Genomic DNA, 288,358 nt, shown 5'->3' on the forward strand with positions numbered 1-288,358 from the left:
TATTGATAATGATAATAAACATTATTTCTAGAGCACTTTAGAGAGAGCACAAGGGCAAATAGACAATCAAATTAGACCATAAAAAGCCAGAAGATGCTTGAAGTGAAATAAAAAAACATTGGTAATAAAGATGAGAGAATTGGTAAAAAAAAGAAGACTAATAAGCATTGGGGATTAGAAAATATATTTGAACTTGGCAATATAGCCTTATAGGTGGGCATCTCTTGCTTTGTCTGAGTTACATTCATTTAAAGTTTTGTGACCTGTCTGGTTTAAATGTCGTTACTGTTCTGATGTAATTTGACAAAGTTTCAAATGAATTCTTGAATTATTTTGTCATAAGATATTTCACGAGTTTGTAGTAAACAAACGTTTACTGTGTGAGTGAGTTATAACAAGTTATAGTGGCTATTTTGCACGGACATTAATACAGAAGTTTCCAAACCATTGGTCGAAACTACTTGCAGATGTCACATTTGAAACTGTGTTGACTGTAGAAAGATGACCAAGTGCCAATGCTTAGCATGTTAGTCATCATAAAGTGGAGTGCATTTGAACTGTCTGCGAAACAATGCAAAAATGCTTAATCCAAACCCCAAAATAGATTAAAAAACCACTAACCAGATGATCTACAAAGATAATAGGTTATTTTATTTCCACAAACATGTATATTGGCGAACTGGACTGTAACACTGTTAAAGAGGACAGCTGAATCAGTGATTTTTAGGATTTATCTGATAACCCATTGGCATAAAATAAAACTTACAATCGCATTATAATCGTCTTTATTGGCAAAGTACACACGTGAAACTGTTCTGTTAACTGTAAATTGGATACAAATAGTGCAAGGAAGTGGGGAGTGCAAGGAGTGATGACATATACAAACGGCCTATGGCCTGTTCAGATATACAGCACTGAGTGACATGTATTGCACATTTTGTATTTATTTTTAATAATAATATTCAATTATATTAATGTTTATTTTTGTTCCTGAAAGAACGTGGAAGAAGGAAGAAAATGCATATATCTTTCGGGACCTTCGCCTCACTCAGAGGCTGGTGTATTGAATATCGTTTCCCTTCGATATGTGTTTCTACCTGAACCTGAACCAACTGTTTTTCTTAACCCTGACCACCAAAGGGGAGGCCTCAATGTGCTGGTCCTCATTGGGAGCCAACACCAATACTACACTGCTAGAGGCCCAGACCCATGGAAGGGAGGCCCTGGAGAAACGGAACCAAGACTGTGCGTCGCAGACTGTCAGACCCCTGCTGCAGAAAATAGATTTTCTCTGGTGCTCGGTAACACTATCGCTGTCGTCCACAAGGACCGGCAAAATGGACACAAAATGAAAGTTCCTTATAGTCACTTTAAGCAGCAATGAAATATGACGACTGCTGGCGTTACCACAGTGCTGCATCTGAAACGAGAAAGCTAGCAGCCTCAGGAATCAGGAACTAATGGGCTTTCTCGAACCGGTTTGACCTTGGAGACATGGAACGTCGGGTGGACCTGCATTAGGTTGCTTGAGCCCCATTGCCGTAGGGTTGACGACCTTCTGGATCTAAGTGGTCCAATGACGTGGGACCAGGGATGATGGGGCACAGGCAGGGGTTGCAGGAAACTAGTGGGAGCCTGATGTGATGGCTTGTGGTGGTTACATACAGGGAAGCAATGGCAAACTCTCCGGTGTCCTTCTCAGGGTTGGCCTACCAGAACCTTGATGTAGAACCCTCCTGGTGTGCTGTATACCTGGGTGACAGGTGAGCCTGGAGCTGAATGCCCATTGGATGGTATCGGACCTCAAGTCCTGAGGGACAAATAGGCGGTTAGGAGGGCGAGAGCTGGAACCTGACTGATCCTCCCTTAACTCTTTCCTCCACCTCCTCGGTGAGCGAAGCTACCAGACCTGCTGCAGAAGTCATAGTAAAGTATGTCAAAAAAGTCTTGGTATTGTATTTTTTAAAAGTCATAGTATAATATAAGAAAAAGATAGTATTGCTTGTCCAAGAAAGTCAGAAGAAAATCACACTTTAGTATGTCGAAAAATGTATCAAAATGTCATAGTCAAGTATAGAAAACAGTCATCGACAGAATATCGAAAATATATAATAATATATAAAAAGTCGTCGTAAAGTATGTCAAAAAAAGTCATAAAAAAGTCACAGTATAATATTATGAAAAAGTAAAGAATGTTAAAAAAAAAAACAGAGTAGTGTGTCAAAAGAGTGATATTATTATTTGTTATGTACAAGTCACAATTTAGTTTGTCAAAACAAATTCATAAAAAGTCTAAAAATATTGTTTGTCAAAAAAAAGTATAGTATGTTTAAAAAAGTAATTCTACAGTTTATCAAAAATAAATAATAATAAAGCATGGTATTGAATGTCCAAAAGGGTCATAAAAAGTCACGGTATAATATTCTAAAAAAATTCAATATAGTATAGTATGTTGACAAAAGTCATAGCATATTATGTCGAAAAAAGTCGTAAAGTAAAAAAGAGTCATAGTATAGTATGTAGAGACATTTCATAAAAAAGTGGTAGTATAGTATACCAAAAAAGTCATAAAAAAGTCATAATATTGTATGTTCAAAATTTTTATTCTACAGTATTTGGGGTAAATAATAACATAGTATAGTATGTCAAAAAGGGTCATAAAAAATCACAGTAATATATTATAAAAAAATTCAAGAATAGCATGTGAAAAAACCCATAGTATAATATATAGAAAAAGTCATAAAAAAGTAATAGCTGTGACGACCCCTCCTTTCCACTAGGGGTCTGTGTCCTGTTTGCTGGCTCTTCTTTGTCTTTCACTTTGTTGATCGTCAGATGATGAGCAACACCTGAGCCTGACTGGGTTCCAGTAACAAAGGCTTAAGACATGAATATGAACGCTCTCTCTCTTCCCTGGCTGACACGGCTGCTGTTTTGTTTTTGATTGCTCCAGACATTTTTGCACATCCACACATGCTCACATAACTGATTACTGCCTCAATATATTTGTTTTGTGTAGTTGATGTATACTTTAAATACATTTTTCTTATTTATTCATTTTGCTCGTCTGGTCTCCCTTTTATGTTGCAGCCTTATTCAAAACAAAGTCATATCCTAGTATGTGGAAAATGCCATGAAAAAAGTCACAGTATCGTAATTTCTAAAAGTAATAAAAGCCTAGGGAATGTTGAAAAAAGTCATAAAAAGTAATATATTAGCATGACTAAAAAAGTCATAGAAATAAAATAGTCATAAAAAGTCATAGTATAGTATGTCATAAAAAGTCATGAAATAGTCATAGTACATAGTGTCGAAAAAGTTCAAAAACGTCATATGATGATATAAGCAAAAAGTAACAAAAAGTAAAAGTATAGTATTTTGACAAAAAGTCATAAAAAGTCAAAATATAGTATATCAAATAAATTAATAAAAGAATCATAGTATAGTATGTTGAAAAAAGTCACAGTAAAGTATAGACATTTTTTTTTTTATTTTATTGAATGGTATGTCGAAAACAGTTATGGTATAGTATGTCAAAAAAGTCATAAAAAATGAAAGTAAAGTGCGTCAAAATATTGTCACAAAACAGTCTGAAAAAACCATAGAATAGAATTTTAAAAAAGTCATAGTATAGTATGTAAAAAAAGTCATAAAAAAATACAATCTAAAGTGTGTCGAAAATAGCAAATAACTATTGTACTAGAGAACAAGGCGGCACAGAGACTTCAGAGAGTGAGCATCATTTTTTTGGTTAGGTTTATTTTACAAAAGTCAAATATACAGTTGATATATATTTAATATTATTTATATGCTTATAACTGAAAGGGATGCAGACAAAATGACAGATTTTAAAAAGCTTTGGTGGTTTTCATTGGCTGTTGAGTTGGACTGGAATGTTTACAGTGCTAAGTTAACAAACAGAATGAACAGTATTGAGAACACATTACATTCATCAACTGGACATTGGGGAGACGAAACGTGTTGCTGGAGCAGATGTTGAGGATTAAAGACACCTGAGGTACACTGGGACTTTGTTAAGGAAGTGCTAACTCGATTCTTGCGGACACGTTGGATTGACACACCATGACACAAAATGAAAAGCCATAAAACAGTAGGAAAATGTGGTAGCCCTGGTTTTAAATATAGCATTTTTATCTGGGATTTCTGGCATTTAGGGAATATTTTTACTTCAGTCTTCAACATTGAATTCTCACTCACTTAATTCATCCATCTAGAAGCCTCTGATCGCTTCTTTCATACATAAAAAGGTGTGAAGCACTGGGCATCTCTCAGATATTGCACTAAACAAGTTCTGCACCACATCACACCCTGAGCTTTCAAAAAGGGGAGAAGCAACAGCAGCTTTCTGGCAAAGGCACAGTCCTCCTCCCTACAAAATGAAACTATTGATCAGCAAAGAGAAGGGACTGATAGTCCAAAAAGTCATTGTTACCGTTGCTTTCCTTTAGCAGAATCAAAAGAGAGAAGTGATGCGGGATTTGTTTAGACTCGGGCACATAGAGGCAGGAAGACCAACCGTACTTTTGCCAAAAATGTCCTTGTTTTTGTTCCCCTTATAAACACTTTAAAGATGTCAGTCTTGATCATGATGATACTAGATATTTAAGAGAACTACACAACCATTGTAAAAATGTTCCTTGGGTAGATAAAGCTAACTTATTGCATAACAAGAGGAGTAATCATAGCCGACATACTCTGGTTATGTTCATGAGGAAATTAAGTTGTATTTAGGCATTTCTCTTATAAAAATACAGGAAACTACAATGAGCAAGAGGGCAGAGAGACAGACCAAATCAGGTCAAAACCATACGTTAAGCATAGGGTTACTGAAGTAAATCTTAATCAACTGCTAAAGTTAGTGTTTAAGCAAGGTTAGAAGACAGACACACAAGTCCTAGCACACTATTTCCCAAAGTCATACTGTCGCTAACGGAAGTGAAGCTTCAGTTAATTGAACAAAATTACAGAAAATGTCCTCTTTGATGTGTGTCAAAACTACTGCGTTTATGTGGACAACTGGTCGCTGTTTATAGGCCATTCTTTGTTTTCTGTGAGGAGAGACGAGATTCACAAGTAAGAACGTAACTGAAACTAGTCTAGCGTGGTCACAGGCTGATCTCAAGAAGAAAACACTTTGGGTTACAAATCAGCTTTTTAGATGCTTTTGAGGAAACTCAGGCCTGGTGGTCGATAATATGAAAACGCCCTGATAACTGGTGACTTGATTAAAAAAAAAAAAAATGCTTGCTTTGGTAAAGGCTTAATTTTGGTATGAATTCCTTTATGCAACCTCCAACAGTAAATCAGCTCTTGACAACAATATTCACACCTGAGTTCTATCAAAATGTATGTATAGTGTACAAATATATATTATTTTCATTTTGGTTTTTCTATTGGCTGCTGTTGTTCAGAAAATATTAAATAATACGAGTGTAGACATGACGCTACTCCAAGAATCAAGGTTCGCCTGTAGAAGTTGTAAAAAAAAAAAAAAAAAAAAAAGTTAATATCTACAGAGGAACTTGTTTGACTACAGAGTCAACTCGGTGTTGCATCATACCACTGTCTACTTTTAAGAGCCCTTTAATGGTTTGATGTAAGATGAAGAAACATTTCAAACCTGAAATGAAGTTTCCAGCACTTTGACCCTCATTCAGAATGTTCATATATCTGATTCCTCCTTTGTTTTGGTCTGTAAATGGAGTGTTTCCCCTCCGACGCTCTTTAGAGTGAAACCTTTCTAGTTTATGTTTTCTTTCTGCTAAGGCTCACTTTGTTGACACAGAATACTTGTTATGCCACAAAATCAATACATTGGAGTGAAATTATTATAGTATAATTAATGTGCCATTACTGATTTGTAACACTTAGTTGCCATAAGGGGAAAAGATAAACTAGAATTCATCTTTTCTCCTGATGTTGGTTCTGATGTCACATCTGTAAATACAATCAGTAATGGTGACTGTCTTTGTGTAACAAATTAATATGGTAATAATGATATCCATCAATCCATTTAAATCCAAACCATTGTTCTTGTAAAAAAATATATATATTATTTTATTGTGTTTATATCATATATATTTGTATCATTACTTTTTGCTTTGATTTTTGTGGCAAGACTTGTTTCTGTGAGACCCTGTGACACGTTGTGCTCCCTCAAAAGTTCATTTTGAGCACATAATGCCTTTGGTATTGAAATACATGTGACACATGAAAACATAGCCGTGTGTTTTGGGACACAAATTCCCCCACACAGATTCAAGGGTGAGTATTATACCAGACTACACTAAACTAGACTACAGTTTCACTCGTCTCACATACGTAACAGACACATCCAGACACAACAGTGCTGATAAAACTGATTTAGAAAAAATCCTGTGGTTCTTTGTTTTTGTTGCAGCGAAGATTTGTAGTGGTGGAAAAAGATCACTTTTTATTAACAGATCCAATCGGACTTTAACCAAGTCTGCCCCTTTTACTATTTTTTTTCTACAAAAGAATCTGTGTATAGAAAATATACACATTGTTTCCAAAGTGCACTGAAAGCGTTGTGCACTTAAATATATAATAATGAGCAAGAGGAGGAATATCTAATAGAGTGCGTAGACACTCTAAAGTAAGAGTGCTTTCTTGTTTGTGTTTTAACATAAATATGTGTGAGTTCACCCCACACAAAGTTCTGTGTGTGGAGAGCAAATGTCTTTTAAATATTTTTGAAGGAGCACTTGATTTAACCAATTGCAAACAGTGCTTTCCCATTAGTTCAGGTTAAGTGTCAAAGAAGTTAAAACAAGCAAACCTCTTTGAAATCATAAGAATAGAATTTTTTTTTTTAAATTGCCCGGGCTGGAGGACAGCTACACATGTGGCTCACCCTCTCTCACACAGAACCTCAACATCAATAAAACAGGAATAATCATCATACTCAACACTGTTATAAAACTCCCAAAAATACATTCACTGTGGACACTCAGGGTGGAGGTTGTGAGGGTCTGACGCTGGTAAACACACTCCCAGCACAGACATAGTGACTGTGTGTGTGTGTGTGTGTGTGTGTGTGTGTGTGTGTGTGTGTGTGTGTGTGTGTGTGTGTGTGTGTGTGTGTGTGTGTGTGTGTGTGTGTGTGTTTTGACATCAGAAAAAGACTTGTTCGCTCAAGTTCATGAGTCTACTATAATCCTGTTAGGATCGTGCATTCTCTGAGAGTCCCACACACACTCACGTGAAGCCGGGTGTCACAAAATGTGTGTGTATGACGCATGTATGAACTGGTCTGCTTCACAGGTGACGGCTGTCTGTCGGAGGTGATGGATGTGTTTGCCTCAGCGGGTCAGAGCAACATGTACTGGTTGTCTATCGCCCGCTTGCGACCTCGCTCAGGCTCCAGCTCATAGTCCGGGTCCCGCTGAGGGATGTGGGTGATGGGGTGGCGGGGTAAGAGGGGTCTCCTCCCCACCGACTCGCTCCGGCGAAGAGGAGCGGAGGCCGACAGAGGAGGATCAGGAACGGGGTTGGTGCGAGTGAGCAGGCGGTTTCCAGGCTGAGAAGCAAAGCTGGGCCTGGAGGTGGTGCTGGTGCTGGTGCTGGTGGTGCAGGAGGAACGGGGCTGACTGCAGCTGCGAGCCAGGCTGCAGTGAGCCAAGCTGGGCTCAGAGCTCCACCGATGGAGGGAGAAAGGGACGAGAAGAGCGCCTGAGAGCTGACCTGAGGTAAAGAAAATAACAGAGATGAGAATTTTGGGGACTAGAAGCAAAAACATTCTTGGCAATCCTGCTGCACAGTGCACATCTGTTTAGCATCACACACACAACACAGGATTGTCATTTAAGGTTAAATCTTATGTTTGTAGTTTGGGTCATCATTACTATTGGAAATATTAAGACTACATTCAATAAACTTAATTGCCAAAATCTGAGAACACGGCAACATCTCTAAAACTTAGTCGAAAGACAAAACAAAGATGAAATGAAAAATTATCACCCTACTACTACATATTTTTATGTAACAAAAATGTTTTTAGTAAAATCTTCTACAAGTACTTCCTCTCATATTAATCCTGTGACCCAGTATGCAATAAAAATGCTATGACAAGGTCAAACTATAATTTGTCATAAAAAGATTATTGTGCCATAAAAGAGTCATAGCCTAGTATGTCGTAAAACGTTCATAAAAAAGTAATGCAAAAAAGTGGTAAAAGTCATAATAAGTCATTCATAAGTCATAGTACAGTATGGCACAAAGCTGACCTGAGATTTTGAGAAATTTGGAAAAAATAGTTTTTCTGACTACTAGCAACAACTCTATTGGCATTTCTGCATCACAGTGTGCGCCTGCTTACTTATAAAAAAAAGTCCTCTTACAAATAGACACTATTTTGTATGACAGGATTAAACACGTGTGCAATGGTTCAACCAGAATGACAATAGAAGGGCAGTTGAAAAGAACAGAAGAAATCTCCAGCCATTGGTAAAAGAAACTGGAGGCTTAGCACATGGTTTGGTATCTGAATCATACCGTTTTTATCTCTGTTAAAATAACTTTATTAATTATTGAAGGGAAGAAGAAAAACATAAATTCCGATTTGATTCCACACTTTTGAACGTCAGTGAACTTCTGTATATGTAATGTTACCATGAACAATGGTAGCCCTGCCTAAATAATTCATTTAGACATCAGGATGTTAATAGTTTTAGTGTATACGTATTGGTAAAAATAGATGTAGATGAATAAAATGATACAAATAAGAGAATCATAATCTATACAGTTCAAAGGTTAGAGTTCATGCAAATGAGCATAGTTTGTTTGATATGTACATGATCCAGCCTAACACCCTCACTTGTTTAGCAGCATAATATGTCAATCTTTGATCTTCTTTGTTTAATTGGATGTTCTGAAACTAACAGCCAATCGAATCGCACGTGCCCTTTTTGTTTATTGCTTGTGAAAAAGTGAAGCGGCCATTACAGTTTTTAGGCCTCAACGCTCTCAACCCACGACTCAGGCCTGCAAGGGGGGTTTTGGTTATATTTTGGTTAAAATTGTAGAGTGAGAGTGTGTGTGAGTGTGTGGGTTCACACTATATTGATTGTCACATGTTAAAGATGCTATGCATTTGTGATATTAGAGCCTAAGTACAGGTATCCAATGAAGATTCAAAACAAGACTTGAAGCTACGGAGAGGAACTCATAACCATTTTGTGTTTATTCATTTTGGGTAGTATTTCTATTTACATTCATTTTATAAGTCATCTGCAATAATATTGTTTGTTGTACCTGCTCTGATAAATACCAAAGATGGTGTATTAAGGCATTTAAAGTATATTTGGTTTGTCGAAGTTCATTCACAAATAAGCTAATTCATGTTTTGGTAAGAACTGTTTTAAAGCTCCTTAATAGGAGGCATAGACCTTTTATTTGACTTCCTCAATTCTATTGGAGGCACCGCCAGTTATTTTAGTTTTCAGAATAAGGGAACAACGGTTGTAAGAATCATTATGATGTTTCATAAAAATAAGTAATAGCGCCATTAAGTTTAAAACTGTACCCAGGACCCCGCCCATAGTACTACTACACCTAGCAGATTCACGTAATACTATATGGCTACACGGGACGGGTGTTACACAATAAAAATGATGGTGAAAACTACACAAATAGGACCCAAGTTGTAATAAACATGAAGTAGAAGTCGACACTTGACAAAGAGACGTGACTGAGAGGTGGATGGTAGAGTCTCACCCTGTGATGGAGGGCTGGAGCCCGCCACTACGAAGCTGGACAGAGTGACGGCGCCGGCGGCTCCACACTCCAGCGGGATGGGGAAGAGGCGGAAGTGACTGAGCATGTCCATGACAGAGGGGAAGCGCAGGTGCTGAACCCGGCACTGACCCCATTCTGTTAGCGAGAGGCGCAGGTGCTGCAGAGACAGAGAGGCGGAGATATGAGGAAGGAAAAACACTGTTTGAGGCCATGCAAGAGCTGAGTTTTGGGCTTTTGTTTTTTTTACCCTGCTGGTCAGCACTCACACTTAATTAACTTCTTTACCATCAGCAGTGTGCACTCATCTACCACCGTTGATGAAACAAGGTCATCACCAGTTTGACGTAACAAGGAGAAAATAAGAACAATATAGGTTTGGGTTCTTATTCCCAAACCTTTTGGTCAACCACTTCCAGATGTGAACTAAAATGCCAGTGTGAACCAGCCCACAGTCGGACAGTGTGAGGAGATGTACCTTTGCTTTTCCCTGGTAGTTAAATGTGAGGACGTAGTCTCCTCTTCGTGTCTCACTCTGTCGGACCAGAAACACTCCGTGGCCCTGCGGTCCAGAACTCTGAACCAGATGGGCGGCCTTGACGCGGGAGATGGGTCCGTGGAACCAGGGGTAGGAGAACAGGAAGTGATCGGCTTTCTGGACGACCTCCTGGGGCAGGGTGAATGTGACGGGGCCTGGAGGGATTAACAGAGAATTTAAATGGTACAATTTCTATAAATCATGAAGCTGGACTCATCGATATTTTCATATTATTAATGGATCAAATGACCACGTGTAATGTGAAACGTGTGACTCGCAGTGACAAACTTACAATGAATTATAACCCAACTCTGCAGGTCCCCTCAGCTCTACGGAGTGTTTTGTTGATTTTTAGCTATTTTATGTTTTTATTATGGACCACAACTCCACCCCTCTGTTTCAGTCTTGCATCTCACAACAGGCAGAAAGAAATTCAAATAATATTGTTTTTAATCAAGTTTATTCAAACATTGGCCTTATCTTTAGTCTAAGTTGCTTCCAATGTTTCTGTTGGTTATGATAACAGTGTATTCACTGAGTTAATTGCTAAGATCTGGGAACACAGCTACAAGGCGTCCTTCTGAAGTTCAATATGGAAATACATAAGAGAGTTCAGGCACTTTGTAAATAAAAATGTATCTAGATTGTAGAAACCACAATTATTTTTGTTTATTTGGAGAAAGCAAAAGTGTTAGCACTAAAGACATCTGTAATAATCATAAACTGTATATAAAAAGTGGAAGCGGTCGTTCTGATGTCACCCATTGGTTTGTGGACTGTGGTTTTGAAGCCCTGAGTTCAAGTGGGCCGTCGCCATCTTGTCATTTTGCAACCAGTGAGTGGAATTGACCATATTTGGACTGGGGAGGAGTGACGATGACATGTCGTATACGGCTCTAGTAGAGGTGACCACCTGTCAATCACAAGGTATCCCACCCTAAAGCTTACCCGTGCTTTATTGCTATTTTACCCTAAAGGGACCATCATTTACTAAATGAACATCACGTTATATTGAAGAAGACTTGAAACTGGAGATTGTGACCATAAATTTGTGTTCACAATGTTTACTGAGGTAATAAATCACCTGAGAAGTAGGTTCATTTTCTCATAGACTTCTATACAATAGGACTTCTGTTTGCAATCAGAGGAGTCGTCCCCTGATAGCCAGTACACAGGATGCATGTTTAATGCTCTTAAGCATTGGCTTCACTTTCCACCTGGTAATAATCCCTCCTTGTAGAGGAAATCTGTGAACACAACTATGGAAAAGTACAACAACTTAAAGTTGCACCAGGAAGTTAATCTTCATGCTGTGATAAATGGTTAGAAATGTCAGTTTGGGAAATCATTTACCATTCACCTTTTGTTTTTAGCTAACCTGGAAGTTTGTTTAAAAGACCTGACTGATCACCTGAATACTTGTGTTTTCTTTCTCTGTTTCTTTCCCTGTTGGCTTAACAAACAATTTCTTGTATTTATTTAAAAGTAGAGAGGCAGTTTCAGAAGACTTTATCCCAGACCAGGATTCAACATTTAGCCCCACAACTGTAAACCTGATAGTTTCAGGAGGTCTTTTACACAGAAGAAACCTTTCTTCGTCTTCGGACTCACTTTGACTTCCTAACTCTGAGCTCCCTCTGTGATTGGCTGGAGCAGCGCTGTCAGCTGGGGAGGGGAGGGGCTCCAGATCCACGCTGCCTGACCTGAACGACAAAAACAGATTTCAGACTACACACACTGTATCATCTACAACACGTTTGTTATTCTCATTGTGGACCATCTGGGGAGGGAAATAGGTCAATGTCGTGATTATTTCATTTCTTTCCAGTCTTTTTTTATAACCACCAGTCTTACAAGAAAGCTTTAGCACTTTTTGTGCGAGAAGATCAGCGTCTTTTTTCTGTTTTGTGGTGAATGATTGATGATTAATTGACGTGCACATTCCACTGTTATTTTTATTACTATTATTAAAGCCAATATCACAGAATGTACTCTCTGGGTTACCAGTGAAACAGTTATTGTTTTGTGAAAAAAACTTTAGATTTTTGTTGCCAAACGCATGTTCATATATATTAATGGTCTAACTTTTTTTTCTGTGGCAATTGACCATGGTCTTAGCGAACTAATGCCAAGCGACCTGACCATTACTATGAAACTGTCCTCCGCTTTCACACCTCGTTGAGCATTATCCCTTACTTAGCTTTTGTTTTTCTTGATTCATGTATCTGTTTTTGGTTCCTTGTTATTATGTAGTTCTCAGGTTTCTCTTTGAAAAAAGATCTTCTTTCTTTAAACGAAAATATATAAACAAAATATTATTACAGCCTCCATATCTGTACTTCTTCTTCATCTGTCAGCAATTATTGTGTTCCAACTCCCTTACATATGCCTATCCCACCCTCTAATAAAAACGTATCTATAACCATTAGAAGGGACTTTATATTTCTACTATTCCCATTAAGAAAAAGACTGCCCCCATAAATAAATTTGATCGATTTATTCCAAAATTATTAGAATTTGTCTTTTTGGACCCTCAAAGAGTAAATAATGAATAGTAAATATTAAAATAGGGTTGTCTATTAGGAGTGTTACAATTTCAAATATACATTTTTACAATTGGATTGGTGATTCTACCACTATTTTTAATCTATCCAGCCCCGCCTACTTGCGGAGAGAAATCCAGAGAAAAAACAACAACAACACACACTTCCAAGACAACACAGGGTAGCCTACATCTTGGCTGCAGCTACACTTTTTGAGACACCAAGAACACTGGTGGAGTAAGAGATGACGGAAAAACAACAGGGCTGTAAAATCCTCCTGCTTCCCGAATTCACCAGTGTCGTAAAATTTTGCCTCTCCCGTGATTAACAATAACTGTTTGTAGGCTGCGGAAGACTTAGACACCTTAGCATCTAGTCTCTAATCTACTGGTGAAACAAGTTGTTTTTAAAAACTAATTAAATAATGACCTTAAAATATAAAGTAAAATTCGATTGTGGATACCGCTAGTGTGCATGTGTTGGTGGGGTGAGCCTAGTGAACATGGAGGAAACGGCAGGCTAAAGGAACACAAAGACACAGAGCACAGTCAGGAAGTGAGTCCAGTTCACATGAGCTAGGGCTTACTGCTCTTCTGTTTTACTGCTCAAACACGCATAGCCACACAAACACAACACACGTGTACACACACACACACACACACACACACACACACACACACACACACACACACACACACACACACACACACACACACACACACACACACACACACACACACACACACACACACACACACACACACACACACACTGTATGTGTGTGTTCATACACATATGAGATTGGGAAGGTTAAAGAAGGAAGCCCGAACAGATCCTGCTAAAATGCTGACTTGAGTTTGCAGCGCTTTGAATAACAGGAAGACAAGTCTCCTCTCTTTCTCATCACTCTTTGTGTGTGTGTGTGTGTGTGTGTGTGTGTGTGTGTGTGTGTGTGTGTGTGTGTGTGTGTGTGTGTGTGTGTGTGTGTGTGTTCTTGTTCTTCCATCTTTGTGAGAATCAGTTCACGTTTTACTCTTGCAAAGTGAGGACATTTTGCAAAGGGTGGACATTTCAGCCAGTCAGCACTGCTACACCTCCCACATCCGACCACATCTAAAAGGAAAAGTGTTTATACTCGCCGCTGTCATCTCTCTATTGCAAGTTTCTGTAGTCTCGACTTGATGCACACATTTCTAGCAGGAAAAGCACAAGTGTTAGTAATAATGATGGCTCTGTTCTATTCACGAGTCCCAGTGAGCCGTGACAGTGAGTCAGCATGCACAATGTCAGCACCCTGAGACTGAAACACCTGTGCCTTTCCTGCTGTGACATATCACAATACCTTCAGTGAGAGAGGGCTATCTTTTTTCTCAAAGGAGATTCATGGTGTTGTTCATGCGATAAGTGATGAAGGTAGTTGTGTGAAGGATGAAAAAGAGGCTTGAGAGAGAAGGTCAAACTCTGCACACCTGGCAAATGACTGTGTAAAGTGGTCATGATTGTCAAATTGTTGTTCTGGAAAGTTTTGACCAACTCTATTCGGTCTGAACACTGCCTTAAAAGATCTAACAAGCACTTTTTAAACAAATACAAACACGAATTTAAAGATAGATGGAAGGTGATTGCAGAACAGCCTGGGATGGTCCCAAAACAAAGGATTGCTGTACAAAAGATTAGACAGTAGTGACTGTGCTATAGGCAGCCTAACATTAGCTTCTAGCTATTAATGTCATTCATTCATTAGACCGGTTTGGGACCATTGCACCCGCTTAATCAATTCAGTTTTGTCTTGTATTGCGTATTTTTGCAAACCAAAAAGAAAGGGACCGAGTTTTGAAGCACCTTTTTCTTCACCTCATTTATATTCACGTTAGCCAAGAGGATACAAATCAAAAGCTGCATGCACCAGGCCCATATTTGGGCTGATATTAGCTTATTGCAGATATACTAGTATCAGTGTGCATGTGATTTGATAAGTCACAAAAAAATGCGGTACAGAAAGGCCGAACAAGGTTGTAGGTCCTTTAGAAAGTGTGTCTCCATTATATAGTTTGTCCACCAGAAACACTGACAACTTGCTTTTCGTAGATTTTTTACTTGCAAGTCGTCCGTTCAGAATGTTTATATTAAAGTCAGTATTGGTTGGGCTATAGCGTTCGCACACACAACATATTTTATGCAATTAAATGAATACCAGCACATGTTTTGATAAAAAAAATTAAGAGATGAAAAATGTAATACTTAGTGAGATATCTGAATAAACACTGAATTCAAGAGTGAACTCTGACCTCACTTCCACACTGGATGAGTGTTCACTGTACTGCTTAGTACTGACTGTATGTGTGTGTGCGTGTGTGAATGTGTGTGTCACAGACATCTGCAGACATGAGAACGGTCCTGAGATTCTCCCGAGTCTCAGACCCTCACCCACACACTTCCTCTCGCAGAGCAACACGCACACACACACACACAGATATGTATGCTCTGAAACACAAGCTGAAACTTAGAAAAGCTTTTTTTGGTCTATTCCTAATGTCTGCTATTAAAGATAATGTTTGTCACATTGAAACGAAAGATGGAAAACCACAGAATACTTCCAGTCTGTATTACAGTATTGAGTATCACTTTGAATATTACTTGACATAGAGAACTGTTTCAAATACTACACTTAGCAGAGCATATCAGCTAACAGTTCCTAAGTGTGCTTTTATTTCAAAATGACATTTATTGCAGAACATTCAAGCTGTAACAGAATTCTCTCCACACCAGATGTTTAACCTCTCAAAAGGTTTAGTGTAAATATTAAGTTGACTGATGAATTTGATGAATGATTATTTCCAGGAATATTCCAAATATATCAAGACTCATGCTGCTCCGGTATGAAGAGGCCTAAAGAAAACGAATGTTCGGACAAACTTCCACACACGCACACAAATGTTTGTCCACATACACACACAGACCGCAAAATATTCTCACTTTGCAAACACAAACCTTGGCACAAGTAAACACCGATTACGCCCACAAACACTAAAAACAGCCAAAGTCAAAGTGTGAAAAATTTCCACTCAGACTCTCAACGAAAAAAAGCTGTGTTAGGAGAGATGGATGAGGACGATGCAGGCTCCTGTTACATACTCGATGTGTAAGTCTGTGTGTTTTTATGTGTGTAGGTGTGTGACACAGCTGGGTTAGTCATGAAATCAAAAACATAACTCAACCTGAAGTTTTGAGTCGGGCTCAGATTCAAATATATGCTGGTTTTAAAAAGAGTTTCCACTTCAGAATATGTTTGAAACAGACAATCAGGGTTCAGTGAGGTTTCAGGTGATGTAAAGTATCAGACTTTGTGTTGAAAGTGTTTCTCACCTGTTGTTGATAAATTCTTTTAGCTCTGTGGTCCAGGAGCTGACCTGCGAGTCATTGTCCGTCTCAAATATCAGACTACCTCGATTAACCTGCAGAGACAGAGATGTTTTTCAGATATACCGTCCACATTAGAAAGAAAAAAAGCTGCACAGCATTGTGTAAATGCGAGAAATGGCCTAGACACATAAATGCAATTTTTCTAATGCTACTGAAACACTGACAGAGCGTATTTAAGGCTTAATATTGACATTTAGGCAGCGTCTCACCTTTTCTGTATGTTTTATAGCTCATTGTTATGATAAAAAACAGGTTAAAATGATGCACGTCTCCCAAAAAAAAAAAGACCAATGGAATGTACTTCTTCTGAGCCAGTTGTGGTGCAAGGTTTGGAGATTGGGAGCATTTCGATTGCCCTTCAATGTGAGCTGGTGGCTTATAGCTAACAAAGCGAACAGTGCAAACCGCTGCGAGAGTGCTAAAAGAAAAGTGTTCAGGGGGAACAGGAGGCTTGGTGCTATGCTTCTGTGAGGAGTGTGTCAGGATTGCGTAATAAGCTGCAACTGCCTTATGAGAGCAGTACGGAGTGGCGACCTTGAGCTAACTAGTGGGCCACGTTCCAAAACATGCACTAAAAGCACGTGCAGCCGAGCCGACCCCAATGTAAAATGAAGAAGCTCTGGTACCAACACACACATGGGGCGAGCGACTTAATGCTCCGTTCTCTCCATTATATCTTTACATAGATAATAGTTGCTGCTATATTAATGCTCTGAATGTCAAATACAGCTCTTTGAAAATAAGGTCATCCATACCTATGACAAGAGGGCATTCCCTAAAAGAGGAGGGATATTCAGAACCTTTTGGTAAAGCATAAGTAGCCAGAAATGTTTAGTTTTTTTTCTCTCAACTGTCGTAGTAGTCAGGTGATGCCTCCAAAACTGTGATGGAGAAATGTAGCAAGCTTTCCACAATTCATGTGTAAACTACTCTCAAATACTCCCTGCTGTGTAAAAACTTTACTTCTCTTCTGTGTGAACAAAGGTTCTAATCAAGTTGGATTCATGTTTGTTACACCGGATTGCAATGGTTTTTACAGCAACAAAACACAACAACAAAGAAACAGCAGTGTTTTTAGATATTATATGTATATATATTTAGATATTTGGGTGAAACGATGGTCAATGGAGAGTGTGAAAGGACAGCAGAGAAGTGATTGGTGATGTGAGAAGTTTCTGTGGATGTTTTGATATGTTTTAATCCTCTTGTTAACACAAATCTTATGACAGCCATTTTTCCACTCAAGAGACGAGGCTTGGTTGATTCCTTTTAGTTCAAACCAACAAGGTCTAAATGAAGGCTGCTGGTGAGTTTTGTTATGAAACGATATGACACAATGATTGTCCCGTTTCCTTCTCATGTAGGATTGAGGGTTGAAGATCTAAGCAAACGTGGATGTAAACAACACAGTGGGCAGAGTCCGCAAACTACAACTGTGGCCCTTTTAATCAGAATCTCACATCGATTTAGTTAAAAACTCGTACATACCTTTAAAACAAATGTGTTTAAGTTGTCAGGCATCTCCAGCCGGTTGCAACGACGGACTTCTTGGATATCTGAGCAGTGAGTCGTCATCTTGGGACTGGAGGCCTGAAATACACAATAAAGACATGATGACTGTCAGACAGGTCAGGCAGTACTCTCAGGAAAGGTTACATGAAAGAGGCACTGAAAAAGAAACTGAAACAAATAAGGGGGAGTAAGAATGAGTGAGTGAAAACCTTCCCGATTACAATTATACTCTCTAAAAAATGTATATTCAAAAACTTGTTTTTTTTAATGAGGAAATTAGTCTTTAACCTGATTCTGATGTCTACAGTGGGTGATATTGTCAAATACCGTGAAAGGGGTAAACCCCAACTTGAACGACACACTAATCAATTCCTAATTCTCTAATTTACAAACCAAACTCAGCCCAAAGCTTTACAGTGAAACACACAATCTTTGTTGCTCAATGGTAAATACATTCCATCTCTGCTCACCTCTTTTTTTACTTTTATTAAATTACTAGCGCATCAACAAAGTGGTTTGTGCTCGCAACAAAAAAAGGTTTACTGCAGATGAGATTGGTTGAACAGATCTGACTTCTGAGTAAGTTGCGATACCTATAAGTCTGATTTTGAGGTTGATCTGTGAAGCTACAGATACCACACTTCACCACAGGATATTCATGTGTACATTATGTGCATTTGTACAGTCTCTATATGTGCATGCACGCGTGAGTGTGAAGCCTCGATGCTGCAGCAACTGAACCTTCCCGTAGTGAGAGAAAATGCAGTGAATTATAGGAAAGAGGAGCATGATGGGAGCTCTAATGGCGGAGCTCCAAGGTCTACCCCGCCAGAACATACTATATAATTCCTGGTGGCTGTTTGGCCTGAGGCACAGCGTGAACTCCAGATATTGTGACTCTAAGTCAGGCTTGTGATCTTTCCTGCATGTCGACCATGAACAAAACCATCAGTGGCCTTGACTCTTAGAGATTCCTTCTACAGGTGTAAGACCCGGCTTTAAAGTCCTGTCCCTCGCAGGTGAAAATGGCACACAGCTGCACAGGAGAAGGATGTGTGTGTGTGTGCGCGCACATCCATGGCTGCACAACTACAGACAATCGCGCTCAAACTAATCATACGTCACTAATAGAGCAGTGCCTTTGAGCCTCCTGAAACAAATGAGTGCTAACAGAGCCAGCGACACACACACACACACACACGACACACACACACACACACACACACACACACACACACACACACACACACACACACACACACACACACACACACACACACACACACACACACACACACACACACACACACACACACACACACACACACACACACACACACACACACACACACACACACACACGGTCAGCCTTGGTGTGTTTAGCCCTGTGGCCTGTTGGGTCATAGGTCTCTTCTGAGAAGAAGGCTGGCTGACAGATGATACAAATACATGTGGAGACAAGAGAGCCAGCAACTCTTATTGAGGGTTTATAACTAATGTGTGTGCAGAATGTTAGCTACGGGTGGATTACTAATTGTTGCAGCTCTACTTTAGGATTCACATTGTATAAAGTTAAAATTGGGTTTGTTCAATTAACGAAGAAATCCTATGACACACTATCGTATTAATAAAGTTTCTTTGATTGATCCACCATTGATTCATGTTGACTATAAAACGCAATATCTATTTTTACCATGATAACGTTCGCTGCAGTGATGATAATTATTATAACCCAGCCCAGGATGGAGTCCTGTCAAATGAATTCAACTACAAGCAAGTAAAGTGAAGTGCACTAAACTTTCTCCAGTACACAGCCGAGGCTAACAAGCCACAGTTGGATCAACATCAACCCGATGGGCACAAAAGTATGCAAGAGAGCATTACAAATAAAAGTGGAGGAGGGGGAGTAGCGTGAGAGAGCAGTAGCAGCAAAAGGAAGCAGACGAGACAGTGAAAGACGCGGCGTTGGGTGGGAGAAAAGGGAGGGATGAAGAGCAGAAGAAAGAGCAGGGAGGACGGATTCCGGGGCTTTGCGCACCGGATGATTTGAGTCTATGTGACAGTGTGTGAGCTTGAGGAATGTCTATGGTAATCCTACACACACTCACACACAGGGACATAAAAACACACACACACACACACACACACACACACACACACACACACACACACACACACACACACACACACACACACACACACACACACACACACACACACACACACACACACACACACACACACACACACACACACACACACACATTAAAAGAATAGATTAACCGCCCACTCGTCCAGTTTCCTCAGCTGGCTAGTGACGTGAATGAACCCCTAAAACTCAAAATGCTCTTTGTTTTTTAACCACAGTATATTATACTATCAATAAGAAAATAAGTGTGACACAGAGATGAGAGGGATGTGACTCATTTAGAGAGATCTGAGTCAGTGAACAAGGAACTGACTCAAAGTTATACTCGAACCAAAATGCTGCCAAAGCTAAATTTGAGTCCAGGATGTTCAGAGAAATTATACTTCTTCAAATTCAGGTTAAAACTTCAGGTTTGCTCTTTAGAAAGATACGATCAATATGTTCTCAGAGGAAACGAGTGCACACTTGCAGGAAAGACTAGAGGCACATGTAGAAGATGCATAAAAGCTACTATGCAACAACTATTTCAATAATTGATAATCAATTGGCATAATTCAATCAAAAATCCTAAATATTCTCTTGTATCAACTTCTCAAAATGTGAGGATTTGATGCTTTTACCGTTTTATATTATAATAAACTGATTATCTTTATGTTTTGGATTGTGGGTCGAACAAAACAAGACATTTGACGAGGTCGCCTTGGGCTTTGGGAAATTATTTATATTATTTATAAGCAATTCATTATGAAAAAAAACACAACATATTAATCCATAATGAAACCAACCGTTATTTGCAGCCCAACACAGAAGTTCCAAATCTTTTGGATTTCAAATCTTTTAACTTTAAGCACAAAAAACAGTTTCCTTCTATTTAAACATTGCTGGTAACAGGTTTCCATTTCATGCCAAAATAAATTAGAACAAGATGAGGAAGATAAAGCATGTGAGTTAAAGTTTCCCCATTAACATCAAAAATTGTTGCTAATGATGAGATGTTGGACTCCATCATGTGTGTGTGTGTGTGTGTGTGTGTGTGTGTGTGTGTGTGTGTGTGTGTGTGTGTGTGTGTGTGTGTGTGTGTGTGTGTGTGTGTGTGTGTGTGTGTGTGTGTGTGTGTGTGAGCATACGCGTTGAGAGTGACTCATTGAGAGGATTTTATTGTGAATGAGTTTCAGACTAAGAGCATCTTTGAGGAACCATATGTGCCTGTGCTGGGGGAAAAAAGAAGAGAAAAAAAAGACTATGCAGCAGATGTCTGACTGGTTGAGCAATAACATAACACGCCTGATTTCTGTGAATCAACTTTATCAGGGGAGCAAGTTCAAGCTCACAGCACATTTCCTATAACTGCAAGTAGTCTGTAATAGTCCCTAGAGTGGACACACACACACACACACACACACACACACACACACACACACACACACACACACACACACACACACACACACACACACACACACACACACACACACACACACACACACACACACACACACACACACACACACACACACACACACACACACACACACACACACACACAACCTAGCAATGTGGGAAAAATGTGCGAGCGTCAATGAACTGTGCGAAGAGTGCCCTGTAAAAACGACCACAAAGAGATACAAAAAAATTGCTCCTATATAATAGCTGTTGGCTTTTTGGAGTTAAAAATAGCAGCTATTTACTGATATTATTTCATATTAGAATGTCTATAGTTAGTTTATTTTTATTTGGCATTAACTTATTACCCTGAATAACCAAAGTAACCGTTAATAATGTACACTTTATTATTGCCAAGAGCCAGGGCTTAAAACGTGTGAGTCGAAACACACTTCTACTCATTTTAAAACTGTGCCGCTGTTGTGAGTGTGACAGTTTTTGTTTTTTTCCGGAGGAACTAGACCGCAACTGTATCCTTTAATATAGAGAGCGCCAAAAAACAACAGCTAATGTAACATGTCCCGTCATTTACCTTCTCTACATACAAACAGGGTCTACAGGAAACAGAGGGAGAAGCAGATAAAACAGACAAAGTCGTAGAGCATAATGACTCAGTGAATATATATGAAAACTCTAAAATGGTTCATTAACATCTTAAATCTGCTCCTCTTTGGGTGTAGTTTGCCAGCAGACCTCAAGTCTACGGCCTTGTGGTGCTGCTGTTCCTCATCCTCCAACTGTGAAGGCGATGAAGTGGTACCAGACAAAGGTTACTGCGTGCTCAAAGCTACAGTGATCAAACAATAAAGTATTCCCGGACAATATTTCAAATTCAATGTCTCCTTCGGGGGGGAAAAGATGCAAGGACTTCATGTCAAAATGTCTCAGTGCATTATTGATGGGTTAAAGCTGTGATTGTGAGTCTAAAGATGTCAAGATGGATTTTCCACTCAGGGGAACAATCTGTAGCATATCATGTAGAAGAACAAAGCAGCTATCAAATACTTATACAGCGCTGTGTTCTTTTGGTTTCATGAGTCTTTTGGCCTGTTTACATGTAATGAATTACGTTTTTTTAATCAACCAAAGTAACTATGTTAAGATGTGTTGATGACGTATTTACACTAGTAACACATGACATACAAACAAATGCAATATCTATATTAGATAAGTTAGATTTGGTTATCCATCTTTAAATACCTTAAACTCCAGTTTCCTTTAAATTCCCCTTTGAATAGCTTTGAGATTGAAATCAGTATCATACATGTTCCTTCTCAGCTTGTTGAAGCTCTTCATTCAAACCATATGATGGAATATTATATGAAATATTCAAACCCAAGGTTGTAGTTTTTAATGAATACATCATTTTATAAAATGGAAATAAATGAGACCTTGTATCATTTTATATAAATTTCATCTTTAGAAACTTCGGGATCTCTGCCAAAACTCCATAAAAACAAAAACTTTTTGCCAATTTAAAGAATGTAAAATGTCATTTCTGTGGTTTCAACAATATTTTGCTGCACAGCATTAGTTTTGTATTCAATATTATGATGGAAGATAATGGAATAGAAGATGTTATTCCACTTACAAATATTCACTGGGATTTGCTGCATTTTTTATTGCTATACATCATTATAAAATAAATTTCTATTGAGTGTTTGACTGTTTTTGTCAAACCTTGGGCTTTGGTAAATTATAATGTACATTTATAGCAATATTTTTGATATTTTAAATAATAAACAATTAATTAATCAAAAATAAATCAACGGATCAACTCATAAATAAAGTATTAGTTGTAGCCGTTTATAAAAAAAACCCACAAAAAACCCTAAAAAACTAAAATATCAATGAGCTGATGGTGATCTGTCTCAGTAATATGACCCTGTAACGGCTTTTCAGTTTTCACTGCTGGTTCTTTTCAGATTGACTCAACTTTCACTACTATGTTTCAACTTCTCACACAAACACACAAACACACACACACACACACACACACACACACACAGAACTGATATTGCGAATATGAAACACAGAGATGCAACAGTGACAATACGGTCTTCATATTGACTTTTCAAATGACATTTACTGTATACGTCATGTCTTTCTTTTTCATTCCTTTGTTATTCTGGTCCTTGCAGGTTTTTTCCCTACTTATCTAGCACAGATTTGAGTTTGCTACATGTGTTTTACTGCAACATTATACATTGGTGGATGTGTACTACTCTATTTTGTGCATACTAATTATGTTGTGTGTATAAGAGATAACATTTTGCTCTGTTTACTTTTGTAACACCAGTTCAGGGACAACAGTTTGAAATTTCCATTTAAGGATTTTGTATCATTTTATATGTGTAGAAACCACTACAATTCCAAATAACGTTTTGTGGGTTTTAACCATGTTTGGCAGTACTGCATCTCTAATTTGAGGATTTGCTGCATTTCTCTGTTTTATATCACTGGAAATTAGGATATTTAGTTTTTCTATGGACTTTAATGGCAGTTTTCACAATGTTTTGACATTTTATAATTGAATGGAAAAAACAATACATAAAGCAAATATGTAAAATTGTTGTCACAGCTCCGTTTTAAAAATACTTTTGAAAACCTACTGTTCTACTGCTTCTTGGCTTAGATTAATGAGCATTATTCTTGTTAAATAAATTCATAAAATTAAAAAAAAGAAATCATATGACGAATCAACAGCTACATTTTGACCAACCCAAAAAGTAACAACTGCTTCACACATGAACACCTAACCTCTCACCCACAGTCACAAACATGTCTACAGTTGAGCGCACAAACCCCCACACCCACACTCTTGGGTGACACACAGGATGTTTGGAGTCCAAAACGATCTTCCCAGGGTCCCTTTCTCAAGGCCGTCGCCGCGGCAACTGACTGACACTCAACATTCCACTATCCCTCCGAGGGTCAGCATAGCCAACGCTGTCAGGAGTGTATGCATGTGTGTGTGTGTGTTCGACTGACCTTAAAACTCTGCAGGGTTACCAAAGTGGTCTCAGGAGAGATTTTGGAAAGAGTGTATTCACAATTATCACACACACACACACACACACACACACACACACACACACACACACACACACACACACACACACACACACACACACACACACACACACACACACACACACACACACACACACACACACACACACACACACACACACACACACACACACTAAAGCACCACCCATCAGGGCCTTATCAGGCAGAGAGAGGAGACCTTGACCGACACATCTGTCTGTACTTCCCCTTATTACGGGTTGGGATCATTGATGCGTTTCTTTTTCTTGCTACATACTTAAAAGGAAAAGTCTGGTCTTTATTTTTGTTATTGTCAACAAAACCTGTGAAAAGACTCGATTAAGAAGTGCTCTTTCTGTAGCCGAAGCCTTGTACAACTTATTTCTTCAGCACCATATATTCTCAGTTTTTTTACCAAAAACTATCAAAACACAATAATGAACCAAACTAGTCAAGTTTCCATTCTAATTTAGCACATCATTTAACCACATTTACCGACAAAGAGAAAAATGCAAATAAAAGTGTGTATCCATCTGCTACTGTTGAATATCAGGAGTTGGTTCAGGTGGCGGTAATTCTCCAGCTGAGTGCCATCAAACAGTGTAGAATAACAAGAAGATGTAATCAAAAGTGTGCCAGTCAAACCTCGAAGGAACAAAAATGAGAAGGGGATGTAAATATGGCATTTATGTTTGTTTAATGTATTCATTATAGGAAGGTTATGGTTTTCTCATCGGCCCACGCAGATTTATTGTAAATGCTTCTACTACTTTGAATAGTTAATGTATGTGACTCTTTTTTAACCAGGCCATGTTATTGGCTGTTTTTTTGGGTTTTTTTTTAACAAGGTGAGCATCTTGTGGCTCTGCATTGATCATGGTTACTGTATAAACATTAGATATGTTTGTAAAGAAAACTGTTCAATGTATTTATACAATAGCTATAGATGAAGCTAACACTATGGTGATCTGTAGCAGCTGGCATTGTTTTCACCGTTCTAATCCAGTGCCAGACTCCACCACCTGTTGTTTGTGTCACACAGATAAACACTCCTGAGGTTTTCCCCCCATAGTTGGTGGGTCAGAAATAGATTCTCTGATCCCAGCGAACTCCTCGTTTCTACCAAGACAGGGTGGTTTTACATTTCTTCTATTCCTATAATGCAGCAATATGTAAGATCTAAAGCCAAGTTGGTGGCATACATTGGCAGTAAACATATATAAATATTTAGCCTTGTGGCGGTTGGAGATCAGATCATATATATCGCAATTGAAGGAATGGATTGACAGTTGGTTTTTCCTACCCGATATTGAGGCGATTGTAACTAACTTTCAGCCAGAACTAAGATGTTATAATAATTATCTCTGGAATCTGAGAGTAAGGAAAAGAAAACTAGAATATCAACAATAATAATGTGGTGAAGGTCTTTTGATTTGGAAAGTAGAATTTGACTCAGAAAGCAGATACAAAACTTGATAACATAAAAAAAGAAAGTTAAAGGCCCCACAGAAGAATATTTGACCTATTATCTGTGGCCTAATGGTTAATAATGGTTGGCTCAGGATTACGTCCACAGAGTGCAGCTGTTATCACATAAAACCCGATACAAATGCATGAAAATGGCGACATCTATTAAATCAACTGTTTTATTTTTTTTACATTTTAGGTCCAAAATTCATTTTCAGTAAGTTAACATGACTGTCACTTACTAAGACATGTTCTTAGGTTTATGTTATGCATTTTGCTGTTTGTGTAGTTTTTTAGAGTGTTTTTCTTTCAGATCAACTATTTCACAGTCGAAAAAAAATATTTAAAAACATACCTCCACTGAGACAAAGACCTTTGTACAAACTGATTTCTGGTACGTGTACATAGGTGGAGTACAGGCAGCCAGGAGATCAGATCACATTCACAATCAGCTTGAACTGTGGCATCATTGAGGATGTGGGAAACACACGCACACGCACGCACACGCACACGCACACGCACACACACACACACACACACACACACACACACACACTGAGCACTAGTTGTGGGGTTACAAACACTGATAGAGATGAGTGTGTTCTAGGAAATCTCTCAGAAGCAGCCTTCAATGATGAATAAATGTGTCAGTTCATTTTGCTGCCGTGCTTGCATACTTCTCAGAAACATTGATATAGACGCCAAATATGCAGAAGTAAAGACAGCACACTCAGGATTCACAGAACTGAGTGCAGTTCCATGTATATTAATAAGTCGTGGTTTTGTGCACAAGAAAATACTAATTAGGGAGTCTGGCAGAGTAGAAAAAAAGAGGGGAGAGTAATAACATTTCAGTCTAATAATGAAATAATATTTACCAACATTAACAAAAATCATCAAGTATAGACAGTGTTTGAGACCAGGCATAAACGTTGTTAAGAGGACTGCACACCTCATTTATATCAATGAGGTCATGTCGAAAAACAGAAACACTAATGGAACACAATTCAACAGCTCAACAAACTACATCTTCTAAAACGATCATAAAGATGATTCACTATCGAAATTCTGTCACTGCTCAAGCATTTCAATTGCACTTTGAAGAAGCACAGAAAAATGACTTGTAAAGCTCAATACTAACATCTCCTTCCAGAAAAAAAAACTGCTGTCCAAATAAAAACAAAATGGTACTAATGGAAACTACTGAAAGTGGGGTCATTGAATTATCTTGAGTAACCGGGAGAGATTCGTTTCTTTGGCAATTTTTTTAATGCATTAAGAACAACCCACATTCACCCACATTCTACTTAGCGTACTAAATCAAACTACTGTTTAAGGCAGTTTATCATGAGATATAAGTCTAAGTTTGAGTCTTGCTTGGGGATTCATCTCATTGTCTCATTTACTGTCACCTCTCTGCTGTCACTATAATATAAAAAGACAAAAATGCCCCCAAAAATTCTTAAAATAAAAAAAGATAAATCATTTTCAGAACTCTCTTAGATGGAGTAGATTTCTGAGGAGAACTATCTGCTGACAGGATGTTACGAGGTCAGTGCGATAAACGAATAGATTTGACCAATGTTCAAGAGTGATTATTTTCCAATTTGAATAAAAATCTTTGCTTCTAAAGTACATCTCATCCATCCAAGATAAACAATCCCAAGCACGAAAGCCACTCATGATTACTCTCCCCGAACAAAAGCTAATAAAAGTGCAGCTGAAAAATAACGAAAAACGACCGGACCGGCTTACTGAGAAACAGAAAATAGATTGTGTGATTGTGTGTAGTGATGAGCAAAGATGTTCACACACACGCGGGGTACTGTTCACACATACGCAGCTGAGTTTCCGAGTATTTTACCTGACTCACAAAAGAGTTTTCATAACAGCATGAGAAGTTTTTTTTAAAGTAAATAAGTGATGAGAGTCTACTTCTTAAATAAAAATGAACATAAATGTTGGCACAGCAGCCAGATGTTGTTGCATCACCATTACTGTGGGCATTTGAAAAGTACATAGTGCATGTCTGTTATGAAACATGGACATCAGTCAAAATTCCACAAGTTTGCGCAAAATTCACTCAGCAGTGGATGGAAAATTGCTTGCATGTGTCTTCGACTGTGTTTGTGTATCAAAGAGATTTCACTGGTGTGCTGCTCATCCACATGTGTTAGACTTGACATGCGTCAGTTGTGGGTGTGTGTTTATGTGTGATGGTCTGTTAAGGGTGTGTTGTGTGTGTCCAGTAATGGTGGAAAGAATATTAACAGATTTTGGGTTTTTATACCTACAATTGACTCTTCACTGCCTCTTTGCGTTTGTTGTGAAGTTCTTTTTGCAACTGTGTGCAATTCCTAAACTAACTCTTATTGTCACTCTGACAATAAACATATTAAACACGTCAAACTAAATCCTATATTTTCCAGGCTTACAGCAAAACTGACTTTTGGTTCTGGCTTCTTTTTTCTTGAAATAAACCAACTCGAACACACAATGTTTTGAAAACGAACCTGCAATTATTTTGATAATTGATTATTCTGCTTTTTAATTATCAAATGAGATGATTTGATTGGCATTTTTTTGACATTCTTTAGAGTAAATTATTATTCAGAAAGCAGTAAATGAATACATGGTGAAAATATTAATTGGTTGCAGCCCTAGATATTTCTATATCCCAATAGTGGTTGATAATATCTGTTGATGCATCGCTATCTCCAACACTAGAAAAGCATACACATCTAAATCTTCTGTGACTCACTTTTAAAACTACAAAAAATGACTTCTGACGGAGAGACATGTCCAGAAGTTGGGAGAGAAAAACTCTCCTGGTCCTTCCTTTCCCTTCTTCCGGTGTGCCACACCATTGTCTCTGAATAAACCTTACTGTGCAGTTACTGCCCCTTATAACTACAGTCCCTGATACCACTGAGCCAGAACCAGGTTTATACAGGGTAGGAGATCTAGCCGTGATAACATTTTCCACACAAGAGGCATAGCCAAGTGGGACTTGCCGGGGCCAGAGCAAACTCTAAATGTTTATAAGGCAGTATCAAAAGCCACTGTTTGCTCAGTGAGAAGCTGCAGCCACAATTGAAAAATGATCTCCGCTGGCAACAGGATTAAAAAAAAAAATGAGTCATTTTTGGAGGGAAAACTGAGAGGGACAGATAATGAGTAGATGCTAGTTGTGTTTGGCCCTGTAATGGAAGTTGAATCAACCAAAATGGAAACCAGGCAAAAGACTTGCCTGGAGGGAGTCGGGGGAGGGGCCTCAGTAGGATGTAAGATGTGACTCAGAATAAAGATGGAAAAGGTTTGAGTAGAAAAGAATGGGAGAGAGTAGAGAACAGAAGATATATAGAAATGTTCACACAGGGTTTCTGCAGGATTCACAAACGTAAGACTTTTTACAGCCTTTCAATACAACATTAAACAAAATACCTTTTCCATGGCCATCATTTTTAAAGTGTGACTGAGAAAACAGTCGGCACAGTTATTTATAAAGGTGTTCCCGGGCTGCAACTGACGATTCGTTTTGTTATCCATTAATCTGCAGATTCATTGTTTCCTCGTTAATTCTATAAAATGCTTAAAAAGTAGTGAAAAAAACTGCCCAGCTGACAGACCAAAACTTGACCAGGAAAATATTCAGCAGTTTTGCTTGAAAAAAAATAGAACCAATCTTCAATTATCAATATAGTTGCTTATTAATTGACAAATCATTGCCACTCTAAAGTACATGAATTAATCCTGATATGTGCCAGTAGTTCCCGCCTGGATAAGTGGCAGAAAATTGATGGATAGTTAAATGAACCCAAAAAATAATAATTTAAATTTGGGCTAAAAATGTACACTAACATTATTAGTGGATGACCTTCCTAGCTACCGTAGTCAATGACACATAATAATTTATTTGTTGACAATAACTAACAAGGCAACATTCCAATAATGACGTTCAGCACTGAATCATCAAATCATCAACCAAAGTGAATCATCTAAGTATAATTGTAATATTTACAGTTCTCGCTTAAGGCTCCAGAAACTGGTTCTGAGACAGAGTGAAGCAAAGATAGAAAATACATCCAGTTGCCAGTTTATTTAGGTTCACCTAGCTAAAACTAATGCAATACAACAGTACTGCAATTAATCCTACCTTAATCAAGCTTATGATATTCAGTTGAAGCTGTTTAAGATAAGATAAAATAAGATAATCCTTTATTAGTCCCGCAGCGGGGAAATTTACAGGATTACGGCAGCATAGATATAGTGCAAACAAGGTACATAGTAGAAAAAGCAAACAAGTATTTTAAATAAGTAAGTAAGAAAAAATTAAAAATCCACAATAACTAAAAATCTTATAAATACAGACAGAATAATTATAGTATTGCACAGAGGTGCTCATTCAACTTTATGATCATTTTGGAGGCTCCAGTTCAACAACACCACAAACTACATCCTGCTTAAATGAACACTTTTCATTTTCAATTGAAACCTTCATGAGGGTAGAATGTGTTGCAAGGCTGCTGTATTGGACTGCATTCGCCTTGGCTAGGTGTACCTAGAAAAACTGGCAACTAAGAATAGAAACCATTTTGTTACTCAATCGAGAGTCTTATAGTCAATAAAGAGCCACAAGTTGAACTTTGTGAGCTACAAGTGTTTACATGACTACAAGCAACCTTTGATACTGCAAGTAAAAAGAACAACTTAATCCTACTGCAATTACACCCACGTAAAGCATGGCATAATGGTGCCTGGTAACATAATAGCGTTTGCAGGTGTGTGTGTGTGTGTGTGTGTGTGTGTGTGTGTGTGTGTGTGTGTGTGTGTGTGTGTATGTATTGATGAATAAGAAGAACAGAGACCAAGAGAAAACTGTTGGGTGAGGGTGTTGCACGGCTTTGCTCTGGGGGCTTTCCACATGCAGCTCAGCAAGGTCATGTGCACTGGCACTGTGATTGTAGGTCAGACACACGCACACGCACACGCACACACACACACACACACACACACACACGCACACGCACACATGCACACGCACGCACACGCACACGCACACACACACACACACAATATAGTCCAACACAGATGTTATGACAGGGGGATATTTGACATATTTCAGATGAATGAATGGTTAAATACTAGAAATCACCAATGTGAAACTTCGTACTGAGATAAAGTATTCATTAATGCAGGCAGAAACACGCACAGAGACAGCACAACAACCACGCCTGCAGTAAAGACACAGAACTAGAAAGAGAGACCGAGAGATCTGACAAACATCTTGACCACATGACTCTAACCACTCCACTTCCTTTAGATGTTTCTATAGATTTTAGCAACGCTGACACACACACACACGCGCGCAAACAAAAAACACACACAAGACTCCTCCCTATTTTTTCTATGAGGAGAGACTTAATCTTCCTCCTTACACTGAACGCAAATAAATATAAACAAAAGTGACAAATGAGGTGAAAAGCTGCCATTTGTTTTGTTGTGCGCCACATCTTAGCTTAACTTCTTTTGCATTTCAATCAATTCCTTTCTTTTATTTTACATTTGCAAGCATTTAGCCCCTACTGGTACCCCACCTATTCCCATCTAAATAACAGAGGCTGAAAGCTATGCAATGTAGACCTGATTGCTTCTTCCGGGCTGCGTCCTCCAGCTCTTCCTAGGGGACCCTGAGGCGTTCCCAGTCCAAGTGGGACGTGAGCTCCCTCCAGCATGTTCTGGATCTGCCCTGAGGTCTTCTACAAGTTGAACTTGCATGGATTATACCCACAGGGAGGCATCCAAGACCCAAGTAGGCTTGGGCTAAATTACAAGATTATTGTTCAACATGACATTGGGTGGCCACGATAATAAGAGAAAAGAGAAAAGAACAATATTAAAACGCTATAACGTTATGAATTTTCCGCAGACAGGAATTTTGTCTTCCTCTCTCTTTCTTTTCCTTTCCTTACCCAAATATTTGGTCCCTTTCACAAAAAAAAAAAATAGGGACCAACACCCACCTCAAAAAAGGTACTGCCCTGAAACATCATACAAAATTGAAGAGGCCTGTCAGAGAAGACCAACAATATTTAGACCTTTCAGCTCATCCAACCCGACCACTACAAAGCTTTATGACCAACACAGTGACCTCCAAGAGATGGACCAAGAGTCTTCCGGCAGCCTCATCCACAGAGAGATTGTAAGTCGGGTTAATTCCTCAAAATGTTTCAATATCCCGAGTCAAGGTCAGCGCTTGTCTCCTGAGAACAGCCTGAGCAAACCCCTGGTTCATCTAAACATAGTCACTGAAAAGGATCTGGTATATAAACTCCTGCCCACAACATGAGCTTTTCAAATCACAAAATGTCCACATGAATCATATCATGTTACATCTGGTATTATATCAAAGAACAGAAGACCAGAAGCCAGTAAGATTGCTTTTAAAAGGATTGCTTTGTCTACCCATACCCTCAATAGTTGATTCACTGTATGTAGTCTACAACATCTGAGAGGTTGCAGTCCTTTGACGCCGTTAGTCATATTTACACCAAGTGCTTTACTTGAAATGTGTGGGTTTTAACTTGCAAGAATCTCTTTAGGATGCACTGTATTACTGCTGACTTGACTAAACACTGGTTTAGTACTTAGTCTTAATCCCTCAAGTCAACTTCCACCCAAGTGTGGGGTGTTGGGACTTTAAATTAGCAAAATGCTTAATTATACACCGAATAAGACTGAATGTAGCCTGAAATTCTATGGACAGTGGCCAGTGTTGAATCCACCACCAACAAAAAGTGTAATAATCTATAAAGAGCACTCATATTTTCCACTACTGTAAATGTACCACAAAGTTAAATGGCACGTTTGGGTGAAAGGTTCTCAGTTTCTCTTACCACAAAAAAAATATCTTAAACAATTCTCCTGTTTTTTAAAACACCTTACCACACTTATTTTGAAAAAAGCAATGAACCACATTTCTGATATACATATGTTTTAGGTTTTATTGATGCTGGAAAATTAACCTAAAACTGTATGTGCATAAACAATACCTCCAAGGATATCCATGGTGGCGCTAAACGTGGTTGTTTGGAAATCAATAGTCTTATGCATCCCTGCAAACTTAAGCAAAGGACTTAGCAACAGTTTTTCCTTTTCAAATCAACATTATGCCAACAAACCAGAGATATTCCAAAGGGATTTCCAAACTCTGAGCCAACTGGATGGGTGCCTGAACATTTCCAGAAGCTTTGTTCTTCCAATTATTTCTAGAAAAATTCCCTCCTCTATGGGCTGTACAAAATAAAGATCTGGTGATGCCAAATGAATGGTAGATGGAGGACAAGTTCAGGCAGGTCTGCAGAGAGAAACTAAACTAAAGCAGAACCTTCGAGTAATCTCGTTAAATTAATCAAAGAAGACAAACTCGAGAACATTGACTCTCACGCTTCACCATTTATCATTTAACTGTTCCGATCTGTCTTGTTAGAACGAAGTGATTTGTTGCGTGATATTCACACCATATATACATGTGGTGAACTCAATACACAAACTTGCTTGTGCACTTATGCAACCATCTACATCCATCATATGACTCAGTCAAGTCACTTCAAGGCAGAATTTCTAGGTTTCATGAAACGCAAACAAAGATTTGACTTTGTGGGTGAGATACACAGACTGTTATGATGTAAAATGAAACTAAAGTCCTGTCTCTCTCTAAAGAGATAATCTCTGCTCTAAATACATTTATCAACAGAGGCCGACTACACATCTGGAAGTAAGGCCCAACTTGACATTTTAAAATGTCTTATTGCAACAAACCCACACACAAAGATATCAAGTTTACTATCACATACGATAGAAAAGAAAACAGCCAATTCTCACATTTAAGAAGCTAGAACTTTAAATTTTGCAATAAAAGAGTTTCTACAAGTCACTAAAAGTTATGTCCAGATTCATTCATATGGTGAATGTTTTATGACCATTCAGTTGACAAAGGCCCTGGGGTTGCCATTAAATAACAGTCTCAAATGAGCATGCCCTTACCCAATATGCACATAGGAAATAATAGTGAAGTCAACCATGACTAGTCTAGAACTATTATCTCTTAGAAAAACAGTCCCTGCACAGTGACATATTATCCTGGAATACTGGAATCTTTAACGGCATTTTTAAATGTTTCACGTAGCACAGATGAAATTTGATTCGCCTCAGTTGTGCTGGGTTAGCAGCAGAAACCACAGAGGCAGATATATCACAATTTGCAAGTGAGAAAATATGTCTTTTGCTTGATTCGACATGGCCTAATCTCTATAAAGTGATTTTGCATTCAGATGCAGAATTTGTAGGCAACAGGACAAGATTTTGGTATCTGAGGCGTTCTGGTTTCCGTTTGTAGTCCGAGTTATTTTGACCATCAACGCCACTTCTTTATTTATTGCACATTATATGATAAGATAAGTGCTGTTTTAAATTCAAATTTCCGTTTATTTTTGATGATATCCTCCTGTATGAATGATTATAAGTAACTTGACTTTCAGCAAGGGGACATTTTTGTGTTTGTGTTTATTTGTAGAACCTGGGACAAGAGACTAGTTCTTTTTTTCTTCATTGCAAATGTCCAACAAATGTACACCACTGCAACGGTACTTTTTTGACATCTTACTAAGTCATTGTTGGCTGGGTACTAAATGAATAGTTCACTGACTATGTGTGCAACCAGGGAAGCTTCTTTTTTCCTTCAAGACCTCTCACACATTCTGTAAGAATTTTCTAAGAATTTTGCACTTGGAAACTTTCCACGGACCTACAGCTACCTCGATCTCACTCTGTCCTCTTCTTTGCTGGCTGGTCTACCTAACTTTTAGTCCTTCTTTCTCATGTCTCCTGCCGCTGCGCCTCTCGTGTGTCTCTTGGTTGGTTTCATTCTGTTTCTGGTTCAGCTGACTGGGGCCCATATGTTCAGAGCTTTAGTTGTGGTATGCAGCGAGAGCCAAATTAACGCTGCATGTTGCCATATGAGAGACTGAAGTACAACAAGTAACACAGAACAGATGGACACCAGAGCCCGGTTGTTTGAAAAGTATTTTCCACTGATGTTGCAAACTCTCTCTCTCTTACTGTCAGTGAGAGGAAGAAAAGCAAAACACAGCAGAGCTGTGGAGAGAAGAGCGTCTAAAATAAATGTAAACACTAATGCACAAGAACACATTTTGGATTCAACTTACTCCAATTATTTGGTTTAATAAGACATAAAGCCACATTTGGCTTTATAAGAACTACTGGAAATTCTTGATTTATTTTAATTTTGTTCTGAAGGCTTAAGATAAAGCAGCGCATGACCTTGGGCGGACAAAAAAAGCGAACGCTATTATTATACATACACACACAACATACGTGAAAATATGTGTGAGAGAGCACAAACACAAACAGACAGAGAAGGACAAACCAAGAGAAACTTGATACATAGTTGTAGGCACATTAACGCACAGGCATCAAATGAAACCATGTGGGAAAGATTAAGACTAGAAGAGCAGAAACAAACACATGCAAAAGCGCACACACACACACGCACACGCACACACACACGCACACGCACACACACAGCTGAGATGAGATGAAAGGGTCGTGATTAGGATGAGGTCTATAGGAGGTCTGAGGAAACATATCAGACTACGAAGTCTACTGGAACCGACTCTGGAAGACAGAATACCACGATTTTCCTGGCAAGACGCTAAGCTTGTCTGTTACCTTGTCTACCGTACGTCAGATAAAAAAGTAAGGCTCGGTGATGTTGAAACATCTACCTCGGTTAAGAGAAAGTCAAAGCTGAGGTTTCAAGATAATTCCAATGTGGGGAAAACTGCACATTGAGATACTGAAAAGTAGCCGATATACCAGATCTAAAATACATAACACAGAGAAGGGAATGTAAATTGTTCATGTGTCACGTGTCACAAACTTTAAAAAATAGAAACTTAAAAGTTAGTCTCAGACGACACTGAGGACATTATGTGGACTTCTGGCTCTGCTCGTTTCAGCTGACATGACAAGATTCACTTCTGTAATAAAACAAGTGTTACATCACTTTGGCTATTTTGTCATTCCATCCGTAAAACAAACAAATAAGAAAATGCGGAGCTAAAACTTGCTTATATAACTGGAAGAGGTTGATGGTCGAAAAGTTGAAATCTTTTTTCAACAGTTTCTCTGAATTTACCCGCTTGGAATCAATATAGGCTTCTAATCTCATTTTATGAATATTATATAAATTCATTTTCTCATTAAGTATATTGTCATGGGAAAGATTTATAGCATTATCTTTCATTCAATTAGTAACAAATTCGATTAGGATGACTTTAATATAGTCAATTAACTTTTTTTGGTGCAAATTAGATGAATGTTGTTATTATACAATTTTACGTTTAACGTCACCAAGGAAACCATTTCATAATTTTAGGCTTGGACCATTTTTGCATCAACAAAACCCTATAAAGTGTTATACCATCACTGGTGCATAGTATTCCTTTTTTCACAGCTAATATAGAAACATGAAAGAGAAAAGTGTCCTCATATGTTTAAGCTCTAGCCTCAAAGAGTTTAGTTTTTTACAGTTTTGAGGCACGTTTTCAATTTGAACAACTGTAATAATAATAATAATTAAGCCTTTATTAGTCCCACAATGGGGAAATTATTTCTCTGCATTTAACCCATCCCGGAGGAGCAGTGGGCTGCAATGAAGCGCCCGGGGAGCAACTTGGGGTTAGGTGTCTTGCTCAAGGACACCTCGGCATGTTGCCGGTAGAGGGGTTTGAACCACCAACCTTGTGGTTACGGGACAAGCGCTCTACCTCATCTGCCACATCTTTGCCGTCATTTGTCAGTAGTTTAGTTATTTCTGCTGCGGTTTTAAAGTGGATATAGTGATAACGTATTTTTAGTTATTGTTAGACAGAATAAAAATCCTTGACCAATCAAATGCAGTCATTTATACATTCTAGACTATAAAGATGAAAAAAAAAAAAATACATGGGAGCAGTTTGAAAGCCACATTTGCTGGTTATCTTTTTTGGTTTTCTCTAAATCTATGTTCACCTGACTTCTGACAAAGTAGGGAGTTGGTTATCGCCGTGCTTTTGCCTCCCTAGGTTATCTGAGTCAAGCAGTTTAAAGCTACGTTTGAACTGACATTAGCACTGCATCAAAAACCTGGCTCAACTTCTGCCCTGACAGGGGGGCTGCGCCTTGCCTGGAACTTTCTCACGCGAATACATTATCAGCTTCTCTGCAGCTTCCTCCTTTGTGCGAAATGAGCTCACTGATATTCTCACACAGAAAGATGTGAATAAAAATACATATGAACACTACCCATGGATTATGATCTCCTGTGCAGTTCGAAGGCACACAAGCTCACACACAGAACGAGCCTACGTATGTGTGAAACCCTAATTGACACCCACACAAAATAAACGGTACCAGCACAATATATAACTCAGCAACCCCAACACAGTATGTGCGCTTAAATAACTTATTTTAGGGTGTGAATGCATGCACTTTTTTTTTTCTTGTGTATGTTTAAATGTGTGCATGCAAGTCCACAGCTCTCCTTCCTTTTAAGGCCATTCTCAGGGACTTAACTCTCTGCCCTGCCAAGATCACACAACCACACACACAAACACACAGTGTGAGGGGGAGCACTCAAGTCAGAGCAGCAGTGCAGTTGGTTAACTAAACCAGCATTGCAATCAGCCAAGAAAATCCTGCCAATGCCTTCCCATTCTGATCAAATATGTACACACACACACACACACAGACAGACAGAGAGAGAGAGAGAGAGAGAGAGAGAGAGAGAGAGAGAGAGAGAGAGAGAGAGAGAGAGAGAGAGAGAGAGAGAGCTCTGGCTCTGTCATTAACTGAATTACCTCACGCACATGGTTAGGGTTGCAGCTGGCTGAAGAGTTGAAGGCTGCTAAATATAAAACACTACCAGCACACATACACGCTTAGACACACACACACACACACACAGACAAGCAACGTCTTTTTTCATTTAACTCTGTTTGTGCCAGAATACACACTTGCACACACCCTGAAGAGGCTGAACTTTGCGGCCCTATACTGTAGATGGCGGCGACTAGGACAGCAGTTAGCTCGATCACTCTGATTACTGGTTTGGGGATCTACGGGGACTGGGCGTGCAAGGACATGCAGCTTTGCAGCTGGTCCCATCTGGAATTATTACAGGGTTTGATGCCATGAGGTCTCATGCATAGAGCCAAGCATGTACAATAAAAGAAACACATCCTGCTGTGGTGTGACGAGCCGTCAAGCAAGGAGAGTGGAGGGCAAGCCGATCTTTCTTGATCCAAAACCTAAAAATGACTGTTACTCAAACAGATATATTTCAAATGTTACAATTTCATTTTTACTGATTGTCGAGTTGATGTACTGATCATGAAGTAATAAGAAGAAATGTTGTGACTGGCTGAAGCAAACCCCACACAAACAGGAAATAGTGTAGGAGGCATATCTACTCACCAAAGAGTAAAAAAAGACATGCATTTTGCAGATTCTTGGAGGTAATCGAGCACAAAAATGCCACACAGGGCAAATGCTGTGCTACATTAATGCATGAAAATTACTGTATTACAAAGAAATGCGTGACAGTTATCAGCGAGGCACAGGCAGATCAAATCCATCTTTACTCAGACAAACAGCAACTCCATTTCCTCAAGCTTCTTTAAGTAGGTTAAAGGGCAAACTATTCGTTACCCTATCTCAAAAGGTTATCAGTGTGAAACAAATAATGGCGTTTTAAACAGTGACCCCTCTACTCTGCATGCCATGCAAAAACACAGATGATTTCTCATCAGTCTAAACTGTGACCAGACGAGTTATATCACTCTTTGGCTTCTTCGGCATGTTTAACACCAAAGCCAACATCACATCACACTCTGTAGCTGCAGTTGAAACATAAAGCAATCACTGGAGGCAGAGATGTGATGAAAACCACCAATAAAACACTGTTTTCTGAGACAAAGATAAATGTCATCACAGCTTTGGTCTTGTTTTGTCATGTGGCAAACTGTACAGCAATAAGAGCTTCTTAGATGTGGCACAATATCATCTATAAAAACAAACAAACAGAGAAAATAGATTATTTGAAGGGTGGGGAGGGGGGGAACCCCTGTGACTAAAACAGCTAGAAACAGGAAATTACTTTTTGCCTCTATGTGCGAGTTGTTTTAGAGAACGCACATCCATTTGTGACACAGCCTGGCATTATGACATTAAACCAGCCCTTTAAAGGCTTCTGTGGGTTTCCATCTTATTGATGTACACAAACAGATCTACAGAACTATCCATCTTCCACAGATGTGAAACCCAAGCTGAGGAACCTGCCAGCTGTTAAATGTTTCAGTGGTGTGCTGATTTCTGAGAAGACGCTCTACAAACATTTGCAAGAACTGCAAACACACATTCTTGTGAAACATGGTCCTATGAAGGCAGTCATCTGCTGTACCAAGAACAGGAACCGAGGAATTGTCAGCTGCACATCTGCAGTTAAATACATCTGCTTTTTACAACTAAAAACAAACAAATAAGTATATGAAAGCAATAATAAGATAAAAAAATATATATTTTGTAAATATGACATTTGTTTTTTTGGATTTACTTCACAAGGAAATCGTACTTAATCGCAAATGTATTAATTAAAAACGTGATAATGAGGCTCATAGGGTTTTGCTTTGACCCTCTCCTTAATTAGAATACTGAAAAACTTACGGCAGCCACAGTTGGACAAGAAAAAAATCATTTTGCAGCTCTGGAAAGTTACAATATTAATATTGTTATACTAGCTGAGATTTAGATGAGAAGATACTTTAAAAAAAAAAAAATAGGATACCACTCTTATTTCTGTGCATTAACTTTCCGGTCAGAGCCAGGTAAGACCTGATTAAAGTATATTTATGTGGTGGCACTACTTCTTGTGGTTTGTGATACTTCTATGCTGACTCACGTTTGCAAAGAAAGCATATATATTCCGAGTATATTCCGATAATCTTGAACTTTTTCTTTAATTTGTGATGTCAAAGTGTTGATATTATAATGTCATGTAAATAACATTTTCACTCGTTTACAAATCAGACAACGGTTACTGATGCCCGACTGCCATCACAAACCCCCGCCTCATTTACTCAATGAAGATTTTTTGCACGAAGCCGAGTCCGTCAGAAAATGTACCATGTTCCAAAATGCTAAAACCAGTGATGCATGTACAGTTTCATTTTATGAAACACTTCTGTCACCCAAACTAAAAATGAGAATATGACAGAATGGGCAGCCAACTGCTAATGCTATACATATTTCTACCAAAACAAACTGGAAGCGACGCAGCAATATTCTCTGATATTTATATATATGAAACTGGGTGACCAATGTGCAGCCTTCTCAGACACCATTTATAAGTTATCACATTTCGTTTGGAGTGGCAATAAAGACTACATGAGACTATTGAATGTGTGGATTGCAGTGTGGATTTTTAGTGTGGTTAATCAAACATATATAATGGACATATAGTGCATCACCTCAATTACAACCACAATGTTTACATGTTTCTAATAATTGCTTGGTTAATGTAAGATATGTGTATAAATGTAAGCATGAGCCATTGTTTTTTACCTTTGGAGGATCATAGAGCTCCAACTGGTACCTCTCTCCTCCTCCTCTTCCTCTTCCTGCTCCTTGAGCGTCCCTGATCCTCCTGACCAGCAGGCGGCAGCGTTGCCAGCGGGGCTGAGTGTCTGAGATGGTGTCTTCCACCAGCAAGTACCTCAGTTGGCCCTCTTTACAGCAGCCGCTCACCTCTGACCTCTTCTGCCTCATGCTTCCGCTCCGTAACCAACCCAGGAAGTGAGAGGCTACTCCGGCCATGGACATGTGTGAGGAGGCTGGGGGCAAGGCTTCCGAGTTCAGACAAGAGGAGGAGTGGGAGGAAGAGGAACAAGATGACACTTCCTCATTTGTGGAGGAAATCCCGCCCACTCTGTCACCATTATTGGTGGGATTGTTGTTGGTGGAGGTCGGGTTTGGGTTGCTAGGAGACAGGTCCTGGGATGAGGGGGGGCTGGGCCGCTTCGTGAGAAGCCGTCTTACGGTCTGCCGGATTTGACTGACAGAGAAATGTGTGACGTCAGCGCGTGCAGGGTATGAGGTTGAGGAGTCAGAGGAGTACCGTTCAGATACCTGACGCCGATCGGTGCCCGAGATCTCCTCGTTGCTATGGCTACGCAGCGGCCCGCTGCCTATGCTACGATTTGACCCTCTGAGCACCACCGGGTTCCCTGATAAGGAGCTACCCGCAGCACATCGCAGCGGCTGCTCTTGGTCCCGACTCACCACCACCGGCTCCACTTTCGGTGACACCACAGTGAACAGAGCAGCTCCTCCACTTGGCCGGCCCGCCTCGCGATAGTCCTGCACCCCAGACAAAGATGTGATCCGCAATCGACCAATCACAGTCTGTGACGGGGGAGGAGGGGCCACTGGAGTAGTGAAGGAAGCACTACCGGTAGAATTGGAGCATGTGTTCTGACAGAGCAGAGCACCATCTTTGTCGACCTCGCAGCAGAAGTGCTGCTTGAAGAGGTCGGTGAACTGCTTGGAGAAGTTCTCCGGTGGGAGCACGTCATGTTGTGGCCGATCTCTGGCGAAGCTCCGGTAGTGTCCGGCAAGCTCCCGGGCTGTGGCGATGGCGTGCAGTTCGCAGAATTCCCTCCAGCCTCTCGGGGGCGCTGCCACGCCGGGGCCTCCTCCTGCTGTTGTTGTGTTGGTGGTGGTGTTGGCTGGATGGATAGTGTTACCATTCATTGCAGTAACCAGAGCGGCTGAGAATCACTGCTGCCAGACAAAGAAGGTTGAAAAAGAGACAGAAAGGGGAAGAGGAAATGAGAAATGGATGGTTGGAGAGGAGGTGGGGGTCAAGGGGTTGATTTGGAGACAAGAGAGGAGGGATGGACGGTTTAGCAAAGAAGCAGAAAAAAGATGATTTAGGGACAAACAAAGGAGAGATATGGAAATGTAATTAGAGGCAAATCAAGATAATGTGGAGTGTTGTGCACGAACTGGAGCATTGTCTAAACAGGCTGAGCATTTCTTTGAACTACTAGAAAGTTTGAAATAGTTCAAACACTGAGGAAGGACAGCCAAAAGTCTGATTTTATCTGTGCTCAATCTTAAACAGCCAAAATTGGATTACATGGGCCTGCAAAGAATCTCTGGCAATCAACCAGTCATAGAGTGTCTTAATAGATAAGGACGGTCGCAGTTCACTCAAAGGACAATTGGTAACCATTCAATTTGTGGAAAAAACAGTCAACTGAATCAAGAGCAAAAACACAGTAAGTGCATATTTTTAAGGAGAACCAGGAAAAGTCTTTGAGAGAAAAAAAGATAATGAGGAGAGAGAAGTGGAGTCAATAAAAATGACAAAATCACTCCCAAATTGAACCGATATGGATGGCAGAGACTGAACCATTTGAAATGAATGAAAACAGCATTAAGTCATTTGGACAGACTCTGAATGAAGCCCCGACTTGAGGAAGTACGGTCAGAAAATTTCTCAATCAACCACACTTGGCCATCCGTGCGTTTGTGTGTTCCTTCTGCTTTATTTCTTTTTTTGAAGCCTTGAAGCCATGTCAGGGTCAAAACATGGACTGTAATCGCTTAAATCGTTGCTTTTTTTTTATCCCTATAGAGCAGTGACTCTGATAAAAAGCTTATGACATGGATTAAGATCATTGTAACAGCCTGATTTGAAACAATAATCTATACTGATGAGGTAATTTCTCCTAAATCTGCTTGTTTAGAAATATGAAAATAGACCTGGAACCCCAGTGAGCCCTGTGCATTAGATGTTGTTAAGGTTAAATGACTGCTTACGAATGGTTTTTGATGATCATTTTGAATTTGTCTCTATCCAATTGGTATTTCGGTATTAATGCGTGCTGACTTTTTTTTTTTCTCTCTGCTGCATTTTTTAGCCACTTCTGACATTTCTTTGAGAGCAGAGGAAATGACAGGGAGAGAGGGGAGGCGGGATGACATGCAACAAAGATCCTGGCCTCAAGGAATCAACGCATGGTCGCTGCGATTATATAATGAGAATCTATTGTTCTATTTTTCTTTGCATACATGAGGTGGTGGTGGTGCTTGGGCGGCCTTGGACCACTTGCGCTACTTCTTATTCTCTGTTCTGAGCTTTGTTTCACTTCTCTGCTTCTGTTGCTGCATACTGACACACTGTATGCTGAGTAGCTTCATCTCAGTAGGCTTTCCTTCCTTTGTAAACACATATAGGTTTTGCTCATTATAATATTGGACATAAATCCCTCAATGGCCACATAAAAACATCCTAATTTCAGTGTCAAAGCACCACTTTGCCATCACTGTTCTGCACAGAAAGAAGTCAACAACTATTCAACAGTAGTGCATAGGCCTTTACCTATCCATAGTTAACGCACTGCTACTTTTTTTTTTTTAATTAGAGAGAAATCAGGCAGTGTTTTTGGAGTTCACCACATAGTTCCTCAGAAAAGAGGAAACAGGGTTGCATTCCTGAGTATTCAGTAAGATAGATGGGAGCCCAACCCCTGCCCTTCATCGTGTGTTTTCCTCGCTGACCCCGAGTACGCTCAACCCATAGTTACAGATGATTAGTAGGAGGAAGGGGACACATTTTCAGAGAACCACAACAGGCCTTAGCTGATGCAACAGCGGAGCGTCTTGGTTTATGCAGACAGCCCAGGGATGATACAATATTGTGTAATCAGCCACAGAGTTGCAGGATGTTCAAAAGGCTGTCATGTAACACAACAATGACCTTTATACATTCCTAAATTAAGTTTTATCAACAGGTTTTTGGAAATAATTTTGTCCATGATAGGATTTTGCAGTTGAATAAATGATTGTAGAATTTCTCACACTGAAACGCCTAACGTCCGTGTAACGAAGCTGAGGATGTCGTTTTAAAATATCGCATCGTGCATTATATGAGAAATGAAGGCCGTTTCCATAGAGCTGCTTTTACCCATGTTTCCCCTAAATGAGCAACAGTTTTTTAACAGCAGCAGTAGAAGAAACAAGAATTTATGATTCTCAAAGAACAACATGTTACATATGTACATACCATCTTCTTCCAGTGCAGCACAGAAGGGTCTTTACTAAATACAGGAAGTATGCGTGCCTACAAGCGTGTGTACGTTTGTATGCGTGGGAGTGTGCGGGGTGGGGGTGTCAAAGACTTTGGTCCAACAGATCACAGAAAACCACAAGAAATAGAACGTGGGGGGGCGGGCTCGTTGTGGTCGGGCCAAACATGGAGCAACATGTCTCCTTATCGCACCGCTACCATCTCTCTCCTTCTCGGTGTCCTAAACGACGACATTCAGTGAAGAGCAGTTGTGAATTCTTGAGCTCTTGTCACGCAACAAGCCTTGCACGGTTTTGTTTTTTTCATTACATGATCAAACATACCAGGGGGACACGTGCGTCAGTGCAGACTTGGCACCGTGAAACATTGCGTCACTAAAGTTCCTGGATGTGTCCTGTCACAACAACCGATTCCCTTCCTGTACTTTTCGGAGCATGCTCAGTGCATGCCCCTCATGCCCCTTGCAGCTGGCCCCCCCAGACGCCTGTTTCTATCTGCCCGGCCAGCCCAGCGATGACTCAGCACTGACTGACTGAGTACAGATCATGCACACACACATTTCCTCTCGCCGTATCCCTCTTGGGGGCTCGGCCGTCTCCGTTCCCATGGTTTTCCCTTTCTTTTCATCCCCCCTGTCCTCCGCTATGAGGATCTCCAGATGTGTTTGGTTTCGTGCTTCCTTTTACGTATACCTTGTCGTTCACGTTGTTAGGGGAAACAAAAAAGACCAATACAGTTGTGCGCCTCCTTTCTTTGTTCATATCCAGGAACTCCAACCTCAACTTGCCGCTTTGTTATCGTATTATTGTTTTGCTAGACAGCGTTCAGCAGGGGGATGACTGACAAAAATAGGCCAATTCAAACACACTTAGTTGCAAATTGAAAACATTCCTGCACAATAGAGTCAAAGTTCTTGCATTCCCTTGTTCCTTTCTCACCTTCCTCTTCACTCCCCCATCCTCCTTCTCAATGACTACATTCTTCACTGTGACACACACACACACACACACAAAAACTGGCACACAGATTCCTATCTTTGTCTCATGTGCTCTGCAGCAAAAGCTAAATGACAGTGACATCTAAAACACTTAGAAGTAATCTGCTTTTGTTAGAGAGAAGCACGAGTCAAGCAGGTGCTAGAAAAAAATAGCCCGCCAGGACAGCAGCTTGTGACAGCTGACCTTTAGTAAGACGTAGTACTATCTCCTTATCTGCACCTCTGACACGGGTTCTACCACATGGGAACAATTGTTGATCAATTGGTTGGTCAATAAAACAGATTATTTATCAGTAACTAGTTTTTCAAGCAACAATTCCAAACGCTCTCTTCTTCCAGCTTTTCAAATGTGAGGAGTTGGTGCTTTTCTATGTTTGCCATCATTGAAAATTATATATATATATTCATGTTGGTTGGACAAAAAAGCAACTTTGGGGATCTGTGATGTAGATTTTCTTAACAATTATTTGAGAAACTAACCAGATGATTAATCAATATTTATTATAATTTCCCTGATGCACTGAGAATGTTAGGGAGGTTGCCTCCTCTGCAGCATCAAAATGTTAGTCAAAAAGGTAAGATTCTGATCCAAATTGTTTAAAGAGTTCATGTTAAGACCTCATTTTTTTTAATAAACAAACACTATCAGGATACAAAAAAACTAAATTGTGTAGCACAGTTCCTCACGTCCTTTAACACTTTGTTGCTCCCGACACCAGATGTGGAATTAAACTTCTTCTTTTTTGTTTACTGGGGACTGCCTAGAGCTGATTTTAAATCAAGCAGGAAGGAAACAGGATGCACAAAAGACACACATGAATTGATCTTGTCAGCGCGAGTAACCTCATGACTTGAGTCAGCTCACTGAGTTGATTTTTAACTCAACCTTAGATCAACCTCCGGACACAGTTGGGGATTGAACGTGCGGTGCGGTGGTATGCCGTTCCCTCTAGATGCCACAAATGGAGGAGCTAGCAGTAATCCTGTGGTGGCCAGTAAACAGCATCCTGGCTTTGGCCTATTGGGAGCAGAGCCAAGATGCTATTTTCTTGAAACCAGCACTGTCTTTTTGAAATACACACACACACACACACTGCAGAGCGTGCGCCTCAGACCAACACAAACTAAAAAATAAAGATAAATAAGAGCGATGGCATTTGTTTCCGTGCAAATAAAAATCACCAAAGACACACACTGACTGAGGCTTACACAACACACAGAGAATTATCAGTGCTGCTGGTGGAAGCCTTGTTGTAGAGAGGTCCTATTTATATCTCAAGAGTTTGATATCAGCTCTCACACACCACTGTGTGTTCCCTGTTGTCCCCAGCTGGGAGCAGCTCTCGTTTGATGCAATGGACATGCGTGCACACACAGTAACGCACGCACGCATGTATTCATAGCAGGGGGGCGACGGCCATTGCTACATTGCTGAAGTCGGTGTACAAATGGTTTAAGATGCAGAATTTCTAATGATCACTGGTTGTAAAGGAACTCTCAGATCAGGTGGATATCAATGAAAAAGTCCCCCAAAAATTCAAATTCAAAGTTTAAATCATTTTCACCAGCTTATTAGCTTTTTATAGCTTAATTATTTTCTTGCAACGTGCGCCTGTAGGATTTTGAAACGTATTATGGCCTTAAACACACACTCAAATAACACACGCTGTAGGGGAATATTTGAGTGCGTGTTTATCAGCAGCTATTTTGATTATCAACAGCTTTGTTGATTACCAATCATAAAATCATTTCATTAGTTAGAATGCCAAACATTTGATGTAGATAGCTTCTCAAATTTGATTTTTTTTACCTCCTTTTCTCGTTTAACATCACAGTACACTTAATCTCTTTGGGTTTTACACCGTTAGACCATTTTTCATAATATTCTGATGGTTACTTAAGATAATCTGTAGATTAATGAATAACAAAAAAGGTATGAGATACAGCCCTTTATTTACTCACTTTAAAATGCAACTTAACGCGGTAATCCTGATTTGTTAAACAATCGCTTTCATCACGTGGGTATATGTTGCTGCTGTAGTCGGAGTAAAGTCCTTTTTAAAATAAATATAAAGATGTCACATCAGGCACCGGGATATTTGATGATTATTTTTCCCTGTAATGTGATGTTTTATTGACACAAAGATGAATTGATTAACAAATACAAAATAATTGTCGGATTAATCAACACTGGAAATAGTCATTAGTTGCTGCTCTACTGCCATCCTTCACCCCCCCCCCCCTTCAGTGTGCTCAAATGTGGATTTTCTGACTTCAACAACTAAGATAGCCGCGAGCAATAAACCCAACCTCAAGTCTTAAAAAGCCTCACTTGCAGAAAACTATGCATGACATCTACCTCCATGTTTTAGTAGTCATACTTAAACATGCATATGCATCTTATTTTTCAAACGCACACAAAGAGGTGTGTGTGTGACTAACTCGTCTGAGAATGTGTGCAGATGTACAACTCCATGCAGCGTTTGGTCGTTCAAAAATAGGATGTGCTCCTAATTGTCATTCCCATTATATAAAATGCAATTTACAGCAAGCCACATCCTTCTGACCTTTATATAGCCTTGGCCTTATTACCGAGATCAGCCGGATCCAATCTATTGCTTACAACCAAATTAGTCTGCATGGCATCAAGGCTCTCTGAGACATCAAACACTCCGGTTTTCCAGTAAAACTTGAGTGGGAGAAAAATAAATAAATTGGAAAGAAAATGTGGCAACATGTGCATCACAAGGTCCGGAATGAAAAACAGATTTCGTTACCACCTTTGAATTTTCATTCTCATTCTCTGAATCAGTGAATGAATCACAGAGCTGGGGATACAGTTACAGAGCGGGGAGAGAGTAAGTGAGTGTGTGAGAGCCGGAGTTAGGGGCTTATTAAAAGAAGAGAGAGGAGGTGGAGGAGGAGGAGGAGGAGGAGGCGGCTGTAAGTAGTGAGGGAGTCAAAACATGAAAAGGAAGGAGACAGAGAAACAAGGGTCACATGGATAGACAGAAAGAGAGATGAGGGCATAATGAGAAGGCAGGCAGGAAGTGAGGAAAAACAGAGCAGGGGAGAGAGAGAGGAGAGGCCATGGCGTCGGGTCCAGGTGGCAAAGCTAAAGACGGATCTCTGCTCTGCTCTGGGCAGCAATCACAGCGACAGGAAGCCCTGCCCTGGCAAGCAGCGACCAGCGCACACATGCACAGACACGACACACACACACACACACACACACACACACACACACACACACACACACACACACAGCACACCAGCATACCAGAGTACACTCTTACATTAGAGTGGGGGGGAAAAGTACCAGAATATCACAGTACAACAGCAGTTATGTGTAATATTATGGGACTGTAATTCATCTGTGAGTAATACGTATCATACCGAAGGAGAGATGAGATAAAACCGACTGGAAGGGAAACAGACCCACCAGTGTTTTAAACACAGATGATAAACAGTCTGTAGCCATGTAGGTTACGAGAATGGACACAGTAATGCCTCTTCTGATAGATGAAGACCAGGATTATTCTGTATAAAAAAGGCTTCCGATTCCGTCAGATGGGACTTTTTTTTTATTCCAAGTCATGAGCAGAGTTGGGTTTTCGTGAAATATATCCATGCAATGCACAAGTACGCTAGTTCTCAGCAGCAGCGACGGTCTCTCAAACCCGATAATGCGATGGTAGAAAGCGGCACAATACAATTGGTTTGCAGTGCCAAAAGGTAGCTAATGAGGGATCGAGGTGATCCATCGCAATAATCAATTCATCTTCCAAAACAAAATAAAGCACTGCAGTAACTTTATTCTAAACTATACTTGCGCTTATAAAATGTAAACTGTGAGCCAACACACAGGTGAGCTGACACCATGTGACCTTTTATCATCTACATCACTTCATGTTTTATACTGGAGTGCAACAAGCTGCTGTGTGCACCCCCCCGACAACATCTACATGCAGCTAAAAAATGCTTTCATTTATTTATTTGTTGCCCGATTGATCAGCTACATTAAAGCAGAAGGCCGACATGAAACAAAGACCTGCAGTTGCAGGCATCGGGTCGGTCGAGTCTCAGTGTTCCTGTTTGTGTGAAGTGAGATGTGAAAGGGCTTTGATAATGAACAGAGCAGAAAGCGAGACGCGCACAGCTTACATAATTGAAGAACATATTGTAAAGGAGGAAGTAGTGCCGAAACATGAGATAACCCTCGGCCTTAACTTCCCATAGCCTGGGGAGAGCATCAGCTGATTCGGGGTAGAACAAAGAGGGAGGGGAGCCTGCAGCTACTTGACAACCAGAGTCTATTTCAAATATAAACTATCAGCAAACGCATAAAAATGTTTTTGGTTCTAAATTCATACAGTAGGTATGACAAAGACAAGGTTTTTTTTATTTTTTTTTATTTGAGTAAAGCCTAAACAAAAGCTGGCATTCTGGCATTAAATCAGCAATAAATATTTTATGTTGATAAATACTGATATACCCGCAGACACTCTTATTTAGCATTTGGAAACGTCAACATTTTTCTAAATCACATTCAATTTAGAATCACTATTTGGTTTTCAACAGTCACCATCTTGAAACTGCTTTCTTTCATAATTATTAAAAGAAAAAGAGAGTCAGTAACAGTAACAGCTGTGAACGAGTGAAGGCTTATCTTTTGTATTGCATATGTCTCTAAGCAAAATACCACCGGGTACACAGGTTTTTGTTTTGGTTAGAGAATTCTCTCCACTTTCCCACAACAATGCAGACTCCAACACAACACAATGCTGCTATTCTTGAGACGCACAGAAATAAAGCCTGGTCGCTCTCTGGTCATTTCCTGCGGCCTGGGAACGGAGAGAGGGAGGCAGGTTGGGAAAGGAACAAAAACTAAAAAGGCTGTGATAATAAAAAGGAAACTAGCAAATAGTAAGGATCAAAAGTAGGAAACCAACTAGAGTATCAAGACCACTTTCTCTATCACTTTTGCAACAGAAGTCAAATCTGGAGTTTATCTTAAAACAAAAACAGTATAAATGATAAATTGTGTGTCTGTTAGTAACATTTCTCACTAACAGGCATCCTTCCAGTTGTCTGGCCTCCTACTGATGACTAATACAAAACGTCTCTGCACAGTCTGCAGTCTATCATTAGACTGCAAAGACGAACGCTGGCATGTCAAGGAAATCCTAAAATATAGGGCTCCCAGAGACTAAATGAAAAGAGGGAAGTTAGTTTTTGGCTTCTGCTGCTTGGATAGATTTGATGTGTGAGTAGGGGAGACTAAAGGGAACGAGGTCAGGAATGACCAACAGGACTCCCAGACAACCACCATCATTGAATGCTTTTTTAGTCTTCCTGTGTTTTGTCGATTCATTATGTACTGCTAACATTTCTAAATGCTCTAGATGCTCGGGGGCTGAGGGCCATGGTCGACATGGGCAAAAATTCATACGGTGATAATCACACAGTGACCAATAGTGATGTGATATTAACTGAAGTTTTCAGAGTTACAACTTAAAAGTTAAACCTTTGTTGATCTAAATGGGGGAAGTGGTTTATCAGCGTAAAATTATTTATCACGGTATGAGTGATGTGAACCCTTAACTTAGATGTTAAGATATATTTTGAGAGGGAGATTTCACAACATAATTATATAACAGATATGTCTGATTATGACAGAAGTATTGCCCAACCTAAGTGATTATAATGTTTGAGTCATAGATTATGGACAGCCCTATTGCTCAATGAGGCTGGGTTGAAAGATTAATGGATTAGTCCAAAGATAACTTTCTCTATTCTTTGGTTTTTTAGAAAACAGAGAATATATCCATCACAATTTTTTTGCAGAAAACAAGGTGCCATCTTCAAATGTGTCACGCTGTTTGACAAATAGCTCCAAACCCCCCAAAAGAAGGCACAAAATCTGATATCGAAAATAAATCTGCAAGTCCATTATCACTTCTGCTAGCCAAACCTGAATCTGAATGTTGTTTAAAATATGCATGCATACGCATTAACCTGCATGGAGGTGCATTGCATAAATCTTATCATTCACTATATAGGGTGCACACTGTTAAAAATGAAGAAAAAACAGATCCATGCACAGAAACTTTTTCCTGCACACACACGTTGAGCCCTGGCTTAAATAAAAAAAAAAAAAAAAAAAAAAAAAACACTGACTGACTGCACGTACTACAGAACGTTAAATACTCATACACTGAATAACCAAACAGTTGAAGTGTTTTTCTCGGCTACAAAGCCACCAAAAGCTGACCTCAACATCTTACTGGAACCCTTAAACACAGGCTCGGTTTCTGAAAAAGGCTGAAAAACAACAATCCATCATTCACAACTCGGCTGAGACAAATCAATACAGTTCAGCCAATTCAAGCATTCAGGCACTCAAATGTTCCAGGCGGGGAGAGCACGACAGAAATCTCTGGCTGAAATCCACAGGCACTTTATGAATGAGTCATCCCAGCTCGAGATGTGTTTCTGATTCATTGTGAATTGTGAAGACGCCGAATAGTAGTGTGGTGTGTGTGTGTGTGTGTGTGTGTGTGTGTGTGTGTGTGTGTGTGTGTGTGTGTGTGGGCTGTGAGGTAACTAACTCCTTCACATCGGCTGTGGATCATCTGCAGGCGTCTGACTTCTTGGAAGGTTAAAACCGGAGTAACAAACTTTTCCACATTGGGTTACAGTTTCCCCACTTTCTGAAACAGAAAACACCATCTGAGAATACTGTTTTAATCTCTGCAGTGATAGCAAACTCTGTGCTTGTGATGTGAATACACTTGTGTGACATGATGAGAATGGTGTGTTTTGTATGAGAATGAGTTCCTTCTTTCACTTCAACTTGGACATGAGAGACACAGAGGAACAAACACAAAAAGAGCTATTAAAGTATATGTACTGTAGGGCTGCATCTAACGATTAGTATCTATCGGTCTGCTGATTGATTTCTCAATTTAATCATTGTTTTTTTAAATATGAAAAAACTGTTCCTCAAAGCCCACAGTGCTGCTTTCAGTGAGCTTGGGTCCAAGAGCAAATTGTTTTTAATTTACTGTCACATTTGACACAGAATTGCAACACATCCTCATATTTGAGAAGCTGAAACCAGAGAAGATTTATGAATTTTTGCTTGAAAAATGACTGAAACTCCGAATCTTTTATCAACATAGTTGCCGTTGGCAAACACATTAATCGACTAATTGTTGTATGCACTCTTGAAACTTCTCATGACTAAAAAAAGGCGAACATTCCTGGTGTGATTCTTTTCTTAAGCTTGACAAAAGACAAACTCTTGACCCCATCCTATGTCCTCACTCTGCACACACACACACACGCACACACACACACACACACACACACACACACACACACACACACACACACACACAAACTGCAGAGCCTAAAAGCACACATGTTTTGAGCTACATCCCCGTTCTGCTGCAGCTAAATCTGGCCTATAATCAACATTCTTCCAACAACAAGAACTGGGGAGCATTGGGGGTAAACACAGGCAAACACACACACACACACACACACACAGTCTCTAATTATTGCTGCTATGGAAAAAAAAAAAAAAAAAAAAAAAAAAAAAAAAAAAAAAAAACACACAGGCGCGCATGACTACGCTTGCACAAATGCATACACACACGCAAGAACTTATCCCTACTACTGTATGCATTTTGTGTGCGTGTGTTTGTGGTCCACAAGTAACGCTGAGATATTTAAGCTGAGCTGTTTGGGTGGCCAAGTGAGTCAAATCACTCACACTCACACACCACACACACACACACACACACACACACACACACACACACACACACACACACACACACACACACACAGCTAAGTTGTTGAAGGCCTGTATTGACACCAGAAAAGGGCTTTCTTATTCTTCCATTTACTAGCCTAACTTGTGTCTTCCTTCTTTCTCCGTAATTCTACTTACTAGATTCCTACTCCTGTCCGTCAGCCAATTTATCTCCCACGGTTCCCCTCTTCCTCTTTTCCCTCTCTTTCTCCTTCCCATTTACTCCTCTCCTCCCCCCACAGGGCCGCAGTGGGGTCAGACCTCTCTCGTGGTCTCGGTGGATTTCTTAGAACCCATGAGTGAAGATTACAAGAGCTGGCGTCCAATATCATCTCATCGTATCACTTCAAGAATCTCCGATTTCCTAGAAGCTAGTTTTTTCTCTTTCAAAGAAAGAAACCTAGACAATATCGTGTTGTGGTGGACAAAATCCCCGACCAAGTAATCATGTCATGTCGCAGAAAATCTCATTATAGTCATGCTGAGCATGCGGCACCTTCCCCTCGGGGGAGAGTCCAAGATTTTTCAATGCTCAAAGTGTAAAGCCGGAATTTCTATTCACGTGGTCATCAGACCTACAAGTTATTTCAATCAATATTGTGTGGTTGCAGTCATTACATTATTAGGTTTTACTCTATAAATGTATTTCTGTTAGCGGGGCCACAACAGAACTTCTCTTGTCCATACCAAACAGAGCAAAAGAGAAGTGAAGACAGCCCCAAAACATCCAACTGTCCAGAATCAAGGAAGTCTGTAGGGAAGTAAACAGTGTTAAGAAAAACACTTTTTTTCTGAAATTCATCAGAAACATTTGCAACTGTAAACGCCAATTAGTGATGTGGAACGGCTCTGATCCTTTAATTATAGTCAACCTTTTGTGTGGTTGACAGACTTTCAGCCCGTCTGCCATGGAAAATATTATGTACAGTCTAGCTGGCGATACTTCCCCTCCCCAGGGGCATGTTTCTTGTGCTTCACTGACTCAAGGTGTGATAACTGTCACATTAAAATGACTGAATCAACAAAGAATGTAGAACTCAGCAGGTTCTGGAATTACTGCAAGTATAAATATTTACTCTGCAAATGTGTTTTCATACATCATAGATGACATAGAAGAAAGATGGCCTGGTAATATGATACAGGCTATTGTGGGTAATGTCGAACCAATGAGAAGCGCTGCTTGGTGGTAATATTGGACCTATATTTGTCAGGTTCTTAATTTGCAGGGTTAGCCATAGAACAGACAGTCCTTAAACATTATTTTATCACTCAACAGTGTGTCAATTTTTTTTAATTTTTTTTTAAATATTGTACTATATCACAATATGCATGGCCCACCGAAGTCTAATAACTGGCTGGCCAAATATATTTTGACACATTTTAACAATGACAGTGGTTCATGAATTGAGCTTGGGGTCATTGTGTTTGCCGTCTATCACTAAAAAAAAAATCTCAAGAAACAGCATGTATATTAATATCCGCTCTTGTTTGTTCAAAGAGAACAGTCAAATAAACAGTACAACACTGTAAGCACACCCAACGGTTAGCCATGTAACATCAGATTTATTATATTTGTCAATGCTCTGACTCTCTGTGAGTTCAACTGAGGCCAGTTGTATTATTGTAATGGAAACAAGCTGGCAGATGGAGGAAGCCCTCCCTAAGTATCATTTTGACCTTTGGGAGACATTGTGTATGGACATAGTGATATAAAGGCATTGGTGGAAGTGGTACCCAGATTTCCGTAAGTAAAAGTAGTGATACAGCTGGGGTAAAAACACGTTTTTACAAGTCCAGCAGCCGAAACTTAAGTAAAAGTAAATAAGTATCATCAGCTAAATATACTATGCTAATCCTCATTGTGAGTACTTTGTAACTTTTAAAAGAGTTATATTATTATTATCATCATTATTATTATTATTGATGCATTAACGTTTGAGCAGAATTCTATTGTTGTAGGTGGTCAAGGTGGGGCTGATTTAAACAACGTTATAAAATGTTGTGCAGTAAAAAGTACACCATTACCCCTCTGAAATGTTGTGGGGTGGAAATATAAAGTGACATAAACTGGAAATAGTGTAAGCTGAGTACCTTAAATGTGTATTTAAGTACAATACTTTGAAAAGGATTTTAAGATTTTATCAATATTCAGTGTTCGTACTACTACTATTTTGTTCAGAGAAAACCACAACAACTTCACACCTGTTGCATCAGAATATCTTAGCAAACAGAGAGAATTTTTTTTACTTTGAAGGAACATCATCCTTTACACAAATCTGTCTTTATCCACACAAACACAGGAGTTATGAATAGAAGTGCATCTCCTACCACACACACACACACACACACACACACACACACACACACACACACACACACACACACACAGAGAAATGACTGCGTTAATTTACTGCTAGACAAAACTGGATTGTGAAACCGAGTCAGTGCTCCCCACTTCTTCCTGTTCTCCATCCTGCAGTCATGAGGGGTGACCACTGACCTGAGCACGCGCACGCTCACGCTCAAGCAACACACAATGACGTCTGCCGCAAACAACAATGAAGTTCATATTACAAGGGCACGCTACATCAACGAGTTGGTTCATTTATTGATAGAAATGGACGACAGCTGGGTGTCCTTTCTAAGTGTACGACTTATCGAAATGTATCACAATAGGCTGCACAGCGACATCACCATGGAGACCATCGCTTATACTTTTGCGCAAAATAATGTCGTAAACTGTCACAGAAACACGTAAACTACTAATGCGACTAAACTACAAACAGCACGTGTTTTATGCATCTTTTGTGCCAGCTATCCCTGCTGATGTGACGCCATGCAGCTCAAACAAACACAGTCCTGCTCGGCGGTATGACAGGACTCGATTTCCTTGTAAAATAAAACATATATTTTTTTTGGGGGGGCTAAAAAGTCTGCGCCAGCTCCAGAGAGAGACGCAGAGCCCTTTAAACTTCAAACGAGACCCCTTGTTTTTTTCTCTCGAGGATTATTAGTGAAGAAGAAAAGGCTGTTTTGGACGGAAGCTAAATATGTCCAAATTGCTCGTGCGGTCCGTCATTTTTTGGGATTATCCCCCATGTGGTTAGGAGTTATGTGATGGTAAAGGCACTCTAAGAGGAGAAGGTAAGGCTGGCTGATAGTCATCAAAACATACTCACGTTCTCCGTTATCTCGGATGGGCACCCACCGCAGCACGACGACTAACCAACAAGTTGGACTTCGCATAACGGAAATGTGTTGAGAAGCATCTAAAGTAACTCAAAACGACGTCGTTGAGGAGCAACAGGAAACTGGACGTCGGGGGAAAAGCTGCATGTTAAAAAGTTCGTCGCTTTCTCTCTCATAGTGAGCGCACGCGACAGTTCTTCCTCAACAAACGAAAAAAAAAAAAGAGGAAAGACAACTTTCAGCCACGGTCTTGACGCGTAAAAAAAAAAAAAAAGTGGCGACTCCTCATTTCCGCTGTCAAAAAAAATGTGCCTTGGTCCGGCTGCGTCAAGCTCGAGACGAGTCGGAGTAAAGTCACGACAAAGCTTCCGACTCTGGCTTTTCAAAATAAGAGATGCACGCTTGCACGCGTCCACAAAAGCAACAGGCGCCGGTAACCAAGGCTGGATGGACCCACTAGGGGGCCCGGCCCTCTGCGCAACACGACATCTGGCGGAGGAAGTATTTGGATTTTCTCAAAGTAGAGCTAGCAGTACCACAACATTATTGAAGGGTAAAAAGGCCTTCATTCAAAATGTAAAAGTACAGTGTCCTACCAGAATAAAAAGTTATCTTTATGCAGAATGGACCATTTCAGAATAAAGTGTAATATTTATATATTTTTTAACCTATAGTTTAACCTATAATAATATATCATAATTTCAGATATGTATTTTGTATTAATAATCTCTATCTGCAAGTATATGTATAAGTAGTGAGGTAAAAAGTACAATATCGTGTTCCAAAATGTAGTGGAGCATAAAATGGAAAAACTCAATAAAGCATGAACGTAAAATTACTCACTATGTGTGTATTTTTATACATCACATTATTAGTTCATTCATTGAACCGTGCCTTCACCCAATGAGAGCTGGAGTCTGGCAACCTACCTACGGGCAATTTAGAGTCTTCAATTAACCTAAGCTGCATGTCTTTGGACTGTGGGAGGAAGGGCCCATAAAATCAGAATGATTTTACAGAAATTTTAGAAATGTTGCATTTTATTTGGAAAAGGCTAATATCCTACGCTTCTGCAACTTGAGAAGCTCAAAAATGACCATTTGGCTTTCTCAGAAGTTGCACATTCTTTGCCCTTATTTTTTTGGGTTGATTTCCTGGGGCCGTATTTGTTTTGGCAACCTAATCCCTATCTAATCTATTAAATCATCTGGGAAATTTGGTGGGATGGCAATCCCAGCTGTACAGAGGGCTGTAAATAGTCTGAGTAAATTGTGGGAAAATATCTTATTTATCTTAATTCTTTAATAAAGAAACTAATGATAAGAGTGTGTAAAACAATGAATATGTCCTTGATCTCACATATTCACACTCAGTTGACAGTTTATTAGGTACAACTAGCTCAAACTAATGCAGTCCTAAAGTGAAAAATGACTGTAATGTTTATACTGCAAGGTGTTGCTACTATTATGTCCACCTCATTTGTATCAGTGAGGTCGAATAAGAGAAATACCCCTCTTTATAATGCAATACATTTCAGCACCACAAACTACAGCTTCCAAAATGACTGTGAGACACTTTTCAGTCTCCTTTTGAGTGGTCAGTATTTTAACATCTACTTTTATGTTGAAATTTCCAGACAGGAAGTAGCTTCCTCGTTTTGTGAGGTTTCGTGCTCTCAGCGGTCAGGTACAGTACAGTATGTGAGAGATGCACGAACTGTCTCTATCAAGAATTCAGATACATTTGGTTTGTTAGCTGTAAAATGCGGAGGTCTGTCTCCACTTTATTAGTTATTTCCAATGCGTCATATCCTACAATATGCGTAATGTAGCCTAAACTCTTTTTAAACTATATATATATTGGAACAAACGCGGATCGACTCAAACTCAGGTGGTGCGACACTGTTTGCTGCAAAACTCACCAAACCACCCTACAGCGTCACATTTTTATTGCTTACTACAGAGAAATAAAACAATTATGAGAAATTGTATTTTTCCTTCTCTGGAGACTCACAGTCAATCTCACCCAGAGGGTCCACTTGTCCCGCCAGGTGTAAAGCAGTCATTGTTTTTCATTTGAACTCAAAGATTTAACGCTGCAGTTTAAAGCTTTTTGCACAGCGCCACCTGGTGAGACTTGGGCTGAACAGCGCCAGGAATGTGTGTGGTTTCATGATGCCTTGCATGAACCTGGGGGACACATCATCAGAGGTGGAATGTGAGAACATTCACTCAAGAAACAGTACTTAAAGGAACAGTCTGTAGCTTTTATGGGGCTCTACTGGCCGACATGGAATATCATATAATAATATAGTGTGTTTTCTTTAGTGTACAATCACTGGAAAATAATTTGAGCCATAATCCAGCAATATTATTCTGTAATTGGCTGTTTTGCACAATAAGTACTTCTTTATCAGTGAGTAAGTATATTTAGCTAATAGTTATTTTACTCAAGTAAGATTCAAAATGCAGGACTTTTACTTGTAACCAAGTATTTGAAAGCTGTTGTATTGCTTAAGTTAAAGATCTGAGAACTTCTTTTACGACTACCCATCATGCTGTACTTGGCTCTATAAAGTACTGTATAATGAAGAAAGAAGAAAAGCCATAGCAACTTTATCATCAATTAAAATAAACTCAAGTATTCAGATCAGCAGATATCATGATCACAGAAAAACAGTTCACAATATAACATGTATAAGCTGTTTATTAAGTGGTTTACAGCAAATGTGTAATCAACAAACATCATGTCAGGGTACCATCTGTGGACAATGTGTTAAATATTATTGGTTATTTAAAACAATTCTCATATTGTGTGCTATAACGGTGAAAAGTTGTACTACAATTGTGGAAGTCAATCGTGGTAAAAACAATTTGATTTGTGCATTTAAGTTTCATTCGTCATTTGCCACTCCTGATATAAGATTATCATTCATATGGTTAATTTGACACATTCACAAATTTCTTTAAATATTATTGTTAAAAACAGCATACCATTATCAACTTTAATTACTGTAATGGTCCTCTGTAGATAACCCAATTGGCACAACGACAATCATTTTAGTTAATACATACCGCCTCGGCAAAAAAAACCAACACAATTCACACTGTATCGCTCCTTCCCACAGTTGAATCCATCCAAACTGTGTAAAACAGTAATGATAGTGCTGTGCAATGATGCAGACTGAAGGAAGGGAGCCATTGTCAAGAAGGAATGAACAGAAAGAAGGAAAGGAAAGGAATGAAGGAAGTTCAGTAACCCTCTCATCACTATAGTCCTATGGGAATGGTTGCAAGTGTAATAACAAAGTTATAAAGGTAACATAAGGCACATAAAAATGTGATTGGATATAGAAAAACAGAAGTAGTATAGTAACAGTACGAGCAATCATTTTAAAAGGCCCACTTCTGCTGGTGTTAATTTTCCAACATGGAATAGTTAAATATGTATAAACAAACCAAAGGGTTAGATGTTCACATACAGTAAAGGCCTCTAACAGTAACACACGTTCATCAGCTGTGATAAACGAACAGTATGGTGAAATCAAGAGGATTTGATTGTATGTTAGGAATTTATCAGAGAATCACAATGACAAGTGTTGTGGCCCTACAACTCCAAGGATTTATACAATCTCCATTTATGAGATACGAGAGTCAAAAGGGAACTAAGTGACAAGCACTCTTATGACACAGCATCATCTGGCCGCCGGTTAACAAGCGCTAAAAATACCAGTGTGCTGCTCTGAGCGAGACATCCAGCTCCCACCACGGTCCCCAGTGACTGCAGAGCGGATGCTCTGACCTTAGCAACCACAAGGTCGCTGTGGTGAGCTGTGCCCCGTCGGGGGTACGGAGGGGAATCTGGACCAGTTTTCCCCAACACCACTGCTTATCCCAAGTTTACAGGAAGTCACAGGAAACCTGACTTTGACTTGAAAGCTTTTTAATTGTCCTAATGCCCTTGTCATTAGATTTTAAGAATATCATCAACGGTACAAACGGCTTCCCGGCTGTTACCTTTATTTCATCATCAATCATACAGCTGCAGAATTTCCCGTTACCTTCACCTTTGTATGTCGTGGACAAAGTGTCACTATAGCAACCTAATCCATGTGGATTTGTTCTATATGTGGCCTTCTCCATTTCATTTGCATATAACAAAAACACCCTAGCAACCCTGTGCTGGAATCAGAAAAAGACTTAAATGTGGTGATTTTTTTGGGGCATTCTGCAGATGCTAAGTACCACAGATTGCATGAATACCTATCCAGTAGAAAACCACAGTTAAGATCAAGGTTGCTACAGCTTTAAAGAAAAACAGACCCCAAAACAATTGCACATACTTGGAATTTTTGGAAGCTAGAAGGGAAGTGGAAACCTTGAACATTGGTAATATAATAACAGAACAGCACTTTTTTCTGAATTGTATTTACTACAAGGCCAATCAAGGCAAAACTGTTTAGTATCTTGTTAAGACGGATGCTTTGAATAAAGTATTATCATTTTAAATACTGTGTCTATAACTTTTTGAACTGTTTTTGGCAAATGGCACATTTAAAAAACAGTGGAAAAGAGGATACTTTGTGTTTTTAAATGTCTTGGATTGTACAATGGATAGTGGTAATGTTTAAGACAGATTGATTCCCTTGTGCCAGACAAGATTTGGAATCAATCAATTTCAATTTGTCTTTTTTGATCGGTGATAAGACTGCAGTTTGATAATAGGTCTGATTGGTTCAGAGGGGTGTAACGCTGCAGAATGATCTTAAAAAGGAATGATAAAACTGTGGTGGAAACAAAACCAGAGATTATCCACCTCCATTAGTTCACTGGCTCTGCAGCCACTGCATTCTCACTTCCTCCACTTCTCTGCCGTACCAGTCGTGTAGTTTGGAGAAGCAGCCAGTGCCAGGGGAGACAGGGCTTTCCAGAGATGCTCCTCTTCTCCTGGGTGGCACCGGTGGAGCCCTCACCCCGTTAGCCCCGTGACCAATCACAGCGTCCGTGCAAGCGTCCCAGGCCACACAGGACGGTCCCTCAACGGAGTCGTTAGCCAAGGTTGGTTTACTCCATGCGACTCCATTCTCCTTGGAACAATCGGAGCTGAGCTGCACCTCGTCCTGGTGGCTCCTTTGAGCAGACATAGGGCCTGCCGTGGGAGGGGTGCCTGATGACGATGATAAGGAAGATGAGGATGACGAGGAAGAGGACGCCCCAGATCTGGTCCGTGCCACCTGGTTTCGCCTGGAGGACTTGGGTCTGCCCTGCAGGCCTCCAACTCCGGCCCCGACACCTCCGCCATCGGCAGCCTCCTGGATCTCCTCCAGCTGCCTCTCCAGCTCCTTCACCACCAGCCTCATGTAGTCGAAGCTGGCCCGTGACAACGCCTTCACCCACGACTCCATGGCTGCCTGGTTCTCCGCGGCCATCTTGTACACGCGTGCCTTGGCACAGTCGAACTTGATGGCGAAGGCGAATTCCTCGGCCGACTCGCACAGCTCCACGGTGCATCCCTCGAGGACGATGACGCCGATGGGCTCTCGGCCATCGCGCTCCTCGAAGTAGAAGAGCATGTTGCCCTTCAGCACGAACCAGCGCCGGTGGTACGCCGTGTTGCGCTCGCCCTTCTTGAACAGGAAGCCCGTCTTGTCCGGTGGCGTGTCACAGGTGGCGTAGTGCGCCACGCTGCGTTCATTCAGCTTCATCTTCTCACCTCCTCCTCCTCTTCTTCAGTGGATGCTTTATTTTACCTAAAAAAAAAAAACATTGTAAAGACGGAGGTCATCCCCAAGTTTAATGGGATTGTTCCTTGTTCTCGCTGCTTTCAGTTGTGCAATCATGCTTTGGCTGAAGGAAAAAACCTGACCGCATACTTTAGGTTTATTGGCATGGTGGTATAATAAACAGGAAGTGAGATGTTTTATGTCCTTCAGGCACGGGATCAGGTACAACACAAAAAGAGATTGGTTCAGTGTTTCACACCTGGGAACTTTAGAGGGGCAGATGTTTGCCAAGCAGACCTCATCCTACATCCTCGGATCCTCTGACTCATCCTGCCAGTCCTCATCACACACTGTCCTCTCACTTTTATTTCTATCTGTAGCATAGTATAGAAGTAATCCTGCATAGTCTTGACCCACTGCAAACTTAAAGAACAGGGAGAACTAGTTGGTTTATTTGCTGTGTAATCACATGTTCAGCTGTAAACTGAGGTCACACCTTCCCTCTGTGTAAACACCTAATCCAATTCTAATCTGCTAAAGCTGGACACTGGTGTAACTTCACTAATCACAAAACTTGACATTTGCTGTTGTTATTTAAAGATGCTGTGAATAAACCACACATTTAAAGTTTGTTTTACTTACCTGTTTATCTCACATCCAGCTGACTTCCACCGCCGTCCTCCCATCACACATGGAGCTAATGATTCATCATGTCTCCATCTTCTTTTGTCTCTTTCTCTCTTTTTCCAAATGAAGGCTGGGAAAGACAACACACGTTACACCCACTTTTTCTTATTTTTTTTGCCCCACCACTGCCAGTTAAGAAGATCGCACTCTTGCTGGTTTTTTACAAACTCCGAGTGGAAAAAGACGACCAAGTGAGAGGTGGACGTCCAGTTTGTAAGACACGAGCAGCCAACACGAGCTGGTTGTTGTGTTCCACCTCTGCTAGGACGATCGTGTTCTGGACGAATGATTCAGTCTCGAGCGGTGTCGGTCACAAGCTTTTGACACATCAGCACTTTGCGGGAATTCCTCTCGGGACACATTTAACAGTGTCAACAACACGGGGACACAACTATAAATGTATAATGTATCTCAAAGACAGAGTCTCTCTCTCTCTCTCTCTCTCTCTCTGTGCCAACTAGCTTCACGCGTTTAGTGAATACAAATGAGCCTCTAGCGTCAGCATTTTTCAGCTGAGCACTAGCTAACACTCCCAGCTGTACGTTAGCAGCCTGTGACGTATGTTACGTTGAGCAGCTATGCGTTACCTGTATGTGAAGACGCCTCCTCTTCTCAGGCAGATACGCTCCCCGTTGTTTATTTTTCCCTTTTTATCTCCCTTCCTACTTTCCTTTTTCTTTTTCTTCCCGGTCACGTGACCGACAGAGGAGTAACATGTTGTGTGTTACGCGGACATTTCGGCTGGGCGGGGTTGGCGTTACCACTCTTTCACCGTCGGACTGATGAAACGATCGTTTTCCGGATGGGCGGGTGCTTAAAACACGCGCATCCCGCCTTTGCCCTTGGAAAAGTGGCATTAAGAGAGCTGCTACCGGCTCGCTGCCCAATTTGCATATTAGGACCATCGTCTGGCAAAGCCTATGCGGACTTTGTACTATATATATATATATATAAATATATATATATTTGTATTAATAATAGAATAGAACATACTTAATATTGATATTGATGAAGGACTGGAACATACCACAGCACACCTTGCAGAAATAAGGCTCTGGTGGAATAAGCACTGAGATGTTTATTACTTGCGTTATAGTTGAGGAGCTCAAACAATTATTGATTAGTGATTATCAGAAAATTCCGGCATCTATTTCGATGTATTGGTCATTTTGAAAGCAACTTTTTCATGTTTTTGCTTTATTTTACTACTACTACTTTACTACTACTGTACTGAAGATATAGAAGCCAAATGTACTCTTGGTATTACAGGTTTAAGTACTCGTAGGCAGCAGAATTGCCCCTTTCTACAACTAACATACACATATAAATAATGTGTATTTACTATCATATCCATATCCACTGACTCATAATTCGATCACTAATACATTTGTTATTTTACGAATATAAGCTTTAGTAAGTACTAATGAGTAAGTAAATACTGCTTACATAGAAATAATGCCAATGATAAAGCCTCCTATGGTACAGCGGTAAAACATTCACCTTTTCTTTTCAGAAATGACTTGTTTTCCATTCATAATTCTGCAAACTGCCCCATGCAACTACAGTCCTCCACTACCATTTTACTTTTGGAGTTGGGTGCTTTGCTTGAAGATACCAAGGCAGTGAGTTAAATATACTCATTGATGTTCCCGTCTCAAGACCGCATCTCTGTCCTCTGGGCCACCCCTGTCCTCTTCCTGTGGCCCTGTCTGGCCCCATTTCTAAAGCATTGAGCTGCTGGCTTTGGCCCATGTTACTCCGCGCACGACCGCGACGAACCGCTTAGAATTCATTAGAATATCATCCGCAGACAGCTGATGGCCTTTAACACTGCCAGCCTGCTATCTCATCACACTAATCTTCAATTAACTGATGCAGCTGCTGGTGCCGTTTAATGTATTTCTCTTTCTGAACTGTTTTTTGCTCACACTGATTTTTGGTTGCTTTGATTAAGGGTGATGCTCTTGCAGCCTGTTTAATTTCCTCTATTTGACTCCCAGTTTACAGAGTCTTGACACTCTAAAAGACTCATTTGCAAGAGCATAGTTTATAATGAATAATACAGACATAAAAATCAACCCTTTCCGCACTTGAAGTTATTGCTCAGTTCATAAAATACACACAGACACACCGACATTAAGTGTAAAGTGTTTACTTCTCACAAGTTATTTTCCAACAGTTTGTGGACACACACAACAAAATATCACCGACAGCCTTTTGCAAATTTCCCATCGTCTTGAAAACGTATTCCTAAATGAAGTTTGGTCATGAATTCAGTCTCTGTGTCCAGTGAGAACAAAGAGGTGGAGTTTACATGTGTGGTGCCTCCAGACAGCATATGGAGACAGGCCATGTTGTAGGCCAGCTTACACTTCCCATAAATGTATTGATCCAAAATGGACTATTAAAATGTCTTACACTATTCTTCCCTTTTATTTTACTTTGTAAAGCAATTCATAATCTCTGTTTTTTGACAAGTGCTAAATGAATAAACTTTATTACCATAATTATTTAATTACCAATGCATAATGGGCCTAAGCAACGTTATAAATGGGACATTTGTCAGGTTTATAGTGGCTGCTAAAATAACCTGATGGACTCCATATGAGGAAATAAGAGGGAGTACTTCCTTACTCTGTGTTATGGAGAGCAGAGCGCCCTGCGTGTTGGACCCACCAACAGACAGCCTCTCCACAGAAATGCATAGAAAAACACAGTGATGGCAGGACAAAGTGAAGAGTCAGTCGTGCATTCATTCAGCCCCATGCCTCCTGTCTGATAAAGCACAACTAGGTATTTGGTTTACGACATTAGTCTTCTGCGCCTTACATTTTCTTTCTCACAATACAGCCAACTCTGTAGAGTTTCTTGAAGGGTGATTACTGAAGCAGTTGTTATTCATCCATACAAACACCATCCTGTTGCTATATATAAATAAATCATCCTGCTGAGCCATGCTGAAAAACACGTACCTCGAGGGAATGTCAGCTTTCGTCAAAATACCTCTGTCATCCAACACAATATCAAAAATATCATCTCTTTAAATGTTAAAGTCTCTGTAGAAAAATGCCTGAAATATATATATATATGTATAGATATCAAACATGTTCATGTATATTTGTATACAAAGAAAATTTGATGCAAATTATTACTTCTTCAACATCCTTTAAAGCTGTAACTATGGCACTAAACTGTATTTCAACATGTTATTGTGAAGAAAAACATAGCTTTCATGGCATCTGTTGAGCACATAGATTGTGATGAACGGTTAACATAATGTCTGGACACAGATCAGTGACCACATCTTCATCATTTCAAACCGTTCCAAGAATACGCCATGATTGAGCACGTGGTACATGCTGACATTAATATCATTGTCTCCTTATCTGCAGTCCAGCGGTGTTTTGCTCACAGGCAGACCTGTCGGGCTCTCCAGACACAAACAATTACAATTCCTAAAAGGCAAATTCCATCGGTTGAGTGGAGCTATTGATTTCCATCTGAGTATGCGCAGATTAAAAGCCTGTGTAGACATCAATCAAATACTGGCTGACATCATTTCACCACATATTGCACCTCTTCATCTAAACCTGCCACCTTTACTTTTGATTATAGGGTTTCAGCAGCATTCTAATCTTAAATTCAACTATTTCTATTACAAAAAATATCACCTCCACGGCTTTAAATTCATCAATCTGTAGACACTTACATACAGGGACTGCCCTTCCTATTTCCCCAGTTTCACAGAAACGTTGCCCTGGCACAACTGTGCCTAGAAGTTGTTCAGTGCTAAAAAGTAAAAGTATGGATTTTATCATCTCCTGATGATTAATAGCCATTAGTGCTGCATGTAAACAAAAAAAAAAGGTTGATGCTCGGCCTCAGCTCTGGCTCCTCTTTCCCTGATCAACCAGGGTCGATCAGTGGGTGGAACAAGCCTCCACTCGTATCTCAAGTATCTCAATGGGCCCTGCAGAGGAAAAAGAGGAAACACATTAGTGTGAATATCTGACTGCACAAAAGGAGAGCCACTTGACAGAACAGCCACAGCACCAACAATCTATTTTCACAGAACAAAATGAAAATAAACCAAGGTATCGTTGCCCACACACAAGCACCCAGACAGACACACACACACACACACACACACACACACACACACACACACACACACACACACACACACACACACACACACACACACACACACACACACACCACACACACACATCAGGCATCAAAGTTAATAGGACTGAAACGTCTTGCACAATTTCCTCTTTGGATTAAGAAGCCTTCCCTTTTGTGCAAAGAGAGAAGAATTGCCTAGCCTCGTGTCTCTCCTTAAATAGCTACCATTTCTTCAGTGTTTCTTAGTCAAGTCTGGAGTGGTTGAATGAGCAGAGGACCCCATCTGGATTACTGTGTCTCTTGCAAATCTGATCCTGTTGTTGAGATATTGTGTACCTTCCCCGAGTAAGGTGCAGCTGATGCCTCTAACTTCTCATCAATCTCCAAGGCAGCGTGAAATCCTCACATTAAGTTTGCTTCAACTCCAAAGCTCTCGAAGTGGCACTGAACCATCTCAGGCCCTCTGACTCTTTCTCACACACATGGGTGCATGAACTCATGCATGCCTTTATTTTCACCCTCGTGTTCATTCAAACACATGCACAAGCATCTCTTTAGCATAAAAATGTATGCATATGAGAGTGCACACGCATTTTGACAAGGACACACACAAACACACATGCCCACTCACTTTCCCACATCATGACTTTGTCTGAGTCACAGATAAAGAAGCATCAGAACGAGCCAGTATCCATGCCCAATGTGCACCAGATTTACTTTTCAATGCTCTGATATTCGGCAATGTAGGTCATGTCTATTTTGTATTCTAATGAACTTTGCATCTAGTATCTCCATCACAGATGTAATGCCTCTTGCACGCACTACTACAATAACTTAGCTTTCAGTTTGTTCAATGTTTTCCCCATGACATTTCATTTTCAATGATCATAATGAAATGTGGTCTATTTTGAGGGAAACAAGAATCTAAGTAAATGGTTCCTGCAGTATGGGGATGAGAAAATAGACAACTGTGTCTCTTGGCAGACTATCACCGCCACAAAAAACAACAGCTAATTAATATTCCCTGGCAAAATGTGGGTCTCACTCTGACACATTTATTGAGTTTTAATGCGCACTGTGCACTTGCCAAGTTTGAAAATGGAACGAAGACAATGCAGTTCGAATTAGAGTAAAGCACACATATGACTATTGTGCTCTAAGACAGAGTAACAGGTTTACATTTACAAATTGAAACTGTAACAATCCAACCATTCAGCTTTATGAGATTTTATATTTATTATGGAAAAGGGTTACTGCACCAGTGACGTCAGCAGAACGTGGGGTTGGAATCGAAAACGCACAACCTTCCTTAAATGGAGGAGCAACTGTACACAATGATTCATAAGCAGCTTCATAACAAACAGGAGTAGATTTTTCTCTCCCCTAGAAGGTTGTTTGCAATTCAGAGGTAAGACGTGAAGAATGCAGAGGCTGCAGCAACTGTGAAGCAGTCAGTGAACTTTTTGATTTACAATGGAGATTCTGCCAATGGTGTTTTGCTGTACAAAGTGTCTGATATGTTTTCATAATAGATACCACTCCCACATATATATATAGAGATACATGTGTGCGGAGAGATTATGCATACAGTTGCTGCCGAGTGGGAGTGTAGCATCATCCAAGGGGAGAGGAAGACAGAAAGAAAGAAAGAGTAAGAGAGAATGAGTCAAGGAGAGAGAGAGAGAGAGAGAGAGAGAGAGAGAGAGAGAGAGAGAGAGAGGTGGGCTATGAACTGGAGCTGTGAGCTGTAGGGAGTAGGTCAGTGCAGTTGAGTCAATCCTGACTCATGATAGAGGCGGTGAAGATCCACCTCCTCCCTGCCCATTACAATTTCATCCCCAAGCCTGGAGCACTGGAGCTCAGATAGCCATTACAAAAACAGTGAAAAACTCCTAGATCCATGGTCGGAGGAGCACTGGTTTCTGTGTTACAGGAACAATCCGATAACAAGTCATGGATGTGTTAAACCATGAGAGATGAATCCATACGTGAGGGGCCCATTGTTTCTAACATGAGCTGGTTAGCCAGCGCATAGGTCAAAATAGTTTCTCCCACTTTCCTCTGTGGGTGTAATGAATGTATGCACATCAGTGTCTTGCAGTCCCTCCATCCTCTCTACAAATATGAAGTGGCTGTTAAATGTTTAAACTGATTCATGTAAAATACTGATCTTAATATGCAAGGTCAAACATATAAGTACGCTTGGCAGCATATTTTAAGAATACAGGGAAGATTAAAAGTGGGTTTTTACAGGATATGATATTTTAGGGCTGTGTATCAGACCTCAATACCTTTTTGGTACCGACGGAAATGTGTCGGTATGGAGTTATGTCAGAATAACGAAGGACAGCAGTGTATTGAGTGTGTTTGGTAAGATTCATAATGTTCCTGCTTAATATCAACACGCTATAATTAGGCAAAGTTCTTGTATAACAGCTTGTATTTGAGAACTCGTTTGCTATAACTAAAAAAAGAGTTATGGGGATTGCCTTGGTGGGCAAATGGTTAAAGTGCATGCTTCAGAACCACAATGTTGTCGGTTTCATTCCAGCTGGGGACCTTTGTTGCTTATTGTGCTAGTTTACTGTCTGCCTCTTGAATAATAACTGTCCAATAAAGGCTAATATGCTTAAAAAATAAATTTGAATCTGTTTTGGAGCAAAATATGTTGATACTGTATTTCTTGAGGTAAGTTATCAAAAACGGAAAAGGGGCATTTGTACAGCCATTTGCAATAGCTCTGAAAGTGAAAGTTTTTCAAACAACTCTGCTTCTCATCTCTGACTTGTAGCTTATGCACATCAGAAAGGTATTTTGTGTTGTGGTGAGTGGTCACAAAATGAACAAAGTCAATCTAACAGACAGCCTATCTTACTCAATAGACACAGTAGACTGCCAATACTTTGGATTAAAAACATAAAAACGCTAAAAACTCAGATGGGTAGAAGGATACTGATCTGCTTTTATACCTAAAAAGGGGGATTATATGTTTAACTTTGTATTCCAAATACTGTGCAAGGCCTTAAAATCTAACAATCAGAAAGAAAAAAAGAAACATGCACGGAGAAAAGCAAACAAGTGCAGAGGCCTTTACTTTTCAGTGTGGTCCCTTAATCGTACGATCCCAAAGCCCCTGTGTCAGTTGAATAGTGCATTAGCTAGTAAGACAGTGCTACAGTAACAAAAGCCCTCATCAGCTGCATTTATTGATGATATTGGCTGCACTCCATTGTGTAGCAGGATGCTCTGTTGAACCTGAACGTGTGTGTCGGTGTGTATGTGTGTGAGAGCTGCTGCCAGACTCATTAGGATCCATTAAAACAAGGTAAATACAGTTAATGTTCTACACTGTGAGCAATCGTCTTGAGGACGAACATGCATCTACGTACGCTCTCACGTAGTTGCAAACACAATACAGCCAAAATAGCATCAATCTCCACCGCATTACTGTTTCTCTTTCACCATCTCCCTCGCCGCCTCCCCCCTCCCCCCAACTCTCTCACTTTTACTCGTTTTTTTTTTTTATATCCTCTGATCCCTAATACAGACGCTGATTTCAGATTAGTGAGGCCAGCGAGGTCGTGCATTGGATTTACTCATTAGTGTGTGCTATTTCATACCCTGATTGTCTCGGCCTCAGACCCCTGGACTTCCCACCCCCACAACCCTAATCATGCACAATATATGCTCATATATTAAAATTGATTGTTTATATAACATTCTGACCCCTAAGGCCAACAATAGCCCCAAACATCTCCGTACCTTTCTTTCCCTTTGGTTACTTACTTTTGTTAGCTTGCTCTCTCTCTCTACCTTTTTAACATAAAAATATGTGCAGCAGCAGTTTGGAGCTTTGTCGAGGCTAATGTTGGTACAAAGGCTGTCTGAGGCAGTACTGTTATCTCCTGTAGTCTAATCCGGCTAATTAAGGGCATCGCTGGGAGGAAAGTGCTACTATTTTCATCCAACTCCAGGGTATGCTGTCTCTCCGAGTCTGCAAATCTGACATGTGCTCTAACACACACCTAAGCACACAAAAAGACTTGTGCAAAGATGCAATTTAAAGATTTCTTGACACTTGATTTTAGAAGGTCCACCACATGCACACTTTGCTTGCACTCACACAGGGAACACAGTCTTCATTAAATGTGCTGCTTAATAAAAGCTAATAAAGCGGGGGATAACTACTGCTCATATAGACAGTGATGGTGATATTGCCGCGGCTTTATGATCCCTTGAGGCAAATAACGTCCAGCATTTCGGCGCCTGGTTCTCTCCACTCAAGAGCCGAATTGATTAGCTTACTGTTCACGTAGTCTCATAGACGTAAAGTGAGTGATAGTGAGGGTCTGGACAAATGGGAGTTGAGTTGCTAAACTTAGAATTTGCTATAAAGCTATGAGTAGCTAGAACTACAAACGGCAGTTTTGTCATCTCAACGCTTCAGCAACCCACCATGCCACTCTCTTGTCATTCACTCCTACAGTCTGACACGTCAGCAAAATGGGATTGTAGAGACAAGAGGTGATGAAGGATTAACTCACTTGTCTATTTCTCAGCCCTGACTGCTCATCTTTGCAGGCTTGCTTAGAGTTATAAATGTCAGTACCTGTCTGCGACGACTTTAATGGAATGGTGCATCCTATAATAGCTTTTATTGATGCATTTGTGTGTTGTGGGGAGCTACTTGGTTGGGTGTATATGTAGGTGCTTGTGTATGGGAAGAACTTTAGGGCTTTGGGTGAAATGTGAGGGAAGCGGGTTTTCTTGTTTCATCCAGAAGGACATGAATTAATTACAGCCCCTCTCTGAAAGAACTTCCTGAGTTTCAGACTCGTTAGTACCAAGAGCTCCCAGATAGACACAGATACAATTTAGTTTAAGCGTTGTCAGCAGTCTTTTGTTAAATGTTTAAAGTCACTGTACATTTTCAGTCAATGCTTGCTGCCTGCAGACATGTGCACACATGCCTATGCATACACCCAGAAATACTTACACTCATGAATATACAGGACATTAACAAATAAATTGTATGCAGACAGACTCACAGATATGTGTCAGTGAACACATTCTCTTCCCGATAAACACATGCGCAGCCACTCACCGCTTCTTCCTGATCTCTCTGTGTGCGTCTCAGCGCCCATGGCGGTGCCTTTCTCTCTGTTCCACTCACTTTATCCATCCTTTTCCCAACTGTTCCTCTCTTTGTTTGGATAATCCAAAGTTCAATCGGAGTAGAAAGCACCCATAAAGTAGAAAACACTATGAATGATTCAAGAATATTAAAGTTAGACAGAACAAGGGGGTTCGGCGTCAAACCGTGGTGGTGGTTGATTTGCGTAGGATTGTTTTCTGGGGCTTGAGGGAGGGCGGGTGAGGAGGCACACAAGGTGGAGGTGTGTTTGCTGTCGGCGGGAAACTGTGGCTGACAGAGAGGCCGCCGTTTTCTAACATTAATTCATGATGAGCATGAGGAGGAGGAGGGGAGGAGGAAGAGCAGCAATGCACTGGGCTGAGCCTAAGGTCGTTCAGCTCAGCCTGTAAGTGTAGTTCCGTGTCGTCTACATCATATTGGAGGTCGCAGTCCGGGCAGTAGCCGTGGTACTGAACCTTCTCACTGAAACGGACACGTTCCCTCTCACGAGACTCCCTGCCAGGAGCCTTGGGGCATTTGTTCTTTTCATGGCGGAGAAGAGGCATGGGCCTGGGTAATGTAGGAACAAGACCCGACTCAGGGATTCCGCTGTCATTTGAAATGAAACACGGCATTGAGGAGAATAAATCCCTGTTTGGTTTCATTGGAAAACCCCCACCATTCCTCATCAGAGACCCACTGGCCTTGGATATATTCCCTGATAACATTAATGTAGGATGAGGCAGATTCTTAATGTTGTGATCTTCGGATCTCAGCGGGGTAAGTCTGGGTGGCGGTAAGGGGGGGTGGGGTTTCTTGAGTACAGTCAGGACTGGAAGAAGGTTAACAGGGACTGGGTGGATGAGGGCGGGGAGTTTGAAGATGCAGTCATCAGGGAAGAGTTTCATCTTCTCCAGGCTGGAGGCGGTGGTAGTGGTGGTGGTGGAGCTCGAGCTGGAGTTGAGCGTGTCCGTCTTGGAGCTGTCTGTGAGTCCGTCCTCCTCCAGTTGCAGGTCACCAGTCAGGGTGTCAATGTCATGAACAACCTGGTGGCAAGAAGAGCAAATGTCACTGAGACAGCTGAGGTCAGCAATAATGATAACACTGAAGTCTTTATCTCTTCAAATTATGAACTGAAACCTCATTGCATAAATCTAAAGACACTCTGATTTAGGTAATGAGTGTTTAATGAGATTTAAGTTCCCTATGATAACCACACTAGGGAGAAAATAAATATCACTACAATTTATGGGACCGGCCATGAGCCTGCAAAACTCTGTACTAAGTGATATAGTACAACAATCCCATGCACCATCAGAGCTGAGAGGTGTTACAATACCAACCCTGTAGCCAAGTCACAAAAACTATAATTTATAAAACAAAACTAATGTTAGGAATGAATCAAAATGACATCCTCTACAGCACAAGAGTGCAGAGGACCCAGACAAACACAGGGATAGAAAAAAAGAAAGAAAAGGAGGTAGATATGGAAAAACAAAAAGACTGTCAGTTTCTTGTTGGCAAAAATCTGCCTAAACGGTTGTAATATTCTGCTGCAAGTGAGCAAGTCAGAGAATAAGAATCACAATACAACCAGCAGGAGAGTAAATAAGATCGCACTGAATCAAATGCTCTGACAGGGAAGATCCATTTCTACTGACAAAAGTGTCATATTTCTCAACATCAGCACTGGAAACAATTCATCCATCATGAATCAATTCCAAGAAAAGCAACCTTGATATCACAGCAAGAAGAAAAAAAATATTATATTTTATAATATGATATATATATATGATATAATATGAAAAAGATACGCTTGATCAGTTAGAAGGGTAGAAGAGAAGACATAAGAAATACACTATGACATAGACCATTCAATATTTTCTGGGGAAAGGAATATTGAAAGGATCTTTATACAGCAGACCATTATTATTACGGGGGACAATAAACAAAATTGTAATAAAGAGAGGTTGGCAGAAAAGCTCTGCTCAGAGCAGTAGAAATGTAAAATTTTGTCTCTGGATATACAGCAGATATTTAGATCAAAAGGTGCTTTCTTTGTCTTCCAAGAGGAAATTTGTTTTCACAGACGGCTCAGGGAAATATTAAACAGCTGTTGGAGCAGACATTTGGTTTGTTGGCACTGTACAGGCAACAAGCAATACTGGAAAAAGTTGCATGGATGTGGCAGAACAAATTGAGATAATACATTAAACATTCACAAAGTACAAACTGTACAGAAATCCCCACGCTGTAATTGTACAACGCCTGCTGAACAGCACATTCTTTCAGGGCATGATGCTCAACTGAATTGGATGTAATATGCACCAATCAATATGCCACAACCTAAGGCCAACTATGGATTGACAACACAACTAAAGAGTGACATACAGTCTTGGCATACCTCAAACGCCTCTGGCTATTATCTCCCATCCCACAACGGATCGCATTTTGTTTACTTAAAGCAAGCACTTGCTCCCATCCGTTGACATAGTTACTTTCCAAAAATTGTCTGTGTAAAAACAATACCTGGAAGGAAGGATTGAAATTGCATTTTCAAAACAATAAATATTGCCTGAAGAGCCATTATTAAAGGGGATTACATTTTTAAGAAGGCAGTTTAGCAAACAAAATAGACATGGTGCTAAACTCTGCCGGGGACTTATAACTGATAATTAATAACTAAATGTTTATGTTCCGCAGCCATTTTCATAGATCTATCCAAAACATTCCCATTGGAGAAGAGTTCTATCCTTGTTGTCTTTCCTTAGTTGAGTTATTATTTCTGTGATGCCGAGAACTGGAGTCTAATATAAATTGAGTTGAAGACATCTAAGTTCATTGTATCACAGTAAAATAAAACATAGCAGAAGAGAAAGTTTCTGTATTTTCCTTTAAAGCATTAATAAAATAATAACGACAATGTGCTTATGTTGATTTTCTGAATTAATTAGGCTCATCTCAGAGTTAGAGTACCCAGTACATTAGTCCACTGTAAAACAGTAGTGCTACAATCCAAGGGTTTGAAATGCTTGTCCAAACAATGGCTCGGGAGGAGGCTGAGGTGGAGATAACGAGAGAGTGGTTAGGAGAGGAAGAGAGAGGGAGAAAAAGTGACAGAGAGGGAGCGATAAAGAGAAAGATAGAAGGCCAGGGCAGTGAGGGCAACGGAGCGAAACTCTTCATGCAGTCTTTAAAGGGATAATTTGTTGGGACACACACAAGAGGTAACACCAGTATCCCATTGTGCAGCCCCTGCTGTAGGCCAGGCAGCTTCCGTGGCTGTGCCAAGCATCTGGGCAGGGTCCCTCCTCCGAGCCAGGCTTGGCTCCAGCCATGTCCGTGAGTTATAACAGATAGCTGCATTTTAAAAGGATTATACCTCAAACAGTGGCTTTGATAGTAACACCCCCTTGAGGTATGTGTTTAGTGGGTGCAGTGTCAGAATAACTGATCCTCTACACAATCTCCAGCAAGCCAAAATAAAAAGAAAGAAAGAAGGAGGGCACATCACACAAAAAAATCACAATAGAGAGATACAATGCCTTCTTGTTCTCATTTATCTCCGGCGCCTGCTGTGAGATGAAGGAAGTCTAATTCAGCTCAAGTTGCAAAAGCAGAGTAAGGGGAGCAGGGAGGGAGAAGGAGACATATGCTGTGTCGACTGCCCCATCCATAATGTAGGAACCAGAAGCTGTGCACCATAGGGTTTTATTAGAATGACAGCCTGTCTTGTTAGGGTTAGAGGTTCAGCACAGCAGGCCGGACGCCTGGTGTGTGGCCTATAGAGGAATGTATGTAAACATGAAAGCAGGTAAGACTGCAGGTTATCACAACTGAGGTGGCAGCACGGGATGCAGTGATCGGCATAAGAGGAAACACTGATTTGAAGTAAGCAAAGTAACACGTGAAGGACATTTAAAATAAGAATTGTCTTTGCTCTATGAGAACAAAAAAAACATTCAAATTCCCTGAATTTTCAGACATGCCTCCTGTGTTTGCATCACCGATATCTGGATGTCCAATCAGACAGCTCAGAGAGTTTTTATCTTTAACAAGGATTATGTAGAGAGAAGAAGAGAGAGAGAGAGAGAGAGCAGACAGCAAGAGATAAAGAAAGGATGGAGATGAGTGGCTGCGATAAACACACAATGAAAGATAACAAAAGACACAGAAAGATGAAGATAAAGAACAAGAGAGCCACCACAAGAGCTTGAGATGTGAAGTGAGAAGATCAGCCAAGCGCTCTATTATTTGTGAGAAGATCATTCGCAGCAAACAACAGTCAGGCATTAAAGATGATGAAATGCAATGCAAAAGCGCCTTCCTGGTTGAACCAACTTGCCCATTAAATATTAATAGTGATTAGCCTGTGAGTCGGGGCAAAGAAGCTGTCTGGTCATTTTACACCCCACATCCTCCTGCTCCACGTGTGTCTCATGTTGGTGTAATAGTGATCACACACATTAGTGTGCTAAGGGGAGGAGCATGTCTGTGTGTGTGTTTGTGAGTGTGTGCGATCACAGCCTCTTCCAGGCCCGTGAGGTGGACGACCACCTCCAACGTCCTCTCTCACAAGGATGCCTAGAAAGAGCATCCTCAGATCAAGCCAGGTGGAAATAGCACAACACATGGTGTAATACTCAGAATACAAGGCGTCGTATGGTGTTTCCTGTTTATTTACCTCCTTGAGCTCTTTGGCTACATCCTTGAGGTTTCCCAGGATGGTTTCCAAATTCTCCACGATTGTCTTGATCTCCTTTTTCACTTTCACTTTGGAGACTACTCCTTCAGCCTCCGCATTGGGTGAGCCGGACATTCTTCAGTTTGTGGCACGATCTATTTCGTGAAGGCTCCAAAGTCAAATCCTTTGGTCGTCACGCCGCCACTTTGCCAACGCATTTTTTATTTAGTCCTCCGCTCCCTTCACTTCTGCTCCTACATCACGGCCAGGACGGAGCGGAGTGGCGTCGGGCAGCGTTCCGTGTCCACCACCAGGCATGCGCAATAGAGCGAAACACACACAAAAAAATACAGCGGCTATGTCAAAAGATTGTATCATACTGTCCACAGGTTACTGCGCCTCACATCTCCGTGTCCAAGAGCAGACGACGCGCCGCGGATATCCTTCACGTCGAGGGAGCGCTATATTCAACATTTTGTAAGAAAACGTCCAACACGAATGCGTTGAAAATAAAGAAAAGGACACGAAGAGGGAAAGATCAGCAGCTTACACAGGCAGTCAACGTGATCCAACCCGTCACACCGCCGGTGGTTATTGTAACTGTCCATAATCCCCAGGCGTCGAACAAAATTGGTCATAAACTCCTAATTTTTTCTTCAAATAAACGCATCTGGTAATGAGACACTCAGGAGAGCCGCCAGGTGAAGACACCCCAGAGGCACTTTCCTCCGATCAACACCCAGACTGTCTCGTCCTGTCTCCATCGGAGCCTTCTTGGAGTGTCTGAGCAGCCAACGTCCGGGCGCAGGGGATGCTCTCGCTCTCTCTCTCTCTCTCTCTCTCTCTCTCTCTCTCTCTCTCTCTCTCTCTCTCTCTCTCTCTCTCTCTCTCTCTCTCTCTCTCCAGTCTCTCCAACGCACGCACTCTCGATTGGCAGCTGCTGTTATGTTGAAGAGGTCTCACAGTCATTTCTATAATGTACCCGTGAATGTTGTGTTATAATAACATGGGTTTATTGTATCCCCACTAGCTTTCAATGATACTATCTAATCTAATCTAATCTATACAGAGGCTATACTGACAACAAAAACATGTCAATAACAATAAACGACAACTTTAAAAAAGTAATTCACTAAAGGTCCCCCAAAGCAGGCATACCATACTGTATTGATTCACTTTACAAACAAATATACAATTATAATGCAAGAAAGACACCCAAACAATAGTACAACAAAAATACAGAATACATTAAGATAGGCTTTTTAAAGCAAGTCTGTTTGAAATAGTTGCCAAATTATGAGGTATATGCCTAAATACACAAGCAAGAAAAATAATAATATGGAAAGCAAACAATACTCCTACCATATGGATCCAAATAGCCTGTCCAATACCTGCTTTTCCTGTCATGATGAGTCCAAATAATTTTGAAAGCAATCATTTTATAGAGTTTCACGAAGTGGTGTCTTTCTTCAAATTATTACAATCCTGATTATAACAAAAAATTATTCCTCGAGACAGTTGGTATCATACTGGCATGGGCTACTCATGTTTCTTGTCCTGGCATGATGTGATTGAACTTCTGCTAATTGCACAATTTTTTTTTAAATCAGTACAACAAGGCTATGAAACATTTTCTCACCATTAACACAAACATTTTTTAATAACTTGCAGTCTTTGCTGCATACACTATGATCTTAACATCTAAAAAAGAGTTGAATTTGGCATTATAGATTAATAACGAACATTCAAATGAGGATTCAGAGACATCTTTTATAGGAACAGGAGAATTTTCAATTTCAATTTAATCAAATATAATATTCATTATTTCTTTTATCCCAACATCATCGTCATCGTGGTCACTGTCACCATTTATGCAATTATTTTCTAATTGTTATGCAGATGTAGTGAAAAGTGCATCTGTTACGAAATGAAAATGTACAGTATTTGTAAATGGTGAAAGCTCATACAATCGAAAATGATATTCACAACGTATACATAAATGAACTGATTCCTCGCGTATCAAACATAAAATCAAAGTAGACTGTATTTGTTAAATAAATAGTGCTGAAAACGCGATAATAAAATCCTGGTTTCTGATTGGTCCCTGCTGAGACCGCCCCCTCGTAATTGCGGAAGTGGAAGTTGTCTAAGTTCAACCTGCTGTCTCTGACAGTGTTGCTCTTGTAACCGCTGTGCTTCTGGAGTTCAGAAACAGGGACTAATAACTCACAAGGATGGCTCTGTCTTTCGAGGGAAGAGTTGTGCTTGTCACCGGGTCCGGAGGAGGTAAATCTGCGGTTCCTCTATTACTAAACGTTAGCTAAACTGTCATTGCTGCTAACTGTAGCTCCGAATGCTAACCTGCTTGTTGCAGAGATTAAGTAACGGTATGTGAGCCAAATTATTAAAACAGTCAATGCACGAGTCTCTATTATTTTCGTCTGTAAGCTGCTCAGAAGTTAAATGCGGTACGTTAATATGCCAACGCTAAATGCGGACACTTGCGAAACAAACGTGAAGATGTAAAAGTAAACAATCGTTTAGACCATGGTATCACATTAACACATACTGCAACATTTAAGGTTACTGCATTGATTTGACTACAATAATGCGTATCAGCCTTTCATCTGAGGAACACAGGGAGCAAAGTACATGTAACGCGAATGACAATCATGTCAGTGCAAGTGTGTGAAAGGTCACATGGACCAGCACCGCAGCAGTGTTGATGTTGGTGTTGGTGTCTTACTCTTTAAGAGTATACAAACTGCATTCTAACCATCTGTCTTTATTTCCACAGGCCTGGGCAGGGAATATGCACTGGCTTTTGCTGAAAGAGGCGCCTCGGTTATAGGTAAATACAGAATCTTCATTTTCAAATGCGGAATTCAAGTAGATGTTATACATTGAAGTACAGCACAACACACAGGGACATTTAGCCTCTGCACTTAACCCCATTCTAGCACAAGGAGCTGTGGGCAGCTGTTATACAGGCCCAGGGAGCAGTTTGTGGGTCTGGTGCCTTGCTCAGGAGGCAAACTGGCACATCTCCAGCTACCAGTTAACACTCTTTACTTGGCCTGTGTGGGGACTTTAATCAGTAGCCCCTTCGGTTCCCATGGCGAATCCCCACGGTTTGAACTACTGCCGCCCCACTCCTCACCTAACATTTTTTTTGGAACAGATATTTCATTTATTTTTTCGTTGGTCAGTGCAACCAGACTTTGATCCTATAAACAAGGTGAAAGGCCTTTCCAAAAGTGAACCCTCATAACCTTTTTTGATGTTTTCTTTGGCTTATAGACAATGGAGACCAGTAATATTTTAAAAGTTTTCAGTGAATTTTTAGGGACTGGACATCAGTTTTATCTTTCATTCATTAAATATCCCTTTTAGCAATCTTATTAGCTTATAAACTAGTTTTTAACATAAGGTCTTATAACATTTGCTGCTGACTACATACAGAGTACAAAAAAACAACCGCAGTGGTTTTAATTCATACTACATGACAGTATGAGTCAGAACCTGCAGATTCTTGCACTTGCATGGCTCTTTGCCAAAGGTTACTGTGGGTTAGGGATGTACTGGTTTTGATTTTGGTAGGGATGCTCCAATACAATACAGGCTGCTGCCTGTTATATTTGTTCAGTCTTAGTGGGCAGCAGACTCAGTTTTCTGTGTCACAGCAATCCCTGGTCTTTGGACAGAAACAAATTGAATGGGTGCATCCTTAGATTTAAGAGATAAAATATACCTCAAAATAAGGCATGTCATAAATAAATGTGCAGTGCATTGACCATCACAGTAATGATGTAACCTTTTAGACTACACAGTCACAGTTGCAGGTGTTGGCATAAACATTTGCGCCCCCATAAAAATAATAGCTTCCCCTTATAACTGCACTGAACTTGCCCTCGAACTCTGACAAGGAATCAGCTTAGCTACACTCTTCTTCTAACCTAATCACTCGTGGAGAATTGCATAACTCACCCCATTATTGCTTATCTTTTTCTTCTCGTTGCAATAAAGTGAATGACCTTGGGGCAGACACTAAAGGGGGTGGAAAGAGTTCTGCAGCTGCTGATAAAGTGGTGGAGGAGATAAGAGCGAAAGGAGGAAAGGCCGTGGCCAACTATGGTGAGAAGTTTGGACCCTTGTCTTACATCTTCCTCGCACATCATTTCCTCCATCTGTTTTCTGTCTCTTACCTTGTACTAACCTTGTACTATTTTGCTTATGTAATGGTAGACTTAAAAACAATATTGATTTGTGTCAGATGGACTAGCTCACTGACGAAGCTGTTAGTGTATATTGAAGTATATCTCCCCTCTCATCTTTGTGCGTTTCACATATATCAGACAAAAAGAACAGAACAACACAACACTTTGATTAATGCGTTTCATAGGCAGTTTGGAAAATGGCAGATTTGTTTGTGAATATAATGTAAGGTTGGCGCACATTTTTCATCCATTTTATAACAAGTAAAGATGCCCCAGCAATAAATAACAATGTTCCTTTTGAAAAGGCGACTCATCATGTGTCCCTACTCAACATACTGAGCATCTGAGGGAAGATTTCAACGTTCTCTACTCCATAATTCAACTTTCTCATACAACTTTCTCATACAACCCTCTCCTTGTCAGTTATATTGTTGTCACACTAACTCTGCACACTTTTTCGTCATGCACATACAGATTCTGTAGAAGATGGAGAAAAAGTAATCCAATCAGCGCTGGATGCATTTGGAAGAATAGGTGAGAATTGTCTTTGTATGGATATCCCACGTATTGAATCATTAAATTATCTCAACCAAATTATTGTTTGTGCTGTTATTACTGCGATTATACTACTATATATAATACTGACATAATAATGAAATTTTTTTCCCCCAGATGTTGTTGTAAACAATGCCGGGTAAGTAATTTCAATGTAATAATCACAGTTTTTGCTACTTCCTATCACATCTGTTTTTGGAGTGGCTATTTGGTTGTAGTTACAATATTAATGGGAGTGTAGGCAACTATAACCATGTCAAAGAGAACCTAAAGTAAAACCCTTTCCTGCTTTTCTTTGCAAAGGATCCTTCGTGACCGATCATTTGCCAGGACGAGTGATTTGGACTGGGGTAATTGAACTATTCATGATCTTTACATTAACTTCACTTTTGTGGGTCATCTCATATAATCTCATATAATCACATAATTTGCTTTTGTTTGGGTCATCTAATAATCAAACAGCGCCACCGTACTATGAGTAAAAAAAACATTTGTTTTTAACTTTGGTTTGTTATCTCTGTCCCTTATGTCTATACAAACAGATTGTCTGTCTGTGGGAGTTTAAAAATCAACTGTACTCCTGGATCTGTTCCACTATGTTCTTATGTGAAATAATAGTAGTGCATCATTTAATGTGTTATGTATTATACTGCGTCATTGCTCTCACACTCCATTTCAGACCTAATTCAAAGAGTTCACTTGAGAGGCTCCTTCATGGTGACTCGAGCTGCCTGGAACCACATGAAAAAACAAAAGTTTGGCAGGTAAGGGGCCCAGCTACTTACTATCTGAGGTGGATAAAAGCTGTGACATCCTCCTTTTACGTAGGTAGGATTTATTTTTTCCCCATAAAGTTACAGTATCCTCAGCAGACAGACCATTGCTGGACATAAATCAAGGGGATGTCAGCATGGCACCAACTGCTGTTTGGTAATACATGATTCAGACGTCAGCTGAAGTACCAAAAATATTTCTTATGTGCCCCATTTTAGGTGGGCTCTTGAGGTTATTCACTTGAGGTAATAAGGAATAAAAAAGTATGTCTGCCACCAGATTATTATACACAAATTATGACTCTGACTATAGTCACTTGATACCTGTTAATATGTCTAGCTCCATTGGTTTAATGGTGTGCAATGAAAAAATCTGCATACTAATAAAAGCCCAAGACAGCAAATTATAGATGAATATGTAAATCACCAAAGAAGGAAGGAAATATGGTTATGTAGCACTACAGGTTAATCTAGTACTATTTAAAATGATGACTCCACATGAAGTGACAAAGAAGTCTGTGCAGGCTCACCTTATTATTCCAAGTAGTGCAGCATAAAAAATTAAGTATCCACTAGTCTGAAGTTGTAGAGTTGACGGCTTTTTCTTCACCTCTGGAGAAACCTATTGAATTCAATGAAATATTCAGTTGATAATTTATACCAATTTGAAGCAGTCAGGTATGTATATGCAGATATGTAGTGATCATGTTTTGAAGGCATAATCAGATACTTATGGAGGAAGGTGAAGATATTTTGACCTGCCTAGGGGCAACTAGGTGACATAAACAATGGCTGCATTCTGGACGTAAACTGAACACCTGTGATTTTCCTGTCCGACTATGACAATTAAAAATGTGTGCTCTGAAAAAGGCCTACTGAGGTTTGTGTGTTTTGAATTATAATTGGCATAAGAAGGTCACACAACCAGCTGTGCTCCCATGTTACTTCAGGAAGCAGACGGCCTTCACATGTGACCATGTGTTCTATTTGAATGGGAGAAGACAGTAGTTCATTAAACATTGAAGTGACATTTTGCAGAAAGTATCACTGCATTAAGCCCAGGAGCAGCTTATTATTGTGTAGAGTAGAAAACGGTTGCAAATAAAAAAATATTCTCCAATAATCATATTTTTCTAATGTCCTATGGGTTCCAAATTCAATCTTTGTGTTCAGTCCACCTAAGCCAAAGCTAATCATGTATTTAAAGGTAATACCACAACAGAATGAAAAGAAAAGGTTCATGACTCAGACAGAATTTATTATTATGTATTATTATATAAGCATTATAAAGAAACAAAGATTGAATATCCTATTAACAATTTGATTTTGCTGCAAAATATTTACTCAAATGAGGATCTGTAAGACCTGTTGTTTCTAAAGTATTTAAAAGGGAAATGGCCTTCTTTGTATATTTCCTGGACATGAAATTAGTGGTTTTATCAGTGAACTATTTGTAACAGTCACGTGATAGTGACAAAACATATATAGCTGCAGTGCACTCTCTGGATTAGATTAGCAGTAATATTGTATGTGCAAGACTGTGTGTCTGCTGTGCATACATGGTTTTATTTATGCATGTAGCCTGCACTCACACTTCTTCAAGTAAAATGTGTAGATTTACTGTGTGCAGTTCTGTATCCACGTTAGCAGTTATGTAATCAAGAGTGTTATGTGTGTGTGAATGGGCAAACATTACATGACTAGATGCCTACATAAGCATACTCCTGTGTGTTTATGCATGTGTGAAAAGTTTGTACCACTTTACAAGATTGTGTGTGTGTGTGTCTGTGTGTGTGTGTGTGTGTGTGTGTGTGTGTGTGTGTGGGCACCATTGCAATGCTTGTTACTGACTTGTTGCCTCGGGTTGTCTGTGGCTAGAATCATCATGACGGCTTCAGCCGCGGGCATCTATGGTAACTTCGGACAGGCCAACTATAGTGCTGCCAAGCTGGGCATGCTGGGGCTGGCAAATACCTTGGCTATCGAGGGACGAAACTACAACATCCATTGCAACACTATTGCTCCCGTTGCTGGGTCACGTCTCACAGAGACTGTCATGACGGCAGGTGAGCAGAGAGATTAAACAACATACATTATTGCATGCGATTATTGGTCCGTATAATGCATACTGTGGTGTTCTGCTAAGTTTAACCTTGCTGACATATACATGTATTTTCTTTTTTTTGGACAGGCCAAAATAGGCACATTTTCACCAAAACTTTTTATTAAGAAAAGCTGCAAAATGTAATGCCCGTGTAATGTTGATTTACAAAATTTGAGGCAACAGCACTCCCGTTTGACATGCAAATTTTTCATCTAATATTAAAGAACTGTGGTTTTTCACTGTTCCAACGGCCATGATGAAATCATGCACCCTGAAAGTGCTTTAAAAGTTTTAATGTGTCAGCCTTTGATTTAAACAGGCCGCCCTGACCTTCTTATTTTACTGTAGGTGTTAGCTGTGTTTCCAAATACTCAGAAAAGTATGAGTATGCATGCTAATGAAACATTTATAGTTTTAACGTTGAAATGTTTCTAAGACAGAAGGTAATGCAGCATTGGATATACACAGTGAACACAACCGAAAATGGCTCAGAACAGCTCCTAAATGTGGAATACTCTGTGTTGCCTATCAACACTATATAAAAAAATATATATAAATAACTGCCTTCATAATGACAAGGTATTTTAAAATGCAATGATTTTTTTGCACACTTTTTCGAAGGATCTAGTGAGCCCATAGAGAAGGGGAATGTTTTTCTATCCAACCGATCTCGGTATCTGTAAATGTCTACGCGTCACAAGCATATTGTGCATGCTCTGTGCCTGCAGCTCTGTTGACAGGGGTATTAAGTGACAAATTAGAGGAATGGATTTGCTGAACTGCTGTGCTGGTCTACAGTAGCATCTGTCACACTGCACTGTGCCAACTGTCGCAGGATGGCCTCACCTTAGTAAATGACTTGCTTCCATATGTTGGCTTTCACTGACTCAGGCTTTTCTAAAAAATAAAAAAAACAACAACAAAACCAATCTTGATAAACATTGCAGGGTGCAGTGAAACAGAATGCCTGCTCTTTTACTAACATGTTTTGTTGATTGAAGGGTACAGATATTTTTAGCACACATATGGTGTCTGGTATTAAATCTTTTAACAGTTCAAGCAGAGAAAAAAATATATATTTACTTTACCTCATGCCAACATGTTAAGGAATCTGTTTCATTAATTATTAAAATAAAACATATTTTTTAGAGATTTTAACATTTTGAACTAGACTTATGTTCTAATGCATTCAAAAACTATTCTTTTCCTGCTCCACTACCAGTGCATGATTTGTGCTATTTGTCCAGCAATATATTATATTAATGAAGTACACGGATGAGTATGTAGTAAAAAATTCATAATGATAAAACAGTGAAATAATACATTACTTGGCTTTTTTTATATTAAGAGCATGATCATACATATACGTATACTTAAATTCTAGTTAGATATAGAAAACAATAAATGTATTTTTTACTACTTCCCTATTTCCCCCCCTATAAGTCTGTTTTAAAATGGGTTCAAATAAACAGCAACTCATAATTCATGTAAGCTCTGTCAAAAGAGGACAAAAGCTTGAGGCTTGTCTAATAACTCAGACCATATAGCTGTTATATTTTTTAAATTAACACATGAAGCAAACACAGCGTCATTTAAACAATACACTAACTCCCAAAAAGACACTGAAGTAGAAGCACCCCTTTGCTGTTTAGGACAATTGTATAACAAATGTGCAATAAAAAGAAGCTCTGCTGCGCTTAATTTATGTTTTGTTTTATTCAGAACTTGTGGCGTCTCTGAAGCCTGAGTACATTGCTCCCATGGTCCTCTGGCTCTGTCATGAACAATGCCAAGAAAATGGAGCACTGTTTGAGGTGTGCAAAAAAAAAACAGCCACACTTTCTTTCTTTCTCTTCAATAAGATGAATAAGATCTCAGCCCCACTGTATTTCCATGTAGTTTTGTATTTATTTTATCACAGTAATGTACAATTCACATATTCATTCTCCATAAATAAATACATATATATATATATATATATATATATATATATATAGAGAGAGAGATTTTTTTATTTTTTTTACATCCGTGTGTTCGCTTATCTGCTCATGTTTCATCTCCTTTCAGGCTGGTGCAGGCTGGATTGGTAAATGTGAGTATTGTGTGTATTTCTCCCCAGAGAATGTCTGTATGCATTTATGATATTCATTAGCCTCTGGTTCACTACTGCTGTATGTGTGTGATTTTCAATAAGCAGTGACCTCTTTATTTGTGTGTGTCCATGTGTGCAGTGCGCTGGGAGCGCTCTCAGGGCTGCATTGTGAGACAGAAAAACCAACCCATGACTCCTGAGGCTGTCCGAGACCAGTGGGACAAAATCTGTGATTTCACTGATGCCACCAAGCCTGCGAGCATAGAAGGTCCGTATTGTCTGAATACACGCTCAGATATGCAATACCCTACAAGAGCAGATGTATTGGTGCATGTGTTCATACTGGATATGTACCCTTACACTTTTATGTGCATTCACACACAATTAAATAAGGACCATAAAGTAAATGTCATGATGTCTTGCTTGGAGTTGAGATGTTACTAAGGTCGTTTTCACACAGATTTTCTTTAACCCTGCTTGTCTGCTGTCACACTTGTTTGACTCATTCTGTGTTGAGTCAGAATGATTCAAATTGCAGAATATAATCAAAGCCATCAGATGCTTACCAATTGAGAAACCATGCCCATTGTACAGCATGCTCTATCTATTGCATTGTGTAGGTTAATACCCTGGTACTCTAAAGTACCAATTATCTTTCATAAAAAAAGGATTTAACTTGTGGGACAGACCTCTAGCTTCTTAAAAGTGTCTACTGTAGCTTGCTACCTCAACAAACTGTATACAAGGCAGTTCAATCCTTTTTCTTTAGTTTCTGTCAGCACCATGAAATTAATGTCAAAGGAATGATGTTTATTATGGGTTTATATAGCTATTTTATAGCTGTTTGAGTGTGACAGTGTGTGGCATTGGTAGATTGTAATTATATGAGCAGGAAAAAATTTAAGTTGGTAATTTTTTGTGATTATATTTAGTTGTGACATACATAAAATTAGGTTGTAAGAAGCCTGTATGGGTTGGAAGCTCAACAAAAATGATTCAAGCTAAATATTGAAGTGAAAAATGAGTGTTGTAGTCATGAACTCACTCTTACTTGACTGAACTCAGCCAAGTAAGCCCTTTTTTACTATCAGCTCGTCCGTAAGAACAGAGAGTTTGGTAACATAGAGCGAGGACAAGATGGTGTTAGAGATCAACAAATGAGGCGGAGAAAAGACGTTGAGGTGAACACGATGTTGAGTACAAACAAGCCTAGTGTTGTTCCCGAAAGGTCTCATGCAAACAAGAGGGTGGCGAATGTTGATTATTATTTCTCTCCGCCTCCTCCATACCTCTCCACGCTCTCAGATGTGCATTTCGAGGAAAGGGCGTCGGTGTTAACATTAACTGAACGAGGGTGGCAGTCCCATGGGCCGCTAGCTGGCCTCATTAGCATGACTTTGTAGTGCCTCCTCATTTGTAGCTTATTACAGAGACTTGCTGCTGCCTCTGTTTTGTAACTGCCTGCAACTGAGTGACGGTAATTAGTGGCTGTGGTCCTCCCAGTCTCTGTTTCTCTGTTCCTCGGTTGTCTAAGCTGTCATCCCCTGTTTGTGTTGACTCAATCTCCATGGGTGTTCATAGCTTGTGTTACCTGGGTAGATATGTTTACGTTTCTAGACAAACTGAGAACACACAGTGTGGACTCAGTGTTCCAATGTGTTGTTTCTAATGTTTGAAGGATAGAGACCTGGTCATGTTTATTCTTAAAGCATGTGGATCTCAAAACCATCCATGCATTTTGAAGCTGTTCCTGGATCACCATGTGTTAGATTGAAATTCTTATCATGTGTCAGCATCTCCCTGGAAGTCTATTTATCTTTACTTCGATCAATTTAAATTGAGATTAGAAATCTTTTGGCGCTGTCGGAGCAAAAACATGTGTGCAGGTTTAATGGTAGTTATCTGGGGGATGACATTTGAAGATGAACTGCATATACGAACAAATTGTCAGATATGAGGGACCCTAATCCTTCTGTCAGAGGCACATGTAGAGACATGTTGATATAATCATTATTTTATAGTAAATGATCAAGTTCTCTTGGGGTGATTACAATTTGACAACAATTTAGTCTGAAAATAAAGAGTTGTAACATCCTATATCATGAATATAATAATATTTGTACTAAAGAACCCAAGAAGTCAAGAACCTATCCAATTTTAGTTAATCTAAAAGCTTCTCCAGCTTTAGATGAACTGATGCAGATGAAGTAAAACAGTGATGCAAGTCATCATGAGAGATAATCATGGTTTCATCGCATGCCTTTATTTTGAAAGAGAGTGCACTGTTTGTAAAGTGCACTGTAACTAAACAAGTAAATTCTCGAACTGTTGTCGAGGAACCAATTTTGATAGATTTGGAATTAACAGGATCATTTTAGCTGGCTAACCCAATGTTAACCTGTAAAAGGTTAAACCACGCAGGAAGAACGGTAAAGACATGGGTGGATCTTAAATAAGCTTGTCAACAGAGGTGAAAGCTATTTGCATAATATACAAGTATCTGTCTTTGTACATGGTCTGGGGTATCAGAGATGCACATTCCTAATAGTTGGCGCTGATGATTAATTATTTTACTTGTTACTATATCTTACTGTGGTGTCTTTTCTGGTGGGCTTCTAATCATCCGTCATTTCTCACCTTTGTGTAGAGTCTGTACAGTCGATCGTGGGCGTGCTGTCTCAATTGGATTCAGATGGAGAAGTGGGTGCCAATACAACAGCTGCTGCTGCTGCAGCCTCGGTTTCAGGGGTCAATCCTGTGAGTAGAGATTACTTTTTGCTGCTTTATTTTAATAGACAGTAATGTGCAGTGTATCTGAATGTATTCAAAAGTCTTTCAAATCATTGAACTAGTAATTTTCATACATTCTCGGCTGCTTATCTGAACCCAGGTTGCATGAATATGATAAATTATATCATCATTATTTTATAGTCGGGAAGTACTGTAAAACCTGTTAATAGATAAATAATTTTAGGCCATATTGTCCTAACTGGTTTTCGATCATGCTTTCGTACTTTGGTTTTTAGGATTGTGAAACGGATATAAGATTTTATTCAATGTGGTATTAAAAATGCCTTAAACAGTAACATTTTTATTTTTGGTTAGCTTATGCAGATCCATGCCACACTCGCTCACATGTGTATAAGACCGTTATAGGCAAAAAAAATACAGTTACAGTAAACATTATTGTGACCTGAGTATTATGTGCTTGCAGTTGACCCTATTATATCAATAATCATAGTTTTCTGTCTCATTTAAAGTATCTTACATATTGCCTTGATTCCGTCATTTTTTTCTGGCCTCTGCAGTTCTTTTCACAAAAGTTTCCCTCCACCTCATTTCCTTATGCTCCGTCATTCCTCCTACTGAGACTTTAGTAGCTAGCGACTGTAACGGTTGGTTGAGGATGACTTTAGAAAGTGTGGAGCTGTAAAATCTCTGAGTGTTTCAAACACGGCAACTCATGACTCTTTAATACCACCACACTTAGTCAGGGAAGATAATAACATTATTCGCAAAGCTCCGACAACATACATAAGTACTTTGATGTGTGATGCATCACCGTTTCGTATTTACAGGAGACAAGTGCCACCTCAGATTAGCTTTTAAAGCGGGATGTACAAAAGTCGTAGGAGCACAAAAGCACAGCTCCCTGGATGTGTGCTCCTTCACTGTGTTCCCGATCATTGAATCACAGAACGTGAACTGGTTACCGCTCACTTTCACTCACTTCAGTGGCTGAGTTGCTTAAATAAAACATTGAGCCACAAGTATAATTGCACCACATAAAATAATTATCCACAGAGATGGCCACAATTTTCTGTTGAGCTGGTTGTAGCATGAAATCGTGAGACTATGTCAGCAGTTTAATCTGTATTTGTAATATTAGTCAGACGAACGACTGAACCGTTTCCTTCCTGTGTCTGCACACACTGTTACTCTGAGTCAATATAGTATACAATAAAATGGCTGATTAATTTAATCAATGTTTAATCAGGATGAATGCCTCATTTAGTGCAGTGTGGAGGCTGGTGCGACATGTATTGTTTATCTTATTAGCATCAGGCAGCAGTTGCATAAAAATCTTTACTGGTATCATAATTACACACAGTGGTGGCATCCTAGTGGTTATGACACACACCATATAACCAGAAGGTTAATGGTTTGTTTCCAGCTGGGGAACTTTGTGGCACACTAAACCCTTCTCATTCCTCATCTTTCCTGTCAAACTGACAATAAAAGTAAGAATAACTATATATCTGGCAAAATCTTGATCGCCTAATATATTTCAGAACCTGATCTGTTGGTTTAGTTTTATTCTGTCAGACAACAACCTACACATAACCCACTTGCTCACAGTAAAATACACAAACGCAAACCAACATGAGAGCATGTGAATCATTCATAGAACAAAACAAACTATAAATAGTATTTAACACAATCAAGGTGCTGTGCGAAAATTTTTGATATTTTGGGGAAAATATGAACAATGTAATAATTTGTGTGTCTGCATATAAAAAATTGTTTTGTTGATCTTGCGTTTAAATTGCATTAAAACTGCAATGTTACATGGTAAACTCTGCTTTATCACACTTCACTACACATTTTGTCCAGTAGTAACCACATTAACTTTTTAATCATTAATTATACTAACTTTTGGTGACCTCGTTTCTTTAACATCTGGCAAATCATTAATAAAACTCACTAGCCTGCTTCAATAATATCATAATTCAGTACCTAAAATGTTAAATCATGTCTGTGTGTGTGTGTGTGTGTGTGTGTGTGTGTGTGTGTGTGTGTGTGTGTGTGTGTGTGTGTGTGTGTGTGTGTGTGTGTGTGTGTGTGTGTGTGTGTGTGTGTGTGTGTGTGTGTGTGTGTGTGTGTGTGTGTGTGTGTGTGTGTGTGTGTGTGTGTGTGGACTTAAGATTTGGAACAGAGTCACAATGTAGCCTCAAGACAAACATCACCATTGTGTCCTCAGTTGACTTAGCTTTGTGATTAGTGTTTGTGTATTTTGTATATTTGTGTAGTGCTACACGCACACACACACACACACACACACACACACACACACACACACACACACGGTGTGTTAGTTGCTTGTGTGTCTTTGTCCTTGTCATGGTTTTGTGCACGTATTGCTTAAATTACACCACACTGTGCTACAGCTGTGCATATATTTATATCATGTCACGCAAAGTATCTCATTAGCTCTACCAAGGTTAGCATTGCTCTGTCCATTCACACGCTTGTCTGTCATGCAGGTGTATTCCCTTGTTGGAACAAATTCAGTTATGTGAAACGTATAAGTGTGGCATCAGGTTTTAAATTAGTAGATTAGTAAGTAAAGTTTATTCCTGTGTCAAGCCAATATATAAGGGTTGTCCTCGTATACGTTTACAAGACCTTGCTGTATGCCAAGTATAAAAAATGACTGCCAGACATCTTCCGGTAACAAAATAACAAAGCAGGGCTGAAACAATTAGTCAGTTAATTGATTGGTCAATGAATGGCAAATTAATCAACAACAATTTTGATAATTGATCATCATAAATATCCCTTATTTCAAGAGATAATTACCAATCATTCGGTGAGCCAGTTGAGATGGTAGAGAGCTTCAAGTATGAGGAAGCTCTCTCTTGGAATCGCCCCTTGACAATAGAGTCCACTTTGATCATCACATTACCGACATCCACAAACGGTGTGTTCCTTGTGGCTATTTTTTTGTGATCGATGTTCATCAATTGTTCCTATGTGTGTTCAGGCTGTGAAAACAAATTACCTCTCACACTGGACCATTATCTATCCGTCATTCTTTAGTTTCGGCCTCTGAATTCCAAAGATTTTCCATTTCTTAAGTGATGGTAAAATTGATTTCACAGGGTTTTGACTTATTGGTTCGCCAAAAAAACGAGCAATGGGAAGATGTCACCTTGAGCTTAAGGAAACTGAACGGTATTTTTCACCATTCTGACATTTCATGTACCAAACTATTCATCGAGAAAATCTTTTTAATCAATTATTTAAGAGAATTAACATTATTAGCACGGCTGTGGCACATGAGGTAGAGCGCTTGTCCCGTAACCACAAGGTTGGTGGTTCAAACCCCTCTACCGGCAACATGCCGAGGTGTCCTTGAGCAAGACACCTAACCCCAAGTTGCTCCCCGGGCGCTTCATTGCAGCCCACTGCTCCTCCGGGATGGGTTAAATGCAGAGAAATAATTTCCCCATTGTGGGACTAATAAAGGCTTAATTATTATTATTATTATTATTATTATTATTGATCCCGTACTGTAGTAGCCGTAATGGAAAATTCATGATCAGTTTCTGTCTTTTATTATCAGAAAGCTCTGCCAGAGGATCTCAGGCTGGGATTAACAAGGGTTTTTAAAACATTTACAATACTGCTAAGGGCTCCGCCTGCCTGAGCTTTAAAAGGCATTCGTGACTTTGTGACGTTAACACTTGATTACTGCGACTCTCTACGTTCAGCCCATTTTCAGGCTGCTCGTTAACAGAAGTGCAAGAACAAATTGAACATGCTCCATTTCTGGCCTCCCTGCTCTGGCCACCAGTCAAGTTCAGGATGCGTTTTAAAATGTTGCTGACTTACAAAGCTCTGCCCGGTCGAGCCCAGGAGAACATCCCTGAACTGCTGATTCCTCTAACTGGGAGATCCCACAGGTCCTCAACATAATTACTGCTAATAATCACAGATTAAAACAAACAGGAGATCAAGCCTCCTTTTGGTGCCTTTATAGTTATTTTTTTTTGCTTTTATTTGCTTCCCTTATGTCTGCCTCTTTTATCTTATTCTTTTCTATGACCTTCACAACTTTAAATCACTTTGAAATGCTGAATACTTAAAAAAAAAAACATTTCTACTATTCCTCAGCGCGTTTACTCAGTTTATATTGTCTAAGAAGCCTAAGAATCTACAGCCATGCTAGCGGCTCTTACTTTAACTTAAAGCCTCTCAGGAGGCCCCCCACAGTTATTAGAATTCATCACCTGGAAATTCAATTCAATTCAGTTTATTTTGTATAGCCCAGAATCACAAATTACAAATTTGCCTCAGAGGGCTTCACAATCTGTGCACATGCGACATCCTCTGTCCTTCCCTCACATCGGCACAGGAAAAACTCCCCTAAAAAACCCCTTTAACAGGGAGAAAAAAGGAAGAAACCTATGGGAGAACGACAGAGGAGGGATCCTTCTCCCAGGATGGACAGAATGCAATAGATGTCATGTGTACAGAATGAGCAGCATAACAGTTCTTAGATACAACACATTCAATGTATATGACATAAATGATTCATATAATAAGACTACTTATAATAACAGCAGCAATTATTACAGTAGAATTATAGCCATGAAAATAGGGATAGTAATGTGACTAATAATAATAATAATGAATGTCTTTACTAAATTTCAATACAATCCATCCAATAGTTGTAGAGATATTTGAACCAAAGTGGTCGATCAACTGACCGGTTGACTGATATTGCCAACCATAGAGTTGCGCTGCTGGCATAGCTAAAAGCTGTTCAGAAAGGTGCTATAAATAAGATTGATAAATTATTTGATTGTCTCAGTAACTATGTTCCACCTATATGACCTATACTTTTCTGCACACCCTTAAAATTGTATATTAATTTTCTCCGCCTAAATAACAGGATACCTTTTTATTTCGGCCCCAAATAAATTAAACTGACAATATGTTCACAAGCTGACAAAGTCTCCTCTACTTTCAGACTATGGCAGTGGGACAAAAACTACCACCGTCCACTTTCGTCTTCACTCCCACCCAGTGCATCCTCTATGCGTTGGGGGTCGGCATGTCCACCAAGGACCCAGACCATCTCAGGTGTGTATATTTGTATATTTATGCTAATAACTAACAGCCCGAAGGGATCTGTTTAGTCAACCTGTGTAAAATGTTATAGAACTCTTCCATGCTTACAAACACAGGCCTTTGCTAGTGTGATGTTTCACATTTCAGTCACTAGTAACATTTTCACGTAGGTTCCTGTATGAAGGCCATGAAGACTTCGGCTGCCTCCCCACCTTCGGGGTCATTCCCTCCCAGGCAGCCATGATGGATGGTGGGCTGAGCTCAATCCCTGGACTCAACATAGATTTCACACGGGTTAGAAAACACACATGTAATGTCGAACATGTCTGTGTGTGTGTGAGTGTGTGAGTGTGTGTGCTCATATGCATATTTGTATCCATCTGGTATATTTCACACAATAATGCACACATTACTCATGCTAATGAGGCTTTACAGCATTGGTATGATTATATATCACAGCTGTTCTAATATTCTGTTTAAGGTATTGCATGGAGAGCAGTATCTGGAGCTTTACAAACCTTTACCAACCTCAGGTATTTCCTTCTTTACTATTATAAGCACTTAATGTACTTGCTGTAAATTTATTAATTACAATAAAAGCCATTTTAGAGCCTCACTGAGTCATTTTACTGGAAATCATGGTACTGTGTGTAACTCTATGTCACATAACTGGGAGCAGTCTTAGTTTAATAGATAATTTAGACCCATTTTAATGATGCCTCCAAGTATAAGGATCTCTAATTAAGGGCAGCTTACCCTATTAAGCCATGATGGATTTTTACTTGATATCCTATACTAGCATATCCATACTTGTAAAATACCTTAATACTGTATGGACCAGTGTGGCCCCAGTTTGTGCCTCTCATGTAATATGATTATAATCAAGTCACAGAGCTATGCTTTGTTTGGTAATATTAAGTACTTACTGTACATGACTCAAGTACAACATTTTATTAAAGTAGAATGTAAACGGTTAAATTATTTTCTAGGTACCCTTACCTCTGAGGCCACCATAGCAGATGTGTTGGACAAAGGATCCGGAGCTGTCATCCTCTTGGATGGTGAGTTTCTTTTCCCTCATACTCTGTGTTTATTCAACATGCATTTGTTTTCATCACTTTAATGTGTCTTTTCCTGAAAGTTGCCTTTCAGGCTGAATAAATGAAAGTTAATTTTCAGTCTATGTCTGCAGGGATTGAAATAATGGACTGAGAACGGCTCATATTCCTGTTTGACAATTCCATAGAGATGAATGATATTAGAACCACTGTGATCTATAATTAATCCGACTTAAAACAAATAACATGGGACCTGAGGTTCCATGAGGATTCTCATAGAGATGTAATTTCTTTATACACACAAAACCAATCAGCGCCTGTTATCCTCCCGGAGTGAAAGCAAAGATATTTTTGGTGTGACGACACATTACAGTTACATCCTGCAGAAGCAGCTTTGTTTGGCTTGGTTGTATTTTGAATTTACCTAATGAAATCAACCGGTTAGTACATTGAGCTTTGCTGCGAGACACGTCCTCATTGAGGAGGTCTGGATATAATTATTCCTGACAGCTGCTAATTGGTGCTGCATAGTCAGCTTCCATGTGGTTCCTTTCATGTTTCCTCCTGCTGCAATTTTACTATAAATGTGCTGTAATGAGAAAATATGGGTGAAGCTGACGTTGAGGCCTTTCTGTAAATACATCAAATACTCTATCATTTTCATTATTCTCTTATCTAGCTACTTAATATATCTACTCAACTCCACTTCAGAGACAAATATCGTGTAGACAAACAGGCCTGTCACAATAGTCACAATATCAACTTATTGCACATTATATGGAAATGACCTCAATCATGTTTGCTGACAATGTGATGTTGCCTGTTGTGTTTACATGCGTGTTTGTTGACATAAGAATGTCACCAACATTTTAGCCAACACAATGCCAGAACAACCAGCAGGGTCTTTTTTGTTAACGGAGCCTGAGAGTACATTTATTTATTGTTTTGGTTATTTTATATATGTTTGATTTATTTTGAATATTCACAATCAATTAAGAATATTCTTAAGAAGTAAAAGTTAATGGCTCCTTCAAAGACCATTCTTGCATTATTATTATTATTATATTATGAATATATCAGTGGCATGAAATGGTCTTTAAATGACAATAATAGTTTATCGCATTTATTTTCTGGGACAATAAAAAATGTCTTCATAGTGGGCAAGAACTCCACAGTGTACCTTTTAATAGATAATTACTTTGGAAAAAAGATATACTACATAAAAAAAATTGATGATGCCGTTATTGAATATGAATAGTATTAATCATAATAAATTATATTTATATATATTTTTTTAAACTTAGCTTCACTCCCACATCAATATGTTGCTCACACATAAATGCGGCAGAAACAATAATACACAAATATAATGTATAGTGATATAATACTGGCCATTGTGCTGCATTGAGTTATTTTACTTTGTTCCTGATTATACCTTTGTACTTAAGTACAAATATATATTCAACTTACGATGTACTTTTAATTCACTGTGGTATTGCTAGTTTTACACCAAAATCAAGTTTGAATGCCACCTTTGTGCTTCTTTACAGTGAACACCTACAGCGGCGACGAGCTGATCTGCTTCAACCAGTTTTCAGTGTTTGTGGTCGGAGCTGGAGGGTTTGGAGGGAACAGAAACTCTGAGAAAGCCAAAGTACATATTCCATGTTTGAGTAACAAAATCAGACATCCGGAGCTATTACTGCCTCATTTTTTATTTGTTATATTTGTGTTTTATTACCTTCAGGCTCCTCTGCCTCCACCTAAACGGGCACCAGATGCTGTGGTGATTGATTCTACCACAAGAGACCAAGTGAGTGTGTCTGTGTGGGTTTAGTTGCAGAATAAATTAGCTGCATTGATGATGTGTGGGTGAAAATAAGATAAATATTGTTTTGTGCCTCCAAAATAACCTTTTAGCCAACATTTGAAGAAGTGTTGCACAAGATACCCATACATTTAAGAAAAATGAAACACTGACTGTATGATGCAGCAGAAAATAAACGAAACCCCTTGAGCAATTTAAATGACTGCAACTGTATCACTTCAAAGACATTTTTATTTTAGGTATCTCTTCTTTTGCCTTCATGATAATTTAATTTCATCCCACATCTGTGTACGAAAAGTTCAGGGGTTTATGAATTAGATATAGATCTAAACAATATCTGTTTCCTCTGCGGTTACAGGCGGCCTTGTACCGTTTGAGTGGAGACTGGAACCCTCTTCATATAGACCCAAGCTTTGCTGCCATGGGAGGTGAGAGTCAGTACATTTATTGTCCACTGTCCTCAAGGTGTCTGAATTTGTATTTGTCAAGATTAAAACTTTCCCTAGGCTTGGAGTTCAAGTTATGTATTTTGATCTAATTAATACATAAACATGCTATACTCATAAATGCTCTTTGACCAGGCTTCAAGGCTCCCATCCTGCATGGCTTGTGCTCATTTGGCTTTGCTGCGAGACACGTCCTCAGGCAGTTTGCCGGCAACGACCCCTCCAGATTCAAGGCTATCAAGGTAAGCAGTACTCGTGATTTAAACCCTGTCATACATTTTATGAGTCATTGGGCTTCATGCAAGAACCACATGTATAAACGGGTTAGTTATTCATTGGGCACGTTTGAGTAATTCGAGAGGCTTTAGTGCTTGATAAATTATAGAACATTAAATACTGTTATAAAATAATTTTATTACAGATCCATCAACTCAACCACCCGCTCTTAAACCCCCTGTCTGTCTTTCTAAGGTTCGCTTTGCAAAGCCGGTGATGCCGGGTCAGTCACTACAGACCGAGATGTGGAAGGAAGGCAACAGAATCCACATCCAGTGTAAAGTCAGTATTTAGAAGCAGTGTGGATTTCACTCATCGTTACAGATTTGTTGTTAAATGAGTCGGATCTGTCATTTCAGTGCTGTTTCCTGTTCTGTGAACGTTCTGCATGTGTTCTGATTGGTTCTTCTCTTTCCTCCAGGTGAAAGAGACCGACTCTATTGTGCTAGCTGGGGCCTATGTGGATTTACATGGAGCATCAGACGCTTCTCCAGAAAATCTCACTCAAGTACGTCAGTCTGAAAATGCTCCATTGGTCTTTTCTTTCTATAAAACTCTTTCATTGAAGCTCCTTTCCATGTAGTTCTGTAGATACTTGAGATAAAATACATTTTTGTATAAAGTGTTTATATATGACTTATATACGGTTCTTTCCAACTTTGTGCAGCAAGGGGCCCTGAAGAGTGAGCTGGTGTTTGCAGAGATCGGCCGTCGTATTAAAGACACGGGCTCAGAGTTGGTCAAGAAGGTGAATGCCGTGTTCGGCTGGGAGATCACCAAAGACAGCAAGATCGCTGCACAGTGGAGTAAGATTACTGAATGGTCTACAAACATATTAAACCAACCACTAGTTCACTGAGGAAAAAATATCCGATTTCTCTTGTCCAACAAAGGAAAATATTTTGCAGTAAGGCAGCATGAAAAACATACACATAAAAAAACATGGTAAAATAATGAAAACAATAAGACATTAAAAGGGCTGATACAATAAAATTCAGAATATATAGAATATTTTATGTGATAAAAGCAAGAAACACTACAGCAATACGTTTATGGAAAAGATAAAGTGCTAAGCTGTGCGGGGAGCCAAGGGCCAGTTTATGGTAAGTCATAACTTAAAGCATTTATTATGTATATTTTATATATGTGGGATAAATAGGAACTCGACCCCGTTGCACCTATTTTTTGGAAACCTGTTTCTCACGAGGGAAAGATGTCAAATTCCTTTAAAGAGGATGCCCCACATTTGCTGAGATGGATTTAGCTTTTCAGTGTTATTTTCTCTGTTAAACGTATCCGACAAAAAACAATGGAGTGCTTTCACCGATCACCTTGTCAGTGTTGCTCTGTTGATTCCAGTTTCACACATTTGAATCGCTATCATAAGAAGTCACTTAGAGGCTCAAGACTTTGTTACACCAGGAACCCCCTGTCAACATCATATTACTATATTGCTGCCAACTACAGTCTGTCTCTTCATTGCTGTACTAACACTCAGAAATCAGTCTGAAAACAGGATTCACTCTGAGACTGACCCATGAAACAAGTGCTTAAATATCAGTATGAAATGTAAAGTTGACAAGTTAATTTGAACCAGATTGACATCTTGCTAACAAGTTGTCTAAATTAGCGGTTCAAACTTTTACAAATCGGTATAAAAGACAGAATAAGAACTCCATATGCTAGTAAGTTGTGAAAGCAAAACCAAACAGCTCAACACTAATCAACTAATCTTCTTCTTTTTGCCTTGCCCTTTTTTTCCTCCAGCCATTGATCTGAAGAACGGCAGCGGCTCCTTGCACAAAGGCCCTTACAGTGGGAAGGCGGATGTGACCATCACTGTGTCAGATGAAGACTTCATGGAGGTGGTGCAGGGGACACTCAACCCTCAGAAGGTAATAAACAAGTAATCTATTCAGTCATAATGAATCTCTGTTGATGTGGCATAATTTACCCTCTGTGCTGTGAATAGACTTGTTTTATTCTGCATGTGAAAGCCATATTGATACTGTTACAGTGTACACAGTACCAGCTTTATATTGATGCCCACAAGGGGAGCATCTTAGTTTAAGTTTAATAGAACAGATGCTAAAATGTTTTTCTGGCAATAATGGATCCTCATATTTTAAATTCTGTCTTTTTCCGATGTTAAAATCCTATCTCGTACATTTTAATTAAAGCGAAAGTGCCTTTGAAGAGCCCTTCAATCTGTAATGACTTCTCCCTTGATCTCATCATGTCAGTAAAGAAGGAAATAAAATGATCCATCAAAGCAAGTTCAGAAAGCACTCAGTGCGGGTAATCAATCGCCGCTACTTGTTATGTCTGTAGTATCTCATCTGTCAGAGGGAGTGATCATCACTGTACAGAATTTATATGCTTCCTGGAGCGCTTGATATTGATCTGAGGTCAGTGTGTGTGCGATCTTTACAAAGAGCGTCAACAGGCTGTGGTGTTGAAGGTCCCTCGGGCAGGGTGGTTTTTTCCCGGCTTCGCCGTTGATGAAAGGGGCAGCTGGAGAATGATAAGTTGGAGAAGTTAAAAGGACTCTGTGAACTGTCACCCAGGGTCGTCATAACCGTCTTCCCCTGGTTGATTCTAGCCGGGGAAAGCACTGCGTATCATCAGCTGTTCAGCTCACCCACAAAGAGACTTCTCTGCTGCTCCCCTCAGCTCTGAATCTTGGAACATTATTTCATTGTTCTGGTGCCAGAACAGTACTGGTCACATATTACCTCTTGTTTCTTTTCGTTTGTATAAAGTGTTAGCTGCAGGCCACATCTAGGCCGCATTTCATTCCCTGTGTACTTGAAAACCACTAACATCTAGAAATTAGAGGAGACTTTGTGCATTCTTTAAACAAAAAAAACAAAAAAAAACAAGTATTTCTGTCATTTTTCTAGGCATTCTTCTCTGGCAAGCTGAAGGTTAGAGGGAACATCATGCTGAGTCAGAAGCTGGAGGTCATCCTGAAGGACCATGCCAAGCTCTGAGCTCTTCAGCCAACCAATCGGATAACTGCACCAACTAACCGACCTACCTACCAGCTCTCTCCATCTGTCTGCTTTTCTTCTCCTGAGTCATGTGTGTGTCCTTACATGCTTAGCCACAAAACACCATTTAAGATTAATACTGCTTCAGAATGAATTCTCTCCTATAAATTAACTTTCACTGAAGTCGTAGAAGGTACAGACTACTTGAGGCAAATAGAGGTTTTCTTCTTCGTATCACATGGATGATTATGATCCGTCCCTGCTTAATGTGCACTTAACACATCTGCCTTTAAATATCCAAACGGGAAATTTAACATGGATTTACATAGATTTGATTCAATTTTACAATTTTTTCATTCAATAAGATATTAGGAGAAACAAGCATCTGCTACAGTAAACCAAATTTGTGCCCATCATTGGGTGAATGTACTGGATGAGGTGATACCAATTACAATCTTAGCCTGTTATAAAGCTCAGCCAGACAGCCATAATTCAGTGGGCTGTTGTTTCATTTCAAGGACTAAATCACATTCTCAGAAATAGTAGTATCCAGTGGTGTGGTGGAGGGTATTGCAGGTATGCAGGATATACCAACCTCTTTTTCCAGCACTTTACAATATATCCATCTATCAGTGAGAAAGCCACTGGGATATTTAGGAGGGTTTACCCTCTTCTTCCTCAGTAAAATGTACTCGGCTGTACACCCACCTCATCAAAGGCCACTACACCACTGGTTGTATGTAATTGATACTGCAGTCTCAACAGAACCTTTGAAATGTATAATAATGTAGAGTTAGCTAGTTATGAAAATAATGATTTTCACTTAATTTTTAATGTTGATTCTACAATTGTAACAAAATTAAATGGTTGCTCTTCTATGAAAATAAAGTAATCCAGAAACAAAGCTCATTTCTGTATGTTTAATAGTGCTGCACTATGGATTGTAATCACAGTGGCTGTAATGTATATTTTTTTATGATAATGAATCAAATGACTATATAAAAGGGGTATGCATGCTTAGCCAGTGGCATAAGGTAGTTCAAGTTACATTAGATTAAGCATATAATTCTGTTAAAGATTGCTAATTTTACATGAGTTCTTAAAACGGCAGAACATCGATGGGTCATGACAACAGACTTAATGTTATTTGGCTAGCGTGGTAGCTTCAAGCTAGTTGGGTGTGTTTCAGCAACCAAGCTTTATCCTTGAGTCCACGTGGATGTTTATGCCAAATGTTAGGAATTTCTCCCAAGGTATTCCTAAAATATCTCATTCACGAGAATGGGACAAACAGACGCACATAGAATTCTAGGAAAAAGCCTATAGTATGTCATAACAGTCTATTGCTATATATAGTGTGTCATACAAACTTCATATTCACTATCGTAATATGAGTTTTTATGACTATTTTGGTTGCTAAAGTATGACTGTTTTCGACATACTATACTATGAATCTTATTTGATCTTTTGTTGAATTGTTTCGACAAACTATACTATGACTTTTTTGCATACAATACTATGACTTTTTTATGACTTGTTTAGACTTACTAAACTAGTTTTTTCTTTTTTTGCTATACAATTTATGATTTCTTTTCATATTTTAGGACTTATTTTAGGACTTTTTGACATACTAATATATGACTTATTTCAACTTACTATTACTACTTTTTTCGATATGCAATACTATGACTTTTTATGAAAATACTCTACTATAACTGTTTTGAAATACATATATATGACTTTTTATTATTTGTTTTTACATACTGTACTATTACTTTTCCATCATACTATACCATGATTTTTTAATGAATATCTTCTACATACTATGCTGTGATGGACAAGATGATAGACCTGGCTTTTTCAGCAGACCAACAGGCCAGTTCTGTCAGGGATAGAACATGTATTTGCAGGTCCCTCCAGAGATCAATGGGTTTAGGCAGTCTGGCTGGGAGTGGAACTCACCTCTGTATGTGAACTTTATTGATTATGAGAAGGCCTTTGACAGCTTAGATAGAAAAACACTCTGGAAGCTGCTCAGACATCATGGAGTTCCAGAGAAGCTCACCAACATCATCCAAAAGTCCTACGGAGGGATGGTCTGCAGGGTGATCCACAGAGGGCAACTCACGGACGCCTTCCAAGTACACACAGGAGTAAGGCAGGGATGCTTCCAGTCACCATTTCTCTTTCTTTGGCGATAGATTCCTTCAATTGCAACCAATCGTCACTGAAGATGCAGCTGAAAAACACCCCCATGCATGATGTGCCACCACATGTTTCACTGTTGATTTTGCAGATGACAGTGGCTGGTTTTCTCTCCCATACCCAAAGCAGATGCAGGATAAGACCAATCTTGGTCTCATCAGACCAGACCAACTCATTACTAGTTTGGCATCCACATGGGGGAAGAGCAAAATTTTAAGGGTGAATGTCTTGCACTGAGGAGAGGCTTCCGCCCATCAATCTGCCATGAAGCACTTGGAGGGCTGAGTGATAGTTGACTTTTGGAACTTTCTCCCATAGGCAGCATTTTGACTCAGCCACAGTGAACTTTGATTCCGATTTACGCTTAGGACTGGCAAGGCCAGAGGAGCATTGGGCAGTTCATCCAACTTAAGACATCTGGAGTTCAAGGGACCTGGCCATCCAACAAAGATCCGGATCTTCAACACCAATGTAAAGTCAGTTTGCTTTCAGAACCTTTCTAAACTTTTCAATAACTGCCTTCTGACAAATACTCCGTATTTTAACAAAGATCTGTGGCAAAGATTCTCATTTGTTCTGACATGCACTGAGGAAGAGTCTTCAAAAGACGTTGGAGATGATAGTGACATACTTGCAAACCCTTTTTCAAATGTAACAAAGCTGCAATGAAAAGTGAAAAATTTAAAGGGGAAAAAGGAAGAGAGGACGTACCAAGTATTTCAACTTACTAGAGATATGCAATACTATGACTTTTTACAAGCGGATGGGCTACTATAACTGTTTTGAAATACATCGCAGGACCGGGATTTTTATTATTTGTTTTTACATACTGTACTATTACCTTTACATCATACTATACCATGATTTTTTTAATGAATATCTTCTACATACTATGCTGTGACTCTTTTTGACATATTTATTTATGACTTTTTATGAAATACTTTACTATGACCTTTTTCATAAATTGTTTTGACAAACTAAAATATGACTTTTTGCAACATACTATTATATGACATTTTCTTAACATTCTCAACTATTACTTTTTATGGCTTTTTTCCGACATACTTTACGATGACTTTTTACGAAATACTATATAATCACTTTTTTCAACATTCTAAACTTTTTATCGACTTTTTTATGACTTTTTTCATAAATTCTTCAAATAGTATAGTATGTAAGAAAAGTTAAAAAAAAAGTCATAGTATGTCTGAAAATTCATATTATAGTTTGTTGAAACTATTCTTAAAAAATATTAGTATCTCTAAAAAAAATAATAGTGTAGTATTTAGAAAAAAGTTATGGTATATTACATCAAAAAGAGACATCAAAACGTCATAGTATTGTATGTCGAAAAAGCAATTAAAAAGTCATAGCATAGTATGGCTCAAAAAGTTAAAAAAAAGTAATGGTATAATATGGCGAAAAGTGACAAAAAAAAGTCATATGGAATGTCAAAAAAGGAAATAGTATACTATGTTTAAAAAAGATATAGTATAGTGTGTTTAAAAAAAGTCATAAAAAAGTCATGGTATAGTATGTCAAAAAAAGTTATAAAAAAGTCATAGTAGAGAAATAGACATAGTAGTCAGAAAAGGTCATATATTGATATGATAAAAGTCGTAAAAACGTTATATATTATGTCCAAAAATGACATGAAAAAAGGTATAGTATGTAGATAAGTCATATAAAGTCATAATGTAGTATGTCGTAAAAATTAATTGTATAATTTGTTAAAAAAGTAATAAAAAAATCATTGTATAGTATGTTAAAAAAATTGTAAACTATGTCGAAATGGTAAGAAAATTGGAAAATATAGTATGTTGAAAAAATACATCAAACATAGTATTCATAGTATTGTAGTTGTCTTAGTATTGTATGTAAAAAAACAAAACGTTGGTGTTCGCCAAACAGCATCTAGTCTGATGGCCAAAAAGCTCAATTTTTGTCTCATCAGACCAAAGAACCTTCTTCCAATTGACCTTGGAGTCTCCCACATGCCTTTGGGCGAATTCCAGGCGAGATTTCATATGAGCTTTTTTTTCCAACAGTGGCTTTCTCTTTGCCACTCTCCCATAAAGCTTCGACTGGTGAAGAACCCGGGCAACAGTTGTTGTATGCACAGTCTCTCCCATCTGAGCCACTGAAGCTTTTAACTCCTTCAGAGTGGTCGTAGGTGTCTTGGTGGCCTCCCTCACCAGTCTTCTTCTTGCCCGGTCACTCAGTTTGTTAGGACGGCCAGCTCTAGGCAGATTTAAACAAGTGCCATACTCCTTCCATTTCTTAATGATGGATTTAACTGAACTCTGTGGGATGTCCAGTGAGTTGGAAATCTTTTTGTAGCCATCTCCTGACTTGTACTTTTCAATGATCTTTTCTCTGAGTTGCTTGGAGTGTTCTTTTGTCTTCATGTTGCAATTGTAGCAGGAATACTGATGAACCAGAGACTGGACCTCCCAGACACAGGTGTTTTTATACTACAATCACTTGACACACATCAACTGCACTCAGGTGATCTCCATTTCACTAATTGTGACACTGCTGGCGTCAACTAGCTGGACCTCTGTTGAATTAGAACAGTCACTTTAAAGGGGGTGAATATTTATGCAAACACTTATTTTACACTATATATTTTTAATTAATTGACATTAGTTTGTAAAAATCAGTTTTAACTTTGACATGAAAGAAGCTTTTTTTTGCAAATTCTTGTCAAAAAAGCCAAATTATATTGACCATGATTTCATGTACAGCCTAGGCCAAAAGTTTTGAGAATGACACAAGTATTGGTTTTTACAAAGTTTGCTGCTTCAGTGTTTTTAGATCTTTTTGTCAGATGTTACTTTGGTATACTGAAGTATAATTACAAGCATTTCATAAGTGTCAAAGGCTTTTATTGACAATTACATTAAGTTTATGCAAAGAGTCAATATTTGCAGTGTTGACCCTTCTTTTTCAAGACCTCTGCAATTTTATTTCATTTTATTTTTATCTTGTCTTTCTTTTACCATGTCTCTTGTGTGCACTTTACCCTATGCTGCTGTAATCCTGCAAATTTCCCCGCTGTGGGACTAATAAAGGATTATCTTATCTTATCTTATTCCCCCTGGCATGCTGTCAATTAACTTCTGGGCCACATCCTGACTGATGGCAGCCCATTCTTGCATAATCAATGCTCAGAGTTTGTCAGAATTTGTGGGTTTTTGTTTGTCCACCTGCCTCTTGAGGATTGACCACAAGTTTTCAATGGTATTAAGGTCTGGGGAGTTTCCTGGCCATGGACCCAAAATTTCGATGTTTTGTTCCCCGAGCCACTTAGTTATCACTTTTGCCTTATGGCAAGGTGCTCCATCATGCTGGAAAAGGCATTGTTCGTCACCAAACTGTTCTTGGATGTTTTTGGTACCATTCTTTATTCATGGCTGTGTTCTTAGGCAAAATTGTGAGTGAGACCACTCCCTTGGCTGAGAAGAAACCCCACACATGAACTGTGAGTGCATCTGCAGGCACTAAACAAAAGTTGTTTCAACATACTTCACAATTAATTTCTTTGATATACTTAACTGACTTTTTGGACATATTGTACTTTCTCTTTTTTCAACATACTATACTATGGCTTTTTTATGACTTTTTTCAACATACTGAATTGTTTACTATTTACAATTAGTGTTGCTTACTAAAAAAAATTAAATGCATTTTGATTACTACAGTTTCCAAAATTACCCAAAAAACGTCTGCTCATATTACATAATCTTTTTTTATTACATCAGTACATTTTCTCTATATAATACATCGATTTACATGACATCTTTATAAAATTAGAATTATCTGATCAAATTCACATTTGCAAGATTGAGTAGGGAAAAGGGAAGAAGTCAAAGAAAGAAGCTGAATTTTAGGGTTTTTGATCAGGCCGAGTGAGTTAGTCTAATCTACTCATGTCCATGGTGAGTCTGTAAATCAAAATAAGCAGAATTTCAGCGGGAAAAAACAAACACCTCCTTTGATAAAAAAATGATTTTATTCTACAGTTTTGGTAGGAGTACATATAGTTTCGCTTTGATAAAAAGTACTTCATCTCCAGTTGCTGCAGGAGTACACATCATTTTCCAACTACTTTGATTTGTGGGGAAAACAAGAAAATTGCAATGTTGTCGTTTAGCACTACATCAGGAAATAATAATAAGAAAGAAAGCAATGGTGACCCATTAACAGAGAAAATCACATTACATCTGCCTTTTGGTCACTCAATCTATAACCCTAAATATGAACATATTTCATAAATATACCTGTATTTGTACAGAATGATATTCTTCATAAAGTGGCTTTTGTAATATCTACGACTCATCGTTATGATTATGCACTCATTATGAGAAGCCTAGTTTATGGATCTATGTATATACAAAACTGCAATATAATCTGCTTCATCTAAAAGCTTTTCCTCAGTTTATCTTCTCTGAAATCAAAGCTAATGTACATTTGTTTCCCTACAGCAGCAGAACAAGGATCTCTGGGTAAATAGCTTAATGGGTTGGATTATATTCCTTCAGACTAAATGGCTACAGAACAATTAGCATGAACCTCTTCTTTATATATGTGGAAGACCTCATATCACACACCAACCAAGATTACATTTTCCAAGCATGTGCTGAAGGCAATGTGCTGCATTAGGATTTAATACAAAGCAACTAAATGATTAAAAAAAAGTGAAGGTTATGTAATTCCTATGATTGAGACGACGTAAACTGATAAAGCAACACTGCTAATACAAATGAAGATTACTACAAGGCAAACAATGTTGTTTCCAAGGCAGTTTTCGATCATGGTCCATATGGAAAATTGAAGTTGGGAGTCAATGAAAGGGAAGCACATTGCTATTGGAATAAAACATTTCCACAAAACAATAGTATATTGATTAAAACGTGTTTAACTGCCCCACCTCAACCCCTTTATATTGTCAACTGCAAAGCTTCCTGCTACATGGTCTCAAGCTGAATATTGGACGTTTAAAAAAAAAAAAAAAAAAAAAAAAAAAAAAGGTATTATTTGTGGTGTCCAATACCAATGAGGGCCTTATTGGGTTGCACAAAGTAGCTGTCATTTAACTTCAATAATAATCAATATCATCAGGACCACCTGTACTATAGTACTGTGCCACTATGGTAGAAGTAGTTTTCAGAGATTAAGGACACTTATAATAATATTAATACCACTGGTTTCATCTAGGCCGGGATAAACAAAAGTCTTACTACACATGTATATTAACCTTAATACCAAAGGCTTGGACTGCTTTACTGACATCCAGCCTCGTATAGTTATATACATTCCACCTCGTATAATTTAGCTTCATGTGAATTATGTGCAAATGAAGTGAGAGATATGTCATAATCAGGTAGTCGTTAAAATTAAGAAACTGTTGGGAAAACTTTCACATTACTCTACGTTTTGGGAAATATGCTTATTCCCTTTCTGGCGGAGAGTTGACGCTGAATGAGAAATTTGATTTATCTCTCGTACAAAGAGGGTTGTTGTTTTTCTCATCTAGTGACATCGCTCCACCAGAAAGTGTATTTGCATAGTTTTAGTCTTGAGAGATAGCCGTTTATTCTTTCTACCTTTATAAAAATCTGTTTTCCGTGTTCGTTTCGAGTCAGGCTGGAGACGGATGTCAGCCAAATGCCTACATTTAAAATGTGAAATGATAATAGTGATGTGAAATTGATATCCTGTAATTCCTAAAAGTGTGGTTTGATCGTTCTCTGCTTTTCTAACCAAGCTGTCTAATTTGTGTTAAAAAAGGTATTTGGAGCACAATAATGCGTCTGGACTCACTGTGGCTGGATATAATGTGCTTTGTACGACGTCCACTGGCCTTACTGCATTGTGCTGAGTGGGTTCGACAGTTTGAAACCCTTAAAGGAATCACTAAGCGTCTCAGTATGATACACTGCATACACAGTCTACTGTATTTGATCACCTTAACGCTCCAGAAGTGATTCCAGCTTACACCATCATAACTGATTTACTAATATAAACTAATAGATATGGTGATACTGTCTAAGAAGAATAACGCTGCAGCTTTTAGCTTCACATTCTCTTGCCATTGCTCCTTCTACAACTTCACTTCCTGTGCAAAAAAGAAAGGTTCTGCATGTGCTGTTCAGTCCTCACTGAGATGGCAGTTTGTTTCAGAGAATCTGCGGCTGCATTTTTTTTTTGTCTCTCGTTCAGTTTATTCTGAGCGACTGTACCCTTGGTCGTTATCCTTTGCCCACTTTAACTTCCACTACAGTTTAGAACACTTGTAGAGGCTCCTGCGTTTGGTCGGCTTGTGTTCATGTCCTATACAAAGAGCAGCGGATGCGATCATTTCACTCTTGGGCCCCCGGGGCCAGACGACTCACCGGATCTCACTCTGTAAATCCTATGCATGTGCCATCTTGTGTTGGCATGAAAGCCATTCTTCATTCACACTGTTCATAACACTAGACGTCATTGTTCCGTCACGGCATGGCCGCCACATTAAGGTATTTCCACAGCGAGAGTGCTGTCAACTTCAAATGTTTTTTCTAATAAATTGCTTTAACCACCTTATTCTTCTATATGATGAACTTGACGTCGTTCTTGAGGTTCCCGTGGTTGTTGTTGTTGTTATTGATGACACTGAAGCGGTTGGGGAGGACCCTCATCTTCATGGTTCCGTCGGCGCCGCAGGAGAAGATGTGATTGGTCGGCCCCACCTCGATCTGCATGACGCCCGTGCCGAGGTTCCTGAACAACGACTGGCGAGCGTGTTCGTTGGGGAAGGTGTAGAGCGGACACTGTGTGGCCAGGCTCCAGATCTGACAAGTCCAGGGAAGAAGAGAACAGTGAGCACGGAGATTCTTTTAAACAGTGCAGCATATTAAAGAATAAGTCTGCTGATATTCTGGATTTTTAGCAAAGAATCTGCTCCCTTGAGGTTATGGAGGAAACCTTTCTTCTTGGTAAAAGGTACGTAATTATACGAAATTATTTTCCTCAAGTTCTGCAGTTGTTTGTTTGTTAGCAAAACGTCACTGTTTTCATTATGTGAAAAGGCCCCAAAATTTTAACATTTGGTTAAGACCGCAACAGGGAGGCTTAGCCAAAGAGCTTTGAATTATGATTATTTGTGGAACCAATAACATAAGAAAAGAAAGTGGAAAAGAGAGCAAAATGTCTGTAAAACGGATTAACAAAGTAGAGAGATGAGTTGAAGGGATAGGTCGGACTAGGTGAGGTAAAGGGGGAGCGAGGGGGAGGGAGAGTAGCCCAAGTAAAATGATCTCATTCAAACATAACAGTTGGACTGGTATGTCATAAAATTGAAATGAGAAAAAGAACTAGGTGTGAATATTACAGATGATAAATAGTTGCATATTTAGAGAACAGTCTCCAACATCATCACATACTTGGAGAGAACATTGTTGGAAGAATGTAATAAGATTCTTTATTACCCCCAAATTATAAGTAAATATCTCTCCATTGTTCAACCACGTTGGAGGAAATGTCGGGCAACACATGTAGATCATTCTCATGTATTTTGGCTATGTCCTGAAATTGTACAGCTCTGGGGAAATGTCTATATGGTTATATTCACAATTCAAGGCTATAATATAAATAAGTCATGTATGTCACTCTACTTTGGTAATATGACAGGAGATCTGTTAAGAGAAGACCGGTATCTGCTGAAAATATAGTTAGCAGCTTTTAAGAAGGCTGTTACAAAGAGATGGTACAAGGCAGAACCACCATCTCCAGAAAGATGGCTGATAAATGTGAATGAAATATATGATATGGAACTTCTAACTCGTAGGATAAGAGCTCAAGAGGAGCGACGTCGTGATAAAAGGTGGGAGAAATAGGCGATGGTTACGTGTCAACGATAAGACAGGAAGAGAACCCCCGAATGTGTCTCAGGAATGATCAGGTTTTTGAGGTGACAGAGCAATCCGGATCCTTTTCATGTTTTTGTTATTGCTTTTTGTGCGCATGTGATCGGTCTCTGATGAAATGACAATAAAAATGAAGTGTTGAAATCTTGCCAGGTAGAATCTCTAGCTCGATCCCACATACAAATATACTCATATAAAATACACTATCAACATACACTCCAATTGCAACTCTGTGTACTCCCGTTTAGCCTTTAAAAACATATACCTAAACGTTTGTGACCTGTTTTCAAAGATTAAGCTACATTTCTCATATTGAACCACAGAATCGTGACGGGCTCGGATCAACTCGCATTGTTTGATTCGTATTCCCATCATGGGAGCTTTATTATTTGATAAGGTATTTCATAGAACGAAGTCTGTACATCTTAGTTAATCTTCCACCTCCATGGCTTCTCATCAAACACTTTAAAAGCTTATGAATTTGCAGCTCAGCCATGTTTCATTTTCAATCAGCCAATATTAATTTAATGGCTTCAGATGAGTAACATCACACACAGCTCTGGAGGTTTTTCTGAGCAAGAAAAAAAGTCATTTGAATTTCAAGCAGATGTGCACTGCACCATTTCTTGTACATCTGCGTGACGCAGTGGCTTCATCCGTGGAGTGACAGCAGAGTGATCCTTATTTAAGTCAAAAAGATAAAAGACCTGCAAATGTTTTAGCTGAAGACGGTGACATCTCCTGCCAGTTCAGTCAAAATGCTTTCCTCTGCCTTTCACCATGTCAACTCGCTTTCACCTTACACTTCAGTCTCCATCTTTCACACCGTTTTCCTGAGCAAGTGTTTAATCATAAGTGTGACATTGGTTTTGAATGAGTTTGATGGGGCTCGCTGTCTCTGCAGATAAATGCAACAGTCACCTGATTGTTGATGTGGAGGAGAGTGAGAGACATTTTCACCGGGGGGCCAAACACCCTGCAGGGCTGTTCTGTTAGGTACAGGTTTACTTTGTGTTGATTTATTAAAAAAAAAAAAATCATTATAAAAGCTTTTTAATCAATGTTCCCAGTGAAGCTCTCATGTAAGATTAATGAGAGAAAGACATAAAATCATCCTTTCTGGGATATTTTCTAACAGTCTTGTTTCAACGTGTACCTGACCTTGAAAGCCATCAGCAAATGCTGAGAACTTTCCATATATTTGACTAGCCATCTCTCAAAATGTCATATTTATTCAATAGATATGTATTGAATTGCATTAATTGACCAGTCAAACTACCTTAATGTTGCCCTCAGCTGATCCACTGATGAAGCAGTCCTCAGTCGGAGCGACAGCCAGAGCTTTGACAGGCGAGTCGTGGGCCTGGAAGCTCTGACGCTGGTGCCTGTGGGCAAGCTCCAGTACGCTGATCCAGCCTTTCCTCCCACCTGTGATAAGCAGCTGCTGCCTGGAGGCCATCGAGAGCACGGTAGCTCCGGACTCGTGGCAGCAGAAAGCTTCAGAGAGAGAGAAAGAGGAAGGATTTGGTTTTGGAGTATAATAAAGTGGATGAATCAAAGGGGACATGATAAAATTTGAGACAAGCATTAAGAATGGAAATTAAAACAGCAGGACAGAGAGGAGACAATATGGTGGGTAAAAACATAAAACATTTAGCGCTTCAATTTACAATTATTATTACAATTATTAGTTAACTAATTCATTAAATTAAATTCAAATTCTGAATGAATCGTGCACCGACCATGCCCATTTGGGGTCGTAATACACCATTTCTCTTCCCTCATTTCTTGTCTGGTCTAATCAGACAATCTAATAAAATCTCAAAAGATATGTATCGAACTAATATGTCCAAGTGGACGTTTGAAGAAATTCTACCCGAAGCATTTCTGAGATATCAGGTTCACGGGAATTGCACGCAAGGACAAACAACCTATCGCCAGCGCGGAGGCATAAAAAATGTCATCTTAGTAGTCGTAAAAATGTAAAAATCATGTCATAAAAAAAGGTGGTACTGTCAAATGGTAAGTTAAATCCAAAAATATTTTGGGGGGTAAAAAACTATAACAATGAGCTGTTACGTTTGAATATCACCACGCCAATCACAAGATATCAGCAGGTAGAGACAAATGCATTTTTCCACTGTTAGCTAGCTTTTGTTCCCTCAGATGTAGTGACATGAAATGATTAAATGAAAAAGTGATGTGTGCGTTTTTCTCCTTTTTTGTTGTATTATTGGGTTTTTTTCTTCTTTTATTTGGGGTAAGAATGAGCTTATTAATTTAACAATCAGAAGTGGGCTTTGAGTTAAAACATGTTGAGAACCAATTGCACAGTGTGTCATAAAAAAATCCAATAAAAAAAACATAATGCCTCACTCCATGCTGGCAGGGAAGCATAAAAAGTTGTTTTCTTTACTTATTCAGCTGCTATTTCATGAATAATTAATTTGAAATTCAGCACATAAACATGTTACTTGACATTAGGGCTGCAACTAACGCTTATATTATTTATATATATTTAATAATAAATTAATCTGCCAGTAATTATCTTGATTAATATGTTAACTGCTGTCAATAAGAATAAATAGAAAAAAGTCCAGAGGGACTTCTTGAAATTGGGTTTGGACTGTTTGTGGAACAAAACAAATTGCTTGGCTGATTCCTAAAAGAATCTGTTCCAAGTAAAATATGCTTCTCTTGTGCTGCATCTTACCATGTACCAGGCTGTTCGCAGGAGTTACCAGGGTGTCCCACAGACACACGTTCCTGTGGAGTGAAAAAAAAAATATATAAAAATACTAAATTATTATCCATTACCACATTTTAATCAAAGGACAGGTCATTATCCCCGTTGGCCATAGAACAGTGGAGCTGAACGGAAATAATTCAGCATTTAATTAGAAGTTTGTGAAACAGAATTGAATTGGGAGAACAACTTCTAAAGATGACCGGAGACAAAGTTGTCCTTCTAACTCTCGTACCTGTTGTCTGTTGAAAGACCTGCAGTGGCAATGAGGGAGGAGGAGCCCACAAAGACAAAGTCGTGAGCTGTCTTGTTGTGGCACTGCAACGTCTGGCAGAGAGAGAGAGAGAGACAAAGAAGATGAATAGTAATAGTGACACTAATAGAGAAGCAGGAGAGGAGTAAACAAAAATAAGAATGACAGGGAGAAAGCGTGAGGACACTGAGAACGTCAAGACAGACAAAACAAAAAACAAACAAAAAAGAAAAGGTAGCACATTGATTCACTCTGCGACTCTCTTACCAGGTATGGTTTAGGGGCATTCCCACTTGTGTTGGTCTGCCAGAGACTCAAACCTCCATCAGCATCGACAATACCAAACTGTACAAAACATTCAGAGAGCAGATATCAGGCTTTGCTTAAATTAAGTAAAACATTATCCAATCACACAGACAAAAACATATTGTCATGTGCTCCTTCTGTGTTTGTGCACCCCGTTGAGAACCGTATCTGCCTTCTGGTGATCTGGATTCCTCTCAAATCATCTTCCAAAACACGTCAGCAGCCTCATGAGTTCAAGCACCACTTACATAACTAACACCAAGCGCTCTCTGCTTGTCCTCTCGTTCCAATTTTTTTTTAAGCATATTTCACTCTTTTGGCCAGAACAGGCAGATAAGATGGTTCTGGCACAGGAGAGGCACCATCTGAGAAAGTTATTAGCTGGAGGCGAGTGCCTGAGTTCAGAGCTGTTGAATCACTCAGCTGAATAACAAAATGTGCTGAAGCCAAACTCCCCGCTGTGGTTTGTGCCTGAATGGCAAAGTGTGAAAACGTTACTGGATCAGACAGGCTCACATCACGATGCAGTCGTGTTGTGGAGCTAAGAATAGTGGGACATCTGGATGGCGGAAGTTAACTATTTAAACTGGTCAATTTCACAGTTCACATTGAAGTGTGTGTGTGTGTGTGTGTGTGTGTGTGTGTGTGTGTGTGTGTGTGTGTGTGTGTGTGTGTGTGTGTGTGTGTGTGTGAGACTTGTTACCTTGTTTCCCTGGTGGTTGAATCGTATCCTGGTGACTCTGGAGTTGCCTGGACTTCTGAAGCAGATGATCTGCTGGGAGTGACCCCACTCGAACATCCTGACACTTCCATCCTGAGCTCCTGTCAGGTCTGAAATAAAAAAAAAAGAAAGAAAATTGCCATCAGATCATTTCGCTGTGCCTCTCATTCTGGTCCCAACACGAGGTTTTGGCATTTCTTTGTTCCCAAAATTTTACAACTGATGATGGAAACAGTTTATTTCACACAAGCACAACAGCCGTTCTAACGACCTGCTGGGAATTATTCAACACCGAAAAACCTCACAGCTGAATCCTCACTCTGCAGTTTGACTGGATAATACAAGGTAGGGTTCACTCAGCCTTTTCTAGATCAACAGCAGCACTGGGGCCAGAAAAAAAACAAAAAAAACTTGGCCACTTGCTAAATATCAACATCTGAGAAACTTTTGTGTTGATGTAATCACCCCCTGAAGGCTCTTTTTTTAGGAATATGATGTCTGGATTATACCTTTTTTTAATGACAGACAGATCAGTCATACTTACAGTAGGGCAGTGTGGGATGGGAGGTCATCCTTCTCACATTGTTGATGTTTCTTTTGATCATCTGGGAGAAGAGAAGTGAAGAGGAGGAGAAAAAGTAAGTCAACATCAGTTGAAAACAATGCAGAACTTCATTATGCTAAATTCCAGGGATGTAACAGTAGACAGTTAAAGCCTTTCTATCTCATAGAATACCTTCAATGCTGGCTTCCTCTATCTGTTAAACTAATGGCTTGTTACTAATGGATTGCCATTAACTTTAATGTAACTGTGGAAAGCGGCATAACATTTTCGTTACAAGGTGCATGCCTGAAAGGGCCTCATCTGTAGTTAGGATCCACTTAAAAAGGTCAGGAAAATGTTAATCTTAAACATTATTCTAAAGTTCATATGTAATACTGCGTTTAACTTACAGCATAAATGGATGGTTGCTCTATCAGCATATAGCATAAATGGTCTTAATATACTGTAGCTCAGTTACTATTTCCTGTCTTGTATTATGACTGGTTGCCCAGAGAGGCAGACATTAACAGCAATGTCTGCCAAGGATTTTATTCATCATTGTCTCTAAATGTATTCTGCTCCAACCTTGAGAACACTGCCTGACTGGTTGGTAAAATAATTACGATGCAGAGTGGCTCTTACTGTCCAGTCTGCTTATCAAGAGCAACGAGCGAGCTGGTTAATATCAACAAAACATGACTCACAACTGACTCGACTCAAACACTTGACACTGCTACCACCGGAATAAAATCAATCTCCCTCCCCACTGCTAATGCCAAGTTTCTCTGCTCAGTAAAACAGCGTTTTAACACTTTTCCATTGAAAACATGCATAAAAATATGATAGAGGTTTTGGCCTGGTGTCTCACAAGCTATCAGCATCATCTTTGGACCTTTGTAAGTCAATGAGGGAAGCTAATGTTAGCAGCCATGATGCTTTTGGCAAACTGAGTTCAGACCAAGATTTATTATTAATTAAAGTCATTTAAACTGCTTTGAGGATTTTGCTTGGAGTAAAAAGAGGGGCAGATCCAGAGCACCAGACAATCAAGGCAGAAAAGCAGTGAAGCGTATAGATAGACTGTATTAATAAACTGGCCCACACCCACCTACAATTAATCTTAAGGCTGCTTGCTTTGGAAAATAGTCAACAGCTATGCTAAGTATGGACAGTTTACAGTTAAAGGCTGAAAACATGCAAAACAACTCACAGATCTCCTTAGTCAGAGACAGACATCAGGAAAATATTCTATTAAGCAGAAGACAGGTGGGGCAAAACAAATGGCTCGGGTAATATAATCACATACAACTCCAGGCCTAGAGCTCACCACAGCAGCACCCCGGCCTGTCTGCACTCCTCCCAGCCACGGCATGTTGATGGGTGTACCGGGGCTACTGTGAGTGTACGGTGTGGTGCCGTGGAGGGCAGCAAAGTCGTCACGTGCATGGACCACCAGGAAGTCATCACCACCAACACTACAGAGACGGAAAGGTAATTATGTATTAAATATAACTTCAAATTTTAAAACAAAACAATTCAGAGATGATAGATTTGAGACAAGTTAAGTAATTAACACAAAGATGGTATTATTAATAATTCTAAAAATGGAAAAATAACATAATTCAACAAGAAAGGTAGGATGAATAATCTTAAAATGGAAAAAAAATACATAATTCAACTAGAAAGGTAAGATTATTATTACTTAAAATGGAAACATAGCAACATTCAACCAATATCATGACAGCATCTCTTGTTTATAGGAAAACAGTTATTGTGGGCACTGTGAGCATCAACAGAGAAGCTGTAACAGATATATAGGACAATATATAGCTCTGTGATAATAATACCTCATAAAGGAGAGGCCCTACACAAATGCATTAAGATTATGCTGCACATCCACACATAAACACACACTGCAGATGCATATACACCACCAACACAATTACTGAACCAATCACATTGCCCTATGCCCACACTTCATTTAGCTCTGCTGGCTGAAAAGTGAGCAGACGTTACTCCGGCTGAACTCACAGCTCTTGGCCTTAACAAGTACAGTATGCACACGCAAAGAAACAAACACACACAAACAGTTTGCTCTCTTACCTTTTGACATCTGCGTCATCGTCATCGATCCATGTCATGATCTGTGTGGCCAAGATGGATGACACATCCAACTCCTGAATGTCATGGGTGGATGCCATGACTAAACAATTACGGTTTGCCTGGGAGGCAAACAGAGACAGGAAGTGGGGGAAACAGAGAGGTGGGTGACAGAGAGGATAAGGGTGAGGAAAATAAAGTGAGGTTTAATGTGACTTTTTACACCTCTATTCTGCCGGTGGTAAAAAAAAAAACCCATCCAAAATTAATCATAACCTGAGGTGCACCTTCCTTTGATCACCAGCACCACTGCTTCCCTTTAAATTAATAGCTATTCAAGCAAGAGCATCAGTGTGAACCTCTTCGTATATCAAACAAAGAAAACACAGGCTCAACATCATCAAAGGAGCGAAGATATGGTGTAAGAGTTGTGCCATTGGCCTTAAGAATTTTATACTTGTTATGAATTAAAATTGTGTGCCCTGATTCTGTTGGTCAAAGTGAAGCAAATGACTAGACATTCGACTTTAATAGTTTACTTCTGCTGCTCAGCTTTTACTTATAGTTCCAAGTTAGGCTGCAATATTTTTATAATCAAGAAACATATGTCCCTATGTCTACATATTTAGTTTCTCAATAACAGAGGAAAAAGTAAAAAAAACTTGAACACAGAGGTTACTGCACTGGCTTCCATAGTACTGCTTGATTATAACATTACTAAACAAATTGAATCATACACATTATATACTGGAGGTGGACATTCTTTGGTTTAAATAAAAAGATTAACAAAAATATGTTTGTTACAGCTTGTTATATGGAGTTTATACATTATGTATATAGTATGTTGTTCAGTGACATCTGTGTAAGAGAGTCATACCTTGTTGATGGCAAAGGCCGTGATGATGTCAGATTCCTTGTGAATGATGCGTGCCTTTCCTCCGGGGGAGGCCAGACCTGACTCAGTCTGCACAGAGGAAGGAACACACACACACACACACAAATCACTACCATGGCGATTCAATCATTATAGTTGAAACGCTGGTAAACATTTCTTGCAGCGAAATAACAGCCATAAAATCAGATACAGTACATTTCCCCTTAATGCTACAGAGCCAATGACCTGACAAGATCCATTAGAGGGATTGATGAATGAGGTGTCAAAATATCTGCTGTAGAAGACAACAGAGCTGATGTTGTAACGGAGCCTTGGCTCGAGCTAAGCCTAATCTTTGATTTTTACACTTTGTAATATGTGCACTCTATGTTTGTGTTAGTGTGTTTTGCCTTTAGAGGTTAAGAGAGGACATGTGAGGTGCATCAGGCCACCTTGTTAACCACAGCAGCTAACATAACTGGGTTAGTGCCATTGGATATAACATGAGCACAACAACCCTTGAGCGATGAGCACAAGCACACACTGTGCCATAGAGGTCCTACGGGACGATGCCGTGGCAGAGTACGCCTTACTGTAGCTATGCATATTGTATAGAGAAGTAAGATGTTGATGTAACTCAAAATGAGACGGGCATCCTTTGAGCATGAGATCGAATTAAAGTCTTTACTGCATCTATTCAAGGGGAAAAGACCATGTCTCTTTCTGTCAGATGGAATAAAGTAAAACTTGACTTGCAGAAATCTAAATATGGTGGTTTGCCATTTTCGCCGAGCACGTAATCCCTGTGGGACGCATATTCACTGCGACAGTGTGTGGCCCATTAATCAGAAGCTATTCAGCCTCATAGCTTGTCCTCTGAGAGACTGGGTTAATTAACACTGAGCCAAATGGAGTAGCTAGAACATGGCAGCTTGCACAGAGAGAGCCAGAAGATTAGAAACCTCTATGAAGCATCGATGTACAGTGCAATTTGAAATTCATGGCTCCCATTCACATGGATATTTGGACAGCTAAATGTAAGATTAATGTCAAACACGGACCGGAACAGTCAGAGTTCATCACCCAGAAAATATGTGTACTGTAATTCTGTCAAAATCAAATGATTTTATGTTTTTTAGATTATATGTGACAGGCCACATTTACAATGTTACTGCAAGAGGCAAATAGATAGGCACATGATGTGCATGTCCTCATATCTAATCACACAACAGTATGGTGATGTGATGTTTCATAAGGTTTCACAACATCTGCACAGAGTACAATATTGCATTAATATGGGTCTTGACAAATCAAAAGGAGTTTTGTTAATAATAAAAGCATCACACAATTTTGTTTAGAGCAACCAGAGAGCAGAGATGCATGGTTAAACATATAAAAATATCAATTACAGTTTTAGCTTCCACAATTAACAAAACTTCACATGCTTTAAAGCACGCTGGTAAACTACTTGACCAGTCATACAGTTATACATTGCATTGCTGTATTGTTGGTGTCTTGTAAACCCATGAGGGTTGGGCACGTTCTGTGCATGATACGAAAATAAAAAAATATCTATCTATACATTTTTTTTTTTTGCAAAATTCATTTCCAAGTATTTTCTGTAGTCTGCATGTCACAATCGAGCAGCGCTGTGGAGAGATTTGAGTTGTGTTTTTTTAATGATATGCTAGAAAAATAATTAAAATGGAAAGTTTTTCTTTTTTAACTTAAAAAACATTCAATATATGATTCATGATTATCCCCAGGACTCTATCGAAAAAATGTCTAACCACCTCTAAGGCTGGGTATTGTTTGATTGAAGATTCACTTCTAAAAACAGTATATGATCAAAGAATAAGCTAACAAGAGTAAGGATATTATCAAATTACTTGGTGCTAATTTTAGTTATGGGACAGTTTTCAGTGCTTGGTGCCACGGACACAATTCTGTTGGAACTGACATGTGGTACCCGTCCCATCCCAATTTCAAAAGTCACAATTAATGTGAAGCAGCAGTACCTGATTGTTTCCTGTCTCCTCCATCCCTGAACATTTCATATTGTCAGTCCCGTCCTCACCCGACTTAAATGATTGGGGAAACAGCACACACAACATACAACAACCAGTAATGAACCATGCAGTCAAAGACACACAGGATCTGAATTATTGAGCTGTTAATCAAACAGGGTGTAACTATTGGAATAAAATTAAAAGCACCAGGATGCAACTGGAGGCGGTAATATTAAATGTGGTTGTCATGCAGAACGAAAAAAGCACGAGTGCGCCAACAGGGAGGTGAGAGCAATAATGATGCAGTGTGCTTGGGAGTAAATACAGGAACATGTCGCAGATTTTTATCATAACGAAATAGTTAATGTGTTATTAAGAGACAATTCATACAATGTACTAGCTGTGCAACACGGAGACAGTTCATGCAGAAGGTTGGCATGGTGTAAACATGGTGTACCTCATTCGGGTCCCGTTTCTTGGTAAAAATGTTTCTAATGAAAGTCTCCTGCACTTCTTCCTGCTTGACCAGAAACTGCCACAGACGCTTCACTGGCAGTGCAGAATGGTGGCTAGTTCTGAAAATAATACAACACATTTCATTTAAATCAGTTGCATCAGTTCACTGAAGCACAACAAAATGTGCTAGAATGTATCATTTCTGATTTGTGCGATTGGTGTTGATCTGAAAACTCCACATATCTGGTGCTTAAGGCAAAACACAGCAAAAGCAGGAACAGTAAATCCCTACAGTGTGTACTGTACGGGCCATGAGGAAATCAATAGGGGTTACATCAGCTGAAGGATAAAACGTTGAATCTATGGAGATCTTGAGGAACAATTTCTAACCACCTTTTACTGGTGTGAATGTATCTTACAGATATTTCTGGTGCTGAAGGCTAAACTGTCAATTGAACAGTGTCACTAATGCATGATGTTTAAAGAATGAAGGGTATATCTGTAGGCTTGAAGCAATTTCATAAAGGATAAGTAAATTGCTTTGTCAACACAAAGGCTTTCTTATTTCTAAATTCTACTTGTATAAAAAAATACACTTAAAAAAGTTCTCATTTCCATTTTTGTACTTCTACTGATCCCCTGCTCATGGTGGTACCTGAACGGGGTGTTGGATGGTTCAAACAGGGCCTTGTGCCTGAGCAGGGCGGGGCCCGGTGCGGCGGTTTCATCCTGGAGGGGGGCGGAGATGTACGTGGATGGGGGGCCCCCGAAGATCTCCAGCCTTTTCTGTAGCACCTGCTCCCATCGCTGCAGCGTCTTCAGCACAGCGTGACAAAGAGGAGAGCCCACGGGCAGATCTGTTTTAAGTAGAAACAAGACAATTAGATAGCGAAGACAGGCAGGGAGAAATAGGGCGGCACTCCGCTACATCCTAGACGTTAGTATAGAAGTGTGTGGGTAGAGTACTTTAGAGTTTACCTAGTAGATCATATCCTGCCATTGGGTAAAAGGACTTGAGGTTGACCAACACCAGCTGAACCATTGCCAGTCGCATCAAACACCAACTGAGTGGGGGAAAAAAAAAAGCGTACAAATCAGATTACAATTCTGAGCATGAATACTTTAAAAGTTATTTTGAAAAACTGGGGGCATAAAAAGAGTGTTGAGACTGAATGTGGAGCACACTTTAGAGGCAGTGCAAGGGAATACAAGATCAATGGAAAGACACAAACAGCTGTAAACACACTCAGGTTTACTCAGGGCAACTTGAAATCAGGTGAAGATGAGTCACTCTGCAGTAACATCCAGTCGGTGCTCTGTGTCGTTACCTGTATGAATTGTGGTTTGAGTGCTCTCTCTGTGGAGAGCTGGGGTCAAACACATCTTCATATTCATTATCATCTTCCTCTTCATCTTGACTGTCCTGGCTCTCCTCTGAGTCATATTCTATCCTGTCTTCTGATGGTGGCAGCGACGGCTAAAAGACACAACAAAAATGAATAAGACTGAGACACAGACTGTTTTAGCTGAACAACGACAAACGCCAAAAGAAAAAAAAGAAATATGCTTTCTTTTTTCCTGCTTTCATTCTCCACCAAGCAACTTCAGTATATGTTTGAACATTATAGCTGATTAATGTAGTTAGATGATGACAGATTGCCAATTTGTTTCCATAAACAATAATATGGTGAAAGTATAATTATGATGTTATTAGTGAACCCTGCATGTGAAACATTATCCCAATGAAAAGTCAATATGCTTAAGATCACCTCAGTGTACCGTTTTATTAGATTTGTTTTGGGGTCGTTATTGTTAGTGTGGATTACCTTGGCGATAAAGTAATCCCAAATGCTGAGCTCTGGAGGGACAAATCGTTCTTTAAAGATGGAGGTAGCTTCTTGTTCCACTACAGGGCCATGCTTGGGACTGCATGGGCTCTCCCGCTCGATCCCAGACTCGTCCCTGGATCCACTGCGGGACGACCGGAGCCTGAATCGTCTGGACTTCCTGTCTGAGCCGCTTGGTGAGGCTGGGGAATGTCGAGAGAAAGCGTTTGTTAAATTGCTACATCATGATTTCCGCTGCCATCACACCCTTACCCACTGGTGCATTTTCATATCATATACAATACGTAAGGCAAGCTTTATATTTGCAATATCTTCCTAAAAAAATGAAAATTGTAGTTCAAAATGCTAAAAAAAAAATATAACAAATGCACAGGTGTTACAGCTACACCATGAGGGAACAGCACAGATAGTGTGGTAAACAGCTCCCACACTAATAAGTTGATGGATTACACCATGACCTACAGACGAGAACCCAATAACTTTAGCAGCACTGATTTGATTTAGCTACTGGGTCACCTCCAAAAGAAAACCCCACAGAGCGACAGCCACTCAGGCAGACTGTCAGAAAGAAAACTAGATCAGCCACACTTATCCTTTCCAACCTGGTGGGGGTGTTCTTGTTGGGCTGTTGGGTTTCTCGATGACAGGGGTCCGTGCGCCTCCTCCGAACACAGTCACCCAGAGCTTGCTGTTCAGTGGGTGGGCCACGATGCGAAACAGCTCGTTGCTGGAGTGAGTGGCCATGCCGTGAACAAACAGACTGAGGAAGACAGCAGTCAGGATCTCACAGAGCAGAACGGTTAAGCCTGGCTGGCTATCCTCGCCTGCTGAGCTCAACAGGCGAATCAGAGTGGCGATACCTGGTGGGACAAGAACAAGAAGGGGGAACAGCGGGGAAAGAGAGAGGACAAAAGAGAGACAAACAACATTTGAAGAACGACTTAAGATGTGTAAAATAGAAAAAGTGCATTTTTTAGTAGGTGACCAAAAATAAAATATCCAATGTAGAAAAAAATTGCACACAAAACACACCGAGAATACATTTGCATTTGAAGAAACTGAAAGCAAAATATACTTAATACGTCATTGGAATGCATTCTTAAACAAGATAACAAATGTCCTAAGTTGACACATGTGCACATCCAGCCCAAGTTAGTTTCAGGTGCAGGACAAGAAACCGCAAACAACGGAAAAGGACAGGTTGTAAGACATTGAAATTGGCCAACTTCCAAAAGTGTATTGATGCAACGTTTCCACCTAACTGATGAAAACACATCAATGAGCCACATAGTTGCGCTTGGTGTCATGTTCCTTCATTATAATGAACCTGTGCACTGGGGTTTCATTTGAGTCAATCCCACATACACCATCCATCCTGCTGCTGTAAATACTCACTAGAGCACCAAATGTGTGTTATTCAGAAGCTGAAATTGTCCCCAACAAATGGCCTACTCCCTCTTCAAGTACAGTGCCCAGCTGTTTAAGGAAAATATGCCTCATTTCCACGACACGGTTCGACTAACTCGACTCACTTAAGGTATCAGGTTCTGACTGATCCTTCTTAAATTGAGAGTATACATACACTATATATGACAATTTACATTCTCACTTATAATAATAATAATAATAATAATAATACTACAAAAACATGCTTTGTTTCTTTTAATTCATGCAAATAATGTGTGTGGCTTTGCGGATTTACCTGGCCACTGTGCAGGGGAAGTGTTGGGCTGAACAGACTCGTCCATACTGAGCGTTCTGACTGGCTGCTTCTGGGACAGCAAAACACTCTGATACACGATTCCTGTGAAATGGTTCACATGGCTGTGGGACACAAAAGAAAGCAACCACTCACAGTCAGTGCCAGGGCACATATTAAACAAGAAATGCTGGGCAAGGTGGTGTGAATATACAAATAATGTCTCAATGTTTTACTTAAAAAGTTTTTCTGAATTCTGGGTTGTTTCTTAGTACGAGGCACCACTGACAAGATATGAAAATATGAATAGGCTGCCTCTCATGTTCACAGAGAATATGGGAAGCTTAACCCGCCAAGGAGCCTATGAAGTTTAACATCCAATACTGAAAGTCCCCTTAAGCTTTTGCCAAAAAAAGAAAAGATAAAAAAGACAGATTGGCAGTCACTGTGGTCTTAATGCACAAAAATTCAATCCATAATGTCACACAGAACACTGCAAATGTAAAAAGGTACAGAGTTCATATGGATGTACCTGCGAGTTGTTTTCTTAACGTTTAACTAAAGTAAACGGAAGTTAACATGACGACAGAGAGATAAAGGAGCAGAACTTGTATCAAAACGCTGTCAGCTTGAAGGCAACACTCAACCCCCGCAACCTACATCCTGAAATATCCTTTAAAAAATTCACACACTCTCTAACACTGCTCACTCGCTCCGACACTCAAATTCCATCAAACCTCTGCAGCAACACACCAGGAGAGTTTATATCAAAATTAGCATAACAAAGACGGTGTTGAATTAGAAATAGCCCTGCTAATTTAGTTGGGCTGATCAGCTCCCAACAGTATGTGATAGATGGCTGTGTGTGTGTGTGTGCGTGAGCATGAGTAAAGAAAATGGCAGATAAGGAAATTACAAAAGTGCTTATTTCATCACACTGCTTTGAGTTCTGTGAGGCTTGAAACACCGAAGCTAAAAATCTTGCTCTAAAGGAATAATGAATTTTCTCTTTTAGCTTAAAGAAAACTCCCTTTTTGACACTTTAATTAATTGTTACAAGCAAATCTATTTCTGGGGTCACAGCACTGTAGCTTTAAAGGTCCCAGTCTGGTCAAGCATAAGAGAAAAGAGAGAGAGAGAGAGAGAGAGAGAGAGAGAGAGAGAGAGAGAGAGAGAGAGAGAGAGAGAGAGAGAGAGAGAGGTCTTAAATAAGCAATGTTCCAACCCATCTGTCAAATCCAAAAATCTGATTAAGTATTTACCATAAGAATGACAGAAGCCTTGCAGATCTCATGAATCATTTTCAACAAGATCAAAACAGACATATTATTGTTTAGCACACTTCCAACATTTGTTTGTCTCTTGCCATGTCATAAATCACACCACTACAGCGCTTTGTAAAAGCAGCCTAAAGTCATAGTCTGTATATGAGAAGGAGACGAAGTCACTGTGATGTCAACCATTGGTTTTGTGTCTGACGTTTTGAGTTCAGCATTTTGGGGTTTGGCTACGACATCTTGTTTATTTTATGCAACCAGTGGCACTAGAGGGTTCAGATAAGAACAAACCTGCACTTTTGTGTGACCAAAATTGTTACAAATAACTTTTATGAACTGAAAAAACACTGAAAGAGATAAAGTTCAAAGACGACAACACAGACAACTCCCACACAGGACAAAGCCGCGGAAGCGACCTGTCAATCACAAGGCAGCCACGCTATCTAACCAATCAGACTGCTGCACATTAGAAAGAATGCAAGTTTAAGGCAGTTCAACATTGGCTGCACTTTTAAGACCTGGGGTTGCCCCTTGCCATAAAAATGTGCTCAAATGATTTTCCCATCTTTAAAAGCATTTTCCACTTTAGTATTACATTTGTAATGTTTGACTCAAGATGTATGTGTGCATTACCCTCTTGCTTGGTAACCACCAGTAGTCATGTCCCCTCCTCCTTATCTTATTATTCTGCTCCAATAAGTCTAAAAAACCTTCTAACACACACACACAAACACACACTCACACAAATGAAACCAGAGGATGCAAATTAACATGTTTTTGTTGCCGGTATTTTGTCTTTTAAATGTTAATGCTGAAAATAGGAAAACAAAGTCAAATCACTCCTGATAGATGAATAATCCAGTGGCGGCTAGTGCTGTTAATGGAGTCGTGTCAAGGTGAATGTGGTGGAAAATCGAAGGAAGTTGTATCAAAGATAAGCATCGCTTGAAGTCACATAAAGAATTAAAGAAGCTTGCTCACAGAGATGCTGCAATGTAGATACCCACTATGAACTCAAATCCTTTTGAGTCAGGCAGAATAAAAGCATTTCTTTTTTCAAACCATGGGTAAAAGGGATACGCAATGATTCAAGGTCGTTATGTATTTAAGTTCTCTATGACGCTGCTGATTATGTCGCTTTGTATAACAGTCCTGGCAAAAATGACAGCCTAGAAGGTTAAAAGCTTAAAAGATACAGTGTGTAGGATTTAAGGGGATCTATTGGCAGAAATCTAAATAAAATAGACAATTTAATATTAGTAAATGTGTTTTCTTTAGTGTCTAATGACCTGAATAAAAAAATTGAAGTGTTTTCGTTGGCTTTCGATAAGCAGTTTACGTCTACATATGGCACAGTTCCTCTTCACAGAGCAGGCTGCCATGTTTGTACAGAAGCCCTTAGATGCGGCCATTTGCATTTTCGTGTTGGCCACCGTAGTTATTTTACATACTTGGTACAGAAGTTTCAGAAGGTTTCAATCTGCAACATCAGCGCTCTATGCGGTCAAATCCTACACACTGCACCTTTAAAATCTCTGCTTGGGACACTTACCTGTGGGTGTGTCCGTCACACAGACACTGATATATACAAGCTGACAGGGAGGCAGCCAATGTGTGCATCACATAGATCTGAAATAAGGCAAGGGATAAAAAAGCAAAAAATATTAAGATGTTTTGGGTGAAAATTAAACACACCTAAAAGAACACGCATTTGTTAATTATTGATACACAACTTTAAAATGAGTTCATGGACAATTATTTTGATAACTGACATTTGTTCTTTTAAGAATTGTTGTAGTGAGTGGAACATTTTACTGTTTTGTTTAACTGAAAATTTACATTGCAATGATGTCCCAGTTTCTAAACTAAGTCAAACATATATTTTACATATATGTAATGCAATTTCTCCTTAGTTATAAGCTGAAATATATACCGATACCAATATATCTGCATTAAGCTATTATTATTCATTAGTTCCAACCAGATAAAGACACTAATATCCAGGCTCTAATCAAGTGTCTCAAAGTTTTGAAAAATGCAAAGTATTCACATTATTTTGACTGAGTGGTGCATCAGAGCAGAGACTGCCTTACCTCATTGTTGACCACATCCGGATGTGGAGGAGAGTCCAGTGAATTGATGGTCTTCAAGATGTCATGAGCCAGATTGGTGAGGTAGACGATGGGATTTGCCACCACTGTCTTTACGTTGGCCGTGCACGCCATCAGGAGAGGAATAGATGTTGGTTGACAACATGGAATCACCGCTGGCTGAGTGGAGTCATACTGTTGGGAGAAATCAAAGGGAAACCTTGAAATGTGGGTTCAGTCATGACAGCAGGTACACTAAAACACAGATGCACCGATGAAGCCACATACTGTTTTGACAATGTGGATTATTTATAACACAGTAAATAATAGTTCCATATGCATAACTGCACGTCATTTACACCATAACAAACTTACAAAACAAGAGCAGATATATTCAACGTTCTCATTCATTTATTTAGTGGGTAAAAGAGACAGCTCACAAAGGGACCTGGGAAATGAGAGTTGATGCTTTGATCTGTGAAACAAGAGACTTTTCCTGAGCCCGAATATGTCACACATGATCCCATACTTAGAGTGTGCATGATGTGTTTTCCAGTGAATGTGTGAATGACATTTAAAGAAAGAGACTACAAAGGGATGCCTGTTTTTTTACCAGATCCCTCAGCATGACTGTGTGTGCAAGAAAACCACAGGCTTATGTTTGTCACGCCGGATGAATCACATTCAGTTGTCGCTATACTCCTCAACAGAAGCTCTACAGACTGACTGAGGTTAAAACAAAGGAAAAATACAGAAATTTCCTCGATAACAATGGAGAAATGTGACAACCATGGGACCAAAGCTGGGATAAAAGAAACTGCTTTTATTTCAAAATCAAAGTGAGACAGTAGACTGCACACCAAGTGCTGGTTGACTGTGCTATCATTCAAAAAACATTGTTTCCATGCCGGCTCATTGAGTTGTTTACTGCCTGGAATTTGACTCAACCTTTGATAGTCAGCCTAAGGCAGGAACTCCCTCAGGAGGATGGAGAAACAGCACAACCTGCCAGCTCACTGCTGGAGGTGTGATCGCCAGGGCACGATAAGTGTGTCTGTGTGTGTGTGTGTGTGTGTGTGTGTGTGTGTGTGTGTGTGTGTGTGTGTGTGTGTGTGTGTGTGTGTGTGTCTTTGGGGAAGCTGCTTGCATTAAGACAATCTTTGAGATGGCTTCATCAGGTTTGTCTTTCCTAGTGATCATTTAAATAATACTGCAACTCTGCTTGCATGTGTTGGCAACCCAAGTCATCCCAAAGAGGGAAAGAAAGTTAAAATGATTGAATTAAAACATTAAACAATCAGCATCATAACGTCTGATTCTTGCATGTTCGGTTGTCAGAATCAATATTTCAACAGCGGACTCGAGTTCTTCAGAATTCCCACAGGATCAGGACCCTTTCAGAGCATCAGGTGTTTTAGTTTAATGAGTGACTGTGCTTACTTGTGACGCTCAAAGTAACTTACATACACGGTTGAAATTGATAATTAACACAGATGAATACGGATTAAAAATTGAGAGACTGCTTTTATCAGGACACCTACGCGTTCCGTTTGTGTTTTCAACAGCTGCTGTCCCAACGAGCAACAACGGACTCCCGATAGTGACTTGTATGCTCCTAATTTCTCCCTGGTATAATGTTTGGTCTCTCCTCCAAATACATGTTTATATCTGGCCACTAAATATTAGGCCACTTGCTAATGTAATCTACCCTTTAACTAGTAGCACACAGATTTGGAAAGTCCATTTGCTTAAGTTGCATTTGAAACCAAGTAGGGTGCATCTCTGCATGTTGTAATTACCTGGTGAGACTCTTGAAGCAATAATATGAGCTCCATGCGCACAGAGGCCAGTCCTCCACCGTGGGAGCCATGCAGGCTGCAGTAGCTCAGAAACATCCTCAGTAAGGGCTGGTTACTCTGCAGCCAGTGTCTTCTGCTCCTCTGGCTGTCACCATGAGGACTCCCAGGCTGGAAAAAACATTTCATTCAACGTTACTAGCTATAGAGACAATATAAGTTATGTAACGTTATCCAGCTGGCTCTTATTTATACTAAAGCCCCATTGTGGTATGCTCAAATCAACCACGTTTTAAAACAATACACATGTATCTGTTATGTCAACAATAAACTAATGTGTATTTGAAATGTAATTTTTAGATGTGAATGCAAAAGTGTACTGTGTGTACTACTCAGGTTTGCTGTTGAAACTGATTTTCAGCAAATTTTACAGCGACATGTAAAAAGGAGTTGAGATATTAAAGTGAAAAGGAAGCAACAGTCTTTTCTATTTACAATTTTTCAAACTATGTCAGGACACACTGTGCTGTTGGGTTGCATCGATTTTTCATCATGAACATCTGAAAAATCTAGAGGCTTCCAGCTCTCTACACCCACCTGTTCCTCCTCCACCAACCCAGAAACGGGGGCATCACCCTGGACAGACAGCTCTGGCAAGCACGGCTTGTAGCTGCAGCAACGCTGGAGAGCCACCACCTGGGTTAAACAGAATTAAAATTTAAAAAAATCAATTGATATAATACATTTATCATGAAGGAATTCATCCTGCATGTGTGGCAGTGAAAGCAACACATTTAACCAAATTGTCAAACAAGATAAGGCTAAATAATTACATAAGTGAAAACTACTGGACTGGCGTCATTACCAATATGATGTTTATGTACACTGACGCAGTGCACACAGAGAGATACAATCTTGAACCAATGAGCACGAAGACAGAAGACGTGTGGGAGTTATGCAAGTTATAAAAGTTTTATTTAGTGAATTTAAGGGTGCAGCCAGGCAAATATATCGCCTAATGGATATTTGAACAATATCTATTTAAAAAATGATGGATTTGAACATTAAATATGTGTGTGTGCGTGTGTGTTGTTAAATAAGCGTGTGCTGCCATTACCTCTCTCTCCAACCACTGGTAGAGCTGGAAACGTAGCTTCCCTCCTTCCAGTTCATAACCGGTCGACAGCGTTCGGAGCTCATTGGTCATAATCTTCAGGCAGGCAGTAAACTTCAGCTGGGCCGCTAAGATGTCATTCGACGGAGCCAGGAAGTCATTGCAGTCCTCCCTGTCCTCACCTGTCCCTGTCTCCATTAGCGGCGACAAGGCGTCCTGTGTGTCCTGGAACACACTGCTGCTGTCTACATTTTTAGTTTGTTCCTCATCATCCTCATCTTCTCCATCTTTGTCGCTGTCCCACTTCAGCTCCAGGTGCTCATCTGTATGTGACAGTGACTGCTGGCTCCAGTCAAAGCTTAACACTGAATCTGATTGGCTGTTGGATAAGCTGTGTCCGTCTGACTCGTAGCCGTTCAGAGCCGGCTGGGACCATCCCGGGTCCGATGTTTGTCCGTTCTTGCTCCCAACACTAAGTTCAGCAGCGATGCCTGTATCCGCCTGGTTGGGCAGCTCAGAATGCTTGCGGACTTTGGGCATCTTGGAGAGGACTTCTAGTGCTAGCATGGGGCAGCCAGCTGACAGGTGTGCGTACGCAGCTGTGAAAAACAGTCTCCTCTCCTCCAGGCTTATGGAGTCAGCCCTGCGACCCTCAGCAGTCAGTCCAACTTTAGCCTTGTCTGAGGAGCCAAAATGGCGACGAAGGAGGAGAGGGTGGGTTCGAAGGTAGGTGTAAAAGTTGAAAACCTCGGGGTTACATGTAGACACCGATGAGGAACCTGTCATGGAAACAGAACATCAGAACATCTATGAAACACATGTAGCATAGGGATGCTAATCTCGGACTGGTTTGTCTCGAGTCAAAGTGAGGTTCATATTAAGTTCAGTTCCTCATCTATGCGTAAGGCAAGCCGTGTACATTTTATTCATTTAAATGGTCTTGTGTTACCATCATATGCTGCAATTAGTTGTGCAATTTCACATACTTATAAGGACCAAAGAAGTTGCAAAGCTGAGCCATTTTGTGAAAGCTGTGGATTCAACCTCAGTGTCTACCCTCTCTGTTTTAACTTGCAATGCTGCATATGACGGGCCTGAAATGTCCATAAAGTGATCAGGGTATTGAAGTATCTTAAAGGCTTCTGACAGTATACTTTATCTACTCAACTAAGCAGAAATATTTTATTGATCTTTTTACACACGTGGGGGTTCAGTGCCTTGCTGAAGGGCAACTCTGTAGTGCTCATGAGGTTAAATTTCCTGCCACCAGTCTTCCCTCCGTACCCGATACGTACGTGGACTTGAGCCGGCAAACCTCCTGTTCCCAAGCCAAGTCCCCGACACGCAAAAGCAAAATACTTAACTTTGATATTTTACAATGTCAGATCCTTGCTAAATGGTGTCTTTTCATCAATAAATACAATGTGCTTTAAAATAGAAATTCTTAGGGTATCATTAAAAGTGTAGTAAGAGTGTTGCCACTCAGAAGCAGAGTCGACTGCCCCAGGAGGACAGGGAGAGGAGCCGGGATGGGAGCAAGGCTAACACAGAAAAGACCTGAGGCTATTCCTCTAACAAGTCTGTTCCTGTCTAATGTTCAGTCGCAACAGGAGGTCGCTGACTTATGTGCCCACATCTTTACAGAGACCTGGCTCCATTGTGGCATCCCGGATAAAGCTGCACTTCACTGGCGAACCACAGGAAAGAGCGCAGGACTCCGGTGGGACGAGAGGAAGCGGACTCTCTGTTTACATTAATGATGCTTGGTGCTCAAAACATATCCAAAGTTCAAAGTTCCCTGATGTGGAATTCTTTAATGTAAATGCCGGCCATATTATCTGTCTAGAGAATTGTTTTATTGCTGCCGTTTACATCCCCACTGACGCAAATTCAAATAATGCACCACAGGAATGCACTTTGATTTGTCATGTTTTTTCGTGTGTCGTATCAATGGACTAGGCTACAACTGCATTTCGTTGTGCAACCCAGTGTTGCAGAGTGGCAATTAGTGATCCTTGAAACTTAATTTCACCTTTGCATAGAGGTAAAGATAAAAGTAATAAGAGCACTGCAGACCTACCTGCATCACATTTGCTCCCAGTGGACCCAGAGCTGGTGCTGTTCACCGGCTGCTCAAGTAGAGTGTCCAAGGCTCTGCTGTAGTCCTCAAGGACCCAGTGAGCAATGCTGCGCAGGAATGGGTCTGGATGGGCTGGAATCTGAAAAATACAGAGAATCACAATGTCTCATTCTGGTGTCTGCAGTGTATTATTTGGCAAAATGCTGAAGAGTCAAACACTGAGTAGCGTTATACAGTAGTGCATTTACAACAGTAAAACAACAGCCTGTGGAGGTTGTACACAAATGCTGAACCTGTTTGTCTTGTCCCAGAACATGTCTCTGAAGGATCTTTTTGTAGGTGGATGCTGACTCAAACTCAGACTCGTACAATCTGGAGATCACCAGGGCAAGCTGTAGGTCCTGCATTTTCTCTAAACACACCTGGAGGAGGAAATAAAGCAAGATATCTCAGTCGGTTATCATTTAAAAAAAAATTCTGAGCTATTGTCAAAACACTGAATGGGCTGAGATAAGACGAGACATAAGCAGACAAATAATGTATATTCTTGACACAGTTATCCAGTTGGACAAAATGAACGCCTGAAGTTACAGCTTTCTTATTTGTTTATCTGTTGACAGGGAGAGAAAGTGCAAATAATAAAAGTCTGTGCACACGGCAAAGAGTTGTTACATGGTTGCTCCCAACTGGTAAGGTGTGAGGTGCATTTCAATGAGACTCCCCTTCCAGCCTGAGAGACCAAACAAAGTCAACGATAGCCCTTTGCCTGGGTGACGCTCATTTCCATAAAATGCTTAGAAAAGCTCTGGTTACTCACACAGATGAAATAATGTGACTCATTGCTTCAGGGACTTTCTAAACAGAGATAACCTTGATGAATAAAAGGTTAAGCAAAAGCAAAAGAAGGCCAGAAGCAGCCCTCTTGATATGTGAGCAAAAATGATGGAGTGCTTTTTGAGGCTTAACCTAATCCTGATAGATGGCAGATATACTAATGCTAATATAGACATCTTTCAAACTACATCAGCAATTCTAAGATTCAAGCATAAATATACAAGTTTACACATCAACATCATAAAACAGTGGTAGTTGGTAGTGTCCCCATTTACGAAGCCTCATCAAGAATGCGGTGCTGCCGCCTCATAAATTTAACAACATGCTATTGAAACGTCTCACAAAAAGGATGAAAGACAGCAAAACCCAAGAGTCAAGTGCCAACATCAATAATTCTTTAGTGCATTGTGCTAAAAGCTCTTGACAAAGACACCACTGTGGGAATCTATTGAGTTGTATCAATAATAAAAAAGGATGCCGCATGCTACAGGAATGTTGGTGCCAAATCTGTTTTTGTGAATGTGGCTTCTCTGCTTTTACTATATCAAACAGTGTTGATTATGCATTGTTGGAAAAAAAGGACACACCACCAATGCTATAGAAATGTTATAAATAAAAATGAGCTGCACTTTACTCTAAAGCAAGGTTTCTAACTAAACAAGGTTTAGCAGGCTGACAAGTGGCACTTTCAGTTGAAGGCACAAGTGCCTCTTGCAAACAGTATGTCATGTCTATTTTCCACTTGCCTCCACAGCATCCTTAAGGGAGCCAGCTAGAAGGAAGAAGGCTGCAGAGTGCTGGAACCGCTGCTTTCCCAACAGAGAAAAGGCATTTTTCAGCGCCGCTTTCCTCCACCGGTCCTCGCTGAAGTTGTTGCGGAAAAACTCTGTCATTTTGGCATTCTTCTGAGACCTGGAGAGAGAAAGGCACACTTTTGTCATAGCTTTTCAGCAATGTGACAGAACTAATCTTGGTTAAGGGTAGGGGGCAAATGTTTTGATGACTGCATGAGTATTTCATATTCAAAATGATGTCAGTTTTGCCTTACCTGTACAATCCCCAGACCACTGCCTTTTTCTTCATGGCGAGGTAAAATATAGCTGCATCCAGAGGATCATTGTTTCTTTGTAAAGACGTCTTGGCAACCTGACAAAGGGGAAGAGAAAAGAAAAATACAATGAGCCGGCGTCTCCTCAGCCTTTACAGTTTTATCCACAGAACAAGTTGTTAATTTATGGGTCATTTCAGGGAGGAGCAAAACTGACACTAGGCCACTATTTAATATCTGAGCAAAGACTCCTAAAATTGATTTTGAAAACAAACTAATGTCATTAGACGCCTCACCTTTTCAATACACCTGCGTAGCTTGTTGGTGCTGCGCAGCCACCAGCCCACGCCCATGGAGCGTAGCTCAGGCCAGGTGGGCGCTCCCTTCTGCAGGGCGGGCAGCATGTTGAGCAGCTCCTCTTCAGCCTCAGAGTGGAAGGCCCAGGCGTAATGACATGTTGACAGGCCTGAGGAGAGAAGAAACAGACATGTGGGAAAGAGGGAATGGTCTGTTTTTTCTATAGGGAGAATATCAACACCATGTAGTGAGTAAATACAGAGGCAAGTTGATATGCTCTTGTCTGGTCTGACAGTGGCTGGTATTACTTTATTAAAAAGAAAGCACTTCTTAATAAAAAAACATTCGGTGAGAGAGACAGAAAGACAGAGTTCATGTCTTTAAATTTTTTTTAATAATTAAACTGCAGGGGCATCCCCTCGCGACAGCTTTGGTGACTCCTTCCTTCATCAGAAAATAATATGTAGATGGGTAGGTGCACGATGGCCGGCTTTGGGTGTTATCATTGAATTATAAAATAATTTAGTATAAAATAATGTACTACTTTGGGAAAAGGCTTTTATGTTAACTTATTAATAATTTAGGCTACCAGGTAGAGCACATAGTGTGGCTAAATGGCCTCTTCCAGCTACAGTGTTGTATTGTTGGCCACTGAGAGTTTCTAAGTCTGCATACACAGAGTAAGTGCTTTGCTCAAGGGTGACTTTACTGCAATAGTTGAAGATGATGAATAGACTATGGCTTGTTCGCTTCTCTCACTGAGAGCTTTGCTGTCAAAAATGTACAATTGAGACCATTAGTAACCCTCCATCTTTCTAGCTGTAGAGGTCTTTATAGAGTTAATGGCCTGTTACCTGGGTGGCCACTGGAGCTATAACTGAAAGGAGTGCAAGGGGTACAGGCCCTAAGGTAGCAAGCTGGAGACTTACATCAAGTCTTGCAAGATCATGCAGGGAGAAAATATAATAAAAGCCTTTTAGATAAAGTGTTCCAATTTTGAAGGACATATATTTTGGTCTTGTTGGATTAGAAAAACAATATTTTTTTTATCAAAGTGGCTCTGTACAGTGAGTATTTGCCTGCTTGTTCGTGCCAGCTATGGAATGGCCCAAATGAAAACAGTAGTAAAACCACTATACCTTGCCGCAGCAGCTGTGCTCGGTGTGCTGGAGGCAGGGAGGTAGAGAGGAAGGTGTGGAGTCTGACGGCCAGCAGGAACTTCAGACCACACTCGTCCAGCGTCTCTCCACCTGTTAAGTAAATGACAGAAAGCTCTTATTGCTAGTTGAAAACATAATATGATGATGTTGTGGAATGGAGCACTTATTTACTGAATCTCGAGCCTTTATTTTGTGTTTTTATTTCCCTGCAGTACCTTTGCTTTTGCCCTGGCTGTCCTTGAGGTCAGTGCTTGTGGTAGCGATGGTGTCAGCCAGCGCCATGAGAGACATCTGCTCCATACGGGTTAAGCCCGGCAAACTGGAATGAAGGAGGTGACTGGACAGAACCTGCGCATGCTCTGGACCAAAGTATGTTGGACTGTACTGGGACAGGTCAATAACCTAAAGACGGGGAACAAGACGGAGAACAGTCTCAAAAATGAATTGCATGGTATTTCTAAGTTATTTAACACTTAATAGAAAGAGGCAGGAAATAATGTTAAAAGGAATAATGTGTCATGGCTGCATCCATACTCATAATGAAACACACAATCTTGTATGTATATATCAACAATAGAAGCTTTTCTAAATGTGTCAACCTTTTGAAAACAATGAGAGACTCAGCAAATGCATTTTGACAGATTATTTAGGGCCATCACAGGCTTTAATTTTTATCCTAATATCTAAAATGAATGTTGACATGGACCATTGTGCATATCTGAGCTTCTACTGGAATAGCAAAAGAGACAAAATTGTTGCTGTCCACTCTCATTTTTAGAAATTCTCTTTTAAACAAACATAAGCCAACAGAAACCAACCTTGTTCCCCGTTTCCTCTTGATCATCTTCCAGAGGGTCCAGGTCCACAATGGTGGGTGTATGAAAGAGCTCATCATAAACATCAGTGTGACTAGAACCGTGCCCACTATCTCCACTCACACTGCCCACTTTATCTGTAGGGGGACATAAAACAGAGCTAAATGACACAAGACATGTATTTCATAAGTGAAAAATCTCTTCCTGCTGTGGAGACGGCAGATTCAATTTCAATACCGAAAAGCAGGACATTTATTTTCTGCATAAAAGTTTCTGCTTTCATTCTTCTCACTTTATATCCCCAGAGACACAATGAGGAAAAACAAGAAGACCAAAGAGTAGGATATTGTTCTCAGTCTATTACACCTTGAGGCAGTGAGGCTAAACATGGTTGCTTTTTGCCCTGTAAATACAGTTTCCTTGTTTTTGTTTGTGTACTTTGTTTTTGTCAGACTTTAGATTATCTGACAAAGCTTAACAGTTACAAAGTTACACATTTAAACCCCAGAAAAAAAAAAAAAAAAATCAACAGTCTCTAACAGCCCTACTGTATATTATTAATAAAAAAAAAAAACACATGTTGTATACCAACCAGGTTTTGGTAATGTATCCTCATCGGCTGCCAGCAGGGCGTACAGAGGCAGAGGAGGGATGGAGCTTATCTCTGTGTAGTCAGGGCTGGAGTTCTCTGCTTTGCTGAACATCTTCCGATCCCTGGCTGTGCTGCCTCCGGCGCTGATGGTTCGAGAGCGCACACGTTTCTCAGGATTGGTGGTACTGTCTTTAAGGGCCACAATTTCTCCAGCAATGCATTTCACCAGGTGGGACAGGATGGCTTTGGCACGGTGAACCTTAAGATATACACATTTTGTTACACATTTAGATTTCAAATATAAATCACAATTAACTTTCTGGCAAGTGTAATTATTTGTAAACGTATTGGTGCACTTAGCTTTACCTTCAAACCTTATGAAATTAAATCATATATCATCTTACAAAACTGGCATGTTTCATTTTAATTGGAGAATTTGCTTAAATAAAAGTAATGTATCTAATTAGAAAAGTAAGATAGTATAGACCGTAATTAAGTAATTTTCTTAAACTTACCTTCCCTAGATCCATGAGCTCCAGTAACTGTACAGGATGGTACTGAGGCAGAGTGGGAAAGAGTTGGTGAGCTGCTTCGAAGAGCCCAGAATCTTCCATCTCGACAGGCAGGTCATAAGCTGTCCTCTTCCCACTGAGTTTCTGAGCCAGGCTCATCATTGATCTCGTCAGGGCCTTTTTGGGAGGAGCAAGTGAAGACATGGGGGCCCCGGAGCTGGGACCTTCCTCCTGGCTCTGCCTGATGGCTGAGATGATAGAGGAGACGCTGCTGCTGATGTCTGTGTCTTGGGCAAGCGGGGCATTGGGTTTGGATGGTGCCGGTGGCTGCCACTGGGAGTAGACGTGCATCTCACAGTCCATGCCTACTACCAAGATGCCATCCCTGACCCAGGAGAGGGAGACTGGAATGGGTAACGAGCCTTCAACAGAGGAGACCAGATCGACTGATCGAAGCAGAACCAGGCGCGACGAGCTCTGGTCTCTACTGGCATCAGATGTCACACCGAGTTCTGGAGGCTTCCCAGAGAGACGGCCGTACATGTAAATCTTTGTCCCAATACCAACGGTCAGAACGTGTGACCCATCTTCTTGGGAGACCCAGTCCAAATGAACAAGGCTCTTACAAGTAGAACCAGGACAGTCGTCGTTAGGTACAGGGAGGTCCATGTTACCTGGGTTACTGGCACTTCCAGGTGTGGGATATGTGTTGTCCAGGACTATGGTCTGCTCTAGATTCCACTGCGAACCACCAGTGGACTCGCACTGGAAGATTCCAATGTGGACCAATGGTTCTCTAGTATTTGCTGCGTTTTGGCTTGGGGTGAGATTTGGGCTGCGCTGTACAGTCAGGGTTGGGGTCAGGTGAGTGTTGGTGTTGTTGTTCATATAAGGGGAGGAAGCCAGTTTGGGAGGAGAAGTCAACAGTTGGTGAGAGTTCAGATAAGGAGTTGAGTTCAGAGGTGTGTTTGGTATCTGCTTGTAGGCAACTGCGATCCGTCCAGAGTGACAGCAGCTGACCTCTATGGGGCGACCTTGCACACTTACTGCGCTGCTGCTGGGAAGCCTCTCCTCCACCAGCAGAGCCCACTCCTCCCACTGGTACACCAAGCTGTCCATACTGGCCGGCTCTGTCGCAGTGACATTGCACCTCCAGAAGCGCACCTTTCCATCAGAACAGGAAGTAGCAAGGAGGTAGGGCACACGATCTGCTGGCAGAGAACATGACGCACTCAGGTGACCTGGGAAGAGAGTGGACAACACACTATTAGGCAACGAAGTCATCTCTTTATTCTAAAATGTGATATCTTATCAGACTTAAATTTGTGTCTTGGTTTTGATTCAAAGATTTCTGTAAGTTTTCATTATGTTTTATTTGATAATGCTGTGCAGATTGCAACATGAGAACAGTATATTAACCGGCTAAAGTTGTCTAGAACTGAGGAAAATTATAAAATAAACTTTTCCACGGTGCTTATGAAAATGGTGAAAACAAATTTAGTTAGTCTGAATTTTTTCTCTTTTTTAGTCGATAAAAGGAAAGTTACTGAAAGGAAACTCTAATTTCTTATGTTTTCAATAGTTTCCCAACTGAAGGACAATTGCTATGGAAATTATTCATTGGCAAACCTTACTGGTGTCAGTAAATACCTCAGAGGCTGCTAAATTTCCTTTATCTGTGACTGCTATTAGTCTGGCATCCTTGCCAGGATTGAATACCTTGTGTTTTGCTCAGGGACTGTGTGCTGCAAGCTGCATTTAACTACCAGAGGGAGTTCATAGACTTATGTAATTTGTGTGTGTGAGTGTGCCTTCATTGTCCCTCACCTGCTGAGGGAGTAACACTGATGGCTTCCACCCCTTCAGGCAGAGCCATCTCCTGGCTGTATAGCCTGTGTGTTGTGAGACTGAGGCGACAGGCACTTTGCAGATTGGAAGTGCAGGGTTTACTCTTCTGAGCTATTGGAGAACTGAAAGTGTCAAAGCTAAACGTAGAGCTGTTCATAGGAGAAGCTGAGGTCGCATCCGTCTCTTTCGTGGTCTCTTCTGTGGTGACAAGAAGAGGGAAATAATATTCAGAAAAGCCACTACCAAATGATTTGTTTTAAAACATTTCTTTGTGACAGACACTGAATTAGAGTAATATGCATTTTAACAAATATATAGTGTGGTTTGTTCAAAAACAATTACAAATCTACATGGTCAAAACAAAACTTAGAAAAAACTCCAGAACTAATGGTCACCACAATTTTAAGAGACTCTCTTTCTGTCAGTTATTTTTCTGACGGTAATTTTAACATTTTTCCCATAACCATATAAGTCTTTTGTTCAAAGTACCCACCCATGGTGATGGGTTGAGCAGCAAGATGGAGATGCCACATGTGGAGGAGTGAGCGACCTGTCGGGGTCAATTCGACCACAACAAGGAAAAAACGTGCCGAGAACGCCGCCTTGCTCGAGGCTGCAGGGAAAAACATAGACGCACAGAGAATGTTAATGAACAGAGCCGCTGCAAATGTGTTTGAAGGTGGTGCAAAGGTTTGGTATTAAACCTTGGTAATATATACATTTCAAAGTAGTTAGAAAAATAATTTTGTCTCTACCAGTGTGAGGAGGATCAGGAGTTTCCTGTGTGCTCGCTGTTCTCTCACTGCCGAGGATCAGATCCTCCTCAAAAACATGCAGGAGCTGGGTCTCCTTTCCCTGCTGTAGAGGACAAGAGCAGCCATTACTACATCAGATGGAGACACTAAACGACGCGTTTCCTCCACTGTGGAGCCGATATGCAGTGTTAAGACACGACAAGTGGGTAATGTTACACAAACATGCAGATGTGCACACATGTTCACTGACAGGAAAACGGCCTGAGGGGATGAAAGAAGGACGCTCTGCACCAGTCTTTGTTATATCATTGTTGACCTTTCACGGCAGTACACTGCAGAGTTTATTATGCTACCAAATGCCGATGGTCTAGAATTAAATTATGGCTTTTAAATATGTTACAGTTTATATATGCTTTATTTAAGTGGAGAAGTTCATGTTAATACCCTTTCCACAAAGATGATTAAAGTATCTATCTACTGTTAGACAGACGACCATCAGAGAGAGAGTAAGGGAAATCTGTTTAAATATTATCTATACTTACAAAGTCAGTAATGGTATCCAGCTCTATAATACACCCTGGTTTTGCTGTGGATTGCTGACTGATGATGTTGAACACCTCCCCGACATATTTCTAAAGAGAAACAAACAGAACAGATCATTTTCACATTATTTGTGCATTTACATAGTCAAACCATCCAATAAGTGAGCCAATTGTGTGTCAGAAAATGAGGATTCAGAAATTGTTATCTGTGCAGCCATTGAAAACACTGTTATGGTCAATGTCCTAAGAAAACAATAAGCTGTTTACATGCCATGCACTGAGGAATATTTATTAAAAATGATTATTCATGTGTTCTGTAAATAAAAACCTCTTTAAAAATGAAATATCAACCGTCACTTCTTGCTGGATTTAACTCTGCTGTATTGGGTTTGAAGGGTCAATGCTGTTGATCTTATTTCTGCTATTCATCTTATTGCTCAGATGTCCATTACTTGTGCTCTTGTGTGACTCCTTGGCTAACACTAATGAAGTGACAAGACTTCCTATTACCAACATATTACTAACTCACTGATTCTTTAAAGGTCCAAGGGGACACAGTGAGTTGTTGCTTTTGGTGTGGTTCAAAAATACTGATAGCGATGCCAACTATACCCTTAGAGTTTGAGAATTCTATTTGATGACTTACTGATATCTCTGGATTGGAGAGCTCACTCAGGAGTTTCTTAGCTTCAATAACAGCCTGATACAGCCTGAGTGAGTGGCCGTCACTTGCAACGAAGCAGGCGCTGGGAGAGTTACAGTACACACCTAAAGAAAGAAAGATAAACAGAGGTCGCTATTACGCCTGTTTTTTCCAGATAAACATAAGGATAAAGGACAAAACAAATACACAGTACACTGTGGTGCAGTGTACCCTGGCAACATGTTATTAGTGTGATACTATTTGGATATTTTAAAGCCTTAATGGATCTGTTCTAAAAACTCTATCTATGGGAATTTGGTCTAAAATGTCACAAGCTAATGTCTCCTTCGTACTACTGATCCAAAATGCAGAGTACTTTATCCGCTGTTGCTTTAAAAAATCTCTGAATAAGAAGTAAAGGAAAAGTATTTTTCTCACCTAAACAGCTGCTTGGAATGAATGTGGGCAGCCAGGCTACTTGAGCAAACGCTGAAGCATGTAGGGAATTGATCCGAGCTAGCTCAGAGACCCCGCCAGACAAAGACAGCGGGCCGACAGGGTCCACTCTCCATAAAATCAGTTCACTGTAGATCGCATTGGGATCCTGGAACACTCCACCCAGGGACCCCCGGCTGGGTCGTGCCCCTCGGGGCAGAGATGCTGGATGAGGGAAACCAGAGGAGTAGGCGTCCGGAGGGGCCAGGATGCTGTCTGCCTCCGGCGTCCTCAAGGCGTTGTGGTGCGAGGTGGTGAGGAGCAGAGGCAGTAATGAGTGACAGGCCAGGTCATTGAGGTGGAAGCGGTGACCACAGTACCTTGACTTGTGAGAGACGCTGAGCACAGTGGAGAAAGCAGAGTCCTCTGCGAAGCCCACTGCCCACTGGTTCAGAGAGCCATCAGCGTGTTTGGAAATCATCAGGACGTTGGGGGTGAAAATGCTAAGTCTTAGACTACTGCTGGGGGCAGCTTTTCCCTGACCTCCGTAGCTTATTAGAGCAGATTTGGTTTGAGGCAGTGTGCTCCCAGGTGGCCGCTGTCTGCCGTGTTGGATGGCCAGATCCACGTTCTTGTTGCAGGCATACATAACCACACTGTGGCTCAAGGAGATTGCATCCCCTGTGGGGAACGCCACAGGAATACGGGACACAAACGACACCTGAGAGAGAAAGAAAGACATCATAGCAATGAAATCTAGAGGAACTGACACGTTCAGTTTGAGTTAGTGATAAGAATGGCTCAGTCAATCTAGTAATCTTATTTTAGCTTTCAATAAGCTTACAATATGGAACAGCTTGAGTTCTGTGTGAATATGGTAATGACACAGATGGCACTGAAGATCAAGAGCTCATTTTACAAAAGGGTTAGCTCAAAATAAAGGGCAAAAACCCTCCTACTCTCCATTCAGAAATTGAATGACAATGACTTAAAATACTTCTGCTAATAATAATAATAACAACAACAACAACAATAATACCAGGATCCTGTTTTATCAAATTAAAGCAGTCCGGCCTACTCAACCTGAATGTCAATTAAACTGTGGATCAGTTTACAATGTTAATTAAATTCCAAAGTTAATATATAATTAATATTTGTTTCACTGTAGTTTCCCATTATAACCTAATTTTGTGACACACATCATAACAACATATCTTAGTAGTAACATTAAATTAACACAGACTTATTTATCGTCAGTTCTATCTTGCTCTAGATGAAGCAGTGATATAGTAAATCTGTTAATTTACACATTCACACAGTCAGCAATTTCTTGCCAGCTGTCCTTCCTTCATTTGTCAGTTTAAACTGAGTAACTTTCAGCCTGCATTATGTGTTTAACTTCTTCTTATTGCTCAGATATTATTGTTTTTCCTTTATTTGTAAAATGCCCGCTCTGCTTACAGCATACTTGTCCATGTTTGTGATTGGTCATATGCTGAAAGAAATCCTGGGTTGATTTACCGAGTTGATCCATTTAGCAAAATCGTGCTTGTTCGGGTTAGTTAAACCACATTACCAAAAAATAGGCTGGGTATGTTGAACTGGTTTTGTAGCACAGGCCCCTGGAGAATGCCGAGGGCTACTGGTGGACACAGCGGTAAACATGCTCTGCAGCCTGCAGTGTTTGTTTTTTCACACTGTGAGGATATTTACTTCTGCAGAGTATTTCCAAAGCCAGCTGGATGTAATGATTCAAATACACGGGAGAGAAATTAAACTAAGTGCTTCTGTCTCCAAAGTAAATCATCTATTGAGTGTTTGAAGGTTATTTATTTGTGCTTTAATATGTAACCGCTGTGTAACAATCAGAAAAAAAAAACGCCCTGGCAGCTCTCTCATATGATCTCTCTCTTTTTTTCTCGTTGGCTTTAAAAAGTAAACGTGTCAAGAAGCCTAATGCAAAGTCAAACTTTACTTATCAAAACAACGAGAAATGCTCCAAACTTGTCCCTAAATCGATACTAGAGTATTATTATGAATGGAGCAGTATAGTATAGAGTTGAAGCAGCGGCGATGTGTGCGTTTTAACAATCAGCGACGGTCATCCCTGCAAACCCTACCCTGAAAGTTCCTGTACTCTCGAAGAGTGCTACTTTCTGACCAGAGCCTTTTTGGGAGAGTAAAATGTCTTTAGAAAATATCTCTGGAACTTAACTTAGATCCTCCTCCCGGCAGTTGAAACACAACAAGGGTAGGGAAGAAGGCAGATACGAAAGTTCTTAGTCCCTGGTAAAAACTCCTGCGGTCGAAAACGTGATAAAAACATTGAACGTGAACATACCTGTGCTTGTCTGAACATGCCCGGCTGGTATTCATCTAACCAGTCCACATGCCAGACTAAAAGAGAGCCGTCCATGGGATGGATACTGAACAACATGTCTGCCCCTTTATTCCACTCTTCTAACAGCACGTCCACCTGGTGCTTCACTGCTGCCAGAGGAAGCTCTGCAGCCTCGGGTCCCTGGGAGTCACTTGGCCTGCTGCTATTATCTTCCTCATCAAAGTTATTCTCATCTTCAGGCTCTGGAAGAGAATACAAATTATAGTGCCCACGTGTAAATTCTGAAAATCAATATGGAAGACCAATGTAAAGGTCCGGCTTTGAGATTGGAGTATAGTTTTGAAGGTGTTATTCCAGCTTCATATACACACCCCTTCGTATGAAGTATTAACACCTGATCCAAACATTTTTCTGTACCTTCATGGGAGCCTTCATCCTGTTGCTCCAGGCTGCCTCGGAGCTGCTGCAGGAAGACCTCCATAGCTAGAGTGAAATGAAGCTCTTTGTTGTTGAGCCAGTGGACAGTAAACGGACCTCCAGGTTCCTCGTCATCCACGGAACTCAGAGAGGAGATGGAGGGCAGCAGAGGTATGTCTGTGATAAAGACCATAAGTGGTAAAGAGTTTTACGTTCAGAAAAAGAAGGCAAAGAATAGGAGACATTACATAAGGGACAAAAATACATCTGCTGGAGCAAATTAACCTTCATGAATATTAGCAGTGCCTTAAGGCTGAAGAAATCTACAATGTCTGCCCCACAATTCATGTGAAGATAAACTGATGTTAAATAAACAACCCCGGGCAATCTACAAATTATACAATTTTTTGCCACAAGAGTTGAAGCCCTCTGACCTCCAGCTGATTTTTTTTTATAGCAGAGTGAACTATATTCTGTCGCGATGGTTTAGGAGAACTTGTTTGGTTTGTTAACTAGTCACAGTGAGTATTGTGTTTGAGTCTGACCTGTGGCAGGGTTGATGCTTGCAGCGATGTGGAAGTGGCAGAGAGCGTTGGCATGAGGCATGCTGCTGCTGCTCGTCTTGTGCCTGTAGTGCCTGCTCTGATGGTGAGGCAGGCAGCCAGTCTGAGAGGGCTGCGGGACGTCCCGGTGAAAGGAGCCGTGCAATGATTCTTGAAAATTCAACTGTGAGGGAAACATTCATTATTCACGTTAGATAATCAATAAAAAAAAAAAATCTTGAATGAGATCTGCATTTTATGTGCTCATTACACACCCGCTAAGTCCTTTGTCAAATATGTATAACGTATGTATTTTATCTCACAAAGCAGTACAAAGCTACAAAAGGGTAATGCTTTCACAAGAGACATATCTGCCCTGCAGAAAAATTTTAATGGAAAAAAAACTCATTTTTTCTGAATTAACGAGATACATCATCATCCTGCAAGAAGTTCTCATTTACTCAGTGGTGGAAAATACAGGTACTTGTGATTTACTTGTAAATTTCCATTTCATGCTACTTAATACTTCTACCCCCATACATTTTGGAGTCACAACATGGCCATCCTGAATGCATTTATGGTGCATCATCTTATACAGTATCTGTGAAGCATCAGCATGTCATATCGGTTCAACTGATCCTGGAGATAAACTGCAATGTCCAGCAGATCAGAGTGGGCTTAACGTCTGAGCAACTGCAAAGTCCTGAGGTGTCTGCACAAAGTTGACAAACTAATAATAAGATATTACTTAAAGGAGCTGTATTTTACATTTTGAACACTAATATAGCAACAATCACCTATCACTTATGTAAAGATATAGTAGAGTAATGTCTACCAGAGCAGTGAATGAAGTCGCTCTCTCTCTTTTTGTGTTGTTATTCAAGTTTCTCCTTATGTCGACAAAGCATGGCCGGCCGCACGCACTTTTGCATGTTTGCGCATGTGAGCGTGCGCCACTGTCTAGCTCATGGACGGTGCTCTGCACTGCTCTTATAAGGTGGTTACAGCTGATAACACCGCCCTGACGGACAGCTTCATCACAGAAGCTTTGCACCGACCCTCCGGTTCCCAGTCAGGTAAACACTGTTAGCACGTTTGCCATAGCTTGTACTGTTAGCGCTGTTATCACCGTTAGCTTTGAGCCGCTTGCTCGCTGTTGCCATGTTGGGAGTCGTTGAGGGGCAATTGAAATGCTCCCAATCTCCAATGTTGCACCTTTAAAGACAGAATCTCCAAATGTCTCAAACCCAAACCAAAATAAAACATGATTAAACTAAACAAGCTGGACAGGTTCACTTTTTGAGGGATTTTGAGGTATATCGTTTTATTCCATGAAAACTTTTCACAGAATTATCGAGATAATTATCTTCTTAATTCAGAAAAACAGTGCAAATATATATTTTTGTTCAAGTGAATGCATTACGAATATATGAATGGTTTATTAGGCATATAGAAAAATGAGAGGGTGAAAATCCAAACTATCACAGTTCTTGCGGAGGCTCTCAAACAACATCCTTATCTATAAACTTTGGGCTTAATCATCCTTATTGATTTTGTGAGATAACTTGAATTGTTCATCCCACCCTGAGGGCATCATAATAAAATGGAGTTTAAATTGGGGCTCTCTCACTTTCGCCCATCCATTCAGTTATGGAGGGAGAGAGACTAACCTCAGACTGGATCACCCAGCACAGACTGTGATGTTTTAATGAAAAATTCCACACACGTACTTTCACAGACTCTCCTTAAGGCACAGTGGGGAAATTAGCATACCTATTCTTCCTGTAATCTAATGAGCTCTGAGCTTTGAAAGTTCCAGTGAGATCCATAACCATTTAAATGTCCACATCAAAATGGATGTTAAGTATTGTGTTTGAGGCCTATTTGGCCGTCAGCGACAACGCAAGTCACTAAAAGCATAAGGTACCACCATTACAGATGTGAACGAGCAGCAGCTAAATGAAAAAGTAAAACAGGCATCAAAAGTCAAAGTTGTAATTTTGAGGTGTTGCACAGATTACAGAAAGGAGGCCAATGTTCTTCACTGATGCTCGTCTTAAACCTCTAAGCTTCAAAAACAACCTTCATGTCTGAGCCAATTAATTTTCTTTTTTAACTCCGCTAAGCTTCCGTTTTTCCCCCCCCCCCCCCCCCATCTTCTTTCTCAGTCTTCCTTTGCTCTTGTTCCCTCATCTCTGCAGCACCCGGTTGTCCTTCATTAGCAATGGGGGAATTACAATAGCTCTGCTTCTACATCAGCATTCGGGCCCATTTCTCCACTATTAGTAAAATAATGGCGATTCTTTTTGCAATTTGTAACCAACATAGACAATATTCTCACTATAATATATTAAAAAAATGATGCCTTCAATTCTGACAGAAAATAGTTGTTTTGCCTGCAGCAATCACTTGTTTGATCTACGATGTTAACCTTTGGTCAACATTTGTCAATTCTCACCTAACTATGTGCATACAACTGATAACTGAACTGATAATGCCATTGAGAATTATTACAAATCATTATAGAAAACTGTATTTTTTTTAAGTTCACTTCTATGATGTGATTTGGGTTCTAATGATCAACCCCCTGCTCTCTTCTTGGATAAATGTATCTAGTTATTATTATATTTAGTAAGACACACACTCAGTTTGTTAGGTACACACATCTATAACTAAGCATCTAATACAACCGCCCAACACTAAATTCTTCTTTGAAGATTACAATGTTAATTATTTCAGGTGTTCATTCAATATTATATTTGCCAGCTAAAGTTATAGTGCAAGGTTCGGTTTGAGGGAGAACATTTTGTCCACTGAATTAGTCATATAAGGGTTGACTAAATATCAAAAGTACCTTCAGTTTAATGCAATACTATTGGAACAAACTCCAGCCTCCAAAATGAAAATAGGGTTGAATCAATTCTCTAAAAAAGTTTCAACATTAATGTTAAAACCCACATGAAGGTAGAATTTATTGATGGAATGTTGTATTTGACTGCATTTGTTTAAGAAAAAAAGAGAAAGAAAACTACATTAGAGCATCTTACTTCTTGTGCTGCTCTTCCTTGCGACTTCCCATTGCAGGTGTTGCTAGAAGGGCCCGTACATCCGGGGGTGTCATTGTGTCGGCCAGAAGCGTGGTTGTTATGGTAACCAGACAGGAGGCCGTCCCCCGGCAAGAGTGTCTCTGCCCAGAGCCGACACACGCTGTCCTTGCAGCAGGTGAGCAGAACATTACACACTGCGCCTCTGTTATGAGAGAGGAAGGAAAGGGAAAGATAATGACTAAGGGTTAAGGACGAAGCCTGGAGGGCACTGAACCTGTCAGTGATGATTTTCATCATCTAGTGCTGATGGTACTACTCAAGAGCAAGTCAAAGGAGAAACACCTGTAGTGAGATAAGTTGAAGTAAAGGTCAAAAAGTGAAGATTAGAAAGAGTAGTGATGACACTGGTGACAAAGAAATGTCTGAATCTGATCTCTTCTAATTACAGAATGTGTCACACTGGTTTACTTAGAAGGATAATGTTAACAATTAGAACATGTTAACTATTAGAATATATAAACAAAACAGGTTACCAAAAGGTGGAATAAGAGACGATGAATTATTATGCAATCGATTATTGACAGGCTGTTCTCACTTGTGTCAGCTTAGGTCAAGATGAACCGATTGAGAAAATAACTGAATCCCGGCAGCAGCAACGGGGCTGTGAAATGTGGCCTTCACAGTGTCCATACCTTGGCATGTACTTGCTGGTCTTCCTCCACGAGAAGCCAGTAACAGAGCGGGGATGGGCCAGGTAGACAAAGGAGAAGGCCAGCTCTCCCTGGAAACAGTCACTTGGTTCCGGAGGTGTGAAGAGTCTGGAAACACCCAACTTCCACTTACTGGTGTTGTACCAGACCTTTACCAGGCAGTCATCCTGAGGAGGAGATACAAAGAGGGAGATAATTGATACCATGCTGTCAAATGCCTTTACAAGTTAGAACCATTAGGTTTTAGGCAACAAACACAAAAGGGAGGTACTCGTCAGTTACTTCATAATTATTCTCACGCTTACAGTGTTTTGTCGTATCAATGCGAGAAGGCAAAAAAACAAGAAACACACATGCCTACAAACGTACACATAAACTTCAACAGTAACATAATACTATATATTACTATTTAACTGCTTCTCCGTCTTAATAATCTTTTGCATATGATATTAAAGAACTTGAAATCCTGGTAAACGCTTGACTTACCTGACCAGCAGTAGCAAAGAATTCCCCATCAGTAGAGAACTTCATTAAACTGACTTGAGAGGCCATCCTTCAGACAAAAAAAATAGGTATTAATATTTTGAATAATCAATACTGCTGTTTTTTTAGATATAAAATATGTAGTAAGTAGTGGCAACTGTTTAAGGCTATAATATAAAGAGTATAATACATTTCAATTATTTAATTACATCTAAATGCAAAGTCAGATGTATTGCAATATCGGAATAAAAAATATATAAAATATATTAAGCTGGTTTTACTAAAATGTACATTTAGCACATAACTAAAAATAGAGTTGATAACAAGTTATCTAGTTTGAGTACATTGTGGACAGAAAAAAAAAGGTAAGCAACACCATCACCATCTTAGAGAGGTTTGTAGGGAGCATCATGTGCAGATTTTGTACTTCTCAGTTCTTACTTGCTCTCCCAGATGCACCTCCAGGCAGAATGAGTGTCTCTCATGGTCATTTCTGTCTGCGTTCCCACTTCCTCAGCTTCATCTTTCACTCCATCAACATTAGACCATAACTGGAGGCTACTAGAGCCTGTTAAGAGTGTGCTGCCTGGATACACAAAAACACATTCACGGTCATGACTTGCATCATATCATTTGTAAAACTGAAATAAAATAGAAAGACACATGAAGGTGTATGCTTTTTTTGAGGACATAATTGCATATATTGTTATTTATGTCACATTAAGAGAGCGCTTTAGAGTAACCTACCTGTGGGGTGCCAGGCCAGGTTCCGTACCATAGACTTTAATACAAATTGACCGGTTTTCTGCCATTGGCAGTTCAACTTCTGTACAAAAAAATACAGAAAACATTAAAAAAAAAAAAACTGTGTCACACATTTAACAGATAAAGAAATAAATCATTTATTTTCATCCCTTGTATCAGTAGTTACAACTGCATAAAAAGAACCAACAGTAAAGCTGATCACATGTGAGCCACATGTGATCAGCAGCTATAATACAGGGAACTTCTGCAATGAAAGACGTACTGAGTTGTATTTAATCTTTCCATTCCTTATGACTACTCTTAGACTTCTCTAACAACAGAAGGCCATTCAACACTGACAACAAACCTAGGACTTCTGCACTGACTATGGAACAGGAATAAACAGTAAATGTGACAATGACTGAAAAACCTCATAACATTTCACCAAGAATGTGCATGTGTTTGAAATATTGGCTCTTCCCTGGTGACTTTCCAATGAGTTTGGAGGAACAATATTCTGCTCCATTTCAAATATCAAGAGATCATTGTTGAAAGAGAAAAACATTGTTTTTCAGGATGAACTCAAAACATGCATGACTGTGACTTGAAGATAGCGTAGGAAACTCACAGTCAGTGAAGTGTCTTTTTGATCTGGATGCTGAACAGGCTCAAAGACGCACACAATGCTTCCATAGGAAGCTGCAATCTGTCAACAGGAAAAAAAAGGCAACATGTTAAATACCAAGACATGTTCTCTGATACAGAGTGAAAAGGTTTTAGTGACAACACATTTGCAAAAATCACATATTTCTCCACATATTATATTCAATTTCCATTTCTAAAACCATCAAATTATTGTTATAAATTACATTTAACCTAAAACATTTAAAAAATACAACATTTCGTTGCAAAATTATGGACTGAAATATTACTAACTTATACTTTTGAAGATTAAGACAGTACGTTGAGAATATAACAACCCAGTGTTTAGTCAACATTGACTTATCTGCCGTATGCACACCTCCCATTCATGCACTGCTTAGCGCTAAATGCTGAAGTGCTTTCCATGAGAAGCAATGTTGAACAGACTGAATGGATGAGATTTCTGTGGCAGTGAACACAACTAACAAGCTTAATAAGGTCAGGGTCTTGGATAATACAAGCTGTGTCTCTATTGGGGAAAATAATATGCCGACTGTCACAGAATGAATACCGTGAAAGGAGTGAGTCACACACACCCACACGTGCATCTATTAACACACACACACACACACACACACACACACACACACACACACACACACACACACACACACACACACACACACACACACACACACACACACACACACACACACACACACACACACACACACACACACACACACACACACACACACACACACACACACACCTCTGAGATTCTAAAGAGTGGAGAGCGAAATGTTACAGATCTACTCTGTATTACGTGAGCAGCAAAAAGAAAAGAAAATGAGTTACAAAACACCGAATAACCTTCTTTGTGTAACTATGATGACTAATATTTGGTCAGAGTTTCATAAAAAACCCTAGCTTAGATTTTGCGATTGTATTACCCTGCAAAAAATATTGCAAAAACATTTTAAGCACCAGTGAACCGGTTTCTAACATTTCCATGAACAGCCTGCTGTTCTTGCTCACAAACACTAATGGGTGTCTTTTTAAAAGTTGATTTAATGTCATTAATTTCTGGTGTTAGTGCATGTTGCTCTCTGTCCTCAAAGTATTGCTCTAAATGCAGGCTTTTGAAAACTAAAAATAGGCATTATTGTGAGGGAGTCTCAGACAGAGTTTGAACAAAATAATTTGTTTTGTTTGTCTTGTACTTGAAATACATTTCTCTTAATGACATTAAGCACTGCAAACTTCAACCTGGTTGAGAGCAACATTACATTTAGGGCAGAGGGCCAGTTGCTGTTCTTCTCAGTGATTATGTTATGCTACAATTTGAGTAACGTGTCACAATAATTTATCACAGTCAATTTAGACTGATAAAACCTTGAGTAGTAATTTTGGAAAATATAGGTTTTATTGCAATGGGTCTTTAATACTTTCTACAAAATGCATCTGAAGTGCTTACACACATTGTTATCACTGGGGAGGTGTGCTCAACAATGCTATGTAAACTAAAAGCATTGCAAATATCACAGCGTAAAGAGGGGCAGTGAGGTGGAGCTGGCAAAGACCACGCAGGGGGCATGTGAGGTTACTTCTGACCCAACTGAATTGGATTAAACATCACATGACATGGAGGAGAATGGTGAGGGATTTGGTGAGCAAACTTTCTCTCATTTTAATCAAATCAGGAATTGCTTCCCGCAGTTTTAACAAGACTACCACCATCCTATATTTAAAAATAAAACCAAATAACAGTGATGGGCAGGTTATAATGACTTCAGCCTTTAAAAAAGGTATAGTATGCAACAATTTCCTAAAGAACAATGTAGACTGATACGAAAATACCCTATCTCAATCTCTCACTTATGACCCACTAGAAGTGAGTGGGGGTGTCTGGATCTGCAGAGAACCTGCCCTTTGCTTGTATTTTCTCTTAACTTCCTTTTTTGCTGTGTTTGGGAATTTTTTTGGCCCCAGCTAAGACCCTTTGGCTGTGCAGCCTGTCTGATATCCAGATCGCATCTTTGTAACGCCCCTCTGTGTACCGAGGCTCAAGGTATGTGGCACTCTTTAGTGTCTACATACAAAGGGGCAGAGAAGAGGTTGTTACATTGCAGGGTGCACGTGTTTCTCCTGTCAGTCTCTCTGCTGTGTGGCGCTATACTGGACTGTGTCAGTGACTAAGCGGAGTATTTTACAATGCTGTGTTTACAACGTAACAAAGTTACAACTTCTTATTATTATAGTCATTACAAATGTCCAATGTATGAAGACGTTGTAATCCTGGAATTCTCCCTTTTTATTTGAATGCAGCATCGTCACTCAGTAACTAACAGGAATCGTGAATACAGTGACGACAGTAATATTTCAGGATAAGTTTCTTTGGCTTCCATTGGGGAATAAATTGGCACTATATCAAGCTTGAGTAAGTATAGGAATAACTTTCTCCTTGTAATCACTGCCATGGATATTAAAAGAATACAAGCTAGATGGTATTATTATTAGTATTATAAACAAACTCTGCAGGGATTTAGCGCAAACATTGCGTAGATTCAGATATGACTTTTGCAGTTTTGGAACTGGCTTTTATGGCAGGAAAAATGTCCAAAACTCCAGCAGAAACTTCTGGAGTTTTGGACCTCCAGTAGTTTCTGCCAAAACTCAAAGTTTTTTTTCTAATGTTCACCTCACAGTTTTTTCTGCTTTTAAAAAAAACAGTGAATTACACACTGCCTGTGCTTAGTAAAAATGATGCATAACAATTCTTCATTTTTGCTCCTAAATACTTTTTGCAACTATGACAAGTACAATCTGAACCAGCAGTTCTACATTTAGACTAATCCTATAACAAACTGAAAGTGTATACACAAAGTCATTTTCTTGATGTCTCCCTGTGCTACAGATAAACAAGGAACAAAGCTCCATAAGAAACATCATAGAGGCTGCAAAACATTATCAAATGATTGCAGATGTGTCCCAGATATAAATTACAAAAACATCACAACAAAGCTTTTGTTTGTGGCAACACTTGAACCCATTTTGGGGTCATTAAAGGGATTATAAGTGGCATTACATCAGCAAATGTGCCTGCTGTACCACGACTTGTTTTACTGGGTGAATTTCTTCCTCAATTGAAGTTGATGACAGGAAGCTGAAGTTCATTAAAACAGACTTTGATGTTGCCCATAAATCTCCTCCCTGAAAACATAAGCTGTGAACATTTAATAAGAGAGCTTGCCACTAATGTGCCCTGCAAAACAGACACAATCAATTGAAAATGAAATCTGAGAAGAACAGAGTCCTGGACATTTTAGCAACGTTTCATTAGATACATATGATTCTGCTGACACTGTGAACTGAGCTTGAAAGGAAGCAAAAAGGAGAAGTGTATGTCATTGTGATAAAAAAAACAACACCTTTCTTTGTCAGTGATCTGCCATTTTGCAGTTTGATCTTTTTCAAATCAATTGCATTAAAGGTTGGGTTTGATTTATATTATAGGCATATCCTTCATAGTTTGTATATGGTGGCAGAATTTTCTGTAGCAAATTCTTTATCTTCCATTTATCTACAATATAATATTGACCTCTAATTTAAAAATCCCCATCGAGTTGAAACATTTGAATGTACCTTCCCATTGATTACAGACGCACTGTAAATAGAGCCATTAAATATAAACAAAATTTAAACAGCAATATTTGTGCCCAACAAAAATGAATTGGTATTTCAGGAACATCCCGTTTTGCACATCAGTCTGAGGGGCCCAACATGACAGAACTCCACCACATTACTCTTACCTGTCCACCCTGCAGCGAGCAGTCGACACAGCAGACCTGGATGTTGCCATGTTTGGCCCCTGGGATGATCTGCAGCCGCTCAAAGTCACTGCCCAAAATAACCACGTCACAACCCGACGCATAGGCCTATCGGGAGACAAGAAGGGGAGAGGGATGAAGACGACACTCAGATTCACGCAGAAAGAGTTTGCATGAAGGGTCATTTGAACTTCATTTGCCCTGGAGCCAGTGTCACTGCATCAAACAACGGACGTTTGACAGCTCTGGAGCACGAGCAAATAAGATTAGAATTCAATGCTCTATTTCTGTGGCTCTCACATGAGCTGTGATTCACTGTGACTCGGTCTCCTTCACAAGAGGACGGGCGAACAGAAATAGTTCTCCTATTGATCCACTCTCTGGATAGCTTTGCAGTAGTATCTCAGAGTTGCCATTGAGATCACAGAGTGCAAAAGCAAATTCAAATCACACGGTCCTAAAATAGTCAGGACTTCCTGGAGTAGAGGGAAGTGCTTTTGCATAATCTAAAAATGACATAGCAGTTAACACAACACAATAACATAGGCTACATTATCATGCAATTTTAAACTAGCATTGATAAAATAAAGCATTTGATCAAGTTAACACATCCCTATCTGGTATAGGTATGAGCTCTTTGTGGCCTTTGTGGGACAAAGACAATGAAGTCATAAATACACATGAATTGGCAAAGGCCTCAGTCTAAAGCTCTTTTTTATATCACGTGTGTATACAATTTTTTTTTTGTATAAGTAGCCCAGACGTGGATCAAGAGTTTATTTATAAAACAGTGCATAGGATCCCACAAAAACAATTGCGTGCAAATGGGGTATTGTACACACAGTAAAAATATTCTGATTCATTAAGCCTTGTGAAGGTTTATGCGTAGATACGAGCCTGCTGATCGATGGTTCTATATGGTGAATAGCGGCAAGTACCGAGAAGAAGACCAAGAAAATAAATTCTTAGACACAGATATAGAGGTGCTTGTGGGTGAGGTTGTCCCTGAGCTCTTGTTCCATTTACATAGTCCTCGCAGTCCATCTAAGCACTACACAATACAAGTCACCCCACAGTATTTAAATGTTTATACTACCAATACACTGATGGTTTCCCGAGTGGTCGCTACAATCAGCGGTATACCCCACCAAGTTTGACACAAATTATTTAAGTTTTGTTTTGGAAAACTTGGTCTGTGATACAATAAGGCCTCGTAATGAGGATGTGTGCGTTACAGAAAAAAAAAAAACAGTTTTCAGTTTGTCTACGTATACTGAATCGCTTTAAAACAAACAATAAAGGAATAAAGTCATTTTATTGATTAAAAAATAAACGATAACTCAAACCACACTTTGTGATGTATGCACTGTATTAGAAAATATTAAAACCACTGACTATGTTCTGTAATTCTTCTGTGCCATTTGATGTTATCTTGGATTTTTACAAACAAGGATGAGAATTTCATGAACTGCGGTGCGCTCCACAGCTGATCGCATGTGTCTGTAGTCCAGCAGAGAATGTGATGGTGCAGGAAGCGCTGATGAAATACTCCCACCTTAAAAATATATATATTTTGAGAGTGGTAGTTCTGAAGTGTAAAATGTTTCTTTTAAATAAGGTGTAAAACTCAACGTTCTTTCTTTTTATGCAAAATGACAGGAGGCCAGGGTCGAGTGAATAACATTCAGGGCTTAGCCTGGACCTCTGTCGGAGGGGTCCTCACCTGGCACTTTCTTTAATTAACAAGCCATGTTAGTCTATTTTGATGTTTTTGATATGCACTCAGGCACCTTATTGACAATAAAAGTGCAACAAAACATTCCCAATGTGAATCTATTTATTTTCATTGTGATTCTTACCGTGAATGGCACGTTGTTGAAGCTCCCTACAGAGAAACAATTGTCTCCGGGGTTGACAGCTCCTGTGAGGACCTGATGGAGATTCATGACTCTTATTTATAGTCCCCTTTTGTTCCTTTCTCCTCTCTGCCTTCTCACAACACCCTCCCACTCCAGGTGAGATTCATGGGAAACCATGGGAAGGACGTGTTCATCTTCGTCTGTAGCCTTTGATTTCACTTCAGCGTCTCTACGGGCTTGCTGTAGGGAAGAGAGGAAGACAAAAACAGAGGTGTAAACAGAAAATGTTTTGGTTCAGTAAGCATCAAGCCTTGAGCATGATATTAACTCCTGGATATTAACTGCAAATTGATTCAACACTCAGCATGTGTGATGTTATTAAGGAGGAAACAGATGATCTGCGTATTGTTTCTGTTTAATTACATTGTGTGCATAGAGATCATCAAGTGGTCATAAACCTTTTCTGCACCAGTCGGAAAACTGCATGAAATTTATCTCACAATGGAACCATTGCATGAAAACATACTGGTAGTATTTGTGAGAGGCCTCGCTGCAAATAAGCATCAAACCTATTCAGCACACAGACATCTGAAAAGCTCATTTGATCTTGGTTGCTTATCTCAAAATCCATGCCACTTGTGTCAGCTGGTTATCATCAAGGGTTCTTTCACTGCGAGTCAAACGTAGTCAGCTTCTTTATTGACAAACTAATTAGCATGTATAGGAGCTGGAATGACCACCAGGTAAAAAAACAGCAAGGTAAGTATGGGGGAGGGCTTTTTAGGGAGCTTAAAAAACAAAAAACAAGACCTAGGACAAGAAAGGTGATGCTGTAGTAGCATCAGCTTTTGTTCAATGCCCAGGTGGAAATGATTGTCATGTGTATTTAATAAAGCGGCCACTGTGTGACTGCCATTGCTAGACACATTTAGTTAAGTCATTATGTTGGGTTTTAGACTGATTCTATACGATTTTAAAACTATAAGGCAGTTTAAGCATTACAATTTGAGAAGTTTTGAGTGGGTTTCCACAGATAACACCAGCACTGTCTTATGCATTATTTACTGCAAGTACAGTATTTCACCCGTTTGCTGCTAGCAAAGCAAGTCCAACAGACATTAAAAAGACCATTATTAAAAAGGGTGCAGAGCAGGTGTCAGTGAGCCAAGTGAATCACCACCATCCAGGCTTACTTACACCTTTATTTCACTGCAAGTCCGGTTGGTCTCCTTTGTTTCACAACTGGTTTTACAGTGTTTGTCCACTAAACTTTGTTGCAGGAAGAGATGCACCGACACTGATATGGTGATCGGACCAACACTGAATTAAATAGCTGAATTGAGACAATTGGACGATCTGGTATTGGATACCACAACTAATACAACTCAGTGCATTTATATCCATGTGTTCATTTGTTAGATTTCGTTTTAGAAAGTTAAGAAGGCAATGCTTAAGTAAAGCCTGATGTTAGCTTACACATGGACGTATCATCCCAGTAGTGCTTATTAATTCAACACTGGTATAGGCCCATGTCCAAAGCCAAAGTATCCCATGGGTGGTCAGTCGAGGAAACTAATATACACAAAATAAATAATCCACATCACCTCTCAAAAAGCCTTAGACTTCAGGTTAGCTACATCTCACTTTTGGGTACATAACTTATTATCATTTCAAACGTTACATCACACTATAATATATTTTCAAACAAGTAGAAAACAATGTAAAAAAAATGTGGTCTGCAACATTGACACAAAGTGACATTTAGGCTATTTTATGGAGAACATGTGAGGCATGTCCTCCGTGCTGTGGCGACTCACGTGATAGCGTTTCACACGCCAGCACTCACAACACACCGATGACACCGCGTCTGAGTAGCCCCGTGTCGGCCGTGTACATCAGACACACCGCTGGTGGACTGTCCCAATGGCTTTTGAGCAAACACTTCATACATTAGCTCACGTTCACTACCCGTTTTCAAGACGTCCAATCCTGACGCTAACTTAGCTGTCAAGTTTAGCTAGCTAGCCATCTGCAGTGGAGTTTGTAACATAAACACTGTAACACGACCAGTGTCAGGGACAGTACTGCTCTACTTACCTTGTTTGGATACTCTGTAACGTGTCCTGTAGGCACAGCGATAACAAATACCCCCCAAAAGCTCCTGTCTCCCTCCAATGTTAAACGTTACGTATCCTTAGTTAGCTGACGTTAGCGCGCTCTCTTAGCGAGCTCCTGAGCTAGGAAGCTAGCTGCAGCGTAAGGTCTCTTATGGCACACATGCAGCGCCTGACAATCTCTGCTATCTAAGACGAGCCGCTATAGAAACACTTCTCGAAGTGCTAACCACAAGAAGGAGCCAACATCTCCCCAAGGTTAGCAGATAAAACGCTTCCAAGGGGGAAGCTTTTCCTTATGTTGAAGATGTGTCATGATTATGACCGTGTCGCTGCAATGCATTCTGGTCCTTGTAGTTGCGTTGTGACATCAGCGCATGATCGGCTTGGCTCCACACCTGCATACAGTAAAGATAACAAAAGAGAGGTTCCACATTTTGTTTTCGTTGTTTTTCTTTTTACACTATGTAATGTCCAAAGAATGTTGTGGGTGTAGACCTAGAGGTGTGGCTGTGTTGAAGTTTATTTACTGTAGCCTTTGTGAATGAGGAGGACCTTGCTCAACCTACCTAACCTGACCTTGCCCTAATAATAATGGAATGGATGTATAATCTGATTAAACCTGCTGTATAATTAAAAGTTGTACTCAGGTACAACTGTGACCACACCCACCAGTGATGTAGTGGTGTACTGACACACCCTGTGGTACATTTTTGCATCACCACAGTCAGGTGGTATATACGTATGAATGTGTCTAATATTTCCCTGCAAACTTAAAACATCCCTCTCATAGCAGCAATCACAGTGAGCGACACACAGTTTAAATGTGTCTGATGATTGTAGATTCAAGTGTTAGTTTATTATCCTACACATGTACTATGTTTCTGTGTCAGTAATGCTCGCTTAACTTCTTGTTGAGGGCCAAGACACTTTGATCACTGCTGGACCGCCACTAACACTTTGATTTTCAACCTCTAACTTTTTCATGTTTTTTAATTATATTCCACAATGTTAATATCGGAAGTAAATTCAATCTAAACATATCTTTTATTCCCCATTCTTGTCTGAGATGAGGGATAGAGATGTGGTTGAAAGTGTATGAGGTCCTTGCATTATGTTTACATAACCACAGGGTGTCACTGTTGCTCAATGCACTGGACTCCAGTTGATAATGACCACTCCAAATGGTTGAACTGGAAAATATTCCTGATCTAATGATTGGATATTATATACGAATTATTTTTTTCACGGTATTCCTGAATGTATTTAACCTTCTCCTACATAGAAGCACGTATACATATGTGGAATTATTACTTTATTGATCAAAAATTATACACTGAATGGCTGTTATTAAGTTGACTGAAGGGTGGCTCTTAGTCTTGCAAATATGGTCAAACTCCTTAATGCAATATAACAATTAATGAACACAGAATATACACAGTACAAGATATGATCTTGGCTTCATAATATTTAGCCTCCAGCTCACTTCTTACGTTCTACTTGCACATATTTCTGCACATTCTTCCCAAGCCCCACTGTTGATGGGCAAAACACTGTTGAATGGGGAAATGAATGATGATGTGGGGGGTGGAAGGCTTCTGACTCGATTAAAGCATGTGGCGATAAATGGGACAGACAGTCGCCATGAATAATTAAAATGGCTGACATGTCAGTGACATTAGGGAGGGTTGGCAACATTTATCGTCGTGGCAGTTGCATGGTGGCGATGATGAAACTGTTGACTTCCCAGTCAGGAAGTAGGTCACAGCATTATTAAAGATGTAGCTTTATTACTGTGCTAAATATGATTTGCAGTTTTGATACACACATACATGACCACTCTAGCGCTGCAGGTGAAATTTATGTGCACTTAATTTAAAAAATTGACATTATATTCTTGCACGCAAGCATGTTTGCACACATCTACACACACACCATCAGTCCTGGTGTAATAACATCACCATCTGAGTTTTTCACCAGTATAGGTTTGACTTTGAACAGCATCCACAGAGTAAATAAAAGAGAATTCTTTCACAGACAAACTCAGGTTACGGTGTATAAAGGATATTACTGTTCAGTGTGATATTGAATTCTCTGAGCTTGAGCCAGCAACAACTTCTTTGTAGTGCAGACATCCCCAAAAGAAGGAAGAAGAAAATACTTTGTTCTACACTCTCCTATCTGAAATTCGAAATAGCTATGATGAAGTTTAGTGTAGTTAGGTTATGCATTAAGGATCCCTCCTGTGACACAACATGGTCCAAGTGAGAACCGATGCTGATACAGAATTCAAGGCTAAAATGATCTGTGTTGTATAAAGAGTTTTCTCTTAAAGTGAGCATGCACTCTCAGCATCAGCTATCAGTTATTTCAGTCGTACAGGAACTGCATTTGATGATACTTACACTGATATTTGCACACAAAAGATACTTAACCCACCAGAGGTTTAATTGCAACCTCCTTGTCTCCTTGTGTCTCAATGCAAATTACTCTGTATTTAGTACCTTTTATTTTTGTTTTCCTATGCTTCATTTGGTGTATTGTAGATAATCATAATCTACTGTATGTAGTATGCTATAAGATACTGAGCTACTACTGTGTGCATCTGATCTTGTACATGCATCTGTTATTTTTTAAAAAGGTATAATTGGAGAAAAACTGTTAATATCCTCATGTTCATGAGTATCTTGATTTTTGGTGTGAAAATTGGTTATATTTTGATCTAATTGGAGGAAAAAAATAATATGAAGCAGGACAAAAACAGACAGGACCTTTCTTTTTAACATTCTGATTACATTGTAAACACTAGACACAAGAGGGCAGTGTTGAAACACATAAGAATCCGTGGGAGCTGAGGCTGTCCTACCTGTCAAGTCTCTGCTTTTAACCTCATGACCAAACACACACTTGGCTGCTGGGTAATCCTATTGTTACATGTGAAACAGGCACAATGCAAACCCAAAATAGAGGCTGGCAGAAACACCCCCCCAAACCACTGGCCTGCTCAGTTTTAACAGTCATGTAAAATGCATTTTCAAAATTACCCCAACATAAATCCTGATTATCAAATTGGGGTCTCGCTCCACATAACATGAACTGAGCCCCAGCTGCTTTGGAGGGTTGATTCAGTCCTTCCTGATGCATAATCCATGAGTTTTTATTTTCCCCTTGAAATGTGAGTTGCCTCTTTGAAGTGTTTTGTGGTATTATTATACCGCGGTTTTGACGAGTAATAATGTTGATGTCTTCTATGAACTGTAATTACTGGATCTAGAGGTAGAATGGCAATGCCAAAATGGGCTTGAAGTTTCAGTGTGGCCGTTCTTTGATGTTTTCCCGAGTGGGGGGGAAGCAAGCGGGGGGAGGCAGCTTTTCCAAAGGGGGGAAAATACCCACAAGTTGCTGAACTTTGTCTGGCAGACAGGGAAATGGGCGACCAACAATGATGAAAGATAATGGCAAATAAAACCAACTGTTCTTTTGAGGAGACTAACCATTTAACACTCAGCTTTGGTAATCACATAAATGATGAATACTCTCATTTCGGGGTAATTACCATTATCCTTTAAACACTCATCAGATGATAAGCTTTCATTTTGGTACCTGTAAAACTGCACTGGAAGGGATAATGGGCTTTGTTTGCTCTCGGTAAACCCGACCAGCTGCACTGCTCTGCACGATAATAATGTTTTTGTTATTGCCATCTCCATTGGCAGACTTTCTGTGTTTGTAATCCACCGGCTCTTCCTCCTCTGCACCCATCATTTCAACACTGTCCTACATTTCTGCGTAACGCAGTGGCCTGAGTAAAGGCATCCTTGGCTGTGAATGTTGTTGAGTCAACTGGAGTTGTTTATGTGTGTGTTTTCTAGCCATTAGCGCACACGCGGAGGCCTGCGTACATCAGCGCGGGTATCCATCTGTGCGAGTGTGCGTCACCGCCTGAGGTGTCTATGAGTGTGTTTGTGCTGTACTTGAGCCTTGGAGGTGACTGGGAAACGGTTTTACAGCCAGAGGAAGAGGGGTTAGCAGGCAGCCGGCAGGATATCCCAGAACACTAGGGCTGCTGCTGCGCCCACTTTCTACAACTCTTCCCAGGAAGAGGTCGACAGAGGTCAAGCAGGCCCCTCCCTCTGTCATTATCCTCCCATCACCTGCCGTCCTCTCTGTGCTGACAGCAGAACTTTCTCCTCTGTCTCTTCAACCTTTTACTCTTGGAAGCAGCTTTAGCTCTTCATGAGCGCCCAACCCCTTTTCTTTTTTGTCTGACTTTGCCTTTATGATTTTCACATCTTTTTTTTTTACCCCCTCCTCTCCATCTGTTCCCCAGCTCTCAATCCTTTCACAGCCCTTTTATTTGTCTCTCTTTTGCTCTTTTGATAGCTCTACATCACTCTCAATTTCCCTCTGCCATGTTCTCTCACAGATTCAGAGAGCTCAGGGGTCCCTCTTTCTGAGGTCTTTTGTTGAGTCTGCAGCTGATCTCGAGATTGCAACAGCGATACTATACACCCACTGCTGCTTTCACAGACAGACTGAACCGCATTCTGTCAAAAGGAGGATCTCTGGTGAGTTTTTTAGCGAGGGAGGAGAGGACGAGCTGAGCATTGTGAGCCAGAGAGTGCAGCCTAATGTGTGTCAAAAATACAGCTAAAATCTGGGGCAAGTGGTACTGCAATATAGATGTTATGTCATCGTGAATATTTCATGATACACAACAATGGACTGTGATAGAATAATGTATGGGTATTGACTAAACTGAGCAACAGAGGTGATAGGTTGATGTCTTTATAATCTGCGTCATGCAAGTTTTAAGTGACATCTCTCAGCCATCTTTGCAAAGCACGACAGCTGCCTGGAAACCGAGCAAACTTCATCCGATTCATTCACGTTTTAAACAGCACATGAGCAAAAACTTATCCCACTGAAAACCGGAGGTTAACGATTCGCTTCTTACTTATCAGGTTTTAAATTCACAAAGTTGTGCACATCTTTATACTGCGGATCCCTCCTTGTTTTCCTCGTATTTGAGCTGCACTCGCCCTGGATGTGTTTCGACTTTGTTAGAGCTCAGGTCTCTTCATCATCAGATGTCTCAGCGTCACTCTTTGTCTGGCTGCCTCCTCCTGTCTGAGGGAATGCGGAGATAACTCACCTAATGAGGAGACAAGAATATTTTTCCATGATTTAAGGAGAGATCACAGAGCAGACGTCCAGAACGCATCCCGCTCAAACAACACCACTCTGATAACAAATCAGAGACGGAGACACTAGATGAAAAACACTTTACCAAAGGAATCATATCTTTCTCCTGTCAGAAGAAACTACACTCACGTAGAAGTGATGTCCAAGTATACAGATTGTATCAGCTTACCTTAAATGATCCATGATTTAGGTGAATATGATATCAACCTGAATTCACTCTAGTTGACCTCAAAATCAAGGATCACATCATGAACGCTGCACTGTCAATATACTCCACAACATCAAATTATTTGTTGGTGGTGAAATGTGCAATCCAGCATTTGGTGTCTGTGATGAATGTTGAATATACCTGTAATGGCTCTTGTTGGCCCATTATCCTCCATGATATCTGGTCATTATGCCTCTCTAATTTATTACTGCTTTTGAGAACTCTCACCCACGGTGACCTACATTCACTTTCATCTCACCCATCAATCATTTAGCAGTTCAAAGCAAAGGCTCTGTCTGTGGGGCAACGCAGAGGGCTGCATCATAATGGCATTAATTCTCAGACGACACTGTAAAAAAAAAAATGGCTGATATTATGTATCTAAAAGGTATCGTCACTGTATCGCTGTGGACGAATACGGAATGCAAACTATAATAAGGAGGTGATAAACGGGAAACACATTGTCTTCAGTGAGTGCTGTTATCACGGCTTGGAGTAAATGCAAACACGGTGGTTCTTCAAGGTCAAAGTCCACTTTAAACTCATCATTCTACCTCCTGTAATACAGACCTCTCATCCATTCAAACCCAAACAGCCACAATCAAACACTCTGTAGAGATAATGCCACAGAAACAACTCCTGCAGACTCTTTTGACAGACATAATATGTTGCTTACTGCTGTTCAGTGGCATTAAATCAGTGTTCTATTTACACACAGCAAGGGGCAGAGACAGAAGAGACAAAATGGGAGTGGGAAGAAAAGACAGAGAAATGTCCCGGACTGAAAAATAGATGAGCACTTCGAGTGTGTAAAGCAGAGGCCGGATGACTTATTCAGTGTGTACATGTCATTAAATCACACACCCACATCCAGCTGTCCAGGTGGAGTTAAAGCTGGAGCTCAGGCAGAGAATTGAGACACCAGGGTCGAATCTGGATCTGAATTTGGATCTGGATCAAGTGGCGAGGGGGGATGAAGATGGGAATAATAATACGCAATGTCAGGGGAACATCTGCTTCCACTTTGTATGCCATTGTAGTCCTCCCGAGCTCTACTGTGCTCTGCGGCATCATTTCCTCGTAAAATCAATTCCACTCAACACCTGATATGCAGCCGTAGGTGCAACAAGGTGAGGGAAGGTACATGTCGGTCTACCTCCATGGTGTGTAAGCAAATATTCTGCTTGCTCATGTAAAAGGAGCAAGGAGGAGGGTAAATGCTTCCTGCAAAAACTTGTGATAGAATGTAAAGACTGGACAAATTTTGCACTTGGCACATTCTGATTAGCAACTTCCTGTACATGAGAGCATCTTTTGCACTGGCCTGACAGGATGTTCTTCCAGCAGCAGCAGCAGGAAACAGCAGCAGTACCCTCAGCACTGGTGACTCAAAGAAATGGAAATTAGAATGACTTAAGGGAAAAGACAAGCTGAAGTGAGACTGTACAGAAGTCAAAGGTTCCATGTGTTGGATTCACCAAACAGCCACCGGTATTTGCTTTGTATAGATATAGTGTAAATAATGTTGACCTGAGTAGAGAATGAAGTCACTCTCCCTCTGTGTGTGTTGTAATCCCAGCTTCTCTGTGCTTTGTTTACATAGCCGGGTCGGCCATGTGAGTCTCTCTGTTGTGTCCTGCTGGCTAGCTAATCTCCGCCGCTCTGCACTAATAAGGCGGTTACCACTGATAACGACAGACCAACCCACTGTTACTGTTATCATTGTTAGCAGCGTCAGCTGCTAGCCGCAAGTTCAGCCGTCTGAGTGCTCAGAATACCATATAGAGAACCTTTATATCAAACGTGCGCTCTACAAATGCCAACAATGCTAAAAACATACTAAAAACTCAAATCAGTACCATGCGTGAAACTAAAACTAGGTGTTTGCGGGTGTATCTGCAATGGGGTCAAAAGGTCAAAATCAATGAGGAGAAAATGAGGTTAAAGTAAAAATGTTTGTGTAAAAACAGGTGTGTGTGTAATGAAAAATGTTATTGTATTATTTTGTTGCTAATTAATTATGCGATGACCCAGTTTGTTTATCCGAATCCCCTTGGTCGTATTCGCTCTTCACCTTCCAGCTCCATTTTCAACCTCTCTCTCTCTCTCTCTTTCAGATCTCATCAGCAGTTTGACATGCATTTGTGAGGTAGATGAGGAAAGGGTGGTAGGACATAGGCACACGTGCACAAGCACTCCCCCCCCCCCCCACCCACCCACTCACACACACACACACACACACACACACACACACACACACACACACACACACACACACACCCACACACAGACACACAGACACACACGCCTCTGAGATTCTAAAAACTATGCTCTCTAACTGTCACTCCTAGTTACAGACCTATCATGCAGAAATGCTGACTTATTCATGGCTTTCATGCAAACCTGGATGCACAGAGGAAACTGAAGCTGGCTGGGGCGAGGATGTGTGTGTGTGTGTGTACTGTGCTTACTGTACCTTACTCACACACACACACACACACACACACACACACACACACACACACACACACACACACACACACACACATTCAGGATATACTGTATATGCTGACGTAGATGCTTCTGGCTTACACTCAGCCAACTTCTAATAAGGCTAATAATACTTTTGGCAACGGTTGACTTCATACTGACAGGATAGAAATACATTTTGTTTGCAGTGAGTAAAGGAGGGTACAATTCATCCCCGTATTATATCATCATATTTTTCATGTTTCAACATACTCACTGCAGAGCATGGCCTCCTGATAATGTTGATTCCAAATTACAATATAATCATGACCGTGTTGGCCAATATGAAACAATACAGCAGCTTTATACTGTTGCCAGCAGGATACCTATAATATTGATAATAAAAATATAAATAATTAATTAATAAACATTTACATGTGCACACACAACAAGGGTTGGACACTTGTGAATTTAAAGAGGTCAATATAGTGACAGCAAACCAGTTTGCTACTTGCAGCAGTAGAGTTGTTGGAGTAAAAAAAAATGAAAAAAATAAAAGATTCAGTCTACTAGAATTTTTTTGGAGACCAATTAAAATAGTGTGAGAGTGTAACTTGCCAGTTCGATGGTGCTAAAAATGTCAAAGCTCCTCCTGTGACCCTGGTAATTCATAGTTCCGGTATTTCTTGATACTGTCTACTGATTATTAAAATATATACACTTTGAAACTGTGTGTGTGTTTGTACTGCATATATACATGTGTGTGTGTTTGTGTGTGGGGGCGAGGGATCTTTACAACATAAAATTCATAACTAGGGCATCTGACTGCCATATTCTACGCAATTTTCTTATGATATACTCCAAGCTCCATTCACAACTGCAAGTACTGTATATATGCAATGCATGTGTGCTTGTGTGTGTTAATCCGTGTCAATGTACACACATAAATGCATATGAGTGAGTGTGAGTGAAATAACTGTGCTCGAGATAACTAACAATCACTATTAAGAGGCTCAGGGAAGACAGTATCTCAGTTTGTTCTGTTTTTTTGTAAAAATAAATTGTGTAGATCCATGTATAAACTGACACTCTATCATGCATACTCTGTTGAATACTGCTCTTTAGTCACCCGCACATCTGCAGGGCTAAAATGTTTATTGGAAATTCACATATGAATACAAAGAATATCTCCCAGAAAATGTAGTATATAGTGGAGTGATTTCTGTGTCCAATTTAAGTCAGTGGCATGGCTTGGAACACCAGAGTGAATTATGCAGACAGATGTGGATGGTGTCCATTATTTTACACGTGTAATTGGGCATCTGTTTTATCTGTTACTATTACCTGTTGTCGTGACAGTTTCTGATCTGGCTTTGGTTTGTGATACGTAGTCCTTTTCAATTTTTTAGCACATGTGCTAGTTGTTTACCAAACACTTCAGTTCTTGCTGTTTCAACACCAATGAATTCATGTTGTATAATTTCTGGAGTTCAGTTTGTACATTATGATATTGTTTTATGAACCTCTGCTACAATCTGACTTGAGGGTTTTGGAGTGAAAAATATACGGTGGTAACAGCTAAATTATTTCCTTGTTATGAGCCAAAGTGCCTAAAATACAGCTGGGACACCTCTGTAGACCGTTCAGCAAAACGTCTAACTGTGGAGCACAGTGGAGTACATTTCATTTTCCCGGGCTCTGTGCGGTTTGAAGAATTATTCATTTAAATCTTTTCTGGGCTCAACATTTTCAGAAATGTGTTTCCTCTGATGAAAAAACGAGTGCGAGGCTGCAATACTTATAAATCATCCGCTTTAATCTTATTCACTTTTATTTAACTGTAGCACATGAAATTGTCTTGGGAAGCTTTGGTGATATACCCCAAACAGCACATTTACATAGCAATTTCTCTAAAATATAATTTTTTTTAATACCAAATTACATTTGCATCCTGAGAAAATTTCCACATATGATGTGAATGAATGCACCTACAGTATTCGTGACAAGTACTTCATTAAACCCCCTGCGGTAAAAATCACCTTATACTTAATAACTTCTAAGATGACACTTTTGGATATCATTCTTTTCAATGAAAATATTACTAATATTCATTCCCCCGAAGGCATCTTTTTTAGCCTACTTTATGACATATTGTATCTCGGCAGATGGATTTTGTTAACCGTCCAGCTGTCTTATATCGTCACACTGTTCTTCTGTTGATTAATTGGCCTGCTGCCATTCACAGTGAAGTCACTTGCAGTAGTGTAGTGTGTCCTTTTAGAAATGAAAAAAAAATCACCTTAAAATCTGAGTACACTTTAAATGAGCTACCTTACTGTACCTGTACTAAAATAACCACCTAGCAAAAAATGACGCTACCTCTACTTTAACATAATATTTGTATCCCTCTTAAAGTCCTGGAAGTGCTGCAGACTCATACAGTGCATCGAACGTGGACAATGTCTCTGAAAAACCCACAGTATCACTCTCAAGCCTGTGTTCAAATAGATCTTTATAATCCCCACTTTCCTTTCAGCACGAGCCACACGTGGGTATCAATTATGAGATGACAGAAACAGTGTATGCTATGAACGCAGATATACAGCTGCCGTGCTCCAAGAAGTCACATATGGAAAAAGTTTATCAATCAGCAGTATGTAAGCCGCAATTTCTAGATGTAACTACGTGTTTACTCTTTCCCACTTTACACCATTTGGGGAAACTAAACAAGGCTGCAGTGCTCTTTAAAGTACTGAGAGGAGAGCTGGTGGACATATTCAGTGATTGGCCTGCTACAGTACAATGGCAGCTACCACTGTAAGTGGGCTCTGTTCCTTTCTCAGCCGTCATTGAGATCCACAGGTGAGCAGCGGCCATTAGGGCTCTGGCAGCAGTGGCAGAAATGATGCTCCTGCATTGATGCAGCTGAAAAACACACAGCTCAGCGGGCGTTGGAAGTCCCATCACCTGCATCACAATGTGATGTAAAAGCACAACAGAACACCCGTGACTCCAGCAGTCCCACAGATGTTTGTTATTTCTTAACAAGTATTATGTGAACTGGGGATTGAGAACGTGTATGTGGTTGACTTATGTCTCATTAAATCAATATTATGTTCATGCAATAGAGGAGGCTGCAGTCTCAGGACCGCATTTTTTAGGACCATCGTTCCACCCAAATACTACTTTCTGTCTGCTCCCACGCCAGCTCACAGATAAAGCCTAAGTGAAATCGTGGTGGCACATAATGTGTTAAATTACGAGCCCCTACCACGGAAACAATTTAGGTTCAGGATACCAAAGTGCTTTGTAAGGTTTATGAAAGAAAATATCAAGGTTTGGGTTGAAATAAGTAACGTTCAGTTTGTTTTACGTAGCTTAACCTTTGCAAACTGCGTCCCTGTTTGAACAACGGAGGACGACAGAACAGCTAAAGGTCTCAAAGACTCCTGAGAGAGAGAGTGAAAGAGACAGAGAGAGACGCAACTAGAAAACCAAATAAATATAACATGTTATTGACATCTGACTGGCTGATAATGCGTATTATAGGGGTGAGGCAGGCAGCACAATTTGATTATTAAGATAATTAAACCCTATGTCTCCATCTTGTGGATGAATAATGTTACTATACTAAATCTACAGGCATAGTGCTTCAATACAGTCCAGAGCTATCCACAATGGATGGTTTTCTTTGAATGGGAAAACGTATAGAGGTATGATTTTTATAAATCAAAGCAAAAAATCAAGACGGAGGTTATACCAAGAGCAACATGTAAATTAAACGAAATTACTTTAACAGTCACCTGAAAAAAATTGACACGGCACAAATGCTAAAGTACATTTTGCTGACTACTTTTACGTCAGCAGGATTTTGAATGCAGGACGTTTACTTGTAAGAAGTAGCTTTACATTATTGTAATGGTACTTTTACTTCACTAAAAGACCTGAGTATTCCTTCAACCACCAGTGAAGTGTGACAGCTTTTCATTAACAGGGACAAAAGGAAGAAAAGAGGGGTGAAGTGTCACAGACACAGGAAATTAATGCATGTATCTGCAAGGATCTCAATGCTACGCAGAACGCACAGACAAGAGGAAGGTGGGCGCAGTTCCTTTAGTACCTTCTCAGGCCGGCACATGGGTGTGAATTAGCTGTGGGCAGTGCTGTAAAATGAGCAGTAGACGTCTGTGACACTGTGAAGGTAATGATGAGATCAAGTTCCAGGCGTTGGAGGGGAGAAGAGAGCGGCCGTAGACCATTAAGGAGATGAGAAAAAAAACAAAAAAACGCCTGCAGACACACCCGCTGGTGTGTGCCAGTTGTCTGTCCCAGTCCTGGGTGTGATGGTTGCTCTTTCTCTACCGCCTAGTCTCCTCCACACACACACACACACACACACACACACACACACACACACACACACACAGTCACACACACACACACACACACACACGGGACGACTTTCGCCCGGGACGACTTTAGCAAGATAAGCGAGATAAGCTCTGACACGAGCATATTTCCAGAGTTCAAACTAACTGGTGTGTGTATCTTGACATTATTGAGCTCGAATTATACCCTGCCCGCCTCCCACACTTAGCAACTCTTCCACTTCAAAGTGTGCGTGAGAGAGTGAGAGAGAGAGAGAGAGAGAGAGAGACTGATTAGAGAGCTAGAGTGTGTGAACCACAGAAGAGTTGTTTTGGTTGCAGCATTTGCATTGATGTTAGCAGATCAAAATGCTTTCCCCCCCCATCTGGTTTTATGCATAGTATCCATAATTATTCACCTGCATGTGTCATGGACACACAGTAAACATGCACGTTGCTCACACAGAATTTGAATAAACTTCAAAGGAGCCCGCTGTACATTCAACAGTAAAATGAGATGTTTGATATGAGAATGCATTTAATTGCCAGGGAAGTGTTTGTGTTTTTTTGCATATGCCTCCGCCACATTTTATCTGGTCTGTTTATAATGAGTTATTTCTTAAACAAACCACACAAACGGAATGCAAATCAGCCCGGAGAGAAAGAAGAGCGATTATGTGTTCTCTATGATGTGCACGGCCTGGTTCAATTGCAGGACGGTGAGTAAGTTTCGCCTTAAAGCAAATGAAATGATATCAGATGAGGAAAATGGGTTGGCAGCCACGAGTGCATTAGTTTACATTAAAGCACAACAGTATAATGTTTGGCACTGGGCCTGTGGAGGAAGCACTGTACGGAGCTGTTACAGTAACAGGACAGCAATAGTGCCTGACAAGCAAGAGCGCAATTACACACTTTACAGGTGGCCTGCTATTATATAATGATAAACCCAAAGCCTCACACACACACACACACACACACACACACACACACACACACACACACACACACACACACACTATAGCTTTGTTCTTGTGGAGCATATATGTGTGATCTAGATGTCTGCATTGTAATCTAATGTGTGTTTGTGCGTCTGAGGGCGTGAGTAAAGTAGTTATGTTTGCGATTTGTGGCAGGGTTGCAGGTTTCAATCTGACAAATTGATGTTGATTTTGGCTTGTTATTAAGGCTAAGGTGTGTGTGTGTGTGAGTGTGTGTGTGAGTGTGTGTGTTTGTGTGGAGCCCCCCCCACATCAGATTGTAGGCTTAATGTACCATAAATTATAAGCAACAAGTTTTTGAACTTTGCAGTTGTTTTTCAGACTTTACCTGATGGCCCCTCTGATGAGATCAGGGCCAAGTAAAGTGAGGGCCCATTTGTTATAAATGACTGCAAAGCACGTGTTTTTGTGTGTGCATGCGCCCATGTGAACCTGGGACCAGTATGGACCACCAGGGAAGACAGGGCAGTCCAGAGACCAGAGAGAATAGACAAGGGGGGGCTTTGAACCTGATCACATTCCGATTCGCATCGGCTGTGCACAAAAAAAAAAAAAAAAAAAGACCAGCATCTTTATTGTTTCCTCCAAAATCACCATTGACAGTTTGCATGGCACGGAGCCAACATACCAGCCCACATGACTACAAAACGGCAGTTAATCATATTTCAATTTCCAACTTAACATTATTCTTTTTTTTAAATTTATTTTCATTCCGTGTCTTTACTATAAATAGCGCCCAGGCTTTCTCCTTCTCCGACGCGCATTCTTATGAAATGCCGCCGCGTAAAAATAGAAATACAGTTGTCCATAACTGGCACCCATTGACACAATACCTCCCGTTCCAAGGACGAAGCTCCTCCCTATGTGTGTGTGTGTGTGTGTGTGTGTGTGTGTGTGTGTGTGTGTGTGTGTGTGTGTGTGTGTGTGTGTGTGTGTGTGTGTGAGTGTAGCGGGTGGGTGACAGCTGGGATCGCTGCGCTCCGCTCCAGTCTGTGGTAAGAAGCTTCATCTCCAAATAGGATGACCGTCGGCTTTTGTGGAAGAGGACTGCATTCAGCTCCGTAGCTAGTTCTGGGACCCCCGGTTCGTTCAGTCCACCAGAGGGGAGTTTAAAAGGCAGAAACGTCGTTTTTCTTTCTCTCTAGTGTGGATTTCCGATGGATATTCCGATCTGAAGAGGTGCGATTCGAGCGCGGCATGTAACAAAAAGAAGCGCATGAGAAAAAGTAGCGCTCGTGTTGTTATTCCGAGACGAGCCCCGTCTGAACTGCTTTTTTTTTTTTAGAGCCTTTTACCTCATGGATTACTAACGGACCGAGCCGTGAAACCACTCCGAGGCACATCCATTCATGAGCTGAAGGTAAGGTTTCTTTGTTTATTTCAAAACTTTAGGTGCGCTTTATAGCCTTGCGCCAGTGTTTCTCGGAGCCGCCGGAGGCTCGTCGTCCGTGCAGCCAGGCAGCCGGGAGACAAGTGCACCAGGGTTACTTTATTCACTCAAGGGGATTTCGCTTGTTTATTATAGCATTTTTTTTAAAGTTGTAAAATAATAGAAAGTGATTGTTGTCCAATCCGCATAAGAACTGCGATGCTTTCCTACAAGAAAAATCACATTCTGCCGATGTAAACAGACCGCAATTTGGTGCGTAATCCCTCTAATGCTGTTTACCCATGTGGAATAAAGAAGTGCCAGTCTCAGAGGACCTATTGTAGATCACATTGAGTCCAAACGCAAGCAAAACAATGTCAGAATAATTCCGGGTATTGCAGGTACATGTACGGCAATATGAGAAATGTGCTCGTTGAACTTGTAGGACTCGGACCGACCTGGTCCTCGGTGCGTTTTTTTTTTTTTTTTTTCTTATCAACATCGTAGATTCTAATGGTGCAATAAAGCTACAGCCATGAAACTACCAGTTGAAAGCGGAAAAATAAAAATGAGTAATTGTAGTATTTAGAAGACACTCATCACAGCGCCGAAGCGCTTGCTCCGTCGTTACACAGTGCATGATGGGATTTTCATTTGCCATTTATTTTCACATGATTGGAAATTCAGAATGAGAGCAGCAATTTACACGTTGACTAATGATGCAGCCGGTGTTTACAATCTCTCTTTCTGTTTTCGTGTTCTCTATTAAAAACTCATTTAAGTCACAGAGATTTGGTGTGAATCAATTAGTGATTTTACATGCTGATTTTTTCCATTTTATTTTATTGTACTTAAGTGAGTTGCTCTGCAGGTTGAGTTTTTTTTTCTTTCTGTGTTTCTTACACAAACGCACGCACACACACATACATTGTCCTGGGTGTGTTCAGGGATTTCGAGCTACCAGGAGGAGGAGTGGTCACCATTACTCCGGCGAAAAAGATCAATCAGATGTTACTAAGTCCGACCAGGAGACCAAATTGCACCGGTCTTAGAAGTGGATTTGCCATCAAATGAAGTGCTGCTGCACATTATTTCTTTAACAAGCTGGGAGAGGAGATAGAGGCTTCACAAACCACCTCCAGCAGCCTGACTGCCAACACCCAGTCACTCCCAGTGGTTTCCCCTCTCCTTAACAATCTCCTCTCCTCTCCCCTCCTCTCTTCTCCTCTCCTCTGCCCTCCCCTCCTAGCAGAACCTCCACACTGGGAGAAGCTGGGAAAAAAGGATTCAGCAACTGTAAATGTAGGTTATAGATTATCAAGTGTGCAAGGGTGATGAAATAAATGGGTGAATCTGAGGAGCATTGAATGGCCACTGCAAAATGCATCTCTTGTCAGCTGATTTTAGTCAGCATATAGTGTTTTGGAAACGTGATTCCGGTATCAACCTTTTGGAGGAAAAAAAGGAAAAGATATAAAAAGATAGAATGATTTCATGCCAACTCTGAGAGGAAAGGGTGTTGTATTTCATCAGTTTTTTCCTGATATCACTGGAAATATCTGGCGCTCCTGCGTGTTGCATTTTTTTTTTTCATCCGTGACCTCATGTTTTTTTGCAGTCAGCATAGCTGCATGCTGTGCCGTGTATTACACTTAGATCTTAAACGTGAAATAGCAGAATGTTTCAACATTTTACCTCTGCTCGTCCTACAACATCAGCCTCAAGGCATTCAAATGTCCTGGAGGCATTTTTTTTTCTCCTCAAGATGTTGCACGGGCTGCAGATCCCACCACACTGTTTCATAGATGCTACAGCGCCACAAACCCGAGTGCTAATCCTGCTATTAACTCACTATACGTTGACATGTTGCGGTGCTGATACATGAATTACAGCATGATTACCTTTGTCACAGCAGCCCGCCTGCTCTCCTCCTGGAGAGGCAGAATAGATCTGAGCCACCACTGTTGTTGCTTGTATTTGGAGCAATGCTCTGTGGAGCATTTGATCCGCCGATCCCCTAACAATAGCGATGGGGTTGGCATAGTGTGTGACTGATGTGGATTTGTCACACTGTATGTGTGTGTGTGTGTGTGAGAGAGAGAGGGGAGAGAGGGAGGGAGATTCAGCTTGCCAGTTAAGGACAGATGCAGCAGGAGTACAGTGGGTTTGAATAATTGATAAATGAATTGGCCCTCTATTATAAACAATGAGAGCGGTCAGCTGCTGTTAACCACCGGTCCTCATTCAGACAGCGTCAATACCCAGCATTCAATAGTGTGTGTATTTATGCATATTTTATAAAAAGCCATGTTTTATTGATGCGCGTCCTTGGTGTGTGGGCTTTTTTGTATTAACAATTAGTCTCATCTGAATGTGATTTATTGATGCTTAACCCATTTTCCTGATTTCCACATCTTCTCTAAATTGCAGCTGCACCAATTGCACGGCCTCAACGCTTAAATGACAACATTCAAATTAAAAAAGAAAGAGGGATAATCATGAGCGTGCGTATGTGTTTTTAAGGCACATTTGGTTTCGGGGTCAGCATTATCAGAGATGCTCGTATTCAGAAGGAGGCTGTCCATCACAGATGTTACGTGGCGCGTTTGCCGATTTTAGCTGTGCTGAAGTTGGCTCTCTGTTTTTTTTCAGATTCAGTGGGAGTCAGTTGTGATTCAGGAGGTGAAAAAAGATAATCCAATGTGTTGTAGCAAATTACGCAACTCCCTCTCCGTATAAACATTTTACTTAACCTTTTGCTGGCCTGTTTTGGTTATAATATCCCCCCACAACATCTGAAGCACTGATCTGAAATCATCATTTGATAAATGCATCTCATTTGATCTGAGAAAACATGCTGACTGATATCATACGGGATGAGAGGAGATGGCGGACCTATACGCCTAGATTCCTATCTGCTTTGTTTATATATGTGAGCTGGCAGCTTATTTTGTTCACTACTCGCCATCCTCTCTGGTTAAGTTGGAACATATCGCCCCTGTTTATAGGAGGTGATAAATGCTATTCAGAGTACTGTGGAGACCTCATATATCTCAGCGTGCAGTTTGTTGGTCCGGGGTGCTCCATTCATTCACGGCACATGGCTCATTGAAAACGTAATCAGTCGCTGATCAGTTGCTTCAGAGCTGTTGGATGGTCTCTCTGTCTTTCACACACACGGATGGATGGCGTTCCACTTTCTAAGTTTCATTGTGATGCTCTAACTGGCTGCCTCTCCCCCCCTACACACACTTAGCCTTAACCCCTTCCGGCTCCCTATAAATGACTCTACAGTGCATCCATCTGAATTAACCATCCGTGTGTTAAACACTCCTCATACTCGTTACATTTGCATAATTGATTGAGCGTGTTGTCTACGCCAAGAAAGCCAGAGGCATGAAAGTACCGGGCGAAAGGCTTATTTTTTTATGGGCCGGGCTGCTGCCAGTCAGCGGTAGAATTGGCGGAGTGTCTGTTAGTGTTTTTTGGCTGTTGGTCCTTGGCAAAAGCTTTGTTGTTAGAAATGAAGTGAATCAGAAAGTGATAGCCAACCCGTCTAGAAGAAGGTCGTTGAGGGTTGTCCAAACTTGCCAAAAAAACAACAACAACAAGCAAAATTCTAAATCCCTTCATAACAACAGATTTCTCCTTATGTATTTAAAAAAAAACCCAACATTTTAAATACTCAGTACATGCGACAGTAACGCGCAGTAATACCTTTGTCACAGCTGCTTCCGGTCGCCTGTCATTACTCAAATAGAGTGGAGAGGAAAAAGCATTTGCAGGGGATAATCCCAAAGCAGCAGGACTTTATGTGTGCCATTGCTAGGGAGATGGATAAATGGCAGCGGCCTTGAAAAGAGCCAAGTCTTGTACTTTACGGATCGGATGATGTCAATCGTGGCACACGGGCATTAAAGATATGATGTACCGGCTGCCGTCCTGCTGTCGAGCTTTTTACAGGTGAGAGCGGCAAGCTGTGAATCTCGGAGACAGCCCCAGTCTGTTAAGACTTTTTAAGGCCACATCTCGTGTCTATGTGTTGGTTTGTACGTCAGGCCTTTTTCCCCCCATTTACTGCGTGTATATAATTGTACCACAAAGCATGGAGGGGGGCTAATGCTGGAGGTGGTCGGGGGTGTTTGCATGTGTGTACTACGTTTGTGCACTCTCTCTGAGGCCATGCAGTGCGTGTTTGCGCCGCGTTGTTTGAGTGCATCTGTCCCTCCTCCCCGGGCCCCAGCGATTGGCACCGCATCTCTCATCTATTAATCATAGAGAGCGCTTGCTCTCTCATTCCGTTGCCATAGTTTCAGGACCTGAGACAGTGTTGGGGTGCCTGGCTGCCTGGAGAGAAGAGAAGTGAGAGGAAGAGGAGGGAAGGGAATGGAAGGGAAGGGAAAGGAAAATAGGTGTGACTATGGAGAGGAGGAAATAATATAAACAGAGAAGCGATGGAAAGGCAGAACAATTGAAACAGAGCAGAGGAGGAAAGAGGGGAGGTGATCGAAAGAGCAACGGCAGGCTAACACAGCGAGCAGGTCCTCACACACCGTGGATGAGTGCGCTTCAAGAACCAAAATGGATTCCATTTTTATCCCAGCAGCGAACCCTCATATCTCCGCCTGTGCGTGCATCTTTTTTCAGACCCTTCTCACGCACACATCAAGATAAACTCACATTCAGCCTTCCTAAAGAGAGCAGAAGAGTATTTTCACAGTGGGCATCATCTCGTGAATGGAGCACGCAGGTGGGGCAGGTGCATCTTCAATGTGTTATTTCACTATAGCTCTACAATGGAAAGGCCCTCCACTGAGCCGAGACGGAAGATGGGCCAGAGCCTCCTGTTTCATGCTCAGTTGGATGTGTTGATGCTAAATCATGCTGAATTCATGTGTTATTCAATGATGGATTACTGTGGAAATAAAACCACTTTGGAAATTTCAAGGCAGGGAATACCTCTTTCCATCAAGCCTGGTCACACTGTGTTTATCTGTCCTTCTTCCTTCCCCTGTCCTGTTATCTTTCTCCCCCCCCCCCCCCCCCCACCCCTGTGCATTGGGGAAAACTGAACACACGCTGACTACTTTCAGAGAAGGGGCTTGTTGTTTTGGCTGTAGGCTTTGTGCCTCCCATATGACCTCATAATCTCATTTGGGTCTTTTAATGGCTAACCATGCACTAATGCGGTGCTTGTATTATCGCCCTGTCTCATCACATCGTACCCTGCTTGCGAGCATTTCCAATGGGGGCTTTCGGAGAGCAACCGCAACCTGCAGCTCTGTAATCATGAGATTCTCAGAACACACAGACTGCCTTCCCTCTCAAACGCGCGTGCACACAATTACGCATAAACTCACTCAAACACACACAAAAGGCGCATGTAAGTGCACGCAGATTCAGGCGCCGGGGCAGTTTTCTTTCATGTCAGAGGAATAAAGAGAGCTTGTCATTGTTGCAGCGGTGCACAGTGAGTGCCAATGGGCAGAAACCCAAGAGTACCTGATTGTAGAGTACACTGTGTAATTCTGCCTTCACCGTGTATGGACTTTCTACAGGGGAACTACCATTAGGGGACAGAGAGGACAAAGGAGGAAGTGATAGGGTGCGTGCCCATGGCACTGGGGTCTTTTTGTGCCTTTGAAGTGACCGGGGGAGCAGGTGACATCATAGGGGTCGCATTCTCAGGTGCAGCAGGTGAATTAATCTAGGTGGGGGGATGAGGAAAAGGTGTGTGTGTGCAAATCCGGCACCTGAGTATCTGTGGAAGCAGGCGTGCATGGCTGAGTGTGTATCTGTGTGTGTGTGTGTGTGTGTGTGTGTGTGTGTGTGTGTGCATCAGTCATCAAAGCAGAGGAAAAGCCAGTGTGTAAGGTGATCTGTATGCTCATGGCAGAGCAGCAGTCATTCTGTCCCAGAGGCTATAAGCTTCACTGAATGTGGAAACCTTCTTCTTCTTCTTCTTCTTCTTCCACGGACCCACTGCTGGTTTCCACGCGCCGGCTAAACACAGCCAGACAGATTTAGTCTATTATCCACGTTTCTGGATTTCCTCCACAGCAAAAAAAATCTGCACGGATCTCGTGATGCAAACATTTATTAGCTGGCTCCAAAGCAGGCAGGACGAGTTCAGCTCAAACAAGCATCGATGGATATCCTAGACAGCAGGTAATTTGTAACAAGCATCCCTAGCTCATCTGACACACAGATGATGATGATAGATTGCGTGTAATTGGCCCTGGGTGACTATTAATTATTTCCAGGTGACTGGTAAATCTTCACAATGACCCGTAGTCATTCTGGCACACAAACACGAGACATGTAATAGGGACAGACTTTCACATTCAGCCGCATGAATGCAATCAAAACAATCTAGGTTTTGGTTATTAGTCGCTAATATCCGAAACCTTACACAAACCAACGTTATTTTAGTTTATATTTGCAGTGGTCCTTACAGCAAATAGAAAAATACAGGCCTCTCGTCAGAGCTGGCCTCAAACCTTGTTAGGAAATTAGTCCTCTCCTGGTCACAGTGGCTGGCAGACTACAAGTGATTCCCCCGAGGGTCCTCTATTTCAGAATCCAATCAGGCAGAACTCGGAACAATATTACCTCTGTGTGTGTGTGTACATTTATTACATAGCTAATGAACAAATTGCAGCCATGTGGCATGGCCTGGTCGCTGGTGAAAAAAATGAAAAAAAGAAACGCACTCAGGAAACGCACTCAGGCTCACACACCACACACACACACACACACACACACACACACACACACACACACACACACACATTCTCCCAAGTCACTGTCTAGCCCTTTCCCTCTTTTCACCACAAGACACACACACGCACACACGGCCAACCACAAGGCCCCCAGTGTTCTTGGCCTGTCTGTCCATCAGCTCATGCGGAGCGCTGGGCTGGGAGTACTTATCATCACTCTGCTGAGTGGAGGCCTCACAAAGGCCCACTCACATCACACGCACACACACACACAGTCAGCACAGGGTGACTGCTGGGTACAGCCGGAGCCGATGGACTGATTTGACGTTTGGTGTGACATCAGCCTGAGCCGACACTGTGTGGAAAGGAGCCCGTTGGAGACTAGCAGGCAGGTAGACCGGTAGGAGGGTAACCCTATCTCCGATGGAAAACGTTTCAGTGTTTTTAATTTGCTTTGCCAAATAGGAGGAAATGTAACTGCGGCCTGGATTATATTTACTGGGAATGTTTTGACAATCCAGGAAGTGTGACACGCTCACAGAAACCACAGGGAACAGGTCACCTGGTGAATGGTTGGACATGCAAAACCAGGGAAAAACTGTGGTTTTGGTTTGGTGAAGACGTCATTGTTAACCATGTCTTTTAAGCTGCTTAAACATAACCATAAACATTATAAAGGGATAGTACAATTTATAGCTAGCAGTTGCTTAGCTTAGCCTTGCAAAACTTAAACAAAAGCTAGCCTGGCTCTGTCTAAAGGTAAAAAAAAAAAAAAGTGTTTCATTTGTTCAAAACCCCAAAATCATGTAAAACGGCATCATGTGGTTTTACAAGGCTTTTTTTTTTTTTTTGCCGGACGGAGTGACTTCCTGTAGTAGAGACTTTAAGAAGTTGCTGTGACCTTTAAAGAACACCTCGTAAAACCACAAGGTGTCATTTTTACACCTCAGTTTTTGTTTCATGTTAAACAAACGAGATATAAAGTGAGCCTGAGGAGGTGTTAGATGGATTTTGTTACTTTTGCACATATCCAGACTAGCTGTGTCCCCAGTATTCTTTGTTTCTTTGTGCTAAGCTAACCGGTAGCTGGATGAAGTTTCATATCTAATACACATACAGTGACCAGATGTCTAAGTTTTGTCCCGGTGTCACGCCGAGTTCCGACAAATATCTATAAAACGCTAAAATCAGGTTACTACCAAATTGTCCCATTTGTGCATGAATGTTTGGTAGACTACACTGAAGAATCCTGGTTCCAAAATATGGTCACCCTTACCACACCGACATGAGAGTGGTGTTAGTCTTCTCATCGACCTCGGAAAGACAGCGAATGGGCGTATTTACCCAAAATGTCAGACTATGCTTTTCCATCATGCTTTCGTTGCCAAGGTATGATATGGATTCGTTCAGCATAAAAATTTTGCAAATATGTTCAGACTGAACATTTCCTCTCTGTATAAAAGTAATCCAAATGTGAGTTTCTTAAACATGGGTTGATGCAAGTTGTTGCAATCGTACATGAATGTCATCTTAAGGAGACATTTTTCGGAAAGAGACAGGCTAGAAAAACCAGACAGACAGTCCTCCGGTAGAAGCAGACACTCAGGGGTCAGGGGTCACAGAGGAAAGCACAGATTTAGAGAGGTAACGCGGATATTTAAGCAGACAGGTGGAGAGGAAGGCTGCCTGTCAGAAGGAGGAAAGAGGATGGACGGTTAATAGCGGAGGCAGGCAGTGCAAAGGAACTCAACACATCTCCTTTTCAAAAATGAATTCTCACAAAAAGAAATATTATTTCACCTCGCCCCCTTTAATCCGGACAAAAGGTGCTCTGTGCCGTACGCAGGCAGGTAATCAGGCAAGGAGGTTGACAGGCAGGAAGACAGACAAGCTGTGAAGCAGCAAAAGAGAAGTAGTGCCTCGCATGATAATGTATTCATTCATCCCCCCACTCTGATAATGTTCACAGCATGCTTGTCTTGGTTCATTCATCACAGTCTACTGGGGGCTTTTTCTTTTCTTTTTTTTGCGTTATTTGTAAAAAAAAAAAAAAAAAAAAAAAAAAAAGCCTCTTTGCTTTTCTAAACCTGTTAAGGTTTTGATTTCTGCCCTGACTGGATTATTCAAGAGGTGATTGCTCCTGGGCTTGTGAAGGTGTGTGAGGCTATGTGCATGTTTTGGAGTCTTATTTGTGTTCGTCTGACTGAGAATCCTGCGATGAGGCCTGTTTTGGTCTCTTGAGTAGTTTGATTGAGCAGCGCAGCAGCTGCATACTGAAGTGCCGTGTCTTTTGATCTACTCCCGTCCTCAATTAATCCGCGGCCGTCTCATCCGTTTTCGCTGACAAGTGCTCTGTATTTGCTGCTTGTGGGATCTGTTTCATTTCACCCAAATAACCAACAAATCCTCCGTTTATTGATTGTGGTATCATATCGCGATTGAACCCGAGATTATTAAATTGGGTTTTGGAGTTGGAGTGAGGCAGCATGGCTGAGCGCCCGGCTCCTCTGAACAGAGTTTGATGAGTCAAAATTGGTCAGAAATCATCAAAGAGAATTAATCCTGTTTTTGGAAGAGATTATTAGACTGTGTGTGTGTTCGAATCCTGTTTGCATAGAGGCTTTAAACTGATGCTCTCAGGTAGGACAGGAAGGAAAAACAGATGACCGCCAATTCATTAGTCAGCCCTTCTTCAGTTTCTCTCCTCCTCCCTATCTTTGTTTCTCCTTTTGCATGTTTGCGTCAGAGCACATGTGAGCTAACGCTGGGTGCACGAGTTCTAGTAATGCTAGCTAGTCTAGTAATGCTAGCCTGGTAACTAGATAGGAACATTGGGCTATCTAGACCCACAGTCCGTTAATCATTTACGTGGTGTAGCTGGGTCTTTCTAACGAGGAATGGCTCTTTTTACAACTTTGGACAGCTAATTTTCCTTCTCTGAGTGAGGTTTTGTCCTCTGTTTTTAATTTATGATCATATCAGATCATGTAGTGCTCAAGGGTTAATTGGGCCACATTGGGAATTACAAAAAAACACAATTCGTCTATGAGCATCATTTTTTTTGCGTTCCTCCTCAATAACTATTAGAGATTATTAGAGAGAGTAGTGTTGCTCTTGTCTCGTTTCCACGGCCCCACTACCTGGTCTCCAGTTTATTACAGTATGTTACATCACCTTGCATGACAACAAAGAAATCAGACAGCAAGGAGAGGAGGTGGGAGTCTTTAGAGGTGCAGCTCTGACCTAGATAAGACTGGGATTTTTGAGTAGGCCCGCTGTTGTCATTCGGTCTGCACCTCACTTCCCCCTCATGTGGTGGATTTACGTCTCCGTTGGGTCTTGTGATCCGGTGGTCAACTGAATTCCCTCAAGCTGTCTGTTGCAGAACAAACAGGTTTTCACGCAGCCATCTGATAAGATGGGACATGGCGCCAGTGCAGCAGTCATTTGTATCACACATTAACAGGTGAAGGACTTCAGTGTGTGTATGTGTGTGTGCTCTTGTGTTAGTCAGGCTGTCTAACTCTGGTTGACCCAGACTCTGGTAAATGAACACTCGCTGATAGCACGGACTGGGATATTTGCTGTCATTACAACGCGCTGAGGAATGAGTGTGCATTTGCACATAATTAAATCACTTGTCTAAATTACCGATGACATACACACACACACAGGTCCGCACAGCTCTTACACACAACTGAATGCCCTCATTTGCGCACACACAAGCGTGCACTAACATCAACACGTGAGCTCAATAAAGCAGGACCTGCAGCCAATAAACCTGTGACAGCTGAGCAATTAAATGACAAGTTTGAAATACGTCCCATGGCAGAATGCAGTACGTAGCCGGGATTCTGCCTTTCTTTATGTCGACCGTGGTTTTATGTGCTTCTGGTAGCACATATTGACCATAACTTCTTACAATATATGTGGTGCTTGTAGGATCATCAAATAACGAAAAAAGCATATTTAAGTTCCTTTTAGCATCACGTACAGGCAGGTTATTTGAATTTTTACTCTCCTATCACACTCATACTTCCCCCACTTTTTAATAATTGAATAGTTCATATTTTATCCTGGCTCGAGAGATGTTCTGATTGTGTTTGGAAGTAAAACTGCGGGGTTCCAGCTATTTTCATTCCCACTATACACCAGTGCTGTTCAGGGTGATTGGGAGCGGCCTACACAGCTTCAATTACCTCAGGGAGGCGGTGCTCACTCCTACCACCACCACTCGCATAATAAGGTGTGACTGACTATTTGAGCGCTCTCATTGCCCGTCCCACCCTGGAGGCAGCCAGATAGTGACTCCTTCATCACGGTCATTTCCATGCTTGTAACGCTGGGCTAATAACTATAGTAAATACCGGCCGGGTTGTGACTACAGCGGCGACTGAATGGAAAGAGTGAGCACGGGGAGATGCATTTAATTAATCGATTGTTATTTTGGAATCCTCTGCGAATGATTGGACTCAGTCTGACACAATGGAGGAAGGAAGCGGCGCTATTTTTATCCAAAGCACCTTACCGGATAGCAACAGAGTGGATTTTTAGCATGGCTGAATCAGTCTGAAGAGCAACATTTGAATAGGATGTATCGTAATCATTTTAGGTTTACACGAAAGCAGCAAAGTCTGGCGTTCTGTTCTGACAGAGCAATTCCTCATCCGCTTTTCATCCGTAATTATTTGTGCCACTGTATTGGGATTAAATAAAGATTGTGGTTGGGGGAGATATCGATTTTGGTGGCTAGAATGTTAGCTGATTCTCCGGGAGCTTTTTATAGCCATTAGCAATAGTTATTAATTCCCCAGGACGCAATGTGTTACATCTAAAGAGGGTGTAGGGGCTGATGGCGAGATTGTAATCAATAGGAGCATTAAGACTACTCTTGCCTGTACGTGTCTGTGGTCTTCTCACGGATGACTAACTGACCTCCTCTTTTAGACCGAACCCCTCCTATCATGAGTTCAGCCCGTGGCTCAAATGTGTGTCGACATCGCCATCATATGATGTGGTCATAAGAGTGCATTAACCAAAACAAAAAAAACACTGTGGGAAAGGTTAGTCACGGGGGAAACAGCTTGCTGACTACAGTAGGCCTGCCATATGCCTGGAGTAAACAAAGCTAAAAGGAGAAGTTATTCACAGCGGGACGTGACGAGGAGCCGAATGCGGAGAGCAGGGGGAGGACCAGCGAGAAGCGAGGAGGCTTTGGTTACCTTTTTAACTGATAGCTATCTCTCAAATGGACAGAGAAAGGAGCGCACCTGTATTGCAGCCGAGAGGACAAATAGTGTGTATCATTACCTGGAGGATGATGGAACTTTATCCGCCTCCGACGGGGGTTTCATGAACAAATATGTGTGAGCGATAACAGGCTTTGGACTAGGTTTCTATGGCATTGTGACGGCCAGCTGGGAATTCTAGATGATGTGAACTCACACATACATGCAGACATTCACATAAGCGGGCACACACACACACACACACACACACACACACACACAGTCAGGCATGCAGGCATGTGCACAAAAGCAATCATATATCATAGATATAGCCTCTTAGTGTCACACATGCAGGGCTACACGGCGGCACACATTAACTCAGGGTGAAGACATGCTATGGGCTGGGCTGCCTATGTGACCCTCTCTGGTATCTACTATCAGGGTTTTGGGCTGGGCCCCGTGTATCCAGTGTCGGTGGGTTCGGACATGTGCTGGGAGTCGGATGACTCTGTGGTCAGATGAAGATCTGATTCCGTGAGAAGCCGGATTCTCTGACTCAGGCTTTCTTTGTATTGCTGGCGTCAGATGCCTGCCGGAGAACACAATTAAATGATGAAAGCAGCAGGTCGGCCAGGTGTACGGACTGCACGGAAACTATTGATAATTATATTGATAATTATATAACCATTCTAATCATAAAAATGCACAACTGGTTCTAGCTTCTCTATTATGAGGATATGTTATATATTTTTTTGACATGTGATAGTAAACTAAATGTATTTCGTTTTTGGACTTTTGGACCAAAAAAAGCGTTTTTTTACTAGACAAAACAATACATGAATTAATCAAGAAAATAATTTCTACATTTATCGGTTATATGCAGCCCTAGTATGGACACAGTACAATTAATGCATCATGAAATCATAACACAACATTAACATTTTATCCACATTGCCCACCCCATTGTGCAGCGGTGGTATCTAAAATCAATCAAAACAAGTGAACCTCACACACTCAACACAAACATGAGATTTCTTTCTGGCTGATGGTTTTCTGGCACCATCACTCCCTCCAACTCAGCCGGGAGCGCTACAACAAGGTATGACACAATACTGCTGCATAAAACAACACTTTGTCACACCATCTGTTGTTTCCAATTTCTTTCAATAACAATATGTTCGGGACTTTGAACACCAAAGTGCGGGCCAAACTAAGATCACTGAGTCATGGTTTCCAACAGTATGACTCTTTCCTCAATAACAGATTTCGTCCGTGCGGTGACATCAGCGCTCCTCCCTCTCTTTGGAGGTGTCACCGTGAGTGGAGGTAGATCTGATTGCAGGGTGCGTTTTCTGTATGAAAACGTACTATAGATTGGATGAACACGATTCCTTTGAGTGCTGAGTCGAGTGTTCAATCGAACCTATCTGATTGTGTTTCTGCCCGCCCACTTCGCAAGACCCGAGGATGTAAGCCATAGTGGTCGATCACAAAGAGCCATTCAACGACACTTCCTCCCCCAAACAGATCAAATGTATAGATAAGACAAACAAACTCACATGATATTTCCCCCCATCGTTTCTCTATCAGTCGATTTGGCCGTTCTTTGTGAATGCAGCGGACCCCGTTCTCGCAGCCTTTAAGGGAAAGAGAAGCAAAAGAAAGTATCAAGTGGCAAGAAGTGCGGATAAACCTTTCCTGAAGGGTGTTACTTCCAGATTTGTCGCCACAGGAAATATTACCCACACTTACAGTTTGCCCTTGTGCTCGTGCAGATATTTTGAGACAGTATAATTTAGGGACAGTTTAGGGACATTTAGGGACAGTTGTTTATCACAAAACCGGTAGTTTGGTGATAAACAGTCTTTGCCGTGCTGTTTTCTTTTTCTCTTTACTCCATACAAACCTGTTGTCGGAGAATGTTCCCAAGAAAAGGTCCAACTTCTACCGGATCTCTAAAAAAGCAAATGGAAAAGCGTCCGTGAACAGAATGTAGCTGACCCAGAATTGTGGGGAAAATGATACCTTTAAGTACCTTTACCCCTCTTTCTTTCAGATTTCAGTTGTTGACAGATGTACTGTTTCCGTGAGGAGGAGGCGGATGAGGAGAAATAGATCTGCCTGTGGTGGAGGCTGGCCTCTCAAATGCACAGTATGGTGCTCTTGTAGATGAAAGCGTGTGCATGTGTTTTGTGCGAACATGTGTGCGAGTGTGTGTGTGCACGTCTGAAGTTTTTGTTTCATGTATTTCCTCTGTGTTTATGCCCGTACCCCGCTGTGAACTTGTGTGTACTTAGGTGTAGACCCCCTATGAGGTAAATATTGCAGCTCTGGGAAAGCGGAGCCAGGCGGACCAGGCCGGAGCAGCGGAGGGCAAAGCAGGGCAGGCAACCTGCACACAGACCCTTCTTTATTCCCCATTAATAACACGACGGCCCGAGGCCAGAGAAGGTCTGTCAAGGTAGTTCATTGTGCGGTAGGAAGCGAGTTGTTCATATGGTAATAGCCGCTGCAGCGGGTTCCTTCAAAGCCCGTTTGTTTTAGAGAAAGTTGTAGTCACTCATTGAGGGGGGACTGGATGGAATGTGACAGGGTGCACTGCTGTTTAGTTACTGTAGCTTAATTGACCCTGAGAAAGGCGAGCAAAGGCGGGTGAAGTGGTGGGGAGGAGGGTCATTGCAGAAAGAAGTGGAGACAGAAGAAGAGGGGAGGCAGAAAGAAAAACGGACGGAGGGGGGGGGGGGGAGAAACCCGCAAGAACAAACTGAACGGGGGGGGGGGGGGAATAAAGAAAAAGAGAGGAGGCTTCATTATGGCAGAGGCAGCTCTCCGCTGGAAATCTGTTTATCTGTTCAGTCGACAGGAAAGAGTCTCATTGGTGAGCGCGCAGATGTATTCCTCTGAAGTCTCCTCTGCTAATGAGCCAACTTGTCCAGAATCATCAGCTTTCTAATTATTTACTTCATTTTTATTTGTGGTTCCATTTATGCTTTTCCTATTTATTGCATGCTGATCCGCTGCTTTATTTTCTGGGTCAGGGAAAAGCTGAGTCTTGTCTTTTCTCATTAAGCTACATTAAGATAACAGTCACAAACATATTCTTGCTCAGCGGTGGGAACATTTTTAAAAGGTCTCTGAAAAATAGATTTCTCTATCATCATGGACCTGGAGTACAATATTTACTGTGGTCATCATCTTAGTTTAGCCTGTTAGCATGTTATGGCTACATTGGCACAAGGGTAATATGAATGTCATTAGTTTTGCACTATTGGACAGATTTGAAGTTTGACCTAATTGCCAGTATATCTTATGGGGAACATAAATGTGATTTATTGTCATTCTGTTGATACTACTGTCGAATCAAAACCTCAAAAGTCTAGTGGAAAAGTTACAGGATCACTCTGGTCCCCAGAGGTATAAATCTTTAGGTTTATTCCACTGCGGACTATGAATGTCTGTATGGAATTTTAAGCAATCCATCCGGTAGTTTTTGAAATCACTATCAAACGTGGGAACCTAGCGAGTTTAACTGATCAACTTTTCACAGTTTTTTGTGATGAAAGAGTGGTTGCTGAGACTGTTTCAGCCACTAATATCATTAAAGTTTAATCTTATGTTAATGTGGACTCAGTCTGGGCTGCGCCAGTCCCTTCGGAAGTGGAGGCCTTGATAATACTTTATTTGTATAAGCTTTCATCAGAGCTGTTTCGTCTACTAAAAACCACAGAGTGTTAAGTGGAGATGCACCAGCACTGCTTTCGGATATAGATCCCATACTGACTCTAATAGCTGATTGGGTATCGTGACAATGGGCCAATCTGTAATTGGATACGAGTATTTTGATAAATAACAATGCAGTACATTTATATCTATGTATTTTTTTATTTCATTTTGTTTTACAAAGTTAGGAAAGCAATTTTTAAGTTGTGCCTGATGTGGCTTACGTATAGAATAATGATCTTCCCTACAGTCAGGTAAACAGCTTGTTAATTAAACATTGGTATTGGATCAGTGCTCGGTATCTGCCGATACCCAAACGTGGATAAAGCAGATTGGTGCATCCCTAGTGTTAAGTGGACAGAGGTATTGTGTGTGTGTGTGTGTGTGTGTGTGTGTGTGTGTGTGTGTGTGTGTGTGTGTGTGTGTGTGTGTGTGTGTGTGTGTGTGTGTGTGTGTGTGTGTGTGTGTGTTGGTGGTTGTTTGATTGTCTGATATTCCCCTGAAGCCATTACGAGGTAGGTCTAATATGACAGATGTGATGGATGACGTGACGGAAGCTCCACACACACACAAACACACTTCCATAGACTCCTTATGCGTGGGCTGCACTGCCACCGTCCACTCTGATCTTTTACTTTCAGTCCCAGTGAAACATAAGTAAGAGCGTCTTAAACTTCTGCACTGTGACGTGTTTCACTTTGAAACAGGATATTAAAGCGTTGTACAGTTACACAAGAGTTTTAAATCAAATCCTTCAAATTTGATTTGGGTGCTAAAAAGTGGTCGGGCTTAGTACAGAGGACTGTTGGCTCTACACACACACCTTCCTCACCTGTAGTTAGATCAGGATGAAGACGAGGGAGAGATGAAAGGGAAAAACTGAGCCGATTTTCCAACCGGCTCTGTGTCACTGAGCGTACATGCGGATAAACGGCGCCCGGCTTCCCTCCGTGCTGCCGGCGTCTCAATCTCCCTGCTCATTCTATTGGACAATTTTTTTTGGGAAAATGCCCCTTAGCACAGGATGAGTCATCAAACATTTGAAACGGTAACAGAAGCCAAAGACGCTCTAACTTCCGTTTCAATGGGACTTAAAAACAACAGTTCCAAAAGACTTTCAAGGCCACAGACAGAGACGGAACAAGTCCAATTTTTCTATCTCCTCTTTACGAAATCTCTCCTCTGTCTCCACTCTACCCCGAGGTCACGAGCTAATCAAAAATGTAGAGACCTCCGCAGACCTCGGTCAGCTTCTCCATTATTTGGGTTAAAGCCGAGCTGCAATCCCCGGAGCTATTTTAAGGCTGCTGCTCGCCGTGTACTTCCTCTATCTCTCAGTGGGAACACCAAGTCATTGATCTATTGCCTGGCAGCCCTCCTGCACACCCCCCCCCCTCCCCCCATCCTTCCAGTGAGAACCCACAAAGCATCGCTTCCCTGCAGCTTTCACCTTCACATGGCATACCAGCTATTTTGCGAGAAAACAAAATATCAGTGTGAAAGAAAAAAGATCTGTAGAAAACGTTTCAAGTGGCACCACCAGCCCCAACATGACAACACCCTGAACTTGGTGAAAGACGTTTCTGCTTAGCGAGCTGCTACACTCGGTACGCCAGGAATTGTACTTCATGAATTATAGACTCTGAGACCTTTGCCCTGTGCAGTGTTTGGGAATAGAAAAGTATTCCTCAGGTATGTGAACTGAAACAAAGATTAAATGCTGCCTGACTCACCAGCCAAGCATTAAATAGCTTGGCCGAGCACTACTGCTGATGATGATGAACAAAGAGCACATGTGCCTCTCTTTGAGAGCAGATATTTTTCTGTTTCAGTTTTACTGTGTCCCTGCTGTTCAGAGGGGAGCTTGTGGCGTTTTAGTTTTTTTCCCTCAAATATAACAACCTTCTAGAGTGGATAATTTAACTGAAGAGTGACTACGCACATTATCTGTGGTGGATAACCCTTCAGAGAGCCCTGGATCTGAAGCCGTTTCTATTGAAAATACACAGAGAAATGACTGGTTACTTCATACGATTTGGGAGAGATTTGGCACTGTAGTCAGCTATCCATCCAACTGTAGTGCAACATTTTAACCAAATCTCCCAAAAAACATGCCAGAGAAAATGCGAATAATTGTGTGTTTCCATCCACAGCAGTATTTCAACTTTTTCGGAGTTGGGTGGATCGAGATAAACAGCTGCTGGTGCACATTGTCCAGTCGGTTGCCAATAAACACTGCAGAAGATGACATTTAATCACATTTCTGGCATTCCCACCCTAATTTGAATGCACTAATTGAAAATGCACATAGAATTCTCTGTAAACGTCACAACAGTACTTCACAGTGGGTTATTTCCTACGACTTATGATGTGCATCTGACCAGGTAGGAGGTCCTTTTGCATGCCTCACCTGCTCTGGCTTGCAGGGACTCTGCTTTAGTGACATTTGGGCGAGGAGGGAGAAAGAACCGCTGCAGAACACTCAGGTCCACAAATCACACACACATTCATCATCCTCTCTCTCTCTCTCTGCGTGTCTGACTCTTCGCTCGCTTTATGTTCTCTGAGCTCCTCTGCAGATGTTCAGGCCTAGAAGAGCTGAGAGGAGGAAAATGGCACGTTGCATCCTGGAGTGTGTGTGTGTATGGGTGCGAATTAGTGTGCTTAGTGAAGGTTAGTGCCAGACTGTCCGCAGGTAGCTTGCACTCCTAATCTCCCATGTTCAAAGTCAATAGAATCTAACTGTTTTTCAAAGAGTTGTGGAGACTTAAGGGATGTTTGAATGTTAGAATAGTTGAATGGAGCAAGTCATTCATATGGAAACCTCTCAAGTGTGAGTCAAGACGTAACGACTATGGATCATTTAGACTCATGAAAGCGTTTATTTAAACTGTAGGCGGACAGAAATGAGCCTTTTTTCTGTAAATGTCTAGATGAATATCAGATGGCCCTTAATTTCCATAAAAAAAAAAGCCAATCTGACGCTGATAGGCAGTGGGGGAGGGGGTTCGCCGATGCCATAATGCAACTATTGAGACATCTCATCGCTCTGACATGTGTTGCGGTTCACCAGCTTTGGGTTTGTTCTCTCAAAAGTCCCCCCCCCACTGCTCCTACTCAGTCACCACTTTAGTTTACACAGCCCGTCCCTCCGTCTGAGCCCTCTGGCTTCAGACTCTCCTGCTATGTCTTTGTTTGTTTTGGGTAATGGATTCCAAGTTGCTATTGTTGTTTATGTCACACGGTGATTGATGAGAAAAATTCACCTTCCCTTCAAACCCCCCTCCACTTCCCCTCCCAAAGCCACCCTTGTATGCCTTCCGGGGATTGAACACACAGCGAGAGGAACAAGTTCCATCCTATTCTCCTGACGAAGTGACTCGCTGGCATCCGGATGCTCGCTTTTTGGTTTTTGGGACCAGCAGGCCGTGCCTTTAAATCAAGACGGAGACCTCTCGCGAAAACAAGGTTGAATCTGTGTGGCTATGACAGCGCAGCCTCCAAAGAGTAGGTTGAGATTATATGCGTGGACGGTTTGGGGGTTCCTCTATTCATCGGCCATGTCACCCCATGGGGGAGGACTAATTGGTGGCCCCTAAGAGCCCCCTGTTTTGTACCCGGCGCTCACAAAAGGCGTCGGGGTGCGGCGTCGTAGAGCGGAGAAGAGCAGGTTTCCCATAGAATAGTTGGCTGGGATGAACTGGGAAGAGGGGAGGGGGGCTGGCCACTGGGTTGCAAGGGGACACGACCAACTCATTCACACACATATGCACTCTCTCAGTGGGGGACTCTGGTGCCAGTTGCTGGCCTCCTCTTCTACAAATGATCCAAGGCTGACCCACATAGTCAGCCATGTGTGAGGCTTCCCTTTATCCTGCAGCCCCCGTTGAAACATTGAGTTATGGGTGTTCTCTGGTGCTCCCTGCCTTCTCGGCTGGGACCACACTGGGGCCCCATGTGGGCTGACATTGTTCACCCCGACCCAAGGACAATGAAGATGTTGGCCGGGCAGAGAGAAGGGGAAAGAGAGAGAGAGAGAGAGAAACAGGGGAGGACGGGAGGGGAAGATGGGTAGAAGGAAGAGAGAGAAAGAGACTTAGGAGTGAATAATTGAGAGAGGACGGGATCGGTTGAGAGGCACAGATAGCCACAGAGATGGAAAGTGTTTTGGGGTAAACGAGACAGAGCGAGATTGCATCTTCGGTGGCGGAGGGCGAAGAGATAAGAAACTTAGATGACAGAGGTGAACGTAGAGCCAAAGATAGGCACGAGAGATAACAAAAAATAAGAAAGAGCGAGGCAGTAAGACAGATGGTGAGATGGACAGCGAGCAAAAAGCGACTGAGCCGCTATGAGAAAGTATTGATTGCAGCGTCTGCCGGGTGTCTTCAGCTGTCGTAGCTGGATCCAGAGCGGGGTCGTTAGTGTCTGCGAAGCACGGAGCCACGGACATTAGTGGCTCTTTAACAAACTCTGTATTGATTGGGACTTAGAGGGAGACTCACATGTATACTATGGGATAATGTCCTGTATGCAATTAGCACCGCCGCTCTGATAGTGACATTGCACAGGACATAAAAAGGGGGAAAACCATCAGCGCCAATCAGACAAATGCAAAAGCCTTTTCTCTCCCGGCAGTTTATTTTTTTTTATGAGCCTTTAAGCCTATCCGCCCTCGCCAATATTCAATCTAGACTCAGGCATTTTACGCGCTTAAAAGCAGCTGATGAAGCTGATACTGATAGTTTATCTTAAAGGCATAAAGAGGATAAATCAGGGAGTGGGAGCTGGGACTGTATCATGGATCATTTAACGCATTCTCGTTCTCTCCCTGCCGCCAGACGTTTCTCCCTCTCTCTCCATTTGACCGTGATTAGCGACCGGCCCCGGCGCTCAAAGAGAGCAATATAATTGACAAATGACTTGAGCTAATCAAGTGATTGTAGTGGTGATTACTGGGAAAAGTGTTGCCTCATATGAAGGCGTGGCAGATCGAGCACACACACGTTATTAAAAAGTTCATCTTTTTCAGATGTTGCAAGAGGAATTGCTGTTTTTTATAACACAGCTGTTGACTTGATATAACAACATTATGGCTCCTGGCATTTAAAGGGAATCGTTTTGTGAAATTAATGTAAAGAGTCTGGTTGAAGTCGCCTACTTGCCAACATGCACACACACATACAGTATCCACAAACTTACAAACTTACTTGTTTACATTACTCAAGGCAACAACATTTGTCCGTCAGATCTCTATTTCCTCAAGAAGTCCCCCTGAGCTATTTGTTTTGACGTTTCTCGCAAAGCTGGTGTCCACAGTTGTAGATGAAAGATGGCGCTGAGTCGACTGATAAAAGCCGTCATGGTTACGACAACAATCTTACAGGCGGCTGACGTGCGCCAGCTGCCATGTTTCTCGGTATATCTGCGAGGATCAAACACTCGTTCATGTTGGACAGTAAAGACTAAGTGTGGAAATGTTGGGTGGCGTCTTCAGAAAAAAAGAGTCTTGTATCAAAGGATTTGTCACAGTTAATTGTTTGCAGCGTTACAAGAATGTATGGCTAAGTGTTGATTTACAGGGTTTTGCGTTAGTGACACTTTTACGTTGTTTGATTAAAGTTCTTGTTCTATTTTCGGCTCATGTTTCCACTTTTACTAGCTTTTAAAAAAACAAAAAAACAAAGGATTACATGGTTCTGACTCTGTGTGTGGGTTTGTCGCTGATGAACAATCCTCATATATGCATCTTTCAGCACACATACCAGACCAAACCAGTAGCCTGGCATCAAAAGCTCAGACTTAAGCGCTGTGTGTGCGCAGCACGCTCACTTCTGGAACCCATTTTAGTGTGTGATTGGGGGGGGGACCACATGAAAGGTCTGCCACTCTCCTTCCTCCCATACCCCCATCCCTCCATCCTTTTTTATTTTATCCTGCCTCCTTTCCCTCTGCTGCTGCTAGAAGATTAGACAACTTTACTGGCTCTTATAATCAGAGATGTCAACCGCAGATGAAAATGCCCAGGCAAATGCATTTCGATAGCTCCCGAGAAGAGAGAGGGAGACATGTGCAGGCCATTACGGCTTTTTCCTCAAAGACAGCTGCTGCCTCTGGATCTCAGGACTCCCTGAAAGTCTCCTGCATAAATGGAAGGTAATTACCATATCAGAGATCAAGACTCTGGGCTCTGACACCACTTTTTCAATTACTCAGAAAGGTTGTTAAGATGCAAATTCAACAAAATGCCTGAAGCCCCCAGAGAGGGCTACAGTTTCACACCCAAAGCTGCTTCTTGAGTTTCTTAGCTCATCACATTTTGACAGACAAAGAGAGAGAGAGGTTGGGCGGGACGATGCAGTGCTGGATCTATAATTCATTCTCTTCGTTAGCGTGACAACCCAACACCTCATCTGGGCACAAACCTCTCTCAATTGAGTATTCTCGGCAGTGTGCAGAATCACCTCATTCAACCTTGATTCGGGTCTGATTCTGTGTTGATATATCGTGCGCGCAAGTTTGAGAAAAGAAACCCGCAAATCTGCAGCATGTTTTTATTTCTATTTTTTTCAACTTAAATCTGTCCTCACGAAAGAGTGTCTCGTTCATCAAATATTCACAAGAAAAGTTCTGTGTCCTCAGACAGAGATCTGTGTTTTCCCGCTCTGCTCTGCAGCCAGTGAGCGTTGCCCTCGCATTGAAAATCCCCTCATCCAAATTTAATCTGTAGGTTTGTTTTGCAGAGCTCTAATATTTAGTTTTCCTTGGGTGATACCTTGTAACGCCGATGAATTATGCAGCAGCGATGTACAGAGCGGCACTGCGTGTCCCCGGCCGTGGTTATGCAAATGTTGGATTCGGCCTTTGGCGCCTGCTCAGAGGAAGTGATTCATTAGTATATGTGAGGGGAGATCCTGGAGAGGTAATGCACAGAGTACACACATTCATGGCAAACGGCACATGGATGAAAGCAGTTTTCATCGGAGGACAGAGGATAACGAGATGGCTACTCTTGCTCCGTATGAGCAATGAAACTGGCACAGCTTGTGCTGCTGCCCTGGAAGCGTTTCACAGTTTCCAGGAGTTGAATAAAAGTAGAAAATCAAAATATACTTTTGTGTCCAACATGTCTCCGGGCTTGTGTTTAGTGTCCTTTGGCTCTCTGTGGAACACATATGGATAGAAGTAATGAGGGCAAAAGGAATGATGGCAGAGCCAGAGGGAAACCAGTAGAAACAGTGAGTGTAGAGAAGCGTTAGAGAAGTCTGGTTTGACCGGCGCTGCCAGGAACGCTGGGAACACTGTGTGTGTGTGTGTGTGTGTGTGTGTGTGTGTGTGTGTGTGTGTGTGTGTATGTGTGTGTGTTTGTGTGCCAAGGCCTAGAGGAGGGAAGTCTCTCGGTGAGGTCATGCCATGTAGGCCTCTATACTGGGGCCCACCCTGCCTGGCAGCCACACACACACACACACACACACACACAACACTCAGATTTAGACTTTAGGAGACTCCGCGGCTGTGTGCTATGAATGGCTGTCTGTTAACTCTGTGTTGCCCTCATCATGATGGCCTCATTATGACGGAGCTGAATTGTGTGTGTGTGTTTTTATAGTTGGCAAGAGAGTTGTGCCTTCATGTGCGTTCATGTGCAGCGTGTTCATTCAGTGTGTGTGTGTGTGTGTGTGTGTGTGTGGCACACGCTTGCAGCGCATCCCTATGAGCTGGAGTACTGGAGTGTATCAACAGGATGTTTCCTCTCAGTGAACACTTAACGTGGGATGTCTTCATACTGTGAAGGATGAGGACCCCTACACTCTTTCAGGAAAAGAGCTGAGGGGCTGATGTAATAATTCATCAGGACTCCGTATTATGCACATACACATGAAGTTCGCCCGCTTACCATTGTTGGTGCCGGGCCCAATTTCTCCCTCGACGATCCATGCGCAGAAACTCATGCATTATGCAGATCGCACAAGAGGACTGGTTCGCCGCGTGAAAAGAGCGGGAGAGGAAAGTATGACTCCGTAGCGAATTATTACGGCACACAGCGATGTTTACACATTCTTACATATGCAGAACGAAAAGGCAAGAGAAATGCGATGATTGGAGTGTAGCTTATGTTTTTCCTTTTTTTTTTGTAATTCTCCCCTGGCCTCCCTCCATCGTTCATGCTGCTTCTTAGAGTTAATAAAAACACTCTGGTTGCGAAGGGGGGGATTTATTTGCATTTCCACGCCATGCTTTTCCGTGCCAGTCTTTGTTTTCCCTTTGAGCAAACATGAGTGTATCCTGTGCGTAGCGCCCCCCCTCTCTTTTCCTCACCCCTACCCTCACCACCCCTCCCTCCCCCACCCCTCTCCAGTCCAGCACTTATCTCATTACTACCTCGCCCCTCTTCATCCCCGCCCCCGCAACAATTTCACAACAGACACCTCATATTTACACCCCATTCTCCATTCTCTGCTCCCTCATGTCCTACTTTCTCGAGTAGTGTCCCCCCCCCCCCTCGCTCCTCTGCCTCCCCTTTTTCTCATCACCCATTTGTGCTGCTCCCCGCGGACGGAGCCCCCAACGGCTCCAATTCACCCAACGGTGCCATCGTGGCAGCATAATAACTTTTAATCGGCAGTCCTCCCTGCGTTTCATCACGGCCTTGGCTCAGCTCCATGCATTGGGCTCGCTGATTGTCGCCGGAGCCTCTCTCAGCGAGCCCAATGCCGGCCTCCTACATGATCAGAAGAAAGGAAAGAATGAGCGCATGAGGGAGGGAGAGTGAGTGGAGAGAGATAAAGACTGAGCAAAAGGCATGTTTTTGCTCGGGGTAGAGTGCGCTGCGGAGACAGAGACAGAGAGAGAGTGACAAACACTTAGAAAAGAGAGAGAAACGGCGTCTCACACAGAGTTCTGAGAGCGCTTGGCCGGGCCTGCACAGCGAGCCGGCGATAGACGTCACCTTTGCTTTTAAAATAGTTAATCTGCTCCTGGAGGGACAATGGCTGCTCTAAGTCCCTCTCCTCTCACTCCCTCTCTCTCTTTCTCTCTTTCTCTCTCTCTCTTCTAAGTCCCTCCCATGAGCTAAACCCCTCTGAGGCACATTGTTGGGATTAGCTTGTGTTGTTGTTGTTGCATCTCCTCGGCTCCACAGCACCAGTTCTAGATGCTAATGCAGTGGTTATATATACTGGGCAAGCAGTGCATATAAGGGTAAGATGATTATCTGTGAATCGAGGGGGGTGGTAATCTCACAGCAGATACAATGTTTGTACACAGAAGAAAACATAAATCTAGTGATGTTCAAGCTACTGGCAAAGCACACATATTGGTATTTCAGGCTTTAGAGGACTCTCCTGCTGCATGTGTCTTTGCTACAGTTGAGTGAAAGGCAACAAGAAAAACAGTTAAATCCACAACTTGCATTGTAATCTTTGGATCTGTGTAGAAGTCAGTCAGCAGGGCCCTCACACAAATAGTATTCAGAGTCACAAATAAAAGCCTTTGGGTACTCACCCAGTGACGATCTCTGGCTCTTTACCCTGAAACTCATCTGAAAAATGTAACACAGATATGGTTGCTTACAGTAGTTCCAGAGTATTACATTCAACTGTTTCCACTGTCATTTGAGGCACTGTGATATCATTGGAGGTAACGAAATGAACTGCACTGACATATACTGTGTTTTTTCAGAGAGATTATATCCCATGCAGCCCTATAGATTATCCTGTCCATTTGGATTAATGTGATGCATTCTAATGATGCCGTCACACTCTTCCAGAGTCTCATGTATATACGCTGCAGGGACCGCTCCGATCTAAGCGTCCTGTCCTCCAGTGGCCCTCATCCAACCCCTGTCTCCTAGAAAGTACAATTATATACTTCTAATTTATTTATTTTTTTCAATTATGTTTTGTACAGCAAAGTAATTGCTGCCTTGTTTATGTTTCCTGGCAACCGAAGTGCTAACTTTACGTACTGCACACAAGTGATAAGGAAGTGGTCAGGGTAAGTTGCTTTTGCAATAGAGCAGGGAAACAAATGGAAGTCACTGTCAGCGAACAATTTGCTGATACGTTCAGTGACGAACATTTAGCTAATTGGCAGATATGTTAATTAACAAGGTATGAATTTAAAGGTTGCAGAATAAATGTTAGAAGAAGATTTATTCATTTTATTTAATGTTAATTGAATATAAATGTCTCCTCTACTTCCATAGCAGCCTTAGCCTTTGAAACCTGTGACCTTTGACCTCTCCGGTCGTCGGACTAACCTCCAGTGAGTCAGCTGCGTGTCCTCATGGCCCACTCTGCTGCTATGGCTCGAGGGGATTAGCTGCTGCTGCCTGTTTGGTGTTGCCTTGTCCACCGACCGATCTCATCAGCCAGTCAGCCGACACCAGGGAGGCTGAAGGAGGTGGATTGAAGGGCCATTTTACTCCACACAACAGGCAGTTTTGACAGCACTTCAGTTGTCAGCATCAGTCTCTTGACAGATGTAGAAACGGTGTCAAAGGGCAAAGACGATGTCTGTGTGCTTCTGGAAAACATGTCAGACGCAGGCAGGTTTTTTATTTACGTCGCTTTATTGCTTTAAGTGCTAATACCGAGACAGATGCCGGCCAGCTAGCTAGCTAGCTCTAAAGTCAGTGTGTTATTTTAATTCATCACATTAATATGCCACGGAAGAATGAAACTCTACAACATCATTTCACAGATGGCTTATCTTTGCCGGAGAAAAAATGGAAATGAAAAAATGAATTCTTCTGGAATGCTGCACTGAATTTGTTCCTTCAGATACTGCCGAACTAAAGTGACTACCAGTTAACAACCTGGGTCGAGAAAGAAACAAAGAGAGCTCCTGATTAGACACTCAGTATATTAAATGTGATTTACTCATGCTAATGAATAATTGAAGTTTTTATCTTCTGAACTGATGCAGGTGTATTTTAGGCAACTTGTAAAATTAGTTTTAAACCAAGGACAATAGATTGTGGGTAATGGACTTGGGGTTGTTTGTTACTATTGAGGATAACAGAGTCATGTCCTCTGTTTTGTGTCTTGAAATGTGGAGATTCTAATCACCTGAAGTTTGTTTTCTACACTATCACGCATGTTAAACTCTGTGATATTGCCAGGTTATAGTCTAATTCCGGTGTTTTTTAGACTAAAGATCTTATGATTTTAGTGTTCAATCAATTCAAATATAATAATTGGATTTAGTATTGGCATAGTTATTCTATTGCAACCCAGGGAAAGAATCTCTGTTGGCCTTTAAATAACTATGTGAATAAGTTATATATGTACAAAATCTAGGTGACTAGCACGTGATTAGCACGGAAAACACGTCGTAAATGTTGCCAATGTAACTTAAAACACAACAACAACAGCACTTTGGTACACCGGTCTAGATCATCGGTCTCTCGGCTGACCATCCTGCGTTTGTTTGACCAATCCACTTAAACACCCGCCTGTTTATAGCTTATTACATTGCAGTCAGCTCAGACCTCCTGGCGTTGAAATGACACTCAAAAAGCAAGAAAGGCCTTGTTATAGCACGCAAAATGATTTGCCGTGTCAGTCACAATCGGTGAGAGCGGACTGTGTATTGTGCTGCTTGAAAGCAGGTTCAAAAAACCCATTAGTCCTATTGCTAATTATCCCAGTGTTGCATTATCCCTCTTTTACAGATTCAGTTACCACAGAGGTTTAAGGTAAAGACCGTAATCCGCAGATCCTTCTTAAACAATGAGACTAGATGCTCCGGAGGATCCATACTGCTGCTCTTTAGCTTAATAGTCAATTATCCAAAGACAAACTTTGCATTTACAATAACAGGCTATGCTCTTTAGTTTTGGTTTCAGGGGAAAGATGTCATTAAAAAAAACATAGTGAGGAAATACACACAAAAAACGGCAACTTTCTGATTGCTTGGTTTGTTAAGGTCCCTTTCACGTAAGTAGTCCTCTAAATTCCGCAGGAGTATTTTGGTTAAGCCAGCCGGATCGGGTATTAAGCCTAAGCATTGTCTGACGAGATAGCTCCTTCGCATTGTTTTCTGTTTTAAAAATTGCATGTCGGTGGAATTAGAAGCACAAACAGTTAAATGGTTTAAGTTACCGGATGAGCAATTTGATCCTCTTATGTCTTTAGGGACCCTGACTCTTGTCAGTAGAGCTCAGATTCCATTGCGCTGTCTTGCGGGCTTTCTCTGTGATTGCGTGAACGTGAAGGTGTGCTGTGCTACGGGCCTTATCCTTGGATTAGAGATGGCGGTGGTGGTGCTGGTGGTAATGGTTTGGATGGAATCATAACTGGATGGATGAAAGGAGGATCAGAGGGATGGATGGATGGAAGAGGAGGGGCAGGTTAGTCCTAGGGACTCATCAGAGGAAGACAGAATGAGGAAAACAAGGAGAAAGAAAAGGAGGACATTGCCTATCCTTCTCTCTCTCTCTCTCTCTCTCTCTCTCTCTCTCTCCTTAAGACCAGTGTGACAGCAGCTGAGGCCTGCTTACTGTTGCTGCCTTTTAGCTGAGTGGATATTTGAACCCAGAGCAACCCTCTCCTCTTCCTCCCTCCCGCTCGTCCTCCTCCTCGGGTCTTCATTTTTGCGTCTTCACTTCCATTAAGTTGATTTACATTATTCAGACAAACTCATTAATCACAGTTTCCCCCAGGATATAATCTGCTTGTCAATCTGAACCCTGGCGAGGAAAAGGAAGGGGGAGGGTGATGGGGAGAGAAAAGCAACGATTGGGGTGAGGAGAAATAAAGCAGACGGATGGATTATGTTCTGCTGGAGGGCCGCTCGGACTAAACAGCCAAACCAAACGGTGATTACCCTCATCTTTATAGATATTTTGTCTGCGTGAGGAGAGCCAGACTTGTGTTTATCTCAGAGGCCAGATGGACAGTGGGGAGATAGAGGATCACTGGGAGAGGTAAAGGGAACAGTGAGAGAAACTGGAAACTAACGGAGAGGGATGTGGAGTCAGGGGAGAGGCTCCAGCCGCCGTCTTTCAGTCGATGATGATGAACGACTTGGACGGAGACAATGAAATGTTAATGCGAGTGTGCCAGAGGAGGCAGTCACAGCCAGACTAAGTCCTCCTATGGGGAAATGAGATAGTTAGATGGGACTCACACACACACACACACACACACACACACACACACACACACACACACACACACACACACACACACACACACACACACACACACACACACACACACACACACACACACACACACACAGGGAGCAGAAGATGCACTCAAATACACACATGCTTGCCCAGATATACAACAAATCCCTGAGGATAAGGAAGTCATACTTACTGGCTGTTTGTTCATGTATACGTCGCCCGCAGTGAGGGACGCAGTGTATGAAAGATGCCAATGCCATACACAAAGTAGGTGTGTGTGTGTACGTCTGGACTGTGTTTGATTCTGGAGCTGAGAGGAGATATTCACACTGAGGCTCCATGCGTGGGCTATTTTAAGATTTTCAGGATGTGTCTATCACAAAACAATTGAAGACTTTTAGGTGCTGACATCTTTTTGTGCACTCTTGTTTCCTTTCATTCTATCTCTTTCTAATGATGGTGGTTTGGCAGTAACCCCTGTGTCAGAAATAATAGCTACATGTTTTCCCCCCGTCTGCTGCATTTTCTAAACCGATAAACACTGGAGATGGATGGATTTTCTCCTTTCTCAATTCTTTTATTTTTTTACAATGCTAGTGAAATGGCTCTACATATAGATATTCAGACTGAATATCTAATTCTCAACAACTATTGGATGGATTTGCATGAGATTTTGTACACACATTCATGGTCCCCAGAGGGATATTCCAAATGATTTTGAAGACCCTCTTATGTTTTCGTTGGTGTTACCATGAGATTTGGACATTTGTGGTTTTGAGTGAAACGTTTCAACAACTGTGCGATGGATTGCCATGAAACTTGGTAAAGGCGTTCCATAAAACAAGCTAATCATCATCGTCATTCATAAAAGAATGTGCAGCAAAATAAAGATATGCTGCTGCAAGTCATGCACCAATGTATTGTGGCTCTCAATCACTCAGCTTTTCTTTTCTCCCTTTTCAAATACTAAAGTGTTTGAGACAAAAAAAGGGGCCTCCCTCCACGTGATTCATCAGACTCTCCTCAAAAGTGGAACCGACATGATAACTCTTCATCCACTGAATAAACAGTTATGATGGATGCGTCTGCTTGGCCAAAAAAAGGCAACTTTATTTGCTTTTTCTCTCTCTCTCTTTTAAACCTGTCTTTTCTCTAGCACACTTCAGCAACCTTTCCCCAACTTCTCTTTAAACGTCTTCAGTTCTCTCCGTGAGCTGCGACAATTAAGAGGAACCGGTTTTTAAACCGTTATTTTATACCTGATATACTGTAGTTTTATTGTCTTGCAGCCAGTCAGGCGGACGGAGCAGGAGACGGACAAAGAGAGAGACAAAGGAGGCATGCAGACAGGAAAACAGCCATGTCTCTTTTTTCATGCTTTTGATTGAAAGGAAGCAGTAATCTTGGCATTAGCTTAACATCACTGTGAGGGGGCTTGACAGGCTCCAGTTTCCCCTCTGTGATTCCACTTTGCAAAGCCTGGGAGCTGCAGGTAGGCACACGCCCACCCATCTGACCGACTCACTGTAACACAACACCTGCAAGGGGAGAGCGCAACGCCACATGCTGGATGGAGCAACGGCCCGTCACTGCGGTCTTTCCCCTCAGTCTCTTCACACTCCGTCCTTCATTATCACTCAGACTGAGAACAATGGGTCAGGGCTGAGGCTCCAGCCACCTTCCGTCTGGTTCCCTTCTGCTTTTTATTTTACTTTTCCCCTCTTCTGTGCCGATGCTGACAGGAAGTCATAAATGCAGATCTTTAGATGTGGCCCGAGTGGGGCAACGGAAGCGATTAGAGGGTCGCAAGGTTCAAGATGAAAGCCAGAGGAATTGAGTTTTTTAGCAGAAGCATCATGTGTGTGTGTGTGTGTGTGTGTGTGTGTGTGTGTGTGTGTGTGTGTGTGTGTGTGTGTGTGTGTGTGTGTGTGTGTGTGTGTGTGGTTCAGTCTTATAAAGTTTTCACATAAAAAAAAAATATACAAAAAGTAATCAGGATTTGTAAGCGTGAAACAGGAAGCTGTTAAAGCCTTTATCACTTGAGAGGAACAACACTTAGTGAGTTATGGTGTGAAAAAATTAAAAAGAGTAATTGTATCCTCCACCTTCCAGATTGCTGCAAGTTTTCAGCAATTATGCAGAGTAATCGTGAAGTGTAAAGAGGTTTCTCCTCCAGTTCACTGCTCATTAACACTGTGGGATTGAAATGAATGATTATCTTCGTTAACCTATTTCAATCGAATATGATGTTGTTTACTCTTGAACATACATATTTTTTAACGTTATTGTGTGAAATTCTTAATTGTGTGAACCAAAATGATTGAAGGATAACAGTGAACTTAACTATATGGTTAAAAATGTTTATCCAATCACTGTAGAATTCACAAACCTATTTAACTGAGGAAGTATAATTCTGCAAAGGAAGATCTATCTTTTAATATTTCTGTCCAATCGGGACATGAAGAAAGCAGTGCTCATTGACTGCAAGATGTTCCCAACTCGTTTTTGCCCTTTAGATCATTTTCTAACGTGCTAGCTAGCACAATGCAAGGTCGCAACACCATGGGCCGTATATAAGAAGTGGACATAGCAGCCAGCATGTCACCTATTGGTTGGCCCGGTCCGTCTCATGCAGACCCTAAAGGCTGGAGCAAAGCCTCAGTATTTGACGCCCAAAGAATGACAACAGACTGGCATTAGAGACTCCATTGGAGCCCTTTCATTTGTCGCCTCTACCTTGTTAGCTAACCTGGTTTGGCACTGGCCTGGTCCATCTCAACTCAGCTTAGCTCTACGACCCCCACATGGGAAATCTACAGCCATGATGTATAGCCCTAGCCGCCACATTAATGCAACAGTTCCATTAGAAAAATTGCATGACACAGCTGATATAAAAAGTTAGCGATCACAGAGACGCTGTGACACAGCATGGAAAATTACTTATCGGAGAACCGTCATCTGCGCTTTGGTGGAAATGTGTGAGAGGAGACAGACACTGAGACAGAGACATGTTTTCCTGTGGAACGGCAGAGCTGAGCGGGTGAGATTCATAGAAGGATCTTGTAGCTTGTAAAAGTCTCATATGACACTTGAAATAAATTTAAACGCAAATGTCAATTATGTTCTACACATTCTAACACTTATGAGATCTAAAGGAGGTGATTTGGATGTAATTTCACACTGTTCTCCACAAGAACGTGATATTTTGGAAGTCTCTGAAGCGTAACCGGTGTTCATTGAAACTCTACACTGTGCATATGAGAAACACGTGAGTCTCAAACGGCTTGGTCCGATTCGCCTCGTTTTCACATCATAGCTGTCCTCCGTGTCTTATATCTGTCCTCCTTCATTTTATTTTTTCTCTCTGAATGACCTCCCTGAAGAAAACAACATCTTAGTCGTCACACGCTGTTACATTTACAATTAGCATGTGTACTTTTTTTTCCCGCTCATGCTTCCCAACCAGCCAAGCGGTTAAAGTGCTATGGGCACTTGCATTACCATTACATCACATACAGTAGGCAACAACAGGAGGAACATCGGGAGGATTGTGTTTCTCTTCCCTATGCTGATCACACAACATCTTTTACTCGATCCACTTTTATCCCGGGGCTGTCTCTTACACGGCTGCATAAATGAACCGGCGGTGCTGCAGAGCTGCTCCTCCGTATTGATTTTGTGGTCTCATTATAAAGGATGCGCCTCTCTTGTGGCAACGCACAGCTCATTACGTAAACCTGGCATTCAGTGTTTATTAACTCATGCCTCGGTGCCAGTCATGCAAATGACTTCTTTGACATAAAAAAAAAAGCACCGCGTCCTATTTATAACTTCTTGTCGCAATGACGGTTGTTGTCAAGTGAGCACTTGCGGGACCCAAAGTGCAGTGTGCACAACAGCCATAAACACATCTTGAGTTAACTGAGGTTAACTAATAATCCAGGCCCATGTACGTACAACCCTAAGGGGATTTTGTTTGCAGGCTCATAGTTAAAATGGTAAAGGATAATTAGTCTAAGCTACTATGTAGGATTTGTATTTGATGCCTTTAGCATCTTGCATATAGATTTTATTTATTATTCATGGTTGTTGCTTGCACTTGGCGAGACACACAGCGTACATTGCTTTATTTTTATTGGATAGACCGCTTTTTGGAATTCATTTTGCAACCTTAATATATTTGTGGCCTTTTAGAGTCAGTTAGAAAAAGTGGGTTACTTCATAATCTAACAAAGGGTATGAGGAAGGATTTTAAACTTGTCTATTTGACTTCACTGGATGAGGGCTTGCCTTTAGTTAGTGCTGTGTTCCTGTTGCCATGAGAAGTGTCTTCCGGCCAGCAAGCGACAGACGCGATAGTGTGGGTGTAGTGACACAACTGGTCTAATTGCACTGATTGGCTTGGCTCTAATCAGGTTTAGAGACAGAGTCGTTGGTTTCCTGAGGGATTGCATGCTTATGTGACTTCTGTTGTGTGTCTCTGAAAGTCTCTTTTTTTCCAAATTTCTGCCTTCTACTTACCCCTGATTTCCACATCTCTCCTGCTGCAGTGGGATTTACTGGCAGCCATTAAAAGTATTTCCCGTGTTGATCACTTCGCCTCCCGTATTGTACCTCATCTTGTGACATAATCGTAATGGTAACAACAATCACCGCTCTGCTGCGGACTGACAACGTACCATTTGCAATAGGCCATACGGCACTGTGTAATACATTTTCTTTTTTTCGTACATTTTGTTTTGCACATTAGCGTGGGCGTCTCAATGATCTGCCTGCCCGAGCATTGTCATCACGTTCATTAGTTCGGAGCTGGATGCGAGCTGCATCGCTCCTACAATATGGTCGGCGGAGATAACAACATTCAGACACATTCACTCCGTACAATGGCAACACATCGGCTACTGTGGCACAATGCGTTGTCAGTCAGCGGCAGTGGCCTCGCTCAGCGGTGGGATTGAATGTCTCCATCTTTTATCGGAGATGATTCATAATGCTATTGGATATGATGCACTAACAGAAAACAAGATACTCTGTTACCAGTATCACAATATCAAGAGCCCAACACGGAACGTAATTGTGTTTAGTTTGTTCCGTCCTCCATTATGAATAAATATATTTCCTGTCATAGAGGGAAATGGAGAGAAACGGACTCTGCGGGATGTGGTTTTATTCCATTTCTGAAGATATATGTGGTGTTTAGGTGCAGGGAGGGCAGGGCCAACGGAGAGCAGGAAGAGAAAGAGAAAACGTAATGCACAGAGAAGTGAATAAGGAACAGAGACAGACAATCAGAGAGAGACAGAGAGAGAGAGACTAAGGAAGCGTGTGCTCGTGGTGTGCTCTGCTCTCCCCTGACCTGTGGCCAGCACATTACCTTGATAGAGATTAGCATCATGCTCAGTCAGATCCGATAGGCCTGTTGCTGTGGAACGGAAGGCCAGCTAGCCAGTTATCAGCGAGGACACAGACTCAATCACTTAGCATAATGGAACCTGCATCAAATTTGCTGGGAGCTCCACAACAACAACAACAGAAACAATGCCATTAACAGAGCTAAAATGATATTTCTTTGATGGTGATTCCGCCAGCAAATGAAATCACGCGACATTTGCAGACTTTATGACCGGAACAGATGTGATATCATGCGTTATTTATGAGGTAACATGGCATTTTAATGGATTTGTACTTCTTTCTTTGGTCACAAGGACGTATCACTGCCGTCTCCAGCATGCTGTTTGCAGTGCTACATCGCTGATCGTGCAGTAAGCGAAATGCTCGCAAAGCCTCGCCGAGCAGCAGCAGCAGCAGCAGAGAGAGGATGGCATTAGGCACACAATGAGGCACAGATAGAGATTGTATCACACCTTGTAAAACTCTGAAGCACACCTATTATGAGGAGGCAGGAGGCTGCGAGATGTGAAAACTGCAACAGATGGATGCGGCGACAGAACAACATCACACCTCTTATTTCGGTCCCTGCAGGCCACCCGCTTATATCCTGTGTCTGCTTTTCCAGTTTGGCTGCAAAGAGGGGGAAAGAACACAACAAATAACAGCTGCATAAGTTGAGTGTTGAGGCACATGCAAAAAAATTGTACAGCATATATTTATATAAATAGACTTGACATTGGAAAGTAAATTCTTTGAGGGATTTAGAGTTCTTTGCCAGATGTCTTAAAAGTTTTGGAGTCGCACCGCAGCACAAGGTTAAACACAGGCACTATTTTTTCATCAAGGTCTCTGAGCCTGTGTCCAAGAACCAGAGGTCACGTCGGTCACAGATACGGATGCATATGATTTACATGCCTTCGTACATACGTGCTGTGATTATTATGACTTTATGGCTGCTTAGTCAAAGTCCTGCGAGGATTAAATGAAGAAAAATAATCCATTTCTTTCCTCCAAATCTCCTTGAGGCGGTTTTATCCATAGTAGAATGTAATGTAATGTAGAAAACATTTAGTGAGCCGCCGTTGAATATTGACTTTGAGAATTTTCTCATTTACAGTCCCGGTCTGTGGAGGAAAAGGGTTTGTAACTATCAGTTACTCTTGTGCCAGACAGCTATTGTTTTATTGATTGCACATCCTCTTTTATTTGTGGGAAAACTACCCCAGGAACACAGTGTCCCTCAGATGCTTCTCCCATACTCCTCTAAATACCCAATCTAATTTCTGCTAGGACCCAAAGTACTCGTGCATGAATTGCTGCAAGTCTATCACGCTTTCTCTTCTTCCTGCTAGCAAGCCTTTTTTTTTTTCTTCTTCACATAAAAAATCATTTTAGGGCTCATGCATTTTGGATTAGAAATACTTAACCAGAGACCCACAGAAATGGATTTCTCTGTTATGCTTCTCCCAGCTGATGGCTTAGCCGATGTTTACTGAGGACGAGAGCCCAAGGAGGATATGCTTTACCCTTTGAAGTCTGATCTCGCCCCTGCATTTGGTTCCCCCTATGTTGGACACACATTTCCAAAGCATATTGTCTTATGTTTTCAACCCCGGGTAGCCTAATTTAAAGCATTATTTGACTCAGGCAACCTCACAGGCTGGGAGTCCCAGGTCTGTATCATGACTAAGCACAGCGTGGCATGGCACAGCGTCGCCTGAAGGCGCCCCGCAGTCGGCCTCCGTAAAGTGAGTTTCCAAGTAGAATGTGCATTACGCCGTGTGACAGTTTCAACACCCCCATCGCTGCTCCACAGGGCTCTGAGCTTCAGTCGTTCCACCATCTCTCACTCTGTGGAGTTAATGTGGCATTTAGCTCAGTGACATTCTGCCTTTTTTTTTTATGTCTTCTCTGCTGCACCTCAGGAGAAACACTGAGTCTCAGTTTGCATCCTCCAGCTCCCTCCCTCCGCTCTTTTGACCAGGGTCAAACTCAACAGTAGCCGTGTGTCCTTTGCACAAAATGACCAGCTCCTCTGTGGATTGACAAAAGAAGTGTGGCCTTATGTTACGAGGTACATGAAATGAAAAGGGATGAACAGGGCGATGTCAAACAGTAAGAGAGGCAGGCGGAGGACTGTATCATCAGACCAAAGAGATAATTGGATCAAAGGGAGAGACAGAGAAGGCCATGTGCTACCAAGCATGTCCTTATCAGCGGCAATTTTCTTTGCTCTGCCCACACAGCTCTGTATCAGCTGAGTCCAGATTGATTAAATTGCCCCGCTTGTATCATCAGGATTAATGATTGACAGGCCTAGAAGAGGATATTTAAATGCGTAACCTTGTTCTTTTTTTTTTTTTTTTTGGGGGGGGGGTCCTAAGCACCAGCTGTGTGTCTGTGTGATGTGAGTTGAATGTGTGTCACAGAGTGGGAGCCTGTTTTTATTTCACAGATGCTTTTTCCAGACAAAGTAAAAGATAACTTTTTCTTCTTTGCCTCTAGATCTGTTTTCATTAAGTCTTCAAGAGGTAGTGAGGGAACGCAGAGCTCAAATGGCCACGTGGGCCTGGAGTAAACAGGCTACAGCCATGCTAGTTTAGCTCTGCGTGGCTTGGACTGCAGTGCTTTGAGCTAAATGCTAATGTCAGCATGCTAACAGGGTTACAATTGCAATGCTAACATGCCGATGATTGACGTGATCAGGTACAGATAAATATATGTACAAAATTTCATGGCAACCCATTCAGCGGTTGTCAAAACATTTCACGAAAGAACAGAAATGTCAACCTCATTTTGGCCTAAAGACAGTCAGTAGGGTTCATCCTCTTGGGACCATAAATCTCAGTACAAAATTCTATGGCGATCTATCAAGAACTTGTTGAGATGTTTAAGCCCTGATGAAAATGGTGGATCCAACAACTGAATGACCACACAACATGGCCTTTCCAGAGCCACAGTGTTAGCATGGCTAAAAAGAGAGAAAAAGAGAGGATGACTGAGGCACCTAAAGAGCCAAACAGAAAGGCTTTAAGGGAGGCTCATATTCAAGAATATTCTGGTATTATAAATGCATTAAATTTCCATGTGACACTCCATGTGACATATTTTTTGTCTAGTGCTGAACCTTTTTAGCTGTTAAAGTGTTTCCAGAGACATTTCGAGAGCTGCCCCAGCAGCCTAACAAGTTCTTGACCTACATTTGAAAACAATGTAGAGAGTCGTAGGTAGTTATCTCCTCTCATCTTTCTCCTCGGATGATTTCTGCTGGTGGCGGGGTTGGTGTGATGTCAGTTTACTTTGGATCATTCTCAGACAGAGAACACCCATCATCAACCTCCCCTTCTCTTCCAGTCTCTGCTTGGCTATCTTTTCCTTTTCTTTGTTTTTTTCCCCCTTTCCTCTTCTCCCATCCTTCCTGTCCTTTCTTTTCCTTTCCTTTCCTCTTCTTGTACACTTTCATTTAACTTTGTCCTTATTTCTAAATCTATGGAAATTTGCTACAAAGAGTGTCCTCCACACATCCCGAGAAAGGATATCCGTTGCTTTGCGACAGATAATTGTTTTTAATGATTAAAAAGTACAGAGGCATGTCCCGGCCTAATGGCTTTTAGATCACAGAGGCAGCATTATAAAGATAGCAGCTTATCTCCAGTCTCTGAATCTCTTTGTTTGGTTGCAGTTCCTCCAAGTTGGTGCTTTGCCTCTGTTCTCTCGCCGCTCTTCCGTCCCTCGTTCTCTCTCGTCTTTTTGAGTCGTCTTTGGCCCGCTTCCAGAATCAATCCGTCACCTCTTTGCAGAGAGACTTTTTTTGCATTTGGGCTTCTGTTTCAACGGAGGGCCTACAGCGACAGGGTGCCTCATTCATGTCCACTTCATTGTCTTTTAATAATCAAACCATGATGGATTGGGCCCATACAGATATGCATTTGAAAGCAACATTTAAGAGACTAAAAATGGGGGGAGGAAAAGTGAAAAAAACACCCACATGCTTTTTAAAAAACATAATAGCTTGAGGACTACTTGTTGGAGCGAGAATATGAGTGTGTCTGTATTTGTGTGCTGATATTGGATGCTAGTTTGGCTTTTGTTTTATAAAAGACAGACAGGTTCCTCCCTCTCCATTCCCTCCTCTTATCATGGCCTCATGGGTTCAGGCAGACAGCTCCTCCTGTCTTTTCTCTCTGATTTATCAGGCCGGGGTTGACAAGTGTAAACACCTGCCAGAGTATCTTCCCCATTTGGGAGCCCTAGGTGGTTGGATATGTTCCATTTTTTATCCCAAATGGTGGATCAATGCATTATTCTCAGCTGGCTGTCTTTCTAAACTTCTTTTTTCTCTACTACTTTTTACACCTCGCCCCAAAACACTGTTTCCCCTAGCCTGAACATGTACAGGTGATACTATGGACTGTTGTCTAAATCTCTGTTCGATTTAGCAATTTGGCATTCATGTGGCTGTACACTTTTAGCGTGGTCTGGTCTGTGTATGTTGTGTTCACATCCGCGTGTAAGGTCTGTTTCTGCTGTTAGATTTGTCGCACAGCAGAATCTTCTGAAGTAGCTGGAATCCTCCCGCTGTCATTCATCCTCCTGTAAAATCACTTCGGCTTTTATTCAGTTCTAGCAATCATGAAAAGCAACTGGAAAAAGCAACACACAGGCCAACCACTCTTCTCTTTCAGATATTATTTTATACTACTTGTATTCATGTTTAAAGGGTCATCTCTGGTTAGTTTTGTTTGTCAAGGTGTTGAGCTTTCCCTCACTGAGTTTTCTAAGTCGAGCCATTCACAATGCAGATGACTTGAATCATTCGCAGGATTACAAAAATGACTTTCCGGAAACAATGTCTTGATCATCCACAGAACATGTTGTGAACTGTTTTCTTTGGAACTGTTTTCTGCCAAAGAAATAGTTGTGTTGACGGTGGTGTCTGTGGATCATCATGAGTAACAAGGACAAATATGTTCCCTCATAATGTGGTCAACCAACGATTTTATTACTTCACAAAATTCCTGAACGGATGCAAAAACACAAATACTCTTTCTGGCACTCTACTTGCGTAACTTTTCACAAAGTTTCAAATAAAGATACAAATAGCAGCGGCTCCCCCACATGTGGCGACTGGCCACAGTTAAAGACACGTAACGTTGCGTTTGCCAGTAAGCTACCCCTTTGCTTTGGCATTCCTGTCATCCGTAAATCCTTCAGCACCAATCTGTGGACATTAACCAGGCTGCCAAATATAAACACAAGCAGGCCGCACCCGCATCAAAGCTGTCGGACAGCATTTATAAGAAGCTGCTACTACCTTCATATTGAACACTTCCTCCAGACCAGACATGATCAAAAACCTGAGTGGATTAAGACAAATCTCTTTTACTCTCAGTAATGAAAGTGATAAGCTCTGAAAAAACGTGAGACGCAACACAGCTTCAATATCTGAAGACAGACCATACGACCAATGTGTGTCCTTAACCAACAGGTCAACTATTCTATACAGCTGTGCTATATAAAGCCACATATATATACATAGCAGCTATTCAGAATATGTGACATGGACCCAAGTACAGAGTGATGGACATGAAGTCCCAAGTGAGGAACACACAAACAAATAGAAACACAAAATAAATCCTCCAAGTTGTTTTGTAACTGCCCTCAAGAATCAGATATATATTCTTATCAAGGTGGCAACGAAAGTGTCTTCAACTTGCATTCTCTCTAATGGCCATCAGGGGACAACTCCTCTGGTTGCAACCAGAAGTCAGATTGTATAGAAGTCACTGAGAAAATGACTCTACTTCTCGCTTGATTTATTACCTCAGTAAACATCGTAAACCTAAATTTATGCTCTCAATCACATGTTTTAAGTTTTCTTCAATACAGCATGGTGTTCATTTAGTAAATAATGCTCCCATTTAGTGTAAAATAGACCATATCAGGGTGTGCTTTAGGGCGTGGCCACCTATTTAGCTTTTTTGATCCTTTAAAAATGTATTAGTAAGCATATCACTTGTGGTTGCAGAAATTCAAGATAGTCACGGCCAAAAACCAAGATGGCGACGTCCAAAATGCCGAACTCGAGACTTCAAAACTGCAGTCCATAAACCAATGGGTGACGTCACAGCGACTAAGTCCAATTCTTATATATGATTTGATATTACACCACTATGGTAAAGGTTTGGTAAGGTTTATGTTAAAAATAAGACTTGGTTAGGGTTCAGGAAAGACCAGCTGTCTCCTGTGTCTTTGTGGCTCTTTAACATCATTACAATACTTCCTCCTTTCCCTCCTGACAGACAAGGCCGCCAGAGGGCTTTGTCACTTGAGCGTAAACATATGTTGTTTTTGGGACGTTTGCTTAAACAACTGATGCTGTGGCTTTTCTCCCGAGCACGGTTCCTAAACACATTCAGAAGCATCAGTCTATCATCAACAGGTCTGCTCTGATGTAATTGAATGGAAGTCTCTCACTTCGTTGCGCACTCTGATGGCTTCCACAGCGGGGGGCCTTCAGGAAATGAACGGCTGGGACCTCCTCAAGATTAACTAGCTGTGCGAGTGCGCATGTTGGGAAAATCTGCCCCGACCAAGCTTGATTATGTGTGTCTGAAACCCTGTTTTTCCGTTTGCCGGCTCACTTAACAAGACAAACTAAACATCGTAACGTTTCCTTCCTTTTCCTCACCTGAAGGGTGGCTGACCTTCAGACAAATGTGTGTTATTGTGTGTGTGTATGTTTAAGCTCCCGGCAGCCACAGCTAACATGTTGATGCCACAGCAGTAATGACATCATTAGGCCTGATAATGTGTTTATTGTTCAAACTAATGCAGTTTGGGGCGATTGCTCCCATGGGGCTGCTCCGTCTGTGGGAAGAGAAAGTGGCGTTTGTGTGTGTTTTTGTCATGTTTTCTGGTCTTAGTTGTGTGAATTTTGCTTCTTGCAAGGATAGAAGGTTACTGAGGATAGTGTGTGTGTATGTGTGCGTTCACATGTGTGCAAGTTATTCATAAGATTGTGTGGGCATGTAGAGGGATTCTGGGGGGTCCTTGTGCTTTTATTACCTGCTGGTGGCCTCCTGCCAGCATCCAGCTTGATTAACTCTCCTTTTTCTACTCCACACACACACACATCAGTGAGAGTGTGCAGGAGGTGTGAGGAAATAACAGCTACGGGTCTCAAAATGTTATCTATTAAAAGCCTGAAGAGGAGGCACAGGGCTCCGTGTTACTCGTTATGTCTTCTCTTTGGTTTTTCTTTTCAAGGAAAGCTTTTACAAGAGAGGAAATCCACACACTTACACCTGCGCAAGTGTGTTTTCTTTTTCTTTTGGTAGTGGATCATTTATAGTGAAGTTTGAGCACATGTCTGAGCTTTGATTCCTTGATGCTGATGTTCTCAGTTTGTGTGCGCGTTTAAACATACAGTCGACAGTGCTGTATAAAAAGTAGCATTTTAGATCGGGGTTGAAACACACAATCCCACACACAGTCACACTCACACACGAGGGAGCAATTTGCTCTTCCACAAAAACAGCGTAATTCGGTAAAGACAGACTGCGTCTCTCTTCCCCCTGTTACCCATGTGTGGCAGCTGGAATAGCCAAAGTGCCACTGGAAGGCTTCGGAGTTTCACTTAAGCCATGTTTGCTCTCAATTTGCTTCGTGTATCGCAGGAGGCAGAGTGAGACGATTTGGCTAACAGTTTGTAGCATTCTATTACACCCCATTGATAAAGATGGAGGAGCACAATCAATCCCTGGAGGTTCATTTCAATGATACAGCAGCATCCGCAGCATCCCATAGTTTCACATTTGATTCTGACTTAAGCAAGTCACATATAATCACATAATGTCATTATCTGTGGTTGCTCCCTCAGGGCTAACCTCTCTAACTCGTGGCCACTTCCTGCTCATCAATCAGTCAATTACTGAAGGGACTTCCGGGTCAAGATTGAGGAGAAGAACACATTTCAGTCCCCTGCAGAGGTTTAGTGAAGTACAGGGTGAAGAAAAATAATTTTTTGCAGTTGGAACACAAGTGTAGCTCGGTCAACCATCGCCGCGTGACGAAGGTGAGGGTGAGGGAAAAATCCATTTGAGTATTTTCTTTCTCTTTCTCTCGTAAAATAAAGAGTGCAATGCAAGACATAAAAACTGTGTAAGGATAGGAGGAGCAAGGCTGAGGAGCGAGGAAGGAGGGAGGAGAGAGCGGAGCGGCTTGTGAGATCAAGGTCGTATCCAGGCTTTAGTATTGGTATTCTCCTCAGTGTTAAAGTGATTCTCCCAGTGAATAGTGTTTTCATTCCTCTCCTGAATGAGATTCACAGGAGCATGGAGAGAGAGAGTGGGAGAGAGAGAGAGGGAGACATGACAAAGAGAAAAGAAAGTAATTCCCCCTCTCTCGCTCTCTCTCTCTCTCTCTCTCTCTCTTTCTCCCTCCTTCCTCCCCGCCCTGTTCGTTCCCCCCTCTGTCATACAATGGCAAATGAAAATACAGCGTGGGATAAACAACTTTTATCAGACTGAAGCAAATGAAATCGACTATTTTATTCAATTCTTCATCCCTGAAGCATCCCTCACTCTATCTACCCCGGCAACATCTCACCCCTGCAGCTTCAACTGGAAAAAAAAAAATAATAGAAAAGAAGAAAGTGCTTTATGCAAATTAAATGCTTTATTCTTGATTAGATTACAGACGCAATAATTGTCTCGGATGATTTATGGGTGTAATTTGTTGCCTCAAACCACAGTAGGAAAAGCCTCAGTTGCCATGGTTTGTGCAATGGAGACGTTCGATCAACACAATGTAGGGCATCTGCTATAAAATCCACCTCAGTTGGCTCATATACATTACATTAGCAAATTAGCTTGTTGAGGACATTGTGTTAAAGATAAATAATCAATCACATCCAGGTGGTTTTTTTTTTCCCCAGGCTGCTTCACTCTAATTGAGTGAGAATAGAGAGTCAACAGTTGGCGTTAAAGGTAGAGACCAAGTGCAATGAGAAATAAGATAAAGAGGAAAGAAATTCAAGTAATAGCCTGCTGGTGGTTCTTAAACTAAAGCTGTTTTAAAGAGGAGAGTTTAACAGCCATACTAATACATTGATTTCGCCTGCCTTAGTCAACTGCCTTTAAGAGTTAGGATGTGGGATTGCTACTTCTCTAGGAGACTGACAAGTGGGAAATTAAGGCACTTGCCACGCCATCCCGCCCCATTTCCAGGTAGCGCTGATACTTTACAGCAGGCTAATCTCAACAAGAGCTCTCCAACTTCACTAAGACCCCGTCACACACACAGTGAGAGAGAGGCACAGAGATCTCCTCTGCCCGACATCGATCTATGACGCATATTACCACCCTAATCCAATTAATTCGGTTTCGCTTGCAAACGCGCCTCACTTGAGTCATCGAAAATGCATATACAAATATATCTCTGACAGATTGCAATGGGCCGTGCAAAATGCACAGACAGCTAATTCAGGTGGATTTGAATTTGTGTGGCTAACTCCTTTCTTTTTTTCTGCCTCTCCTCGCAACTCTCCCCCCCTCCCCGGCTTCTGCGTTTCTTTGTTTCACACAAAGAATGCAGGAACCGCGGAGGGAAAGTAATTGAGGAGGCAGTCAGGTGAAAACAGATTTGTTTGACAAACTTTGTTTTTTTCTACCTTCCCCCCCATCTCTTTCCCTTCATCCCTCTCCATCTCCTCCTTCTCCTCCTTTGTCTATCGCTTCTGTCTCTTTTTGTGCAGGCTGAGGTAGATCTGTAGCAGAGGACCAGCAGCACCAGCAGCAGCAGCGGCGGCAGCGGCGGCAGTGTTGGTGCGACCATGAGGTCAGAGGCCTTGTTACTGTACTTCACGCTACTGCACATAGCCGGGGCGGGCTTCCCCGAGGACAGCGAGCCTATCAGCATCTCACACGGCAACTGTAAGTATATCTTTCATCTTCTCGTTCTTTTCTCGTGCACTGTCCCTCCTCTCAGTATGAAGTCCTCCCTCGCACCCTCCCTGTACTCTTTTTCCCTCTCCCCTTTGTCTTCCACCTCTCAAATCCCCCCCCTCCCCCCTCGGTATCTCTCTCACTTGCCCTATCCTCTCACTCCTCCACATCCCTCTCAACCCCTGCTTCCTCTGCCACCCCCGTCTCCCCCCTGCACTGAATGCACTTTTGGAGGCATGGAGTGTAATTTGGCGCCCAAGGATAGGCCCTCTGCGCACACTAAAATGAAGGACTTAAAGCAGCATTTGAAACGGAGCCCACCCCGACATCAAAGGATAATCCGCTATTTTTTCTGTCGGGCTCCTAATGCTGTGTGATAGCATGGAGGCTGTTGCAGGCTATAAAAGATACAGCCATTGTTTCCTCTGTTTCTCCGTCTGTCCTGCTCCGTCCTATACTCTCTCTGGGACCGTTGCCGTACCTGGCGCTGCTGGCCAGGAAACCTGCTCCCTTCTCAGATTGTTTGTTCAAAACCGAGCGCTTTCATCCAAAGCCACCAACAATAGAACGATTGCATGCTACAGTGCAGAACAGTTCAGGCTACAATTTATGGTCATATGAGGAGCTCATATGCCAAGAGCTGTGGTGGCGTTTTTTTCTTTCGAGCTAAGATGTACGGATTCACATTTGACCTTAAAACCCATTAAAAGACTTGGCAAAGTGTTATTACTGTACTACAGTTACTGCAGTAATAAATGCAACTCACGCAGGGATTCATTTTTGTCCTCTCTTTGCAGACACAAAGCAGTACCCAGCGTTTGTAGGCCACAAACCTGGCAGGAACAACACGCAGCGGCACAAACTGGACATCCAGCTCATCATGATCATGAACCGGACGTTATACATCGCTGCCAGGTGGGTGATCATAGCTAGATTATTCTCCACAGCAAGGAATATATTGCTGCTGTTTCAGACAGAGAGACATTCCAAATCAAGTCTGACTGCTTTTCTTTGTGGGATGAATCTGCAGGCCACTGTAGATTATGATTAATTAAAATGAGCGAGTGTGGGTCCACCAGGATTATTAAATCCTTCATCACACCCTCTCATATTACAGCTGCTGATTGAAGTTTCAGCTATGAATGATTCTCATCAATTGTTGCCAGCGGAGGATTGTGAAGATGTGATCCTGTTTTAACCTGACGATGGCTGAGGGCCGTAGTTGAGCTATCAAACTGAACTATGGAGCCCCACTGTGCTGTTTTCTTTTGAAGTTTTTGGGGATCAGGAGGGACTCATTTGGAGCAAAATGCTGAGACTTTGAAGCACTTTGCAGTCTGGACTTCTTCTTTGTTGTTTTCTATTTTGGCTCTTGCCGTCTGCCAGAACCCCCTTTTACCTCTTACCATGTCCCTGCAGACTTGTGGCCTGTTTTTGTTAAACATCCAGGCAGACACACAAACTCACGCAAACAGACACACATACATGTGCGTATACGGATAAAAACTACAGATGACTTAAACACTAATCTCAAAGAAAAGACTACGGATTGGGTAAAATACACATTTAGTGCCTATATGCACCATCCAGACAGCCTTAATGCACCCAATGTGTTGTCGATAAACAGTAACAGTTATAATACAGGTGTTTTGACTCAATATTTGTTGGCAGCCTAGGTGCCTTCACAAAATCGATTCTAACTAAAAAAAATTCTCTGCCAGGCTGTTTTCTTTTTCCCTTGTTTGTCACCTGCCTTTATCGCTTCATGTCTATCCGTCAATTCGTTTTTTTCCATTTGCGCTTCCTTAATTTTGTGTGACACATCTTTCAGAGATAATATAGCTCAATTACACCGCCTGGAAACATGGAAAAAACTATATTGATTCTGTCTTCACTCTTGTCATTGTTATTTAAGAAATGTTTATGGCGAAGTGAATGGTCTATAAAGACAGTCAGCTTCATGACCAAAGCATCAACAGGCAGGTTTACCTTGGATGCGGTCCTGAATGTGTCTGTAAAATGTTAGGGCGGCACTGAAGCGGTCTTAATAAAATGGATCCTTATCTGTTTGTTCTGAGCCATCCATGGCTAATTTAGTGGCAGGCTTGATTGGATACTGTTAAAAGACACAATAGGGGTCTTTCTTTGTTTTCCTCCCAAGCATGTCAAATTAAGTGGCTGAGGGAGGCCGCTGCTTTAAGTGGCGGAGCTTTTTTTGACGTATCCGTGGTCATTAAGAGGAGGTGTGTGGAGAGTGGGAAAGGCAACAGAGCGAACGAGTGAGCCTGTTTGTGTGTGTGTGTGTGTGTGTGTGTGTGTGTGTGTGTGTGTGTGTGTGTGTGTGTGTGTGTGTGTGTGTGTGTGTTTGGTGGGGCGCCAGAGGCTTTGGTCTGCCTGTCGCCCACCTGCTCCACATGGGGTGTCAGGGGCCTGAGGGTTATAGGAGGGAAACGACAGAGGGTTTATTGGAGGGGTGTGTTTGCGGCTGTTTGTAAGTGTGTGTGTGAGAGAGAGAGAGGGTGTGTGTTGCCCACTTTAGTATGCCGAACCAGTTGTCGCATGGATTTAAGAGTGATTTCTTGAGTGTGATGCATGTGCATATGGAGGCACTTTGGGGATGGCGACCATGTGTTGGTGCGCCTGTTGGCGTGGTTACTACGGCTGTGTGATCGTGCCCTGCAGTGAGTCGTACGTGTGTTTGCGCATGCATGTGCGAGGTCACCTGGTGCGTTGCTCCCCGTCTTGCATACTCGCTCAAAGCAGACGGGAATGCTGACACATGGCCGGAGGTATGTGGCCCCCTTGAATAACTGGAATGGCTGCCTCAGATCTGACCGAGCCCGGATGACCGCCATCGATCCTGACACAGAGAAAGATGTTGGAGTCAATAACATGGACGCACAAACGACAGCCAGCGCACAAAGATCCATCGTCGCTTACAGGGTATCGATGAAGACATGTAAAAGTTGAATGACAAAGCAAACAGAGGAGACAATCAACACTTCAGAAATCAATGTGAAAGCTGGCCAACAGTCAACCCCGGCAAGTCTCAAGCTACGAAACAACCAACAATGCTGCAGGGAAAAAAACAAAAAAACTAGGCAACATCAATAGTTGCTTTTATGACTGTTGTCCAGTGAAATTACTTGTTTATTCTGAGGCCAGCATCTCACAGCTTTGCCATCATGCCTCTAGACCAGTGAGCCTCAGTTCTCGGTGTGCGGCAGCTTGCAGATGGCCACTGTGAACGCGGTCCAAAGCTCAACACTGTTTCAGGCTGTTTTTTGAATGGCTGCTCAGAGTATTAAGTCCCTTCTGGCTCCTGTTTGGGCGCCTGGCAATAAAATCAAAAGATTTTTTTAAGCTGTGAGATGCATACAAACATAGCAACTGATGAAATTGTAAATGGACAAAAGTGGCTTAATCCACAGAGGGAAATAGGCAAGTTTTTGGCAAAGGAGGAACCCAGCAACAGATGCAGTGATTGATAATTCATCCTCGGGTTTGAGCCATGAATGAAATGTATTGATTTGGTGGAATGGGACGCTCTCTTTGCAGTAATGTGTTCAGCCTTTCTATGTGGGCAGCCGCCGCAGAGAATGGCCCCTGTTGATGAGGTCATGGCTTGTCCAATAGGTGTAAAATATCATTAGCCCTCTTAGACTCACACATATTGAACGTTGATTATGAATTCAGCGCATGGCTAGTTAAGTCCCTTAATATTCTGAATCTTATTCCACGAACCAGTTTTCATCAGGTGCATTATCCAGAGGGACAGCACAGCCTGATCAGACATCAGACAGCTGTCGTTTCAGATGCAGGCTATCAAAAAGCCTCTTGTTTGTTCAGTCTTAACAAGACAGGCATTGGACCGAGTGTGGTGTTGATGTCTTTCCATTTTCATCAAATATCTCCGCTCTTGAGAAGGGAGATGCGTAACAAATCCCTCTTTACACCGCTCTCCGCACAGATGCAGTCGCACACAGAGAAAACACTTCTGAAACCGTGGAAAGAGGGGTTTTGTTTGGGAAGTCGTAGAATAGATGAACATGAGATTCAGTAGGCTTATGTTCAGCTGCTGTTTTCATATGTTGTGCAGTCAGCTGCACATTATCCACGATAAACTGAGACATGATGTGTATTAAAATGTGGGTGATTAACATTAAAAACTCCACGCAGGAGCTCGGTGCTCTATGTGCATCATGCGTGTTTTTAGGTGTTTAGCAGCAGAGTCACGTTCGGTAAAAAGCAATAAACTGTTCTTCATGCAGCGAGAGATGGACGCAGGAGGATTCCTGCCCCAGCAGTCCATAATTCACAGTCAGGATACACTATGCTGGGCATTCAGGGGGAATTCATCAAAGTGCAATGGAGGATTTATCATTCTGATCTCTGAAAACGCATATCTCTGTGTGAGTGTGTGCTTGAATGTGGGTGTGCAGCTGTAGCCACAGCGAGCCATTTCATGTCGCTGTTCACTGTTCTTTTACTTTTAAAGAGGTGAGAACTGCTTTGAGTTCTAGACTTTTTTTTCAAAACTCCAAAGTGGGTCATATTTCTGTAGGTTTGTTTCAATCTAGTAACTGATTTCAATTTGGGGGTAACATTGTACTCACCAAAGTCAGATTTGGTAAGATTGCTGGGGACAGTCAGACAGGTTGTAGACAAGCCAACAGTTTCTTCAGATTATCTCAACCACTTAGTTAAAGATGAAGGTGATATATCGGTGAGTCAGTAAGTCGGCCTGTAAACTATGATGGCTGTTTACAAAGGACAGACTGCGTAAATATCTTTCCTTTTCCAAATAAATTCGACTGTTTTGGATTTTTTTGTTTAAACCAGGATTATCTGACTTCTCGTGTTTTACTTCTTGTTTGACTTCTTCTCAACAATGTCACCAAGTTACAAGATTTCAGCAACTTAATAGTATTGTTACAGACAGACATGATGAAAACCCAGACTGTATGGAACTAGAATTTTCCTTTTGAGGACATGAGGACAAGAAACAAGAAGAGAACGAGACAGACACTCCATATATGTAATTGCGTAAGTGTGTGTGTGTGTGTGTGTGTGTGTGTGTGTGTGTGTGTGTGTGTGTGTGTGTTGTGTGTGTGTATGTGTTACAGTATAGCCTGCCTAGCGAGCATGCCCCAGGTCCCTCCACATGCAAGGCATAGTCGCCATTCTCGGCCCTCAGTCGGCCTTCACCATGGTAACACCAACCACACTCTGTTTACACCCCTCTATGAGGCTGGGAAGCATGGGAACCAGAGAGAGAATGTGTGTGTGTGTGTGTGTGTGTGTGTGTGTGTGTGTGTGTGTGTGTGTGTGTGTGTGTGTGTGTGTGTGTGTGTGTGTGTGTGTGTGTGTTGGGGGGTGGAGAGACAGTGGGAGACGGAGGGAAAGATCAGTGTGAGAGTGGAGGAACCAAAATTTGTGGCTGCACTCACACAGAGTCACAAACATCCACACAAAGACACACACACACATAGGGGCTCAAAAATCCAGATTACCTTCCCTCGGTTGAGTCCTCTGGAACAGTCGTGCCTCTGTGGCCGCGGTTCTTCCCTGTCGGGTCTCTTTAGGTCTCGCAGTGGAGGCCACTAGAGTCTCCATTATTGTAGCAGCACCAAATCCTGTTAAAACCCACTAATGACTGGGATTACACGGTTGCCTCCTCTCCCTCCGCTCACAGCGACAGCGACATCCAGCCACGTCCACACTCTGAAACAAAAGTTCGCAGCTCCAGTGGTCACAATCACCTGAATTCACAGTTGTAACGAGTTTCTGTTAAAAAAAACGTAACTCTGACAATATGTAAAATTATTTCTTGCTACGAAGGTTTTAACTTTTTAAGCAATTCATCCGGCAGAAATATACAGAGCCTGGCAATAGTAACTCAGGTTCTTGAATTAGTATTAGTTATTAATATTTTAGTTATTATAAAAGCAGGAAGTGGAATTAGATGTTGTTGTATCTGATCTGTGGATCTACGTGTATTGAAAACAACATGACATTATGTTAAAATGTTAGGAATATTGCTTAAGGGCATGTTCTCTCAGTTGGTGGGCACATTATTAATTCATTAGCACTATTTAAGTTGTTAAGTTAACTGGATAGCATGAATGGCTAATTCCTGTACTTTCTGGCCTGGAGATATGGAAAAATATTTTTTTGGACCACTGGATAAATTTGATAATTGTAAAATAAACCACATCTTTTATGCAGATAGTATGCATGCCTGCCTAACTGCGCTAAGTGTGCAAGCTGAAAACATGCACCTCACCCCAATGACCCAGCCACACACACAAAAACACACATCCACTCGCATACACACACACACACTCACAAAAGGAGTTGTGGAGAGAATGTAGAAAAAAACGTAATGAGAACCTCAACCTTCGAAAAGAACAACCTGCCTCAGCTCAGGGGGGGTTAGTGAACTCTGGCTTGTTGTATTTCATGCCACCGCATCAGCGAGGGCCCCTCAGTGCCCTCGGCCCATTCAGAACCCCCCCACCCACACACACACACACACACACACACACACACACACACACACACACACACACACACACACACACACACACACACACACACACACACACACACACACAGACAGACCAAAGGTGCCTGCTGGCATTCCCGGTTCCCTCCCGTCCACTTTGTGAAGAGGATTTGAACCAGGGAAAGCCAAAAACAATGCACAATGGACCCTCCTCTACGGCCCGTGATCCAGTTATGTAGAGAGAGGAATATGGGCGAAGAGGGTGGGCGGGAGGTGGAGAGGAGGGTGGGGGTGCAGGCATTTAGTTTGCGAAAAAGAGGGGCGGTGCACGGCCAAAGGTGTGGGGTGCATGCTAATCGCAATCCTTCTCCTTTCTCACAAGATAGTTTGACAAAGGCTCAGCAGATGGACCAAGCCGGGACCGGCCGTCAGCCCAGAAGACATGCGCTGTTATGAAAACGACATTCTTCCACACAAAGCCCCCGTTGTCCTCATGGCCACGCATGGCTACATGTCATGTCCGACGGAGAACCCTCTATGCCACTCCATCTCACACTCTCGCCCACGCTCAGTTGGTCTACTGTCTTCCCTCTGACCATTCAGCCCTTTCTCTCTGTCTGTGCCCTCGTCCTTTTACAGTGACTCCATATTTGTGTCCAACAGGATATTTGCATACCTTCCGCCCCACTCACACATTTTTGTCGCTGAATTTCGGGAAACGGGAAGACAAAACCAATGTCCTGCGCTCGTTAATCGTCAAAGGCTTCTGTTATTTAGTGTTCCTCAGAATCTCACTGTGTTTTTTTCTGAAAACAGTAGACCCTTATGTAGTTCATAAAAACAGTGAGCCATCCTCAGGGCATGTTTGATTCATAGTTTACAGTTGAGAGTGTGGAAATGATGGGAAAGAGAATTACATGGAGAAAAAACATCTCTTGGTGGATTTCAGTAAATGAAGTCACTTGTGGAAAGGATCCAAGTTTAAGGCCTCTTCAGACCAGATTTCTGACTAGTCATGCCAAGATATAAACAAATGTAGGCTTAAAAAATGGGGCTCAAGTTGAAGCCATTGGGGATTGGCACAGTCTCAGACCCCTATTGATTAATTATGATGTAGTTTGGATGGATTCAAGACTACAGACAAAAGCTTTCTAATAATTCCTGATCAATTTGATGGACCCAGCCTGACTGGTTCAAGATTAACGTGATTGAACTTGGGCAACAGTTAGAGGGAGTTAAGATAATGGTGAAGAGGAGATGAATATATGAACTGGCCCTTACCAGTACTTTTACTAACAGACTACAGAGAGTGTCATCTTGATCTGCACTTCATGAGTTATTACATAACTTTAATTTAAAAATAGTGGCATTTACCTGATCTAAAATGCTTGGCTTATTCCAAAAACTACTCAAATGAAGTAGAAGAACATTACTACAACATTTTTCATTCTCCTGAACAATTTTACAAGTGAAATGTAAATGTGTACATCTGTAGTGTAAATGATTCCACTCTAGGAAACAATGAACAATGGAGCACCTGTATTCATATACACACTGAGCTGCTCCATGTGAATGGAACCAGGCTGTTGTGTATTAGAATCAGGTTGGATCATTTCTCTTTGCCACAGCAACAGGACGACAGCTTCTACTCAGGCCAGTTGTTTAGTCTGAACTATTCTCAGCGGGCAAGAACGGTCTTGAAATCTGACCTCAGCTCTAGGCTGCTAGGTCTAGAGCCTGTCTTCTTCAGGTTTAGAGCAGTCATAACAAGAAAAGATTTTAAAACGTTGAAATGCAGATAAATAACCACATAGTCGAAAGTGTATGACAAGAAATTCATTTCACATTTAACTTTTCACATCATCTCCAGTATGTTTGGTTATTCTTTGTCATTTCCTTTTTGGAACAAGTTTTCATTCAAAACACAACTCCAAAAAATAAGTTAAATACTTTCGCTCTTCAAAGGTTTAAAAACTGTAGGCAATTTATCCAGCACAAATATATACACAAAGTATTTTTGTTACTTATTGTAATAAGTAATGGACTCGAGTTAGTGTCAAGTTATTGCAAAAACAGGATGTCAGAGGTTGTTGTGGCTGACTTATGTACTGACATCTTTCCTCTATATCAACACTGTGAGTTTATTGCATTGATTACAATTGTACTTATACCCTTGGGACTTGTCACTTGTATTTTGTTTCAGCACTACTGGCTGCTATCAGGTGCACATAAAACACTGTGCATGTTAACACAGTGCAAAAAAAACAGGCAATGGTCTAATTTAATAGCGACTCATGTGGATATTCTGTAGGTACAGTGTATTAAAAACAGCATAGCGTAATCTGTTAAAATGATAGGAATGTAGCTTAAGGGCATGTTATGATAGATGGTGTGCACATAATTAATTCATTAGCACAAATCCAGTCGGCTAGGTCACGCCACACAAAATCTGACTGGACTGTAAATATGAGTCTGAGACTTTCCACATCATCTCCAGTATGTTTGGTTATTCCAAATGTCCTTTTGGTTCCTTTGGAGCTGCATTCTACAATTTTTTGAGTAATCGCTTAGCTTATTAAATCAGCAACCTTTCTTGTGAATTAATAAATAATTTCAGGTATTTGTTAGGCAAAAATGACGCAAAATGTATGTTGTTGCAGCTTCTCTTATGTGAGGATTGTACAAGGAATATATTTGAATTTTGACACAATTTTTTACAATATATAAACCAAGTAATTTAGCAATTAATCAAGAAAATTATGGGCAGATTATTTAATAACCAGAAATAACTGTATTACCCAATAACTCCGGTAACAATAGTTTGTGAATGCAAAGCTTTTTGGATGTCACATGTCAGAGCACAACTCTGAATGGATCATTTGTTTCAGGTAGGTTCCAACCCTGTAAGTTGATTTTCATTGGTTATTAATTAAAAGGAAACCACTGGCTTCCTGGAGGCTAGGAAATCAATTTCTAAAACTTCAGGTTTGCTCCGGAAAACCGTCCACAATAATATTAACTCAACTTGATTTGTAGTTAATGATCTAAAATGTACAATACCACCAGTGTAGTCCCTTTAAGACTTTTGCTTTCTGTCCTCTCTTAATCATGGTGTGAGGTTATAACCATGTGACTCACACGACAGAACAAGTCATAATATGAGTTCAGGTGCAGTGGTGAAGAAGGGAAAGGGTGCATGTGTGTGTTTGTGTGAGCATGTTGGGGTAAAAGGAGAGAGGGGGGGTTGGGGGTGGTGGTCTCCTTGCACATGTGTGTGTTTAGAGAGCTGGTGTTGACACAGACACAGCCGCTCCATTGTCCTTCTCCATCTCCAGTCAGGATGTTTGAGGGACGCCTCATCGCTTGGCTCGCTCTAATCTCAGCTGGAACTAAAGAAAAAAAAAAAAAAAAACCCCGTGGGTGGAAAGCTCATCCCTCGAGGACGCTGTCAGCGGCGGGACACGAGAGGCACGAGACGGGGAGCGTAGCCGGGAAGGTTACTGTCCAAGATTACCGAGCAGTCAATTGCAGATTACCCATGAGCTGTTTTAAAAATTGCAGGCAGTAAAATAACCCACGGGATTACACTAAATCCGCCAAGTAATCCTCTGATTTAATAGCTTTTGATTTAGTTTTGTCTTTTTTAATAAAAAGTTTGAGTTTTAATATAAGATATAAATAAAGTTCAATTAACGAGTTAGTGAACTTTAGGAGACGTAGCTGAACATTGTAGCGATAGCATCCATCACAGTTTTTTAACCATCATCATTCTTTACTGTTTATTTGATCGTTAACAAAATCACAGTTGCCATTTTAATAATCACATTTGCTGTGGCCACATGTTGGTGTTTCCTGTTACCGTGGCAGCAAGGTGAAAGAAACACTCAAACACATGAGGGGCCGATCACGAACCCTGGAAATTCAATCCAGATCAATTAGTCAGAGTAGTGAAATGGTAGTGCTACCAGAGGGCCTTAATGAAAACCATTTTACAGCACAGTTCTCTCGTTTTTTCAGTCACGTCAGACGGAACACGGTGACACTCAGTGTTTGGCATTTGCTTGAGCATGAGAAGTTGAATCTAGGAAGGACATGGCATGCATCTCCGTGACCTTAAACTGACATCCTTCTTTGCTTTACTCCTTTCATGGCTGAAAATGACATGGATTTTATAGAACATTTCTTTTTTAAAGAACAGTACAATATGATTTGAAAACCTCCAAAAGTAATTTAGAATTCGCTGCTTTGTACATACAAAAAGTATATTCAACCTTTTAACTTTTTATGGTTTAACATGAAAAATGATGTTTGCTAAAGAACACTGAAAAGATGAATGCAATATTACATCAATTGTCATCTGTATACCTTGAATATGTTTGTTTAAATGTACTTAGTATCTATACGGATCTATAAGATCTGTGTTCATCTGAGGTGAATGAAGCCTGATGTGCTGTAGAAGAGTTGTGTGATGAGACAGACTTTATAGCAGACGTGGAAAAGAAGTGACAGAAAACAAAGCACGAATGTCTCTGGCAGAGATTTGGCCCCTTTGGCCTCACAGTAAATGTGTCCTCTTCCCGCTGAGAAAGCAGCACTGTTTGCTCAATTTCAACCGCTCTCCAAGATTAATTATTCAATTTGGCCGTCGCGGCTGATAATGTACAGTAGACTGTGTGTGTTTTTTTGTTTTTTTTTATCCTGGAGGAGATGGCGGTGGCCCCCAGGAAAGCGATATAAGTGGATTCATTTCAGAGATGCCTGTTCCTCCTAAGACTTTATTAGATTTAGTTAATGAGAGAGCAAAGCAGAGCTGGCTGGCTGGCTGAGCGCAGGTTGGGGAGCTGGAAACGTAATTAAGCTGTGAGTCTGACGACGCCACTGTTACACACTTTGATTAAAAACACGTTCAATGGCTAATCTCCGACAAATTAAAGCGGTTACATCGCTTGGCGCGGTCACCTTTGGTTCGCCCCTTGAAAACGAGGTAAATCCCCCTCCTCTCTTCATTGTCTCTCGTACGCTCACACCTACTTTCTACAACAACCCCACCCTCCCTCTCTCTGTCTGCACCCTTAATTCTCTGCGGTAAGTAGGTGCAGCTACGCCCCTGGGCCCACCAGCAGGGCCCGTCTGTCGGAGAGATAGTTAACCCTTGTGGGTTTTATGTCTTCCATATGCCCGGCCGCGGCCTATGCGGCAGGAGCGTGTAACACAGGAGAAGTCTGTATATTTTACAGGCCGGCACACACAAGTCTTCTTGTCTGAGCGGTAATGAGTGTTAGTATAGATTTCCTGTGGCTCAAACACTAGGCTTAATTGACCTGAACAGCTCTGAGTGACTTGGCACCTCCCGTCTCAACCCTTCCCCTCCTCCCTCCTCCCTCTCACCCTCCCACACCCCCACACCACCACCCCCCAGGACCTTTTCTCCGTGGACAAAGAGGCTTTTGTCCCCGGGCCTGCGCCACAGCGCTCTAAACCTTTGTTGACTGTTTCTGTCTGACAGAGCAAATAGCTCTGGCCTCCTTTTGTTTATTGTCATTTTTTTTTTGAAGTTCGAACAAAGTTTATACAAAGCCCTCCTTTTTTTCTGACGTTGTTTAGCTGGCTGCAGGGGGAAAAGCAGAGGGGGAAAAGAAATGTGTTTATTGTTTGAGGATTTTTTTTTTTGACTGTCTGGTGCTGTCTTGACTCTTATCTTCTTATCTCTCTCTCCTTTCTCCCTCCCTCCCTCCCCTTCGCAGGGATCACATATACACGGTGGACACAGACACTGCCAACAGTGACGAGATCTTTTTCAGTAAGGTGAGTGAGACGTCCGCCCCTCTGAGGACGCGTTGTTCTCGGCGTGATCCACAACGTAGCCCTAATGACTCGCCTCCTGGGTGCCACTGTGTGTTTGTGTGTAGGCCACATGTGTCTGTGTGTGTGTGTGTGTGTGTGTGTGTGTGCCCGCCAGTCGTCCTACTCACCCGGCGTGAGCCTGCCGTCCTGACCCCGTTGAGAAGATTATCCGATCAATCAGCCAACGAGTCGCCTGCGTCATCCGCTCTTGTCAGTGTGACAGCGGAAGGGCTGATGGGTGTGTAACGGAAGCTGGGAGGACAGAGGAGGAAGTGGGGGAGGAAAGAGAGAGGGACAAAAAAAAAGCAGAGGGTGAGATGAGATGAATTACAAGGAAGACAAGATGGATGAGGCAGAGGAAGGCGATCTCATTGTATGTTTTCTGATTATTCAGAAAGCGCCTCATATTTACATAGGCCCCCTTCAGCTGTAATAACCCACTCTCCATTCCAATCCCGCCACTCCTCGCCGGCATCATTTTTTTTTTGCTCTCAACGTAATGCATGCCAACAGAATTCAAACAAGGCCGTTCTGGTGCGTGCAACAACCCGTCCGCCCCTCCACCTCACCCTCTTCAATGTCAAAGCCCCGGCGAGTGGGTCTTAATGAGAGCGAGCTGCAGATGAAAGGCCAAAGGGAGACGCGCAGATTGATGGATGACTGAGGGGTCTTTAATCAGTGGCCGAGCTCCAAACATGTTGTACTACAGCGGCAGGCACGCAGCGCCCCGAACCGCCAGATCGGCGCTGACCCTCAGGCCACACGGGGGTCGGGGGTGGGGGTGTGGTGACAGATATAACTTAGCACTGACTGATAAGTGTGTGTGACAATGAAAGAGGCCGTGTACGTTTGTGTGTTTGTAGTGGAATGGCAGGTATTGGCTACAGCTGACCTACAGGCCAAGGCTGTGTGTGTTGTGTGTGTGTGTGTGTGTGTGTGTGTGTGTGTGTGTGTGTGTGTGTGTGTGTGTGTGTGTGTGTGTGTGTGTGTGTGTGTGTGTGTGTGTGTGTGTGTGTGAGTGTGTATGTGTGTGTGTGTACAAGGATGGCCAGCCTATCAATCCACAGAAATGAGCTCTCAGCTCCGAGGCGGGATCTGTCCTTGGACAGACTCTGCTCAGGCTCGGGGTCAGTATCGTATTTCCTCCTCGCCTGTTAGCGAATTAGAAGTTCAAGGAGGTAAACTGATCTCCAGTCAGCGCTTAGAACAAAGTTCACCTCAGAGCAGGTGCCTCATTAGGGGAATCAATGACGGAGGATCTCAGATGATGATTATTGATCACAGTATGGATTGGTTATTGAGCTCTGTGGTGCCTTCTGTTTTTTGTTTGCTTTCTAACTCTCTCCTTTTTCTCATCCTCCACTTCTATTATCTTATTTTTTTCTTTCTCCAGAAAATGACATGGAAGTCCAGACAGGCAGATGTGGACACGTGCAGAATGAAAGGGAAACATAAGGTAGACACACACACACACACACACACACACACACACACACACACACACACACACAAACACTCAAACTTATCAACACTTCAACCTGCTTTCACCCCAACTTCATTTATAGAACAAATGTCACCCTGTTCTTCACAGAGCACTTCTTGAGCAAATCACACATTAGACAATGAAGACAAGCTGTAACAGACGTCATTTCTCACCGTCTCTCTCTCACACACACACACACACACACACACACACACACACACACACACACACACACACACACACACACACACACACACACACACACACACACACACACACACACATTAACAGACATAGAGACCCTGCCAGTTTAATAACACACTCCCTGCAGCTCATATAACCTTTATATCAGCGACAGTCTTCATATAAAAAAAGCAGTGCCACTGTGTTTTTTCTGGAGTTGCCGTACGTTCTAACAAAACTGTGAAAATGAACAAAGATTTCATTAATGCACCGTGAGGAAACGTTACATTTCATGATTACACACTTGATTTTTTGTTTATTTCACATGCCTCTCACAAGAAAAGAAAGAAAGAAAGAGGCCCATGTTTAAAAAAACACACTTGGCCTTTAGTGTGAAAGTGTCTCTTATAAAAGACGCAGATGTCTCAGGACTAATGTCTCTTTCCGTCTCTCCTGGTCTGCGCTCCCCAAAGGATGAGTGTCACAACTTCATCAAAGTCCTCCTGCAGCAAAATGATGACACGTTGTTTGTGTGTGGGACAAATGCTTTCAACCCCTCCTGTCGGACCTACAAGGTACGGACGCACACACACACACACACACACACACACACACACACACACACACACACACACACACACACACACACACACACACACACACACACACACACACACACACACACGACACACGATGTGATCTTTGCCCTCTTAAGAACACAATGGCCGGCCTTCGTCACACATGTGTGCTTGTAGTCTCTTAAAACTCCTTTCTCTTTCTCATCTGCCTCTCATTTTTGTCACACACTCAGTGATATTTTTCACATGCAAACCCCAAGCATGCGGGAGTTTAGAAGGTGGGGTGGGGGGATGGAGCGATGAAGCAATGGACATAGATGGATGACTTTCACAACTCAGCAGGCCCTCCTCCTGTGTCTTTATCTCCAGGTGTACTTTGACACGCTCGATTTAGAAGCGGAGAAACCTAACTACCTAGAGCGCCGTCCTGCATACACACTCACTCACTGAGGGCGCAGTCCTGAAATCCGATTCGACCCCCACCCCCTTGTAAACAGCCCGCATTCATGCGGGGCGTGTCTGGAATAGTTTCAAGATTCCTTCAGGAGAAGCAAAAACCCAAGAAGAAGATACATTTTGATGACCTCGGGTCGAGAAGGAGAGCAGGTTGACGTCAAGATTTGCTTGATGGACCAAAATAAAGATGTCAAGAAGAAAGATTGGCATACAGTGAAGCAGATGGACAAATTTAACTAATAATAAAAAAAAGGCAGATGGAAAAACAGACATTAAAAGCAGATGGGCTGCCTTCAAACTGAAAATGTCCCAATTTTCTCCTCCCCTGCAGACATAAATCTGATGTTTTCTGATGCCTCAGTGTGAAAAGTGAGCATAATTGCCATCTCATTGAGTATATCTTAGCTTTTTCATGAGACAAGCTGCAGCAGGCTGGAAGGAGGGAGCTTAATTGGTAAATACCAATATTTTATAAAACTTTGAGGCACAAGCTATGCCTGAAATGTGCTGAAAGCAGAGACAAACAGAAAGGACAAGGATGTTATTGTTGTCGGGGAAAACTCTCAGTCTTTAGATCTGTTTACCAGAGAAACAAGACACCTCCGCTCCGTTGCCTCTGTGGTTTGCCATGCCAAGCGCACAGAGTGGACATCATTCAATTCACTGACTTCTCCCGCAGGGAAACGTGGAATTTATGTCTCGGCGTTTATCGGGCGCGGTTAGCTTTTTACGGCCCCTCCGGTTCTGGTTTCAAGGTTTGTGTTTGAGCTGTTACTGTGCTGATACTGCTGCTAGTCTGGCGGAGGTAAAGGGATGTGCTGTAAAACACAGCGAGGCTGGGTGAAATGGCCGTAAACACATACATATACACGCATATTTGCCTGTGCAATCATAAAAACTCAATGCATGCTGTACACAAATCACTGAAATGATGAATGTTAGTTAAGAAAACGATTTAGTCATCTCATGAAAAACAACACATCTGTCCATAACATCGTGATGAAATAGGACGGTTTAAATCAAATGTTTTTCCATGTTTCAAATTTGCTTGGTTCAATTAGCCCCCATATTTCAGTGAGCCATTAATGTGCCTCCAACTGCTCTTTCCCTTAAAAAGTAATTCCACCGACACACTGACTACACTGTAATTATTTTTAGTTGAATGAAATAGCCATTTTGGTCTGGAAATAATTTAATCAATACGCCATGACTAAATTCAAATGAAATGTAAAGGCTGTCAAAAGAAGATATTGGAGGCATTTAAAATGTCGTACTGTCAAAATTTCAATGTCTGGACACACAAGTGCAGGAAAAAACAAACACTGACAACTGTGCAAACAGGCAAACTCACATTTCTACAAAATCATCACACACACACACAAACACACACAAACACAGTCACATTATACTGCAGGCAGGCTGGCAGGCTCTCTGGGCAGATACCAGGCCTTTGATGGCGTGCTGGGCACATCCACTCTGCTTGGTAAAAAGTGTGTGTGTGTGTGTGTGTGTGTGTGTGTGTGTGTGTGTGTGTGTGTGTGTGTGTGTGTGTGTGTGTGTGTGTGTGTGTGTGTGTGTGTGTGTGTGTGTGTGTGTGTGTGTGTGTGTGGTTAAATCCACCTTGGCCACAGTTTGCCTCTCCATCTCCCCAGTGTGACAGCGCTGAAAAGAGCTTCTGTTTCGGGGCCAGCCTCATCCCACATTAATCAACAGCGCTGCGAGGGCGAGCGGGAGGGGAGGAGGGGGAGCAGAGGTGGAAGGGAGACAGAGGGTGGGGGGGGGGGGGGGGCAGGGGCCAGATACACCACCTACGCTATCTTCTCCTCCAACACATTTACTGACCCGTTACCTCTTTATTTTTTACAAACCTACCAATATGCTCTCCTCATTAGCTTCATGGCGTTACCCGCCCCTCACCTTGTGCTGGTATGGACTCATAACTTACACATGAATGCACTCAGAAAAAACCACAAAAAAAAAACCCACAGGCAGACACCTTGGCAGCCACGGCACAATCTTCGCCCCGGACACCACATAGCACCCAAGTCCCTCTCTTTTTTCTATTCATCCTACCTCTCTCCCTCCTCTCCTGCCAGCCTCGACTCCTCTCCCCCTCTCCTCCTTCGCTCCCACCACTCCGCCATCTTTCCCCTCTGTTGCTTTCTCCCTCCGTCACTCCCTTGCTGTGCTATAATAATAAACGCCCCATCCAGCTGGGCTGATCTATGACTGGAGTCGGTTTCATCGGCTGTTGCCGGGCGATGGGGGGGATCGGGGGATCGGGGGCGGGTCCCAGGTGACGCGTCCTTGACTTGATTCCGTTGGACTGGGGGAAATTGACGTGTGCCAAGTCTGAGATGTGATTGATGCAAACGGAGGGACGTATTGTCATAAATACACCCACATATGCCTCTCTGTACTACAGCTCATCCAGAAGATTGACAGAAAATGACATTCAATCCAAAGAAAGACAGTAAAAAACAGCGTCAAATGTAATTAATTGAAAAGTGTACATCAGTCAGGCCACTTCTCTTGACTATTATGTACATAATTAATCAAATTATTGTCATATTCGTGTAGTTTATTCACCGTCGTTTTTCGAAAAGATCAATCTTGCTAGAAAGTTGAAGGGTAAAATAAATGAGGTTTTTCCACTGTTGGTTAAAAGATACATATTTCCAGAGCAACCTGCTAGCCGTAGATTCTGGCCTTGGGACGTTTGTAGCATTTCGTACCCTTCTCTCTCTCTCTCTCTCTCCCCTATTTCTATAAATACTAATGCAAAAATGCCCCATAAAAAAGGCCAAAAACACCCAACATACTTCTGTCAACAGCTGCAAAGACTCAGGTTTCATGCTCTGGTGTAAAAGCTGGTCAGGGAAAGGTTTCCTCCTGCAGGTTGCAGAGAAATGGGCCATGACTATTAATCTCCCAGGGAGATGTGTCCTTGTTTGGTTTACACAACCGCTCCTAGCCCAGGTGTGAACTCGTGCACTTGACCTTTTTAAAGAAGGTTGTGCAGGTGGAAATTTGGATCGCATACAAAGAAATGTGCGCGAGTTCAACTCAGCTGCAAACCACAGGACACCGGTCTGAAAATTGATCTACATGCCAGGATCAGTGTTATGATTAATCTGTCAGCGGCTGCCCTTTCTGACACCAACAATTGGGACAAGATCATGAATCAGGTAAACCCATTATTATTCTGGAACTTTGGAAATCAGATTTGCCCCACAGAGAAAAAATATGAACTTTTCAACGAAACAAACAAGGAAACAGATTCAAGCCAACAGTTATTAAGTGGGACAATGGCTACCCTAAGTCCTCAGTAAGATTTCACAAATCCCTCAGCAGTGATAAATAAAGCCCATAAAAGAGTAAAAACAACAGAGACACGGAGGCAGAGCGTGTCCCTCACCCTGAGTGCTGCAGCGGATACTGAAGCAATTATAACACTCCTGATGGGCATGTTTTGGATCTACATTGTGTTTGTCTAATTAATTAGCATATAGCCTATGGAAAACACCATTGAGCCGTCGTAGTAATTAATTCATCAGGAATCAGTGCACCCCGAGCCAAGGTTACTGTACGATTTGTCTGCCGAGCCGCGCTAGCTCCCTACAGAACTGCGTGTTGTTGAGGCAGCGCTGACAAAGTGTGACAGCACTACGGTTCCCATCCCCATTACTTTGACTTGTGCTTCTACAAAGCTGAATCATTTGTTTCCTTTTTTTGAAGCCAGTGGACTTGACAGATGAATAAGGCTTGCCTAGAAATCGAGGTAACTAAATAAAAATCCACCTGGCAGTTTAAACATCAAATCACTTTATTCAAATTTTTTTAAATGTTGTGCATCGATGTGCCAGACTGTTATTGCTCTTTTTTTAAGTATTGGATATTGCTTTGGATGAGGCTAACAGCAGGAAAGTGAACACTCGGGTGTTTTGTTCACCAACGTGACAGGAGACGGGGGGGTTGTGGGTGTATCTGCAGCCGGGCTGGGAGTGTCTTCCTCTGTTCAAACGGCCGGAATAGATCAGCGACAGGCGGCCAAGCTCAGCAGACAGAGGTCACTGTCTCTGTGAAATCAACTGAGGGCGACGGAGGGGTGGGGTGGGGGGAGGCGGCTGCTGTGAGTGAGAGATACGCAAGTGTTTGAGGTGTGTCTGAGGAGGAGGGTTTGTTTGCGTTAAGGTAGCCGACAGAAGCTGCTGACGTTTTCAAGCCCAAGCGAGTTGCGCCCAGACGCTCTGATTCAGTGGACGCACCTAACCTTCAGCCACTCACGTCCCTTATGATTAACTCAACCTAATCTATAATTACAGTCTGCCCTGTCTAATAAAATATATATCTTCAAACCAGCGTGCCTCCGTACATTATCCTCCTCTAATTTCTGAAGAAACAGAGGGAATGAGAAATCGAGAAAATGTGCTGCTGCTGCTGGTGGTTGTGTGTGTTTGTTGTTAAAGGTCACTTGTAATTTTTCCCTGCCAAATCAGCATCAACAATTTCTCTGGCAGGCTTTTCCGGCATTGCGCCGGAGTGTGTGTGACCTTTTTCAGTGGGCAGATGATAACCGTTTCCGCCGAGACAGGAATAGAAAACAAAATGACCTGTTTAGAGACCAGAAAGGGCGGCGTAAGCAGTTTGCAGCCTTGGCAAGCTGCGCTCCTCTTTGTCGAGAGTGAGAGAGAGAAAGAGAGAGTGAGGGGGGAGAAAGTGAGTAAGTGAGGAAGTTGAGTATAAGGGAGATAGAAACAGAGATGGAGAAGAAAAAATGACTATACATTGTGAACTCCTTAGGCAAACAGTGTGGTCAGTAATGTTTCCTGACCTCGCCCTCTGGACCAGCGCATTGTGACCTTCCTTCACTCCTCTCTTGTGTGCGTTTGCGTGCATCTTTCGTCTGTAGCCCGGGCGAGAGAGTGAGGGAGGCGTGATGGGGGAGGAAAGCCAAACCATGGAGGAGCGATTGGTGACCTTTCACCCACATCTGATCCTCTGCCAATCCCAATGTGACCAAACTGGGTGCAAAACAAGGAAAACTTTTTTAAATTCTATATCACAGAGATCATTCCACTGAGCCCTGGACTCTTCTTAACAAAATGGACAATGCGTCAGAGTAGCTTATGGAAATAGTACAACTGAATGAATTAGCTTTAACCTTGGATAAACTACTCTCCCATCTTTTCCATTGTCTAGGTGCAGAATTAAAACTAGAAATATTACAAATCAGGGAACAAGTCTTGCCGAAGGAAAAGCTCTCAGCACAAGACAGAAATAATGACTACTGTATGATATACTATTTAAAAACTACTGCGGTTTAGTCAAAATTCCTCACATTCCCCACGATCAGGGCCATGTTCTCACCCCCTTTTTACTCTGCCCATTTATTTCCTCTTCACAGCAAAAGCACAAACTTCAGAAAATCCGGGCACAGCGGTGTACGGGTTAAAGATCAGTCTTGAGGGTTGTTAAAGCTCATTTTTAACACCAGCAGAGGTTGAAGGATAAAGGATTGGCAGGAGGAGGCAAACCACGTCTACCCATGCTGCGTAAAACATGCTGCTGTGGAAAATGTCATTTTTTTGTTAATCTCCCTCCATGACAGTTTGCCCGATACTCCCAGACGGGCAGCTTTGACAGCTCTCAGGACGACACCAAAGTGGCATCCAGGGGGTTTTGATTTCAGGTCAGAGTCCGATGGACTCGCTCCTGGGCTGGGCATGGCTTTTTGGGACTATTTTATTAAGACTCACCACATTTCTCCAGTTTGTTTTTGTCAGCGGTGCCTCCGGATCCTCATTGTTTTGACATTTGAGGCCATTTCTCATTTTCCTCCTCTAGATCTGTTCCTCCAACTGGGACCAAATGTTTCCTGTTTTAGTTGTATTTCAAGTCCGTTCTTTTGTTTGACAACGCTACATTGTCTTGACCCGCTGTTGACCTCTCATCTCTTTTGTGACCCTAGATGGACACCCTGGAGGCTCTGGGGGAGGAGATCAGTGGGATGGCACGCTGCCCGTATGACGCCAAGCACGCCAACGTCGCCCTCTTTGCTGGTAAGATTGAAATGCATTTAATGTCAAATTACCAGTTTACTTATCTGTAATGGGAGCGCTAATGTAATTCAAGTCCTTTTCCTTTGGCTTAACATGAGAGAAAGTTTCTGTGAGGTGAAAGTAGATTAAGTAAGTGTGATAGTACTCAGTGACTGCCATGAGGCAAAAACATTAATCCTCATTTTCTCCTATCTGCACGCATTAAACATTGGAACATGTTTGAGCTAGATGGGAAAGTTGAGTCTATTTGAGCTGTTGGATTAGTTGTGGTTGTATTTAATATTGTTCTTAATACCCTGTGGTTCTTTCTAACTGCGATACTCTGACAACATGTCAAGAATGAAAGCCAATCTGTGTTACATGCGCCAGAGCAAATCACCAAACTGGAGGCCACATTTGCTCAGTGTCAGGAATTTCGCTGCTTTCTAGAACCCCTTTTGGAAACACAGATAAAGTGCTGTGGTGACGTCTTTCTGTCGCTTTTTCCTGTCGTCCTCTTCATCCCTCGTTCGCTTTCTCTCGCAATGCACAAGATCAAAAACAAGTCGTGAGCTTATGGGACCAGAGTGAGTCAGCTTTCCCATTGGCTGGGGTGAGAATGTTCTGCGGCAACGGACCCGCAGGCTGCTAAAGACATCCAGTCCCCGCTCGCCTCTGCTGCAAACCGATTTATGGCGGTATTGATGAGCCGTCCCACCCCCACCGCCTGCCGAGGAGCAGAGTCAACGCCTAGCTTGACCGGTTAATGTGTAGCAGAGCTGCTCGGAGGGAGCTGGAAGCACTGAGTAATCAAGAGGGTTCCTCTGACTGCTATCCTTTCAATTATGTAGTTTGAGTTTCCACTGTGGTTATAGCCGAGGCAGGCTGAGGTCATGCTGGTGGCGGATTGTGTTAGTGGAGCGCGTGGCGTGCACGTACGCCCACGCCGGTGTGTGTTTTTGGCCCGTGTGAGCGCAGGGAGCCAGTGTTTGTTTGATCTTTTTGAAGTGTGTTTGCGAGAGCGAGCAATTACAAATGTGCAACATGTTAAAGTGTGTGCACAGCCCTGTTTGTTGTCCGTCAGAGAGCCTCCTCGCTTTGTGTGGTTCAGTCATTCTCCAGGTCTGAGCCATCTCAAACGTGTTTGTGTATCCAGCCGCAGAGAGCAGGAATCTCTTGAGTGGCTTTATGTGTTTTTCTTTATACTCCCTTCACCTTTTTTTTTGTTCTCTTCCTTTATGGCTCTCTCTTCATTCTTCTGACCTCTCCATCTCCACCTCCATCTCCATCTTTACCTCTTATTGCTCTTTTTTTCCCGACTCTGTGTTCCCTCTCCAGGTGGCAAGCTGTACTCGGCCACCGTGACAGACTTTCTAGCGATCGATTCGGTCATCTATCGTAGCCTAGGAGACAGCCCGACTCTGCGCACTGTCAAGCACGACTCCAAGTGGCTGAAAGGTGAGCGGGACACACACACACACACACACACACACACACACACACACACACACACACACACACACACACACACACACACACACACACACACACACACACACACACACACACACACACACACACATATACGCTAAAAAAATCTCTGTGGCCGGAAAGCACCAAGCCAACTTGACAAGCTGGAATAAACAAAACTAGTTTTTTGCGTTCTCGACCGTGTGTTTATGATTTATGATTTTGTCGGTGAATCTGGGTATGAAGAGCAGGAGCACTTATGCTAATGCTGCACGCTCTGTTTGACGCAGTCATTTTGCCAACCTGGCCCGGTAGAGTTGATGTAGCCGGTAAATTGCTCTGCCCCGGGGAGAAACATGCACAAGTCCAGCCTGTCAGAGCTCAATAGAGAGATCCTTCTCTCCTTGCATGCAAATTGTTTCCCTGATATGATGGATGATAGATTGAGGCACTCAAGGCTCACAGTCGGTGCCTTTCTGCATAATATGACAGATATTCTGGCTGTTTACTGTGAAATATGGTGTCAGAACTGCTTTGTCACGTTAAAAATGTCACTTTGACTCATATTTTCTGTCTGCTTTTTTTCCCCTCCTCCTGCAGAGCCCTACTTTGTCCAGGCAGTCGATTACGGGGACTTCATCTACTTCTTCTTTCGGGAAATTGCTATGGAGTACAACACAATGGGGAAGGTAAGGACCCTGCCCTATTCTCCTGCTATTGTTTGGGCTGTAATCAGAGGTGACTTCCTATTTACCGGGAGAATCAGGAAGTGCCTGAGGAAACTAACAGGATATGGGTGTATCACATAACTGGAAGAAGGCTTTCAGGAGCTGTAAAGTTTTTTTTTCAGTAACAGATAAACACTGGGCAGGATGCAGGACCTAAAATAGATCCAAAAACAAAAATCCTTGGACGTCTGGAGATCCCATTTTGAAGTCTAAATATACCGCTTGAATTGCACGTCCGTGTCCCTCTGGCAACACTCCCGTTTGACCCATTGTCTCGATGTTTCCCAAGAGGAAATTTCACCCAAGTGTCTCTGAGAAACGAGACGGAAAGCTTGAAGAAGAAGCAGGCTTTCCTCAGGTGCGACAGCAGCAGTCAGACATTTTTCTATTAATCTTCTCAATTCAGTTTTTGACCCTGCCCTGAAAGAGTTTAATTGGATACCAGGTATGAAATAATCCATAATGGAAATGAATCACTCGATACGTATTCTTTGGAATAAATTAAAGGGAACACACAAGAGAGGGTGAGAAAGAGAGGGGACAGGAACAGAGCGGAGGTAACGAGAAACAGAGAAATAATGGATTCGCCGCCAGAAGTGACAGGCATGTGTTATACAGGGCATGAATACAGATCAGGCTTCTCAATCTGCTGGGTGTTTTGAAAAGCAATGTCAGTATAATTACGCGTGTGGTGGTAGAGCTGATGGTGCAGAGAGCAATTTAACATTTACTGACTGATATCTCTTCATTATTACAAAGTAGATTGGCCTTGCCTGACAAGCCGTCGTTTGTGCTTTATGGCAAATTGATCAATCTGTTGTGGCGGGTTTGTGTTTGCTTTAGTTTTAATGTTGGATTGTTAAATTGGTATCTGGAAAAACGCAGAGGGATAAATATAATTCGTTACACGATTGAATTAACAAGCCTTGGCTGAGGTATTTGTTCTGTGCGAGTGATCGGTGTGTTTATGCTTGTTCATGTGTGTGTTTGGAAGGTAACACACAGCGAGAATAAATGATAGCAACTGAAATGGATGCCAAAATTCTGAAAATGTGACGGTATTTTATCGAGCCCTAGAGAAAATGTGTTTGGGACTCAATAAACTCAACATTTCCCGGAAAATGCTACATGGTGAAATCGGCTAGTTAATGTTAGCTGTTGGCAGCCGGTGAGCAGCAACTTCCTGCACAGAGCTAACAGCTAACGTGAACGGGAGGTGCCCTTGATTTAAACGACGATGTGTTCAAGCTCTATTCAGTAAAAATGAGTATTGGGCAAAGGTGAATTATAACACTATCATGATGTGTTCAAACATAATCTTGTAAAATTATGTTTTTGGCGAGAAACTTGAATAAATATGTTTAAATAAGTTTTTAAGATATGTTTTCACCACAACTTGAAATAGATATTAGAGGGATGTATGACCTTTTAACTTGCACAAAAACAATACAGTGATAAAGTAGTATGTTGAAGAAAAATGGGCTCTATTGTTTCACTTTTGTTTTTCACCATGGTATGAAATTGGTATTGGTTAATAAACTTCTGGTTTCTTTACATTCCTGGTACACAGTACGCAAAGCTGACGTAATTCCACATTGAATTTGACAGGCTCACCTGCTCTGTGTAAAACACTTTTTGTAATTCTAAAAGCTCTATAATCTCTCAGTGAACAGACCCATGTAGGCACTTACGTGCATGTGTGTGTGTTGTTTTTTTTTGACAGCGTGAGTGAACTAGTGTGTGTGTTTTCTGTGCTTTTTCTGCATACACTCTTGCATTGGTCGTAATATACGCATGGGAGTGTGTGTTTATGTGTGGTTGCCTGCAGTCGCCTTTGTGTGTAGAGATCTGGTTTAAATGCATGTTCACTCCCATTCACACTGTTTACTCAAGGGCACTATTTCAGGTCAGAGTTAGATTTATTGCTGTTAAGTATAGTGTGACAACAACTAATTACAATACTGACTGTGTGATCTTATGGCAGAGATGTAATTACAGCTCCGGCTCCTATTTGAAGCTGTGTACTTTAAATTTTCTTTTGCCAGGTGCTGACTCTTTAGCAGCATATCAAACACACCAATTTACTTGTCTGTGTCTTTAATTTGCTGCAAAGTGATGAAATGTTGGATTAAGACACTGTGGTGTCTCCCAAGGATTTTCTGTCATTCAAAGCACCAAAAAGGGTAGTGTTCTGCCGGGAATCAGAAGAAAAAAGTTTCTTATCCTCTGATGTTCAAAGTTCATTCTTGACTTTGGAAACAGCAGTTGAGAAAATAATCCCACCACCAGATCCTTTTATTTGCCGTCATTGAGTTTTTCGGTCATATCAGTGATCTTCTTTATAGGAAGGAGTTTACCCAGTTGCCATGGAAATGTTGTTGAAAAATAAAATATTTAGAGTTAAAGGGACAGTGTGTAGGATTTGGTAGCACCTAACTGTGAGGTTGCTGATTGTAACCGACTGAATACCTCTCTGCTCACTACTCCATTTTCAAAACAATTATATTCCATTTCTGCTTATACTATATCCCTCAAAAAGCTATATATCTTCGCCTTTAAGTGCATGTGAAAACATTTCTAAATTGGAAATCATGTTCGTATTAAGCTTACAACACATAAAATAAAACTAGAAGAGTCTCCTTAGATGAAAAAAAGGAGTTATTTTATGTCCAAAAGATGACAAATACATGAAATAAAATAACAAAATTACGTCAAGTGATCTTGATTGAGGCAATGTCCGTTGGCGCTGAGCACAACTGTGTGTGTGTCTCCCGTCAGGTGGTGTTTCCTCGGGTGGCCAGGGTCTGTAAGGACGACCGAGGCGGCTCGCCACGAGTCCTGGAGAAACAGTGGACCTCGTTTCTCAAGTCTCGCCTGAACTGCTCCATCCCCGGCGACTCCCACTTCTACTTCAACATCCTGCAGGCCGTGACTGATGTCATCCACATCAACGGGAGGGACGTTGTGATGGCAACCTTCTCCACACCTTACAACAGGTACCCCGAGGAACCTTTAAGAGGTTTGAAGGAAGAAACAGATGGAAGTGATTCTTTTAGGTTATTTTATTTGGCTATCCTCTTTTCCTCACATGAGTCAACAACTGTTTTGTATTTCCCATTTATTAACCCTATCATCTTTCCCGCTTTGAAGTGCCTTTTAAAAATGCCCTCAATTCATCAACATTATGACAGTGTGACCTTTGTTAATGTGAGCAGCGTGTGCCCCATGCTGTGCCTCTTGGCAACGTATAATTCCTGGGACCGCTGGGTCAACATTTACATCTCCTGTCCAAACAGTTGCGCTGCCCTTTTTGACATGCAGGTGTTTCATCTTATTTCCCCCATTTTACAGTCCACATGCAGAGCTGCTTTCATATTCATAGGAAGGGGGAGTTGTTATCTAAATTGAAAATTACCACAAAGCCACAGTGCTCGGCTGATAGCTCACACATATTGTAATTTCCCATTTTATGGCTGCTTTTTAGCCGATAAGACAATTGCTTGTGACGATGCAATTGAGCATGGTTAATGGACATCAAAAACCCAATGAAGCAGCGCCTCTGAAAATTTCTATAAGCGCCAGTTTTGATCCTGGCATTAATTTTCCATTTCATAGTCGGGGGTGAAATTAGAGGGAGCACATTCAGAACCGAGGGCGGCGCTCAGGGGGTTTGAGTCGTGGCATTGTCTGTGTGTCTGCCCAGTCACTCGCTCACTGCTGGCTCGCTCCCCATCCATCCGCCTCGTTAGCAGCCCGATGCAAACAGACACGTGACTGTCCAACTTTCAATTACTGTCATTTAGCAGCTAAGCCAAGAATTAACAACTCTCTGACCTTACTCTCTATAATACCGTCCTTGTGTATTCTGTCTCCCCGATGTCTACATGAGTTTAACCCATGATGCAACAGCCATAAAAAATTGCAGTCAGCTGAGAGAGATTTCTTTTTTTAAAAGAATAAACAATCCCCTAGTTCCAAGCAGCAGATGCACGAAAAAATTTAGAGAGGTGACTCAGCGGTCTGTTATGCGATGATACCGCTCAGACGGAATGAAGCCGGTGGCTCGGCTGCTAACACAAGATGGGTATTTTTCCCTCTGAAATGAAAGGCAATAAAAAGATAATCTGTTGTCCGTAGTTCTTGCCAAACAGTGGACTTGTGATGAACTCTAATGCCTCCAGGCTTTTGGGGAAACCCAGTCTTGGACGGACGGGTTAGGGAATGTGTGTCCTCATGAGGCTCGGCATGCAGAGACAATGTAGCTCATAGATTAGCAGTAACACTACAGTGTATGCACTGATGTAATGGCCTTGACACTGTAATCAATAAGAATAACTTACTACTACTATAATTAGAACCATGAATCATTGCTATTAAAAGAAATGGAGGGAACTGCATTGCTTTCTGAATGAGTGAGGGTAGTGAGGATAAAGAACGTTTTCTTATCAGGCGAAACCTCGACAACACGGCAAACTTGACCATATCACCCAGCGTGGAAACGCAACAGCTATAACGAGCCGCCCTCGAGGGATTTAACCCCTCAGAGAGACGGGTTATAAATCCTGGTTTCTGTCACTTGGTGACAGTCCAAACTTGGCCAGGTGTTTCTTTGATATGTTCAGATGAGAGGACTGTTCATGTGAGCTTTTGTCTGTGTGTCGTGGCAGTATTCCAGGCTCGGCGGTGTGCGCCTACGACATGGCGGAGGTGGCCAACACGTTCACAGGGCGTTTCAAAGAGCAGAAATCCCCAGACTCCACCTGGACGCCTTTTCCTGAAGACAAGGTTCCCAAGCCAAGGTACAACAGCAGTTAATTAAGCACAGCACACACACACACACACACACACACACACACACACACACACACACACACACACACACACACACACACACACACACACACACACACACACACACACACACACACACACACACACACACACACACTGGATTTTGCACAAACTATAGTCACATAGTCTCTCTCTTCCTCTCTTTCTTCTCGCTCCTGGGGAACTATATGGCCCCCTTTACATTGCATTAGACTTGTTGAATTACGACGTGTTAATATCACCACATTTTTAGCTCGCGTTGCGTCATTTTTTCAATACATCCCTGTTCACTAAGGGATTACACATTCTGTGTCACACTCGCACACTGTATGCACACTGATACCACCTCTTTCTTTCACAGTTGCACCCCCCACACAACCCATTACCTCACCTCTCCCCCACACGCAGCTGCATCAAAGAAGGGCTCGGTATCAACAAATGAAGCATGAGATCATTTTACAGATGGCTGGCTAATTCCACAAATGCACCAGCCTGATCAATCTCCCATCTATTGCTGGCTAATTAACGCGCTAAGAGCTGCTCTTCTATCCTCCAGGAAAAAAAGAAAAGAAAACTGATTTACTACAAAGATCTGGGCCACGATAATTGTTGCTACCCTCAGTGTGTGTGTGTGTGTGTGTGTGTGTGTGTGTGTGTGTGTGTGTGTGTTCCCATATGGCTGAGGAGGCGGTTTCTCCAACTAAATAGAGCCTATGCTGTACTCTGTATGAGTGAACATGTGCGAGTTCCATGTAATTACCTGTTTACGTTCAACAAGGTCAGGCGTCGTGTGGATCCGTTGTTTCCGCGGCGATTGATGTGATGGATTCCATCTCTGATCCGCTGGTGCGTTCAGACCTTTTTATCTGCAGGCAAACAGACGGAGAGTTGTGACAATGCCACCTAGGTCCGGCCCCGCAGCAGACGGCTCTCCCATGTGTTACACTCTCATGCTGAATCATTTACAGATTTTTTCCGTATTTAAGCGATGTCTGTTTTCATTCGGCTCGCCATATGTCTGCTGACATAAATGTAGCTGCAGCAAAGACAATCTTATATCACTGCCATTCATTTTTTCGTTTTTACATTGACAAATGGTTCTGCTGTCCCTTAATTCAACCAAATATTATTTTCGGGGGTTAATTCAACATTAGCATCAGCTGGCTTGAACTCATCACCTTGAGGGCATAGAAGTGCCCCTCGAATAGTTAAATCACTTCACTTCCTCTTGCAAAATTGCATGTTTTTATGAAAAAATCTAAATTAAAACGGCTTAAGGATTTTTCTTTATTACTGGATTCCCTTTATACTCACGTCTACACACAACCCTTTTTTGGCAGATGAATATGCATTTCTCTTGAGTACACACACAGATATATATTTTGGGTTTGGTCTTTGACATGTTGACAGTGTCAGACGTTCAGGGGCCAGCTGGCTAATATTATGTGGTGTGGCAGGGTATCAAAGAGCACGCAGTAAAGGGGCTTTACAAGCTCTCAGAGGTGAGATGCCTGCAAAGGGGATACGCTATCAAAAGCTGCTTCTCTTTTACAAGCAGCTCACCAACTCCCTGTAAAAGGATCAGATAGATAGAACGTCTCAGTTCTTTACTGCGAGTCCAGAGGAAAGAAGACATCTTGTGTCCTCACCTTGCCTTGACCAAAGCCTCTCGGCTTGAAACTTCAGTATTTTTAAGGCTGCACTCTCATTTGATTTTATGGAGGTAGAACTTTCTGTCCTCTATTGGAGCTCTGTCCGTGAAAAATTGCTCAATCAAAGACTCAATGTAATGCTGAAGAAAGGTTTGGCTCCACACATTATTATTCTGCAGTGGTATTTCTTTACACCAATCACAATCGTCCCGGGCGGCAGCACAGATAGCGGAAAGGGAAGAGAAAGAAATAGACCGCCAATGGCAGCCGTATCAAAGTGTCTTCTTTCTTTTGTGCTTTTTGGCCTTTTAACTAACTTTTTTTCTTTATCCCTCCTCATCACCCGTCCTCTTCCTTCTCTCCATACGCAGGCCTGGCAACTGCGCCGGCATCCCGTCCATGGAGAGGTACAAGGTATCCAATGAGTTCCCAGACGACACGCTCAACTTCATCAAGATGCATCCACTGATGGACGAGGCAGTGCCCGCCATTGCCAACAGGCCCTGGTTTCTCAAGACCATGGTCCGGTAAGTACCACCCACTCCAAAGGCTTCAGACCAAGAAGATAATTACTCTCATTAAAGCCCAGTGGCACTCAAACACACACCAGCCACTGACCTATTTTCTCTGATCTACACTTTACTATCTCTTTCCCCGAGTGCCCGCGTTGTGATGACAGAGTAAACAATTTGAGTTTTCATAGATGTTCGTCTTTACGTTTCAAGTCCTTTCTAAGCCCTTATTAAAAGGATGATTTCAGCTATGTTCAATCTTTTCTCGCAAATTGCCTGTTGGAATCCTCTTTCAAAGAGAGGATACTGGAGTAAAAGGGTTTTTTTTGTTTGCGGTTGGTTTTTCTCCCTGGAGTTTCTGGAGTTGAGCCATTTTCCCAAAAAGCCAGTTCACTGAGGCTGATGCCGTTTGATAATAAAGGTCTGTGTGGCTCTCACAGCGACACTACACAGAGACATTTCAGCCAGCCCATCACATAGGCAAGGAGAAACTAGCTGACAGAGCATTTGGTAACTGGTGACTTTTAATTTGGACCAGCTTTTGAATTTCAGCTGTTTTGAGATTTTAGGTCAGGACTTCTTGACAGGCTTCGGCGGCCTTAACCTCACTTTAAAGACGAGCTACATGAGGAATTCTTCACAGGTTTTCACAAATGATCTGCATCGTATCACATCTTGCTGCTGCTTCGCTGAGGTCTGACCTACATACGGTGCTGGCGGTAGTCAGAATACGAACGGCTTTCATCAAGGTTATCCCTACAACTCTTGCTGTTCATTAGTGTGCCGTATCATACAAGCGTAATATGAATAACACATTGTATCTGTCTTTACATAATCAGCAGTCGGATGATTTCATTTGATTTGAGATGACACCGCAGCGAGCGGAGTCTCATGTGCCCTTCAGAGGCAGTAGTTAAAAGCATTATGTAAGCTCCAGAAGCCTCATGTAGGCTCAGGGGTGAGGCCTTTTTTACAATGTATATCTGTCATGCTCTCAATGTACTGTAATACTATTCTTGAGCTGAAGTCAACTGGAAACAAAAATCAGTAAAATGGTTTGATCCTTGTTACGCCCTGGAGAGGACACCCCAATATCCGGCAAGAGCTCTTGCTGCAAATTTGAAAAAGCTTTTCTGTCCTGAGACTCGTTGTGCGGCGGTTTGAGGCCTCAGCTGGCTGGGCACAGTGAATCAACTGGAGAAGGGGGGATACACTCTTGAGATTTTCATTATCCTGAATAGGAACAACGGTGAACGACTCAGTCCTCAGATTGTATTATTTTCGCTGAGATCAAATCCCATTGACACAGTCCTTGGAGCTTCTGTTATGCTTGAATAGATCCAGACCACAACAGACCTTCAGATTGCTGTTATATTTGATTGGATGAAGCCGGTGACACGGAGCGTTTTTTAAGGGATATGTCAAGAGAACGGAGGGGGAGAAGGGATAAGAGGATGTGCTGTGTTGTTTTAATGGGCTAATGGTGTAAACGGCACTCTCCAGTGAAGATAAATTTACACTCATCTTATCCAAAATAAATTCTCGAACCTTTCACCCATTTTCACAAAGAGTCAGTAAACCGTTAATGAGGGTGACAGTGGACTTCCTAGATTTCAAGATAAGCTCTCATCTTTGTTCTTTAAATCCCATCTCTTCCAGTTAAAAAATCACCAACACATGTGTTTGCATGAAACACACTTATGTGTAGATACTAAGAACTAATCTAGGGATAGAATCTGGCATCTGGGATGCAATGAAATCAGATGGTAAACGGAAATAGCCTCAAGAGGTATTTCCTGAAACCTGCTCTTGTTATCTGATCACAAATAACACCCGTGAGCGCAACAGGGCTCCGATCCAGAGCACGCTGACTGGCAGGTGTCTAATTTGTTAACTTGAACCTGCTTGCTATGTTATTTTAGTTTTTGTTTTTTTTACGAATGATGAAATTGAAATTGAGTTTCACACACCTGGTTCAGAATCAGCAGCTGTCACTTAGAAAATAAAGTAGCGCTCACAACCATTGTCTGTTGCTTTTGTTATGTTTGTCTCGTAGGAAGACCTGACATTCCCTATGGCAATGTGATTGAGTTTCTAATGAAACAAAAATCAATTAATGAGATTATTAAGGCCGTGTAATCTCCCGCTGATCCTTTTTCTCTTTTAGACATCTGACGTGAATGACGGAAGGCAGATTGATTGATTGATTGATTGATTGATTGATTGATTGATTGATTGATTGATTGATTGATTGATTGATTGATTGATTGATTGATTGATTATATAATTATTATTAGGGCATCTTTTTTTTGTTTTATTTTTTTTTTTCTTTCAGTCTCAAGTATGTTTTTAGGGATGCAAATTTAATGTCACAAGTTGTTGAATATGGTTCAGAAGAAAGAGCGCCATGCTGCTGATGGAGTTCATATCATAAATATTCGGTCCTGGCTTGTGTTCTTCATCAAATGACTGATTTGTTGGCTGGCTGATTTAGCTCACTTGTTATTTCTTCTCCCAGGTATCGTCTGACGCGCATCGTGGTGGACAATGAAGCGGGCCCCTATAGGAACCACACCGTGGTCTTCTTGGGGTCTGAGAAAGGCATCATTGTCAAGTTCCTGGCCACCATGAACAGTGGCTTCCTAAACGATAGCGTGTTTCTGGAGGAGCTCAACGTCTACAACCCTGACAAGTACGTTGCCCTGGGTCTACATGTATATGTGTGCGTGTGTGAGAGACATGGTTATAAATAGAGGGAGCACATGGATACAGTTGCTACAAACAAAGGAAGGTCGGCTATGGCATATGTGTGTGTTTTAGAGTGTGTGATTTTGTTTCCAACCATCTCTAGACTTGGCCAAACCCGCCAACCCACCAGCTCCATCAGTACCAGTCAGCTCCCCCTGACCCAAGCTGTGTAGTGAGGCCAGCAAGCCAGATGGCTACTCTATCATTTAAAAGAGTTTTATCAGGTTACACTCTGCCCAACCACAGCGACTAAATTAAAGACGTAGACCCTAAGGCCCTGGATAACGCAGCGCTGCGGTTCCCGACCTCAGCGGAGCCCAGCTCCTCCAAAAACGTTTGTCTGATTAAAGGAAACGCACACACACAGAGAGGTCTGTGTTTGTCTTCAGAGCCAGCCTGGGATCTCTGGCTAATATGTTAGGCGTCTGTTGTTGCGTGTTGGGGATCACGAGCGAGTGTGAGCTGGGCATGGTGGGGCGGGCGAGTTAAGCATTGTCGTGTACTTAGAGTAGAAGTGAATAAGGGAAAAATCTGCCAATGTGTGACCCTTGCCAAAGCAAATATTTAGTTGAGGGGTAATGGATGAAGGGGGGAACGACTGCCGGCACAAGCGGAGGAGGTAAAGAAGAACAGAGTAGAGAGGCCCAGTAGAAGAGAGACGGAAAGAAGGGCAGCGGAGGATATGTTATTGTGTTAGACAGCTCAGGAGAAGGAGAAGAGGGGAAGGAGAGCGAGAACTTGACAGGAGGGCTTTCAAGGTTACCACTGTTTGTTACCCGACATGCTGCGGCCATGTGACGAGCCGTATGGAGGGGATGAAGGGCAGGCCCTGCCCTCTCTCCTCTCCCGTCGCTGTGTCTCCTTCTTGCCTCCTCCCTGTATCTCCTCTTCTGTCTCTATAGCCGGGGGCCGAGCATTCGTCGGCCGGCGGCCATCTGGCTTTAGTCTCGTACAGTAAGTGACTTTCCCCGCCTGCCCGCCTGCCTGCCTGGCCCCGATTGTCGTGCATTACCCGGTGTATATGGACTCTAAAGCTCTAATTGAGAGCGTTAATGCGGGACCAGAGCACGGCGAAGGGGAGATTAAATCCCAGGAGCTGGATGGCGGGATGGAGAGAGGGAATGGATGGAGAGAAGGGATAGAAAAGCTCGACACGCCCAGAGGGATTAGAGTGTGTGCTCCTAGGGGGCGAGCAGACAAAAGAAGACTAGCAGGGATGGAGGAATGGTGGAGTGGTGGAGTGGTGAGGAGGAGGAGGAGGAGGAATGGTGTTAGTGGGTTTTACAGTTAAGTGCAGAGTTATTGCTGACTGCTCACAGTGCCCATCTGTCTGTTTATCTGTTGTATCTGTATCACCCCTTTTCTTTATCTCTGTTTATCTCCCACTCTGTTGCTGACCCCCGTGTTCTGGAGTCCAGCTTTATCTCTTTTCTCCCTGACCTCGCGGTTTGTCTCATTGCCACATCTTAATCTTCCTCTTTTTATTTATCCCTTTAAATGAACTGTTAAATCTCATTTTATGGCCCCTCACATCTCTCCGCGCCTACTTTCATATTTTTTTTTTACAAGACTTTGTCCCTAGATAACCAAATAGTTGGAGGAAAGTCAGAATAACCCATGTTCCATCCTGTCCTCCGTCTCCTAGGTGCAGCATAGACGGCGTGGATGACAAGCGCATTATCGGCATGCAGATCGACAGCAAGAGTCACGCTTTGTGGGTCGCTTTCACCTCCTGTGTGGTTAAAGTGCCGCTGTCTCGCTGTGAAAGACACGGGAGATGCAAGAAGTGAGTTTGATGTTTGCACATGAAAGCTTTCTTTTAACAAACTCCAGTTTACAATATGATGAGAGGCTGATTGTGTGTGTGTGTGTGTGTGTGTGTGTGTGTGTGTGTCTCACCCAGGTCCTGTATAGCCGCCAGAGACCCGTACTGTGGCTGGGTGTCAGAAGGAGCCTGCAAACAGGTGGTCGATAACGCAAAGTAAGTAACATGTTAGATAATTGCATTCACTGTATAGGCTTCTTTTAAGGATAAAGATACTGTGACAGGTCACAAAGCACAAGTGTGAATAATACAATGAATGATGCAGTTTTCTTCCACAAAAAGAAAGTTGAAGTAATTAAAAAAGTGGGCCTGATCATTAAGCTGTAGTGTTGTTGCATTGCCAAGGAGAAACTATTGCTTCTATATTTAAGAACATTGAGGATTTCATCATGAGATAATGATCACACAGGAATGTACAGTATAGAAAAATACTTTTTTAGCTTCTATCTTTTTAATCTTTTATCGCTGCTGAATCAGTTTGCATCTTGGATATATCTTTCAAACCAATAGTGTAGGCCCTTACTTCTGCTTCTCTCTAAAATTGTCTTTCAAAAAAAACATTTATTCAGAGTGTGGTTAGTGGCAGTGTGGGCTCCATGGTAGCTCTGACAGCGTGATGGAGTAGCAGCGGGGGGTGGGGCTTAGCAAAGGGTCAATTACTGATGCTGGTGATTTTATTAAAAGCCTGACACACATGTGTGTTTTGCAAACAACTTTTAAAAACAGTACCCCGCCTTCTCTTTCACGCCCGGTGGCATTGCTCTCCCGATTTGTCGTGCCTGTGATCTTTCTAATTTTATGGTGTGTAAGTGCAATTTCCTCCAGCTGAAAGGGCTATTGGAAGGATGAATGGAAGGAAAGTGTTGTTTGCCCCAAGTTCGGGGTTGGGTACGCAGGGCTGGGGAAAGCGGCATGGTCGCGGTAACTATAATTTGTGGCTGTAGTTATGACACAGAACCAGATTATGCTTTCTGAACAAACAGCATATGGAGTTTTGTGGTGGGAAAAAACATTTTACAGATGAAGTCATAACAAAAGGACCAGTGCTCCTGTGGCTATTTGACGTTGAATGAATTTGCCCCCCTCCCTTCTGTGAAATGATTGGTCTGGCACGCCAATACGCCAAAGACACACGTACCCACAAGTACACACAAAACTTGTCCTCGCAAAAACACACACGGAGAGCTATCCCATTATTATTCCGTAAAGCTGCAGTGGACTGATTGAGTTTCCACTTTGGAGCTGAAGCCGACACAGGCATTAAAAGGGCAAATGACCTCTCTCCTCTACTGTACAATATTTCTAAGTGAGGGGGGTGGGGGGATTAGGCCCGGTAGGATCTGTTGGTCCGTGGTGAGCTATTCATTTGCCAGGCTGCACAGGAGGGATAAAACGAGGGAGGAGAGTCAGAGGCATTTCGGTGTTAAATAACAAGGTTTTCTCACACAAACAGACTAACCTTTCTTTACTTCAGCCTTTACTCTTTCTTTTCCTCATTAAAATCAGCACCTCTTCCTGTTTCCTTGCGTGTTCCTCTATTTGTCTGCCTAACCAGCAGCCCATCTATCTTCTTACCTGCCCATCCCTGTCTGTGTGTCTATTTTTATCCATCTTTCTTCTTCTTCTTCTATCTTTCCTCTGACATATTCTTTCCCTCCTGCTCGCCTCCCCTCTTCCCCTTCTTCCATCTGGCCTCGGCGCGAGCATGCCAGCGTTCTCATGTGGAGTTATGCCTCTCATACCTACTGCCCATATACAGATCACATTCTGGTCTCCTGCAATATGGTCCTAAGCCCCCCCGCGGCCCGCGCTCATGCATATTACCCCATATGATTGTGTGTCGTTGTCATTATGTAAACTAGGTAAACAAGTGTGTTTCACTGACAACATATCAGCATATTTAAAATCATTAGTTAATTATTCAAGCCATTGTCACAGCCACCGGCCCTGACTGTTCCTGGATCAGGGCTGGGGTCTCTTACACTGATTAAAACTGCACACATATACTGAGTAAAGTCTGAGTTTACGGCAAGTATTCTTTCTTCAATCCAAAAGAACGGGCGACTTAGAGGAAGCATTAGTTATTCTTTAGACTATACGTATAGTGTATTAGTTCCTTCTTCGCCCATTCACTTCTGATATGAATAATTAATGATTTTAGGCCAGACCTGCAAGACGATATAAAATGTGTCCCTCGGCCGCCTCCAGTTATGTACGGTGCAGTTTGAATCTGGTTTAAATATGCATCATGCGGTTGCAGTGGGACCTTAACCCTGAGCTGAACCGCCTGTAGTGTCACATTCAAACACATTGCACTTCTGTTGCTATAATGCAGCTGCAACGGGACGTGAAACCTTTAACTAAGAGTTCATACTATAGTTCTCTCACTTCCACATGTGCCAAGTAGGGCTCAGACCCTGCGTCTGTAGTGCGACTACTCATTGTTAATTCATCTCGAGACCGATGGGATTTAAAACCTTGTAGTCTTCATCTCAACAATGTCTCACCAGAGTCTGTAACATTATTAAACAACCAAGGAAACCATGACCACGAGGTTGCCAGTGTTTGTGGCAAAGAGGCCAAACAACATTTCATGGAAGGGGCGGGGGGTGCGAGGAAAATCCGGCAGATACCAGGAGTGCTTGGAAGGTCTAATTGTGCAACTCAGCGTGCTTTGTGATTATGATGATAAGCATATCAGATAAGCAGATTAAACGTACCCCCAGATATCAAAAGAGGAAGCTGTTGTTGTTGTTTGTGTGGCTGTTATTGTGGATGCTTTTGAAGGGTTATTTGTTATCAAGAGGGTGAAATTTACCATCTCTGTCCCAATTAAGGTGCCTTGAAACTGGATGGAAAGATGAATAGTAAATGAATGCTTTACATTTTTCAATCATCTCAAACACATGAATATACATGAAGGGTTTGAGAACAGAATTAAATTGTACTTTTCCTCCTAAACTCTCCATGTCCTTGTTTTCAGGTTCACGCTTTCAAGTCTGATCAGGGGATAAGGGGTGGGTGAGGCTGTTTTGGAAAGTCATTCTTCTTCATGCTATAATTGTGACCAGTGGAGGGTGAGGAAGATGAGAGGCGGGTGGACTGGCAGGAGGAGGAGGAGGACTAGCAAAGGGGAGGGGGGGAGCTGAGGAGGACTGTGAAAAGCTGTCATGCGTGACTGTGATCCTGGTTGACAGTTGGTCCGCTCTGTTTCACAGATCTCCTTACTGCCTGCTTGGTGGTCTTTCAGGAAGAAAACAGGTCTCTGTGCAGATTGCATCAGAAAATAACATCTCAGAAACACTCAGCCCGCTCTTTCTCTCCCTCCGTGTCATATGATGGCCCCCCCAAGCATGGTTACCCATCGCTGCCCTGGCCTTCGCCCATGTGATTGGCACTACAGCTTCATATCTCTACTGAACCCAGATAATGTCAGATGTTGAGAAATAGGAGCAAGAATATGATTTTTTTTTTATTTTTTTGTAAATGTACACCACATTTTTTTATGTAGAGCAGGATTTCAACAATTTGGGGAATCAATACCACTCATATTTACCACTCATGTCATGCGCGGTAAATATGAAGCAGGAACCAGCAGCACGTTAGCTTAGCTTAGCATAAAGACTGACAACAGGGGAAAACAGCTAGCCTGGCTCTGTCCAAAATTTTCCTAGCAGCGTCACTAATTAATACCTTATATCTTGTTTGTTTCTATTTACATGTTTGTTATTTGTTTTTTTAAGATTTCTTGGCCAGGACCTTGTTTGAGTTGTTGCTGGTTGCCTGGCAACTGCTCAGAGTCAAGTAATAGTCCAGCACTTAATGCCTTTTTACACTTTTGTTTTTTGTACGGGTTAAACAAACAAAATAAGATGTGTTGGTTAATGATCTTCAGAGGTGCTGTAGGTGGATTGTGTAACCTTTGGACAGAGCCAGGCTAGCTGTTTCCAGTCTTTGTGCTGGGCTAAGCTAACCGGCTGCTGGCGGTAGTTTTATATTTATCGTACTGACACATAAATGGTATGAATATCATTTAACTCCCAGCGAGAACGTGAATAAGCATGTTTCGAACCATCTCTTAAACTTAACAACATAAGATGACAGTTCTTCCTACAGTCAAATAAAACATAAATCTATTTATATGATCACTTCTGGCAATGAGTCTTGCCAACTATGGATTTACTAGCCTGCCAGCATTCCTCATAACCACTGATTTTAGGCCTCCAGGGCACCTGCAAGGTGTTCTTTGATTCTGTTCCAGTACAGGGCTTTCTGTAGCCCACATTGTGTGCTAGCATAGGGTACGCTGTCTTTGGGGCTGCTTTTGTAGTGAGCTTTCCTATAGCTTTGTTACTTTGTTAGGTGTGGCCAGCCTGCATGGCCTGGCCTGTTTTCCTCCGCTGACCATGATGTCTCTGTTCCCCGCAGATCAGCCTTTGAGCAGGACGTGGAGCATGGTAACACAGATGGCCTGGGAGACTGCCAAAGTAAGCAGGCCCTCTTCACTCTTATCTTTCCTCCTCTATTCTACACCCCCCACCACCACCACCACCATTCCTCTCTTCTCTGTTAACTCAGTCTTCCTCTTCTCTCGGCCCTGCGTTTTCCTTCTTCGCTGCTGTCACCTTGCTCTCCCCCGTCTGTTCCGCCCTCACAATCCTCTCTTTCAGCCTCTTCCATCCATCTGTCCCTTTCGACTCTCGTCCTCTTCTGTCCTCCCCCCACTGTCTCTCTGGTCCCCCGGTCAATAGAGTGTTGTGTCCACTTGGGCACAAGACTGGATTCCCTTTTTGCAATTGGCTACAAAAATAACAACACAAACATTCAGGGACACACAGGGCACTGGGATCTGACTTGTGAGCCGTCAGTTTCGAAACACAAGTCAGCCTCAAAAGTCTTGAAAGGCCTCTTTTACTCAATGTATATTTGATCTATTCATGTCCAGAATAACGGTTTGGATTTGTCAAATGTGATACTCTGTTGATTTTATACTGAGCTGCTCACTTTGCAAGAGAAACTTCAGAACAATTTAACCTCAAATCGCTCATCTTAGTCCATTTCATCTCAATTTCGAATGTTTACTCAGAGTTAATGTAGGCAGCGCATTTTCCCTTCAATTTCATCAGTGTGTTTAGTCAAGGGAAGCCATAATGTTGAACCTTCATTAGCTGTAGAGGCTATAGATCACCTCTGATTTAAAGTTAGGAGAATATCGAGCAGCCAGTCGATTCTGAATTACTTTAGAAGTCATGGCTTTTGATCATGTTAAAGCATAAGCCTCTCTTTTACTGCCAGTAATAACAAGTTTCCCCTCATTTCTTTTCTCCTTCTTCCAGACACCTTTGTGGCGCTGAACGGTAAGTATTCCACATTTTACTGTAGAGGCAATCAAATAAAAGACAGGAGCTGCGTTTCATGTCCCCCGACTCTTTAGCTCCGACCACACCCCTTCATCTAGTCAATCAATCATCCCCTCTCAGGGAAATGAAAACTCCTCCCACACGTGTAAAGACGGGTTATTAATGACTCAAGCTTTTAACTGAATTCATTTCGTTCCTTCTTTTTCATAGACATTCCCTCCAGTTACGAAGGTAATGAAACGAAGCACGGTCAGTGCATTTAACTTCTCATAGGGTTTCCCCTCCTCCAGCCCCTTTTGAGTTTCTGGATAAAGGACGTAGAATTAGAAATTAGAGATGAAAAACCTTTAATGCTGATTCTACCCACATTTAGATTCTATTATACCTCCTCCCCTTCCTTAATTGTTCCAACTCTCCTTTGCCCCCTTGGCAACATCATCGATTAGCCCTGACCTTTGCTTCTAATTGGATGGATCTGGTTGTTGGTGGTTTAAGACTTTGATGGTGCAGAAATGCCTCAGTGTGCACATTAAGCAGGACATGTGTGAACAGAGGGAGTGGGAGATTAGACTGGCCTGTTTAGAGTTGGGAAAGATCTGATGCGTTTCTGCCAACTGCCATCGAGCATGTGCAGCTGGCACCGACTCCCCGCTCTAAAAAAAGGCTAATGCAAACATGCACAGACACACATTTTTCTGTTCCAGCAAATACTCCCCTAATCACACACCGCAATATCACAATCACATTGATGACGTGTTCATCACTCCAGTCGATTTAAAGGATAACAAACAGATGTGATTAGCCTGAAGCGGAGCCAGTCGGTCTTATCCAGAGCACCCACACATCCACCTTATTTCTATGGTTTTCAGTCAATCTCTCTCTCTCATACACACACCCATACCTCGCAGCTTCCAGATCAAACAGTCAGATCCATACAGAATGACAAGAATAGATATTTTAAAGTCGTTCCAGAAAGCTCAGCTCTCTCTCTCTCTCTCTCTCTCTCTCTCTCTCTCTCTCTCTCTCTCTCTCTCTCTCTCTCTCACCCCTGTGGCTGTACCCCCACTGTGCTCCTCCTTTTGGAGATCCAGGGTCAGAAAAAGGCAACTGTGTTGGTGTGCACCCCTATAGTGCTGAATATGCTCCCACAGGCTTGGCTGTATGTGTTTCCAGGCACACACAAAAACAAACACACACACACACACACACACACACACACACACACACACACACACACACACACACACACACACACACACACACACACACACACACACACACACACACACACACACACACCCAGTTTACAACACCCCAAACAAAGTCTTCACAATTATCCAAGCCCCTCCGTCTATCTGTCGGAGGTTGATATGGATTTGAAGATAAGTAAATGCCCCCTCTTCATCCTCCTCTGCTACACTCCCAACTAGACACCCTCGCCTCTCTTTTAATCTGTAGAAAGAGAGGGATGTGCATCCGTCGGCAGTTTATTTTTTCTCCCTGATCCGCGGAGGAGCTCTGAGGCTCCGAGCTCTCTCTCTATGTGTGTCATCTGCCTGAATTGCACTTCCCCTGGCGGTGGGGGAATGAATTATAAAATAGGCCTGTCACACTAATCTCTCAGCCTTGGGCCAATAGTTAAATAAATCATTTTAATGATTGCCGTGCCACACGGAGGAGGAGGAGGCTCCGGGTGGTGTCGTGCGTAGTCTACCAGCAGCATCACCGACGTTAGCCCCTGTGAAATGCTCCTCCCCTCTTCAAACAGCATAAACACATATTGAAAAGGCACTCGTACATCTGCACACACACACACACACACACACACACACACACACACACACACACACACACACACACACACACACACACACACACACACACAAACACACAAACACACACACATATTGCTGTCACCTCCTCCGTGGGGAGAGCTCCACAGAGGCTGATGATAAAAGTGTTGTCAGTCTTCATCTAGGGTGGATTTTTTTTTTTAAATAACATGGTAAATACAATATGTAGCTTGTGCAAAACTGTATGGGGTGGCTTAAGTGTTAGCGAGTGGGATGGTAATGTGATTAGCATGGTTCAAAAATATACAGTCAGACAAAGCATATGCACAAACTCTGCTTATGAAAGAAAATGAGACAAAAAAAAAGAGGGGGACGAGCGGCTGCAGGAAAACACAGATTGTTTGACGGGGAAGAGATAAGTATGATCCATCACCCACAGATGAAAGGGCACTTTGTTCCAATTGTCACTCTAAGGTGTTAGAGCACATTGAGAGACATCCTGCATGTGCTATTCTTGTTACAGTCTCATCATTGGTGTAATGTCCCGGCTGTGTTATGATACCCTCTTCAACTGTTGGCCAGCAGTTCGTTTAGCCATTAAGGAATTTAATTACAGGGAGGAGCCAAATCAGAGAAAATTCATTAACTGTTAACGACACATTTCTCATGATTGATCTAGCTTTGCTGCTGATGGCCTTGCTAATTAAAGATCACCAGCCGATACAAAACGTTTGGGAAATATTTGGTTTAAAACATAGAAAAATGGGTGTACATGGGGAAATAAGAGGAGAGGATGGAAGTGGACAGGTAGGAGACAACAAAGACTAGAAAAGGAGGGATAAAAGAGAAAGTTTCCAATAATTCTTGTATTATTGATGAATCTGCCTATTATTTTCTCAATTAATTATTTAGTCAAAAAAAAATGTGTAGTCCAAAACAAACCCATTTTCCATTACATATAACATGAGACGAGGAAATCAGGAAATCTTAACAGTTGAGAAACTGAAATTAGAAAATTATTAAAAAAATATTGCCCATTTGTTTAAATTTTAAAACAAACTTCATGCTAAATTGAAGAATAATTGAAAAGTTAGAATGAGAGTAGTAGAACGCTTGACAAGAAGAGGAGCGTGAACAGACTTAGAAGCGCGCTACAGCTGCAGAAAAAGTTTGAGGCAGGAGCGATGGAAATAAACTTTGTCTCTTGTCCTTCATATCAAAGGTAGGCACCCTACGGTGATGGTGGAGCAACGTGATTGTACTCTGCTCCGCTCTGACAGGCCCAACAGAGCTCTGACATGTCAGTCAGAACAGAAGGAGGGAGAATGAGAACGTACAGAGTGACAGAAAAAGAAAATAGAAAGGGCACGTCTATCCTTGGAAACACACACACACACACACACACACACACACACACACACACACACACACACACACACACACACACACGCACACGCTAATGAGTTACCCAAGGGTCACCAGGGAGAAACACGTTGTTGCATTGCACAACCCAGCAGATGTTCTTATGTGTCTGTGTGTACCCTTCAAAGGAGGAATAGATTTGTGTGTGTGTGTGTGTGTGTGTGTGTGCGTGTGTGTGTGTTCCCTGCTGGCCTGTGCTCACATGCACTGAAGCCTGTCCCTGTCTGCCTTGAGCGTCGGTTAACCTGTGTTGTGTCCGGCAGGCCACCATCACCACCACCATCACCGCACCCTCTCACTCCCCACCCCGGCCCTGCCCGAGGCCGCAGAGGGCCCCCTGGGGCGGGGCCGCATGGTGGAGCGGAAGGACCCCCCCATGAGCTCAGACAAAGGGGAGGACCCCTACGTAGCCGTGCCCTCTCAGACTCAGCCCGAAGCCAATGGTAAGCCTTGGAACACAACAGCGAGCAGTCAATTTGGTCCATTGTCACCTGTGGCAAGGGAGAGGGTGGGGGGGGGGGGAGGTTTGTGTAATTGAGATTTACGGCTGCCTGCCTGCTTCCAGCTGACGAGGAGACGGTGAATCGCTTTCTCTCCAGGGGACAAATTGCCTCACACTGTGCACGTAAGCCCCCCCAAATAAACGTATGCAAACACACCTACGTCCCATATGCAGACACATACACACTCGGTGCTCGTTAGGACACCACGTGTGCACACACGGACAAACACGCACACTCGGCAGGATGGATTTATTATCCACGGGCCGTAATGTCCCACAGGAGATGTAATATCCACACCATTACACTCTCAAAAAGGAAATAAAACGACGATGTATTTATTTCCCTGAGAAGATGGCCCGGACGCCGGCTCTGTCATGCTTTGCGACACTGTGACATGACATTGAACGCCCTTTTTCTCCCGTGTTAACAACCTGCCTAATGCTGCACCGCCTCAAGGACGAGTCGCAGGATAAATGAGACAGAGGGAGAAGGAGAGAAGGGAAGGAGACGAGTGTAGGACGACACACATCGGAAAGGGGGGAAGTAAGAAAAATAAAAGGTCATGTTTTGTCCCTTAATAAAATAGATCTATTAAAGAAAATGCAACATGTCCCTGCTACATTACTTCATGATATTAGAGGCAGCATCACCATGGCCTTGAGGACATATTGATTGTTAATAATGGTGACTCATTCGTAGTAGGGGCTTTCTATAGACACACTGTGTATGAAGAAAGGGACAGAGAGAAAAACTAAGCTAGCTAATGAGCTAAGAGATTTTGTCAGTGAAATTGCTGTAAAAATGACTTTGCTGCAGTGGATCTTTTCATGCTCAAAACCAGCCTCAGTTTGTGCATTTGCTCCTTTATTAACATTACATTAAAGTCACAGCGCAGCCAAGTCGCCAGGAAATTACGTTGTCAAATTACACAGACAATGTGCTCAGAACAGTGGTTAGTATAGCCAGATATATGTTTTTGTAGCATCAGATACATACAAAAGTGATGCGACTCGAATGTAACGTCAATACATGAGAGGCACAAAACCGGAGCTAGCCGAAATCTATACATTCTCTCGTCCTTACAAGCACTACAATACGGGGGTTCAGTTGGTCACGGCTAACGCTCCGGCATCACCGGTCTATGGAATAAACTGAGGCAGTGAATGTCAGCTGGAAGCAGTGGGGAAGCAGTGGGTCGAAACTGAAAGCACAATGGTGGCAGAGACTTCAGACAGCATGCCTACAGCCAGCATCACAACATGCTGTCGCTGCCCTTGTTGCCTTTACCTGAGCAGGTGTAATAATATTCCAGCCTCACAATTAATGGTGAGGTATGCTATTATTACATTTTTAATTTTTTTATTTCTTATTCTATGGGGTGGGGGACGCTCAGGTGACTGCAACAGGGCTTCACATTTCAAACAATGCTTCCTGCTGTTTTTTTCTGTACGATCATTATTATTATGATTTTTACAAGACACCTTTGCAGCTTGTTTCAGTATTTATCAGTTATATTTCAGCTCAACTGTCTTTTCTTTTGTTCCTTTTCTATATACGAGTCAGCTCTGATGACATTCGTTTGATTTTCTTGTGTTGGTTTCTTGTGAGCAGTTCTTGATATTTTGCATGGCTTGGTCTGAGACTGTTTTTTTTCTTCTTTTGCTATTTATATATTTGCCTTTTTCCTGCCTTTGATTGCTTTGATGGTATTAAGCACAGTTTTGCCTCCATGCAGCTTAATGCTTTTTCAGCATGGCAAATCGAGCACCACAGTCAACAGTACTCATTTCCCGCTCCACCCATCCTGCCTCCTCTTCCTTCCCGTCGCCCTCAGTTTTATTGGCTTCAGGTGTCAACTGTACTGTGAAAACTTAGCAAACTGCGTATGAGAAAGTGGAAATGGAATCATTATATGAGAAATGATTATGGAGTTAGAAAGTTTTTTTCACGCATTTTAATGCCACGGAGATAAATCCATGAAGCGCATTTTACAGAAGCAATAAGGAATAAACATTTAACCATGCCATCAATCCCTCAAATTAAGTAAAAAAAGTGTATGCTTGAGTGAAAACGTATTAGCTCATATCCAAAGTCGTTGGCAAGCTTGTTTGCGATTTAAAAAGGAATTACAATTACTCCCCAACTTTTTTCATTTGCAGTTGAGACATTGTGGAATCTTATCTGCTAATGAATATTACAGTGCTGCCAATATGTATTAGCCCGACACTACCGTAGTAATTAAAATGCTGCAAAGTGATGAGTATTCACACGCTGAGGATATTTAGCACCCAACAGCATCATTATCCGGCATTCCAGTGGGACCATTGCGGTTGCCAGGTGGCCGCTTGTGTTTCACAGTACATTTGAGCTTGGTGTTTGTCTGTCTGTCTGTCTCAGCCTCATCTGTCTCTGTTATATTTTCCTCCACCCCTGTCACCCGAACATACACCTCTCCCCTTGCCTCCAGTAGCTCACCCCCTACCCCACCAAAAGCCCCAGACCCGCCACTTTCCACCATCTGCTGCCATTGTGATCAGTCTCCCTTCCACAGGACCTCTCATCTGACTGGGGTGGCATGTTCCAAGGCTATACCTTACCTAGTGCAAATGAATTCCTGAAACCAATTTATGGAGCCTCCTCCCCCCATCGCCCCTCCCCCTGCCCCTCTCTGTCTCTCTTCCTCCTCCATCTCTGCACCTCCTCCTCCTCTTCCTCCTCCGTCTCTCCCCCTTGTAGTCTGTCTCTTCTCCAACTGGAGTCATATCTCTTCCCCTGTCTGCAGGAATGAATCCTTGCCCTGCTACCCCCCGCTCTCTCTCCTCTTTCTACCTTACCTCTCTCTCTCTGTCAGGCTCGACCCCCCCACATCCCCCTCCAACCCGACCTGTAGCCACCGCTGTGTTGCTCCAATTTATGGGTTCATTACAGCAGCTATCCAGGGAAGAAGGAAGAGGGGAGAGGTGGAAGAGAAGAGGGATGGAGAGAGACAACAGGGGAAGAGACATGGGAAATGAGGGAAGGCGAGGAGGGGTGGGTGGGGGACACACACACATGATAAAGATTTATTAAACATAACAGGACAATAACGTAGTGGTGAAGGTTATAAGGGAGGGAATGCAGAGATAGGAGGTGGACAAACCGGCTGAGAGACAGAATTGAAGAAATGAGATGGTAGAAGGGGGAATAACAGAGGATATAAGATGTAGAGAGATACACAGTGTTTCTCTCTATCAGTCTCAGTCATTTGTTTTCATACTGGGCCACAATTTTAACTCTGAAATGTCCACGTTTCTCAGCTAACTCAACTAATCTTGAGTGAAACAGTGTCTGGTGCAACCCTGTCTCATAGAAGCAATGTAAAAATGTATATAATCGATGTACTATTTACTTGCAAATCTAATCTATTTAGAAAGAAAATGCAGGTATAACGTTTTTCATCACCATAATAAGGGTTTTATTTGCAAATTATGAATGTTGCCACTGAAGATTTCAGCAAAACATCCCCTGAAAATGTGTTTTATCAGTCTTCCTACAATATCTGCACTGAGCAACAAAAGCATGATTAAACCTTCTATTGGGGTCATTTTATGGCACTCAAAGCACTTAGTTAAAGGTGCAATGTACTGGACTCAGAGCATTGATTTAGAAGCAAACAACTATTGGCTGAGTAAAGATATAATGGAGTTATGTCTACCTGAGCAGAGAATGCAGTCACTCTCCCTCTGTGTGTGTTGTTATTTGAGCCCCTCGTTGCCGTGCATGCTTTTAGTGCATGTTAGTGCATGTGAGCGTGGCTGCCGCTCCGCACTCTGTTGGCGTCAACAAAGAAGCGTAACACTAATACTCCGGTTCCCCCTCATGTTAACACTGTTAGCTCTGTCAGCACCTTTGCCATTGTTTGCATTGTTTATACCGTTAGCGGCTATCTATGTGGAGAGTTGTTGAGAGACAATAGAAATGCTCTCAATCCTATTTATTGCACCTTTAAGGTTAGGGAAGGATTAGGGTTGTGGTTAAATATTGAAAAAGTCATCAGTGACTTGAAGCACCAGACGGGATGAGTTTACTGTATTAATGTTCTTCAAATAACCAAAGTGCTTTTTTGCTTAGGATGTGAACCCTGCTCTCTGGTGTCAAGGCCCTGCACTTTGTACGCCTATTATCCATCCCGAACACCCCCCAAATGACTTGCATGTGGTATATATACAATACTAGGTAGACAACTGGAGAAAAAAAATTGAAAAAAACATTGCCTGTGAACATAATCCAGGTAGCAATTAAGTTTCTCAACATAATTGCGGAGGGAAATTAGTATTACATTAACATCATTTAGGAGACACGATTGTCTGGTGAGATAGTTTTGTTTTCTCATGCTCATTATGATTCACAGGAGGACTATTCACAAGTGTCAATTGACTGAAGCTGATGCAGTGTTTACATCTTGATAAACACCAAACATGAGTTTGTGAGTTCAAATCTGGGGAGCCACAATATTTCTTACAACGTCATGTTTCCAAATCATGGCATTTTGATGATATTTCTTTGCCATTAGACGAAAGCTTCTGAAGTTTATTGAGAGATATGATTTCCTTTCATGGATTTCATGGTTATACCAACTACTACTACTATGACAGCTGCTCTGCAGGGGTTGTTTTCAGCTGCAGGCAGCTCTCTGACACCTGTGTGCCAAGGTGAGGCTGATATGATAGAGGGGTAGTATGACCTCGCTCACCCAGGGATGCAGCTCAATTTTTTTTAGTCATGCCAAAAGGTCTTGATAGCTTCAGCATTTCAATTCACTTCACTTTCTGGAAGGCAGTCGAAGGAACATTTCACCTTCGTTATTTGGGGATGCCATGTCAATCTCGAATGTTAGCTGTAGTTAAGGGGGGAAAAACTGTCAAATATGTCCAGTTCTGGCAGGGAAAATATCCCTTTTTTGTACAGTCAAATTCTGGTTTGAAACTTCCTTGCCATGCACAGTATGAACATGATGCACACAAGGAATTCAACCTTCGTCGCCATGACTACATGCCCTGTAAAGAGAAGAACTGTAGCTCTGATCTTAGCATTTCTGGCAAATTTGCAAACACAGTTATGCCTGTACTGTTGAAACACGTAAAAAAGTCAACTTTTGTGTAGTTTGATAGGATCCCTCTAACCACCAAAAAAATCCCCATTTTAGCTATGAAAAAACTAAACCAAAACTAGTGCCAACTGGACCCAAAGAGCATTTAGTACACAGACTGTATATAAGAAGTGGACAGAGTCACTGTGACGTCACCCAGTAGTTTGGGGACTGCCACTTTCAAGCCTCAATTCTGCATTTTGTCCGTAACCAGCTTGGTTTTTGTATCTTGCCGTCTTGTTTTTTTGCAACCAGAAGTGACACAAGAAGGTCGAGCCAAGTACAACCGAACACAGAATAAGACATTTTTGGGGTGACCAAAACTCACAAGTAACTTTCATGAACTGATAATACACAGTGAAAGGGTTATTATTAAAGTTAAAAACAAAGACAACTCCCACACCAGACAACGCCGTAGAAGCAAACAGTTAATCATAAGGATAGCCCCGCCCTAAAGCATACCATGCTTTATTATCTATTTTACTCTAAATGGACCATCATTTAATAAATGAACATCTTGCTGTATTGAAGAAGACTTGAAACTAGCAATTGAGACGATACAATCATGTCACACTGTCAATTAAGTGAGAAGTAGGGTGATTTTCTCATAGACTTCTCTACAGAAAGAATCATTAGAAAGAATTCAAGTTTAAGACACTTCCTTATTGCCTTCACTTTTCCAAACCACATGTTGCCGCCTGGTTTAGTAGCTATTTCTCTTAAATGTGGTCATTTTCATAAATAGCACACATTACCTTTCAGCTTTATTTCTTCTCCCACTAGCGAGCAGGAAAAGCCAGAGGAAGGATTTCTTGGTTGTCTGATTACGGAGACTTCTCTCCTTTCAAATTACCCGTCCTTGGAAGTGAGCCAACGAGATTAGACGCTTTAGTTTAACATGAACTCTGCTCACTGTCAGATGAAGCATTTGGCAGGTGACATTTTTTCAGGAGCCTATGAGGGAGCTTGGGCACATTGGGTAATTTAATGTTGGTAATGTCATATGTCCTTGCAGTAGAATGATAGGATTTAGGTTAATCCCATAAAAAAGGATGATAGGATTTAGGTTCAAAGTTGGTGAGGTGGTACTTTAAGGTAGGATGACTGCACTGAAGCAAAAAAAAAAGTATTATTTTGTCTTTGTCAAATATTCCTGAGTGTCATTATAACACCTTCATTAACAGAAGGATTTGGTTCCTTACAGGCCAGAGATTGTGATAGATCTCTGTGAGGCGGATGAATTATTCGCTGCTCATTGTGATTCATAACAGAAACAGTGGACTGGATGTTTTCCCGGCGTTACGCACTTCCCCGACTGACGTCAAGCTATAAGCCATAATTTCCTCCACTGATTAGCTTATTGTTCTCTCAGGCCGCTTTTGTTTTCCACGCATATTTGCCGCTGACTTTTTCCATTTAAATGTTTTGGTTATGCTTTTCAGTAAGACCTCTCGCCTTTCGCCGGTTTCATACAAAAGCTTTGCTTTGTCTTTTTCGGCCGCGTGAGACTGAATCTCATATCACGGCAGCTCATCCTTTGTGCCTTTGCAGATTGTCTAACCCACATTCAGCTGTCATTGTTCCACTTTGAACTGAATTTAAATGGTCACGTCGACGACGTCCATGAGTGAGCCACTCATCAAGTAGATACCGGCTGAGTCTTTGTCCTCCGGAGGGACTACAAATGGTCTTTTTTTTACTAAAACATGAATAATATTAAAACATTTATGAATGATTATCCATTATCACTGGATGAAATACAAAACATTACACTTTAGTCATCCATAGAAGGCAGAAGCTTGTCACACATATTCAGCAGTAATAGCAAGAAAGAAATGCACTTGAGTGGGTCACAGACAGTGCCTCATCAAGACTGAGTATTAGTTAACAAGAGTTGGGGGGGGGAGTAGTTTTTCTTTATAGAAAAAAAACACATTTTAATAAATCACTTGCAGCAAACAGGCGCTGTCATAGAGAGAGGCTGTCTTTATACCTCGACATAAGATGGAGATGAAATTCAGAAATAATTGCTTTAATTGTTGTAGCTGTGTTTTTCACACTGGGCAGCGCCTTTTAACAAGTCTATCACCCATTAATACACACAGTGTCGGTGTCAACCTCAGGCCTCAAACAGCTGATGATTAACGTTCCCAGGGAGTTGTAATTCAGCTTGATTTCCTTTGAGTATTAAATACTACAGTTTGCATGCACGGAGGTGGATAGGTTAGTGCATCGGTGTTAATACCTGAGGCGCAAAATGATATAATTAGGGCTTTAATTGTAACTTAACTGGCTCATCAGTATGCTGTGCACTGACTCTGGATTGTCTGATGAATGCTTTAATATTGAATAACACCATTAATGCGAGTGCCTCTCGAAACGTAAACATACACAAGACTTAATGGGATAATATCCTAACCGGGGATTAAATAGAACTTAATGAACTGCTGTCATCATCGAAACAGCATTGTCCTTTTTAAAAAGATGACAACAAGGAAAATAAGAACTCTCTTAAGCTGCCGCCGCTGTGGAAGCAAAGCATGCTCTCCTCCTCTCCTTCATCTTTTTTCTTCCACTCGATTAGTTATCAAGGTCCAATGTTCTCTCCTCTCAACAAGTGGCCCGTCAGCGAGTGCAGTTAAGTCTGATTAAGATTCCTATCGTCCTGCAGACAGTGTCTTTGTGTTACGGGCCTGTAGTCAGAGGTTAGGGCCCTCGCCGTAACCTCTCTGTGATGTTTAACTACCTTTGAAGTTTCCCCAACACCAACACAAAGACGAGCCCTGTGGGCCCGAGTCAGTTGGTGCTTCTGAGGAGATTAAAACGAGCGTAAGGGCTCCTATGTGTATCAGACAAGACTGAGAGAGAGAGAGAGAGAGAGAGCATTCACCCACTCCAGTTACAGCAGATTACAATGTTCCCGATTCACAAGAAAGTGTTGCCGACCCAGGCTGTTTTGACAGCGAGAAAAAGTCAGAGTATCTGAGATATGTGTTTAATATCTGAATGTTGAGGCCCGAGGCTTTCTGATATTCAAATCAATTCAAATCAATTCAACTGCTGAGAGAACCGCAGGATGCATTCTGGGGGCGAAGGCAAGAGTTGAATCCGGGGCGATGATACGTCACTGTACAGTCAGGACCGAAGCGAGACAAGACCGAAGCAGCAAATCTGCAGAGTTTAAGCAACACTTTGATACTTCTTAAGTCCAGGCTGTTAAAAAGTTTTAAAAAGTTTTGCCAAGATCACAAAAACGAGCCAGAGATTGTACACCCTGAAGTCCTGTGATTCGACCAAAGACGACCCCCGTGTCCTCCGTCGCTACTTACATTATCTTTGATGTGAGCATGAGAAACAATTCCTCACATGAAAGATGGAAGTCTTCAAAGTTTCCCCTTTTTTTTTATTCTTGCGCGTTTTACCCAAAAGCCTCGGGCTAAGTACCATCCGGAAGTGTGTGTGTGATAGAGACGTGAGTGATGGATGGAAGGGCAGGAAAAATGAAAGAAAGGATTGTTTTTTTTTAAGAGGCGGACAGGAAGAACCATGCGGTGCAGGTTAAAAAGGGGCTTTAACCTCAGCTCCCCACACCCGGAGTAGAAGACAAAGATGGGGCTCCACAGTTCGCCTCCTTCACCAGAACGGATGACGGTTCGGCTCTGCTCCCCTCCGTCTTTGATCACCGGTCGACGAGCTCTAACCTTTAGCGGCAATAAATTCAATGTCATGAAAATTCATAACAGTTTTGACTCGCTCTTTCAGCATGTAAGCACCGAAGACAGAGACAGATGAACATATTTACTTTTAAGTAAGTATGGAGAGTAAAAAAAAGAGATTTGCCAAAGTACATGTTTATGCTCGCACTTTTTCCAGGGCTACTCACCTCAAGCGAAGCTGTACTCCCCTTCCTTTAAGTCTTTGTTCGCAGCAGCTCTCAAACGCCAGCTCGTCACCATTGTGGTCTCTGCTAAAGGATGATAACTCACAAAGACCACAAGGTTATAATAACAGCCTTTCCAGGTCTCCATGCAATGAAGCACTCGCCACAAGGAGGTCGAACAGTGTGAAAGAAACACGGAGAGAGTCAGAAAAGTGATTTGTTGTTTCTGTAAAGGAGAGAAGTAGCAGAAAGTGGGTAGAAAAAAGAAAAAGATCTAAGTGAGGACAAAATGAAAGATAGCAGCGAGGAAAAGTGTCTCTCTGGTTGTCAGGAGTTACTTTGTGAGATAGGAAGCAGATGTTTGGTCGGAGAGGCCGGCCGTTTTGGTCGACCCTTAATGCTTCACTCCAGATAGCACTCATCACGTCTCACCCTATCTACACAGCAGGGCACGTCCTTGATAAGAAACCATTTTATTTTTTTTAAACCTTTTGTTTAACACTAAGGGAGTTCCAGCTGAGCTGCGTCTTGTCCGCACTCTATTAAAGAGAAACATTTAGTTTTTACAGTAAATGAGGAACGATCTGAGCAAAAGTAACCGCTTTTTTATTTTATTTTTTAAATACAGGTTGAGCCTTGGAGTCAAAGCAGAGACTCAGGCATATTGCTCAATGCTTTACACCATTTAAGTCATGTCTTTGGAGTAATGAAGTATGACTGCAGCGAGCCAGGATTATGGATGTTTGTTTAAGAGAGTCTGGATTTCGCTTCCATGAGAACAGATTAGCACGTTGTCTCTGTGTCTGTGTTATGTCTCGCTGAGGAGACACAGAAAGGAGATATTCTCTGAGTGTGTCCACGGTGACACAGACGAGCCGAAAAGCCTAAACATGATTATCCAGCCCCCTTCAGGATTTTACTGAATTATAACAACTAACGCTTCATTTGTGGCGTCTTCTTTTTGGAAAATTGCAGAACAAACTGAAACACTTCTATGATTATCTGCAAAAAAAAGAAACAAAATGATTCATGGAAACAGAAACTTATAAAAAAAATATATCATCCAGAAAATCTTCGACATGTACCGTGAATAATATATACTATGATATGAGCACACACGTGTAATTGACTCACATTACCGAGACCAGCGGTGCATTGTGGGAGCTTTTTAACGTGATAGAACCCACCTGCCTAATCCCCTGTCTGCAGTAACTGATCTGTGTTGGCCGCGGGTCATGTGTGAACGCGTTGTAAATCTCTCTGCCGTGGAGCGGTGTGTTTAACCCAAGCAACAGAGTGCTGCATTAGATGTCCACATTCATCAACAGGCTGGAGGTTATCATCTGTGAGAATGTGTGAGTGTGTGCATGTGTGTGTGTGTGTGTGTGTGTGTGTGTGTGTGTGTGTGTGTGTGTGTGTGTGTGTGTGTGTTCGGATTGTTGTTGACCCCATTTTATTAACCGCAACCTGCTGCCCCTGCTGCTCTCCAAGCGCCAGGATGCTTCGCAGCTGCTTTTATTGAATTATCTTTTATTTGGCCGCATCGCATCACGTCTTTGAAAGTGGCGCTTTCACTAGACACTGATGACACAGCTCATTGGATTTAATGCCTAATCACAGGCTTTTTAATGCGTTCTCTGTGATTCATGAGATTGGATCCGAGATGTATGAAAAGTCTCCCATTTGCATCCGTGAAGAGAAAGGGGTTTGGTATTTCAGACTCCCTTTATCTGCTCTCATATCTTTTTTTTCATTTCAGCAGAGGGTTTTATCTAGGATTTAAAATGTGAATCATAATCACCCCCTCCAAAACGCATTTTCAGTCTAAAATTGGATTTTCTGGGAAATATTGAATGTTGCTACAGCAAGCTTCCATTTCTGGCCCTTTTGAGAAGGTGTTCCTTATGATGGGATAAGCCCATCTTCATTTGCATGTTTTTGATGAAATTATTGAAACCTCTAATCTTTTTACCCAGAAAACATCTTTTCATTATAGTAATTCAATATTGTCTTCTATTATTTGGTTGGTTTAAAAATAAGAGTCTTTCCCAAAAGCTCTGAGAAACAAGTTCCCACAACACACTGCAGCAGTGTAATCTGTGCCAGTCTCAATGTCCTCTCTGCGTCTCTCTGCAGGTGTGATCCGTGAGAGCTACCAGAAGGGTCGTGACCAGCTCGTCCCTGTGACCTTGCTGGCCATCGCCGTCATCCTCGCCTTTGCCATGGGCGCCATCTTCTCTGGCATCATTGTCTACTGCGTCTGCGACCACCGGCGGCGAGACATTGACATGACGGGCCGCAAGGAAAAGGACAACCACCACCACCTCCACCCCCGCCGGGGATCCATGAACAGCGTGACCAAGCTCACTGGCCTGTTTGAGACACAGGCCAAAGACGGCCGCTCCGAGGCAATCCTCACCCCTCTGATGCACAACGGGAGGCTGACGCCCAACGGGAAGATGCTGATAAAAGCAGATCAGCACCACCTGGACCTGGCTGCTCTGCCGACGCCTGAGTCCACCCCCATGCAGCCGCGTCGCAAGCCCAGCCGGGGTAGCCGGGAGTGGGAGAGGAACCAGAACCTCATCAATGCATGCACCAAGGACATGCCACCAATGGGCTCGCCTGTCATCTCCACCGACCTGCCCCTGAGGGCCTCGCCGGGCCACATCCCCAGCGTGGTGGTCCTGCCTTTGCCGCAGCATCAGCACCAGCTCCAGCCTCACCTGCAGCAACATCAGCAATCCTATCAGCACGAGTACGTGGAGCAGCCGCACCACAGCGACCACGGCATGGGCCACGCCGTCATGGACGACCAGGGGGCCACCCTGGAGTACAAGACGGTCAAGGGCCCCTGCCACAACCTCAACATGGTGGATCCAGATGGGATGCTGCCGCCGCGCGTGCCCCAGCGAGAGGCCTCTCTCACCGTCCCCCCGGCCGTCCCACAGATGGGCAAACGCCTGGAGGTCCACTCGTCAGTCTATGGTCTCCGGAAGGGTTCGGCGTCCGGAGCGTCCGGTTCCTCCGCCCTCAAGAGGCACAACACCAACTCATCTAACTCCTCCCATTTGGCGAGGCATCAAAGCTTCAACCGTGTGGAGACGCCGCCCCCGGCGCCTCAGAGGGTGGACTCCATACAAATGACAGCACAGGGCATATCTCTGTCACGGCAGCCTGGAATGAGCTCCTACGGGTCACTGCCCCGAACGGGCATCAAATATCTCAAGCCCGACGTTCCCCCCAAACCCTCCGTAGTCTCACTCTCCACAAAAGTCAAGTCCAGTGACTCCTGCACATAGTCGGCTACTTATCCGGTTGGTCAAATGTGAACAGCAGCTAAAGGGTTTTTTTTCTGAATGAGAGAAAAAACAGGGAATACTGTACAACTTGCATCTCTTTTTAGTGTTTTTTGTTTGTTTGTTTTTGGTGTACAGTACAGTGCGACACAGTTTTTTTCTTTTAAAGAAAACACTTTCTTTTGATATAAATATGTAAATATTTACAACTGGTTGTCGTCATTTGATTCTCGTCACGGAGCTTGTGCTCTGGCTGACTCCCAGTTCCTCTGTAACCACACATGGGAACATGTGTGCTACTGAAGCAGAAGATGATACTTCATCCGACGGCGCCCTGTAGCATCCAAGACGGTGGCTCTCTTGTTTGTGCTGTCTTTGGCCACCGGGACTTGATTTGATACTTAATCACCCTGATAAAAAAAACAAAATAAAAAAAAAACAAGCACACAGGAAGACAGCACTGGGGGAGGGGGTTTTGGAGAAGAATCGCTGTACAGTACCTTGAGGACTGGGAAATCTGAGCGAGCAAGCACTCAGAGAGACTGAGCTCGGACTGAAAAGGACAGACGGCTCTGCCGAGTTCTGTCAGAAACTGTGAAAAAAGCCTCTCAGTGTTTCAGCAATCAAGTCCTGCCTGGGTTTTAACTGAACCCCTGGGCCAGAGGAATCTTCTACTGTACTGGTTACTGAATAACACATGACTGTTAATACTAATAGCTTGTTGTATTTATTTTTATTAAGTGCTTTTGAAAAAAATAAACTTTCTAGGCTCGGAGAGAGAGAGAGGGATAACAGAGAAGAGATCTTTTAATATTAATGAATCAAGTGTGAGGGGGGGAAAAAAACCTATTTAAAGTCATTAAACTGGAGCCCATAGAACTTTCTTGATGACTGAGGGTCCACTAGGTCTTACTGTGCGCTCAGTACCTGCAGCTTGAGAGATATGTGACCTCTGAGACGAGAAGAGATATTTATTTAAACTGTGCCAGACAGGGACTTTTACCTTTGTGGACCAGATTTCCCGTTGTTTTAGACCAATCATGAAAAAAAATAACTTCCCCAATCTCACCCTTTCACTCCTCCAATGAGCATCCCCCATCCCTCCGTCCCCCAATCAGCACTGTGGTTTTTTGTGTGAGTCAGTAACATTTGTCCTGATTGGTCGCTGGCTTACCGGTGCCATCAAAGCTCACTGTTGCATGATGCAAAACTTAAGAGAAGCAAATGCGGCAACAGTGCAGGACGTCTGCGTATACGCGCGTACAAAAAGGGAGTGACGCTGCGTGCAGGCGGAGCGGTGCCTCCACCTGGCTGGCTCGCCGTCGTCGTCTCTTCTGGCGGATGAGCAGGCAGAAAAAGGAAAAGTACAAAAACATCTGGCCTGCTTCTTTTTCCACATGTAAATTTGTGCCTTACACCCTAAAGTAGTGACAATGTTTTCTTTAATAGCTGTTGACTTTGTCTCTTCGTAGTATTTCTTATTTTTTATTTTTATTACGTCACAATATTTCCCTGGTTTGATAAAAATGCAATTAAAGAATGTAGGTGTTATTGTTGTAATTCTGGTCCTTAGACATAAACTTACGGAGGGAGGAGAGGAAGGATAATACCTTCTTTTCTCTCTCTCTCTCTCTCTCACACACACACACAAACAAACACACACACATACATACACACACACACACACTCACCTTTGTGGTTCATTTCTGATTGTGCCATTAATACGCTTCAAGCAACCCTTTATGTTGTGCTGGCAGTGTCGATGAAGACGTTGTGTTTCTGTTTTTTTTTATACGATTAAAAAGTCCTGGTATTTTTTTATTTTGAATTTTTGCTGTCTGTTGGTTTGGAGTGATGGTTGATTGACTGATTAACCTGAACAATTAATGTTTGTTACATGAGAAGGCCAGTGTATGGGTATCTTTCTGGTGCACTGCAATAATAATGCAACACTAGCGAAACACACAGCGCGGGATAAACATAGGCACCCGGTGTACTACTAACAGCTCTAGGCTTCTTGTGTGCATCGTGACACTCGCTTGTTAGGCCGTCGCATAAACAGGCTGGTTCCTGTGAAGAAAGTTGACGTTTTAAAACAACAATTTAAAAGAAATGTACCTTATTTAACCCCCAGGTTTGAGGAAGCTTAGTTTTTTATTTCGCTTCACTAACTCTCCTTATCAAAGCCTCGTGAATGGCTGAGAGTTTGACTAATCCGACCTTTTTTTTTTTGGCTGTCACTTTCCTTTTTACTTGAGGATTTTTTATTGATTACCCTCTCCCCTCCCCCCCAACACTAAAATCAACAGAGCACTCCCTTAGTGTTGTATGTGTAGATAGGTAAAAGTTTTTCTTGATGTCAAGCAATTTTTCTGTTTCTCAATGGAGGAAAGCCAACTATGTCTCAATCCACAGCTAACGTGAGAAAGAACGTGTGACCCGACTGACGTGTACAGAGGCGCTCCTGTTGCAAATTGACGGGGTCAAGAGCAACAGATTGGGACAAAGCGAGAGGAGGGTGCCCCCCTCAGACAGCTATCCCACTGATTACATAAAGCTATGATCTTCAAAGTGCATATGACCCAAGATAATTATGAAGGGCGTGTTTACTCCGTAATACCACTGCATTATAGACTGGTTACTGGACACTACGCTACTGTGGGTGCAGTTTCTGCAACATCAAACGTTTGACGTCGGTGGGGTTTGAACATTTTTACAAATGGACTGGGTATTTGACTGTGAAGGCTGCTGTGGACAGTGAGGTTCTTTGGTGTGTGCCTTTTTTGTCTTTCACCCTTGTTATAATACACTGCTATTAGATGCAAATCGACTCTCTTCTCAACCTTTTGAACTTTGTAAACTTGTAAGATATTGTGACGTCACAAAGTTTTTTGCCCTACTCTCTCCACTTCCTTAACATCTGATTCACAGCTTAATGTATGTTGTAAAGAAAAAAAAAACTCTTTAATTTAATGCAAAATGTAATAAAAAAAAAAAGGAAATAAAATTCTTGTCATGAAGACTGTGAATTGTCCTTGACTTTTTTCCACTTGTTTCTCTGCCTCAGGTGGTTATCTTTATACTAGGAACATCTTTAATTGTTGAATTTTGTGATACACTGTTTGGGGAAAACCAAGCCCGAGTTTTACGCAGGATTTGAAGGTTCTTTCAATTGAAAATCCATTTGAGTGGAAATATTGTACTTTATTTTTTACCTGAAGTAAACTCTTCTTCTTTGTTTGTAAAACCTTCGCCAACCCCTCGAGATCCAAGAAACTTTTCTTCAGAATGGAGTTCTACTGCTGATATAAGGCACGTCTAAGTGGATGGAAGTACTTTAAACTAAAGAGAAACTGATTTCTTTAACTTTGTATCTAATCTGTGAAAATAATACTATGAGCAGAGGGAAGAGGGTGTACAATTCTTCCAGTGAGTTAAATGACGCAAACAGTTTGATGGAGATTGGAGGCAGCTTTCTGTTGGCAGGCTGGTACAGGAGGCACTCTAAATCACCTTTTAAATTACAATACTTGTCCACAGAGGCATTTAGAGAAGTGTAGTAAACGTTCCAGGTAATCCATTTATCCTCATATAGGAAATCAATAAACTATTCTGAAAGCAATTGCAAGAGAAAAAAGTGGCTGATAGTTTATTTTCTTTTAGTTCAATTTTAAAGTTAATAAGAAACAGTTTTCTAACAAGTTTGACACTTTATGAGGTGATAATATGTCAATGTTGTTTTTAGAACTAGTTTTCGCTGCCCAAAGTTCACATCAGATTACATTTTGAAAATATATAACAGTCAAAGGGCACCAAAATTCTGGCATTATTACGGATAATTACACCTCGCCATGTTAGAGTATTTTTGTAGGCAATCCCCCATGAAGTAAGCATTGCACAGGTTCCCTCGAAAAAAAGCCAGTGTGATTTTTCCATTGGATTTTGGATTGTTGTAGAAAATAGACTCTGTAGCACACAAGTTTATTATACTTATACATTTGTTCAGCAAGATAATGTCCACAAAGGAACACCACTTTTATGATTTTTGTAGGGTGAATGCAATTGCCAGAAGTAAAAAGCTAAAGTTGGGCTACAAACAAACGTCATCACGGTCACATGAGCCACGAGACTGTGAAGGCGGACAAGTCGGCATGATGACGTTTTGTAGTCTCAATTAGCCACTTGTTAGCAACCCCTTTTTAAAACACTTATAAGCTTTCATATTCATGAGAGCGATATTAACTGACCTATATTTATATCGTAGAACAAAATGTTAAAATCTCTTAAACTTGTGTTGACCACCAACCTTATTTCAAAGCAATTCAAATATATCACATTGACTTTGAGATGAGGGAACCCGGATGTGCACACATATTAACTCATTAACTCATTTTAGGACTCATTCCTGTAGCTCTCTAAGCCAACAGTAACCTCAGCTTCAAGTGCAGAAGATAGTGTACAATTTAAACTCAGATGTGCCCTTGATGAGCTGAAGAAAAGTTATAACAAAAACATCAAACCTTATAGTAAAGTATGCAAACCAAGCAAAGAATACATCCACGATTTGTCATAAGGGGGAAATAGACTACCTGTCCATATATAAACAGTGATAATAATAACCATGTCAAAGCATACTTGTCGGTCTCGGATTATTACGCTATGACTGGACGTCTCTGGTTTACTGAAGATCTTTAAGACACCATCATCAAAGCGCAGAGCATCAGTGCTGACTAACACTGACCAGAACAGCTCCTATATCAAACAAAAGTATTTAGTTTCACATGTTAGCACATCCTTGGTATCACTTTGTCAAGGAAATGTGGCTTTGACAGATAGGTTGACAACTGGAGCCTTTGATCCATGATGTGAGTCATAAGTACCAACAAGCGTTGGTACAAGTCAGACCGCGCTTGGAGATCAGATAACCAGGATGTGGTGCAGCTAATGAGGCCTGTCGCTGCCTTCACAATGCAGCATTGTGCAGCCTCCTTTCAGGCACCCGTGTGCTGTTGTACTACTCAGAGATCAAGATTCAGATATTCATCACTAAATCTTTCCCAACATGACGAGAGCACAATGCTATCCATTGGTGACTAGTGTGAGCTGGTTTTATCAAAGGATCAGTCAGGGTATGGCTTCGCAGCCTCAAAAGTTGGTGTTTAAGGGGTCAAAACAGGTGAATCCTACATCTTTGTGTGTGGGGTGGTTCATAGACCCAGAGATAGAGACAACGTTGCATAGTCAGGACAGATATCAGGCTTGAAACTCATGCAAGTAATCCAATGCATGAAACCTGATCCGCATCAATGCTAATGTAATATTAAAGCTCAATCCTAATGTAACTGAATGATTTCATTATTTCAGCACACTTTAGTCTGAGACAAGATATCATGTTTTTAAATTGGTTTCCATGTAATAGTATAGTGTTAGTATATAGTGTTATAGATATTTATATGTTCTTTAAATGTTGTGAATTTTTGCTCAAAGTACTTAACATACCTGGTTTGTGGACACAGAACAGTCAAATCAATCACTTTGCTGTCACTATGTCCACTACTGTTATTAGTTTCCAGTCATGGCATCATGGGAAACGTAAATCAAGTTTCTGTTGCTTTAGACTGCGCCGTTTGGGTGGAAAGCTTCACATTATATATATCAAATATGTTTAATTTCATGTCAAAAATCTCCCCAGTTGATAAGGATTAATAATCCTTTTCGTGTAGCCCAGTTGCACAACAAAAGCAAGTACATTGTTTTGCATGATTTGGGGATTTGATTAAAATGTACGCTCATTAGTTTATTTGGTGTTCTCAGGTAAGAGGTGATTATATTTTGTCCATCCCGTTTATATCAATAAATACTAAATATTAGTAACCCCTCTCAGTATAACGCTATACAATTTGGCAGCACAAACTAATCTTTTAACATAACCATGAAAGGGAAACTGACACTGAACAGAAAACTGGACATTATAACCTTCACGAACGCTGGATTTTATTGCATGGCTGTTGGATTAGTTTCAGCAGTATATCTATTTAGCAACTGAGTGTACATAATGCGTGCAGTGTCTCAGTCAGATATGCCACTTAGAGTGCCAGAGAGAGAAACCTGTCTATGAAGGATTACTTGATTTCAACTGTCCACAAGGGACAGCTGCGGTGTTGATGTGCTTTTGTGGCTTCATGCACTAATACCTTAATGCATCTAGTAATCTACAAGTGAGTCGCTCTTTGATTAGCAGTTGCTGTAGAAACATCGTATGCTGTAAATCCCTCCAGTGTAAATCGGTAGCAGTTGCTCTGGCTCATGACCCGACATTATGACCCGTCGATCCAAGAGCTCGATGGTTCCTTTCCCTGCCAGCGACAGCTACAGAGGGCAGCCTGCCAGACATTCAAACAATCCCGGCAGCCAGCCAGCCAGCCAGCCAGCCAGCAGGGCAGCTAACCAGTTAACCAGTCAGCCAGGCATTAAGCCCTCCGGCCAGCCTTTAAGTAAACCAGGTAGTGATTCATGCAACCCCCGCCCACACCAGTCCAACAACACTCTAATCCACTCTGGCCATGGCCCGGCAGTGCTCATTTCGAGTGCCCCGCAATCTGTGGTCACAACAAGCTTAGCCATGTGCTAATCCCCGCAGTCCCATCCAGCGATCATTATCCCCGCACTGATACTTATACCGCCGCTGCTCTTAATGGCACAGAATCCTTTTCTGCCATAAAATGTCTGCTGTGGAGCAACAGCGACATGGACACAAAAGAAAGAGACAGGAAGGCACAAAAGGTTACCACATTATATGACTTGTCGAAAGAAAACCCTGCATAGATTCAAATAAAGTCAAAAAACAGGGAGACACACATATGTGAGCACACACACATTAACACACTCCTAAGTAATGTGTCCCACGGGAATGAATATGGCTCTCGATGAGTCATTAATGGATGTCAATAGGCCCCCTAATGGCCGTTCTCCATGTTGGTTGGTTTGTCGTTAATGTGTCATGGGATAAGTACACGTGAGCTTCAGACTTTGTCAATTGATGTTTTATAATATTTGAGTTTGAATTATTTTGTGACACATGACATTTAATTCAACTGATAATTAAAAATGAAAAATCTATATAACAATCTATTTGTAACAATTATGAAAAATCCAATCATTCATTAAAACGGTTGTTTATCTGCTCTAATGCAAACTGCAACCACATTACTATCTATAGCAACATTTCTTCCAAAGAAGGAGCATGTTAACCAACTACATTACCGGCGAAAAAAAGGAGCACTGTTCATGAAGAGGACATCAATTCCTGACTCCAGGGAAAATGCATAGCTTATTGTTGCTCTAAACCCGCCCGACAGACTGCTCACCACAATGAACTAGAATACAATAAAACAAAAATACTGGATTATATTTGGCAAGCGTCATTGTATCTCCACTTTTGTTAAGTATTATAATGGTATACAATGCCAAACCTTTGTTGCATCTTGCAGTTAAACATTGATGTAATGATTAAAAACAAAAGATTTCACTGTGTTGCTGAGCAGCAACAATTATTCACAGTGCACCGTATGTCTTGTGCACTCAACAATATCTGCTGCACTTCAAATTAAGCTGATTAGGTCTTGCAGTAATCTGGACGTTGGCCAAAATTCAGTGCAGAGCAGACATTATTGCCCTGACAAACACATAACAGCACACTGGAGACATTTTATACTTGTAGGAAGCACATTAACACATCCCGAGCACTTAAACTGCACTAAATGTACCCTAAAGGCATTTAGGTGGCCTTGTTGTGAATTGGAGAGACCTGTATGGGTGTAAACAATGAAATGGGTCTCTATGCTGCTGCTGTTGCTGCTATTGAGTCATGAAGCCTGGCAGCCACAGAGAGAAAATACAAATGTAAAACTCTAAGAGATTAAAATGGAGAGAGGGACTTTAATCACTGAGTGAAACATGTGCAGATTAAACAAACTACAGTGAAGTCATCATTTTGTTTGCAGGATTACGTAAGTGCACCTTCATGCATCTTTCTCAGAAATATAATGCCCACATTCATGCAAAATACAAAATGTGTGTCACTTCTAATATTCCATTAGCAAGAAATCTGCCAGTTCCATGAACTCGACTACTAGGAATCCATTAGAAGGTCCTTGAATGGTTATGATATGATGGCTCACTGATGGGATGTGTAGCACGCTGAACACTGTTGTGGTTCTACTGTAACAACCTATTCTTGTATGATTTCCAGCGCACTAAAGCAGGCGTCAGAAGAACCCAGCAGAAGATTCTCAGCGAGGATTCACAGGAAGGAGGGCGAGAGCAAGGAGCTTGCGTACTTTGAAAAAAAAAAGCCTTGGGCTGTGAAGAGGCAGCGAGAGGAGAATACCTCGGAGACTTCTGATGGCAGAGCGAGCAGGAAGAGGAGCCAAGCCTCGTTCTGCCGTTATAAGCTCTGTGCCGCATACATAGACCAACGAGCAGGGGAGAAATTGGCACTGGGAATAAGGGCAAGACGGTGTAAATTTGGAGCACAAAAGGCTTAAGGGGGCACTGTGCATGCATCCCTGTGCACAGTGCCCCCCCCCCCACACACACACACACATACAGCACAGTGTGCACGGTGGCTTAAGAGGTGGCTGAGAAGAATGACTGGCGAGGGGATCAAAACAAAGCCCATGGGGTGATGTTGGAGGGGAGCTCCGGGGACTTTGGGATGGAAGTTTTTGCTTCTCATCTGCCGGTCACATGCACATATGGACGTGCACACACTCAAACACATATATTCAAAATGTCTAAGAGCATAATGACCATAAGAGAAGGAGAGATAACCCAAAAAATAAAAAAATAAAAAGACACATCACCAAGAGAGAAAATTCAAACTCACATGGATCCATGAGCACACACATACATACAGCATAATGCTCTAACTGTCTGATATTGCCAGGAGTGCAAAGATAATCCTGTGAAACAGTGTTTGTGTGGAGAAACTTAGTTTCAGTGGCCAGGAGAAAACATCCTCCGAAAAAGTTGAGAGAAGATGCCAATCAACTTTACACCACAACAATCTGTGACCTGGTTTCTCAATGCTGTCAGCCTCTTTGAGGGGTGAAAATCCCAACACAGCGACATCCAATTACCTTGGTTTCAGGGCATTTCAACATTTTCTGCAAACATGCCTGCTATTTTCAAAGTCACAGTTCACCAATACGATTGGCCCGATCAAAACACTGTATATATATATATATATATATATATATATATATATGTGTGGAACAAGTGAGTTTTATTTGCAAAGGCCTTCCTCCAACAGTATGAAGGGTGTGACGATTAGCAGAAAAATGTGGTGATAGTGTAGAACAAACAAAGTCTGAATTTATGAGAGTGCCGCTCCCATTAATGGTGTCACCCTGTGAGGAGGTTCGAGTCACAACTGTTGGCAAAGATATAAATGAGAAATGTCATCCGATTTATGATTTGGCATATGTTTTTAATTTTGCAATTCCCTCACTGGGCCATAAATATGAGCAGCTAGACTGTTTTCTGTTACTGTGGGAATGATAGTTACTATAAAACTATAATTTGAAATCAGAAATCTATTTAGAAATTTTTAGCCTGACTTTCTGGCTCTCAATGACATGTTTCACCAAATAAGATTTGAGCTTGTGTGCAAACCTAACACATCTTCTGAAGTTCTTATTTACGATTGAGAAATATACGTCTTTTTCTGGTTATATACTGTATCTTCGCCAAAACCGTCAATCAAACATTCACTGCTGTTCATCAGAACAGCTTTAAGAGGAGTCGGTTTTGAGCACTCTGTAACATTGGCCAAGAGTAATCAGAATACATTATTGAGTTTGGATATTCTCTGAGACCCAAAATGTAAAAAATTTAAATAAGTAAATAAAACATTACAATCCCATACATATTTTAAACTTTGCTTTATTTTCATCCCCTTTCTTTTCACAATAAGAGTTCTCTTATTTGAAGTCGGGTGCTTTCATATCCAGTTGCTCTTTCTCTAAAGTTTGTTTTTACTTCACAGCAAGATTTTCTTTCAGTACTGTTACATAAACTTATTTCAAATTGCCACCATTAAGTCTTACATACATAACAAATAGGGCTGGTGGCTCATTTTAACTGCTTTTGGTACAAGAAATATTCCAAGCATGCGTGACACTCCCATGTAACTGCAGATGAAATTTTAATCGATGAAAAGATCCACTCATATGACAACATCTTTAGTAGAAATTTTACGATCCCTGAGCCAGAACTTGCTTCAGTGTCCCTGCAGTCATTAAAAACGTGAGAGGAGGAGGAGGTCAAAAGAGTAGTGTGTTAAAAGTCTCACCTCCCTCCGACCCTCCCAGGCCACTGTGACGGGGGACAGGAGTGGAGACATGCTCGTGTGAAAGCTGCCACATAGTTGTTAATTCGCTGACAGGGTTTCATCCATCTACTCCGAGCTCGGGAATCTACTCTGTCATCTTGTTTTGCTTTTTCGCCCTGTGGAAATGTACTAGTACATCTTACTTCACTTAACAATAGAGCTGCTTCTTAATGCTAGACTGGGTTTATTTTAGACCTCTCATTTCTCTTTATTTTATATAATCTTTCATTGTATATTCATTTAGTACAGCCCTTGCCCTGCTGTGGCCCTCGCTGTTGCGTCACAAAAAAAGCCTTCAGATTAACTCGGAGGCATGGAAAATGAATGAGCATGTCGTCAGCAATGGAGATCCATGGAGAGTCATGAATGTTTACTTACTCCTCTACCTAAGTGCCGGTCAGTCAGGAGAGGAGACGGTAACGAATGGATGAAAAGGTTTTTTTTATTTAAAAATAAAAAAAGGGGGCATGTTCATAATATTTGATTGACAAAGTGGTTTCAGCAAAACATTCATTATCTTTATTTTAGACCATTTAAGGACATTCATTTCAAACAGTCAATTAAATGTGAAAATGATTGTAAATACGCACCTGACTTTATTCTTTGTGTAAAAGTGTCAGTGACAGGAAAGCGTCTTTAGCCATGTCACAGGCTTTGAGAGGCAAAGTGGTTCTTTTTAGCTAAATGCAAATGTCAGCATGCTAACTAATAAACTAATCATATTAACTTTAAACAGATTCTGCATTCAGAATCTGCCTTCATATTCCGCATTCATACAAGTCGTCTCTGAACTCCTACTCCAGTCTCGCATCTCAAGTTGCTAATCGAAGTGCAAAAAATGAGCAGTGCACAAAAAAGGAAATGACATACAACGGCAAAACCGGAATCCCAGAAATATACTGTAGCTCCTGGCCTCCAGAGGCTAATCCGTTGTCAGACCGACAACCCGTGGGTTCCGAGTTGGCATGCTAACATGCTGGCAATGCCGATGTTAACATGCTGATGTTTAGCATGTATAATGTTCACCATGTTCATCTTCTTAGTTTGGCGTGCAAAAAAAGCTAACTTAAAACAAAGTGCAGCTGAGGCCGATGGGAATGCTACTTTTTCAGGTATTTAATCAAGAACCAAAAAATTGGATAAACTAAAACTTTGACCTGATAGTTGCACTATATGTAAAGTTAGATAATGACCAATGTTATTACAAATCATCCTGCGGTTAACATGGATTAAAGTTTCATTCCTTTTTATCCTTGTAGAAACCTTTCACTAGAAGCCACAAAGGACAAGCGCCTTCAGAGGCACTAAAGGAAAAGAGTGACCACCAAACTCATTAGTTTGGTTCTCTAGGGACCATGAATGTCAGTATAACAATATATGCCAGAGATAGTAGAGGTATTTCTGGAAGTCGTTGACGGACAGACTGGCATTTCCATTCCTCGTAGCCATGTCACTAGCCTCTCTAAAACTAATTCTTCTTTATGTTTGCTGGTGAAGAAGGCCAACAGAATTTTAAAAAGTGCCAATTATAAACACAGATGCATCTATGCTGGATTAAATTCTACTTGTGATAATGAAAAATGGACCCATATCTGAAAATGAAAACATGTCATGTTCCCATTCAAGTGAGCAGCTCTCATCTATCCATCTCACATGCTGGTCATTCAACCAGGACGTTAACCACAGAGACGTGGCGTCCGATGGCTGCTGATAACTGTCAGCATCTGGGATTGTTTGGGCTTGTCAGACACAAAAGCAAGGAGAAACATGTTGGTGAGTGTGATAGCACATCTCTTTCAGTAGCCTTATCCTGACAACAAGAACATCTAACAGAGATCACATGGGGAATTGTGAGCATGTTTCACTGTGCATCATGTTAATCCTGATGCTGGTGGAGCAAAGTCAGACCACCAAGTTAAGAGGTAGTAGCTAAAACTATTCCATCATGTTGGTTTAGTGTAGCTCAGTTACTTACACATCGCCGTATCATTTCAGACAGCTAACAAGCTTGAGGAGAAAAACTGTCTGACCTCCTCACACCCGATGTCTGAGGAGATCATCTGGTTTTCCTGATTCAGACATCCATATCAGTCTGTATCAGATGGAAAAACAGAAAAGCTTGGCACGATTATCATTACTCTCTGTCTGTATATCTCACCCAACCTTTCCTTTTCCTATCTGAGAAGCAACTCCAAAAGGACAGCCTTGACACACCGAGATGGATAGATACTAGTCTATCTAAATCTCTACAGCACAGGCAGGTGGAGGTGCATTTTAAACACCTTGCACATCATCTGGTTTGCTTGTAATGTAGCCGAGGGTACGATGTCAGACTGGGTGCAAAGTAATACATCCTTATAATAGAATTATAATTTGGTAGCTGTGGCAGAATGGAGCAAGAAGGTTGAATTCTTTCCTCGTTCACATTAGCGCAAATGTGTCCTCGGTGCCACACATTGGTATAGAATTAGAGCTAATGGAAGAGAGTTCACCAGCTTTGTGGGTTAAAAACAGCAACAGGAGCGAGAAGAAGGTAAATTAGTTAATGTTGGAAGAACGGATGCTTGTGTAACATCTTTGGCTCTGACACATTTGAGCAGAATCGGCCTCAAACTGAGGGCTGAGGTCGAGCTGATATACGCCCACAAGACTGTGCGAGTGGAGAGGTCACCGGATGTTATTTTGCTGGAAGAATCTCGAGGTGAGCGTCTGCAAAGGACAGGTGAACTCAAGTAGATAGATGTGATATGAGTGCAGGTAATGCACAAAGATGTGGTGGGTGTAGAGGGATAGCTGTAGACAAGCACAACAATGCTGGGATGTTCATATGATGCAGATCACCCGGGCTCAGTCTGCTGCCATTACCAGCAAGTACACACATAAAAAGAGACTTTCATTGCTCAGATTTATCGTGCGTATGAGTTGAATACGAGATGATTGTCTCATAATTTCATCATTTCATATCCTTTTAAAGTGCATGTGCATATGGGACACTTTTAGTCCGTGTCAGTCACCAGTTTTCCTGAATCATAGGCCTGTGTAAGCACTTCCCCTCTGCCAAATGAGCCTCCTCCCATATCTTCACACATTACAGAGCCTCTCTGTGGTATCGGCCCAGCATTGGTTGTGTGTGTGCAGGCGTAGCTGTGTGTAGTGGTGGCTGTCGTCCTAAACTGCAGTTTTGATATGGAGTAAAAAAAAAAGAGGACATCTTACTGAGCCACAGATGTGGCCACTGAATACCTTTTTTTTCTGCTCCCCAGAGGAATAGTTTTTAGAAAATTCTGCAGACGTACTGCAGCACTAAGAAATGTGAGAAGGAGCTGGCTAAGCAGTTGATAGCAGGTGTAGAGAGGGAATTGAAAGACCCATTTAACAACGAATTACTGAGTTTCCCGTCTTATGACAAACATGTATAATGACTTTATTTTTATCACACCTTTCCTGAAAAGATGCAGCCCTAAGTGCTACAGATAAAAGGTTTAGATGGTGACTAAAAGGGACACCAGAACCACAATTATCATCCATTTGCAACGGGCTAAAGAATGGATCTAAGACATTGCCGTTTTCAAGAGCTCCTTTTTACTTTAAAACCATCAGGAAAAGGTGTAACAACGAAGGTGCCATCTGACTGCTGAGTTGCATTAATTGAAAACTGCAGATTTAGTGAATTTTTGTGTCTTGTGCTGACCTGTGTGTATTTCATTTTTATGTATTTTGAAGTTACTACAGGGAACATTCATTTTGTGTTGATTTTGGCATCCCTGTGGACAAAGGTGGTATTGTTTCTGAGCACCAGAGTCCCTTTAGAAAACCTCTCATTTTACTTCAACATCACAGACATTTGAAGTGATATATACAGGATAACAGACATTTTCAATGGGCCTTTTATGTGGATTTCCAATCAATGTTGTAGTCCTGTAAAGCAATAAATTCCTTAATTCATGCTATATTGATCGAGAAACCGGAGTGTGCCTACATGTACCAGGATGCATTGCCAAACGCTAATGAGGCCTCAACAAAATCACTTATAATAGCGTTAGGTGA

The 288,358-nt window shown here is 41.6% G+C and overlaps 6 protein-coding genes across 9 annotated transcripts; 2 read left to right on the forward strand and 4 right to left on the reverse strand.

Moving 5' to 3' along the window:
- Positions 1 to 3,606: 3,606 nt before the first annotated feature.
- sh2b3 (SH2B adaptor protein 3) lies at positions 3,607 to 56,424 on the reverse strand. Of its 3 annotated transcripts, none has more exons than XM_054611351.1 (8): positions 56,113 to 56,424; positions 40,583 to 41,797; positions 17,767 to 17,868; positions 16,222 to 16,310; positions 11,924 to 12,015; positions 10,253 to 10,467; positions 9,757 to 9,934; positions 3,607 to 7,725 (listed from the first exon to the last, which is right to left on the reverse strand). In XM_054611351.1, the coding sequence occupies exons 2-8, from the start codon at positions 41,768 to 41,770 to the stop codon at positions 7,352 to 7,354; spliced, it is 2,238 nt and encodes a 745-aa protein (XP_054467326.1). In that variant the 5' UTR covers positions 41,771 to 41,797; positions 56,113 to 56,424; the 3' UTR covers positions 3,607 to 7,351. The 3 variants fall into 3 exon arrangements, with proteins under 3 accessions (XP_054467326.1, XP_054467328.1, XP_054467327.1); XM_054611353.1 differs by lacking the exon at positions 56,113 to 56,424 and adding an exon at positions 44,091 to 44,242; XM_054611352.1 differs by lacking the exon at positions 56,113 to 56,424 and adding an exon at positions 44,091 to 44,242 and having other exon boundaries at positions 40,583 to 41,800.
- A 2,398-nt stretch (positions 56,425 to 58,822) lies between these two features.
- Positions 58,823 to 63,208, reverse strand: pheta1 (PH domain containing endocytic trafficking adaptor 1). The gene is made up of 3 exons (XM_054611116.1): positions 63,119 to 63,208; positions 62,487 to 62,601; positions 58,823 to 61,871 (listed from the first exon to the last, which is right to left on the reverse strand). The coding sequence occupies exon 3, from the start codon at positions 61,824 to 61,826 to the stop codon at positions 60,948 to 60,950; it is 879 nt and encodes a 292-aa protein (XP_054467091.1). The 5' UTR covers positions 61,827 to 61,871; positions 62,487 to 62,601; positions 63,119 to 63,208; the 3' UTR covers positions 58,823 to 60,947.
- An 8,699-nt stretch (positions 63,209 to 71,907) lies between these two features.
- Positions 71,908 to 76,612, reverse strand: prr16 (proline rich 16). Its single transcript, XM_054611660.1, has 2 exons — positions 76,478 to 76,612; positions 71,908 to 72,839 (listed from the first exon to the last, which is right to left on the reverse strand). Exons 1-2 carry the CDS (start codon positions 76,610 to 76,612, stop codon positions 71,973 to 71,975), a joined length of 1,002 nt encoding a protein of 333 aa, XP_054467635.1. The 3' UTR covers positions 71,908 to 71,972.
- A 2,007-nt stretch (positions 76,613 to 78,619) lies between these two features.
- Positions 78,620 to 101,578, forward strand: hsd17b4 (hydroxysteroid (17-beta) dehydrogenase 4). The gene is made up of 25 exons (XM_054610250.1): positions 78,620 to 78,763; positions 79,275 to 79,328; positions 80,504 to 80,611; positions 81,169 to 81,228; positions 81,367 to 81,388; positions 81,553 to 81,599; positions 81,929 to 82,013; positions 83,901 to 84,088; positions 85,849 to 85,940; positions 86,194 to 86,218; positions 86,358 to 86,486; positions 88,866 to 88,975; positions 93,975 to 94,087; positions 94,246 to 94,369; positions 94,557 to 94,608; positions 95,065 to 95,136; positions 96,684 to 96,787; positions 96,881 to 96,946; positions 97,320 to 97,389; positions 97,543 to 97,649; positions 97,879 to 97,965; positions 98,105 to 98,191; positions 98,351 to 98,489; positions 99,451 to 99,578; positions 100,587 to 101,578. The coding sequence occupies exons 1-25, from the start codon at positions 78,712 to 78,714 to the stop codon at positions 100,674 to 100,676; spliced, it is 2,211 nt and encodes a 736-aa protein (XP_054466225.1). The 5' UTR covers positions 78,620 to 78,711; the 3' UTR covers positions 100,677 to 101,578.
- Positions 101,579 to 107,895: 6,317 nt separating this feature from the next.
- On the reverse strand, positions 107,896 to 159,207 carry LOC129101747 (dmX-like protein 1). 2 transcript variants are annotated; one of them, XM_054611656.1, is made up of 51 exons: positions 158,897 to 159,207; positions 156,800 to 157,039; positions 154,923 to 155,048; positions 151,097 to 151,174; positions 150,472 to 150,550; positions 150,166 to 150,310; positions 149,728 to 149,794; positions 149,224 to 149,408; positions 148,532 to 148,733; positions 145,488 to 145,668; positions 144,943 to 145,119; positions 144,526 to 144,767; positions 142,188 to 142,905; positions 141,753 to 141,874; positions 141,107 to 141,196; positions 140,565 to 140,667; positions 140,303 to 140,422; positions 139,789 to 140,007; positions 137,965 to 139,202; positions 137,450 to 137,708; positions 136,861 to 136,994; positions 136,258 to 136,444; positions 136,022 to 136,132; positions 134,882 to 135,051; positions 134,586 to 134,683; positions 134,284 to 134,449; positions 132,997 to 133,125; positions 132,704 to 132,842; positions 130,627 to 131,402; positions 130,107 to 130,205; positions 129,513 to 129,680; positions 127,717 to 127,908; positions 127,176 to 127,252; positions 124,350 to 124,471; positions 123,250 to 123,507; positions 122,627 to 122,829; positions 122,129 to 122,277; positions 121,779 to 121,864; positions 121,456 to 121,657; positions 120,802 to 120,919; positions 120,354 to 120,416; positions 118,339 to 118,425; positions 117,465 to 117,583; positions 116,689 to 116,836; positions 115,362 to 115,422; positions 114,800 to 114,927; positions 114,058 to 114,135; positions 113,773 to 113,864; positions 113,505 to 113,557; positions 112,071 to 112,288; positions 107,896 to 109,717 (listed from the first exon to the last, which is right to left on the reverse strand). In XM_054611656.1, exons 2-51 carry the CDS (start codon positions 156,884 to 156,886, stop codon positions 109,475 to 109,477), a joined length of 9,312 nt encoding a protein of 3,103 aa, XP_054467631.1. In that variant the 5' UTR covers positions 156,887 to 157,039; positions 158,897 to 159,207; the 3' UTR covers positions 107,896 to 109,474. The 2 variants fall into 2 exon arrangements, with proteins under 2 accessions (XP_054467631.1, XP_054467632.1); XM_054611657.1 differs by lacking the exon at positions 120,354 to 120,416.
- A 14,266-nt stretch (positions 159,208 to 173,473) lies between these two features.
- On the forward strand, positions 173,474 to 276,883 carry sema6a (sema domain, transmembrane domain (TM), and cytoplasmic domain, (semaphorin) 6A). The gene is made up of 19 exons (XM_054610225.1): positions 173,474 to 173,523; positions 217,486 to 217,663; positions 218,473 to 218,590; positions 229,928 to 229,988; positions 231,421 to 231,483; positions 232,167 to 232,268; positions 238,699 to 238,789; positions 240,107 to 240,226; positions 240,839 to 240,927; positions 243,745 to 243,962; positions 245,634 to 245,765; positions 247,820 to 247,975; positions 250,479 to 250,652; positions 252,354 to 252,494; positions 252,612 to 252,689; positions 256,962 to 257,020; positions 257,870 to 257,890; positions 261,372 to 261,551; positions 272,756 to 276,883. The coding sequence occupies exons 2-19, from the start codon at positions 217,564 to 217,566 to the stop codon at positions 273,919 to 273,921; spliced, it is 3,069 nt and encodes a 1,022-aa protein (XP_054466200.1). The 5' UTR covers positions 173,474 to 173,523; positions 217,486 to 217,563; the 3' UTR covers positions 273,922 to 276,883.
- Positions 276,884 to 288,358: the final 11,475 nt, after the last annotated feature.

Source organism: Anoplopoma fimbria, chromosome 13, assembly GCF_027596085.1.
Source record: "Anoplopoma fimbria isolate UVic2021 breed Golden Eagle Sablefish chromosome 13, Afim_UVic_2022, whole genome shotgun sequence".
Lineage (NCBI taxonomy): Eukaryota > Metazoa > Chordata > Actinopteri > Perciformes > Anoplopomatidae > Anoplopoma > Anoplopoma fimbria.

Bases quoted from the DNA above. Each gene is read 5' to 3' on its own strand.
- sh2b3 (XM_054611351.1), bottom strand. From the start codon at position 41,770: ATGAATGGTAACACTATCCATCCAGCCAACACCACCACCAACACAACA. The intron at 17,869-40,582 runs GTAAAAAACAAT...TGTGTATTTCAG, and splicing joins AGCTCTATGATCCTCCAAAG to GCCTCCAGTCCCAAGATGAC. The intron at 7,726-9,756 runs GTGAGACTCTAC...TCTTTACCTCAG, and splicing joins CTCCAGCCCTCCATCACAGG to GTCAGCTCTCAGGCGCTCTT.
- pheta1 (XM_054611116.1), bottom strand. From the start codon at position 61,826: ATGAAGCTGAATGAACGCAGCGTGGCGCACTACGCCACCTGTGACACG.
- prr16 (XM_054611660.1), bottom strand. From the start codon at position 76,612: ATGTCCGGCTCACCCAATGCGGAGGCTGAAGGAGTAGTCTCCAAAGTG. The intron at 72,840-76,477 runs GTAAATAAACAG...TCTTGCCACCAG, and splicing joins TAGCCAAAGAGCTCAAGGAG to GTTGTTCATGACATTGACAC.
- hsd17b4 (XM_054610250.1), top strand. From the start codon at position 78,712: ATGGCTCTGTCTTTCGAGGGAAGAGTTGTGCTTGTCACCGGGTCCGGA. The intron at 79,329-80,503 runs GTAAATACAGAA...GTTGCAATAAAG, and splicing joins AAGAGGCGCCTCGGTTATAG to TGAATGACCTTGGGGCAGAC. The intron at 94,609-95,064 runs GTATTTCCTTCT...ATTATTTTCTAG, and splicing joins CAAACCTTTACCAACCTCAG to GTACCCTTACCTCTGAGGCC.
- LOC129101747 (XM_054611656.1), bottom strand. From the start codon at position 156,886: ATGAATCTCCATCAGGTCCTCACAGGAGCTGTCAACCCCGGAGACAAT. The intron at 133,126-134,283 runs GCAAGTGGAAAA...TTCCTCCTCCAG, and splicing joins CCCTTAAGGATGCTGTGGAG to GTGTGTTTAGAGAAAATGCA. The intron at 124,472-127,175 runs GTAAGTGTCCCA...TGTGTCCCACAG, and splicing joins TGTGACGGACACACCCACAG to CCATGTGAACCATTTCACAG.
- sema6a (XM_054610225.1), top strand. From the start codon at position 217,564: ATGAGGTCAGAGGCCTTGTTACTGTACTTCACGCTACTGCACATAGCC. The intron at 238,790-240,106 runs GTAAGATTGAAA...TTCCCTCTCCAG, and splicing joins CAACGTCGCCCTCTTTGCTG to GTGGCAAGCTGTACTCGGCC. The intron at 240,928-243,744 runs GTAAGGACCCTG...GTCTCCCGTCAG, and splicing joins AGTACAACACAATGGGGAAG to GTGGTGTTTCCTCGGGTGGC.